Source organism: Melospiza melodia, chromosome 5 (genome assembly GCF_035770615.1).
Source record: "Melospiza melodia melodia isolate bMelMel2 chromosome 5, bMelMel2.pri, whole genome shotgun sequence".
In the NCBI taxonomy this organism is placed as follows: Eukaryota; Metazoa; Chordata; class Aves; order Passeriformes; family Passerellidae; genus Melospiza; species Melospiza melodia.
In genome coordinates, this window is record NC_086198.1 from 77,133,711 (window position 1) to 77,414,763 (window position 281,053).

The 281,053-nt window shown below is 42.4% G+C and overlaps 6 protein-coding genes and 1 non-coding gene across 12 annotated transcripts in view; 4 read left to right on the top strand and 3 right to left on the bottom strand.

Annotated features, from left to right (window-relative positions):
* Window positions 1-4,644, bottom strand: part of LOC134418755 (NELL2-interacting cell ontogeny regulator 1-like) — an 8,827-nt gene extending 4,183 nt beyond the window's left edge. Inside the window, exons 1-3 of the mRNA XM_063157519.1 lie at window positions 4,488-4,644; window positions 2,299-2,441; window positions 418-506 (exon numbers count right to left, since the gene is read on the bottom strand). Coding sequence (XP_063013589.1) covers window positions 418-506; window positions 2,299-2,422 — 213 coding nt within the window. The 5' untranslated portion in view covers window positions 2,423-2,441; window positions 4,488-4,644. The remainder of the gene's footprint in view (window positions 1-417; window positions 507-2,298; window positions 2,442-4,487) is intronic.
* A 25,748-nt stretch (window positions 4,645-30,392) lies between these two features.
* NELFA (negative elongation factor complex member A) lies at window positions 30,393-50,624 on the top strand. The gene is made up of 11 exons (XM_063157520.1): window positions 30,393-30,935; window positions 38,135-38,306; window positions 39,400-39,561; window positions 40,472-40,561; window positions 42,401-42,531; window positions 42,702-42,771; window positions 43,633-43,721; window positions 44,871-44,982; window positions 47,155-47,411; window positions 48,417-48,516; window positions 50,027-50,624. Exons 1-11 carry the CDS (start codon window positions 30,684-30,686, stop codon window positions 50,209-50,211), a joined length of 1,620 nt encoding a protein of 539 aa, XP_063013590.1. The 5' UTR covers window positions 30,393-30,683; the 3' UTR covers window positions 50,212-50,624.
* A 12,431-nt stretch (window positions 50,625-63,055) lies between these two features.
* On the top strand, window positions 63,056-77,055 carry LOC134418759 (uncharacterized). The gene is made up of 9 exons (XM_063157529.1): window positions 63,056-63,379; window positions 66,266-66,823; window positions 68,147-68,282; window positions 71,133-71,221; window positions 72,113-72,176; window positions 72,847-72,935; window positions 73,977-74,089; window positions 74,521-74,677; window positions 76,776-77,055. Exons 1-9 carry the CDS (start codon window positions 63,325-63,327, stop codon window positions 76,922-76,924), a joined length of 1,410 nt encoding a protein of 469 aa, XP_063013599.1. The 5' UTR covers window positions 63,056-63,324; the 3' UTR covers window positions 76,925-77,055.
* Window positions 77,056-79,410: 2,355 nt separating this feature from the next.
* NSD2 (nuclear receptor binding SET domain protein 2) lies at window positions 79,411-179,118 on the bottom strand. 6 transcript variants are annotated; one of them, XM_063157523.1, is made up of 24 exons: window positions 179,079-179,118; window positions 178,138-178,272; window positions 139,489-140,114; window positions 124,225-124,390; window positions 120,077-120,243; window positions 119,077-119,568; window positions 114,463-114,607; window positions 113,362-113,439; window positions 111,812-111,930; window positions 108,583-108,664; window positions 107,512-107,636; window positions 94,556-94,687; window positions 93,384-93,507; window positions 92,173-92,373; window positions 91,314-91,493; window positions 90,103-90,259; window positions 89,165-89,370; window positions 88,593-88,696; window positions 88,108-88,377; window positions 87,898-88,014; window positions 85,996-86,137; window positions 85,228-85,334; window positions 83,772-83,976; window positions 79,411-82,875 (listed from the first exon to the last, which is right to left on the bottom strand). In XM_063157523.1, the coding sequence occupies exons 3-24, from the start codon at window positions 140,083-140,085 to the stop codon at window positions 82,610-82,612; spliced, it is 4,182 nt and encodes a 1,393-aa protein (XP_063013593.1). In that variant the 5' UTR covers window positions 140,086-140,114; window positions 178,138-178,272; window positions 179,079-179,118; the 3' UTR covers window positions 79,411-82,609. The 6 variants fall into 6 exon arrangements, with proteins under 6 accessions (XP_063013593.1, XP_063013597.1, XP_063013592.1 ...); XM_063157527.1 differs by lacking the exons at window positions 178,138-178,272; window positions 179,079-179,118 and adding exons at window positions 109,867-109,971; window positions 154,104-154,218; XM_063157522.1 differs by lacking the exons at window positions 178,138-178,272; window positions 179,079-179,118 and adding an exon at window positions 154,104-154,218.
* Window positions 86,285-86,414, bottom strand: LOC134419162 (small Cajal body-specific RNA 23). The gene has a single exon (XR_010027988.1). It is a non-coding gene; the product is annotated as a small Cajal body-specific RNA 23 (non-coding RNA).
* A 104-nt stretch (window positions 179,119-179,222) lies between the features above and the next one.
* On the top strand, window positions 179,223-207,413 carry LETM1 (leucine zipper and EF-hand containing transmembrane protein 1). The gene is made up of 14 exons (XM_063157528.1): window positions 179,223-179,316; window positions 183,304-183,361; window positions 186,497-186,953; window positions 191,523-191,666; window positions 192,348-192,485; window positions 195,448-195,651; window positions 196,104-196,223; window positions 197,292-197,423; window positions 198,041-198,211; window positions 198,844-198,999; window positions 199,760-199,894; window positions 200,462-200,649; window positions 202,517-202,655; window positions 203,490-207,413. The coding sequence occupies exons 1-14, from the start codon at window positions 179,238-179,240 to the stop codon at window positions 203,637-203,639; spliced, it is 2,271 nt and encodes a 756-aa protein (XP_063013598.1). The 5' UTR covers window positions 179,223-179,237; the 3' UTR covers window positions 203,640-207,413.
* A 29,236-nt stretch (window positions 207,414-236,649) lies between these two features.
* LOC134419138 (coiled-coil domain-containing protein 42-like) lies at window positions 236,650-240,495 on the top strand. The gene is made up of 7 exons (XM_063158100.1): window positions 236,650-236,726; window positions 237,079-237,184; window positions 237,309-237,413; window positions 237,912-238,109; window positions 238,853-239,074; window positions 239,769-239,927; window positions 240,373-240,495. Exons 1-7 carry the CDS (start codon window positions 236,650-236,652, stop codon window positions 240,493-240,495), a joined length of 990 nt encoding a protein of 329 aa, XP_063014170.1.
* Window positions 240,496-281,053: the final 40,558 nt, after the last annotated feature.

Genomic DNA, 281,053 nt, shown 5'->3' on the forward strand with positions numbered 1-281,053 from the left:
CTTCTCCCCAGGGATAAAAGCATGTGCAGGGGAGTATTTTATTTTAGTAACTTTTTGTTTGAGCTGGCTCTTTCCTTTTGGGTAATATATATAAATTATACTCTCACCTTACTCCCCCTGACATAAAAAGGGGTATGCTCAGTTTTGGAGTGAGAAAAGCAGCACCAATGGCTCTAATTTGGCAAGAGAAGGACAGTCAATTCACACTTTCCTATACTTCCTATTGTCCCTGAAACCCCAAAGCAGAAGAATTCCACAGATTATTGCACAGAGAGGTGAAATGCAATTAACCAGCCTCACCTCAGAACACAGGACAGCACAACTCACTGCAAAAATCCAAGCATCTGACCTGCTTTTATACACAGAATTTTCTTTTATATTGGGGAAAAAAAGAGAAGACATTTAATGTGTCCTTACCCTTGTGTCTAGATTATATGCTGTCTTCTTCAAATCTTGCAGAGCTCTCTGCATGAACTCAAAGGCATGGCAATCAACACAGGGGCGGCCTGGGAGAGATTCAGGAGAGAATCATGACTACATGGCATGAAGAATTAACTAGAAGGAGTAAACTGTGATTCTGAGTATCAGAAAGAGCTACAAAAAAGAGTCCACAGAGTGAGTACTGATGTTGATAGTACTGAACAACCCAGGTAATTTTAATTGGTTTACTGTGATGGTCCATCCAGTCTCTCAATTATAAAAGAATTACTTCAAATTTACATTAATATTTTTCTTTCTGCTACATTGCTGTTCCACTTTTCCTTCTACAGCTCATTGTATGGAAACATTACACTCTTTACTTGAGCCTTTCATTGTGCTCCACTAACCCTGGGTACATTTTCAACCTCATCTTCAGATTTTTCAGAAATTATGTCTGAAAACATGAACCTGCTCCCTAGAAAAATCTCATCTCCTAATGTAACAAATGTGAGCTCTAAATAGAAGACTAATAAAATAAAGCTGACTACAATATTATAAAGACAGACCACTTCAGCCTCTAACTTTGAATATGACACAGCTTTGCCCAAAAAAATGCCCTGTTATCAGCAGGCATTGCTGGTAAGCAGAACTGCTGCAATCTGGATTTATTGGAGTGTTTAAGAGAACATTCCCAGATTGAGACACTCAGACTGAAGGGCACAAGGCTTGCTTTGCCTTGTTCACCACATAACACAGATCTGTGCCCTAACAGACAGCAAAGACAGACAGACAGACACCTTGAGCTCATCAGGCTCAGCTGCTCTCACTGGCCTCTCCGTGCCTGTGTGTGGCTGACAGCCTCACCAGAAACCCTGCATAGGAGAGGAATCCTGAGCCCAGCTGTAGCTTGCTCTCTGGGGCCTGGTGTGAATGAAAGGATCAAGTCCAGGCTAAAGCTGGGAAATGCTGCTGTGCCTGTGCCCTGTCTGTAAGCCCATTTTGCAAACACTTGATGTTGGACTGTACATGCCTCTGACACCCTGGACAATGAGCTTCCAGCTCACAATCTGAGTGCTGACCAGCAACCAGGAATTCTGCCTGCTGGAGAAGGGGAGCCTGCCAAAGTCTTTAACTGGCTAAGAAAAAAAAAAAAAGCCACAAAAACCCCCCTCCAAACATATATATATATATATATATATATATATATATATATATATACACACACATACATACATATATATGTATATATACACACACACACATATATATATAAACAGTATTAAAGACCTGCTCCATCATTGCTGTACCCAACTTCAGTGCTACTGTATTTACACTGGACAAAAGGAGAGGACAGCAGTTTTTCACATCAACAATTTGATGGAAGGACCTGTCATTATGTTTATAAAGTAAAATAAACTCAACACAGATCAGCAAAGGAGAATTAGGTGGATGAAGGCCCCAAGACTAGGTGTTGACAAAATGCTTTCTTGGCATCATTTAATAAAAATTCATGACTTTAAAACAGCAAACATTCTCAAGAACAAAATCTAATGAACAGACAATGTCAGCTGAAAAAGATCAAGTCTCAGTGGTGTCTCTGAAAAGCACACATGGTGATTCTGGCATAGAACGGGCTAACACAATGGACAAAAGAAAAGGTGCAGAACAGTGGCAGGTTTCAGCAAAAAGCAAGAGACAAAGATAAGAGAGTGAAGAGCTCTGGATGCAGGAGCAAAACAACACTGGTAGGCTGTGGTTTTAAAACAATGTAAGCAAGACATATCCAAAATAGTTTGAATTATTTGGGCAAACTTCAGAGTCCAGCAACATGAGGCCTGCAGCAGGGGCTGTAGGAGAGGACTGCAGGGTGGTACTTACTTTCAGCTGGGATGGCTGTTCCTGCTTCCTGGTCAGCTCTGACAGGCTCTGAGACAAGTAGTGCCACCAAAAATACCAAAGGAACTGTCAGGATGGCTCTCCTCAGAAGGCAGGGTGCCAGCATCTTGGGAATGGGTGCTTCTCTGCTTGTCAAGAGACATAAACAAGTTAGTGAGGAACACTACAGACACACAAGGGTTTTGTCACAAAGTTAATGTCCCTGATGGCTAAAGATTTGTCAGTCTTCCTCTGAAAGAAGACAAAATACCAGAAGATCTAGAGCAGGGAGAAAAGGTCTCTGTACCTTTCCAGAGTGTACATAAAACTCAACACTGAGAGAACATCCCTACACTAGATAAGAAGTCCCTGGAGTGTCCTTGGTTTCATTTGAAGGCCGGGATGGTTTGCCTGGTCTGTGACTTTTTTCTAACTACACAGTCACAGACATGAATCTGGGGAGCTGGTTCACTGTTACACTTTGAGATCAAAGCTTCAGGGATTACAGAGCTGGCTGAAACAGAACCTGGAAACAAGGTCTTTGGCCTCTGGCTTCCTTTACTGCATCACCTTTTCTCAAGTGAAATAACTAAAGGTAACCACTAGCATTACACAGCACGCTAATTATAAAAACTTCTTTTATGAAAGTATTTGAAGGAAATACTTTTGTTAAACCTCCAGAAATTCAAAGGTAGAATTTCTAATGGTAAATGCATCAAAACTCTTTGACCTTCTGTTTCCCCTCCTAATCTGGGCTTCAGGCCATTATTTGCAGCCATCCATTTGCTCCTGCCAGGCCACACCATCCCCAGACCTGGGTACAACCTGGTCCAGCAGCAGTTTCCCTTCACGCAGAGGCAAGTTTTTTTAAAGGTTTCAATTAAGTATTTTCTTGACCCAACAGGTAAACTGTTCAGAGCAAAAGGGACTGGCTCAAGTTGCAACTGCTTGTTAGAGATCCCAATCCAAGAGAGCTCCTTAGCTCAGCCAAGTTTACCTTTCATTCCTATACATCAACATGGAAGAAAGACAGATTAAATAAGGCTAAGTTATGGCAATACAATAAAACCCACATAAAAAAATCTGTTCAGCTAACTGTGGGAAAACAGAACAACATTCTGCCTCTTTCTGTTGGTGCTTATTGAGCACAAGATGTTGCATAAGAGCATTAGATCTGCATGTACTGAATACAAGAGTACAGCACTCCCCAGAACAGATTGTATTTCACATTTAGAAAGGCAGTAGAGGGAGGCAGGGAAGGGAAGGGTTTTCCCCATTTTGCCACAAACACAGAACAGAACAAGACTGCTCTTCAATATGTGCAATCCACCTTTTCAGACACAGATAAAGTGGAGCTGCAAACTCTGCACGAACACTTGCAGCATGTGCAAACAGCAATTCAGCCAGGGCAGGAGCAGCATTGTACACATCCCCTGCCTGTGCACCCAACCTAAACACAGGAGCAGGGAATGGTTCAGAAGCAAGAGACAAACCTGTACAAGCAGAGTCACAGATGTACTTGAACCCATGGCAACAAAAAGATAGGGTAATATAATTTCTATACCCTCATATTGCGTTTCCTGTCCCACCCCCTGTTTAGATCTGATGTGATCCTTTTTTTTTTTTAATCTCTACAATCCCTAAAATAAAGGGATTAAATCACTACAAGTGGTTTGGGTTTTCTGTTTTAATTAATGGTGATCTGCAATAAAAACAAGTACAATCAAAAATAGCAGTCTTTGCAATAGGATGCAGCAGAGTGTCTCCAAGAAATAGTAAATTAGGACAACACCAGCCTCTTTTGGAAGCACCTGATGAAGCAGCCTCCTGGTCAGCAGGAGCAGAGGCTATTTTCAGAGTTGACCACGAGTACTACAAAGGTTCAACAAAACAAAACAGACACATTGTTAAACTTTTTTGGGGCACCTTACCCATCACCCACCCCAGAGTCAGCTCAGCTTTGTAGGTGAGCCCCACTGCAGAACAACTGCTCCTCTAGTGCAGCAATCATCTAAAATCACACCCGACTCCTGCCTCTTAGTTATTGCATGGGAATTTGCAAGGAGTAATCGTGACAGGCTTACAAGGGTGGTCTCTCCCTGCAGTGCAGCTGGGAACAGAGACAGATCTGTGCACGGACTTCTATGAAAGAGAAAATTCACCCCCTTTAACAAAGGAAAAAATATCAGTACCTGATCTTTCTCTTGTCTTTGTGATGGTTTCTTTGAAATGGCCGCTGCAAACTGCTAAGAGAACAAGTGCAGCATTTCTGAGCATGTGCACTGTCTCTTTTTAACCTTCTCTGAAAGAGGTTATTACTATGGGGAGATTTCTGCCATGGCAACAATGCAGAGCACTGCAGCACGCAGCGCAGATTTAAAGAGGCACGGGCTGTGTAGCCCAGGTCTGGGGAAGGATGATTCTGCTCTGACATGCAAGGTCCAGCAGGGAATCACCTGCCCTGGGTAGGGTTTTTAAAGCCAGGCCATTTGATTAATCTCTCTTGAAGTCTGCTAAGTGGTCTTTCTGCAGTCTGAGCAGCTGGATGGGGCACCTGGTTCAAGCAACTTGCTTCCCCAGAGCTTGAAAATCACCACAACAATCTACAGCTGCTTTTTGGGAGATTAGGACAGAGCAGGGATTGCACTGAGGAATTGCTCAGTGCGCTGCCTGCCATTTGAATGGTTCTGACTTACAGGAGGCATTAGCACTCGTGCCTGCTTTCCCAGGTATTCTGTGATTCTAGTCCCAGAGCTGCCAGGAGCAGCTGCAGCCACCAAAACTCTGAGAGGGAGCTTGAGTCCAAAATCAGAACCCCTCTTTTCTATCCCCCTTTCAGAGCCCTGTGAGCTGCACTCCAGGACAACACTGACTGCACTTGTTCTGCATACAATGACACAATGGAATGAAGATGATAAAAGTGATTTTGTCAAGTCAAAGCTAAGTTCAGGGGTTACATCACCTCCCAAAAACCACATTTTCCATCACAAATTAGACACTAGCAGTGCTTGTTTCAGAGAGAATGAGCCCAGCTGAGGGCAGGCACAGCACTGAGGAGCACACACAGACCTTCAAAGGGACTGAGCACTGTGTTTGCTTTACCTGGTTCAGAGGAGACTCAACCTTCAATGATTTCATGGTGAAAGCTGGGGGCATTCTGTGCCCAGCAAGGTCAGGCACACAACCTTGTTTTTCACGAGCAGAAACTCCTTCCCAGAATTATGACTGAATTGCTAGCTAACATTTTTCTTTTCAACTTGCTCTATATAACCTGTCCCTCCTGTATAGCCCAAGAGGAATGGTTTGCTTTCATTAATTCTGGTAAGTAAGTAAAAAGCTAAAATCTCAGCTTGTTCAGTGTGTAACTATGCTGCTGTGTGAAGTTACAACATCCATGAGATGTTGAAGGGGGTCAAGAGGGGATTAATTATAATACTGCCATCCTTATACATCACAAAAACAGAAATCAGGGGAAAATAATTTTTAGAGACTGTTCTTTTGGGAAAACAAGATTTAGCATTGCAGAGATAACCTTTTGGTCTGATTTAGTATCTGCCTGTACATAAATTACAAATGCAAAACTTAATTCATGATCACTCTTGGCCCTCTAATCTCATACCTTGGCCTGTCTTCCTGATAAATAACATAGATATTCCTATAGACACACACACCCCCACTACCTGCCCCCCTCTCTATATATGCCTTTTCTTAGCCTGATCATTCCCAGTAAATCTGTTCTCCTGAATCCTGTGCTTTCTCTATCACAACAGTAAAACCAAGCAGCCAGTCCTGGTACCTTGGGTATTATCACTGATCTCTCTTCTAGACCCATGCAGTGGGCTTCCAATTCCACTAAACAAATTTCTAAAAATCTGTTTCTGCCATTCAGATGCTAAATTACTTGCTCTTAGCATCCCATACCAAATATTGCAATGTCTCTTATTTAGCCTTATCTTAGATCTATTTATCCTTCAAGGAACAACTTCCATTTCAGTGTTTTAAAAACATTTCCTCTTTATTCACTTCTCTCCACTCTGCACTCTGTTAAGCACCAGTTTTTCTCTTCACTGAAGCTAAAATTTTCTCAAGTGGAAAATATCAGTTCACCAAGGAGGAGATCTTCCATGTAGGAAGCAGACATTCAAATTCAGCACATTTTTCATAGAATGTCCTGAGTTGAAAGGGACCCACAATGGTCATCAAAGTCAAACTCCGGGCCCTGCCCAGCCCCATCCCCAGGAGTCACCCCCTGTGCCCCAGAGCATTGTCCAAACACCCCTGAGCTCTGCCAGGCTGGTGCTGTGACCGCTGTCCTGGGTCAGGGCCCAGCCACCCTCTGGGGCAAAACCTTTCACAATATCCAACCTGAACACCCCTGATACAACTGCAGGCCCTTCCCTCATTCCTGTCACTGTCACCACAGAGCAGGGATCAGTGTCTGTCCCTCCCTTCCCCTCAGGAGGAATTTGTTACTGCACTGAGGTCTCCCCTTGTAGAGGGATAGAACGTAAGTAAATAAAGGTAGTATAGAAAGTAATCTTACCCCCTAAAGAGTTGCAGCTGAGCCAATTACTGAAGATTAGGAGCAGGCCTGATGTTAACAGGCCACAGCTGTAGCCAGTCAGAAGAGTGTTATAAAAGAGTGGATTGGTTGGCTGAGGGGAACTGGAGTCAGTGGCTGCTGTGAGGACAAGGAACAGTCAGTGCCTGGAGGAGATGCCTACAAGAAACATCAAGGGGGTACAAAACTCTGGCAATGTGGAACCCTTGCAATGTACTGACAATAGAACTCTTGCACTGTAATGGCAACATCCCCTCACGCTCCTTTTCTCCAGGCTGAACAGACCAAGTCTCCTCACCTGCTCCCTGTATGGCCCCTCCAGACTCCCACCATCCTCATGGCCTTCTTTGGACATTCTCTTATAATTTCAAGTCTTTCTTAGTTTGTGGTACCCAAAGCTGCCCCAGCACTCGAGGTGAGGCCACCCCAGAGCAGAGCAAGACAATCCCTCCCTTGCCTGGCTCGAGATGCTGGGCCTGATGCCCCCAGAACAAGGTTGGCTCTCCTGGCCGCTAGGACACGCTGAAACATTTTGAATTTTTGAACGTTTTGAAATTTTTATTTGGAAAATATTTTTTAAAATATTATTTTGACAATTTTCAAATTTTGATAATTTCTGGTTTTCAAATTCAGAATGATTGGTTTTTTAAAACTAAGCTTAACGCAGTAAAAATACATTGCATAGTCTGTTCATGGAATTGCAGAGTAGGAACAGCTCTCATGTTAAAGTTATGAGGCACAACCACAACAGAACATTATAACAAAGCCTTTCCTTCACTTATATTTCTGATGCACAAAGCACAGGTCACAGAGATGCTAGCCCACGGACCACTGAAAATTGGAAGTACAGAGCAGGACTGGAACCATACAGCACCTGCACTGCACCCTCAGAGGTGATTTCATTGTGGCCAAAGCTGCAGTGGTGCTCATGAGGCACCATGGGCTGAGGGTGAAAAGTGACATTTGTGTGAAAGCTGGAACAACCTGACTCCCCAGCTGCCCTTGGGGAGCATTCATGAGGAAAGCACAGAGAATTTATAGCTTCTTTTCTATAATGAAGTCTAACACAGTGTATTTTTTTTCTCAAAATCCCCACCAGCTATGAAACATCAAAGCACTGTTACTGAGATTTCATTTATTCATCTTGATAGCACATGTCTTGATACTATAAATATTTCTATGGGATTGGAAGAAAAGCTGGAGCCTTTACCTCTAAGCCTCTTCACTGCTTGGTTTCTCCTTGGCTCTTAAATCTAATATCCTGTCACTACAGAAAACTTTCTCCCTCACTAAAGAAAACAGTTTCTGTCATTTCTCCTGGAGACACTTTTATGTTTTCTCATAGCCTGCCCTCTAAATCATGGCAAAAATCTCCCCACAAGGTACCATCCTGTCTTCTATCAACCACACTTTGATGCTTTACCTCTGCCACGAATCCACAAAGGAGAGCCTGGGGATGAATCTGGCTGGGGCTGTGGATGCCATGCAAAAGTGTTTGTCACACCAGTATGTCCCTGCCCCGCACCTCTGGCTGTCACTCCTGTCGCCCCTGCCAGCCTGGGCTGTGATATCTCCAGGCCAGGGGCTCTGTTTGCTCTTGGTGGGGCAGCACCACAGGGCTGGAGTGTTGACAGAGGGCTCCAGGCACATGTGATGTGAAATAAAGTCAAACTACCCAAAGCTGGTCTCACTCTCCCACACTCTGATATGTGAGCTATTCACAGAGCAAGCCTCTGATTCTTTTCCTTCCAATGTAAAGCTCTTGGGATGTGTCAGTGACCAAATTAAGAAGTGACACCTGCCTTTTTTCCCTGAACAGGTCTTGCCTATCTTGGTAGCAGCAAATAATTGCAATTGTTCCTCCTTCCATTTTCCTCACCAATAATTTTAGGAACAATTTCCCTGTCACTAAATCCAAATCCCACAGTCTCTATCTGTCAGAGTATGGATTGCCTGAAGTCATTCTGGGATCCAAAAATCTTGAGTTTCAGCACAACCCTGAGGCTGGGCTCACTTCCAAGTCTGACTTTTCCACACAGATTTTAGAGAGACCTGCACTGTTAGAACTACTTACTGCTTTTTGGATGAGATGCTAAATTGGGTCTTATCCTCCTGCATCTCTCTGGGAGCTGAGAAACATCTAAAACTCCCATGGCAATATTCAGGAAGGGTTATCATTAACTGAGACATCCTTGGCTTGCACTCTCCCTGTGCACCCTGCTGCACACACATCTCTGGGGAATAAAGCTGCGCTGGAGCTATTTCAGGGTACATAAAAGTTGCAACTTTGACTTGTTTGCAGATTCCACAGGGATGCCTTGAGTACTCTGCAGCAATTAAACATGCAGGCACTTGAATTGGCTTTGGACTAGAGGGGAACAAATGTCTTAATTCCCAAACTTCCCAGTCTGGAACCAGACTTCAGAGTCCAGGGGCCTCTTCTAGCACTGGAGAGATCTCTCAGCTGACAAACAGTGCCAGTTTCCTTGCAAAGGCTCCTTGGAGAAAGAGCAATTGAGGAAACTAAAGAGAGATTGCTAAAATTGGAAGTTTATTGATTACCTCTTTTTCCTTCCAAAAGATGTTTATTATCCAAAGTCTGCATCAGGGCTCTCAAACTACAAGAATCAGAAGACCCAGATTCAGAGGCCTCCAGATCCATTCTCTGCTTTATGAATCAGCTCCTTTGCAGCCAGGAGACTAATTCAGCATGATTTTTATGACATCAATACTTGGATCTCATTGAAAATCAATAATTTTGACACTATAATCTCTATGATTTAATAGCTTAAAGATGAATGTACATTCACACATTTGTGTTTGAAAACTGTATCTCTAACTTGAATTCATATTTACAAGGTATTTGCAAGCTGATGGATGTAGCTTCTCCTTTATGTATTTTTTTCTCCTTTCTAGAATGACAGTGCTAGAAATTGCAAGCTGAATAGTGCAGTACTATCCTGATATTGCACTAGCTGTGACTGCACAGTTTTCAGCTGAAAGCTTACTCATGTCTGCCTTTAAAATAGCTTGTAAATTAATTCCTCATTTGTAATCCTGGGATGTTTTCAGACTGAGTCTAAAGGCAAATAAGCAATAAAATTTCATAAGTATCACTATAGTGGCCATAATCTTGCCTGAAATCCAGGAAAACAGACCAGAACCACCACTGTTCAAAGCATGGCTAGTTGGAGTCTAAGTAACTGAGTCAAGAACCAGTTACTTAAATCAGGGCTGGGAGAGATCCCCATCCGTAGGAGGCCCAGAACTTGATCTAAGCAGGGATCAAGTTCTAACACACACCCAATAACAGATTACAATTCCCAAATCCTCAGTCTCATCTGGCTGTCATTCTGGAGGGATACACAGTGACCACCAGGGCAGGATGGGTTGCTTGTTCCTTGGAGAACTCAGTTTCTGTCCTGGTTTAGGGCAACTTTGGGACAAATTCTAACTGTTGGCAAAAAAAAAAGTAGGTTTATAGCCCTCAAAACAACAGATTATGTTGAGATTATAAATAATCCTATGTCAATTTTGTTTACTAAGCTACAGCTTGTAGTAGCAACTACTGCCAACCTGTGTAAGCACTCCCAGAGCTGTCCAAATGTCCTGCAGGGCACGTCCCACACAGCAGCTGACGCCCTCCTGTGCTCTGACATGCAGTCTGAGTTTCTAAGCAATGTGTCCTTTCATTCCTATCACCCAGGGAAGCATCTCAACCTTCTCATGCTCTCAGTTTTGTTAATATTGGCTTTCACTGCAGGTGTTGTAACCCACATGGGTGTATGCAGAAAGAGTGGCACTTAAATATCTCATGCCCCAGCAGCATCAAACTCATCTTACAGAACACAGTCCTGCAGCTCTGAGATTATGCAGAATGTACTTTAAGACAGCGGAGGACAAATCAATCTTGTTCAGGACATTTGTCTGCACGAGTAGCTTCAGAAGAAATATGGTGAATGCAGAGTCTGACCAGAATTAGAAAATGCTGCAAAATCTTCCTCTCAATAAAAGCCTTTCAATACTTGGCAACCTCCTGGGAGGTTGGAATGCTGAAATTTTCCACTGAAATGTTTCTTTTTCTCTTGAATTTCTCATCTTTGCATCTGCCCACTTAAAAAGCAACAAAAGTCCCTACCATGGGAAAAAAAAAGTGTGTCTTAAGGAGTTGAGGATGCAGAAGGAAAACAAACAAATATGCTATGGTGAGAGGTGTATTAAAAAACTCTAAAACAGATGGCATTTCAGTACATAAAGAGGGCTTACAAGAAAGAGGCGGACAAATTTTTTAGCAGGGCCTGTTGTGATAGGACAAGGGGTAATGGTTTGAAACTAAAAAAGGGTAGATTTCACTTAGATATAAGGAAGAAAAATTTCTATGTGGATGGTGAAACACTGGAAAAAGTTATCCAGAGAGGTGTTAGATGCCTCATCCCTGGAAACATTCAAGGTCAGGTTGGACAGAGCTCTGAGCAAACTGATCTAGAGGAAATGTCCCTGCTGATTGCAGGGGGTTTGCCCTTTAAAAGTACCTTTCAAACCCTTGATTCTGTGATTCCATGAACTACAAAGTCTTGGTCATTTTGTCATGTCCCATTACCATGATTTCTGTGGATTACTGGAAATTTTAGAAATTTAGACCTTGGCAAATCAAGAGAAAGGGGATTTTCACTGTTGTGGTGGAACCCAGGGCTGTCAGGACACTGCAAGCAGCTCTGTCTGATAGGTGAGTCTGCTGCCAAAGCGGCCAAACCCCTCTTCCAAAATTCAGCACTGCCTGTGTGGGAGTTGGACAGGAGCTTATACAATTTTAATAGTTTGAAACAGTGCTTATGCTTAAAATCAGGAATAGGTGATTTACAGTGCAGCCAAATTTCAAGGTGAGGAGGAAGAGAACTCCCAGAAGATATTTTACCAGGTGCTCAGAGATGTGCACAGGACAGTGTGGCAGTTGAGAGAAAAGGAAAGCAGTGTCTTCTTTTCTTACCTTTATTTTCTGAAAAATCCCTTTGCCAGGATTTCTTCTCGTGGAAAGCTGAGAAGCCTCAGAGAAAAATGAAAACAATAATTATCTGATTCACTTCTCCTGTGTTTTTCTGCTTTGGAATGTGGTTTGGACATTGTTGTCCAACTGGTTGTTGTTTTATTGGTTTCATGTGAATTGTTTTGACTTAATGACCAAACACAGTCCAGCTGTGTTGAGGCTCTGGAGAGTCATGAGTTTTCCATTGGTATCTTGTTAAGCTTTCTGTAAGTATCCTTACTATTCTATAGTATAGTATAGTTATAGTATAGTATAGTATAGCATAGCATAGCATAGCATAGCATAGTATAGTATAGTATAGCATAGTATAGTATAGTATAGCATAGTATAGTATAGTATAGCATAGCATTAGCCTTCTAAGAACATGGAGTCATATTCTCAATTCCTCCTCCATCTGGGGGACCCTGAAAATACCACACTTACCCTCTGTCTCCTTTTATATATTGCTCTTGTCTCTTAGATAACTTCTACATTCTCTCTAGCTTTTAGTTCTTTGTCCTCATTTGACATCTTTTGTCTCTCAGCCCCTGTTATTCTCCAATGCTCAGCTGCAGTGATTGAACACTGACCCGTGTTTGGGCACTCAGCTCTCTGAGTGCATTTTAGCAACCCTCCAAAGAAATAGTTGCTTCTGCACATCTCCCCTGCCTTATCCCTCTGCCAAAATGCTACTGTTCTGTAGAAAGGTGGCTGGAAGAAGAACATTGGCTGCTTATCCCCTTAAGTCTGGCACAAGGGACCACAGAGTGCATTGCAAAGGGCACTGGAGTATCTGTCACTGAATGACCTCTCCCCTGTCCCACCTGCATCATCAGCTTGGCTGCCTCGCTGCTCAAACACAGCTACAGCCAAATTGGCTGCAAAGACTGAGGTGAATGTACAAAGGCAGACTCCTGTTCTTAAAAGTCACACAACCACCCTGAGAACTCCAAACACACCTGGGAACCTCTCAAAACACTGAGTTTTTGTGTGGCACAGGTTCCCTGAGGTCAGTCAGTAATTCAGTTTGGGTGCTGGCCTCTGCTGAGTCAGTGTTTATCAGCTATTTGGGTACAGCAAGACACAAACATGCATTTTTAAAAAGAAGAATGTTATAGGCAGGGGAGGGCTGAGAGAAGAAGCTGCCCAATCCATCTCCCAAAACATAACAGCTGGCTCCAAGGTGAACAGAAGGCTGTACAAGTGCTGGAAAGGCCCTCTCTAGGGGTTCTCCATCTTCTTCACCCTGAATCCTATCTTGCCTTTTCCAGAACTTTCCATTTGATTTTAGGGATATGGGAAAGACAAGGCAGTAACCACCTGGCTATTTCTCTTCATTTCTTCTGGGTGAGGAGTCTGAAACAGGGAAGACCATTCTGTCCCCAGGAATGTGAGCAGTCCACAGTACCCTCCCACATTATTTTAGGTGCTGTTTGAGTTTGTGATAATGCACAAGCTACTTCTCATGTCCACATCCCAAAAATGGAAGGAGCAAGGGAGAGCTCTTGGTTGAATAAATATTTTTCTCTTACCAAGGAATCTTCTCTGGGTCAGCATCTGCATTTTTATCCCTGAGAGCAGCATCCTCTCCTCAGAAAACAGGTATCTCTATTTCCCACTATGTTCTGGAAATTGCATCAGGAGGAAGAAAAGGAGATTATTTGAGAGTTAAAAGACTCAATCTTTCAAAGCATAAATTCCTGCAATGCCTGTGCTAACAGTGCCCTTGTGATAGGCTGATGTTGCTCTCCAGAGTTACTGACCCTGAATCACTGTGGGGCAATGGATTCACATCCAGGGAATGGGGCTGTCATATGAGGAGATTTTTTAATAAGCAATTCAAAATAAATAGTTTCTCAAGATAAAAAAAGAAAAAAAATCTCATGGATTTGTATCATCTTTACAATATAGTTAGAGGCAAAGAAAGGTTTTCTGGTAATGTTAGATGAAGTATCTTTTTGACAAAGAGGTACCAAGGCTTTCTAGAGTGTTTTAAAAAGCATGCACTAGGCAGAAAAATGTGGCTGCAGCATCCTGGGCTGTTAAAGCTGAATTACAACTTTTATTGTGATCCTCACTTAACCTCTCCAATTGCTTTTTTTTTAATATACACTGTCCTGGAACAGAAATTAATTCAGAGAAAGCTCTTGAAAGAGAATTTATGTACTGGTGTGAGAACAAAACAAGCTTACCATTCCCTGTTGGTTCCAGTGGGTTTTTTGAGCCTGAAATGCTCCCACTTGGCTCAGCTGTTTTTGTATTTAAACTTAAATGGTTTTGAGTCAAAACCAAAGAACATCTGTTTGGCAGTTTTAAAGCTAGAAGTATTTAACATTTTTCCCTTGATGTGCACAATTTGATTCACTGCCCTGTTGCACTGATGCTACTGGAGGGGCTTTATGCGTGGTTTAGAAGACAGATTGGTGGTGTGGGACACCCATGGCAGCCAAGAGCAGGGCCAGGAGCCACAGCCCCTTACAGAAGCATTTGTGAGGCTGTCAGCTCCTGGCTTAAACTGAGTTCTGAGCTCAGCAGGAGATGCTGCTTTCCAGAGAGGCAAAGAACCTCCCATCAGCCAACCAGCTGTGGGACCTTGCTTCCTTGGGAGGCAGGATTGCCTGGTTCCAGACAGCTTTCCTTTCTGAGGAGAGAACAATTATTCAGTTCCAGACCAGCAGTACATCCCTCCCTATCCTCATTCCCCTCACTCAGACCTGTGTCTTGGTTTGGAACTACAGGGGTGTGCTAAGGAAGGCAGGAGACTCCCCCGAAATGGAAAATGTAAACCCCCTCCCTCCAAATTGCTATAAAGTTTAAATCAAGGGGCTCTCAGGCAAAAATATGGGAGTTCTTTATTAGGAAAGAAAATAAAAAGATAAAATAAACATTGCATAAACCAAAACAACACTGACAGAGTCAGAACACAACCCGACACCCTGTGGGTCAGGGTTTTGGTAGCAGTCCAATTGGCAATGTGGCTGCAGCCCTCCTGGAGTGTCAGGGGTGGTTCTGGTGGAGCAGGGACCCTGTAGAAAGGTGCAGTCTTCCTCTGAAGATCCAGTGGAAGAGGAGCTGTTCCTTTGCGACATCGGTGGAGAAGCCATGCTGGTGCTCCAGAACCTCAAGATTACATCCAGGTAGGAATGCTTGGCTCCTCCCTCTGGGCTCACATCTCCCAATGGGATGCTGTAGTTCTTATCAGTCATGCAGTGACATTCAATAACCTGTTATCAGCAGATGTCTCCCCTGAGAGAGGATTTGTTGTGGAAAAGATAAGTGAAACTGCCCACTGAACAGAAGACAACTGCCATAGAGATGGCAAATAGAATACATCTTGCCTTGCAATCTGGGACAACCTGCCAAGCTGCTTTGCTGCTCCAGGTCTCCTAAAAAGAAAAAAAAGAAAAAGAAAAAAAAATTAATGCATGTGCATATTCTGGAATTTTAAAATTCTGAGAGAGAAGAAAATATTTGCTGTTTTGCTATCCATTATTTTATTAGTTGGACTGTTTATACTTAGTCAACTATTTTATTAATTAGAGAAAATGTTAGATGTATGTTTTTTAAAGGCTGTAATTAAGCACAGTCAGGAGTCATTAGATTATTTGACAAGCCTGCTGCTTCTCATTAACTAATAGTTACTACCAAAACAAGCAGATTTTTATAGACCAGGTCTAGATATAAGTGAAAAAGTATATTGGAGAGCAGAGGGACATACTCTACTTAGACATCCCATCTTCATGCTATAAAATGCCCTAATTGGCAATTAATTTCTTCCAAGATGGAGTTGAAAATTGCCACTTTCCAAACACTGAAATTACCAGAGGATTAAACTGTCACCTTTTCCACAAGAATGGCCTTTGAAGATTGATTATGGCATGAGTCACCTTTTACCTTGAGATCAGCTATTTAAATTTGATGCAGGCTGCACTTTTTTTGCTAGCATTTTCTATCTAGGTAGAAAAGAAGCTGGATATTGTTGTAGGGGATGTTTCTCAACCCATGAATTATGGCTCTTCTAACCAGTGTTAAATTGCAAATGTCATTGCAGAAAAAGAGAAGGGTATAAAGGTAGCAGAAATAGTAACTTTCCAGAATAAAGAAAATACCATTTTAAGACCCCATTTTCTGAGACAGACAAATGTTAAAAAATACCTTTATTGCACCAGCAAAAATAAAAGCCATAAGAAAATGTTTGGACACTGTTCACATCACACCATACTATGTTGACATTTCCATTTGACATGCAGACTCTTCAGTTTTGATCATAGCTGTGAACTACAGATGTTTTTAAAATACAGGATAGAGGAAAATAGATTCCCATTCAAAATAGAACCTGTGCTGAATGTCTATTCCAGGTCTAAAAAGGACTGAGATTTACAGTCATACAGACAATTTTCCAGCTGTGCTAACAAAGAGGGAGAGAGCAAGAACACAATGAGGTGCGCTCTGTTCTTTATCTTTCAAGCAGATTTTGAAACCTCCAATCAGAAATAATTCCTCTGTTTCTAGAGACCAGCTGTTCAACAAGAGGTGGGAGCAATGGACAAGCAGCTTTGAAATCTGCTCATATTGGCATGGATGAATTTTATTAACATATCACTTAGTTGACAGCACATAAAATGTAAGACAATTCACAGGGGATTTCCCCACCTGTGCATTTCTAAGTACATATAAGAATATTAATGATACTATCCTTTTTCTGATGATAGACATAAACCCAAGTGTGACTGGTGGGAGGCATCCTTCATCTGAGTAACAGACTTGCAGTGGCTGGGGCTCACCACAGAATCACAGAATGAGCTGGGCTGAAAGGGACGTCAGAGAGGATTTAGTTCCTACCTCCCTGCCATGTGTGCCATTTTTTATTGGTTATCATCTCTTTCCAGAGCCATTGCTGACATTGTGTAAAGGTGGCTGAACTGAGAATAAATTAAATAGGAAGGCAAGTTCCAGGCACTGTCCAGCCAGGAGCAGCTGTCACACAGCAGCCAACAACAAGAATTACTGCACAACAAACCACCCGCCCAGTGCTCTTCTGCTGAGGAGCACCTGGATACAACAACCACACCAAAATCCACCAGCCTCCCTCAAAGGTATCTCTACTTATGACAGAGCCAGACTACTGCCTGGAAATCCTCCTCCATATGTGCTCTTACATGGCCTCATTGCTAAGTTTATTTTAGTATTTGGCATTCATGTGCTGGGCTAACACCACATCAAATTTTCATATAAGCATTGTTATTCTTCTTCTACTCTTAGGAGGGAGAATGTGACATTTGGAGAGCTTTCTTAGTTAAATGCATGATGTTTCTGTGTCAGAGACATCAGGCCAAAAACCATCTTCCATTTGGAGGAGTGACCCTTAACTTCTGCAAGAGCTGTGTCCTCAGCCTGTGAGCTACTCCCCAAAATGCATCTACACTGGCAGTTTTGACTGAGACAAAGGAGCCCTTGTTCTCAGCCACCTAACAACCCCCTCTGCATCTGCATCTTGCTTGTCAGCACCAACTTCCACATCATTCTCCTGAAACGTCCATCCAGCTCTGATCTCCAGTTGTAGAGAGACAGAATATAAGAAAATAAAGATAGTGTAGAAAGTAATCTTACCCCTAAGGAGTTGCAGCTGGGCCAATTATTAAAGATTAGGAGCAGGCCTGACTTTAATAGGCCACAGCTGTAAGCAATGAAAAGAAGAATGCTATAAAAGAGCGAGGTGGCTGGTTGAGAAGGGAACTGGAGTCAGTTGGCTGCTTTGTGAAGAGGAAAGAGTCAGTGCTCTGAGGTGCTGTCCATGAGAAACACCAAGAAGGTATGAAACTTTTGTGATAAGCAGACAAGAGTACAGAACCCCTGCAATAAGATGACAACATCTAGTCATGGACAGCAAGGACTGGAGGAACAATGCCATGTGGGATTGCTGCTTACCACAAGCCACACTTGCCAGCTGCAGCAACCTGATGAGCTAAATGTGTCATATAACTTCAGAAAAGCTTCTGGCCTCAGGCTGAATGGCTGTTGAGGCTTGTACTCATGGGATTTTCTTTTACAGGCATCTAGAGAGGTGGAGATTGAAAGTGACCTTAAAGTTTTCTGTAATTACCAGAAATTTTCTTATCCTTCCTGCACACCTGTTCTTCAGCTGAGGCTGACAGAAGTTCTAAATCCTCTCAAGCTGAAGGGCTTTGTTTACCCTCATGGTAAAAAGCTCCCCAGTGCCTCAGGCACTGTTAACTCCACCCAGCACCCCAGAGAGGATCACTCACAGTTCTCAGGCCAGGCCACAGAGCAGCAGAGAAATAATGACTGAGACCTGGAGTCTGAGCATGGGAAACCAGCGCAGAGAGCAGGAATGAGTCTGACATGCACGTGGATGTTTGAGCTGCTGAGGACACACACGGCAGTGCTCTGCAGCAGCTGTGTTTCCTGAGGACTTGGGGCACTGTGCCAAGTACACAGCACCCCTGTAGATCTGAGAGCAGCTTGCGTTTCAGAATGCTTTCCTCCACCTCCAGATCACTTTACCAGCCAAATGGGAAATGGGTGTCTCTGGGCATCCTTCCAGAAGCCTCTGAACTGATGCCTTCATGCAGCAAAACTCAACTGGTACACTCATGTACTTTTCACCTTGGCATTTGCACCACATGAAGTATTTGCCTCACCTTTGGATGCCCACTGGCCTTCTGTGTATTTACCAAAGCAGGAAGTACTTAAGTAGGAACAAAACTGAGTTAAAGTCTGACACAGAAATAGTATCTGGCAGATACCAACATTATCTGCCTGAGGCTTTTTAACAATCATAAAGGATAACAAAAGTGTTATATTCTATAGGTAGATGTCCCTTCTGAAGTTACACCACTGAGCTGGAATTTAACCCTTTTTCTCATTTCCAAAAGTCAATCAGGCTGTCATTGAAATAACGGGCTAAAATCACCAGACCTTGATCTATTCCTGCTTCTATTTAAAGGTGATAAAGAGTTGATTTTACATAAGATCTCATCATTGTTCCTGAGTCAGCATGATTGTTCTGCACTTCCTGGCATTCCAACAAACTGAGCAAGTAAGGTTATTCAGGAGCTTAAAGCTGGTATGGATGGAGGGAAAGGAGACAATATGCTGCCACCTTTTGGTTACAGAAATTAGAACAGGTATGATCTGGGCACATAGCTCAAGTGGAAATTAAGACATCTCTACTTATCTTCTGTAATAAAACAGCCTGGAAGGCCAGATGCTGCAAGATGCACCCCTTCATGTTCTAAACTGTTGCTATAAGCTTAGCTCACCTATTTGACATTTTTTCAGTCTTGTTTGAACTAATTAATAATTATGCAGCATTAATTAACAATTTATCTAATTTAAAACATAAAGGCTTGTGTTCCCTCACCTAAAACTAACCCTTTGCATCACCAAGCTCATTTGAGGAACATAGCTGCAAGAAATAGAAGGTATAAGATCTCATGAATTAGTAGCTTGTAAAAGAAAGAGATTGCATGTCATGACTTCTGACATTCTGACACTTTTTTTTTTTTTTTTTTTCATTACTGGGTTTGTCATCAGTACTTTACAAATTCAGTCTTAACTCTTTGAATGACATTTTCTGTGCTGGCTGACTGTTGAGGACCTGAAGGGTATTTTGCTTGCTTGTTTATTAAAGGATTGGTTCATCTGTTTATGAGAATAAAAGTTTAGAGATTTGCCATCTTAATAAAAGCGATACAAGGCTGCTCTGTTAAAATGTTTGTGCACCTCCTAGTTTGATGCAGAGCCCCAAACTGTAACAGGGAAACTCTGTATCAGGAAAACTCTGTACAGGAAACTCTGTATCTCACTGCTCCTATGAGTCACTGTACAAATTTGGGCCAAGTGATGAGCCTGTGACAGCCTCAGTCCAAAAATGCTCTGTAAAAACGTATGGGAGCTTGTGAGTTCAGGCCCATGAATGTTCTGTGACTTTCTGCTCCCAGAGCCAGAGGCTCTTTGCATTTACTGCACATGTAGAGGCACTGAGCCTGCTGCATCCTTATGCACAAAAATCCATCAAACACTTGATTGACTTCTTCTCTTTCAGTGCTGGCACTGAGTGCTCAATCTCCTCTCCTGTATAAGGGTGATGTGAAGGGGCATGCTGTCTGCCTGCACTGCAGAAGGAACAGAAATACTCTCTCCACTACCAAAGCTGCGTTGGTAGGTCTGCAATGCCCACTGGAGCAGCTGCAGCCACTCAAGCAGAGCAGGGCTCGGCAGCAGAGCCAAACCTGGCCCTGCTGCCACCTCAGGCCGTTGTTACACTTCACATCTGGCTGCTCATGCAAGATGTCCCTGTCTCAGCAGAGCTGCCATACACTAATGGTGCCACCCTACCCTGTCTGCTGCACCTCGAGGAGTTCCAGGCTCTCCTGCCATTTGGAAGAGACTCATTAAGTGACTACTGTCCTCTCTGGCCACTTATGCGAGCCTGTCATTAATGACTGCCTTGCAATCAAATACAACAGAAGGCAAAATCAAAGTTCTGAAAACAACACAACAACCCAGAGGACTACAGACATGAGAAAACCACTAGGAATTATCTTGGTTTCAGCACTCATCACCCACAGACAGCCCCCAGCAAAGGCACCCAGCAGCTTCCAGACACTCACATACAGAGACCAAGAGGCTGAAGGAGACCCACAAGAAGGCTGTTGATAGGAATTTAAAGGCAAAACAATCCCTTCCCTATGTGCTATCACTTCTTCAAGGGGTTTAGCTCCATCACCCATCAGGAAAAGGATGAGAACTGATTTTATCTTGCTCTTTTTGTGCAATGAATAACAGTGCTTAATCTCTCAGGGTGAGGAGCATCCTGTTATCTTTCACAGGTCAGGATCCCATTAACCATCTGGGCCAGTGGTGGGAAACAGCAAGACTTCCTTCCAGAGCTAAATGAGGCCTCCTTTTCCTACCAGCAAATTTCCCTAAGCCTCTTGGCAACCAGAATTCATCCTCTCCATCTCAGCACTTGTCTTAAACACACCTCATGAGCCATTTTTAACCCATCTTTCAAATGAAGGGTTTTTTATACATTTAACCTACACGTGCACAGACACACACTGAAACCACATCAGGGTAGAGGCAGAGGAATACCAGGACCATTGAGCCTGCTAGAAATATTTGCAGAAATGGTCTTTTTTTAATCTTTCTTTTTTCTTTTTTTCTTTTTTTCTTTTTTTCTTTTTCCTCCCTCTACCACTTTTCCATCGTGCTTAGGGAATCATATCTAGCTTGTTGGCATAGAGCTGTATATAGCAACTCAGTAACAGAATGGACCATGGTGTGGAGATGAGTCAGGATTGTGTGATGAATCAGATCTTGTCCAGAGAATCCTGGCTCGTTTGTTGCAGACAATGAATGCTATGATTGCAGGAGGAAAAAAAGTGGTTCCAGGCTAAGGCATTTGTATGCAGCTCAGAAAGACTGGGTTCTATTTTTATCCTTCTCACAGACTACTGAATTAGCCACTTAAAAACCCATTTTTCATGGCCGGCCATGAACTGGGTACAGGGGTTTGCTGAAAGTTTAAATTCTAATCTTGTGCTCTTATGGCTAAAAATGTAGCTGCAATGTAATGTAATTAGCTGTAATGCTATTTTCTCCTTAATTTATGAGGATGTTATCAAAATACATTGAATTCTGATTGTGAAGCTCTCAGCTCCTACCCTGTTGTATATCACTGAAAAATACATAACAAAACTGGTAACTCTGTTTTCACAGCAGAAGTTTACAGTAAGTAGTAAGGCATGGAGACCCAGATCAAGCGTCAAAAAGAGAACAAAATATTGAAGAATGACTCATTAAGTGACTACTGTCCTCTCTGGCCACTAATGAGCTCCTGTCATTAATGACTGCCTTGCAGTCAAATACAACAGAAGGCAAATCAAAATTCTGAAAACAACACAAATCCTGGCAGTTTTTAACTGCAGAATGTTTGACTTCACAGCCTTAAAAGCTTTTATATTATTTTTGTCATCCTATGACACAGCTCAGTGCCAGTGAGTCTGTTTGTGAGATTGCTCCCTGCTTAGTGCCTCCCTGCTATGCCTGACCTCCTAATGATGGTCTCCTAAATAGGATCTGAAGATACTTTAAGAAATAATATGAAAATTTTATATTGTTACTTTCCCCAAAACTTTTACTGATTTTTTTATTATTAAGGATTTTTTTTTCTCATTTTCTCTTTCCTCTTTTGCTCTTCTCACTCCCTCCTCCATCAGCTGGAAAAGCTAAGTCCATGATGTTGCCTTTGAAAAGGGCATTAAGAGCCGTAGATCAAAGACTCTTCTGGGTAAGTGTCAATTCAATCCACTCCAGAACATTTTCCTGCAAGATACTTTCACATCACCCAACACTAAAAAATGGATTAGCAGACTAAGCTGGTTAACAGAACTGTAAACTGGGAAGAGCGCAACATTGTTTTTATCTCCAGCCTTCTCCTCCTTGGTTTACCCAGTTGATTTCTCTCTTTCAGAAGAGTTCAGTTCCAGAGGGTGATGAGGCACTGGGAGAGGTTTTCCAGGGAATCTGGGGATGTCTGGCAGTGTTCAAGGCCAGGCTGGACGGGGCTCTGAGCACCCTGCTCTAGTGGAAGGCTGCCCATGGCAGTGGGTTGGAACAAGATGATCTGGAATGTCCCTTCCAACCCAAGCCATTCTATCATTCTGTGATTCTTCAAGGGGAAAAATGTCCAGTAAAAACCACCAATGAGATGCTGGAGAATTGAATTAAAGACCTGCTTCATCTAGCTGCCTTACTTGGCCCTAAGCATAGAATTTCATCTACCCCAGCCCTTTGCTGCCTCTTTGTCAAGCAGGGTAACACATGCACAAATCTCATAAAATGGTGAGAATCCTTTTTAGCAGGGATTGAGTCAATACAATCCACTGGCAAGCAGAACCACACCAAAGGATACCAATAGGACATGTAAACCAAATTATGCACCTGAAGCTCCCTATAAATGTGTTCATCAGGATATCACCTCAGTTACTAGAATACAATAGTCTTGCTGAAATCATAATAATAACTTTTTAAAAAGAAAGAAAATTCTCAGCATGTCATACTAATCTGAGTTCATTTACTGGTTCTATAATGGATATGCAATATCAGTTTGTTCTGAGAGTAGCAATGTCTCAATAATCCATGAACAATCACATACAAATATTCTAAGTCTGCCTGCAAAAGCTGAAACTTTGTAATTTATTATTTCAGTTCTGGAGGAAATCCAGCTGAGAAAATCTGTGCTGGAAAAGAGAGTTTGGAAGGAGAGGTAATATGTTTTATTAGATGAAATCAGACCAAATACAAGGAGTGTAAGCCTGCAAGATTGTTTGTTTTTCCAATTATATCTGATAAAATATAATTATGTTTTGCTATAAGCCTAACCTTTCCTACAGATTACAGAAGTATTGCTTTAAAAGTAAAGCATTTGCTAGAAACATTTCTACAATAAAGCAAATAAAGCTTAAGATAACTTACAAGTGAGAAAAGATTAAAAGATTTATAATAATTTACATTGTCCTCTACCTAGCTCTGAAGTTGTGGAGTAAGCTAGTAATCTTCCCCTGCTTATCTGGATTTTTCTCATATCAATAAAAAGAGCAAAAATAAAACACTTTAAAGTGTTATTTCAAAAACAAAAACAGCTGGAGAGAATTCACTGGCTTAAAAAAAAAAACCTTGAAAGGCTTTCAGTTCATTTTATCTTTAAGGGACTATAGTTCATAATATCCCTTAAATGATAACAGATGTTTTGATTTCAGGCAGATTCCTCAGATATATTTATCCTGTCATGGTATTTGGACATGTCTGCATTTTTTCCCTACTGTAATCTGTGTTTTTCAAAGAAAGACTCCACTTCTCATAGCAGAATCTGAACTAACACCAGAGATCTTAACTGTCAGGCACTAACTGGTATTTGTGGTTTATTCAGACAAGCTGGGTGAATTTTTATAATTTTTTTATTAATGATTTGCATGACATTGTGTGTGTGTCTGTGTGTGTGTGTGTGAGAGAGAGAGAAAGAGAGAGAGAGAGAGAGAATTTGACTTTATGCATGGAACTCAAGCAAATACTGCCTTAAGGAATCTCTCTTTTAATTACAAGAGTAACAAATACATCAGCAGCAGCTCTGGAAACCTCATTTGGTCAGGAGCTACCACTTAAAGCACGAAATTTTGTCTGTGACAGTTATCAACTTCTAAACTTGAGTACTTCTATCTTGTGTTGCTACCACTGCTGGCCAGGATTCAGAGCAGGCGGAGATGGGCTGTGAAATCCAAGCTCTCCACTGACTCATGGAGTTTCAGGCCCAGATACCTACATCTCCCAAATCACACCTGGAACATCCAGCTGTATCACACATGGAGCATCTCAAACAGTGGAAAAGGGCACAAGGAACACAATGCCGTCTGGTTAAGACTTAGGTACTGTAATTCCTATCCAGATATTTTAGTATTTCATTTCTGTGCTCCTTGGGCTTTTAAACCCTCTTCAAGTGCTCAGTGTGGGATCTATGACAAAAAAAAAAAAAAACCAACAAAAAAAAACAACAACAACAACAAAAAAAAAAAAAAAACAAAAAAAAACAAAACAAAACAAAACAAAAAAACCCAAAATCAAACACAAAAACTGACCAACCAAACAGACCAACCAAACAACAAAAACTAACAAACAAAAAACCTCCAGTTATCTTCTACTTTAATTTATACAATGATACAAAAAACGGTCTCTTTTGAGAAAGCAAGGGCTGGCAGCCAGTCTGTGAGATGGTTTGAAAACTGGCTGGATGGCCAGGCCAGGCTCAAGGAATGGCTGACATGCAGTGGGTGAAGAACAGTGTGTGTCAGATGATGACACAGAGTGCACCCTGAGCAATTTTATGGATGCCAGATTAAGGAGTGCTGACATGAGGACTGGCATGAGGACTGGCAGAACTTAATCCAGAGAGATCTTGATAAATTTGAGGACTAGGCCAAGAGACACCTCAGGCTTGATGGAAAACCCCAGGCATGAGGATAGGTGGGAAACTGGCTGAGGATCAGCCCAGCAGAAGGCCCAAAGAATCAGGCTAATGTCAGGCTGAGCACAAGCCCATTTAGGCCAACAGTGCATTCTCGCTGCAAATAATGCAAACTGCATCCTGGACTCCATCAAGAGGTGTGCCAAGGAAAGTATTAAATATCATTAAAACAGAGAAATGAGGAGCAAAACAATTGTTACAGAGGCTGAAAAATTCTACTTTAATTCAAAGTTCATTCACTTTGCAAAGAAAGAATGGAAGAAGCTGTTCATAAAAATGGGTGTAGTCTAGCTGGGAAATTAGAAGGTAGCAATCCTTGCCAGAGCAGTGAGTTTCTGGAATACTCTTCTGCCTTCAGCACAGGATAAAATAGTCAAGCCAGTTGCAACATGGAGTTTAATAGCTTATAAAAAGACTGATGTAATAACATGGCACATGACAGCAAGTGGTCATGTAGGATATCTCGTCCAGTCCTACATTCCTGAATTCCACATGCATGAAGAGTGATAAAAAATGAACTAAGATGAAGAATAGTTTCTGAAACATAACAAAGAGGGAGAGGAAAAAGGAAAGAAACTTATAGGTGTTGGCAAACAAAGTCCTGGGGGTTATGAAGAGGGAAGCATTCTTCCTTGAAAACTTCATGACTTCCTTGTGGAAGATCACAGCATTGTCTCAACGTGCCCTGATGTCACAACCTTTAATACCCCTCATTTCACAGCACAATTTCATTGTGACAGCTGCTGAATGCATTATGCCTCCAGCAAAATAACAATAGATGCTTTATACACTGTATGACACGAGATGTCAAGTAACAGATGATCCAGTGCAAGGTCTTCCTACCACCTGGCCATATCATCATAAGCAGAGACAATTTGAAGAAGAGTGCATGGGCAAATATATGACTTTAAAACAACAAATTTATTTGTGTGCAACACTTTGTGTTTTAGGTCCTAGGGGTTTTTCAAAACCTCTAATGGTCTTTAATTTCGCACATTGTTAGGTCTGATTAATGGTATTTGGACTGCTCATAGTGATGGTGTTCTTATTTATTAGAAGTAATTGAGAAGTTAATTGAGCTCTGCATTCCTAGTTTCATGTTTTAAATAACAATTTTAATTCTTCCTTTTGTTACATGAACGTATTAAAAATATTATTAAAGCCAAGAGTAAAAGAAAGACAATGGAAGAGGTGGCAAAGGCAACCAAACAGATCTGTTTTCAAACAGAGGGATGTTCCCTCAAGGATGGGAGCTCTCGGGTAGGTGTGCTGTTCTACAGAGACCTCAATGAAATTGTTTCATCACTGCTGACCTTCAGTGCTCAGGCCCCATCAGCCACACATCAGAGCCCAGACTGGGAGTAAATCAAGTTAAACTGCTCTAGAGCAAGACAGAAGGGAAATTACTGTCCTGAGTTCAGTCTCTTCCTCTTCATGGGCCTTTTTCATCATAGGTCTTAAGTCACTCCATCACTTTGAAGTTTATTTGAGAGGGAAAATAACCACAAAATCATGTGACTGAAGTTGCAAGAGGGTATGACAGCAATGTAAGCATAATCCTGGACACAGGCAGCTGGATGGAGCACCACTGAAACAATTACTGCCCATCATGCCACGCTAATTCACAGGACAAGACGTACCAGGACATTTTTCATAGCTTTTATCCTTATTTATCCTTTATTTCTGCCAGAGGCTTTGCCTGCCAGGGAAGGGAGCTGGCTGTGTCACAGCTGACAAAGGAGGTTCCCACAAGGAAGCTTTGCTTTAGACTTGAGGAAGTCAGATAATCTGGTTTTATTTGAGTAAATTCTCACCCCATATGTCCTCTCAGATCACATTGCTACAACAGTCTTAAAATAGGTCAAATAAAACTCCCACACAAAATGATGCACCCACACAATTGCATTAACCCATAATAAGCAGCATTTCACAAACTGAATTACCATAAAAATGCATACTGTATTTACAGGTCTTCAAACTGACATTGAATACCATTTTATAAAATCAACTACTGCTTAATAACAATTAACTGTGTACCTTAGACCCACTGAGAACCCTCTGCTGTGTTACCATAAAGGATATTAGACTTATACTACTACCAGTTACTCCATTAGTGCCCCTGACAGCTCTAAATGCTTAACCCCACAGTAAACTTACATGTCAGCTTGATATCAAAGGATAAAATTTATCTTCTTTTTCTGCTTTGAAAACCTAGGAAACTGCTTTAAAAGCGTATGGAAAAGATGTGGTATTTAGAACTCAAGATACAAACACAAAAGTTCACAGAAAAGCTGTTATTCAGTCCTGATGGCAATGCTGGGGAGCAGGAGGATAAATTACATGATAATACACAATTTATTGCTCTGTCTGCCTTCCTGGGCTGGCCCCTGTGAGCATGGCATGAATCACAGCCCAAAGCCCTGCTGGCTCAGACACTGCCATTCCTGCCATTGCAGGACAAGGTGCCAGTGGGAGCTTAGTGCCCCTGCACATGCCTCAGCACTGCCTGAAAAACAGCAGAGCAGCTTCTTGTTCACTGAGAGATCAGTGCCAACACCCAACTGAAACCTCTGCCTGGGAGGGTACCAGCTGCTGTGCTGCTTTCCCCTGAGCCAGGATAGCTCCAGGCTCTGCCCCTGAACACCCTGCTGGGTACAAACAATTATCCTGGATCTGGCAGGTAACACAGCACCCTGCTCCGGGTAGTGCAGGACTAGACAGACAGATAATATTTCAACAGGTAACAAGGTAAAACTGCAGGTTGGGAAAGTCATGGAGCACTGGTTTTGGTGTGAGACAAAGCTGCACCTTTCTTAAAACAATTATAAGGCAGATTCAAGGAAATGAACCATTGCCTATGTCTGGCTCTTATTTCAATACTGTCATGACCACGTGAGTGAATCCAGGGTGTCCCCCTGGTCAATTTTGTAGCACTGCTCCAACTCTTCTCAACAATTTCATATTCAACATCACCTCCTTTGAAATAGGGACCTGCAACTTACAGGAAAAAACATCTGCAGACAGTTATCTGTGAAATGCAACATCTTGAGGGATACAAAGCATTCCAGAGAAATCAAGTATGCCCTTTCCAGCTCCAGAAATCCCTGAGGAATAAGCCTTCTTATATTTGCCTTCTTATATTTATATTTATATCACTCTGAAAATCACTGTCCAAGCTAAACAAAATTTAGGTTTAAAAAAATAATAATAATAAAGCACTTTATTCCAACAGAAACTTAAGGTACAAGTAGCTGGCAGGACAAAAGTTCTAACAGCAGGCTGGCACTTTGTCCTTATCTGCAGAGTGTCTGATGCCTTTTCAGTTAAGAGCCAGAGGGACAAATCTGCAGGTGACAGGGCTGGAGCCAAACTGACTATGCAAATCCTTACATGCCAGATACACGTGACAGAATAGGCTCCCTTCTCAAGCCACACCTCAGATAAAAGCACAGAAGTGATCACAGCAGCTCAGACTAGATGGCCATGCAGCTCAATGCCTTAACACTGACAGTGTTCAAAAACAGACACCTCAAGGAAAGCCCAGGAACAGAGTGTGTGTAATAACCTTCCTTAGCTTCCACCAGCCTGCAGTTTGGCTCTCCTGAGCAAGGCAGCACCAAATCCCACAATAACTTTAGGGAAACAGAGCAATCCTTTCAAAGGACAGCCAGGCCAGCCACCTGAACTGGTGGAGTTTGTGCCATCTCACAGAACCAGGTTAACCCTGTTACAGCCACTGCTTGAAGACAACCAGCTGTGCAAACATGTTCTGATATACCTCCCCCAACACAACTTTAAAAGGAGTTGGTTACTTTTCTGCACAATTAGAAGATGAGAACATCACTAGTTTTCCTTGCCTAATTAGATTTTTTTTACACTGTCTCATGGATTTTACCCGATAGATAAGGATGTACCTTACCAATACTGGTGCCTACCTTTTACAGATGGATATAATTAATGGAGGGCAAAGGTTAGTAGTAATAATTACATGTTGAATATATATATGACTGCAATTCCTTTACAGCTATTTTTAAATCTTTTGCTTTAATTAATTTTCTATTCTGTTCTCAATTTTAAAATTTACTTCAGTGTCTTAGTTACAATGTTTTTTCTGTATACAAACGAACAGATAAATACTTAATTGTGGATAAGTATTTCCCCCTCAGCTACATACTGAACTTACATACTGAGACAGAAATTCTGGATATTTATGTGCTACACAAACTGCCTCAACTTTGATTTTGCTGCTCTAAAATATCAGCTCACTGCATACAAAAGGTCTGTCTTAAATCTGATTTGAGTATAAATTGGTGGTACCAATTTGGTAGCAATGGTACCAAAAAAAAGCATGATAAGGTATGGGAAAAAATTCACACTGTGCTAATATATAATTTATTCACACAGAAACTCTTTGCCTCAAAATACTTCCACACTGACAGAAGTCATAGCTGCAGACACTCAGCATTTTGGGTATCAGTAACATGAACAAAATAAAAGACTCCATGGTGCCATATTTGCATTTAATAGTAAGAAAAACATTTTCACTGAAAGGGTAGTTAAGCATTGGAATAGGTTGCCCAGGGAAGCAGTGAAGTCACCATTCCAGGAAGTGCTCAAAAGACTGGAGGTGTGGCATTTGGTGACATGGTTTAGTGGTGGCCTGGACAGTGCTGGGTTGATGTTTGGTGATCTTTGAGATCTTTTCCAGCCTGAAGGATTCTGTCATTCTATATGGAAGAAACACAGAGCCCCTCGGCAACAATTGCTCTGCTCTCCGAGAGAAATCAGCTTGTAAACAACGTCTTTGGAAGGTGCAATGTTGTTAAAAAAACGTTTTCATTCAAAAACGTAGGAGAAAGAGATCAGCAGAATCTGCTCTCCTACAACTCCTGTGCTTCAATTTCCACCAGAGACGCGCTAAAATGAACCGTTTATGCTACGCTTGAAAGCCCCTTGAATCTTCCGGGATTTAGGCAATTAATTCATTGTTTCACATTTAAATAACAACGAGCCGAATCTCTAGGGAACACGAATGTTTGCGCTGCGGGTTTCTGCGCGCCCTCCCCCTGTGCCACGACCCCGAGGTCACCTCCGCCATGGCTGAGGCACCCAGCGCGCCAACCGCGGGCACAACCATGGAGGGGACACCGCGGCCCTGGCAGAGGCAGCACCGCGGCCGGGGCTCTCCGCCTCGCCCGAGCTGCTCGGATTAAAGCGTTTCAAGGGGGCATTAGCGCCAGGGAGCGGCGCTGGGTGGGAACACGGGCCGGGCGCGGAGGGAGCGGACGGCCCGCCCGCCTGAGGGGGCTTGGGGCTGTGAGGGAAGCAGACGTGGTGCTCCGGAAAGCGCCGCGCCGGGAGGCGCCGGGGCCAGCCCACCTCGGGCAGGAAGCTCTACCCCCAGCCCCGCCGCGCCTCGGCGGCCCGCTCGCGGCTCTCCTCCCATTTCTGCCCTGGAGGAGTCAGGGCGGACTGTGAGGGACAATGAGTTGGGACTGACAGAGGAGCTTCTCTACAGTGAAGCGGCGCCATCTTGCAGTACGGACGAAAAGCTGTGGCGGGCGCCATTTTGCACATGGCCGAGAGATGAGAAGCGCCTTATTGCATTTCCCCTCCTGGGCGCCGCCATTTTAGGTTACGGCATAGCCTCCGCCTTCCCAAGCTCAATCTCATTGGGCGCCGCCATTTTGGCTTACGAACAGCGACCCGCAGGGGTCCTCACCCCCTCCCTTCCTCCCTTTAGGTGCCTTCATAAAATGCCCGTCGAGAATCCCCTCTTTTTTCGCCCCGCTCCCAAGATGGCGTCGATGCGGGAGAGCGACACCGGCCTGTGGCTGCACAACAAACTGGGCTCCACGGACGAGCTGTGGGCGCCGCCGAGCATCGCCTCGCTGCTCACGGCCTCGGTCATCGACAACATCCGACTCTGTTTCCACGGCCTTTCCTCGGCCGTCAAGCTCAAGCTGCTCCTGGGGATGCTGCACCTGCCCCGCCGGGCGGTGGATGAGGTGAGAGCCGGGTGGGAGACGCAGCCAAGCGGGGAGCGTGTGTGTGTGAGGGGGAGAGGTCGGAGATGGCCTGAGGGGAGAGAGGGGGGCAGTGCCAGCACCACCTCCCCCGCCCGCCCTTTTTTTTCCACACGGGGGCTGCGGGGAGGGGGGACAGACCCCGGGCTGCCCGCGGGCCGAAGCCGAGCGGCCGCAGCCCCTCAGGCCAGGGGCGTGTGGTAGGGCTGGTCCCCACAGCCTTCCCCGCCTCTCCCTCGCAGCCTTCCTTGGACGGACAGCAATAAGTGGAGAAGGTCTCCAGGCTCGGTCCTCGGTGTGAGGAAAAGCGCCGAGATTCCCCGCGATAAGGGAGTGAGTGGAGTGGGAGCTTTGCTGCTGCTCCTCCTCTTCCTGCTCTTCGGGGATTCTCTGCTTGGCACTAGGCTCTTGAAAGCAGTTTGGACACGAAACCCGTTGTGTGGCCCACAGGGACTCATTGTAGCGCTGTGTTTTGGGTGCCTTTTAGCGAGGAGGGCTTTTCTGAGGCAGTGGTTGTGCCATGGCTAGCGGAGAGGCAGGATCGTTCAGGAGCGGTCCGTGCGTGTGTTTCAGCTTCCTCCGCTCCTTCACAGTACTGGCGGCTGTGTAGGTGTCACAGGTCGAGCATCTCGGCTTTAGGGAGGACAGCAGCAAGTGCTGAAACTTTGGCAGAGGAAGATCTGGGGTCTGCACTGAGCAATGCTTTTCCCCACCCTCCTGCAGTGAGGTCTTGACTGGGGAAAATTGCCATGATTTTTGTTTCCCTCTCTTTACCTTTCTGGGAGCAGCTGGTGCTTTCCTCTGTTGTCCTACCCCAGCTAATTAACTGGCTGGCTCGAGTCTGAGCTGGCTCTGCAGGCTTTTTCACTTGGCCCTGGACCATGCCTCATCTGCACCCAGTTTATTTTTGCCAGTAGGCAGCTACAGATGTTTGGGGCAATAGCTGGAGAATGTCTGGAAATATTAGGTTTCTTCAGCCAGACTGAAGGAATTCCTCTCGTGCTTCCATCATGTAAAGTAGTATTTCCTGGTAACGATCATGGAAGTGGTGTGGAGTTAGTTTTTACCTTCCTATGTAGAGTAGCTGTGCTTTCACCAGTCTTTCTTGGCTAAGACAGCTGCTTCTTAAGCTAAATATACATATATACGAGGCAGGGTGTGGTATGTAACTGGGATTGTTGTGTGCTCAGCTTTTGTGCACTTCTAGGCTGAAAATGGGCAAGCATCACCTTTAAGAAATAATTTAGTGTAAGTCTTGCCATATACCATTTAATGTTTGTCTTGCCATATGCATCTGTATGATTCATCACTGCGTTACACTGGTGTCACTTTATAAAAAATTCTAGTTCAGCATGTTTATGCTGATTTTTAAATCATGATATTCATGTTTAGTGCTTGTCCAGTGAACAAGCTGTCATCCTTGTGTATGATAAATGGGGTCGTGTTCTGGACAAACAAAATAATCTAGGCCAGAAAGGGGGATGGGAGCTCGTGTGAACTTGTGAGTTTGCAAAATTCCTGTGACCTAAGTAGCCTGGCAGAAATTAGTATTGCAGTGTTTAGAAAAATCAGTGGTGTTTTTAGAATGAAAAGAGCTTCAAAGAGCTTAAGGACCTTCATAAATGGCACTCATGGCAGCTCTTTGAGGGAGCAGCATTCAAACAAACTGAAATAATTTGTTGAAATGCTTCAGGTGTGTTCACTGGGTGAACATTTTAAACCACACCTGAGGAAGAGCTGCCAGCAGCTTTCCTGGATCTGTGCTTGTGTTAGCTGTGGAGATAAAGTGTAGAGAAAAATGTAGAGAAAAGCCAGTCAGTGTGCCTTTTACTGTGTACTGACAGTGATCAGTTGTGTTCCAAATGTGAAGCTCTTGTTCCTGCTGTAACAAAATACTGTGGGATTTTTCAGTTTGGCAGAGTTCATTAACTCAATCATAAGCTTAATCTTTTATTGTAAACTGATGATTGAGATCTCTTGATTGAGATCTACACTTAGCATCTTTAATTGTTTCAGGAACATGTGATTTTTTTCCTTAAACTGGGAGAAGGGCCTTAAAAAAGGTTAAAAATAGAAAAACCCCTGAGGCAGAAACCCTTAACATTGCTGGTAGGCCTAATGTTATTATTATTACAGGCTTCCTTTTATAGATGGCAAAAATAGCTGATGTAACCAAACTGCTGACAGAAAGGACTGTTGTCATATCAGATGCTCATCATTTGTGGTTAGTTTACTAAGACAGTTTTATTTGTGCAGATTTGTCACCTAACTTAGTATCAAAAATTCCAATGTTTTAATTGGCATGGCATACCTTGCACACAATACCCAGAAAATAGATAAATATGTGTGTGTCCAGAGTGGCTGTGCTGTGCACACAATATCCAAAAATAGATAAATATGTGTGTGTCCAGAGTGGCTGTGCTGTGCACACAATATCCAAAAATAGATAAATATGTCTGTGTCCAGAGTGGCTGTGCTGTGCACACAATACCCAGAAAATAGATAAATATGTGTGTGTCCAGAGTGGCTGTGCTGTGCCCAGCTCTGCAGCAGCCTTGCTTGTGTGCTGGGGAGTGCTGCAGGCGGTGCCTTCCTGCCAGGACAGGGTAGCTGCAGCTGCCTGGGAGTGAATTTCTCACTTGGAAATCACCCCCATGTGTGAAAATGGTTGAACTGAAGCATGAGAATGCTGAATTATTCTTTCTGAAAGTCATCTGTCTCTCCCGTGCCATGTGCCAGTCTGCATCGATCCTGTGCGAGAAGCACTGAGCTGGCATTTGGAAGCTTAATTGTATTGGAAAATGTATTGCATCAGCTTTGTACAGCTTTGGGAATCTTAATAGCAGTTACAGGATATGTTACATGTTAAAAGATATTCCTCTCTCTAGATAACAGATTCAAGGAGTTATTTTCTCTTCAAAATAATTTTTTCTGTTTTCTGTGTAGTAGCATTTTCATGACAGCTTAGAATGACATAGAAACCATTTGGGAGCAGACATTTGAGTAAAAAGCAATGTGGGAATCAAGGAAACTGGTAGTATTTAGTTTAGAAGGGATTTAATTGCTCCTGGTCCTTTCTAAATCTCTGTGAAAGCTTCAGTCTAGACAAGTGAATCTTCAGTGAGCCCTCTTAAAGCTCAGTCCTTCACTTAAGTGATTTTATCCTCATATGTAATATCTTTCAATCTTCATAATGTTTTCATTCAACACTCCAGATACTGTATAAATGTAAGTGACTTAGTCCTCATAATACTCTTGTGGGACAGGTAATAAAACTAATTTTTTATCATGCTGTGAACCACATTACTGCATGTTTGTTCCTGTTGACTAATAAGAATAATTGGCTTTCATTTTCATTTTAAATTGTGTTTTGTAGGCAGTTATCAAAAATTCCTTTCCCACTGTAATTCTCTGGGAAGAACTTACAAACTCTTGAATCTTATGGCTTTTCAGCTGCTAATTTTTTTCTAGATAATTGCACTTGTTTAAATGATGCCTAAAGCTCAGTGTAGTGCTGACCAGAGTTTCAGTTGTGAATTTGGCAGAACTGTTATATTTGTTTATTTTGCATATTATATTCTTGTTAACCTGATTCACAATGGCAAGTGGAAGCTTTCTTTTTATGCCAGTGTTTAATTTATTTGTTCAGGGTTAGACTGTGATGTTAGAACCAAGTCTGGAACAAGGACTGTGCTTCTGTGCTCTCTGAATTGTCTTGAGAGGAGGATCCCTGTCCCAGCAGGGACCTGCCAGTTTATTACAGTAGAAATCAAAACTGTTTCCTTGTACTGGCTTATGTGCACCAGGAGCCATCTGTGCAGGGAAGTGGGGATTGGGGAGTGTGGGTGCAAAGGAGTAAGAGGGGACATGACACTTGCATTTCCCTCTCCATTGGGAGCACACAGGCTGCTGTGCACCTTTCTGGCCTGCACTTCGAGTTCATTATTATTCTGTGATGTAAAATGGGATATTTTAATCCAATAGTTCTCTTGGCCACTTGAGCTCTTTTTCATGATTAAAATGCAAACCACATCCAATAGTGGTATTGACCCATCCTGGATCTGTATTGTGTAAATATTAATACTGTGTTTTCAGTCCAATGCTTTTAGTTTAATGAAAATATTCTATAATGATAATGAAGCTCCCTATTAAATACCTATTTTTCTATAGCCTCAGAAAGATGAAAGCTTCATTTGGTTTATTAGCCAACTGTTGATACATTTGTCTAAATGTGTGGTTATACACGTTAATTTAGGCAAAATACAAAGCAAATAAATATTTGAAATATTTGCAAGTAGTCATCTTGGAGCTGTCACATTGTGTGTTACTTGTAACACTTCCTTTTAAATACCTTCCCACAGTCCTGTTTGTCCTTCCTGCACAGCCATTATTAATCTGCCTGTGTTCCCAGACACTTCCCATCCTGCCTGATCCCTGCTTGCTAGATGTTTCCAGTCGTGGCCTGTGCTTTTCTTGTGTGCCAGCAAGCTGATAAAAATACTTAAGATCCTTAAGTTTTAGATGAGAAAGACACTGGGACGTGTTACATCAAATCTTGACATTCATGCTTAACAAGATGCTGATGGGAGTCTTAATGACCCAGTGTTGCAATCATAGACAATTAAGAATTAGGGATTATGGCTCTGCCCTGTAAAATAGCAGGAAAACTGCATGTAGCATTCCCTGATGAGTTGCATTTCATGCATTCTCAAACCATAAATGAAATGTTTCTTTTCAGCTGCCAGTTGAACAGTGAGGTGGGAACATGTATTTAAATTGCCATTTGAAGGCAAACCTGAGTCAAAACTCGAATCCAGCCTTGTTAAATGCAAAGCCATATTCAGGCAAGGTCTCTGGTTAGCTCACAGCACTTGTTAGTGTGCTTTGCTTCCCTGTGTGTGATAGTGTCTGTTATTTCACCATGTTGTTTCTGTCTTGAGGCCTTGTGACAATGTTATTTGCCCCGTGCTAGGCAAGCAAATTGTTTCCTGGCTCCTTTCTTGAAGGAACCGAAAGCTTGTTAAGCAGTGGGTTTGGGCATAAATAGGCTGCCTGAACTTTAACCCTGAGAGCAGAGGGGGTGCAACATGCCCAGACCAGAGTTCTACAGGAATGTTCATAGTATGGGCATGTAGCTCTGTGAATTTTGGTACAAACAGGAGTTTTGTGAAGCAGATATGAACCGTAAATTGTGGGATGTGAGAGACATTTTTCTTCTGACTTTGCTTTGACGGAGGAAATGACATTCTGTACTCTTACCTGTATTAGTGGTGTCCACAGAAAAGCTTGTGAAAGCTATGAATTCATCAGCTCTTCTGGGATGTTTTAGGTGTTTTCTGTAAATCAGTACCTTGATTCCTTTAGGACAGATAAAAGAACAAAAGACTTTGCTCTGGTAGTGTTCACAGTCATTCTCATCCACTGTAGAAGTGACTTTTGTTAAGGAGTTGAGGGTTAGAATAGAGAGGTGGACAAGTGTGTGGGGGTTCTGGTGGGGTTATGTTTACTGAGGAATAAGTGAGCAATAGAGAGCCAGCAAAGACTGGAACCTCAGAAATTGATTCTTTCCACTGGGTGAGGTTGGTTACATTTGACAGTACATTAACCAGTGTGTGCTCCTGGTTATGTGCTTGATCCAAAGCAAATCAATGGCACTGCTAAGATGGGAACTGGCCCATGTAGTGTGTTCTTCCTGCTCCCCTCTTTGTGGTTCTGGTGTTTGTGTGACTGCAGTCAGTCACTCTGAGGAGCTGGTCCAGCTTTAAGCTACACAGGTGCTCATTTTGGGTCAGATGGACTGATTGTTTCACAGGCACACAATGTGTGAGACCTAAAACATGCAGGGGGTAAAGGACAAACGCTCTGGAGTGGACTTGTAAACCCTTCCAAAGTGAGAGGGCGATAACATTGTGCAGATGAAAGGACTTGAGAAATGTCAATGTTTGTTTGCCTCTGAGCTTTAAAAGTGGATGGGAGAGGAATGGGGAGCAGAAATTTATTTCTTTTATTTAGAGTTGTATGCATAGAGTAAGTTCATTTTATTAAATCTTTTCATATAAGAGTGCTTTAAATAAGGGAAAGAAGCAGCATGAAGGTGAAGATGAGTCTCTTGCTTGTCTTCCTGTGTTCAGAGACATGATGACTGTAACTAAGCTATATGTGCCACATTGGGTGGTGAAAAATCAAAATCGATATATTTCCTTATACTTGCTTGTACATTCTTCAGTGTTAATACAATGCAGATAGAGTATGATAAACTACTTCATGTGATTTTACTGTTGTGTTTTGTGGCTTGTTAGACACACAGAATATCTCAAACACCTTAGCTCACTAAAGCTGGTGCTGTCACGCTTACATGAAAATTTACTTAGACAAAAAGAAAGTTCAGTCTTTGGGGTTTTATACTTACTTGTGGATGAAGTAAACCCCTGACTGTAGTCACCTTGATTTCCATGTCATGGTTCCAACAGATATGTTTGTCAGTAATTAAAAAAATTCCGTTACCATGAAACTTAAAATTTACTTCATTTATTTATTTACATTTTACAAAATAGAAAGATAACTTTTTTCTGACTATGAACCTTTGAGTAGCTGGAAAATCTTGTTGCTCATGGCATGTTAAGAGGGCTATGTTTACTTCCCATAGTATATAATTTTTGTCAAACACTACAGTATTAAGTTCTTTTTGCCTCAGCTTAAGTAATATTTTGAAGACAGTTATGATGCAGATGCAATCTGTCTATGTAATTATGCTGTAGGCTGGCAAGGGGCACATCTTCATTTAGATGCCTGTTCTAAATAACTTGTGTTGTATTTGCATTTTCCCATCACTGAATAGAAGGTGTGGGTCCACAGGGAGTAGGAATGTAAAACGCAAGGAGACAGTAATGTAAAAATTTGGCTGCTGCTTTTGAAAATGTCCAGTGCTAAACAAAGCTTTGAGCTGCCAAAAGCTCAAAACAAAACTTGGGTTAGATTGAGGGAAAGCAGTTTAAAAAATCACCTTGGTTCATTCTTTGCTAGGTTCTAGAGTTAATGTGTAACTGTGTGGAAACAGTCTCCCTCTTCCCTCCCCCAGTAGTAAAACATTGTGCATGTTTGTGTCTTTTTTAAATAAATCCAACTACAACCTGTTTAAAACTGTTTCCAATTGGTTGATTTTCTTTTTCTTTTTTTGTTAGATGAAAGGGGCACTGACTGAAATTATCCAGCTCGCTACCTTGGATTCAGACCCCTGGGTCTTAATGGTAGCTGATATTTTAAAATCCTTTCCAGATACTGGCTCCCTTAACCTTGATCTTGAAGAACAGAATCCCAATGTTCAAGATATTTTAGGAGAACTTAGAGAGAAAGGTAAGCCTTTTCTGTTGGTGAAAATTGCAGGAATGTGGTGCACTTTTTTAGGAATAACCTGTCATTTCACAGGCAGCCTTGCTGTCTTAAAGTAGAGATAGAAGAACAAGCACTGTCTTGTCTCTGGACTACCACAGTTCATGACCTGGAATGTAACTGGACTGGGAGCTGTGGTATTTGAGAAATGGTAGCTTCTTAAATTATCTTTTCACATATCATCAGAATTTAATGTCAGCTATTGCCCAGAGTGTGAAGGGCAGCACAAAAGTTGTGTGGATTCTTTAGTACCACAGACTGTGCTGCAGCTTAGCGGTAAAGATATTTTCTGTGTTGCTCTGACTCACATTTGTGGTCCCCAAGACAACAGCAAGTCTCTGTCTTGTGTGGAAGCTCCACCACTGTCCTGGGCAGGGGCTGCCTCTCTGGAAGTGTCTGGACAGCAGGGGATCGCTGCTGGAGGGAGGCTGATCTCAGGAAGAGTTGTGCTGCTGATGGCCAAGCAGCTGCAGATTGCCCAGCAGCTGCTTCAAACAGCAGCAAAACTGCTGATGGATGCAAAACTACTCCTGCTCCAGTGCGTTGGTTTTAGCACATTGTCTGGAAAAAGCCCTCGAGCATCCATGGGCAGACACAATCTCGGGGCTGGAGATTGCAGCAAAACAATAATTAAATGACTTGGAGGTGGAAGCACTTTGTTTTCTTTCTATAAACAAATGATCATTTGTCTATCCACACTTGTGATTTGGATTTTTATTCAGTAGTTTGGTTTTCATGTGTAATTTTTAAGGAATCCGAGAATTCAGTTTTTTTAATCTATTTTTTTATCTATTTTTTGACAATAGCAGCATATTTAAGATACCTATAATTTGGCTAGGTATAATTAAAATGGAAGCTTTTATTAAGCTAATGGGAAAAGCAAACATTCTAATAACTGGTTATATGTTGTGTAATAATTGGAACTAAATTACTCTTGGTGTTTATACAAGTAGTCTGAAATTGAAAACCACCTGTACAGTCTAGTTGTAAAATGTTTTGTCATTAGCTGTCAAAGAGGTGCTAATACCCCTGTGTACTGTGTTAACTCTTTATGCAGTAAGTGAATGTGAAACTTCAGCTATGTTGCCGTTGGAATGCCAATACTTAAACAAAAATGCCTTGACAACACTGGCTGGGCCCCTTACTCCCCCAGTGAAACATTTCCAGCTGAAAAGGAAACCTAAAAGTGCCACTCTCAGAGCTGAACTCTTGCAGAAGTGTAAGTAGTATTAAGATTGTGTACAAATTAAATGGTGAAAGGCCAATTAATATTGAGTATATTCAGTCTCATTCTCCAGAATTGTGATGCACATTAAAATGTTCTATTACAAGAGCTTTTCTGGATGAGGATGGACTGATGTGTGGAAGAGCAGGTGCGAGTCATTCCAGCCAGGATTGCATTAAAATGCTTATATGGATTTAAATGCTGTTCACATTTCAGGGCATCCAAAGAGCTGTAGCTTCATAAAGCACAGATAGGTCCTCTCCTGGTATAGTAACAGTCTGACTGAGGACACCTTTGGTTAAAGCTCCTGAAGCAAAAGTAAAATGAGGACAGTTTTATTTTGCCATGTGCTTTTGGAGCAGAGAGCAAGGGCTGCTAATTAATGCTTTCTTTCACTCAGTGTGGCTGTATAGTGTGTAAAAACCAAGAGAGTTTTCTCTTAACAAAAGGCAGCATATGCGTACATGTATGTATTGGTAGCTGCTTGAAAAAAGTGACTTTAAAATAGTTTACTGCAGCTGCTGTTCTGTTGCAGCAGCTTGCTGCTTTCTTGCATGTAATTTGAGTTGGTCTGGTTAAATACAAAACCTGTAAATTTTCATAATTTGTCATATAACTTTTAAAAATTATTTAAATTTCTACTGATTAAATTGCCTTTTCTGGTAATTTCTTTTAGCTTAGGCCACCTTGTCCATTGCAGTCAAACTGATTTTGCATTTTCTCCAAATACTGTGTTTACTTCACATAAATGACCTGGATTTTAATTGGATTTTAATTAAAATACAATTCTTTGTTGGTATTCCTATCTCTTTATCTGTTAGTTAATAACATTTTATGTAAGAAGCATTGTGTTATGTATTTCCAGCACAGGTTCTGTAATAACTAAAGCCATTTTTCCTTTTAGCAACAGAAACTGCGCAGCAGCTCAAGAAGACTGCAGGAGTGCCTTTCCATGCCAAAGGCAGGGGACTGGTCAAGAAGATAGATACAACAAGTATGGCTCACTTTCATCAGTTCTCAGAAAGAAAACCTGCTAAAGTAGCCTTGATGAAGAATAAAATTACCATCTGTTTTTTACAAAAGCTTAAATTTTTTTTGAGGCAAAGGATTTCTCCCTTTCTGCCTCCCTCTCTCCTTATACTTAAATATTTCTGACATGTCTTGTCAGAAAGAACAACAGTGTGGGGGGTTTTTCAAATGGCAAGTATATCTGCCATGCTTCTAAAGTGTATGCAGCTAGATCATGCCTATAGACTTTGATAGGAATTTAATTTGCATCACTCCAGGAATAACTCCTGACTAAGCCATGTTGCTCCAAAAGGGAGAAGAGTGGATCACAGTAGTCTGCTGTGCTCTTTGAAATGCTGTGAAGTAGATTGAAACTATTTTGTATTTGTATAATTCTGTCTGGAGAAAGAAAAGGGGACAGTGTTCTCTGAAGCCAAGTCTGAGCAGTGAATTCCAGGTGGCAAACCTGTAGAATGATCCTTTCAGCTTTGTATTAATGCATTTCAGTTGTTTGCTGAAGTTCCTGAACTGCTTGAATTTTTCAAATAAGGTGTGAGAAGAGGGTTTAAAATTATTTACATACTCTTAAGTCACTGCACAGGTATAACATTCCTGGCCACCAGTGATGCTGAAATGGGAACCTTTGAGTGATTTCTTGGTGTTGTGGCTGGAAGTACTGTGAAGTACTAAGTCCTTTGTGTTGGTGCTATTTAAGATGTGGCTTTGAGGGCTGATGTTTGGCCTTGTGTTCATGCAGGAAATGCAAAAGATCTAGTTGTAATTCGAACTAAAATTTTTCCATTATAGAAAAGGACTCTTAGTTCTTGGCTGTTGAATTATTAAAGCCAGTTCTTAGAACCTGGCCTTTAGAGCTAGTTGGCCTCCAGAAGCAGGAGTTGGGGACCTGCTGAGGTTTGCTCTGCTGGAAGGTACTCACATGGGTCAGAGCATTGTCCTGTGGTTGAAACATTTTCAGTACAACATATAGAGGGATACAGAGTCTCTAAGCTCAAACTGAAGTTCTCTGTTCATCATCAGGGCATCAGGAAGCTCAAAGACCTGATAGATGTGTATATGTATCCCTTATCTTTTAATAGTTAAAAGATTGCTGTGTTTAGTGCTAGCATTAAGTGTGAGGTAGAGTGGCAGCATCACAGAGTTGTGAGGAAACAGATGCTTACAGGTGTAGCTGATGCTACTGAGTGTTGAGATAGCAGGTGGTCTGTTTGCACTGTAGACCCAGATTGGTCCTCCTCCTTGTGCAAACAGCAGCTCTAGATTTTCATTTTTTTCTAGATTTACCCGTGTGAGGCAGTACATTACCTTTGCAATATATCACCAGCCCATAGCCTTGCATGAGCTTGGCTAAGATTTTGGTTAAATACAATTTTATCAAGTAATTTGATTGTGAAAGTCAAAGAGCAACTTTGGCAATAATTGCATTCAAAAATTTATGTCCTATACTGTTTTACATGTTCAGAGTATATTTTTTACAAGTAAGGAAAGCATCTGTGTGTATAAGAAAAGTAGACTTTGTTAGCAGTGCACCTGTTTGATTACTTCATGTAGAATGGGGTTGTAAGCATTGGTCAGACATTGGCCCTTATTCCCTTTTTGAAAAGTAAAACCTAATCTGACCTTTGAGGTACATGTAGTGTTATAGCTAATTCCACATTAATATTATAATGTTTATTAGAAACATTTTAATTTAAAGGGCAGGTAATGTGTGCATTAAAAAGGGGAAGAGCTGAAGAACTCATTGAAGCATTTATCATAACCAGTTAAACACATATTTCAGTTGTTGCTTTCTTTGCTCTTCCCTAAGCACCACTCAAAGGAATACCAAAACAAGCTCCATTCAGGAGTACTTCAGCTCCCAGTGTTTTTAGTCCTTCTGGAAACAGAACTCCTATTCCTCCTTCAAGGACACCTTTGCGCAAAGAAAGAGGAGTGAAGGTAGGTGCACTCCTTGTTTGTCTGCTCAGGACTCTTCTCTCACATAAAGTGAATTTCTGCTGCTGCTTTGAATCAATATATTAAAGGAAAAAAACCTGAGGATGATATTTATAGATAAACTATATGCATTTAACAATGATTATTAAAATCTCTGTGGTCTTTCTTTTTAGCTTCTAGATATCTCTGAGCTGGATATGGTAGGTGCTGGTCGTGAAGCAAAGAGAAGAAGAAAGACATTAGGTTGGTACAGCATTCTGCTTACAAAGGCTGTCAGTACACCTGCAAATAGGATCAAGATTTGTAGTACCATTTTGTTCTTAATTTGCCAAAGCTTAGCCTGAGCTAAGCTTAAAAAATTAGGGGATGTGATACCAACTAATACTTGTGAATGAGGTAAACCCCTGACTAAAATAGGTTTTAAGGGTGGATTTTCATTTGTTTCAGTGCTTCTACTTCACATTGCCTTGGCCTAGGTAATATAACTCAGTCATGTGAAAGGATTGAGCTAATCAGTTGTGCTTTGGGCAGCCTGTAGGTGTGTGAGTGGCTTCAGTACTGGCACTTTTCTGAGTTATTTTCATCTGCTCAGTTCTACTGGCTGTATGGCCATGTAAATTAGGTGAAAGTAATGTTGAAAAAATTTATAGCACTTTCCAAAATTTTGACTGAGGTCTTAACGAGTGAACAATATCTGATACAGTGCTTTTAAGGCAAGTGACAGGGTTGTGCCCTACTTAACCATATCAAGAATATACACTATGCAGCATATTTTTCCTAAAACATTTTTTTTTGTGTTTGTTACAAAAAAAAAAATACCACCTCAGAAGAAAACCATAATTGCAATTAAAATGTTGCTTGGGCTTTCATGCCTTCTAGTATCAGATTACTCAGTTCCTGTATCCTGTACAGTGTTGTTCAGTTAATTACTGGGTTCATTATAAAACAAAACAGTGTTTGGAGATTACTGTATCTATTTCAGCATATACCTTTTCAAGCATGTTTTAGCATACTTTGAGAAATGCATTTTTAGATCTTTGTTTAAAAAGTATATTCAATATTTCTGAAAGAATGTTTGGACTCACTTGTATTCTTATGCAATAGATACAGAAGTTGTGGAAAAGCAAGCCAAAGAAGAAACAGTAGTAGAAAATGCTACCCCAGATTATGCTGCTGGCCTTGTATCTACACAGGTAAAATCAAGTAAAATCAATCAAACAAAAACCAACCAGTCAAAAAAAAAAAAAGAAAAATACTCTTGACATATGCTGTTCTAAACTCCTTAAACACTGTAATGGCATTATGCTCACTTGTTGAAACATGTCTCTTTATGTAAAAATTTCTATGTAATTTTTTCAAAATTTCATTTTCCCCAAAGAAAAAGCAAATCTGTTGCCAGAAGTTGTTCAGTCAGGGAGAGGAGGAACCTGTCATGTGTAGACCTTTTTCCTCCTATTTCAGGTTCAGGATATTAGAAACTGCAGTGTAGCTTTGTGTCCTCAGGATATAGGTTCTACAAGAATGTTATGTCCTGCCCTTGCTTTTGAGTGAGAAACTGTCTGCTGGGCATGTGTGACAAGCCAAGGCCAACATACAGGCAGATAGTGGTAGGCCAGAGTCAGGAGTGAAGTTCATTGCCTCTCTTTCTGCAGAGTGCTAAGAGAATCTTTGTTTTAGCAAGTTCCACATTTTACAGAATGTCCATATTTCATATAGTGGGCCTACCTTAAATGATTTGTCTGTTAGACTTACTCCCCCCAAAACATCTTTCCTCTCTCACCCCCTTATGTTCAAAGGCTGGATCAGGCAGTGAAATCATCAACCATGCTGCTGTTTTTATGCTGTGTATGCAGTGTCATGTATAATTAAGTACAAAATGAGGCTTTTTCTGTAGCCTCACCATCGTAGATGGCATCAGTCATGTTGATGTTGGCTGCCTGTTTCAGTGGCAATGGCGTTTTTGCCCGTGCTGTTACTGCTGCCTTCTGCTTGTCTGTGTCCCAGAGGCCTTTGTGTTCTCCTGGGTGAGAGCCTAGCAGGCCTTATGCTCATGGATGAGCATGGTTCTGCTTGCTGGTGGTGAAGAGCATGTTTCTTCTGGCAGATCACTTAGTCCTAGAGTGCAATTCTTCATAGAGTGCCATCTGCACAAATTTCTGATGTCTGAAGTAGAAAGTCGGTGTTGAACAGGTTGTTAGGTAGGATTCCTAAAAGAGGAGGCTGCAGTTAAGTTCTCAAAAGGAACGTCTTAGTAAAACAAATGTTGAAGTTGCATTTAAAATGCAGAAACAGCCCATGAGTACTTTCAGTGTGGCTTTAATGTTTTCTTTTCTGTTCTGTAGAAACTTGGCTCGTTGAACAATGAGCCTGCACTACCTTCTACGAGTTATTTACCTGCTACCCCCAGTGTGGTGCCGTCTTCCTCCTATATCCCAAGCTCTGAAACACAGCCAGGTAACAGACACTTCTTTGCTCTTGGGACCTGATGAATGCAACTCTGTACTGTTTTACTGTCTGCCTGCTCTTTTATTTACAAACCTACTGTCCCTCAACTTGAATGAAACTCCACCTTAGCAATATAATATCCATTGCAAGACTCCAGCCTTTGAGTCTGGGGAAACCAGACATGTAATTTAACCTAAGTAAAGAAAATAATTGTTGGCTCTAAATTTTTAGAGTGACTGCTAGCTAAGCCAAGTAAGTGAAACAATTTCCTGATTTTTTTTTTCTTACAGTAATAGAAAATTCAGCTTTTGCTATCCCCAAAGAGTAATCAATATAAGTCTGAAGTATGTATTCCATGCACACACATGCTAGCACATACAAAACAGTTGCTTTCAGAAGTCAGTTTTATTTCTAGAGCCAAGTGCATATTACCTTTCACACAGTTTGGGATTAAGCCATCCATTTTTCCTCTACCTTTGTATAACAAAGATAATAGCTGACCTACTGCATATTTTGAAAAGTGCTGTTATTTTCAATTCTAGAAAATTACCAATAGCAAAAAATAGTTTGTACAAATCCTTTTTTCCTACAGTTTTATTTTAACCAGCTTGATTTTATTTTTCCTTCCCTGCTGTGTGTGAAGTCTTTAAAAGAATGTATCAGTTTATGCTAAAAGATGTGCATGGCTGGGATTCATTACCAGCTCTGTCCATTAACAGAGAACCAACATTTCAGTTTAATATATTATTTTTAATTGTGAGTTGTTGCATTTTGGGCACTTCAGAAAACGACATAGATACAAGACCCAGTCATTTCATTTGGCCTCAAAACAGTTCAGAATCTCTCTGAAGGTCTATGCACATCTTTCTCTGGCAGAAAATTGGCATCTCCAGAAGGAATGCAGCCAAGAACACAGCAGTGTGTCAGCAGCTGTAGTACTATTTTCCAGAGTGCTGGCATTGTGTTCAGCAGCAGGAAAAGTCTAGTTTAAAATTCTCTATTCTGTACTCTTTCCTTTAGGAGTATGGAGTATTTAGCTTTTCTTGGGGACCGGGAACATAAAACTGTTTGGTTGATTGACGATGCACACAGAAGATCCCCAGATTTGGCCTCATATAATCTGAGGTTGCATAATTAAGACATTACTTTATGAAAATCAGTTATTTTGACAAGATACAAAGCCAGTAATGAAACTTGTAAAAGAATAAGGAATATCTCATACTGCAAATGTTTATCCTCTCAATTGTTCCACATCTACTGAAAAATACCAGTATTGCTAAAGCCATTGCTGTGTCTGTGCCAAAGTGGAGAACCAGAGATGTCTCCTTTCCTAAAATCTGCTCTAAAGGGCACCAATGTAGCTCTGATCTGTATCTGCCTGTAGTCTTCTGTGAACACAGGATAAACAGGTCAGCTTGAAGCTCATGAGGTTTGTGAAGGGTGCTCCAGCCTGTGTCCAGGAGCTGCAAAAGAACGTGGATAGAGTGTCCACTGGGTCATCACCACTGGCTGGACAGATGGTGACTTGTGTGGTCAAGCTGCTGTGATTTCATGAGCTGCCTCCAACTGCAGCCAGGTCTGCAATAGTATAACTTCCTTACTGCGGGTGAATGGATCAGCTTTGAGAAAGAACAGTTAAGCCTTGTGGGGTTTTAACTTCTAGGAGTTAGTGTTTAAATAATTAATGATTTGTGAAAACTGCATTTAATTCTGACATCTGTTAAAGTATATTTGTATTTTCAGTATCTTAATGGTACTTCCTTTTAAAGCTGCTGCTACATTAGGTAAAAACTGATGAAATAATTTTTGACTTGCTCTATGTAATAGTTCAGCAACAATCCTGGTAGGATCAGAGTACAGTTGTTAGAGCTATATAAACTGAAAAGTAAGTATTGCAGTTTCAGTTTAATAAATTGGATATTGATTAAACATCAGATTTGATGCTAAATATAGCATATCCATATGGAACAGCTAATTACTCTGTTGTCTAATGTTTTCTAAAGAAAATTGAGTGGAAAGAGCATTAGCTCTTAACTTTTTCATATGGATATTAGTTGGCATATTGAATGGTGGTGCTAAAATGGAATCATCAGAGATTTTAGCTTTCTTTAAAGGCCACTGGTGGTGCTAATCCCTATTTGTGGATAATAATGTTTTAACTATCCTGACTGGTTTTTGCAGCTGGCTCTGCACGAGAGGCCTTGCAGACCAACAGACAGACTGAAGAGCCTGCAGCTCCAAATGCTACTACAACTCTTCCTGCACAGTTCAAACAAAGAACCCCCATGTACAACAGCAACTCTAATCCCCCTGCAGCTACACCTACCTCACCCCTAACACCCACCACACCTCCTGCCATCTCCCCGGCGGCACAGGCACCACAAGTGGCCCCCCAAACTCAGCAACAGCCACCACCGAAGAAAAGCCTCTCTCTCACAGTAAGTAAAAACAGATTCTTTTTGGCTGATGGCTTTGATGTGGATTGGATCTTGTTTAGATGTTGGCATTTCTTGGCCTTTGGATTATGGAGTGGTTGAGGCTGCTTTTTTTATAACCAAAGATTACAAAAATACTTTGTGATTTAGCATGCTGTCTTAATGTTATTCACAACATTTTTAGTTGTGCAGTGTTAATGTTGCAGGATGCTGTTTGTTATGTAAAATAATGTATTGCTCATTATAAAGAATTTTGGGAGAAGGGTGTATTTCCAACAGAAATTGCCCAGCCAATTGCACATAATATAAATTGCTTAAAATTGTCCTGACATAGCTGTACTAGGAGAAAATACATAAATAGATTATTTTAAGGTAAAAGATTTTGTTTCTGATCCACCTCATCCCCCCATTACACATTTTTCAAAGCCTGAGAGTGGGGATATATCTTGAAGCTTCCTATTCCTGGTGCATATATACCTGGTTTGGTAACTTTTATGTGCATGCTTGGAGTCCAGTTCAAGCTTAACTGATCAGAAGACTTTGCTAACCATATCTGTAAGCCTGGCTTGCAAGATCTTACCTTTAGCAAGCTGGATGACGTCTTTTCAGTAACTCTACTGCATTTATTAAAGGAAAATAAATCCTCTGAAATTATCGTAAGCCTGGGTTTGTTGGATTGTAGAGAAAGCATTGGATTATTTTCTTTTTTCCCTAATGTCATAAGGGACACAAAATGGATAACATAAATATTAAGCCTCTCACATGCTTCTGTAACTCTTTGAAGTGAGGTGCTTTTTTCAATGTCCAGAGTTCAATGGAACTGCTGTGCATGTTAGGTATAAGTATTGCAGAGGGGAAACCTTGAGGTTAGGAGATGTTTTTTTGTTAACTTTTTGTATGTCCTACAAACCTTTGCCTTGTTCTTTTATGGTCATCTGTGGATATTAAAGTGGTCCCTGTTGGCAGAGTTTTTCTCAACTGAATTGACATTTATTGTGTCTGTTACAGAGGGAGCAAATGTATGCTGCACAGGAAATGTTCAAGACTGCAAACAAAGTTACAAGGCCAGAAAAGGCTCTTATACTTGGATTCATGGCAGGATCCAGAGGCATGTATTGATATTAATTTGGCTTGGTCCTGAATACACAAATCTGAAATACAGCCCAGCATTTCTAAATGTGCATATGAATGTGCTTTGCTTTAGCTTTGTCTGTATGTGTTGGACTCTTTGCTTTACACTGGACTCTACATACTTTGATGAATTATAGTTTTAACTCCCTGGAAATGGGTCTTTAGGGTCTATTTCCACTAAGTCAGCTGGTCTGTCAGAAAAGCTGCTGACCATGATATAACTGAACTCACTGTAGAATCAGGGCTTAGGGTTGAAGAGAAGCAAGGCAGCTGGTAAGCTGTGAACAAAGTGGTTGGTTGCAACTGCTCTGCCTAGAGGACCAAGAACGTAAATTCTTTTGTGGCCAGCTGATGTACCAGCTGGGTAGTACAGAACCTCTTTGCTAATTCCTTGCTTTAGAAACTGGCAATTGTTATCTCAGAGACTTTAGATAACAACTGGTGCTGTGAATCACAGGGAGATAAGCTGTCTCATAGCTGGATCCTGTTATGTATTGGCCTTGATAGACCAAAGCTGTTTTACCTAGAAGATTACTGGATGTAAGATGAGAAGGGGCTTAAGAGTCCTTAAGTGAACTCCATCATCTGCACTAGCTCTGGTTTCTAATTTGGTATTTGTGGGCTCTTACCACCAGAGTCCTGCAGCCTAAGTGTGGCTCATGCGTTTGGAGTAACGCAATACGCTGGTGAGAATGACCAGAGCAGAGTTACTGTGGTGATCCCTGAGCTTTGAGTTTGGTCCATCTTACATTAATGATGGTGTTTTCAATGCTACTTCAAATTGCACTAGGAGGCTGTACTTTAATATCTACACAGACAGCCTTTTCTAATGTAAGGTAAAATATTATTTTGGAAGTGTATGTGATATGTGATATGCCAACACATATACATATATAATAAAGTAAATATTAACATGAATTCCTTTAGTAATAATGCCAGCACCTTCTGAAGGTTGGATAAATAACTGCCAACTGATATTCTTGAGCATCATTCCAGTACCTTGAAGTGTAACATTTAAAACTTCTACTGGCACGGACCTGAGTCTGGGTCTGACAGTGAAGCTTTTTGGGCTTCCTTAACAGCTAAAAATTCTTGAGGCATTTAACTACAAAATGTCTCCCAAGTAAAGTAACTCTGGGTAGTTCATTTACCAATTCCATTTAAATTATAATCTTCTCTTCTGACTCTTGAGGTAGAAAGAAATGACACTGGCAGGCTTTACTCCCTTTATAATTGTTCTTGCAATTATGTTGCAATTATGAGCTTTGTCTTTTGGGGTCCGGTTTTGTTATTTTTAAAACTTGGTCTCAGGAGTATGGAGGAGGAAAATCTTTGTCTGGTTTGCTCACCTTTGGGTTTGAGAGTTGTTGATTGTGTTTTGTGGGGATTTTTTTAAGCATAAGAACCCCCTGTCTTGTCTAATATACTGTTGTATATACTAATGTTCTGTTGAAATGTATAACGTGTTTCTTGCCTTGTTTCTGCAGAGAATCCTTGCCAAGAACAAGGTGACATCATCCAAATTAAACTTAGTGAACATACAGAAGATTTACCAAAGGCAGATGGCACGGGCAGCACCACTATGTTGGTTGACACAGTCTTTGAAATGAACTATGCTACTGGTGAATGGACCAGATTCAAGAAGTACAAACCTATAACTAATGTTTCCTAAGAGATGCAGCAGCAGCAGACTGGACCAAATCAAGTTTAGAGTCAACCAGCTCATAGAGTATGTCAACTGTACAAAATGGCATTCATGTGTACATTTCTTTTTACCCTCCAGAGTAGAAGCTGTGCTCTTCAACCAAACTGAGCTCAGTGAACACAGATGTGTTTGATGGTGTCAAACTCACTTAATTTCTTTTTTTATTAATCTTGGGAGAGGGAAAGATGATCTTGGGGGAGGGGGGGACATTGTTGGTGTGTTTTTGTTCAGGATGCTGAAAAAGGAGATCACAGCTGAAAGGTTACAGATGGGAGCAGCTTACTGCTAAGTACCAGAAGAGAAGACTACTGCGCAGTCACTCACGGTTTACTGTTAACTGAGGGCACAGATCTTTATTATAAAAACATTTTCCTTGGCAACATGAGTTCTGTCATAAGAATGGATGTATGAAGCACTACAGGTCGGTACTTGATAATTTTGTATTTCAGCTGCAGTATAACTATTGCAGATGGTAGATGTCAGTGTCTAAAGGTACCCACTGTATGTTTAGCTTATTTATGCCTTGGGTCATAGGATGAGATTGAGCAGCTTTGTTTTAGCAGTGGGAACAAAATGACCTGGACCCCCTTATGCATCTGAAGGAGATCGCTTTATTGTAGAAATCACTTTATTTTAAACCTTTAATCTCAACCTGACATAACTGAAACCAACCTGAGACCTAACAGAACTTAACAGAAAGAAGGCACCCATTGGCTGGCTCAGCTGCCGTGCTGCAGTCCACGTGTCCTATCATCCAATCAACTTCCTGCTCTTATGCTGTCCACCGTTCCTCCAGCCAATCACAATCTCACTCCCAGCTGTCACGCAGCTGACTCTCACCTCGCTCCTAACTGCCTCTCACCCCTCCAGCCTGCAGCTGTGCCTTTCCCATGGGGCCTTCTGGAGAGCATAAGCCTTAATCACTTTAATAATCATATCCTACATCTTCCCCCCCTCTTTTTTATTAAGCAATGAAAATTTACTAGGAAAAACCTAAGCAATTCCTAAGACATTAGTAACAGTGACAACAATTATAACTATTACAGCTTTTCAAAAACTGTAACATAGGCTTCTCTGGTGTGAGTAGTAACACTTAACAGGAACATAATTCAGTTTTGAATGAAATTAACAAGGTGAAGCTTACCTCTGCGTATATGCTTTGCTATCACCCAGGATCTCCCAAGAGCCTTCTTTTCACAATGAGGACTTGGAAAGTCTCTTCTGGATGAAGCTTCCCTGTTTACCTCAAAGGGGGTCTAGATTTTGCAAAGCTAGTGAGTCTTATTTTTTATATCACCTGGGTTTGATAGCAAACATCTGGGTTTGATAGCATACTTTTCCTTGCCAGTCGAGGCCATGGCTTGGCCAGAGCTGCGACCTAGACTGGGAAGGCTTTCCTATCATATCCTTAAAAGAAATCTTCAGTAATAACTCACAGAACAGCTGGCTTTGTCATAAATAACTTGTAAATAACTATAACTATGTACATATATATACAGCTCCTTGGAAAGTACCATTTACCTTTTTGTCACAAACAAACCAATTCAAAACTATCAAAGGAAACATCTCTTTGTCTTAGCCAAACCTGCAGCCTCCAGGCAGGTTTGCTCCTCTGAGGAAGCAAGGCAGAGGTACAAGGTCCTGGTGGCTTGCAGCAACAACGCTGGGGCTCGCTGTAAGGGTGGCGTGGCAGTGCCTGTGCCAGGGGAGCCACCTGCTCACTGCTGGCAGCCCCATGCCCCAGAACAGTGTGGTCTGCTCCGCCTGGTTGCCTCTGCTGCTGGTGGCCCTGTGCCCTGACTGCCGCTTCTGGTGGATGTACGAGACAAGTGTTCTGGTGACAGCCAGTGGGCTGGCTGTGCTGGTGTTGCTGGGCCACGCTTCATGCATGATGTTGCCATACTTGATGAGATGGCAGTCCCTGATGTGCCTGTGGCTGGCCATAGGCCGCCTGCAGCGAGCTGAGTGATGTCAGTGTGACCACCAGGCCCACCCTGACCCCACCCAGCCAGCACTCCCTGGATGTGTGTCCAAAACTGGAAGTGCGCAGCTCAAGCCTCTGCCAGATAGTTAATATTATGAGCAGTAATTCCCACATTTTGGCATGCTCTAACCATATCTGCTATATCACAAGTACATAGGTTACCAGCAGCGAGCAGTGCTTTGTTCCAGTCTTGATTCGCATTTGTAAATGCAAGCTGCTGCAGCAGAACAAGGCCAGAGTTATTCTGTGTTCTGGTCTCATCGTCGTTGACTTGCCAGGAGAGTGTGGCATGCGGTCTGTCCAGGAACTGTGCAAACAACTCTGCTGGACCTTGTAAAATCTCAGCAAAAGACACATTAGAGTTGATACCCATCCCTGGGAGTCACTGCAGGGCCTGCAGGGCTAGGTGAGTGATGATATCACATACGTCACAGGGGTAGGCTGCCTGCACTGCAGGAATTGCACAGTGACCCTCTGCAGTCAGCGGCCCAATGGCGACTGGTGCGTTTCTATCCTGCAGCGCTTCCCCCTGGGTTGTACACAGCTCAGTAATCAGCCTGACTGCAAACTGCATCACTGTTAGAATCATCTTCCTTGTGCTTTTCCAGTCATAGAGCGTGAGGATGTGTGCAGTACTGATAGACTCAAGGTAGATAGGGCACGATGGGAGAATATGCCACTTTCTTTTACTAGCGCCCTCAGTTCTTTACTTTACCGTCTAGCTCTCGTTACGCTGGGTGTTGGTTCAGTGCCTGTATTGCTGGGCAGGCTGAAATGACCACCAAGTCACCCTCCTTCATGGTGGCTTCCCAGCTTTGCTGCCAACGCTGGACTACTGCACTGCCGTCTTGGGCCGGGAGTGAGTCTGCCACCTGCTCGTGATGTGGGAGTTGCGCGCCAAAGGGGCCCGAGCGCAGGGAGTTTTATCGGGGTAAGACAGCTCTGTGGGGCTTGGGTTAGTCTTGGGATAAGGGAATTCAGCAGGGTTTGGGTCCATCTTGGGGTCTTATATGGGTTTGGGGGAATTAACTTCCAAAGCCGCGTAATGGCCAACATTTGCGTGACTTCCTTTAATGGCTGCCATGGTTGCCTCCCATGTAGCAAGGTGCCTGCAAGCCATCCCTAGTGATATCAAAAAGTCTCTGCCCTATTGCTTGCCAGGTTTCTGATCAAAGGCACCCACTAAAGGGAAAATCTGTAACTTGATTAGACACCCAGTCCAGCAGGGTGCTTAGTTTCACATCAGCCATATTAATAGATTGTTGATGTAGGAGCTGCCTGACCTGGCCCAAGCTCCTGCTTTGTTTCAGGGATATTCCACCTCCCATACTTTCTCCCGCTGGTCTACTCACCCTCCCAGTGAGGTGCACATACTTTAAATTCCAGAGTTCCTTCCCAAACGCTTCCTGCATCCTGCCTGGCCAGTTCCTTGATCTAGTGGGATGTTTATAGGTCCCTGTTTGGGCCAGCCAGCTGTGGGAACAAAGTGACACAGACCCCCTTATGCATCCAAAGGAAATTGTTTTATTGTAGAAATCGGCCCTTTTTTATAGCTTTAATCTCAACCAAACAGAAACCTAACATAACTGAAACCAAACTGAGGCCTAACAGAACTTAACAGAATGAAGGCACCCATTGGCTGGCTCAGCTGCTGTGCTGCTGTCCGCATGTCCGGTCATCCAATCAGCTTCCTGCTCTTACGCTGTCAGCCGTTCCTCCAGCCAATCACAGTCTCACTGCATGTTCCTTCAGCCAATCACAATCTCACTGCGTGTTCCTTCAGCCAATCACAATCTCACTCCCAGCTGTCACTCAGTGTCTCTCTCCTCCCCCCTCAGCTGACTCCCACCCCTCCAGCCTGCAGCTGTGCCTTTGCCATGGGGCCTCTGGGGAGCATCAGCCTTAATCACTTTAATTACCCCATATCCTACATCTTGTTAACTCTCTGTATTGTCAATGTACATGCCCAACATGAGTTAATCTTTATTTGGCTTTATTTGAGATAGACAAAAATTGAGTATCATAACTTTCTGAAGAGAAAACCCATCAAAATGATAAAAGTAACTGTGGCTTGTTGCTGCCTGGAAGTGATATTTTCTTGCTATAGCAGTCTTGGGGTAGAAGCTGATCATGGCTCTTACATAACAAGCCCTTAGCACAGCATCACTTACCTGGAGGAAGGGAAACAACTACATCTCAAAATCAACTAGAGCTTAATTTAAAAATGGCCCTAGAAATGTTGGAGACACATCTGAGTAGAAGTAGTTTTGTTGTCTTGAGGCATTATTAATGCCTCAAGTAGTCAAAAGCTGCTTGATTGCCAAACCCTGACCCAAAAAGTTTTTAATGACTGTAGCTGTGGTTCTTACCAGTGTAGTTTTATCAGTATAATTGCTAATGTGACCACAATTATACTGGCATATAAATGTGCCTTGTACTTGTCCCCTGCTAGTAGAAGCACATTTTTATCTTTATAACTGTGTTCATACCACTGGTGTAATCTGGCTTTAATGCTGCAAGCAAAGCTGGCATTTACTGAGAGGATTTATGTGCATTAGTCAGGAGTCCTTCTTGGGGCACAGCTTCACCATTTGAAGGAGTCTTGAATTCAGTGTCTGGTTTCTGCCAGTACTTGTGTGTGGAGCTGTGCTTGGTTGGGAATGCTGCTTAGGAGGAAGAAATACAAAGATGAGTAGCAGAGTGGTGATGTGTTGAGGAGGTACCTTGGGCTGACTTAAAGATTCATGTTGAAGTGCAACTTTTAGGACTAAATGGGACTTTTTTTTTTTTTTTGTTCCTTTTTTCTGAAAAAAAAACCAGACCAAATCGCATAGTACATTGTATATTAATAAAAACATTTAGATGTTTGATTAGATTTTTTTTTTAATTGGGGAATTTTTATTGCATTTTAATCTTTGTTTCCCAATCAAACTACCCACCAGGACAGGGCAAGTATAAATAATATTTTTTAGAAATGCCCTGTATTCTACAGTGTTTTAAGATGTGACCAAAAGTGTAGATTTCTTAACTTTATTTAAGCAAATACACAGAATGTTCTAGCTCCTGTAACAGGCAGGGGGGTGTTTGATGGTAGCTGCTGCTGTTACAGAGTGTTGTGCATGATTTAGTGTGAAAGTTACTCACATATAACTGTCACATGGGGCTGTCCTCCCCAGAATTGCCCATTTCAGAAACAATGTAGATTGCAATTTTGATTCCAACTTCTCTTTTTAAACAGCTTGACAAGTGAGGGTGAGTAGTGAGTTTTAGTTTTTAGGAGTTTAGTAGAATGTATTATGGTTATAACTTATTTGGTTTTAGAGTGTTACACAGTGAGGGCTAATGATAGGATAAGAAAGTATTCATCTTTTAGAAGAAAGGTTTAAAGAAAAGTGACATTCCTTTTGTTGTCTGCATTCAGGTTTTGAAGTTTCCTTGTGATGACCAGTTTTCTGTACATTTGTATGATACTTCTGTCTTAACTGTTCCTGCTTGCTGGATGAGCTGCAAGTATCACATACAGTTGTTAAGAATGAGCATTTAGAAAATGGGCTGGATTGAGGGGCATGTACTGTCATTGTAAACTGTGGATGCAAAACTTGTGCAGTTCAGTTGTGGTTAGGAGCTGCTGTGTGGTGGCTCTTTTGGCTTGCTTGAGATTAATGGTGGTCCCTCAGTACACTTTCTGGGGCCACAGAGGCCTGCATTTCAGAGCTGTGCTTTGGGAGGAGACAGCTGTCCCTCTGCTCTTCAAGAAGCCCTTCTAGAATGCAGTGGAGTCATTTGAGTGCAGTAGTATGTAGGAAGCTTAACCATGCTGCTGTTTGTAATTGCTGCATAATGCAGTTGGTCTCCAGGCCTGTTTGTCTAAAGTCAGTCATAGGCAGTAAATGGAAATTTTAAGTAGAACTATAGTATAGTATATTTTTAATTCCATAAACTCATTATGATGAGACAGTTTAACACTGCAAAATTATTTTTTTTAGTTGCTCTATGACCCTCAATACCAGAGGATTACTTCAACTTGATCTGTGAATCAATTAAGTGTCTAAATGCCTAAAGAAGGGGAAGTTTCTGCAACATTGTTAAAGTGATACAGTGAGAAGTAAAACTACTTTGGTTCAGCGAATTAAATCATCAAATCTGTGTTCTGGAAGTAGGAATAATGCCAGACAAATCAGAAAGGGAAACTTCAATATTGAAATTCCAATATATTGGAATTGTTATATACAGAACAAAGTCTGGCCTTGGAACTTGATGTTTTCTGTCTTGAATACTCAGTCACTTGAATGTGTAGCTATTCAGTGAGGCTTGGTGTGTGCTGGAAGGTTAAACAAAAGCATTTCTTTACTCTAGAATGACTTGCAGATTTATTGAGTTGACCAGAGAAGTAATTCAGAGTTTTCTTAAAGCTTTGCTTTTCTCCTTTCCTCATGCCTTTATCCAAGCATGATGTTTTAGGAAATAGCAAGCCCAAACTTAAGAACTTTGGGCTTGAACTGCACCTCATCAAGGGGGATGTCCCATTCTCTCTGGCCCTTGCTTGTAGAGAAGCTCCTGTCTGTGCAAGCCTAGGCACGATATGAATTAGGTTCTTTGATTTGAGTATGAAATACTGCAGAAAGAATCAATGAAAGTGGCTTGTGATTTCCCTGTCCTGTCCAGACTTTTTCTTAGGGGAGAAAGAGCACATTCATCGTACCCAGGGCTCTTCAACAAATTGCCCTATGGTGAAGTGCTAGGTTTCTGAAGGCTCCATTTTCTTTCATGTGTGCTGTGAGGACCAGAAAGAGTGAAATGAGTGTAACGAAGAAAGGGAGCCCAAGAAGGATGCTGAGATCACAGATTCCATCTTTCTGTTCATTCTTTTGCTACTCTAATGCTTTGTCATTATCTCCATACAAACCAGTCTAGGCTTAGTACAGTTAACACTCTAGTATTGGGCTGGTATTTTGTGGGTTAACCTGATTTTCAGTGCTGGCTTTGCCATTTATCTTTCAGTTCAATACCATGGCATCCTGGATACAGTGGGGAAGAGCCTTTGGTAGTTGCTTGATATCTCCATGTGGAATTGATAACTTCTCTCACTAAGTTGTGTCAAAGTGCAGACTACTTGTCTAGATAAAAGAATCTTGAGACTTTGGCATCATGCAGTTTAAGAGTGAATCACATTTTCATAGTAAGGTCTGACTGGAAAAAAAAAAAAAGACTAAAAAATGTTAAGCCAGAGCCCTCTGGGAATCTGGTGCCTTTAACAAAAACTGTCATTTTGTAAAATGTCACATCTATAGCATAGCCCGTATGTTTTCTATTGGTTTTTGTTTGTTTTTTTTTGTACAGATGTAAATTCAAAATATGCTGTCTTTGGGTACGTATTTTCAGTGTAATACAGTATGTATAATAAAAAATTTAGATTTTCTAAGGAAGTGGACTGATGCTCTTCTTAAAAACCAAGTTGTTCATTGTACTGACAGTGGTACCACCAGCCTGAGACCAAACAGCCAAATTGCCTGATATTGTGTATCTTTCAGATTTGTGGCATTGTTTCTGTATTTCATTTGTGCATTTCAGAGTTAGCAGTTCAAAGCTGGCAAGTGCTGGTTTAGGATATTTGTGAGTAGATTTACTGCACTACCTGCTCTTGGCTCTGTGTGTGGGTTCACAGGAAGCTGGTGAGCCCTGGGTGCTGTGTCTGTGGTGTGTGGGTGTGCCTGTGCTGAGATCTGATGGTGTGAGGAACATCTGCCACGCCCAGGTTCTGGGGATGGGGTGTGGAAGTGTGGAATAAACCCTGTTCTTCAGCACTGCCTTTATCTCAACTGGGGCAGTGGTGGCTTCTCTCAGTTTAGTGCTGCAGAAGGTGAGTGTGTGTTGGGATTGGTGGTTTTTAGTGTAGGGTTTGTTGTGGGTGTTCAGAGACTGTTTTCATGCTCATGTACTGTTCCTAGGGCCTGGTTCTGTGATAAGCATGAAGGTTTGTCTTACAGTGTTATGTGTGTCTGGCCTTATCCCAATTTCCCTATGTGCAGCTGTATGAAATGGCTCTGTTCCACTTGCCTGTGCTGGGACAGTGCCAGACATAGTCAGAAGTTTTTCTGTTCTGTGTCAAGTCGACCTTATCAAATAGCCAGGAAGGGAATTCTGTTCCAGGTCAGCTGCTCTGGTAGAATGCTTGGGACAAAAGCTTTAGGAGAGGCTGACATGCACACTCCATTTGTTATTTCAGAGGGGACCTGCTCCCTGAGATTTCCTGGTGCCCTGACCTGATACACTCCACATGAACAGGGATGTGCCACTTCACCTGCCTGCTGGGCCTGGCCTAATGCTCAGGATGTTGCTCTAGTGCTAACCCTTAAAACTGATGATGGACCAAACACTGACCTCTTCCAGAGCTGGACAAACCTGTGCCAGATGCTGTCCTGTGTTCTGAGTGCCTTTAGACAGAGCTTGGACATCTGGGACCCCACTCCTCTCCCTGCCACACAGGTGTGTGTGTACAGGCTCCCCTGAGAGCAGGAAAGGGAGAATGAGGCAAGAAACAAAACCTGACTGTTCTAAAGTAAATGAGGCGACTGTTTCCAGAACCTGCTGTGTTTCAAGACACTCGCATTGTACCATCCCTGGAATTGCTCAAGGCCAGGTTGGATGGGGCTTGGAGCAACCTGGTCTAGTGGAAAGTGTCCCTGCCCACGGCAGGGGAGTTGGAATGGAATGATCTTTAAGGTCCCTTCCAACTGAAAAAATTCTGGGATTCTGCAACCTTTTCCTGAGGAATTTAGGGAGATTCCTTTATTTGGCTTTCAGAATGTGGTTCCTGTGTATTTGGTTTTATAATATACTTATTTTTCCTGGTAAAAATTTGATGTAAACAGAAAGCAACTGGTTTCTCTGAATGGTTGATTGAACCCCTCACTAGCATGTAAGCTTGGCTCTACTGCCTACCCCATCATTTGGTGTCACTGAAGTTCACAGTCTCTCTCCTTTGTAATTTTCAACTTTCAATTAAAATTAATTTTTTTTAATTGGTTATTTCCTGACATAGGAGAGTTGGCAAGACAAGCTGGTCTTGTGCTGTGCTAAAATTTTGTGATCATGTGCATTGATCCAGAGCTGTTGGCCAGGGAGACCAAAGCTGTGCCTGGATGGAAGGGGTTTCCTCCTTCCCTCCCCCAGAAGCTGCAGGTGTGAACAGCACAGGTAACATCCCCTGCACTTGCTCTGCCTGAAGCACCAGCTGGGTTTGACCTGCATCCTCCAACTGACTGACACCCCAGACACACTGGTCCATTTATGACCACCTTTTTAACGGATGGGGGGACTAAATAAGAATTGAATGTTCTGTGCTGCTTGTGAGAATATAAACCTCTAGCCTCTGTATATGATTATGGCTGGCTAAACCATCAGATCCCTGCTGCAGTACAGCACCTTTCCTTTGGCCAGCTCTACTCTTTTTTTAATATTCCTTCTAAATCCAGGCACAGAAGAAACACCATTTTTAAAAAAAGGTGAGAAGTTTTTGTTTCAGAGTGACTGTAATAACTTTTACCATTTATTTTTTACTTCAATTCCTCCAGCTCCTTTTCGCCGTTATTCCACCTCCCCAACAGCCACGGCTGCCGGAGGTTCCTGCGGGCGCGGTTTGGGAAGCGCCGCCGCTCCCAAAGGCTGATTTTGGGGGAGGCGGTTTGGGTGTCCCCTGCCCGGCGCTGTGGTGCCATCGCGTGGCCGCTCGCTCACGGAGAGGTTCCGCCGTCCAGAGCATAAAAACCCTGTCTGTTCCTCGGGGAGCAGTGGCGCTGCTTTTTGATCTTTTTTTTTTTTTTGTTTTGTTTTTTTGTTTTTTTTTTTCCTTTTATTTTTTTTTTTAAACCTCTGTAGGAGAATCTTGAGCCTCTCTTGTGCACAAAGCTGTTGATTCCTTGTTAGCCCTGCATCCCTAAAGCCTGGACACCTGTTTTATGGGAGTCGGTGGATATATCGTGGAATAACCTTGCACCAAAAAGAGGGGTCTGGATTCATGGTTGCCTCCCAGCACATCCCGTGGGGTGGTGAATCCCAGGGGGGTCAGGAGTGCTTCTGCTTTTTTGTCTGTGAAAGGAGCAAGTGCTACCTGGTACCTCTTCTACACACAGCCAGGTTTGGGTAGGAATCACAACCTATATTGCTTGAAGTCTTTTCCAAGAAAAAGTCCCAGCTTGCAGTTTGCCTGAATGTGTTGCTCTTTCCCAGCAACAGCAGCAGCTCACCCCACCCCCAGTTTCTAGCTCAGCAACCCTGCCAAAGGACCACAGTCCTGTGCAATAGCTGCTCACAGCACACCAAGCATCCTCATTTTCCCTGGAGTCATGGGGACAGGACAGCTTTGCTGCACCTTGCCTTCCTTGGAGCACAACAGTCATTTGCCACTCCAACAGGTGTCTGCTAAGCCTAGGACACCAACAGGGCAGTGAAGTGGGGGATAACCATGGAAAGAGTCTAAGAATACATGGATAAAATTATCTGAGTCCAGAGGAGGGCCAGTAAGGTCCTCAGAAGCCTGGAGCACCTCTGCTATGAGGACAGGCTGGGAGAATTGTTTAGCCTGGAGAAGGGAAGACTCTAGGGAGACTTTGCAGCACCTTCTGCTACCTCAAGGGGCAATAAAAGAGCTGGAGAGGGACACAAGGACATTTGATGATAGGACAGGGAGGAATGGCTTTGAACTGGAAAGGTACAGGATTACATTAGTTATTAGGGGAAAAAAAAATCGTAACTGTGAGGATGGTGAGGCACTGAAAGTGGTTGCCCAGAGAATCTGTGGCTGCACCATCCCTGGAGGTGTTCAAGCCTGGAGGTTGGATCAGTCTTGAAGCCGCCTGGTCTAGCAGAAGGTGTCCCTATCCATGGCAGGGGGGTTGAAAGGAGATGATATTTAGCAGTACATTTCAAGCCAAACCACTCTGCTCCTCTGCTTGTAGTTAATACCTTCCTGACCTTAAGGAGTCACCTGGTGACCTGCCATTTTCAGGCTGATGGATGTGACAGCCCACTGTCAGCTCACACATTCCCCTCCTCTGCACTGTCCCCACTGCAGTGGGACCTCACCTGGGCATTTTCACCCCCACAGCACTTAGTGACCTCCCACTGACAAAAGCTGGGGCAGTGGCAGGTCACAGGTGACACTGAAGAGGTGTTTGAGAGTTTTCCTGCTTGGCGTTTCTTATTCAGCAGGCAGCTCTGCTTGTAAACAATCACTGAGATCTGACCCCCAGGTGACTGGCAGGCAGTAATGCAGAGCCCTGTGGTGCTCCTTGGGCTTCTAAAGCCTGGGAAGCTCAGAAATCCAATCTGCCCTCAGCAGATGAAACCTCTGATGGCAAATCCTTTGCTTGCTCAGAGGGATGGATCAGGGCAGCCTTGGACAAGAGCTGTCCTTTCCAGGCTGGGCAAGGCCAGGGAGCTGGCACAAACTGAGGAGTGTTTGCACAGGATGCTGTGTACTTGGGAGAAGCATCATTGCTCCTGTCTCTGCCCTGTAAGCTCTGAGGGTGGAGGGCACTGTCTGGTTTGTTTGGGGACACAAGGTCTGCCAACCATGGAAGAGCAACAGAACTGACAAGATCAAGGCCCTGTGCCAACCTAGGACATTGTTTTTGATAAACCATGACACTGCTTTTTATTCTCTGTGAACCAACTAGCAAAAGCATTTAATCTCAGTAGAGACAGGCCCAGGCAGGTCAGGAGTTTATGAATTTGTTTGTACTTTTCTGCCCTGAAGTGGCATTAGATTTTCCCCATCAGAAGTGTATTTCCAGCTTGCCCAGTTGCTAAAACAGTTGAGAGGAAAGCAGCCTGTCTCATCTCTCACCTGGGCTCTGATAGCTCACTCAGAAAGGGGGCTCTGAGGGCACAGGAAGGGCTTTAATGCACAATTTCCTTTTCTCTTCCATGTGTTAGGCTGAAACTGACAGTGGAAGTGCTGCCACATCCAGTTCTGAACTGCTTTTCCAGAGCAGTGTACATGGGTGCTGTAGCTGCTCTGCAAATGTGTGACTTGGTTATGGGGGAGTGTGGGAAAGCTCCCCACTCACTACCCAGGGGGTGCAGCTTGTGGGATGGGGGGACTGGTCTGCTGCCAGCTTCCCTGGCAGGATAAACCCCACTGGGTGATTGCTGGCAGTGTTTTAGCAGTGCCCAGAGCTGCTCCATCCCCAGATGCTGCTCCTGCAGGAATTGTCTCTCACTGCAGAGCCTCAGGCCACCGAGAGTGGGTGGGCAAAGAGGTGACGTGTGAGATGTGGCATTCAGCTAAAGGAAATCCTCTCAGAGCGGGGGCTTGGCAATGCTGATTGCTGAACAGTGGGGGCAGAGGGGAAGGGGGGATCTTTCAAAGCAGGGCTACAAGGTAAGGAAATCATGGGGACATCTGTGTCCTCAGGTGGCCCAGCAGGCAATACAGACACTGGAACACATGGAAAATGGGGTGGGGCCCCATTAAACTTAATGCTCTCACCTCAAAACCATCATCAGGATCTATGTGCTTGATCCTGGTAACAGCTTGATACATCAAGCCGGACACCGAGGGGGCAATGGGGAGGGAGGAGGAGGGAAATTATGGTTGGGACAGCTCTGTGCTCTCCAGAGGCTGTGTTCTGACTTCTGGTTACAGCATGGTTGGCCCCAGTTAAAATGGGAACTCCTCTGGGGTTGTTTTTCTTGTTTCTCTTCTCTCAGGAAATCCCGTGGGTCTAAAATATGAAATCCTCTCACTTGATGAGGTCACGGGGGGCTGGCCCGCAGCCAGGCTGGGCTCCCATGCTGCTCTGCCCGTTGCTGCCCAGCAGCTCCTGCAGAACACTCCTCACAGGGATTGCTGCAGCCTGGGAGGGCAGAGCTGCTCCTCTGGGTGCTCTGCCCTGGGGAGGCCGTGTCCTCTCAGACCTGCTGCAGTCTCTGAATACAAACCCCCCTTTGTCGGGCAGAGGGTGGCTTGGCTGAGCCACATGATCAGTCAGGTGACAAAATTGGGCACCAAAGCAGAGCAGAATGAGCAGCTGGGTGAGGGCAGGAGCTGCTGATCTCGCCTCTTGACAGGCTGTGTTACTCCTCAGGGAAAAATGAGCGCCTGGCTCTGTCCTCTGCTGTGCAGCTTAACCATGGTGTGCTTAACAGGTAAGGCCTCCCAGCACAGGGATTATCTTCTCTGGGTGGGCACAGAGGGGGTGAAGCCACAGTGGGACTGAGGGGGCCCTGGGGTGAGGCTGTGGGCAGGGCTGGGGGAAGGAGGGAAGTCTTGAGACACAGGCAGTGGTGGAAGCGGGATGCTTGCGGTAAATACAAAAATTTGCTTTTACAGGAAGAAAAGGAAAAAAAAGAAATAGAGCTGTATTGCTCTGCATAGTAAGGATTTGCAGAGGCTTTATCTTAAAGCCCAAAGAGCAGGATTGTAGGTTGGGAAAGATCAGCTTTCTATCCTTCCCTGACTTCCTCAAGGCTCCTGTTTGTACCAAGGCGTCACATGCAAAATAACACATCCATCAGGTTCCCCTGGAGATACTTCAGGGGATTCACAGTGCTCCTCAAAACAAAACAAAAAAAGGCTCTAGAAAGCAAAATCACTGTTCCATGACATAGACAGTGTAAGTGCAGGAGAGAAAATGCTTTGTCTGATGAAGCTGAGGTTGTTTGAGTACTGGTTTTCACACCTGTGACTGATTATAACTGGTAAAATACACAAATACTTTAGTAGTGCTCAAAACTATTTTTTTCAGCCTTTTGACTTCTTTTTTTTCTCTAGAAATTGTTTAAATTATTAAGAAATACTGGCTACCAAAGGTTATTGATGGCTACTGAAGTTTTGCAAACAACTTTACTACTTTTGGTAACGTGTTGTGGAAAACTGCTTTCCATTTTTAAAAATTCCTCTGAAGAGCACCACCATTTCACATTAAATCAAACCAACCAATGAAACATTCAGCTAAAAAAAACCCAAAACAACAAAATTCATCCAGCTATGGGCAGCCCAAGTTGTTGAAACCTGTGCAGTGTCTCTGGCTGGCAGGGTTGAGCTGTTGGGGTCAGGAGGAGCTGTGGGAGGTCAGACTTTGATCCCAGGGGTCCTTCTGAAAGGTTTTCCCTGGGAATTTGACAGTGCCCTTGCCTTACTGCTAGTGTTTATGTTAGGATCGGTTTAATGGATCTCAGGACTGACTCAGTTTGTTGCCAGAGGTGAGGAAAAAGCAAGCAGACTGGCTTCAACCCCTGAGGCAGGGGAGTCAGATGAGGGGAATTGTGCACCTTGGTCCTGGGTGGAGGTTTGGCCGCAGCAGGAGTGTCCTGGGTGGGCACTGTGGGGCTGCTCTCCCTGCCCTGGACCAATGCTGGCACCTCTGTCCCTTGGATTTGAGCCTGGGGCAAGCCAGGGTGTTACAAAATGATCACTGCTAGATTTGGTGTCTCTGTTTTAGGGCCACAGCAAGGAAATGAGATATAGTTCAGTTGGTGCTGAACATTATTGGCACAGTGCTAATAATGCAAGGTTGTGGGCTTGATCCACATATGGGCCATTCTCTTTAGGAGCTGGAGTCCACAATCCTCTGTGTGCCTTCCAACTCAGGCTGTTCTGTAAATTCTTTAAAACCTGAGCAGTGGCCCAGATGGCTGCGTGCTCATCTGCTTTACTCAGTAGTTACACCAAGATGGATTTTGGCACAAAGCAGGCAGTCAAGAACAGGAGGGAGAACTCCCAGCAAACTGTCTCCATGTGATCACAACCCTATAAAGACTCTTTTATCCACTGTCCTTGTCCTGGTGCAGAACTTTAACTGGAGCTGCCCTCAGCTTGGTCTGCATGTTGGTGTTTGTACCAGGGTCGTGTGCACAGTGCCTGGCCTTGCATGGTGGGTACAGAATTAAGAGAGAAATTCAAGGCTGGGGGTGGATCAGGGCTGGGGAAGAGCCTGCAGGGATGTGGGTCTGACACCTGGCAGCTTGTGCTGTCACCCCTCCTGTCACCCTGCCCACATTCCTCACCCACATCCCACTGTCGGGCGTCAGCTGCACCCTATGACCTCCTGCAAAACCACAAACCAATTTCTCAGGAGTCCTTGTGTTTTCTGTGCCGCTGGCCATGGGTTGGCAAGGGGGTTTAGCAGGTGTGTGCTGCTGGAGAGAGCATTTACACCCCACAGCAGCAGCTCCAGTTGCCTACTGGTGCTGTGTAAGGTTGGGTGTTTTCAGAAGTTGCAGTAAATACTGAGGGAATCCCTACCCTGAGTTCCTGAACCCAACTGGTGGCACAGAGGAGGAGTTGCCTGGTTTAGTTCTGCTTTTCTTCCTTTGCTTAGTACCACACTGCTAAATTAGCAATAACCTCCTTCTTTCCATGCTCAGTTTCTGTTTCCTCTGTTAGAAACTGCAGGACATTACACATGCTGTGCCAGGGGATGTCTTCCACCAGCAGAGGATGTTCCAGTCCACCCTGTATCACAGCAAAACAACCTGAGCTGCAGCAACACCTCCTTTCCCTACAGATTTCAGCAATCCTCATTCTGATGAGGGATTTCAGAATTAAAGCAAGTCTTGGCCCTCAGGCTCCCTTCTGGTTACTGGAAGTACCCCTAGAACAGCTTAAAAGAGCCCTGAGCCCATGTCTTTCCTTGGCTGATCTGTTTGAGGGAGATGGGATTCAGCCAGCTACTTGACAAGCTTCTTAAAACAGATTGTCATGAGATCTCAGTAAACAGTCTCTAGGAGCTAACAGAACTGGCTGCTTCAGGCAATTCTCACACCCATGAGTCAGTCCTCCCAGACACTGGCATTTATTTATTTGTGGCCTCATGGACCCACTAATTTATATCCTTGGTAAGTCTCTCATGTGCCAGACATGCTCAGATGCTGCCTCAGATCCTTGCTCTGTAGTGGAGCTCAGCAGAGGCGAGTTTCTGGACATCAAACAAGGGCCCATGGTTTAACCAGTTGATAAAGACCTAAATGAGAAGCCATGATTAAAGAGAGCACAATAATTCAACCATTAATTATGTTTTTTTCTTCCCTTAGGTATTGCTTTAGGCCAGACAACCAGCACTGAGGTTCCCATTGGATCCACCCCAGCACCTCCCAGTACTACCAGCACTGAGGTTCCAGTTCCATCCACCCCAGCACCTCCCAGTACAACCAGCACTGAGGTTCCAGTTCCATCCACCCCAGCACCTCCCAGTACAACCAGCACTGGGGTTCCCGTTGGATCCACCCCAGCACCTCCCAGTGCAGCCCCTGCTCCAGCCTCTGCTTCCCCAGCTGCTGCTGCAACACTCTCAGCTGGACTGACAGCAACCACTGCAAGCCCTGCTGCATCCACAGCAGCTCCATCTGCTGATCCAAGCACAAAAACCCCTGCCCAGGCTCTGCCCTCCACCACGGGGACTGTCCCCACCTCTCAGACTTCAGCACTGGCAGCCACATCCAGCAGTGTCCCAGCGTCCCCTCCAGGAGTGACCCCATCCCCTGGGCTGCCATCATCAGCTCTGCCCCCCAGCACCCCCCAGGCCTCCAACTGCAGCACAGAGAATGTGACAGCCTGTGTCCCCTGCCCCCCAGGGACAGCCCCCACACGAGGTAAGGCTCCCTGCCCTGGCTGCTGGGTTGGAGGAAAAGGGATTTCTCAGGGCTCTTGTGCTTGTCTTGGAAGCTTGGACAGGCAGCAGGAGAGGGATTTAATTAATTTCACCCTGCTGAAATCAAAGGCTTGGTCTTTCCTGGCCTTGTGCTGTGCTTTGGTCTTTCTGAGGCTTCCCCATGGGGTGACAAAGTGGTCAGACTGTGGCACAAAGTGTAACACAAGTCCAGTTTGATTTATTGGCAGAACATCATTCTGGGCTCCAGGGCCAAATACAAGGCCAATATCCAGCTGTCTTGAATGTTTAAAGAGAATCTCTGCTATGGGAGACAGCCTTTTTCCATGGCCTTGAGAAAATACTTGATCAACCACTACCACCCCCTCCCACAAAAAAAAATCTCAGAAAAAGAAAGTAATTCTCCAAAATACAAGCCATGGTTTTTTGTTTTTTGGGGGTTTTTTTTTGGTTGGTTTTTTTTTTTTTTTTTTTTTTTTTTTTTTTTTTTTGCTTATTCCCTATGCTGCAGGGCACTTTTTAAAAGCAGCTCTAATGCTTTAGGGTGAATCTGCAGAGGACAGGAGCTATCTCCCACCTCCCTTTTATGCAGGATCTTCTTAGTCAGGGCCTTCTCCTCTTGCCTGTGTTGGTGGTGCAGCTGCAGTAAATCCACCCAGTTCCTCTGAGTGGCTGGGATTGGTTTTGTGGAGCAGAGAGGGGTAGAACTTGCCTGCTGGGAATGCCATGGTACCTGTGCTCAAAGAAAAATTGCTGCTGCTTTAGGCAGATCCTTGACTCTGGGGCTTCATTCGTCAGGTCAGCTTCCTATAAGCTTAAATTATCAGTGATCTGAATAAGTGTTTTGGGGTTTTGTTTTTTGGTTTTTTTTTGAATTTTGGGGTTGTTTTTTTTGCGTTTTTTTTTTGTTTGTTTGAGTTTTTTTGTTGTTGCTGGTTTGGTTGGGGTTTTTTTGTTTTGGTCTTATTTTTTTTTCTTTTTTATATCTCTTTTTTGTGTGTTGGAGGGAAAACAAGGAAATTTTTCCTGGCTGGCCCCTCAAAGAAGGAAAAAGCAGTCAGCTTAATTACTGGAGTTCCACACTGATAGCCTTGACTCCTTAGATCATCTTGTGGCTGTCTGCAGCTTGCTAACAGTGGACAGCAGCATAATTACATGTACATTGCAGTTTCTACCCTCTGTGAGTGCCTTGCCAGGGCAGCTGCATCCCAGAGCTCCTGCCTTTGTGGCAGTGACCCGTCCTGGGTGACACAGGGGTTTCAGTCAAGTCCTGCCCTCCTGATCCTGACTTTCTGCCCCACTTTAGGCACCCTGAGCTGCTCGTGCTGCCCGGGGGGAGCGTGCAGTGACCCCGGTGCCTGCAGCCCCTGTGCCCCAGGGCAGCACCAGCCCCAGAGGGGGCAGCCCTCCTGCCTGCCCTGCCCTCAGGGCTCCTACACCAGGTGAGTGCCAAGCCCCTGTGCCTGGGAGCTGCATCATAGCCACAAAACTCTTCCCAGCCAGGAAAATCTCCTCCTTTGGGTGTGACAGTGGTCACAGGGGTTCTTGGATCAGGGGAGAGATGAGAATGTCGATTCCATGTTCAGAAGGCCTGATTTATTATTTCATGAGATATCTATTACATTATAACTATACTAAAAAGAATAGAATAGAAAAGAATGAAAACAAAAGCAGCTGGCTCGGACAGAGAGACTCAGCTCTGCCGTGAGTGGTCACTGAATCCAAACATCCACACAAGACCAATCACGGATCCACCTGTTGCATTCCACAGCAGCAGATAACCATTGTTTACATTTTGTTTCTGAGGCCTCAGCTTCTCAGCAGGAAAAATCCTAAAGAAAAGAATTTTCACAGAAGATGTCTGCGACATTTGGGCTGTATCGCCGGCTGGGGGCTGTGTACAAATCACAGACGGGACGGGGCTGCTGTGGAACCTGCCTTGAGCTGTTTTATTTGTCAGCATCACTCTCATTACATGGTTATGACAATGAGAAGATGCCATCACTCACATCTCAGGCAGCAGACAAAGAACTTAATGTTACAACTCACTTTATAAGTTTTTTGACCAATCACACAAACCAAAAGCACATTGACAGTAGTTCCATCCAACCACTATAAGCACATACCTTTGGTTAAACACTGCCTGCTTATTTCAAATATGATACCTACTTGTAAGCCTTAAAGCACAATGCACAGAGCTCCATTGTTAAGCTTCAAACTTCCTAATATCTTGCTAGATAAACTTTTCTGTAGCTTAGGGAGTTATTCTAGACAAGCGTTAATACACAGACCATTGTTCTATTTGTCCTTGCTTTTCTACTTTCTAAATAATTTTTCTGCTGACCTATCCCATGGCTGCTGCTTAGCTCTAATCCCAGTTCTGCTGTCTCTGAGGCCTGCCCTTTGCAGCTTTCCCAAAACCCTCTGATTTTGTGGAGTCCTACAGGCTGTAGGGAATGTGCTGCCAGGGCTGTTTCTCAGAGGCTGAATTCTCCTCATCAGGAAAGCTTGGTGTGGATGTGCTTGTGCTGAGGCTGTCCCTGTGTGGGCTTCCCTTTTTTGCCCTCATGCCTTTTGTCTGCACTGAGGGAACATGTTGTTTTGTGGCGGGGAGGTGTGAGTTTATCTCTTCAGCTTTTCTCTGGGATATGTCTGACCAGCAGGCTCCATCTCCCTGCTTTGCCCAATTCCTTCCTCAATCCCTGTTTTCTTGCCCCCAAGGCATCTCATTACATTTGAGTTGCTGGCATTTAAAGCAATACCCTCAGCTGACAGAGCGTGGAAAAGCTGGCAGGACAGGAGCCCAGCCTTACAATTCCATCAGGCTGCCTGATCCAGGGATGCTGTACAATGTCCCCTGGCTGTGGGGACATGGGCATGTGCTGCTCTCTCCACTCCTATTGGATTTTCTCTTGCTGTATCCACGTCTGCAAGCAGTCAGCTGTGTCCTTTGTGGGGTGGCAAGGACAGCAGGGGTGGGAAGAGCCTCTCAGGGCTGTGTCCATTGAGGAGCTGCTCCATTTGGGTCAGTCCTGGGCTGTGGGAAGGGTGACCTGATTGTGCAGCTTGTTGGCAGCAGCCCCTGAGCTTGAGGTGCCAGAGGATCTCCCTCTCTGCTCCCCTCTGTGCTCTGTCCTCACAGTTTTTGTGCTGTGAGGACCTGCCTTAAAAATGTGCCCCCAAACTGCTTTAAAAACCAGCCAGGAGCAGAGTGAGGGCACACAGAGCTGCTGCCTTTGGGATGTGGGAGAGGGACCAGAGAGGGCCAGCAGCCCTGCTGGGCTGGGTGTGCCAGGGCAGGGACCAAAAGGGGGGATCTGGAGGGACCTGGGGGTGTAGGGGTGCATGGCCATCTCCTGGTGCCTGCCTGGGCCTCAGGGCTTCAAGGGGACCATTTAACATTTCTGTGCTCTTTGGAGAATTTGGCCTTCCTGCAGCTTTGAGAGGCCCTGGCTGGCCCAGGCCCTGCATCGGTTTGTTTGCAGCAAAGCATTTGCTGTGTTTCCAGTTGCTTTTGTGGGGTTTTGGTTGTTTTTTTTTGGTTTTGGTTTGGTGGTTTTTGGTGTATTTTTTTAAATTTTATTTTTTTCCCTGCAAATCTCATGCAGCCCTGCAGTTTCTGAAGGAATTAAAGATCATGTCCTTGTTTTCCCCCAAAGCATCTCTGAGTATGTTATCAAATTCCTATCCCCACATACTTGTTGAGAGGGATTTGGCTCTGTTAGTGATGGATGTAAAAGCTTCCTCTTTGCCTGCCTTTGCCTCACTCATTTCCTCCCCTCCTCCTGACATGTTCCCTCCCTTTTCCCACAGTCCTTGCTGTTTAAGGTCAGGGCTCTCTGAGGTCACTGCCTGTGGTTTGGGTCCCTTTTTTCAGCTGCTGATTCCCAGCAATGAGGGAGGAGCAGCTCCTTTTGAAATCCCTGAGGGATGCTGAACAGCAAACACCTTCCCTATTCCATTTTCAAGAGTGGATTTAAGAGTCTGACTTAAGCCAAGGGCTTTAGGTCTGACCACAGCATATTTTTCAAGACCTTCAATTCAGATGGTCCCTTTCCATATTGCCCACAGGCACAGGGCATCTCTAATCCTAATAACACAGAAAAATTCAGGTTTTTAGTGGACCTTTAATATCCAGGTGAGTTCAAACCAAAGTTTTCCTGCCCAAACTCCTTTTTCACAATTGCTCTATTTCTAGACTAGTCAGTGTCATGTTCTGCTCTGTCTTCTCCAAGTGGATGGAGGCTTGGGTGACCTAAAATGGTGTTCCTCTCTGCTCCCTTCCCTCCCAGCCTCCCAAGGAGCTCTGTGTGCCTTCCCTGCCCGCCAGGACATTTTGCTAATGAGTCTGGGGCTGCAGCCTGCAGGGCCTGTGAGCGAGGTAGGCTTTGGTCTGTGTTCAACCCAAATGCATTTTCATCACATGGTGCTTTTTCCCAGGGGCAGATGCAATTACCAGGTAACTTAAAAGCACTGAAGGGTAAACAAGCTAAAAATAGCCCAGCAGATCTCTTCCCTATTCTGTTGTTATTAAAATGGAAAGAGCAGATCTCAGCCATGCTTGTTTTTGCAACAAGTTAATGCCAACTCTGCAATGAAAAAAGTTTTAGGAAATTCAGTTTTAGCACAATGGGGGAGCATTTTGTTAGGAAACAAAATATTTTCTATTTCTGATAGCAAAAATGAATATAAACTGTCTTTGTTTTCATTTAGGCAATGTTCTGCATTCTGAATATTAAGTGTAATACTTTCCTTGTTTTTCACACATTAAAACTGGGGTTTTCAAGAGGAGCTGCTTTGCACCTGGCTAACGCCACTGCAACCTGGTGCAGTGTGTTTGCAGATGGGGTAACAGCATGTGCAGAACAGCACCTGCTTATGCAAAACCCCAATTAGCACATGCAGTGCAGCAGCTCCTCTGCACCCAGGATGGGTCCTGCTTGAGCATTCACAACTGTTCCTTGGAAACCCACCCTCTGAGCTGCTGGGCTGTGCCCAAAACTTGGCTGTCACTTGCTGTGTTGGGGAGGAACACCAGGGGAATCTGCCAGAGCCCTCCATGCATCCCTCAACGTGGCAGGGGTCAGCAGGGAGCTTGCATTGCTCTTTCAGAGCTTTGGACAAATATAACCCCAAATTCTCTGAAATGCCACCTGAAGCCTCTTGTGGGGAGTTGTTTGGTTGTTTGTAAAATGGACGTGAGCACAGTGACAACAATGTGGGACAGAGATGTGGAGGTAGCATCCTGAAGCCTTACCCTTCTCTTTTCCAGGCTATTATAGCTCCAAGCAAAATGCAGCTTTTTGTCTGCCTTGCCAGCCAGGATCATTCTGCAAGTAAGGAGCTCCAGGGGTGCAGGGGGTCACAGGGACAGGGAGGGGGGGTTCTTTTAGCCCCCACTGAGCTGGAACCAGGAATGTAGTGCCCAAAGTCCCCTGCCATTGCAGCTCTAGGGTGCGGCTTCCAGCAACCTCCTCAAGTCTCCCTGACCATGCATGGGGGTTGGAGCGAGATCATCCTTGAGTGTTGTCATTACAGTGCTAGAGTTCTATTGTCAATACATTGCAAGGGTTCCACATTGCCAGAGTTTTGTACCTCCTTGATGTTCCTCGCAGGCAGCTCCTCCAGGCACTGACTGTTCCTTGTCCTCACAGCAGCCACTGACTCCAGCTCCCCTCAGCCACCCAATCCACTCTTTTATAACACTCTTCTGACTGGCTACAGCTGTGGCCTGTTAACATCAGGCCTGCTCCTAAGCCTTAATAACTGGTTCAGCTGCAACTCTTTAGGGGGTAAGATTACATTCTATGTTCCATCCCGCTACACTTGACGTCCCTTCCAGTCAGACCATTCTGTGGTTCTGGGTGACAAACTGCACTGCAGATGGACGGACACCCACAGTGCAGTGAAGGTGGATCCTGGAGCCTCCAGGCTGTCAGAGCAGGCTGTGGTGGGCTGGGCTGGGCAGTGCAGATCCCACAGCGTGTCCTGCTCCTCTCCCTGCAGCACCAGCAGCTGCTCCGGCTGCCGGCCCTGCCCTGGGGGACAGGAGGCGCCTCGGGAGGCGGCGGAGACGTGTGAGACCTGCCCGGCAGGTAAGGGAGAGGCTGTGCCCAAAGTGGGGAGGCTGTGCCCAATGTGGGGAGGCTGTGCTCAGTGTGGGGCTGTGCCCAGTGTGGGGCTGTGCCTGTGCCCAAAGGGAGCACGGATCCAGCTCCAGGCTCATTCCAGACCCATCTCCGCGGGCCCTGCAGGCAGAGCTGGGCCCTGGCATGAGGGATGTGCTGGGGGGTTTGTCTGGGTGCTGGTGGAGGCTGTGCTGTGCCAGGCTGGTGCATGAGTGCCTTGGGGCTGTGCTGGTCCTTGGCACACCCAGGAGCCCAAATCCACAGCTGGTACCGGCTCCAGCAAAAAGAGCATCTTGCCCGTGGTGGTGGCTTTGCTGAGGAAAGCCCAGCCTTGCTGTCAGCGATGGATTTTCTGCAGGGGCAGCTTGGGGCAAAGGGACACGGGGAGGGGATGTGAGGCAATGGCCCAGCTCCCTCCTGTGGTGTCTGAAACACCCCAGGCTGCCCCAGCAGGGCTGGGCAGGGACTCAGCCACCCCCATGGCAGGGACCAGCCTCCCTGGACACAGCCTCAGGCTGTCTCACAGCCCAGCTGCACTTTAAACGTTGCAGGAAAGCATTTTACCACTGTGAGACTTGGAACTTCTGTGACCTGTCTCTCCCACAAAGGTTGGGAAACTGAGCTGTGCTTTGAAGTCTGCTCAGCAAGTTTCAAACAGCTGGAAAAGGTGTTTGAATCCAGAATTGGAGAGGATGAAACACTGCTGACCTCCAGTTCCCATCTTCCCCTACATTAAAGCCAGAACTCAGTGCTAAACCCTCTCCCACCTACTCCTACTCACACTGCTGTTTGCCAAGGTCTGACCCCAAATATTCTTTAGTCCCTCTGTCCCTGTTTGTTCTGCTCTGACCCTTTGCCACTGAACCAGGACCAAAGTCCAGGCTCAGCTTTTGTTATGCACATGAGCACTTTCTCCCCGCGGCTCTGAAAGCTGATTCATTCATATGCAATTGCAGATGTCCTGGGGGTTAGTCTCAAATCTTAATATTGTGCTTATTTGCTGTTCAGGTACATTCAAAGGTGCCAATGACAGCAGATGCAAGGCCTGCAGGACAGGGGAGTACCAACTACAGCGGGGCAAGGAGAGCTGTGAGCTGTGCCCAGAAAATCACTACTGCCCTGTGAGTCCCCTGAGCAGCTGGGACAGCCTGTGCTGCCCAGAGCTGTCCCACACAAGCTAAATACCCCTCAATTAACACTTCCTTTTTTCTTGTTATCTGAGCTTCCTTTCTCTTAAACATAGACAGGGCTCTGATGCAGGGAATAATTAAAATGATGATTGCAGGAGTGTGCTGGAGCTGCCTGCTCTGGCTGGGGCATGACGGGGTGGTGTGTGCATTAATGAGGGGTTTGAGGTACAGACTTGCTGTGTAACAACCCCTTCTGCTCCTCCCCACACTCCAACACTGCAGGAGCGCACAGGGCTGGATTTAATGATGGCAGGGTCATTCCTTCATTTATTTTTTTCACCCCTCTAATGCTAAAATGTCACCTCCCTTTGCCCTGGTCACCTTGTGCAGTTTGCTGGTGCTGATTTACTTCTCTTGGGCAGAGCCCGGATGTGAAGCCAGTGAAGTGCCCCCCTGATGCCTTCTGCCCCCGGGGCAGCGCGGGGCCCACCTACTGCATGGAGCTGTTCCTGTACAAGGCAGGGGACTCCTGCCAGCTGACCCCTGCCACCGTCATTGTCCTGGCCACCTTCTCAGCAGGTCAGTCGGGGTGCCCTCTGCAGCTCTGTTAACCCAGGCACACTCTGGGTGGTGTGCTCTGTGTTTCTGGACAGCAGGATTTCTAATCAAAGTCCTTCTGCTGCTCTCAGTGCCAGTGCTGTCCCTGGCTCTGAGGGAAGGTGGCACAAGTGCCAGTGCTGTCCCTGGCTCTGAGGGAAGGTGGCACAGTGCTGAATGGTTGTTGTTTGTCCCTGGGAGGCAGGGATGTGTGTGGACCCTCAAACAGGGATTCCTTGGCTGCACCAAAGTAAGAAAAAAGACAGTTTCCTTTTGGTGTGTAAGGCAGGAATGAAAGCATTCCTGCCTTAAGTCATGTCACAGCCTCCAGCAGAATGGGGAGCTGCTGGCTCATGCAGTGCTGCTGCATTGATGCCAAATGTTGCTTGTACCCAAGAGTCAGGAGCTGCTGAGTGTGGGGAGCATCCCTCCAGATGCACCTACTGTGAATCAGATCACTGGGGCAAGCTAATGAGGGGGTGAGCTTTTCAGCTGGGAAGCTGCACCATGAATAATCGTTCCAAAACAATGAATATGCATTTTGAGTCTTAGGAAAGGGAAAAATAGAGTTCTCTCGTTTTTTAATCAAAGTTGGGGGGAGGTTTAATCAGAGAGTTATGATGAAAATGAGCAACTGTTGGTGCTGTGGATTGCAAGAAGGGCAGATGAGGAAGCTGGGAGGAGGAATCTGTCTCCTGTGCCCAGAGAGATGAAGAGAAATCCCTAAGTGCCCTTACACTACCAGAGATGACAATCTTGTGTCAAGAGAGCCAAGTCATAGAGATAAGGCATCAGAGGATAAAGAATATCCAACAAACCTCACATTCACAGATTCTGTGTTTCAAGTGTATTTTATGTCCTTCCTGAAGACCCATGAATACTTTTATGTGCTTCCTGAAGACTCCACTTGGCTGGCTGTTGTTGAAAGCAGAGAGGAGAGGTTAAATGCGTATGTTACAAGTCACACAGCAAAGCTGCTTCTCCCACAAGATGTGTGTTCCCATCACCCTTGTCTCCTGGCAGTGAGCAGGGGACAAGGACAGCAGGGTCTGCAGGAGCTCCAGCAGCACCCTCGGAGGGTGTCCCCATGGGGCTGGAATGCCTGGGGGAGCAGATGAGGGCTGTTCTCACAAGCTGCAGCTTGGAGCCATGGGAAAGGCCCTCCCCTGACCCCTATCCCCTTGTGCCAGGCTGTTGTCCAAAAATCTGCCAAAGCAGATGCCATCTGAAGTGAGTGTTAATTTGAAAAAGTAGATTAAACTGAAGGATATGAAAAGACTGCCCAGAGAGGGACAATGGCCCATTAAGCAGCATTTGTGATAAACAAGTCTGAGGGTCAGGAAACAGCATTCCTGCCTCTCCCAGAGCTTGCAGCAGAGAGGGGGAAGGAAGGAGCCCACGCAGGAACCCGCGAGTTTTTCACGGCTGGTCTCACAGATCAAGCGTTTGCCATGAGGCTGTCTGCTCACACAACTGAAATTTGGGTGTATTTGTCTGGCCATATTGCATCACAGAGACAGATTTGTGCTCTTCTGTTCAGATCAGTTTTCTCTGGTGATGCTTCTGCCAGAAACAAATGAGCAGAATGTCGCACCACTTGAGATTTGCCAATTACTTCCATGTCTATGCCCAATCCAAAAGTAATTTTTCCTGACAGCCCTGATCTCAGTCTAGACTCAGAGTTAATCTAGGTTAGTTACTACTTCAGTGTGAGTGCTGCACAGAGCAAACTAATTTCTCAGCAAGATCGTTTTGGTGGGGTCTGCAGTGAATAAGATGCCAAGTGGAAAACAGTTCTAGAGAGTAAATGGGAGTAGGAAAGCAAGTTACTGAATTATTTATTTAATTAAAACTTGTCATTATTCCTTGCAGAGTTAAACTGAACTGCCGAAGTTGAGTGTTTTTAGTGCTAGTGGAACCTTTCCCCCCCTCTTTTTGGAGGGGGACAGAGTATGTAGGAGGAAAAAACTCCTTATTTTACCAGAAGAGAATACCTGAGTTGAGAACCCTTGGAGCAAACATCACCTGATACTTTACTTTCCCATCTGTGAATAACTACCATTCCTTCCTTCCTTTCCAGGAGGAATCCTCGTTGTGTTTCTGATCATCCTGAGGAGCCGACAGGAGCACGGCAGGAGCTCCCTGAAGTCGCCGCTGCTGCCCCGGGGCTCAGGGCTGGGCTCCTACGGGGGCACGGAGCACACGGAGCCCGTCTATGCTGGCTGGTAGCTCTGCCAGGGCCAGCAGCCTCTCCTTCCCCTGGGGCAGCACTAATGGGGCTCTGGGCAAGGTGTTTAACCATGAGCAACCTACTTCTGTACAGCTAAAATCAGTGCTGGGGAATAAAACTCAGTTTTTGAGTTGTGGCTACTTGTGCAAACCAAGCCAGCCCCTGCTCTGCTGCACTGGGCTGATGGGAAAAGTCTTCCCTTTCCAATTCCCAGCTTCCTTCACAAATACTTTCCTTCATAAATACTTTTCTCTTTTCATCAGGGAGAAAAAAGCCCCAAAAAGCAATCAATCCTACCTGTTTCTCCATTTTAATAGTCAGCTCAACAGAGTGAGGAGTGACTGCTCATTATTGAGATCCCTTTGATACAACACTCGTTTCCACCCACGCACAAACTAACATGAATATACCTCCTTTTAATAACATGCAATTTTTTGTTTTGTTACCCATTCTCAAAGTTTTAGCATAAGCACAAGTCAAGGGAAGGGATCCTAAAGCCCTCCCCTTCCTTTCAGCTGTGGGCAAACATGTGCAACAAAAGCAATGGTTGATTCCTGGACAAAAGTCCCTTTTGTTTCCTGCTGCCAGGTACAGGTGGTGCTCAGGGTGGAGCTGCAAAGGAGCAGCAAGGTGCAGGCACAGAGGATGCCCTGTCCCTTTCTGCATCCTGAGGGGCTGTAGGAGACCCCTGCCCAAAGTTCTGTCCCTGGTCCTGGACGCTGCAACCCCACGCAGGAGAGCAGCAGAGTGGTTTGTGCCTGTTTGCTGTGGCACTCCAAGCCCTCCTCTGTGCACCCAGCCCAGTGTAACCATCTGGTTAAACTGATATGATTTGTATTTTCCAGAGATGATTCCTGTGTGTGGCTGGTTGACTCTTAATTTGTTGTTTGCTCTGTGTCCCCTGTTATGTTTTTCTCTCAGCCAGCATCCCAGGCAGTCAGAAATGCCCAGAAAAAATTCAACATCACCTCTACTGGAGCCAGTGCCAACTGCTCCATGAAACCAGTACCTGTGGCCTCTTGACCTTCCCACCTTGTTTTCCTTTTCCTGCTGCAGTGACATTCCCACACAGGTGCTGTGTGAGCCCAGCCCAGCCAGCTGTGACCCTGTGTGCCAGTGCTGTGCTTCAGCAGCTCTCCATGGCCAGTAGAAACAGAGTCTCTGTCAAAAGAGCCACGATTTTAAATGGCTCTGCACAGAGGTGGTGGCAGGTGTTACTTCTCTCTGAATCTTGCAGCAGCACAGATGGCTGAAGGAGCCCAGCTGTGGGGGGGTTAAGTGGTTCCTGCCCTCAGCTGCTCATTCTCCTCTCCCCAGGGAAGGTGTTAGAAGTTTTTAAAAGAATTTATAGAATTTATCAGTTCTCTGATCTCCATCAGGTGAGGAACTGTGTGCAAGAGTGGCACATCAGCCATTGTGGGTGCCCAGAGAAGCTGTGGCTGCTCATCCCTGGCAGTGTTCAAGGCCAGGTTGGAGCAGCCTGGTCCAGGGGAAGGTGTCCCTGTCCATGGCAGGGGGTGGAAGTGGAAGGTCTTTAAGGTCCCTTTCACCCCAAACCATCCTGTGATTCTGTTCTGGATCAGCAGCAGGAGGGATGGTTCCTAAAGCCCTGGGCAGAGCCCAGCAGGGGCAGAGCTCCGTGCAGCCTCTCCCACTGCTGATTCAGGAGAGACATGAAGCTTCTCCCTGGCCCAAGGCTGTGCTTTTCCCCAGAGCAGCACAGGGACACAATCCTGCTGCACAGCACCAGGTGACCTCAGCAGAACCATCAGCCACCAGTATCAAAGATCTCTGAAATGCTTTCATAAAAATTGTAGCTGCTGTCACACACGGGAGACTCCACAGGGGAAGCCAAACCAGACCCAAAAAAACTTGTGTGAAAAAGCCAGAGTCAAACTCAGACCTGAGCAAGCAGGAGCAGCATTTGTGACAGCAAAAGGACCCTGGGGGAGCAGAGCTGGCTGGGTTGGTGGCCCCAGCTCAGTGGCACAAAAGCCAAAAATCATGAGCAACAGAGAGCAGCACTGGAAAAAGTGGACTGCAAGAAATGTCAGCAGTTCTGTGACAAGCAAGAGTGTGAAAACAAGCCACAGCACAATCATTAACACCTCTGTGGAAGCATAAAAACAGCATTTCCAGTGCATCTCTTATGTAGGCCTGAAATGCAAGTTTTCCCTATGAGAGAACAAAGCCCTCACTGCCAAACCATGCTTGCTCAGGATGTATCAATTCCACTTTTTTCTTTCAAGGGAAAAAAAAAAGTGCCAAAGTAAGTATATAGAGCTGTTTTACAAAAGAGACTTAGCAACTTCTTAAATAACTAGGAATAAAATTCAACATTTAATAAGACATTGAAGTTTCTCAAGCAGTCAGACATGGAATAATGAGACTCAACAATGTGGAAAAATCCCATTAATACGTCTTTCAAGATATTTTGCTTTTCCAAGTAATTCAAATAAAAAACCTCCTAAAACCTGACCATGAACACAAAGCTATTGAACAAAACAGACATTTACTCTGATTACTTTTCCTAGGCTGTATGAAAATACATCTAACATACTCAACTGAAAATTGTTTCCATGCTTGCTCATGTGATAAAAGAACAACAAATTCTGAAATTGGCTGTCATGTATCAGCTTTTGCTAAAAAAGGAAAGACATTTTGCTACTTTGATGGGCAAGACACAAAGAATATCATTTAAGGCCACATAATATGCCACAGTTAATGTTGTTTAGATTAATTTATAGCAGAAAATCCTTCAAGTTGCTGAATGCTAAAAAGTACTGAGTTGCATCATGAGAAAGCTCAAGTCTTAAGGATTGTTTTACCTTGGATTTGAACAGAGGGAGAAGGAAAACAATGTCACAACTTTTCTTCTGTCTTCTTTTTTAAACAAAACTTCAGCCTGTTTTCCCAGGCTGCAGAGCAAAGGTACAGAAGCCTTCATTACAATGCACCTAAACCCCACCTGTCCTGGGACAGGAACCAAAACTCTCCCAGGTCACACCTGAGTGCCTGAGCTGAGCAGGGGGTATCAGGGAGAGAGAACTGGATCCACGTTCCTGCTCAGGAAGGAATTCCCAGAACTCCCAAGGGCCCTCCTGGCCTGCAGCCCCAGGGATGCAGAGCTCCCAGGGCCCAGGGCAGGGAGAGGTAGAAGAAGCAGAAGGACAAACAGCCCCTGGCTGAGATCTGTTTGTGTGGACCGTCCCTCTGTCCCCACAGACAGACAGACAGACAGACAGACAGAAGAGGTGTCCCTGCTGCATCCTGCTGTGCTGGATGTGCTGGGGAGCCCCTGAGAGCCCAGGGCTGCTGGCACTGCAGGCTGTGCCTTCTGCAAGTGGGGATCTGCCTCTTGGGACCGGGGGCATCACAGTTCCACAGTGGCAGAGCTGTTACACATGGAGAGGGAAAAGAAACAAAACAACTAAAACAAAAAGTTAACAAATTATGAAAGCAATGGAATGTAAAGGAAAAATTTTATAATAACTTATTTAAAGGTATTCTTACAAAGCCTTCCTTACATGGTATAGTATTCAAAGAATGGTCCCAATGACATCCAATTCCTTCATTTTGTTTTAAAGCAATGAGGAAAATATTTCTGCTTTACTACCTGACCTCATTTTCCTTCCCTTGAAACCCATTGTTAAAGAAACATCCATAATATCATTTTTTTTGGTTTTGATTTTATGCACAGGACTGTTCTTCAGCCCCATGGCAGAGAAAAGGTTTCCCTCAAAATCAATTAAAGAATCTTGAATTTTAACTTGAGTGCAAGGCTTGGCATATCATTTAAAAAAATGCAAACATGTAACACTTGCCCTGATTTTGAACTCTGCTATTTCTTCAAAATAATTAAAAAAAAAAAAAAATTAACCTTCCAACAGTGTTTACAAAAACTGATTCAAAAAACAAAGCATTTTGGTCACCAAACAGAAACCAAAGTGTTCATCATAGGGCAATGCAACATTTATAACCTCTTTCAATTAATATCTTCTAATAAAACCGGACTTTTTACACGTTGGGAATAAATGGGGGTTTTGGCAATTCCAAGAACTAAATCAAATCCTGAAGAAATACCTTGGGAAAAAAAACCATACACTTCCATGATACAGCAAGGCTTCATTTTCAAAAGGGCTACACAGAGTTCCTGCACTATGAAGGGCAAACTAAGCTAGAACATACACAAATGGCTCAGTGGACATGGAGGTGCTTATGGAGGGTGGGTCACAATGGCAAAAATCAAAATGTGCTTGGGATGCTGCCTGATCACACACCAAGGATGTGCACTGGGAGGAAAACTGGCACAGATGTTTCTCTTTACTGTTTTTTCCTAGTTCCAGTATTATCTCTGTCAATAAGTGTTGTATGTTCACCTCACTGTGAGTCACCCAAGTTAATGGGGGTGAGGAATTCAAAACAGCTTTGCTGACACAACACAGCTGTGACAGGATAGCAAGAGCAGAGCTGCTAGAAATGTAACAAAAAAAATTAGTCAAGTAGCCATTTTTGTAGAAACTTTATGCAAAGGAACAGAGTAAGGCTACATTTCAAAATTTAGCATCAAAATTCTTACACACTGCTTCAAAAATCTATTTTCCTTTTGTTTTGAATTTAGTTTTTGCACTTCAATCAAGTTTCGCTTTCTGTTTCATTCATGGGAGTGATTTTGTTCCTTGCTGGGCATTTCTTGCATTATCACAAAGTTGAAATACTTGGACTCCAAGCATTCCAAAGAAAAGTTTGCCTCTGCATTTTACCTCCCATTGAGGAAAAAAAAAAAACCAACAACTATTTTTTTCCAAGTAATAGCTTTTGAAAGGTTTCTTTTTATTAAGACACAAAAATCCTAAAGTACTGGGCCTAGATTGGAAGACAATATCCCTTTAAGTCCTGGGACTAGACTGCAAAACAATATCCCTTTAAGCCCAGACCTGCACAGCTCTGCAAGATCAAGTAACTTCATATTTTGCTGAGATGAACTACAGGAAAAAACAGTATAGAAAAAAATCTCTTACAAAGTCAGATTCCTCCTCTCTGGTACAGGGTGTGCCTTTCCCACCACGCACCACATTTCTTGGTGGAAGGATATTTATGGTCATGATTGTTTAAGAATAATTTTTGAAGAGCACAAAGCCCTTGCTGTGAGTGTGGCTGTAGTGAGGGACACACCTGGGTCAGGACTGGCATTCAAGCACCTGCTCAGAAACACACAAGGCAAGCAAATCTCATTGGGACCACAGACCAAGCCATTTCTTACTCAAAAGGACTTGAGAACTAACGACTTCTTTCAAGGATATACTATTTTAAACATCTGTTGGTTGACAAATACTATCTCAAAAAACTATGTTTACGCCTACCTGGTTTGATTTTAACCTACCTCCAACCAAGTATTTTGGAGGGAACATTTTACATTCGTAACAATTCAAGTGTAACTGTAATGCTGAGTAATAAGTTTGGTTTGTCCTGAAGTTTGCTGAACTATGCAGTTCGTTATCAGTGCAGAAGCAGCAGAAGACTGCTGTGGTTGGCTCAGTGGATTTATAAAAAAAAACAAAACAAAAAAATCCCCCCCCCCACATTGTAACCTTTACAGAATATACGTAAAATTGTGTCCTTCCCTGGTCATATTCACAACTTATCTACAAGATAGTGTTAGCAGTAGAAACTGCAGTCCATGACTATTTGCATTCAGCTCTCATCCATCTGTTCCTCTTTCTCCTGGGCTTGAACTTGTTCAGTTTTTTGCGGGGTTTCTCAGTCTTCTGAGTTTCCACAGAATCCACCCCAAGAACGTGTTCAGAGCAGCATAACTGTCCATTCAAGGTGGAATTTAGCACTGTCCTGTCTTGGTGCTCCTTGCAGAAAGAGTTTGGGCAGAAGTGGCAGAAAGAAACAGAAGGTTTGCCACAAACATCACAGTGGTGCCAAGGACACTCCCACTTCCCTGCAATCAAAACCAAAGAGCCCATTAGTGGGGAGTAAAACACGGCATCATCTCCTCAAGGGGTTTTGTGTTGGAGCAGCTGAACAAGGCACAGCTTTCCTGACAAAGCAAATGATATCAACTACCAGGGCTGATCTCAACACCCAGAATGACACATCTTACTTGTAAAGCTCAGCTGGCAGCTGCAAGGAGCAGACTTGACACACTCTCATTCAAACACAGCAGTCAGCTCCAGCTAGCAGAAATGACTCAGGCTTCACTCAGTAGCATTTTACAGAACTTGCAGGCTGGCAGAGCATCCAAACATCCAGTCAGCTGCTGCCCCCTCTTACTGCAGTCCCCTGTCTGTTGCCAGTCTTGCTCAGGAATGACTGGTGTCCTTCCCTTACAGCTGCTCTTTTGCCCCAGCATACCTTACCAGTCCTTGTTTTACTTGTTTCTGGGATAACAGGCTTTGCCTGCTTCCCTTCCTCATATCTCACCTGCCATGGCTGACTGGAACCAGGTAACTCCTGTGATATCTGGAACTGCAACCTGATGTCTGCTGCTCTTAATTTCCCTACTTGCCTTCTTTCAGAAGCTGCTGTTGCTCTCCTGGCTTGAACTCAAAGGGCTTCACGCATTTCTCAGATATAATCAACTGTCCTGTGGCAGGGCCATGGTGCTCCTACCAGGTGATGGGCTCAATTACCTACATCTGTAAAAGAAATGCCTCAATTTGCCAGAGAGGCAGGAGGAGGCCACCATTTTGTCTTCAAATCCAAGAGGAGCTGCTCCACATGATGCACAAGTGAAATTCCTGCCATACAAACCCAATGTTTTCAGGATGATACCCCTGACAAGGCTGCAGTAACTGAGGTACCTGCACAAGTTAATTAAACAAGGGTAAGACTCACCAAAAGGACGTTTCACCAAACCAAGGCAGGAGAGATGATAAGCTTTAGTACAAGATTTCCTGTCACACAGCACCAGCTGGCCTCCATCACCACAACGAAAACAATCATCTTCAGATTCTTTCTTCCCTTCATTTTTCGTTCTGCGTCTCCGTGTTCTCTTTTTGGTCTTTTTGCCTTTTTCTTCTGAGGCATTAGTGGAAGAATTCTAAAAGAGTAAGATATAAATCTGTAAATGCCAGTTTTGCAAAGGAAAAATATTACACAACCCTGCCAAGCTGTTGGCACACCTGGCAGACCGTGCACACAGCCAAGAACCTGACTTGGGGCAGACCTGCCCAGTGCCTCACTCTACTGATCTGTGCTCACAAAAATCCTACACTGACCCTTGAGGAAAGTCATCCTGAAACCACACCTTCTCCCTACAGAACCTTCCTACTGCAAAAAACCCTTCATTTTCTTGCCACTGGCAAAAGGTCTTCCAATTTCCAGTCTAATCTACTTGTGGCTAATTTACCCTCATTATGTACTTGCACCACCAATCACTTCCATATCCATTCTTCTCTTCCAGTTGTGAATACTCATGCTGGAATTACTAAACCTGTCCCCAGTTTTCTTTGAGTACCAGACAGCAGAACTTCAGGAAATGTAGCTAATGACAGAAAGAATATACCAAACCTCATCCCTATTTCAATCTGACTTCAATTCTGTGCTGCATGCACAGAAGCAGCTTTCAAGTGCTGCTTGCACTTTAACTCTCCTTCACCAAATCACATAAAATGTTGGATGATTTTTCAACATCCCTACCATCATTCCCTCCCTCTCACCCCAGTAATCACTACCTACTTTCTTTTAAATTAGCCCATTCTATCTACCAATGAAGACAGACCCATAAAACTAAACTGTAACACTGAATTTCTTCATGGTTGTCTGTGTAAATGTTCACAGGCTTATGTGAAACCTCATTTAAGTCCACCTCTTAACAAAAACCAGCTGTGTGGGTTCTGAAGTCTCTCAGTCCACCCTCTGAAGTGGCTGGTCCTGAGCAGTGTGAAGGACCAGAGGGAAGTGCAGCTTTTCAACATCCACAGGTGGTACTTGTGCCTTCCCCCACACTCCTATGCCAGCCCTTCAGTCAGCTCCATCAATCTCTGCTGGATTACAGATTTCAAACTAACCCGGACAGGATTCATCCAGATTATTTCTTGATATACTTTGGTAACTTTCTTCCACATTCAAAACTCACATTTTTTATTGTTCAGTTCAAATCAATTTTTTAAAATGAATCTTAGCAAAATAATCACACTATAAGGTTTAAATGGGGGAAATATAAACTAGAATGTCAGAATAATCCCACTGGCCACAGTTAGGCACATTCTTAGTAATTTAAAGCTTCTACAACCCTTCCCCTGACAAGACTGTCAAAATCTCTTAGTGTATTACTTGATATATTACTTGCCTTTGGTCTGTCCCCAAGAAATCCACTGCAGTTTGGGGCACCACATTTGCAGACTGTTTTTTCATTGCCCAGACAGTCAAGGTTGTAATTAAAAGTCAGCTCCGTCCCTGAGTGTAAAAAGGACAAGGTAACAAATTTTATCAAAATTATTGCAAACAAATACAGCTGCTGCTATCTGTCTGCTGGTTTGGCACTTGTTTGCGGGTATATTGTCATAGGATGTTCCCTCTCTTTACTTGATTCTTGACAATGATTAACCAGATGCCCATATGTCATGGTATTTTATGCAATTACATTTTAAAATAAATTTGACTTCACAAAACTGTGCTGGTGTTTGTCCTTCACACATATTATATTCATCCATCTATCCAGCTAGATATAGCTGCAGATAGATAGGTATGTGTGTGAGCATGTATGTACACAAACCAGAAAACAGATACTTCTAAACAGCCTCCTACATCCACTCCTTAAGATTTTATGGTTTTGTTATGCATTTGAGAGCTCCAAAAACCCACAAAGTTGCTAAGAATACTTGCCCTAGAAGCAAGAAACAAAAAGCAGCCATGGGACTCACAACTAAAAAACACTAAAAATCTTTCTGATTTTTAGTGATCACAAAGCATCACAAAGATCACAAAGCATCTCCTCTGCGTGCTGAGTCCTCTACAAAAATATTTGCACTGGATCAGTTAAACCATGACTGTCCCACCAGCAAATGCACAGAGTTTAACTGAGAGAAGGAAGGCAAAGGCAGCTGAGCTGATGTACCTGCAGGAATGTCACACACAGCAAAGAGCCCCACACGAGTGTCTCCATTCACTGTCCACTTGAGGGTCTCACAGTTTGGTTGGCAGCTGTGGTTCATGAACCGGGAATAGTTTCCTTTGGGGCCAGCATCAATAATTCGGTCCTGGAGAACAAACCAGCAACAAACTGAAGGGTTTTGCTCTCCCCCCTCACAAAAAACCATAAAAATCATCCATAACTGATTTCAATAGCTGCATTCAGAGCTGACATGGTGTTGCCACCCAGAGCACACAAGTAAGCTGCTGGTACATGTTGTATTGGAAACTGTAGTGTCCCAATGGCCTGGAATGGGACACTCCCAAAGCAATACTCATGCTCTAGCTCACATTTCCCAGCACCCATCACAGCCACAGGGCAGGATTAAGTGTGCTTGTGAGCATTATGGTGGGCATCTTAAGGAACCCCCTTCCCCAGGAAGCTTCAAAAGTCAGACTCAGTCCTCTACCCTTTACTTGGCATTCATGGAGCTGTGAAGCATTTAAAAGTATGGTACTTTATGGCATTTACCAAATGCATGATTACTTCCAGAGATTACCAGTTTCTCACCAGATTTCTTTCCCCAAATCAGCCTAGTTTAAATGTAAACAAGCTCTTGGCAAGCTAAAAACACCCCATTCCTACAAACAATTGCTCTTAAATTTCTACATCCACCAAATATACCAGATATTAACAAAGTAAAACAAAGCCTGAAATTGCCAGAACTGTCTCTTTGCAGAGCTGCTTGAGAAGGCTTTGCTTATTTATGAAGTATTCTTATAGTTTGTTTCTAGCTGATTTTTATAATGCACATGTGTGACTGTCATGCACACACTTCACTGCATGGGCAGCTCAGCCTCATAATGGCACTGGCAGTTTAGGCAAAATGACAATTTATTAATGACACTAAGAGTCAAATACATGTTCAGTTCAGATGTTTAACACACTGATGTTGTATGTCAATCTAGTAGAGGAGTGAGAAACTTTTAAGTGTTCAGAGAAATGTGGCTTCACCATGCTGTGGTGGGAACTCCTGTGCAGAAGTCCTCAGTTACAGGACTCAGGGGAACAGGAGATGTGGAAATACAAAGCAAGAGCCTTGGGAAAAAGAATGGTGGTTGGGACTGAAACAGTTGCAGGACTGGCAGCCAGCTCTTGTTTTTCTCCTAACTAGTTGTCTTGGGACTGAAGCAATATAATACAGATAATCTACAACTCCTGCTGTCCAGGTTCTTCACTTTCTCCTTCTCCCAAGGAAGAAAATACTCAGAGGTGTGCACAAAGGCACAGATGCTGAATTATTCTGCTGTGTTAATTAATCTGCTGCAATAATTTGCTGTGAATCAATTTGTGGAGGGTTGGCTGGCTACTAACAGAGAGTGCTTTCAGAAAAAGAGTTTCTACAAAAGCACAAGCCTAGTTTTGTCATAAACAATGCAAGGGACAGATGGCTACAAAAAAGATTAAATGCCCTATACAGGATACAGCCTCACAATTTTATTCCACATTCTCTCAAGTGAGAATTTTATTGTCTGTTGTTGAAATTTTAGTAAAAGGATTGCAATTCCTTCCACTGTATCACTACTATTTTCCCAAACTTCATTTTAAGACTAGGCTGGTAAGTGCTTTGTACTTACAGGTGTAGGTAAGTACTGTTCTTTATTTCAAGCAACAAAGCACAACCTATAGACCTTAATATGTCATTTATCACATAATACAGAACTAAGGAGATCCATTATGTACATATAGAATGGAGAGAGCAGGCACAGAAGATGCAATGCTGTGAGTATGTGAAAGTGTAGAATGTCAAAGGTAGCAGAGTGCCCTGCCAAGGTGATCAAAATAAGGCTGTAAGTAAATAATGGCAAAAACCATCAAATACCCTACCTTATCAATAGTAAGCATATAGAAGTGGGTGATGTCATTTTCATGTGCATATTTGATTCTTGCCATACACTCCTCTTCATCAATCAGCTCTCCCACATACTCATTGACAAACTCCCCCTGAAAGACACCAAGGATCACTAGTGAAGTATATCCCAAACCCACCAAGAGCACGGCAGCTCACCCACTCTGCAGGGCAAGAGCAGTTCCTACCTTTTTGATGTCCCTCTTGGCCACCAGCCCCCAGCCCTTGCCATCAGTTTTGATGATCTTTGTCTCGGGGTACTGGCGCTTGGTGAAGCACTGGTTCTGGCAGCGCTCCCCCGCCGGGCACACCTGCGGGTGGCACTCGTACATCAGCATCCGGTTCAGGCACTCCGAGTCAAAGCCACACGGGTTCTCGTCCGTGGGTTTGCAGTTGCACTTGGGAATCTCAGATATGTCAGCAGTGTAGATCTGCACTTTACCACAAGGTTTGTTCACCTGAAACACACATTAAAATAGATCAGATATGACTTTAGAGCAGTTAGTTTTATTGAAAGAGTTACACGGTGGTTGCTAATTTGGTTTTGCACCACTCCAATAAAAGCAAAATTTCACCATCTCATGACTGTAAAAGCACAGTTACCATCATTACAACCTGACCCTGTCTCACTGCTCAGCTCAAACCTTTGAGCACCCATTTCCTCAAACTTTACCTTAATATGTTTGTATGGTGGGGGTTTACGTTCACTCTCCTGGGTTTCTTTGGCTTCTCGCTGTAGTTTTATTTCTCGAAATCGAGTTTCAGCTTCTTGCAAAGCTGAAAAAGATTGCAGAATCAACAGAAATGCCAGAAAGAGGATTGCTCCCCTCTCCAAACTCACTTGCTCATTCCCTTGTGAGTTAAAACAAAGCACTGTCCTAGTCCCATCATTTAATTGTCTTGCAAACAATGCTTCTGAAGTCTTACTGTTCTTAACAGATGTATTAATTCTACTCTTTCAGTCTCCCAGTCTGAGGGAGTCTGAAAGAGTCTACTCTCTTAGCACTTGCTTTAAGCTTTCCAGAAAGTAAAAATCATCAGATAAAAGTTCAGTTAGATGCCAGTCTTTTACAAGACATTAAAATAATGTTTTCATGCAAAGACAGTAACAGTGACTGTTGCCCGGGACACTACAAATTTCTTTAATTCAATATTGTAAAACAAAATTTCAAAACCAAGGCTATGTGGGAAGAAAGCAAAGCATGCATATCCCAGGATTATTTTTGTTTACTTTTAGCTGTGTACCATTTTTGAAGACTTTTCCAATTCCTTTGATCCCTTGGTATCTACTCCCTCTGTCTCCCTCCATGTAAGGGAACACCCGTGCTTGGTGGGTCCAATAGTAATCCTTAGAACCAAAGAAAAACACAGGAAATTCTCCGATTTCATGCTTCATTTTCTGGATATTTGGGGGAACGTTTTTCGGATGGCAAACTTCTGCAGGCCACCATCTAGCACAGAAGTACAAATAAAAAAATACAGCATTTTAGTCAAGCTCTTTCTGCAAGAGACAGTTTACAAAATCATTTGAAACAGCAGTAACTGATTGTTATTTCCAAGATCCAAGAGGATTTAAAATTATTTTGTCCCCTCTCTTAGCAGAGAGTGAGAGAAGACTAGAAAAGGAAAATCTGACACTCAGATCTGTGGGACTTCACCTGCCTGCAAGGTAAGCACACACGCAGGACTCCCTGGAGCAAAATCATCATCTTTACAAGACCTGCAAGTATTGTAATTGTTAAAGATCAAGAGAAGGTTGATAACACCTATTAATGTTTCAAGGATAACCCCCAGCTACTTCTGTCTCACTCAGATCTCACCCAAGTGTGGAACATCAACAACCTGAGTGACTGACATCCCAGCCTGCGAGGGAGTAATTTAGCCAATTACCAGTTACACAAATTTATTGGCAGAGATCTCTGACACAAACAGGGGTTAAAGGCTCCTACACTGAAGGCAGAAGTCAGAAGACTCAAGGAGTCCTGTATGGGTAATGCCTTGGGCAGGAGCAACAGCAAAGCTGCAAATCTTTGAACCTGAAGCTTGCAAGGAGGTGAGGTCCCTAGTTCAGAGAGGAGTCAGAAATCAGTGTGCAGCAAGGCTGGCCTACAGGAGCAACCAGTTGTATGATCCTTACTTAAACATGCCAGTACTGTAAAACAACACAAATTCCTTCATCAGACCTGTAATTTCCCAGTTTAACCCAAATAATATCCTGGAAATGGAGCTTCTTGCCCGCCCTGCAGTCATTGCAGTACCAGCTCCCATCTGGCATTTCGATGTTTAAGCAGTCAGGGTGAAAGGCTGCTGGGCAGGACTCACAGCACAGCAAACTGCCACCTGCACAGACACACAAAAAAGAAAAAAGGTTGGAAAATATCAAGATCAAAGCGTAAGTTTTTCTTTCCAGACAGCTTAGAAATGACCCATATGTGGTAGGTTCAGTTAGAAAATAAATGGTTAAAACATGCTGACCCTCAGCAACAAATACACCCATCACTTAGCTGGGCACAGCAGCCGAAAGGTCCTGACTAATCTGAATGCCTGGCATACTCAGGTTAGTAACACATACAAAATAACAAGCAAGCTGGTGATAAAAATGCCAGAAATATGCACAAATTATAATTACTTTGCTGTACTTTAATGACTACAATATGTTTAATGAAATTTTAATATATATCAACATTTCTATGTAAGAAAAATTGTAACCACAACATACTTCTCTTATGATTTTGGGGGCTTTTTCCACCCTTGGGGGGCAGAAGGAACAAGGTTGTTAGTTTGTTCCATGAATTATAAAATGGAAAGTTGGCTGCAGCTTAAAAGCTGCTATGCCGCATGTTAATTTGTTAACAAATCAGGTAAAGTTTCACTGCTACAAGTTTAATCAGCACTATGCATTTTGTGGTTGTCAATAAGGAACAGATTTATTGTACAAGATAAAACAAAACACCCTTAATTAGTGGCAACAACTAATACTCATTCAATTTGCAGTCTGCTGCTGAACTAAAAGCAACTCGTAAAATATTTATGGTGTAATATTACATATTAGCAATAAAGAAACACAAAAAGCTTTAGTACATTGAACACAGAGGAAAGGACAGAAAAATACTCATTAGGTGACTCTTGTAAAGAATTAACCGGGCTTCTGGTTGTTGGCTAAAGCCCAAGTGAAAACATTCTTTAATAAATTATTTCTGGAAAAAAAAGGATATTTAAAACACTGAAGCAGCATAAGCAAACTTCACATTATAGCACAAGCTAACAAAGCCTAACTTAATATGCCACATTTCTAATGATTTGCTACGAACAGATCAGAACAACAACACTTGCACTGAAGAACAAAACGCTTTGACTCCACACTTCAGAAGGAGCTCCCTCCCCAGCTGTTTACCTTTGGAGCACACAAAGCACCAGCTGACATTGACATGGGCATGGTGGCTTTTCCCCTTCATGGCAGTGAAGTGGTTGGTGCAGATGATGCTGTTGGAGGCGATGACGGCGCACCCCGCCGCGATGCAAACGTCCCCGGCGTGGTACGCGACCGGGCAGCGCACGCAGCGCATCATCTTCCCTGCAAAGCACCAACTCACAGGTCACCCTGGGCACAACTGGACACGTGTGGCACAGCATAGCACTGCTGAGGTGCTCTGGGACAAAACTGACTCATCGTTTTGGCAAAAAAGAGGTGCTGAGACACCCTATAGACACACACAAAACCGCAGCTGTTGTGTTTTCAATGCTTGCGTATTTGCAACAATACTGAATTTCTGAAAGTTTTTCTTACTCCCAATTTAAAGCTTTCATTATGCATATCTGAGTAGACATGAGTCTTTCTGAGTCATGTAATTTTGTCTGCAAACGTTGCCCAAAGCTAAAAACCTGCACAGAATCAAAATGTCTCCATGTTCATCGAGCCTTGCTGCAGTGTTTGTACGTTCTCAGGTCCTGCCCTCAGTGCTTTGCCCCTCTCCTCATCACTTATAGATTCTAGATTTCATTCTCTCTTGAGAAGAAAACACGGTTAACTATGGTTAACTGAAATTTATTTAAAAAGTGAGCACAAACAAGGTAAATACTAAAGCTGACTAAAACTTACTCTATTTCAACATTTAAAAAAATTCTGAATGAACTGATAGTCCATTTATGCCTAGCAAAACTGCAGCTAGCAGCTCTCAAATGGACACATTCTTTACCTTAACATACCATAAATAAATGAATTCATCAGCCATATAAACATAAAATGAAGCTACCTTTTGAAATTCGTGGATGTGAGGGGTTACTAACATGACAACTGAGGCAGCTGTGGAGGGGACACCGAAAGCCCCTGTTCTCGAAGACAGTGAGATGGAATTTTTTCACACAAGCTTCGTGGTAGAATTTGCCACAGTGAGACACAACACAGCGTTTCACATCTGCCTTTCTCTCCTTACACACGAAACAGGTGTGCACACCTAGTGGCAAAATGATAAACAGAATGTAATATCCAAACACATAAATGCATGAGAGAGGTGTTTAAAATTCATGTTATGTATGAGGGAACTGCTTTTGTGGTATGAGGAGGTTTTTTTCAACAAATCAATTGCATGCTTGATGCAATCTATTTACTTTAGCTCTTTAGTATTAAATACTGATCTGCTCAGATACAAATAAAATAAAGCAAACCCATCTGCAGTTAAAGCATACACAATAACACCCAAAGACTCACCAATCTGATTTTATGTTCTTATTTATAAGCCTCAGAATGCCAGGACAAGTAGGAGGTTTTTAGTTTTCAATTTTTTTTAAACCAATGGAATAGGATGATGGTCTTGTCTGTGGTCTTCTGAAATTTGAAGCAGGACTACAAACCAAAGACAACCATCCTCTAATCTTTTTTCCGGACTAGCTGGAACAGTTTTATTTTGAAGCAGTAGTTCCAACAAGGTTTACTACATGTACTCAAATGAGCTTATGAGCAAGAACACAAATCTTATGTAAAGTTTTGAGATTAAGAACTTCCAAGCAGTTATTACAGGATTAAAAGCAAATGAAATTAATAGCAATAAGGTAGTTTTTTAACAGGAAAAGCAAGACTGATGCAGACATACAAAGGACTGAAAAAGAACTTAAAACGTTTTGTTCACTGCTCTTTTTTCTACAATTTATTAAGTCATTGTGACGGACTTTAAACCTCATCTCTAACTGTACTCAGAAAGCAAATAAACTGCAGCTATTAAGGCAATGGCATTCTAATTAAATTAGCCACGTTGTAAGAGAGTTCTCACTGAAAACAGGGTGAACTTTGTAAAATGTGGCACACTTAGTGGTACTCTATGAACTCCCGCCCTGTCACATCCCAAAGGATAAGTAAGAGTTCTCTGAGGATACATACTCTGTCCAGGAGGATATTCTAGATCAATATATGGGAAAACTATAACTTTTTTTTTTTTTTTTTTAAATTAATAGAAAGGGACAAACTTGCCTGATGTACATTCACTACAAATGAATTTTCCTGCTGGTCTTCCAGAGAGCCCAAGGCAGCTCACATGAAAAGCTCGATAGCAAAGTCCTTCACACAGCAGGAGATCACCTGTTTTTTCACACAGCTTTTACAACACAAAGGCATTGAATGTTAAAGAAAAGTTCATATGTGGAAAAAAACTGTTTTCTTTATTCCTTTTCATATACTGTTCCTCAAAATATCTTTTCCCATTGTTGAAATAAAATTTAACAAGTGAAAGATAATTTTACAAGCATTGTCACATGCCCTGAATTCAAGTTGAAACAGGTAACAGAATCATTAAACCACTAGAAATATCCCTCTCAGACCATGGTTCAGGAGTAAATACAACCTGACAGAAAGAAAGGAATAGAAAAAAAAGCTGTAAGAGCTATTCCCTGAGCACACTGATGCATCTGAGTAGGGTTAAAAAGCATCCTTCCTTTCCTTTTCCTTGGCAAAAGGGAATCAGTCCAGTTGGCACGATACCTCTATGTCTCAGTGGTTAGCAGTGACACATGCATTACTAAAAATGATCCCAACAACAGCGGTGGCAGAATTTAAGGACTACCCAACATTTATAGACAGATACAACCTTATTCCCACTATGTACAAAAAATGGAAATGTAACTGTGTGCCCAGCCTCCCAGAAACAAATTTGATATGGATTGTGTTATCATTTCATAGCCTAAGAGCCCTTCTAGAGCAGTTTGAGGAAAGGCTTCTGCTTTCAGTGCCTTCCTGCCTGCACAGCACAGCACAGCACAGCAGGGCAGTGCTGCCATCTCTGCTGCAGGCAGAGCACAAACCCCACTGGGCTGGGCTTCCTCCTCTGTGCTAACAGAGAAACCAGCAGCTCTCCTGCATCATCTGACCAGTCACCTGGCAACACTCATGTGCTTATCCTGAGCTACAAATTATGCTTATCTTACAGACCTGGAAACTCAAGCAGAAAGGCCAAGTCATTTACTGGAGGTCAAGAAAAAATAATTAGGTATTAAGAATCCCATTTGCTGCCATGGCAACCTCATCACTAACAGACATCTCAGACACACATGATAAACCTGTTTCTGGCCTAATTATTGTCATTTTTGTTTTTAAAAAGACCTTTTCTAGGAAAGCTCAGGAAACACAGCCCAGCTAAGGTCTCTCACCTGACACACATATTCTTTTTTTGTTCCCACTCCTCGCTCAGATTTTTTGGATGATATAGACACTTCAGTCTGAGTCTCATCAGCACTCTCATAGGGGGACTCTGAGCGCTCATCTCCTTGGCCATCAGAGATCTGAAGATTAAACACAGGTGTTAGAGAAAGCAGGCACACATGGGCAGCTTAGCACAGCATCAGAACTGATGGAAGCACACACACTGCAACTCAGACTAGCAGGTTTAGGCACGCTCTTCTCTTCTGGTTTTGTTTCCCCCACCTTCAAAAAAACTACCTTGAACCTTAAAAACCAGAATATGCATTTGTGGAAGTCTCATCAGAAGGATTACACAACAATCCCCCTCACCAGCAGCCAAAACAGAACACCAGAACTTTGCAATACGGCATTTTATTTATACTCAGTTCTAGAATACAGTTAGCAAGAAGTGCCTAGCCATAACACAGGGATATCTTCAAATCCCTCGAATAAAATCTGAGCATGTGATTTATGAGAGAGCAACAGTCAATTTTTAAAAAGAAACTTGGTAAACTCCAAGCTGCAAAGTCTCTGACCCTAATATTCTCCAAGGAAGTGTGAACAGCATATAGAAGAGAGGAAGAAAAGAACAAGCAGCTCTCAATATGGTTAAGGAACATTACAGTCAACAATAAAATCAAAATACTACAGAAGATAGCCCTGTTATGGATAAATATCATATAACAGATACAGATGTAATAAATATGGGGTGTTTTTTAAAATAGCTGGAATTTACTTAAAAAAACCCATCCTAAGTAACATATTTAAAAGAAAATACAGGGTAGTTTTCAGTTCAATAGAATTTAAGGAGGTCAACAGACATCCTTATCAACCAAGTAATTTGTCTCATCTCACATTACATCAGAAGATGCAGAATTTCATGCTGTTGCCCCCAGATGATACTCAGTGATTTGTGCCTCACTAAGTACATTCTCCAGGAGAAGATCACAATTTGGAATTGAAGAGGAAGCCTTAATTTCTCTTTCAGCTCATTCTAATGGTTATTCACACATACCATCAACAGCACTGCCTCCTGTCCCTTCTGGGCTGTCTAACTGCAGCTCACAGTTGATGATGCCTTCTCCAGGCATTTCAGCTACATTAAAAGTCCCTTGGAAGCACACATTTTCCTCCTGTGGAAGCATGCTGCAATTATGCCTGTTCCAATCCTTTTTGTTCCACCCTCTAATTTTCTCCCTAGGGGACTTTTTCCAGCATCGAGAGAGCATTTTAGTGGGGTTTCTCTAAACCTTTTCTGTGCTTTAAAAAGGTTGTTGAAAAATCAAGCACGAGAACTGGAGGCAATAACCCATTATTAGTCTTGCAAGTACCATGTCCAAAGCAAGCCAATATGATACCACTCTTCTCCACTTCTGTTCTGCTGTGCAAGAATCTCCCCAGGTCTCTTCAATACAGGACTGAAAGTCACTCTAAGCTGCTGTGCTATTTAAGAGATCGTTTTTGCCAATAGCCATTTGCCAGGACACAGACACTCCACTTTATATGAATAATTTACTCTCTGTTTTCAGACACAGAATCTCATATTTATCTACAGTAAACCACCTTTTTCTAAAAATGGCCCAGCTACATGCTGGAGGCAACTACATGCAACCTCCTTATCAACCAATCCATGTAATGTGCAAATTTATCAGAGATTATTGTTCTGAAATCAGAAAGAAAAATCTAAGATCAAACCAGGCCTAGATTTAGTTTTTATAAAATCCCTTTAGAAACCCTGGTTTTGAGTGATTAGTTCTCACTGCTGCTGCCAGCTAACTTGCATTCCTCCATTCAACATTTGCTTTCCTTGATCATGTCTAAATATATTTTGTAAATTGGATCAGACTGACAGTTCTTGGTTGGTTGGTGGGTTTTTTCCCCCACATTACTTACAAGGGTATAAATTCATTTCCTCTGTGCAAATTCATACTTCCACTTCACCTAGGAAAATTTCTATAAATGGAGTGAGATTTGGAGATTCTGCCAGACAATTTCATAAGGGGTTAGAAGAAACTGCAGGTAAAATTATTGCTTTGTTCAGGCACCTGGAAATCTCTGTCTCCTGGAAGGAGCTGTGAAATAGTGACCTGCAAAATTCTTGCTGGGAAGGGGCAGATAAAGGAAGGCAGCGTGGGAGCATGGCAAAACCACAAACCCAATTTCCCTTATGCTTTAAGTAAACTTACACACATGCTCATTTCTGTTTAAACTATTCCCACAGAAACATTAATTAGTGGCACACTGCTCTAACATTTTTAGTAGCTCATTATGTTCTTGTTTGAACTAGCCAGAATTAGTCATGGTTAGAAAAGAAAAAAGGAAAAATAAGCCGGAAGGTCTTAGATCTGCATTTCTTTTCCACTTAAAAACAAAACAGAACAAAACAAAGCAAAGCAAAACAAGCAGTCTTGCTGTAACCTGACACTGGGCTTCCCACTTTTCCCCTACAAAATACCTAAACCCAGAGAAAACCCATTTGTGCAGCACCCCTTGAGTTAACACAGTATTCCCAGCAGCAAGAGCCACAGAGCCTGGCCCTTGAGGAAGGTGCTCCTCTTCCCCCAGCTCACTGCTTTTAAAACCAGAGCAGAGAAACAGCACATACCCAGTGATAAATTTATTCAGTTAAGAGAATGAGTCAAAGCAATGTTTCCCAAGATTTTCCTTGGTTTATACACTCTGTTCAACCAAAGGATGCAGACCTCTATATGGAAAGGGAGCCCTATTGGCAGAAGGCAGTTTTTCAGAATCCCCCTAGATATGGGTGACAAAATCCCAGCCATTTGTGAACCTCAGGCTGACATCAATTTTCCTACAGAACTGAGATTTTGCCACCTCAAAGCGAATGCATCAGCCCTTTATTTAAATTAAATGGTTACTGAGCCAAAAAAAGGAACACTGCTGGCAAGAATCAAACCCAACATCACAAATGCAACCACAAAAGCCAAATTCTATCAGCTCATTTCAAGAGAAATCTTGGCAATTTACATCCACCTACAGATTACTGCCAGGTTTCAAGCACAAATACCAACACATGGAGCATGAACAAAATACCCTCAGTTCATCAACTGAATGGCATCCAGGCTGAGGGTATCTTTCAAAATCTCTCCTTTACAGCTGTCAGGAGTCTCACACACTTTACAAATCAAATGCTCTATTAAGCACCAGTTTTGTGTTACACAGACAAGACCAGATACCTGCTCATGGCTGTCTCAAATGCTGTGAGTCACTCCATGCACAAGCAGCTCAGTGATACATCCCTGTAAATCATCTTTACTTTGTGACTGTTCATCCTTGCCACCATGAGCAGAGCTTTAACCATCCTCTCCAAAAGCCATAATCCATGCACAGCTCAGTGATACAACCCTGTGGCCTGGTGCACACTGCAGGATGCATTTCTTCATCCTTGCCACCATGAGCAGAGCTTTAACATCCTCTCCAAGAGCCATAATCCACTCACAGCTCACACACTTCACTAGCAGATTTCACAGCTCAGGGCCCTAATGAAGGGGAAGTGTAGCAGATTTCCTGTCATAAGAAAGGGATGCATTTCTTTAAGATAATTTAATTGGACCCTTATTTGTAACTTGCAGGAAGTGACACACTGTCTACCAGACATCTTTGAGGAAAGCTCCCTCTATGAAGAGAATTGGAATTCAACACCTCAGCTCCTGCAGTTATCCCAGAATAGCCAATGGAAATGTCAGGGAAGTAAAAGAGCATCTGTTCCCTGAGGCCTGTGGAGAAGAGGCTGAGCCAACCCTTCATCCAGTGTTTCTCAGAAATAACTTAGAACCTAAGAGAGGAACAGCATGAGGTGGTTGGGAAAACTGCACTTGTACCCCCAGCAAGCTGTAGCAGCCCTAACAGGTTCTGATTCATCTGGGGGACACTGAGTTTTGCAATTAAAATATGTGTAGATTGAAACAGTCACTAAGTAAAGATGATTTACAAGAAGATTGCTAGAAATCAGCTCATGCTGACGTGACACAGCCACCTCTGCAATGAAACAGAACACTTCTGGGGAAGTTTTTAACAGTTCACACACCAGAGCCCAAATCACAGCCCTCAATACAATCTGGACGGTTTGGGGGGGCTTCTTACTTTACTTGTTAAGTCACAAATATACATCTTTCCCTTGTAATCATATCAAAGCTTGTCTTGTCCTTGCTTTTGTAATATAATCCTCCTAGCAAAGAAAATGGTACATAATTAACTCTTCTGAAATTCAGGCTGCGGTTCAAAGTAATCAACCTTTAGATTAATGGCAAAACATGTTAATTGGCAATTTGTAGCTATTTTATTCGGCTTCACATTTGCAGTAATTTCTTATTTCTCATAAAGGCAAAGGACTGTTTTAAAGAGCATAAATTCAGGGGGGAAAATGCCAAGGCTATTCACTTCAGACTTTAGGCAAGTGCCAAGTTTCTGCACTGAAATTGTACCTGAACTCTGCCATCATCTCCTCCTCAGCAGTTACTGCTGCTGTGACAAGGACACCCTTCCTCTGCTGAAGTGAGGATCAGTGCAAGCACCATCACCTTCACACACTGCACATCAGTCAGGCTTTCCTTCCCTTTCCCTTCAACCACTGAACATCAACGTTATTTTTGAGAATTTGCCTGTAGAGGCTTTCACACTTCACTGCCTGAACACTGAGCATGACTGGTATTTCAGAAATCAAATGCAGCTCCTTCTACTGGAAACTCTGCACCTGCATCCACAAGTGAGAAGAAGGGAGGAAAACAGCCTAAAAACCAATTCATGCTCTTCACGTGGGGCAGGCCAGAACTGACTTCAGGGGTTAGTGAGGCTCCAAATAACATTACTACTCACAGAAATTACCAATTTCCCATCAGGCTCCCAAGCCAATCCTTCCTTTCCCACGTGTCTCAGTCATTATTCACTACTTACACACATAAAACTCAAAAGGGAACATGTAGGGACACATTACTGCATTTTTCCAAGCTCCCCATAGCTTTATTATTGAAAAAAAAATAACTACTCAGTCAAACTAGGACAAGGTTTTGGCATCTCTGTAAATTCTTGGTGATTAGCATTGTATTTTTACCCTTCAAAAGACAGAAATTGTAGCAATGGGTCATTAAACAACTGGGTTTACTCATCTCAAGGTATTTTGAGCATACATTTTATACCACTACTGTATTTTTGGAACAGTTACTCAGGCCCACAACGGTACAGGGATCAGCATATAAAGCCTTCAAATCCCCCAAAGTATTTTGAATTTTCTTTTGAACTATATGCTAAAATTCCCTGTTCACAATAACCAAAGAAGTGCCTAAGGGATTCTTTCAGACAAATGCCAACCTATTTTTAGAAAGACTATGTAACAATGCTTGTAAAAGCCATCTTCAGCATGAATTCATAACTGAATGAACATGCTTTGCACACTGCAATATTTGATGTACAAAGCCAGATTACATCAGCAAGCATTGCTGAACACTGGGTAACTGTTTAATTGCTCAGTATAAGGGTGATATTTACTTTTTCTTCCTGCTTCCTGAACTACTTCTGCTTGTTATGTGCAAAAGGGACCTACATGTGCATACAGATGCAAGGACTGTGGGTAGAATAATGGAGTTTCCTTGGCATGATTATATTAAGTAAATAAGTGTTTGGTTTTCACAGAGGTTGCCAAGCAGGCTTAGAGGAGGAAATGTGTGCAACCCTACACAATAGTTAGAATAAGAAAACACACCAGAGCATTGAGAGGAATTAAACTGAGTCAGCTATGTGCATTTTCTGAGTTTATATGTTTATATTCTTAATTTTGTCTTTTGTCTGAAGCACTCTAAAATGATTAAAGGGTGGTAGGCAGGAAGTCAATTTGACAGAAGACTCTATACACAGATTTTGTGTGCAAAATCACTCCTCAATGTTTTCCTCCTGCAAGACTTCCTCCAGCTGTAACACGAGTCCTGCAGCTGCAAGACTGAGCCTGAGTGAACTGCACAGCTCACTGCACCACCAATTAAAGGTGCAAGGACAAGCACTAACACAGGGAAACATTTCTCACAGTGCATCTAAATACTAAAGCCAGGTCTACTACAATTTTTAAAGCATTTTTTACAACTAGGTACCTGATTCCAGGCTCAGCCACACACCTTGGCAGAAATGCAAGGCAATTCTTCATTCCCTCTGGCTTTTTACAAGGAAGAGTTAAATGCTAGCTGGGATGTACACTCAGCTTGCATATTTCTAGAACCACGTGGGTGAACTTTGCAAATGGTATTGCTCCTTTCACATCTGGGTGGCTGAAATGTCACTTATTAAAAAAAAAAAGGTAGTGACATATTCTCAGCTGGCATCCAATCATATTGATACAGGATTTAAGCTGTGATAGACTGAAATTTAAAAATTCAAATCATGCTGTGGCTCAAAGGAGCAGATGAAGTCAAATACTGATGTAGACATTTGCTCCACCCACTTGAATTTTTTTTCTTTTTTTTCCTCCACTTAAAATTGTCTCCTTCCTTTCAGACAGCTCCAAAATCAGAGTAAATACCAGAGCCAGCAAAATCACTGCTCTGTAATTTCAAAGAAAAAAAGGTTCAGAAATTCTAGGTCTGAAAATAAAGTGCCTGTACTCATGCCATCCAGAGCCTGGGAATTTAGGAAGTTATGACAGTAAGAACAAAAAATTGCAAACATTCTGCTTGATCAGCTGGTGACCTGGCTTATATTAAATGTGCCTTTTGTTTTAGATTTAGGATTAAGTCTTCATTTTCAACAGCTGATCTAAGAAAGCATCCTTGCTGGCTCAGTGTTACCCTAGGAGGTGGGGAGGGGGTCATGGTGTGTATTTTTTCCTTCCCTTGAAGCACTTCCTGGCTAAAGGCTGTCCTGAAGGACCAGCATCAATATTTGCTAAGGCAAAAACTTCTGTCTCATGGAGCAGAATCAAGTCCCTGATACTATTCACTGTGTGTTGGCAATTGCACAATGAACATCAACACTTCTGTGCTCATCAGCTTCCCTGGGACCTCCCCTCTCCTAGATCCAACTCAGACAAGGTTTTCCTGCCATGCTTGAAGGCTCTAAACAAATTTGGAAATTCAGATTGAAGAAGGTGTTAACATTTGAACATCTATGGTGCCTACACTGGAACAGGCTCCAACAGATGCTACTCCACCAGCCACACACCCCTTTAGACTTTTTCAGCTACCAAAGCACAACTTTTGTCCAAAAAAATTTCTTCAAAAAATCACTTGATCAATTCACTCTGTCTAATAAAAGCCCTTCTTGTATTACTCACATCTGCTTGTGTAACAGCCTTCTTAAGCCTTAAGAATACAAGCTTTGGTCTTAGTCATTCAAGACAACGACGTTCTTCTGTCACGTTCTGTTCAAGCAGTAACAGAAACAACTAAAGGACAAATTTTCTGAGATCCAAAGAAGGTAACCCCTCCCACTTCCCACTGGTTTACTTGAGCATCACTTGCTTTATAATGCAGGCTGTAGGACATCAAAAGGAAACACACCCCACTATGTACATTTATCTTAGAGCTAGGGGTACATAAAATGAAAACAAAGCATGGCAGGAAATTATTTCCTCCTGCTTGCTTGGCAGGCAAGTCTCCTCCAGGGCAGGAGCAGCAGCATTTATAAAAGAAAGGGCCCACAAAGAGTGACCTGCACCTTTTACAGTGATGTCTTAAACAACATGCTCTCAGGTCACCTGCCATGATATATATTATGATCATATGATATTAACATATCATATACAAAAGATACACAGCATCTTTTCACAGGCAATTAAAGAGGCACATCTTCATGAGCTCTGAATGCTGCTGCCCACTAAGTTTCACTTTCCTTCACACTCAGGACACAGCTACAATCTCAGACTTCCTGACAAGACTTTAGAGTCAGTGATTTCTACACCACAGTCCCCCAGGAGGAAGTGGGCTGGGCTGGCTAAGAGCTCTCTATATAAAGCTTGGGGGATGCATGTTCTGATAAACTCTTCCACCTTTCATACAGATAAAACCCAACTGCATATTTTTTTCTTATTAACAAAATCTGAGCAGCTAGAGGGGTTGGGTTTGTTTTGGTTTGGTTTTTTACTCTAAGAACAACTGATGTAAGAGTAAGTCAATAAGCAACATACAAACAGGTCAGGCTGTATTGAAAAGACAATCTATCGTGCACCCACACAGAGACAGAAAAACTGACAGAGCCAATTGAGTTACAGTTAACATTTCCTTTATTTCATATAAGAATTCCTGAACTGAATGAAGAGTGATATTTTGGCCCATACTGCTAGACTAGATAAATTCTTTAAGTATGCGGTGCCACAGTGTACACAGTACTGTAATAGCAAAAAAAAGACAGCCTGGGACAAGTTTCATTTTTATTATTAGCAGGAGTTAGACGTTTCAGATAAGGATATTATGCATTTCTGAATTTGCCTGGAAAGTTAATTAAAACTATGAGAACATTTTAAAACAGTATAAAATTGCCTACAGATACTCATGATACTTTGGTAGGGGATGCAGAATAAAAACCTACATCATGTAAACATTCAGTTAACAGATACTCTGCACTCTGAAGCCTAAGTAACACACAAGAGAAGAATAAGTACACAAGAAACTTAATTTTCTACACAGAATGTGCTGTCAAAGAACAAAAGTGAAGCTTTGAACTTTTTTCCATGTGAAAATAGAACCATTGTAACAAAACTGTATGGTCTGGTGGGTGATGCAGGTCATGTAAAATGTTAGAGGCTTTAGCAGTGGTTTAGCAAGGAACAAGTCCAACTACTTGCAGTGTTCCATAAAAATGTACCCCTGATTGCTTACTGGGGAAAAAAAATAAAATCATAGGCATACAGAAACAAACACAGGAAACAACTGTCTGCTAAAACACAGGATGTAAGGTGGCACTATATATTAAGTTATCCTTAAGCAATGTTTAGAAGAGAGAATTATATTTGCAGGAAGCTTGAATGAAATGCTAGAAGCACAGTGATTTTGTTTAACAACCTGCAAGGTCAACAGCAACTGCTTTTTCTTTAAATCAGGAGTTTGTTTAAAATAACATGAATTCCCTTCTTCCTTCCTGTTCTTAGGATCAAAAAGTCAGTTATTTTCACCTTCAGTAAAAGTTTTTAGTTGCATATTCTAGGACAACTAGACTCCAGGGATGATAAATGTACTTTTTGAGTTGCAAGCTGTGCATGTCTCATGACTGCCTCCTCAAGCAAACACCTTACCTTTTAAGAGCTGTACATGTTTTCTCCTTTGTGTTTACATGCTAATGCCCATTAAAAATGCAGATAAATGAAATCTGTCTCAAACCAATAATGGGGGAAAAAAAATCCACTGTTTAATATGAAGAAAAAGAGCATTAAGGCTTGCATTATTATAATTTGCATTGTTAGGCCTTGGAAACACAAGAATTTGTAGCTATAACCAGGAACTGAGCTTGTTTTGACACTGGTTGCCACAGAAGGGAAGAAAGAATTCCTCTAAGGAAGATGTAATGAAATTAAAATAAAAGCACCTCTTCAAATCTTTCCCAGGCTTCTTTAAGCTGCCATCTGCTGGCCAGCTCAGACTTGAGGGTGTGATGAAGAACAGGCTGGCTAACTTAGAGAGTATCACATGTGCTTTATTTTGTCCTCTCTTAGGAAAAGATTACAGTTTTTTGACAAAGTTTGTAAGTAGTACCTATGGTCTGCACCATACTTTGACACTTATCTGCTGTCAACAAATTCATCCAGTTTAATGAAGCCAGACAATAATCACAAAAATTGATTGAAAAGCTAAAGCAGATATGTTTCATGCAAACACACCAGGTGTGCTAATAATCCAGCAGTAATGGTAACGTAAAGTCTTTTTTATTTATTAAAAAAATACTGATTACACTCTTACTGGCACCTATTACATTATTGGGGGGTGGAGGGCCAAGGTAAAACAAGAAATTAAAATACACCATCTGCATCTCTTCTCACAAATATGTGCTTTTGGATGCTTACACCAAGTCTCACATAGCCAGTAAAAAACTACTCCAAGCTTTTGCAGACTCCAGTGTTGAGTATCTTTTTCACATCTGGCCCTACCAGTTGCTCATTAAGAATTATATTTCAACAAAATCATATTTCACATAAGTGACTTGAGTCAAGTGCCTAGAAGTAAAATTGTTTAGTTTCAAAATTAAATGCAGGTATGAAATCCATTTATTCCTGTATAAACACTTCACTGCTTCTGTCCACCCCTCTTACAACAACTTCAAAGCCCAATTTTTTGAAGGGAGTGAACCTTTAATCTCTAATATGTCACATCTATAAATATGTTTGAACAAGTCCACACTCCCACTCTTATCTCCCTCTCAAAGTAATTTATCAACTGAAAATTTGGCCATGCCTGATTTTATAGTATTTCAAATAAACCCCATTTAAAAAATATCCCCTAATAACAACAAAAGGCATTTAAAATATTTTTTTAAATGTCAAATAAGATGCATCTTTCAAACAAGAAAGAACTGAGCACATCTTTCCTAGAACCTGGTTGAAAAGGACAAACATTTAAGGGGTCTGTAGTTGACAACAGTTCTTGACAAGTAACAGTCACATCCAGGTTCCATTCTGGAACAAGCTGTTCACAAAGAGTATGGGAGAAAAAGAAAGGAGAAGGGAAAAAACCGACCAGATTCCTCCTATATACACCTTGTGGAGATGTATGTGCTTGTAGAATACACAGAATTTTCCCTATACTTGTTAAGAGAGCACCTCAACGAACACTTAGAAGTTTTATAGTGAACACAGAAATGTGAAAGTTAATCATTAAATCTATTTAAAGTTGAGAAGAATTACATCCTACTCAATTAGCTGTGCAAGGCTTTCACCATTACCTGACTGTGTTTATTTTAAAAAAAACTTTCCCTTAATACTGGGAAAGTTTCTCTCCACATGAATGCTCTCAGGACACACACATATTTAGCTGTTTTAGACAAGTGCTAAATAAAAATACAGAAGGGTGAAAAGTTTTTAAGAGCCACCCACACAACCCAGAATTTTTGTCTTTCCTTGTTTTGTAGAGCAGATCAATATTAATTTCTGAAACACATGCCTGACATTTTTGTTTTATTTAACAGCAAAAATATATCTAATATAGGAAACAAACTGGGCCAAATCCTTAGTTGGTCCAAGTTCAGGTCAGTTTAGCTTTAACCAGTCCAAGGATTTAGTCCATTAATCTACTTCCCCCTGCACCCAGTCCCCCAAAATTATTTAACAAGGTGTGTTTTCAGTTATGCTGTTTGGGACTTGTTTTTTGCATATTTTAACCCTTTGAAAACAATTAATTCACTTTCTAATTTGTGTACCTGTGTTCTGTGAGCAGTGTATGAAGGTAATTTTTCTCAGATCTTTTACTGTTTAGCAGTAGCTGAGTAAATTAGTGCTAAGTTTTAGAATTTCCATCTCAGCCATACGTAAGATACAACCACATCCTTTCTTACATATGAACCATTATGTTACAACCCAAAATCCTACAAAAAAGAGTCTTTTGTTAAGAAAGACTTCTGGATAATTCATTTTATAATCATGATCTTGAGAAAGAGAAGAATCTTTCTTCTGAGTCCCCAATATTTATAGATGCATAATTTCAGCCAAAACCCCCCAGATTTTTCCTTAAACTAGTCTGGTTGAATAGAGAGCCCCAAACAGACCATTACACAGCAGGTCCCACCAGCAAAGCCAATCCAGCAGAAGCTGGTAAGCCAAAAGATGGGAGTCTCTCAACTGAGAAAACAAAATAAGTATTACTTTATCTGGCTGCTGCAATGGACATTATTTCCTGTGGGACCCCCTTTGCTTGTTTTATTGGGGTACAGGAGGGAGTATTTATTGAGGTTTTTTAGTTAAAATGTTTTTCCAGTTACAGTTAAGATATACAGCCATTAACATGCAATCTTTTTCCCCTACCCAAAGGTAAACTGTTTACTGAACATTGCCTAGATATTTTAACTGCATTCACTACAGCACCTCATGCATTTGTTAGGGGAGATGAAAGTCTCCAGGAGAGCTGGAAGCCCTATTCCCTTGTTAGCAGGCAAGTATTTTTTCTACAGTTTTTGTAACACAGACTGGGTGAAGCTGTTTGTCTATGGATATTTTACTAAATCCTACCAACTACAGATCCAAACCCACCTGCAAAACAGCATGCATACTTCACCCTCATGCTGCCACTCTTTGGCTGATTGGTTTTAACAGTGTAGATGACTTGGGGAATGGTTTAATGGATTGTATGAATACACTTCTGGTACATACATTTCATTTATTGTATGTCAACTGAGAAGAATCACAGTTCCAAATATGCAGAGCTAAGACTATGATTAGCAAGTATCAAAAAGATACACCTTTCACTGTCTGTTTAACTCTACTGGGGTTGGAGCTATTTGCATCACAGAGAAACAGCACTAAAACAGCCTGAAAACTAATTTGAGTTAAAAGGGGCTCTGCTCAGAAGACTGTCCAGTTCTAGATCAAACAGAGGATTAGGAAATCTGCTTTGATATAAAAGCTATGGCAACATGACAATATTGAGTTACATAATGTAACTAATGTAGTACACTTACATAAAAATCTGTAGAAGAAAATACAGAACACACTGGCATTGTACTTTGCCTCTAATAGAAGGTTACAATTCTAAAACGTTGTTGGTAAATACATTAAAAACCACAATAATATCTCGACGTCCCCAAAGCAGACGTTGTTGTTACAATAAATGATTTGCAATGCACACGGTAACAGATTCACAGAGGCCAAAACTGGAACTTGTCTAGAGCACCAACGTTAGAGAATTCGCCTTTGAGTTTTGATTTTTTTTTTTTTTTAAACAAGATTCACACCTGATAATTTCTGTAATTAAATGGCTGTGTGCAAACACCACTTTTTTTTTACCTCATTCTCAGTTAAGGAAGCTGAAGGAGATGAACTCTTGCTAAAAGCAAGAGTTGAAGATTCTGCTGCTGAAGCCCGATTTCGCTTCTTCAGAGGTTTACATGCATCAGACAGATTTTTCGTTGCTGTAAAATAATTTTGGTTTACAAAGTGAAGTTTGGAACTTTAAAATGTTATCTCCCTGAAGCCATTTAAAATATTCCTTCAGATACAAGAAGGAATTATTTAGGTAAGTCTTCTGGGCACCTACATAGGACTGAATGAACATGAAGCTTTTGAAGCCATGTATTTTGGCTTGATTTTAAAAATAAAGGTCTCCATTAATCAAATATGTGCTAAATGTTTTCCCAAATTTTTATAATCTCATTTCTATTAAAATCAAAGTATCTTGTGACTTAAGACCTCTTACAGCAGTTATATGAGAAGGCCTACGTGAGCTCATCACAATCTGAGTACCACTAACACTTTGTTAAGAGAAAATTTATATACAGGAGCCAAGTACCACACATTAGCCATGGCACATCACCACTCCTACACCGTGCAGGACTTGCTGGAGCTCGCTTGTCTTTGGCAAACCACTGTAACACCTGCAGAGACATGCTCTGATAGCAGTTACCTTCAACTTGAGCATCATTAACAAGTCTCACTTTGGTGTTTCCATCCAAGGTTCTACAGAATTCCCTCTCATGCTCCACACTGCCTCCCATCAAGCACCATGTCAAAGAACTAAAACCCAAAGTACCTGATGACACTGATGGCCACTGCACTTGTTTTACTGGGCCAGTGCAAGAGGCAAAGGGGAGCAGCAGGGTTTGTTCCCTGCTCACCAAGACCTGGGGCACCAGCTTTAAACTGGTGCCATCCCACAGGGAACTTGTGAACTGCTGCTCTCAGTCAGCAATGCACAATTTCAGTCCAGAATCCAGCTGCAGGAGGGCAGTGAAGGAACAGGGCTCCCCCCCAGCTGTGGCACAACTGCAACTGCTTGCTGAGTCAGCGGAATTTAGCCGCTGGCATTTTAGAAGTATTTAATTGAAAAAGTTACATTAAAACTTATTCTGACCACATTACCTGACTGGTTCTTTTGTGAAGAGGAGGTTTCTGTGACCTTAGAAGAGTTTGTTTTTGCTGTTTTGTCATTGCTTGTCTCCCTCTGTCACAAAAAAAAATATGAAAAAATAAAAAAACTCCTAATTTATGAGTGGTTGGATACATCTGGCAATTAGTTCTGGATTTATGTCATTCAAAAGAAAGTGTCTTTACAAATATCTGAATGGTACTGCAGTTAAACTAGCCCCACTTAAGTGAACTTTAAAACTCATTTACAGCACAGGGTACAAACCCATAAACAAATGAGAAATATTAAAGAACATAGTACTTCAGCATCCCACTTATCCATCCCAAATTCAGCATATCAAAAGGGGGAGTGCTAAACACAAAACTTGTAAATTACCTTTACTATTCTTTGTACAAACGGGTCAAATTAAGACCTTTAATTATTAAATTGCAGAATTAGTATAGAAATTTGAGAGTAAACCCTGTGCAGAAATCTAAGTCTCAGAGAGACTTGCTTGCAACTCCACAACTTATAGCAGTGCCATTTTAAAAATTACTATGGTTAAGATTGTTTCAGCATTTCCAAAATAAAACCACTATTTTCAAGGGAGAATGAACAATATCTAAATTTGCTCCAGATTGAGAATTCATGATTAAAAGTTTAGGCCAAAAACAGGGGAAGTTTTGGTCAAATCTTTGTCAAAATGAAGACATTGCTCCTTACACATGCACTATTTTTTTTCCATTTCTTATGTTACAAATTCATTCAAATTACTAAAACTGTAGCCTAGAATACTTAACCCTGTCATGCCCATCTGATTAATAAGCACAACTCTACTGAACAGAAAGCTTTACACACATTTCCAATGCTTTACATGCTTTTTCACAAACTTCATCTGACAATCAGATTTACCAAAGATGTGCAGGTGAACACCTCAAAGGCCAGGGAACTGATTTCTTTGTAAAAATAAACACAAATGGCTAGAGATGTGCCATGTTGTGCTTTTACTGAGCTCTGAGCTGCCTACCACCAATGCCACCAGAGGATCCCAGTATGGGTTTGCTAAGATTACTGTTACACTTCTGGGCAAAAATGAAAGAAAAGAGGGTGTCAGGAGGAGGGTGCCAGACTCTTTTCTGGTGCCCAGTGACAAGACAAAGAGTAATGGCCATAAACTAAACCACACAAAGTTCCACCTCAGCATGAGGAAGATTTCTTTACTTTGGGGTGGCAGAGCATTGGAACAGTTGCCCACAGAGGTCGTGGAGTCTCCATCTCAGGAGACATTCCAAACCCACCTGGACACATTCCTGTGTAACCTGCTCTAGATGACCCTGTCTTGGCAGGGGGATTGGACTGGATGATTTCCAGAGGCCCCTTCCAATCCTAAGGATTCTGTGATTATGTGAAAATGTACAGGATAGTTCATTCCTAAATTTAAAGTACACTTTACAGAACCATCATTTTGTTAATGTGCACTTCATATACATCATCAAAGCAACAATGAACAGATTAGTTTTTCAAAACCTCCATATGGGCACTAATGGCTTGGTTACTTTATGTGAAAACATTCTGATTTTGTAAATAAGAATTAAGGACAAAGGGAGAGTACAACCCACAACTCTGTGCAAGTAAAATGTCATGAAATCAAAGCTCCTCCTATCCAAAATGATTGTACCTAAAGCCTGCAGGTAAACTGGGAATAGCAGAAAGAAGGTGTATGGTTAGTGTTTGCTTTTCTGAATCATTACATATTTTCCCTGTCATTCACTGAATGTTCTACTAAGCAGCAGCATATACAGCTGGAATTGTGAAGGCAGGAAAAAGACTAAGAGAGAATTCCTGAAACAAACTGTAAACCAGATCTGACCTTTCTGTGGAACACAACCCTGCTAAATATGCATTTAGAGTTTCCAAACCACCTAATATTTACACACATCAACCCCCTTGTAAGCAGTTCTGATAAACTGACCAGAGAGAGAACAACATTTTTAAAATGCACATCATAAAGTCAGTGCTATTCATAGCCATTAGTGCTATGAATATTATGGGAATCAATAATCTCATTCAGTTATTTATTTTCCTGCTGGTACATTCACATGTGTGTCACAGCACCAAAGATACCAGAACCTCTCATGAATGAACTAAACTGCAACCACCTTTCATCCTACTTCTGAGAATGTAGGCTAACTGTAGGGTACAAATGCTGGTGGGACAAGAAAGTACCTTTAGAACAGAAAAATGAAGGACTTTATAGGAGGAATTAATTGTAATAAGTAAACTTCATTATTCCATCCATCTCATGTATTATAGTATATGCAAATCAATGATACAAGTTTAAAAAGGTTTGAAAAACTGCTCCTAGAAAGTCACATGAATATGCAATGACTAACCCATTCCAGCAAGAAGTGCAGAAACCAGTTTTGGCTCTTCTTTCTCCAGAGGTAACAACATTAAGAATTATCTCTGTCCCTTGCTAATCAGCTCATTAAGCCTATCTGAAATTCTCTTATTTTAATATTAAATTCTAAGACAACAAGTTGTCTTAATATCTACAATATCAACAGACTTAGCAAAATAACCAGCCCACCAAACAAACTGACACCTACAAATAAGACCTCCACAACTCATTAAAAAAATAAATCTACTGCCTTCTATCAGGTTGTTTCATTTGCTTGCTGTACCACTGAAATTCTGAGCAGAAAAGGAGCCTGAAATTTGTGTGATAAATATACTTTTACTGCAGAAATACAAATTTACTGCAGTCTCTTAACCCAAGAAAAGGGGCAGCATGCCACTCTAAAGTGTCCTATAGCCTTCCTGTTTCTGAAAAGTAGTTTTTCTGTTTTGCTTTACTTGCTTTCCTCTCTTCTGACTTTTGTCTAAAGTAACTACTGGCTAAAGATATTTCTTTCGCATTCTGGTAAAACTAACTCCAAACCAGGAGGAAAGAAAAAGAATTACAGAGCATAACACCACAGAGAGGTCATGCCTCCCTCTGCACATTCCTTTGGGGAACAGTTTAAGTAGCAAGTGCAACTTGTCCTACCTCCATCCTCAGAACCAAAGGGAAAAATCCCCCAGTGGTAAGCTCACATGGATCTCTGAATATTGACAACAGTTTGGTAAAATATATGGACATTTCTTTTTTAATCCTGAAAATGGAAATGCTGACAAACTTAACTACAGCAATGTGACTGGTGCTGCTATAAATCAACCCCAACAAACCAAGGACATAATTACCTTCCGATTATTCTGTTTATCCATCCTGAGTCTTTTCCTAGGTGCTTCCTGAACTTCAAAATCTTCTGTAGGCTCCTTTGTCCTCTTTTTTTGGTTTCTTTTATTTCCATGTAAATTACCTTGGGATGGGGGATGGGGGAAACTCACATGAAAAATAATCTAAAACCCACTTTGAAATTATTTGAACTGATCTAGTTATTTAAGGTACTTTTCTTTCAGTCATTATTTTTAAAACATGGATAAACATTTACACAGTTTGATGACCTCTTAATGCTTAAGGTCTGGTTTCTGGTGCTAAAGACTATGTCTAGAAAAAATCTAAATCAAGTGCTTCATACTCAAGTTATTTTACAAAGATGAGTCTACCTATACAAGCACTAGTTTAAGATCTGAATGTTACTGCCCAACATTTATTTCACATCATCAGACTGCATGTGATTGAGCTGTACAGCTTTTCACTCTCCTGCCACTTTGTAACAGTGTCTTACTACTAAAATTACTTTCTAAGTCCCCTCCTTAAGCCTACTTTAACTGGTGACATCTCTTAAGGGGCCTCTGAAAAAGATAAGATATCACCAACTGCACAGATTAATTCTCTTTCTGGCCTGGCAATTCCAGACTCTAACAAGCTGATTGCATTTTACATGAGACCATAAGATCCCTTTCTCTATGAACTTGAATCCTATGAACAGAACCACATTGGCCATTTTAGACCACAAAGTTATTTATATATTTAGATGGTTGTTCACTGTTAAGTTCAAGCAGCTGCTGAATACCAAAGGTCACTGAGTAATCTACATATCCCTACCACAGGTTCCACTATTGTCTGCCCCTCAAAAAGATAGATGAGGGTTTGGAAAGTGGTCTGTTTCATCAAGATGAAATGACAACTTAATTAGACTCTCCAGTACTCTCTAGTTTATGAAGCTACGGAGTATTATTAGTATGAAAATTGCAAGCTCCAGGGGCACAAATATGTTAACTGAAAATTGCCCTACAGCTACAAGCATTCTATTTCAGTGGGAACAAATGTCTGTAAATATTAAAAATATAGCAACTTGAAAATATGGATAATTTTCAAATTAATGTTCTTATCTAAACAATCTAGGACATATTCTATGATCCAACTGAATCCACAAAGCAGACTGAAATGGCTCCAGGAGAACCTGCTACTTACAAAAAGCCAGCAAAAGAAATCCCACAACATTCTTTCAAGTTTAAGATAAGAGGATTTGAGATGGGGAACAAGTGAACTGACATATTTTCATCTGTAGGTAACTATAAATGTACACAATATATGTACTAGAAACACCTGGTACAGGTACAATTTCAATTACATTTCTTGCAATATGACACTGAGGAAGGTGAACAAAATTCAGCACTACAGTGTTAAGATATTTAATTTGGGATCCATTAAAGTTCTAACGTCAAGGAAGACAACATCTGAGATAAAATAAAGAGATTATGATACGTGGGTGATTACATAAAAAATACACTCAACAGCTACTTATAATGATGAGCTATTTGCACAGAACACAAATTTCAATTACTTCTGGATCTTGATCTCCTTTTAGGTGAGTCTTGAAACACTTTACGTTTGGCCTCTCCAATATTCTTCAATGATGAACCTTGAGAGATACAGAACGTGTTTTTTTTTTTAAACTGATATCCAAATATTTAACACTTAAAATTTTAAGTTAAAAACTTTTCAATTTTCCACAAAATGATGTTATTTCACACACACACACATAGTTAACAAAACTGACTGCCATTTTTATACAAATTTTTCCAAGTCTCACAAACTTTCAAACACTCCCTCTCATTCTTGTCATTGCCCAAAGCAGCACCTGTTGGCTTCTAATACTTCCATATAAGTCTTCTTACAGTGCTGTAAAGCTATTTAAATTTGAAAAATGATAGCTAGTTAAATTTGATAAAACTCATGCAAATGGCAAACTATCTTCTTCCTCCTCCTTTCTCAAATAAGCAACTCCAAACCCCCTCAAATATTTTGGAAAACAATCGAGACTGTTCATCAAAAACAAACACCAGAAAAAAGCAACAAAAATACAAGGAGAAAAAAAATAAAGTATTTGCAAACTTGCACAAAGTCCTAAAAACTTTGAGTAGCACAATAAAATGCCAAATGGCTGAAGGGTACAGAATAAAGTCTGGAATAGTTCTTCCTGAGTTGATGATGATGTGAAGTAATACACTTTAGGCATATATGAAGAAAAGGTGTAGCACTGATTAAATTTTTTAAACCGTTTCTAACTGTTCTATAAAAACAACATCTCAAATTTTACTAGGAGTTAACACTTCACCTTTCCTTCCCACCATCCACTTGTAACAAGCAGTGGATGCAATGGCAGCTGCTTATGGGCAGAAGAAGAATGAGAAATCAGCAATGTCTAAACAGCAGAAGGTTTACATATAACAACTTTTCAGAACAATGAGCAAGAAATGTAGACTTCATGGGTTGCGTTTATTGTAACCATTGGCATTCCTTTGCTATTGGCACAAACACCAAGAATTAAAACTGGAAAACAGTGAAAGCTGTTTTCCCTACAGGGTCTCAAATATGTGCTTAGTTTAATGCCACTATGTATATCAAATTTAGTTAGAGTACACTAGCACAGTTTTACGTTTACCAGAGTCTTCTTCAGATTTGGGAGAGGTCACTATGGCAAACTTTGTGTTATAGCGAGCTTTCTGTTTTTCACTAAGCATGTTCCACTGCGATTCGAGCAGCTCTTCAATCTCCTCACTTGAAGCATCTGGATGTTCAGCAACCACCTATACATGCAGAAATAGGGTTGAATTAAAAAAAGTGGCCATTGGAAAGAATGGTGTACACACTTCCATCACTTTGGAAAACTGGATACAAACAATAGCTAATATTTCTGCTGTAGACAGAACTAGAATAAAGCCTACTGTATCCAGTTTTGCTTTAAATAACCACTTCTCGGTCTGTCTTTTAAGAAAAAATCAACTAGCTTATTCAGAAATATTAAGACTAATTTTGGAAGTATCTATTTGCCTTTTGCCATTCAAAAACTGGAGTAAGTGGAGTAAGTATAAATCTTGTCTTGTGGTCATTAAAAAAAAAAGGGTATTGCTTCTCAATGAAGTTTAAATATAGATCCATAAATGACAGGCAAGCAATACTGGAATATACGTTTGCCTAGAAAGAAATCCATCAGTTCAGAGCAAAACTCATTAATCATAGAACTCAGTACACCTAACTCAGCAGAGAGATTTACGTAAGTTAGCATCTGATGCAATTTCCCTGTATTGATTCATCTTTTTTATATTATGCATATGAACCCTAGCTGTGCATCTTTTTTAATGCTATAAGCAGGACACATAATATCCATCAACATGGAGTTTAACAGAGTTTCCAGAAGTATACGCCAAAAAAAACCAAAAAAAACAAAAAACCCCCCCCCCAAAAAAAAAAAAAAACAAAAACCCAAAAACAAACAAACAAAAAAAAAAAAAACACAACAAAAAAAACCAAACAAAAAAACCAAACCAAAACAAAACCAAACCAAACCAAAAAAAAAAAAAAAAACAAAAAAAAAACAAAAAAAAACACCAAACCAAACAAAAAAAACCACAACCAAAACACCAATACCAAAAAAAGGAAAAAAAATCCTCCCAAACTCCTTCAGTATACTCCTACTTCTACTTAAGGAATATCAGATTTGATTAATCATCCAAGTAAAAAAACTCTATGCTTGTGCAGAAATGAAACAGCAAGTTTAAAAACAATTCTTCTCATCTCATTACCCAACATTCCCCAAAATGAGTGATGTAACTGATACCCCAAAAACACAGAGCAAATGAAAAACTAAGTCAAGAAAGCCAATTGTTCAAAGAGTAACACCATTCAACAGAGCAGAAATACAAATTTTCTGGTAAGGTGAAATGAGTAAACCTAATTTCTTAGAATTAATGGTCTTACAACTACATTTCCTGTTACCAAACAGGATGCAAGTGTGACTCTTGCTTTTCCAAGTATTAAAATAGCTGCAGTACCTTCCTTCCATTGGTCAGTGTCTAGTATGGAAATCCATGCAATAATTTTTCTCTTAGTAGAATTGCCTTGTTTCTACCTGGCATAATCCATCTGCATAAGGCTTGAGGAGTACAACTACCTTTGAAAGCCTCTACTCAATTTAGATTAAAATCCAGCAACTGGATTCACATTACTGAAAGGGAGAAACATAAACCCACAAGATACCCCTTCCACAAATCTCGCTTCTTCAGAACACAAAATTAGCATCAATTTTGACTGCTGTCACAAATGTACAGGTCATTGTGCTCAATCTTAATTCTCCAAGAAATAACTAGATTTATTCGGAGAAATGAGATACACATTAACATTACCTCCAGTCTCAACAAAATAAGAATAACTTTCAGCTGACTAGCAGCACTGTGAAATGACAAGGAAAAGACACTGAGAATTCTTAATGGTGAAGGGACCCCTATAAATAAGGCCTGCAAAGAAAAAGCTCCGTAGTCTTCTCCAAAGTCTCCATGTTAGTGAAATTATTCCTTAATTTTCCTCACAAGAGACTCAAGGCCCAAATCAATTGATGTAAACAGTGTAGCTCTCTGCCTCTCACTTGAATGACACCTTTATCTCCAGTCAGACACTTCCCTACTATGCTTACTAGCCTTGTATTTCTCACAGGGGAAGCACACAATACAATAGTACAGAACACATCTTTACTCCTTTGGTAACAGCACAAAATACTTAATGCACCACTACAACCACAAAAGTGCTCCAAGCTTTCAGCACCTCCCTCAGGGATGTGGGAAGTGTGTCTCTTAAATCATTAAAAACATCTCCAGCAGTTAAATAATAATAAAATCAAACCCATATATGAATCTCACTACCACACAAAGCCAGACTCCAAGCAAGACACAGCAGAAATGGCTCCACTTTTAAGAGAGCTTGGTATTATTAGAGGCCCCACAAGAAGAGTCTTTAGCCATCCCTTTCACTTCCATCCCTTCCCAAGACTGGGGACAGAGAGCCTCTTTGGGGTCTGTAATGCTCCTTTTTTCTCAGTTTCTACATGCAAATACTAAGAAAGTCATACACTAAACTCTCCAATGCCACCAGTTCAAGCAGCTCAAAACCAGGTTTGTTTTTTAGCCAACATCATCACTCTTTCTAAAGCATCAGATCATCTACAACACAGCAAAACAAACTCTTGGTGAAAGTCATGCAAGTTGAACCAGATAAGCCTAACAGCAGGGGACACTCCAAATCTCAGGTTAGAATCTCCACCTTCCACCAATGGCATGAACCTGCCAGTTTAAAAGCACCATGAAAGGCAAAAAGCATAAATATCTAAGTTGGTGTTTTCTCACTTTGCCAGTCAAATTCCAATCATGACAAAGGGAAGACAGGTTCTGATGATCAGTCAGAGGTATCTGCAGCTTTCACAACCTAGTTCTGTTCTACCCACAGAAGTGTTTCTGTACCTGTTAGAATGGATCACACATTCAGGCAGATTTGGGTTTTCATGACAGATTTCATTAAAAGGTATTCTAGGCAGAAATGGTAGGATGCCCTCTCTCTAAAAATACATAATATTTTAAAACTTATTTCCTTCTACTTTAACTTTGTGCAACATTAGCCACTATCATCAGTGAGAATTTCAAGTTTAAGAAAATTTTTCAATTTCCTGAAATGACACTGAAGAAAATGTATTTCCTCAATTTCATATATTCTAATAGTCTTCATATTTTCCATCTATTAATTTGAAAATTACAGTATAACAACAGCAGGGAACAAAGTGCGATAACTGGCACAGAAAATAGAAATACCAGAGACCCAGCACATCTCTTCTCTGCAAGCTGTGTTTGGCTAAGAGTCCATAAAGCCAGCCATCATAATCTCATTTCTTCCAGAGAAGCAACTGTATGTCCCTCAATACTGCAAAAGACTTCTTGCTATGTACATTGAAGGCCAAGGTGATTCCCTCTTGCAATGTCACTTACAGAAGAACTGGGAATAGAACTCATGTGTCTCCAACATGAGACAGATGATTTACCCATACAGCTTTTCAGAATTAGTATGTTAAAATCTGTATTTAATTGTCTGGCTACTAAACCATTTCCTTTCCAGAGCCAGCAAACTGCAATGCCAATGCTCTTCTCAACTTAACCAAAGCCACTAAAAGGTCTATGTAATACTGTGCTCATTTTCATTCTCAATATTACCTTAAATTTCAATGATCTAATAAGATCCCAAGTTGAACCACAACTAATTGACTTCCATCCAACAGAATCTGCTTCCCCAATATTCCTTTATAAAGTTTACATCTATTAATTCTTTTCTAATACAAGTATGGTTGACAATGAAGTCAACCATTCACTAGCTAAAGAGTATGACAAAGTCAGCACTAACTTCTTGATCCTTCTGTGAACAATATGTAATAGTACAAGTACAAGAAAACATAAGATATCACACTAGCTTCAGATCATGGAACAGTACTGTAAATGGACTAAAAAACTGAAAGGAAGAAAAATCCTAATTTTAAAGTAATTATAAGTCCTGTTTTAAAAGTAACGAGCTACACCAGCAGTAGTGCTTTTTACACTTTTAAGTCTTCCTAAAACAAATTGATAATAACATACTGTTTTATTTATTCTACCTTGTATTGGAGTGTAAGTGCCTCAAGAGGACCTAGTTTCTGTCCCAGAAGATTGCACACACTGACAGTAATTTTTACAAGCTTTGGTAAGCAGCTTCTTTTGAAGCTCAGCAAAAGGTTCCAAGTAAGTAAATTAAGTTTTGAGGTGTTCAAAGATAAGGGAACACACAGAATCAACTGAGCCATGTCCTCAGAAAGAATGTAAAAGTTGTCAACAAGCAGATTGCCATGAACAGCATATTCTTTGTTACAGTTGCCTGAGCATATATGTATGCATATGTATTGTATTGTACATACACTAAAGACAAAATATGGCTGATACAAAGGACTACTGGTTTATGTGGGAAGATACTAACACAACTTTTGCTTGAAATACAAAAGCAGTTATCACCGTCTTGTTTATATAGCTCACTTACATTCCCTTCTTTCTCTATTTCTGTCTAGAATAAGATTTGATGCAGGCATTGTCAAACCCAGAAAATATGGATTGTGCAGTAATAACTAATTTTTGTTTACTAAAGTAAAGTAGTTTCTTCAAGTACAGAAATGAGAAGAGGCAATCAACAATAATAACAGCTGAAAGAGACTAACCTCATCTCTGTACTTCTGACAAAAGACCAAAAACTGAGATACTGCATCGCCCTTTCTGCTTCGTGGAGTAGACACTGGAGTTTTCTTTCTATTGAGAGGGGAGCCTATCCCTCTTTTGGATTCTGCCTGTTCAGATGACTTTTGAGGAGTAGTATTCTTATCCTCCAACTGACTGCTCTCTTGCATATCATCAGCAGCAGAGAGTTTTGATGTCCTTCTCCTCCTCTTGCTAGGAATGCCAGACTCCTTCACTGATTTCAGATTTGGAGTGGTTTCTTCATGTGAGTAGGACGACTCATCCATCTCCTCCAAGGGTTCCACAGCAATGCCAACCTCCTTTGCCACTCGAGGGTTGAGGTGGGGTCTGTCCCTGACATAGATGAAGGTGTACTTGGCCTTGCGCTCCTCCACTGTCATGGCCACGGCTTCACTGGCCTGCTGCACACCCATCTCCCACTGCGGCCGCAGCTTCCCCGACACCGGCTTCAGCATCTGCAACACGAGACAGCCCTGTGAGCAATCTGCCCACCTGCGACTGCAAAATGCCGACATTGACATCCAACATTGCTGACATTGACATCCAACACCCCCAAGAGACCAATTATCATGCAGGTCTGTAATTCAGAGCTCAAATGGAGCTGTATTTAATAATACTGATACCATAGATGAATCCACGACAAAGCAGAAGAGTCCTGATGTTTACTGAGTAACAAACAGTGGGAAATAATTGTCATGCAGGTCTGTGATTCAGAGTTCAAATGAAGCTGTACTGGATACAACTGACACCACAGATAAATCCATGACAAAGCAGAAGAGTACTGATGTTTACTGAGTAACAAACAGTGGTAAATCACCCCATCCTTTACATCTATAAATGAAATGTAAGACTCCTGTAAAACAAGCTGTCTTTAAGCTTTTTATAATACATATTTATATCTGTACATCTCTGTAATGCTAAAATAAAAAGCTCCAAATCTTGCCTGATTTGGGAAACTCTTACCTTTATTTTCTCTGCTTTAGTGAGGGCTTGTCTTGCACTCTCTTGGCATAATTGCTCAAACTGGTCTTTTTCTTTGAAGGGCACCAGGCTCTTCTCAAATATCCAGGCTCGCTCTGGGGCATCTCCAAAAAACTGAACGTGATATTGACGAAAACTCTTCTTCTGTCCTGAAAATTAAAAAAACACATGTATTTAAGATCTAGACTCTGGTAAGCCCCTGCAGACTTGAAGTCTGTAAGCTGCTACAGTTGCCATAACAAAAGCACAAAAAAACTGGATAACCTTTCAAAAACACACTTAAATCAGTCTGAAAGTCTCTGAAAGATAATGTATGAAGTCTGACCCAAAAGCTTAATAGTTTAATTCCCAGCAAGAACATGTTTGGCTAAATTAACTTGAGGTTACAATCACCTGTCAGTTTTCCACCTATATTAACTTTACATTTAGATTTGGGTGTTTCTGAAAATGAATTCAGCATTTAATTTCCAAGGAACACTGAGAAGGTTCCACAGCTTGGAGAGCTTGTGCACTCAGCCTCCTCCCTAAGTCTCCTAAAATTTATCTTTTTGTATTCTTAAACAGAGACACGTATTTAATCTGCTTTTAACCCTTGCAATCAAAACTTTATATTAATCAAGATTTTTCAGGAATCAAAGAAATCAATAAAGGATTTGGCTGGCGGAAGGGATTTGGAGGGATAAAAATACAATTTTGACATCTAAATAAGAAGCATTTTTTCTTCTAAAACTAAAAATATTTCCTTTTTTCCCCTAGAAAAACAGGAGGAACATTGTCTCACTGTGGTATGATACAGGCATACAACCTTTGCCTTCCCAAGGTCTCAGCTATTCTACAGAAAATGGGGAAGAAACCACTTTCAAAACTCATCAAAGGGTTCACAGTTAACAATGAATTTCTAAAAGGCAGAGGTAAGAGATCACACTTAAGATGTCCTCTAACACCTTGTTCATTAGAACTTGTAAGTTTGCTAAGTGTTCAAATTATGGTCTTGTTTAAAAATAGAAAAGGTTTTAAGCTGCACTTCTGTGTTTGCAAATTCAATCCTGCTGGATCAAATATGCTCCCTGCAGTACCTGTGGTTCCTCCAGTGTCACCACACCAGTCTGTCCTACACATAGACTAGACAACAGACAAACTCAGGGAAGGATGGACACCCACTAGGTACCAATAACAGCCACAATTCTGTTACAGGTGACTTCAAACTATGTCAAACTTCAAACTTTGGAATTCCATTATTCATACACTGCATGTCTTCAGGCTTAGTCACCAAATAGATCTAATTGATTACTTCATACTCTATTTTTGGGGTTTCTAGAGTTAGAAAGAACTTTCTTTTCATGGTGATTCAGCCAATAATGGTGATTATTTTAATAGGGGATTAATCTTGTAAAATATGGCATCTGGAATGGTAATAATGGTATGGGCAAAAATTTTAATATATACATGTAATGTTTTATAACAATTACGAACTTACACTATATATAAAAACATCTATGAGTACTACAAGAACTGTAATGACTCATCTGAGATCAGATATGAGAATCTAGAGGAAGGGCAGAGGGAAAGTCTTGGGATTGTAACCATCACACATCCAATCAATAATCTAACATATGTTCCAGAGTTGCCTAGTCAGGAAAAACTGTCTTGCACAGCAATAACTTTGTGCTTATCAAGAAATGTTTAAGTAGTGACTACAGAGCTCTTATGACTTAATCTGTCTATTTTACCAGGATGCTCTGGCTGCATACAGAGAAGCCACAGCCTAGGATTCCAACCTCCTCTAAAGATCTGCCATGAGCCCACTTGCCAAGCAGGCAGGCACTGTGCTCCTTTTGCACTGTAATGCTGCACTGCTGTAATTGTCTAATTAAGGAGACTAAGTAATCGTTCCTGCCACTAGAGTCACAAACCTAGTGGTGAATGTTCAGGTACCCTCTGAGAGTTGAATTTGTACCAATGCTCCTGGATAAAATAATGACATTCATTTGTGGCCGCATTTCTCTTCACAGAGAAATGCAAGGCACAACTTCCCAAGGATTTTCTGGGATTCACATTCTCTGCACCTCAGAGAAAGAAAAAACAATTCTTATCTCATTTACTGCTCCTGTGTTTTGGAACAAGTGGAATGCATTGTGGAAGACTGTTTACCTGAAGGGAATTGGTAAATGGATTCTGATGTGAGTGTTTTGATTCACTGACCAATGGAACCCATGTTTGTGTGTCAGGACTGTGGGCTGACAGTCACAAGATTCTGGGCAGTTTTGTTGGGTTGCGTGCTTGTGTAGTTTCAATTTAGATGTAGTTTAATATAGTATAGAATAGTATAGTATAATAAAGTAATTAATTAGCCTTCTGATATCAATGGAGTCAGATGCATCATTTCTCCCCGTCGTCGGGGTTGCCTTGATTTTATGATATTCATTAACAGTTGTTACATAGGGAAACTTAATTTTTGGCCCACAGAATCCTGAAGCAACTAATTGTTGGGAGTTTGGGAGAGTGTTCTGGGAACCCACCACTTCCCTGGTGCTTCTCTGTATCTGAGCATCTGTGGTTGACCACAGCCAGAGACAGGATATTCAGTGAGATGGGGCTTTAGCCAGACTCACACAGACTTTTTTACACAAAAATGTACTTCCCACAAGTTGAAAGTTATTAATTTTTATTAAGCCTAATCAGCTGGAATGATCAAATCAAGGGGCAACATCCAGAAATTCAGACTGCTTATAAATACTTGATCCTAAGCCTAGAAATGAAAAATACAGAGACATAGCTCAGTATTTCTACAATTCACTGACAAAAGACCTTTTTATTTCTTGCAAGAAGAGACTTTTGATAGTGCCTAAATAATAAAGAGTAGGTGGACTGAAAAGAGTAGTGGTAAGACTGAAAATACCTACTGATAAAATACACACATCAGAATGCATTTATTAGTCAGGATGGCTGCTCAGACACTGACTAAACTCTTCAAGGAAAAGGCAGGCCCAAACCCACTCCAGAGCAAATATGAGAAATGACCATCACTCCGTTACTTCAAAGAGAGGGAAATTAACATTACAAAGTATGTGAGCCCTTCTTTCTGTTCGTGCTCCACAGGCTGCATTCAGACATTGGGTTTTCCTGGATCTGTTTCTATAGTTTCTGATAAAGATGCACCATGAAGATTCTGGATAATGAACATAAACCCTGCTCCTTTCAAGGAACAGAGCAATTGTTAGGAACAAATACACAGCTCTACTACTCTCAAAATCCATCTCTTTATGTCATATTAGACCTAATAATCCGAAGACTAAAAATGACAGGGACTGCCTGATCCAAACTATGAAAGACTGCAACAAGGAAAATTTGTCTGAGGAGTCTATAATATTCCAACAACTGTATTAAGAATGCTTGAAAAGGTTCTCAAGAAGCCATTTAGTTTACTACCAATTTTGAATATAGCTATAATCCTAGAGATATTAATCCAATTTGTACTTAAAAACCTCCTACGAATGAGTTCAGACCATTTATCTGGGCAATCCATCCCAATGCTTCCCTGCTTTCAGCCTTTCCAACTCTTTCTTAATGGGTAGCCCAAATATTTATTGCTACTAAAGCCTCAAAAGTTTCAGATATCAGGACAGAGAACAAAGGTGCAAATGAGATTAAGAAATTGTACAGATTCATTCCTAAAAATTTCATTAACACTTGGTAGTTCCTGCATTTTAAATCAACTAATATTGTATGTAGATATCAGTACTGACTCTGTGAATCAGAGAAAATTTAGCTACCTGAATTATAGATTGCTTTTAGTAAATCACAATCATCAGGAATATTTAATTCCCATCAGCTTTAATAAAATTTTTAGCCTATATCAATTTACCAAGCTTCTCCACAGAAACAATGGAAACACTCTTAGGTTTATTTTTTTCTTTTTTTTAAGAAGACTCCACACAGTTTGACAGCTCACAATTTTGGTATCTTTCAGATAACACTTGAGTTAAAAGACACACTGCTATATACTCAAGAATAGCATTTACATGATTTTAACATTCCTGCTGACAAGTTGCTGATTAACTGCATAGACGAAGAACAGAATTTTTCCAAAGCAATAATTTAGTTTACCTGAAGAAATCTGAATGACATACCTTTTAGTTTAGTGTAGGCATGGAGAACAGGATCAGCAGAAACCATACATGGCCACCATGGGAAGCCAGACACTTTGGACCACACTAGATCTCCTATATTATACTTCAACAGATGGACTTTTTCCTCTTTGATGGTACTCTGAGTTTGATCTCTCTTAGCAGGAGCCTTAAAAAGAAAAAAAAGGAAAGCCAAACCGATCATCTTTTTTTCAGATATGCATCAGGGGTAACAGAAGGAGGAAAATAAGAAATAGTTCAAAAAAAGTGCTGTCATGTTTGCTAGTAAACAATAATTGCATTTCATGTGTAATGAAAACCTTAAAGTTTAAGTCATAGCTTTTGTTCTCTAAAAGTGAAAAAAATCCACATTCCAATTACAGTTTTGTTTTTAATTAGAAATATTGGCAAGTAAGCTGTGGTTTGCCTTTGTCTTTTCAAATAACTTCTGAGAGACCATGAGGAAGGCTTAATTTGATTTCAAATACATTACCTGAGCACTGGATGAAGATGTGGAAAAGTCAACCTCCCTCTGTATTGAACATTATTAATCAAGTTAAGTGCTATACACACAAATGTACTATTAGATTAAAAAAAAACAACTCAAAAAACCAAAACCAAAAAAACCCCCCAGACTAGAACAGACTGAAATATTGTCTTTATGTCTGAATAGAAACTACAGAAATAACCAGTTTTAAAACCCCAAGCCCTCCATCTTTCAGCTCTTTTTTCACATACTGAGAACTTGTAACATGAACCATTCCCCACATACTTTTGTGAGATTTTTTTCTGTTCCAGTTCTAACAGTAGACGTTTGTGAGTGCTCCATTGATGCTGTAAAGCTATTTTAGCTATTGGAAAACAATTACAGAACTATTTCCACTTCAAGGGATAGATTTAGCTACAAGGGTGTTTCATGTTCCCCTATGACAGACACATTTTTACTATGTAATAACAAAGTTCAGCAACACAGACATTATTCACCAACTAAAACCATTTCACAGAGTTAGCTGTATTTTGTCTCTTTGGATTCATTTGTTATATTTGATATAAATAGACTGCAGCTTTATCTAGGTAAGCATTAACTCTGGAAAAAAGCACAGAAGGTATCTCATTACAAACTTATCACACATTTTATTAAATCACGTATTTTGAATCTCCTTTTTAATTTTCTAGTACTAAATTTATATGCAACATTTATCATTCATCTTGTATAATACCAGCTCCTCATTCAGAAGGCAGTTAAAATTAATTAGAAGAGGCAAGAGGAAAGAAGACACTTAAGAGAGCAGAAATCTAGAATTTATAAACCAGTACTTGGAGCATTATGCTGAATCAGAGTAGGTCACTTTACCTTGTACCTATTTTCAAATCCAGCAAATACTCCCATAAATAATAACACATTATATTCCAAACACAAACAACTAAAATCTCTGATGTGCTGCAACTGCATAGAGATTTATTTGCACCTCAAACATGAAGAGGTACATCCAGTCAAACCCCCTAAAACTCAATGTACTTAGAAATCAATTTCTCAAAGCTTTCAAAACTCTGCTTGGTAAACGTACATGAAGCCATGTCCTCTGATTGCTAGGGACAATTACTCATCCAGTGATTCAGCTTTTCTGGTGAATTCAGACTTGGTTCATGTGACTCCAGCTGGAGCTACATTCCCATGTCTCAAGGTTTTTGGCTCTCTGAGGATTCTCTAAGACTGTCAGAAAACCCCTCCTGTGAGCTTGCCTCAAGTCCAGCACTCTCAAGAGACCTAAGAGATTCCAAGCAGATGTGAAAAATCAAATGCTCTTTCTAGCAGTTAAACATGATGTGAAAAGTTATGCTTAAAAGCCAAAACTTAAGAAGCCCATATGTCAGGGGCAGGTCTGGAAAAACATTAATCCTAACACAACAAACCAACTTCAGCATTTCAGCTGAAGAGGTAGGATGGAATTTTTTTTCAATGAATCAACTTTTCAGAAATGTGAAAGTTACTCAGGAGTCTGAAACTCATTTTTAATTTATGACTCCCTGTATTCTTCAGAAAGTGCAACTGAGCTACAAAGATTTATGACTCTAGTCTGAGAGGGAGCTGGCTGGAATAATGAAAAGGCTCTAGCAGTGCTTCCAACTGCAGCATAACATAAAAGGGGTGGCAGTACAGGGGAGAATATCACATTCCAATGTGCCTACAAGCACTTCACAAAATTTTAGAAAAGCCCAGAATACTTTTACTATACTAGATCCTGACAAAAAAAATGACAGACTCTGATAAAACCTGCAAGGTTTATCTGTGGTGGGTTTGATGTAGTTAGGTTTTTTTCTATTGATAAAACATTCATACTTTAACAGAATGGCAAAAATACAGCACAGCATTCGATATCCATGGAGCTCTCATATGAGATTTTTAAGAAGTTTACAGAAAACATCACCACTTGCTCACTTCCATCTTACCTTCCCACACCATTCTGGTTTAGTTTGATTTTCTCATTCTGGGAATTGCTCTGATGTATTCCATAGGTATCCCAACAGTAAACAATGAGGTGCAATTCCCGGCATGCACTTTGGACATGCAGCTGTAGGACACCAACAGTTTATTCAATACTCCTTCTCAGAAACATTTTTGCAAATCAAATGCAGTCACACGTACAGATTTCACAGTCATATGTATAGATTTTACTTCAGTATCCAGGTAGGGTTATTTTAATTATTAATACAAGGGGGGAAAAATAATTTCTAAACAAATTTGCCACCCAAATCCCCTCTCTTCTCATACACTGAGGACTGAAGCTCCTTTATAAGACACTTGTATTCTCTGCATTTTTAAAGAATAGGAGATCACTGTCAAGTTACAAAATGGTATAGAAGAAAAACAATTCAGCTTGCAGTTTATTTTTCCTCCCAAAGGAAACAGAAATTGTTGTTTAGGTAAGTCTGAACTCCTTACAATATGTGGTCAGACAGCACAGGGCATCTGTGCACCCATGAAGATGGAGAGGCAGGACTAGAATAGAAGTACAGTCCTGTGGGCTGTGTGAGTGCAGGGAAGAAGAGAAGAAGAATGCAGGGAACATCTCCTGCCAGGCCTGACCAATTCTTCCTGCGATGATATTTAAGCAAACAAATTAAGATGGGAAATTCCTGGTTCACAACACAACTGTAAAGAAAGGGAAGATCACACAAAATCAAACTATTTTAAAATACCTTCCTCTCAAATTTTGGCTCCCTCGTGTCTTTTTCATAACTTCTTTGTTCTTGAAATTGTTCTCATTTGTAATTAGATCTCCTACCCATTAATGTCAGCAGCGTCCTTGTGCTGCAGAGGAGCACAAAACACTCTCTGGTTCTGCCACGGCTAAGTAAGTCTAGAGTGCCCTGCATACGCCCCATCCCATTACCTTTAACTGCAGTTTTGCCAGAATTAAAACCATTTAATTGCAGAACTTCCTTGAGCTTTCCATCCTTAGTTACAGGCAAGCTCTGCAGCCTGAGGAGCTCCCCCCTCAGTCACCCCAGCCCCAAACTTTAAACCAGCTACACTAAACATCAGAAGGAGACAGCTTGGGATCAGAGTACTTTTCTACTTTAAGGAATTTGAGGATTTTGTTCCTCTTTCAAACAGGAGACTGCAGAGAATTTACAAAGATGGGCAGTGCTGAGGTGGAGGTGATGACTCTCACAGAGACTAATCCTAACACTGGATACACAAACCATTCCACAGGCTTTGCACTACTCAGGATGACAGACACTGAATTTCCTGACTTTCTGGAGCAATGAAACAATTGCTTGGAAAGGCAGCTAGATGGACTTCAAGTTTATTTTGTCCAGGAGGATGTGGAATGTGAAAATTGAGGAAGTCCTTTACAGCAACTGAGTTTCTCTTTGAGAAATTATGACTAGAGGAGAAGCAGCATCCTCAAAAACTCATCTGGGCCATCAGCTGCAATAGGCTGAGAAGAACTGAAAAATAAAACAAAAATTTAACATGCTTTTTCCTCTTTCCTTAACATATGACAGATTTGTTTGTCATTCCCTCAGCACTTTCACAGGCAATGAGTGACAGGCAGATTGACAAGAATTCACAACACTGCTGTCAGCATTCTACCAGCCCAAAGAAGTGGCTTGGCCACAGAAAACACTAGCATTTAATTAACTTTGGCTACATTTGCTCAAAAAAATCCAATCAACTTCCATTTAGTTCTAATCTGCCTGAATATGATGAGACAAGAACACACCATGAATAATAGGTCATTTCAAAATTTAAAAGTATCTTTAAATTACCAGAACCAAACTCATTTAAGGACAGCATCTTTACTGCATAGAGAACTTTAGGTTTGTTTGTCGACTCTGCTATGAAAACACCATGATGAGTGCTTAGTAAACAAGGGAGAAAGGCAGATTTTTAAAAAACACCTAGAAGGCTTATTAGATGGTGCCAGATTGAGATTACTTTATCCCTTTTAAAAGTACACAGTGGTGTTTTGGGTGTATTTCAGCTATTTTGTGTGTATATGCTCTTGTGCACACATATGCAAGGAATTATAACCCTTCAAAATTATTGCAAATTACCTTTAGCATCAAAGAACTAGCACTTCATTATATAAACTTAAAAAGCTATAGAAATCATAAAAAAAAGTCTTCTGCTGATTGTCACAAAGGGATTAAACAATGTTGAGAACTGGTGAAGTTCTCAAGTCTCCACAACACCGTAAGAATTTAAGACTGGACAAAAAAGGTATGAACCATTAAGACAAGTGAAGACAGTAAATGCTCTTTTCTGTATAATGTTACTAGGAAGTACATATTGAACAGCTTAAGCTGCAGATATCTGGTATTTCCGTTTTCATTTTCACTCTGTACCAAAGAACTTCCACTTTCACTATAGCAGAGGGCTCTGCTACAAACACAGACTGCTGGAGGTCCAGCTGCAGGCCAGGAGAAAAACAAAGCTCCTCACATTACAAAGAAACTAAACCAGAATAACCAAGGCCCCTAAACAGAATATATACAATTAAAATGCATTCCGAATTGAAGTTAGAACATACAAACTTAGTCAAAGCTATTTCTTTCCTATGGAAAATATAAGATTTACTATGGAAAAAGCTAAGACTGGTTGCTGACCAAACACACATTATTTTTCTCTTCCTGCTATCTACTTGTGCTGTGCTTTGCCAGCTAAAACTCCTACTGTCTCTCATGATTCTGTGTAATGAAAATATAAGTGAAAATGTTTTGTTTTGTCTTCCCCGTCTATCAGCACAGATAGAGAACTAAGGAAATGGTAGTACAAAAAATATTCCTTTCAGAGGTTCAGGAGAGGTGGTTGGTGTTTCTAGAGAAGAGAGCAACAGAACAGAAAATATTATTTTTGTAATATTTTACTGCTTGAATTCCCCAATGACTAAGGATATTATAACCTAAAAAAACAACAAACCAAATTAACAGGACAACAATCCCGTGCCTTCCTTCCTCAAAATACCACAATAACAATTATGTGCTCGTTTAGTGAAAAATTCAGGAATTTCATATGCCAAAAGACAAATCTACATTCAGTCTTCAGCCCAAGGCACGCAGGGATGCAGGTACTGTCCCCCAAGACGTTTTGTCATCCCACAGAGAAATGGCTGTTTCTCACTCTGTGACTGGGGACAAAAATCTCATTAAATCAAATCACTTCAAACCACAAAACTACAACCACATCTGATCAAAAGCAGTGCAAACTCCTCTGTATGTACTATTGTTTCAAATAACAAATGTGGCAACTTAAGTCTCATTCTATGTCATCATTCTATGGGATTCTGCCTGTAAAAATACAGTATCCTCCCAACCCTAACTGCCTAAGTGGTTTTAAATTTTTAAGATTATAATGCACACATTATAGTGAATCTGTTTATCCCCAAAGGGCCTGAGAGGCCCTATGTTTATTCAAGTATCTCCCACATTCTAGGATGCAGGGGAGTATATTCAGATAGTATGACAAGTGACTGAATACATTAAGAATAGAACTAAAGCTTCTTCACTTGTTATATTCTGTTCACTACCTAATGGAAGAATGCTGTGCAATTACATACTTGCAAACCACTGCCTACAGAGAGAATGTTTCAGGCAGAAGAGTAAAGAGTAAACCAGAACTTCACAAGATTAAGGAAAAATGTGGAATTATTGCTACAAAATGGAGAAGGATGAAGAAACCAAGAAAGAAGCAGTGAACTGGCAAAATTCTATGTTCCATCTTCTTTTACTGAAGACACTACAACAGAGCATTCAAAAGACTGCAGCTCCCAAAAGGCCATTGCATCCATATCTGCACAATTAAATCTGCAACAACCTCATAAAATATACAGTGAGGTAAAGACTGCTGAGGGGGAAGAGGACATGAAATGTCTACATCAGAACAGAAAAACAAACTAACTCTATTCTGAACTGGCTTGTTAAGTTTTTTAATTTGTAATTCTTTTATACCAAACTAGAGATTTAACTAAAATCTTATAAATTCAATTTTGAGAGCAATTACATTAAATGTATTTCATCAAGTTACCTTTCACTTTCTTTTATTACTAACCACTTACTTAATTTCTTCTATCACTAAAAGAGGGTCAAATCTGACAGTGTGAAAAATTATGTTTGCAGAAGACAGTATATTCTTATCTTCCTGCCACAACCCAGATTATTTTTTTTTTCCTTCAACATGCTTAGATGGTAAAGCTATAAAATAATGTAAAAAAATGCTGAAGAAAATCACTGCAGATCTGAAAACTCTTCTGTGCTGGCTGAGGCTGTTTGAACCACATATTAAGTTTTATCACAATGGGTTTGTTTCCTCCATTTCTTCCCACAAACTCATCTAAAGCAGATAGTGAACAGCAGGCTGAGTGTCACCATGCAAGACGCTTCTCTCCAGGAGGGAAAGTAAACAAAAGAGAATAAAATTCATTGAAGTTTAGACAGGGATGTATGGTTTTTTTCAGAGTGTAGGTTGTGGATTTTAAAACAAGACAGAAGTTCAAATTTGTCTTTCAAATCAAGCAGTAAACTCCTGGTTCCATTTCAATTCTTTTTTTTTTTTCTGGCTTTGGTTCCCTCATTAACAAGTCTCTAGCAGATGAGAAAATTCCATTTAAAAGCAAATCTGTCTACTGAAATCAGTCTTCCTTTACCCAAACACTATATAAGCAACTATTTCAGACATAAACTTTAAATGATATTTTAGTAACTAGGACACAACTCTTCTTTCAGAGTAAAGAGTTGAAGAGAAACAGACTCAATCACTCACAGATTCAGTAAAACGTGAGATCTGGAGCACTTCCCAATCTTCAGTTTTTCTTAAAAATATGGAGATTAGTTTCTTTCAGCTGTTTTACTGAATTTCTGCATTTTCATTTAAATTACCTCCTAAATTTTAAGTTACTGGCTTATTAATGAAAGGTTTTATGTTTCAGAAATTTAAACTAGATAATGTTTGATCACAATGAATATGCCCATCTTTTATAATGTGTATTAGAAAAATATTTCTGCCTATATCCTGTGTATCTGACCTTCACCCACCCTCAAAGGTTTAAACTTTTGATGTGGTATCTGGGTATAAAAGACAGTGTGGATACAAGATGCTACAGAAATCTGTAAAAACATAACTGCAGAGCCATGAGGAACTCTGGCATGAGAAATGATTATTTCTGAACAATTTCCATATGAACTTCACACAGGATAACAGAGTGAAAGCTAAATCATCTCAGCATACCTACAGATTTTCGGAATGCCATATCCATATGTAGCTTGTTATCTGCATGTTCAAGATGCAAGAATGTTATCTACATTCTTCAAGATCAGAATCTGTAACAGAACCTTATCTTTAGCACTCTTCTACACCCTTACAGAGTTTGCCCAGGACACTTTCTGAACAGGTATCCTCCTCCTGGCAGCTCACAGACATCCAGGACAGCATGGGTACACATTCTGAATCCTAATATTGCCAGAAAACTGAAAAACCCAAGTCTGGACAGCACTGCCTAAAGGCCACTGGATTTACAGGACACTTTTCTGGAGAAGGCAGAGACTTATCTCTGCCTTTCTTTTTTTAATAACAAGAACACTTCTGAAGGCAGCTGACTAAGCTTAAACAGAACAAATAATTATTGGGCATAAAAGGGCTCTGTTAGTTGACTAATATTTTGACATAGTCCAAGTATTACTTTGCTTTAGAGATCAGATCTTTAAAATAAATTCCCATACCTAAAAGCAGGCACAAGAACTTTCACAAGTTCTCCTGTTACATTCACCTAGCAGGGCCTTCTCTTCTACAGATGAAATGCCAAATCAGTGGTTAAAAGCCTGAGACAGGTGGGGGAAGACAACCAAGAAAATCCTGAACATTACCTTAACTTGGCAATGCTGAAGCTTATTTCTGAAACATCCCTTATTTCCAGCAATAAAACCTACAGAAAGCCTGGGAAACCCCAACCCCATATGAATATTAAAATAGGGCAATGTTTGCAGTCCAAAATCATGACGAACATAACCAAAGTGCTGTCAATTCTAGCAGAACTAAGATCCCAAATTGTTTCACTTCATCACAAGCATCCACAACATACACTCAAGTTGACATTTATTTACCAAACTAACAAAACAGCAAAAAATAAACAAAATCAAGCTTTTCTAGCATTAGTTGCTGCTATGAGGTCACAAATTCCCTTCTCACACAAGCACAGCAGGGCTTGTTTAACAAAGATATACACAAGACTCAGTTTTCCCTCTTCCAGTGAGCTTTCAAAATAGTAATTTTTAAAAGCAGTTCTTCTGAGAAGGGAATTAATTTCTGATTATTGACAATATACAGTTTTAGCTACTACTATTTTATGATGCATGGGAACACAACTCCTGTGAATACCTATAACTTCAGATATTCACAAAAAGCAAAAATATAAGCTAGCCCAGTTGGATCTCTTTATTTATAATAGAAAGATGATGAAAGATGGTAATAGACAAACATAAAATTACTGTCTGTGGACAAAGACCTCTTTTGGAGAACCTGAAGTTCATCTGCCCTACATAAAATCCACTCTAAAACAAGGAAACTTGTAAAGGAGGTTGAACCCACTGCTCCAAGGCAGATCAAAATATTTTGCTTTTGCTAGTTTGCCTAAGGGTTACTACAAAATATCTTTCTTTCTTGACAGAAGGGGGCTATAAGGGCCAGAAATTACATCTGGTACAGATCACTAATGTTTCCCAAATATCTGCCTGTAAATCCATCCAAGTAACACAACCCTAAACTGCAGATCTAACTCCTTGCTACATGTGAGACTTACACATGCATTATTTTGGTTAAGCAGAACACTGAGCAGAGCAAGAGAAAGGCTAAAAATCCCCAAACAAACAGTGAAACAAACAGCAAATTCCTTGCCAAACCAACCTATAGTGGTAAATACAGGAGGAGGAAAAGGAAAAGCTGAGATTTTAAATCATTTAAATCATGACATTACCTGTGCAACAACTGACAATAAATCTGGTCAGCTTATAAAACCAGAAACTGCCATTAACCTCTCAACACCATCTGCTGCTGACATGTAAAGGGATGTTAGTTCTTCCAAAGATGGCTTACTCACCATTTTACTTAATCTGTCATGTCCACCATAATGCCCAAAAGACCAAAATAAAAAAGCTCTGGAATGCACAAACCAATGATAAATATGAAAAAATGCAAGAGATGCCGACATTCTTTGAATTGACTTAGCTACATCTGGTCAGCTCTTTTCTACAGAAACCTGGCTCAGGGTTCAGAAGCAGTCAGAAATCAATAATATTCTCAGTATTATTTATAATGAAAAATAATGAAATTGAGAACAATATAGAAAATCATTAACATGCCACTGTATGCATTCACAAGACATTTATATTTTGAATGTCCTCTATTGTTCTGGTTCCTTATTCTAAAGTAAACAAGACAGCAGAACCCAAAGGGCAGCACACAGCACAGTGCAGAAACAGGGTAATACAAAGTAGCATTCTGGAATTGCTTCTAAAATATGTGGAACAACACACCAGTACTGGACAAGCTGAAATTCAAAACAGAGCAGGTTTTTGAGCAATCTACACAATGACCAGTAAGAGAAGTCCATGATCCATATTTCTGTTATTATGGCAGAATCTAGCAAAACAAGTAGGCAGCAAATTGAAAAGGTGAAAGAGCTGCTTTATTGCCCTGTTACTTCAGGTACTGGATGCAAGAAGCTCACACTGGCTCAAAAAGAAGCTGAGGCCTCCTTCCATGGATTCAGCCATCTAGAGCCATTAAACACAAAGTCACCAGCTCCAGAAACCTCTGAGTCACAAACTGCTGGAGGCTGAGTAGATCCAAAAGGAGCATCACTCTGTGATTTGCAGTATCTGTATTCCCCATTATGCCTCCTCCACTGAACCCTACCCCGAGCTGAGGTGCTGAATTAAATGGCCCCTTGATCCACCTTGGTAGTGCTATTCTCAGACGGTATTTTTGTCAACACTTCAAGATATTACTTCACATACTCCATTTGGATTCTCCCATCAATGTGTTTATGAAGAGAGAGGACAAAAAATGTATTTAGGGAACATTTCTTGGGACAACAGTTTTATGTAAAAAATGCACTCAAATCAGCCACTTTTACATACAAGAACAGGAAGTCTGGTATGGAAAGCCTGAACAAATACTCAGGTTTTCTGCAATTAATTTTGTAGCCACTCTGAGAATACTTACATCTTCGAATCTCCCCTCAAACCAGTACAATGCCGTATGCTTTTTAGTGCTTCTTAAAGAACAAGTGGTTCTTTAAGATACTTTCCCAATGAGGCATTAAAAAAAAATCCTATTTAAGTACTGAAGTAACAATTACTGCTGCACATTATGAGCTGCTTAGCACTAACAAGTTCTCATGGCTTAGCTAAATTTAATCTTTTACTAAGGGCTAATGCAAAACAGTACTTCAGAAACTCTTCCAAAAAGGGTAAGAAGTCATTTCTATTGTCTCTGAAGAGATTTCTAGGATTAGTCCTTCTCCTTTGGGATCCTGGTGACATCAGTCAGACAGCCTGTGTCATCACTTGCCTGAAGACAGGATCTGATACCTCAAGACAGTCTATTAAAAAGGAAAACATAACTGGGTTAATTTTATCCTACAACTACAGATCCTGCCCCCTGTGGCAGTTTAGCTGCACATTTTGTCACAAGTACAGTAACTGTACTTTACCAGGAATTCCTAACAACTGATGATAAGAAACAATCAAGTCTTTCTCCTGAAAACACATACTTATTTCACTTGTTTTTATTTTTGAAATTAAGACAAAATGAGCAATCTTGGGGTCTGTCTGTACCATCTGCAATGGGATAATAAAACATTCAATGAACTCAGTTCTCCAATATTATAAAGTGAACTTGTTGCTTTGTGTTGGCCTCTACCTAATTAGATGCAAACATCAGAGAAATATCATCACCTTCAGTGGTCCCCAGCTTCCTGTATTTAGTTACCACAGACACTATCAGAAGATCATCCTCAGACTGTTTCAGTTCTACCCCCATTGGGTTTTTAAATCTTTGCCAGTATGTAGATATTGGAAATAAGGGAGCTAGCCAGAAAGTTTTTCTCTGTGAAGGTGAAATAGCAACATAAACATATGACAAGGACTAGCGGAATTTCTCCAGCAATTTGCAATTGCCCCCCATGTAGCTACTGCAAGGTCATTATAGGCCATATCCTGCAGAGAGAGAGTAAAAACCTGCCAAGTTCCTGGTATAATACTGGAAGAGAACTACATGAAAAGTGGCTAGGAAGCTATGTGGAAGGTAAAGTTTTTGGATCATGTACATGTATTACACAGCTGGAAACCTTAAACTAGCAAGTAGAGCAGATGTGGACTTCCAGGTTTGCTCTGGACACAGTGCTGCTGCTTTTGTGAGCTACTGCACCCGTGTTGGGAAGCCAGGCCAGGAAGCCCAGCCAAAAGGGCAAACTGCCACTTGTAAGCCCATCCCAGCTTGTGCAGAATGAGCTGAGATGTGCCAGGATCACAGACTGGGCTGCTCCCACGGTCAGAGAGCACAGACCTACCCAGGGACCCGCAGCATGGGAGCTGCACATGTATGTACTCCCTGTTTCCTGTACAGAAACCCTGCATGCTCTAGGGATCATTCTGGGATTACTTCACATTAATATATGAAATAAACCTCTGCTGTTTTCCTCCAAACAGGATTGCTTCACTTCTAACACGAGCAATGAGTAAGAAAATCTAGTGAAAGCAGTCAGGACAAATCCCAGTTCCAGGATGGCACATGAGCAGCTCCAGGAGCCCACTCTGGATTCTGGCATTGATGCAAACCTCTAACATGTGATACCCAGCACCCATAACCCAGAATGTCCAGGGGTGCACTGCCTTGGCTTTAGAGTTGTGAAACCAAGCCTTATCATGAGAGGCCTGGATTTTAAAGTAAACTCCTCAGGTGGAGAGAAGAAGGGTGAAAAGAGGGAGAGGAGGAGGAAAGAGGCACAAGTTGGACCACTTCATCTCCTTTACCCTGGGAAAATGGAAGCAGTACAGCTGTTTCTCAGAGGCCTGGAAAAGCTGGTGGTTATCAACAGAAATCTAACATGAGAGCTGGGCAGATCACATTTACTCCCAGCTGAAAACTAACTCACAGACAATGTTTTAAATAGCTTTCGTTTCTGATAACAAAAGATGCCCAAACAACAAGAAGCCAACAGCAGAGCACTGGAACATTTGTTACACGATATGCCTCTCACCTCAGTGCAATAGTAATCTGCTGTGTCCATCAGACAGAGATCTAATTACCCTACACAAAAGGCAGCATTTGAAACATGGTGATTTTTGTTAAATCAAAAGAGTAAGAGGCTGGACAACAAGAAATTGAGAAAGAAACCAGATGAAAAATAAAACCAGGCAAACAGGTTCTGCATTAACATGTAACCTACAACAAACAGGTACCTGAGTGCAAAATGAATCAGCTTTTACTCTAAGGATATTTACCTAATTTCCACTTTGCAGCCACAATCAGCCACATAAAACCACAGTATTATGCACTAACATTAAGGCTTTGGATGCTGGCCATGGAGTTTCAGGCTAGAGCCTGAAACCAAAGAACACTGATACTAAGACATTATAGTTATCATCACAGAAAACACATGTATGTCACAAGCCTGACAAGTACACACAGACAAACATTTGAAAAATCTCCTTCACATGTTCCCTCATATTTGCTTTTCCTGCACAGTTGCAAATCCTCACTGTGAAAGAAAAGCCCCAGGTTTTTTTACAATCAAGGAGATATAAAATAACATCTTGCAACCTTTAAATGCTTCTCCTTTTGACCTTTGTGCTTTAAAGTGCACTATGCTAGGAAAAAAAGAAGCCAGAAGTGTGACCCCGTGTTTCAAACTCTCTGAAAAGAGCAGGGTTGCAGTATTGCAAGGGCTGAGATGGAGCAGGGGGTTGCCTCGATTGAGTGGTTTGGTAGCTCAGGGGTTTGGCACAGGAGCAAATAACCCTATCACTCTGCAGCCACTGAGCCCCAGCCACTCTGGGAAACAGTGAGGATGTGGTTTTCTCCTGAACGTTTCTGCCCAAAAGACAACTTAAAGCCGGACAAATCTTTCTTTTCATTTTAAATGAACTGTGCACCAGGAAAAATGAAATGCCATACTCAATGGACAACCAGTGTAAAGGGCTTCAGAATCAACTGCATTTGTTGACATATTCAATATCACCTCCTCCTTCTGAAAAAAACAAAAAAAACAAACCCACACAAATATGCTTCAGTTGTCAATGCTATTAAACATGCCACCTTTTAGTCCAATTTATCCTTATTAACAATGAGCTGGACAAAGAATTACTCAAAATATCAACTCTGCCCATACCTTTTACCCCTGCCTAATGATTCAGGAAAGTCTGAACCAGTTAGTGTTAAAACATTCTCCTTAACTAAATTAAAGACAACAAACTCTTGAACAACATTCCTGAAAACATGAGTATTGATAATTTTAGCATAAATCACACATTCAAACCATAAACAAACGATAAATATTTCTGATACCTAGAGACACATTTACCCAGTTCTGTGAAATCATTTATTATTTAGTTTTATTGAAAAGAACTGCAATTAAAATCAGCAATACAGCAACTCTGTCTCTTCTCTGTATGTGTGACCTTGGAAGAAAGTAACAATCAACAGGGCTGTGTTAATGGCAGGACTGGATGGTCTTAGAGACATTTTTCAGCCCATGAGTCCATGATTAACTGCAGCTGACAGAAAACCATAACATAGGTTCTGTGTTTAAGGTGTGCAAAACCAGGACCTTTCAACAATGCAAACCATTCATTAACATTCACCATTGTTATACAACACCATTCTGAATTATTCACTGAGAAACTTAATATACATAGAAGTATCCCTGCTATGTAGGGTTTTTCCTCTGAGATAAAGTTATTGCAAACCACATTCCTTTAAATGGAGTCTTGCAATAAAAGCTAAATAAAGGGGGGAAAGGGTTCCCAGCAGAATTCTTATTTACAACTTGGTAAGACAAATTAAAAAAGTTTAAACATTTCTGCCAATGTTTAAAAGAAGTAAAAAACCAAAGAGCCTGACCACAAAATTAATGACACCAAATACAAGACCTAGATATTTTCAATTAAAATAAGTCACTGGGTTATAGCAAGCAAAACCAGCTCTTTTCAGATCACAAACAGGCAAGGGGACTACATTTCAATTGCCAAAATCCGATGGCAAAGAGGCCTGCTGATCAGCCAGCTGACTGCTGAGTATGTTTTTCTTTTAATTCAGAACCAGAAATAGAGAAAAAGGAAGGTTTCTTTTCTGAAACATCTGCTTATTAAGAAGCCATAATACCTCATTCTCCAGGAGTTAAAGATCACCTCTACCTCAGTTTCCTTGCTCAGGTGCACATTGGGACTAAGTCTTGGCTACAAGTCTAGAGGAAATTTCTGTTTCATACATCACATACTTCCACATGCCCTGATTTGCTCTGGAGACTCACTTTACTGATATGGAAACTGAATTTATGGCGTATTCCTATCCTGGGGAAGAAACAGGTACCAGAACTAGAGTGCATCTGTTCTTTTTTTGAGACAAAGAGAGGCATAGAAAATTACTCCCCCCATTTGTGAGGCACCTACTAAATGCCTGAAGATGAGCATACAAACACTGAAACTCCTGTATGATTAATAAACCTCACAAAACACAGAAAACATTAAAAAAAAAAGTACTACCTTCTTTTCAGTGGTGCTTGAAGTCTTTGACACTAAAGCTGTTTCAACAAGACCCTGCTCAAGTAAGGAGTCATATTTTATGCTTCTTTTTCTGCTTCTCCTCTCCTTGTTTGCTGGCTTTTGTTCATTTTCCTCTGACTGAGACACATCTGCACCATTGTCTCCGCAAATGGAGGACTCAAACAGAGGCTTCCCATTCATGTAGGTTTTAGTGATTTTCAGCTTTATTTCTGGAGAGCCATTCTTGATAGGAGTAGTGTTGGGGGGTGTTCCAACTCCCTTTATTTCCTGAGGTTCAAAGCGCAGCTTGGCATCCTGGGCCCCGGACTCGCCATTAAACACCCGGGAGGTCAGATCTTTCAATTTATCAGCTGGAATAAATGGAAGAGTCTCATGGCCATTATATTTTTGCATGACACCTTCCTGTAGAGTGGCAGAAAGTTGTGCTTTGCCCAAGTAGACGGAACATTCACGATTCACTTCACAATTCTGAGGTTTCCCGTTGGTATTTCCAAGGATTTCTGGTACCTGCTTCATTTTGATGCAGTTAATTTTTTGAGTTAACAGTTGAGAACTTCTTTTGATGCTAAAGTCCATTCAGCCCAGATGTTTCCAGTCTTACACTGCTATATTAAGACAAATAGACAAAAAAAATTTTTAACAATAAATGTCAAAAGCTATTAAGTACTCAGATAGACATCAGCACTAATATAAAACTCGATGTACTTCATTAGACTTTTACTAAAAAAAGCTTTGTTTACAATCTTCCAAGGCAAAATGCCTCAGTATCTGTTAATATGCATTACAAAAAAATTCCAAGAAAAACAGATCTATGAATCATCAATTTTATTAAATTGAAATTGGAAAGCAAAACCACAGCTTTCATTTTAACAATTTGTTAACCATTTACAGCATGAGTGTTGCTTACAATAGCTACACAAAGGTACTGCACTATATAAAACAAGAGGTTAGACCTAAGTTAGTATCATTATTAAAAACATAAACCAGATGAGTTTATCTCCAAGAGGCTGTGCCAGCACAGAAAGCCCCCAGGCTGTGTTCCTGTAGCACCTACACTATGGACAGCAGCATCACAGCTTCCCTTCCTCCCTCTCCAAACTTCAACCATCCATCAAAACACACCCCCTGCAGAAACACCACAGCTCAGACAGTCTCCAGACATTTCTCAAAGCATTCTGGCTGTAAGAATGAATAAAGAGTGAGTCTTTTGGGCCAGGAACACCAGCCCCCTGGGAAACAGCTAACCCATCAGGCTAGTGACCATACTGGACAAAATTTAAATGATCAAAACAACTCCTGGAATTTCAGATTTTTCATGGCAGCAATATCATCTAACACCCACTTTTCATACAGAAATTCGCAAACATACAACAAGCTAAAACTGCAATATTTTCTGCCCTAAACAGGTTCTACAAGGGTTCTAAAAGCTAACCCTGCCTATTTCACATTACACCACTGTAGCAAACAAATCAGTCTGGCAGAATGACTCCTTTGTGCTCCTAAAGATGATGGTTTCAATTTTTAAAATTCACCTGCATAGATTCTTCATATAACTGGGTCCAGTATATACACAATATAGAAAAATACACCATCAGAAATATTATGAAAGCTTAGCACAATAATCATCATATCCATGCTCAAGGTAACCAATTTCATGTATGATTAAGTCCAAGGACTGTCACATCGAATCAAAATTTCATCAGATCTTGTCTCACGTGCTCCCAAAAAAGTGCAGCAAAACCCATGATGAATAACTATTGAATTGTCAGTTGCTATGGTAGAAATCACTTCTGAATCTTACCTTGTTTATTAATGCACACAGTTATAATGCTTACAACTGGCATATTCCTCCAACTTGCATTTTTGATAGCTCCTACATCAGGAGTAGCAATGTAAACATGTTCATAACTGAGCACTGCTGCAGCCTGCTAAAGCTTCTTAAGGATGTCAAGCTTGAATTCAAAGCAGCTGACGAACATGAAACCTTTTCATTTACAAAGATGCAGAAAAAAATTAAAAATCATTAACTCCATCTCTCCTTAGCAAGTGGTCCCATCTCCCTAACACGCTGCTTTAAAATATCTACAAGATAAAAGGGTGTCTTTCCACACAAGCTACCTGGCATTAAACAAGGCAAGGACAGCAAGTGTACCTGAACTCCAAGTGAATCTGCAAGAGAAAAAATTCTCATTTTTCTTTAGCCAGATGAAATCAGAATTATCAATAAAATCTCTGATAAAATGACTAGAAAGCAGCCAACTATATTAACTCTCCTTAAGAGGAATCAGAGATAAAAGGAAACTCAAAACTCAATCAGAACAGAATAAATGACTAAACCTAAAGGGAACTCAATGTCCTTTCACGGTATATTCTCTGAAAACATGGACATGAGACAAATTAGCCCAATTAATAACACGGCAGTGTTTCATGTGTGATTCAGCAGATTTAACTGAAATCACATTTCTCTTAAGAAACAACTAGTGACAAATTCTATAAATCTCTGGGCAAAAGGCAAACCTGCTGGGAAGCATATCACACAGTTACAGAGAGCAAAAGTCCTTAGAAACCCCACCAAAACCAAGAACAAAACAACCAAACCAGCGGTCTGTTGCTAAATCTGCACTTCCTTGGCAGGGATCCCTAAGGGAGCAAAGCAGAGGTGGGATTTGGGCAGCCGAGTTCCGAATTCCCTGCGGCCGCTGCGCCCTCCAGTGGGCGCCGGGCTCGGCGCGGCTCCTCCCGGCCCAGGAGCACATTTGGGATGGATCCATAAACTGATCAGGGCATGGATGGATTTCTGCATCGGGCCAGCTGTATCTTCTAATCCACACTGTGCTGCTGAATCATAAATCTTACTCTCATCACATAGGTCGTGAAGCTACAAAGTCATCAAGCTTGAGGCACGCCTCCAAAAAAGCAGCGAATAATCCAGTGAGACTCTTGTTACTGGTGCACTCCATCTCAGGACATTGATGAATTAGAATGGGTATCTTAAGAATGTCAAAACATAAAAATTGCCATAGTCACAGAACAACTTAGGCTGGAAGGGATTTCCTCAGATCATCTATTCTCACCCCATGCTTAAACCTGATCAAACTTCTCAAGGCCTTGTCTGAACAACGACCCATAGATAATCAACTTAAAAACTATGGCTTAAAAAAAAATCAAGTTATTGTCTTTCTAGCTAATAAACCTAAACGTATACACTCGATATCACAAAAACTAAACAAACCAACCAACAAAAAAACCAAACCAAACCAAAAATACCAATAAGTGAAAGACCCTGAACTTATATAGCAGTTACCTTGATTTGCTAGATCCATCTGAAGATAAACAGATTTCAAGAACTTCAGTGAGTGAAGGTTCAGTTAATGACTCTCACTAATACAGGTCACTAGAAACAGCTGAAAGCACTGAAAAAGGCTTCTCAAATCACTGAAGCCAAGAGACAACAAATTCAGGAGTAATACTGGTAAAAGGAGGAAGTTAATGTACCCACAACAATTGTAAATGGGAAAACGAAGACAAAGGCAGTAATTTGAAACTGTACAATATCAGAACCAGGAGATATAGATTATAAAACATGGGAAATAGACCATGTTTGTACAAAGATTTAATGGAACAAATGAGCAGAGTCTCAAAGTAAGAGGCAGAATAATGGGCTAAGATAACAGATGTAGGTACCTAACAGAAAATATAGTCCCATGGGGAGATGAGACATCTAGACAGCAATTTGCAGGTTAGTCACCATCTCTAGGACAACCAGTGGGATTGAAATTAGTGAAACACATCTCAGTCTTCCTGGCAAAAAATAAGCTACATTGTGGGGTCTGGGTAAAAGAAAGAAAATCTACACATGGGAATAACAAAGGGTTTCAGGGAAGAAGATCCAAATTGAAGCCAGGTACATTTTGCTATACAAAACTTCACAGCGACACTATAAGAAGAAGAAAAAGGACCAGGCCCTTTGTGAGAGGAGGGGACAGAGCAGGAAAGAAGGGGCAAGGAGAAAATAACCACCAACCAAGCAGTGCTGCTGTGAGTCTGGAATTAATGCAAGGAGATCTAGAAGACAAGACATGAAGGAATGAAATAAGATAGATCACAGACAAGATCTAGTTGATTCAAGTTGTAAGAGTAAGGCCCTGAAGCAGCTGAGCATACAATTAGATTTGGAGCTAAAATCATGCGCAGTCATGCTGGACCACGGTATCACACAGAAGCAAAAGCAATCCCTTATCTTTTTCTAGATGACTCTGTATCCATTGAAAAGGCAAGTGGGGGGAGGGCAGGGAAAGGAAGGGGACAAAAACATCACACGCTAGTAGCAGCTAATGAGCTTAAGCCAGTATCGTCCCATACTGAGTGTCTGGTGACCCAACAAGCACCATTTTCACTAACAAAGGGGAAAAAACATTATAACCAGGAGTCTGCTGAATAAACATGATATTTTGGCTTGTGAACCAATAGCTTTCAGTATGGAAAAGAAGATTTCTTATCAGATTAAGGTCTCTAGAATTTTTAATCAGACAATGACAACTGGACAATCCTTGCAGTGGCTTTGTACACATGTTCATACTAAAAAAACAGGTTCTATATAAGGCAAACTATCTTGCAGACATTTTAAATCATGCATTAATTACTTGAAAGTTCATCATCTGACAGGAGTCACGAGTCAAACGCAGTTAGTATGCATGTCAGATTCCTCCTTCACTGGCCAAGCCACTATCATTTATGGGATATTTATTAGCCAATTCTTCCACATCTGCTGTAATTTCAGAGATGCTTTTCCGGTGTGTCAGAAAGAATGGAGTACTCCATTCCTTTCAATTCTGCCAAAGGGAGGGACTTGAGTAAGTAACCATCAACAAGCATCTCTATTAAATATCACTTTTGTTTCATCTAAGTGTTTTCTTACTCTGGTGAATTACTTGGGGCAGGCACAGGGAGGTGGGGGAAAGAAGGGAGGATGACAAACTTCAATACAAATTCACAGTAAGAGAACTTTATCCATTAAAGCTATTTTTATTACCTACAAATCAGGCTTTCAGCTGGCACTAAAAAGCTAATAGTTGGCTGCTGCTTTTTTGTGTTAAGATTGCTTTCTGGTAAGTGTTCTCCATTGTGTTATCAATTTTAAGACAAAAGGTTATTCCTATTTTCAGATCAGAATGAGAGAAAATACTTAACGAGATTAAGAAGGTTACAACACTTTTTCTGCTAATACATTTGAAAAGTTGAGTATGCTTACTCATATTATCTTGTATAAAACCCCTAAAATATCAAATAGGAGTAGATGACTATTTACTCTTGTGTAGTACACTCTAATTGTTCTTCACTGCATTAAAACAATGAAAAATTAACACAGGATCTAAATATAATTTTATTTTAGAACACAACTAAAAATTGCATTGCAAGATTGGCCAAAAGTTGTCACAAACCAGTTCTAGCCAGAAAATTCAAAAACAGTATCTCTCATGAAGAAATCCTTTACTGTAGTAGCTGAGATAGAATTGCAAATAAATATACCAAACCTTTCTAAAAATGTATGAATCTTAGAAAAATTATTTAAAAAGCATCCCTCCAAAGGAGACAATTTTTAATGTAAAAGCACCTGAAGTAAAGACTTCATTAATATTGCAGAAGATATAACAAGATAAAGGACATTTTGCAAATTCTGTGGAAAAAGTTAGTGTACTTACAGTTGCACTTACTACCCAATATTACCTACAACCAAATACTGTTCCTGGGAAAAAAAAAAAAAAGTATCTATCTTTTAAAATTTGTTTTAAATTTGTTTTGGATTTGCTTTTTTTTTCCCCCCAATGGATAAAATTTCTGAATTTCAATGACATTGCCTATTTTCATGAACCAAAACAACTATTTACTGCCTTATTATTAAGACAATTAGTGATATCAACTTGGGCATTTAACAACTGTAGAATGAAAAGCAATTCTTCCCTTTAAATCGACTTGCTACTGCAGAAAGAAGCTTACAAAATGGATGGACTTGCTTCCTTATCCTTCCTTGGGAAAAGCTTTTGCAACCAACCCTTTCACGTGGACAAGGCTAGAAGTGTCTGTAAGAGGATTCCTCTCCATTAGTTCCTTTTCTTAAAATCACAGAAATATTTTTTCTACTGCTGCAGAAATTTTATGTTGTCAGTTCCACTCAAGCTGCTGGAGGTGAGTGAAGCAACGAGATACATTTGAGTAAAATCAAATTCTTCATAGATGTTGTAATTTTGTCTGAAGAGAGACTACACATACCACTGTGGTGGGACCACAGATCAAACAGAAAGGAATGACTTCTCCTCTGCACATAAGCAGGGAGGACACCAGTGCCTAAAATGGTAGAAACTAGTGAATATACCACCAGTATTTAATAAATACAAAAAGGCAGCCCCCAAACCTGAGAGCTTCCTGTGTCCTGGAGAGCTCCAAAGGGAATGGTCCCTCTCTAGCAAAACAGGACTTAACAATTCAGTACTTGCTCAGTTTATGTCTTTGCTCACCAATGAAATGATGTCTCTCCCTGTCTTTCAGGCGGCTCAGAGATGTGCACCTGGCATCTGCATAGCTTGGGAACAAAGAACCAAACACAATCACACACAATCTCAAATAGCACAGCACTTCAGTGCAGAGCTCCTTATTTATACTGCTTTTTCACCTGGTCTAACACTACTTTAATTTCCTATACCTTTTTTAATCCCACTGGCTTTTTTTGTCAGCATCCCACCCCTACTCTTTGCACCACGCTTTCAGGATCTGGATCCTCTGGCTTACATAATATTCACTGCAGCAGATAAACACACTATAATCTGTTTTCTCATCACTGTGGCCACTGATTCTGCTCTTATTCCCATATGTAGTTGTGACAGCACAGCAATTGCCTGAAGCTTCTCCAAGAGAATCATGAAAATTTCTGGTTGTTTGAATTATGAGGGAATTCAAGGAAGGGAAGATCAAACCTGGGATGACACCACAAAATGTTATAGACAATGAATCAAACTGCAGTGTTAACAAGATGTTATCTGCTACACCTCTACAGAAATCAGTGTTTCCCAGATCTGACCAGACAGCAGCTAACTAATCTAGAGGCTACAATCATTTTGCCTAGACCCTGACAAGTCTGCTATCTTTGTCTACCACAGCATTAAAACTGTTCATCCAAGTGGGTGCATTTAAATGCCAGAAGCACACTTGGTGCCTCGGAATCATTCTAGGAAGCAGCTGTGACACTGGAGACATGTGAGGCTTTGCCAACACTACGAAGGCCCAGCTGTATGTACACAGAGAGGGCAAAATAATCCTGGAGCAGCATTTGGCCACATCTTCTGCTGTTTACAGAAGCAGCAATACACTGCACTCATAGTGTACCTCTCTGATGTGGACAGGTAATGCGTACAAATAGCTGATTTCTTTCACCCAGTAAATTCAGCTTCACATCTCATGGCATTAAGGTAAAGATCTGGAGGGTAAAGGTCTGAGGGTAAAGGTAATTAATCCTGACTCCACAGCACTACAGAATTTAACTCACAGATATGCACCATTCACTAAAAACTGCACATGTCCACATCTGAATGGAACTGACTATAATGTGATCCTGGCCATACCGTGCTAATTCTGATCTCCTTCACACAGACCATAACCATTTACATGCAACTACATTAATAATTATATCAATGTATTTCCTTGAGGCAAAACACACACACAGAGGGGACTGGCAGATGTATGCCAGGAACCCTCAAGCAAGGCCTGAGACTTCAGACATTAGACACTCTTCAAACAAACCCAAATACTTGCTATGAAGTGGCCTTTCTGGTTTGGACATTACCTGAAGCATTTCCCTGTGCTGGAGCTTTACCATGCTCCTGCCAAAATGCAGTACCGTCATTCTCAGAGCTCTTAATTCCTTTTTTATTTCTTTTGCTGCATCTACATCAAAAATCTCTCAGAAAGTGATTAGTGTAACTGTTAGAGGTAAAAGGTCTGGAATTTGAGTTTCTGTAGATAAAGAGTACCTTATCCATTCCACTTGAAGACAGAAAGATAAAACACTTCCCTGTCTAACAAACCAATTCCTTCCTGTCCACTTTCCAAAACTTCTGAGTAGAGAGGTTTGCAGTGGGTATCTCCTGCAATTTTTCGCTTTCCTTTCAGCACAGTACTAGCTTTGTGCATTACTTCACTGTCTTATCAAATTTAGTTCTTTGGACAAATTGTGTTGTACATACTTCTCATGGGAAAATCTAGCTCTGACTGTAGAAATAAGTAGTGTTAAGCAATTGTAGCTGCTCTCCTTATTTGCACAGTTTCTGAAGGCTCAGCTATCACTACCATTTTGTGCCAGGCTTTCACCTGATGAATAGATATTGCACACCTACTTTCAGCTACACATTTTATGACTGGAACTTGTTTTTTGCACTACTCTGAATTTCAGTCACATTCCACATTTAATCCCAGCATTTGTTTCTAGTTTGTTCAGGAGTACTACTAGAAACCAGCTTCTGAGTCTGCATTTTGCACTCACAGAAAAATCACAATTTTAATTTCATTCTGAAGAATGTGATTGAAAGTTGTTGGCAAGCACTCCATATAGGGAAATGATCCATATTCACCTCTTTCACCCTACACTGTGCTACAAGGTTCATACTTTGGCTTAAATCCCTCTGGCTTTATTATCAGACTAGAATCTAGGCATTCTTTACTACAGAGATAACTCCCCAGTTTATATGTTTCACAGTGCCAGTGCAGTCAGGATCTTTGCTCCAATGGAATCCCACCAAGGCTGGCAAGTCCCACAATTAATTTATCTGATATGTGATCTTGGGAACCTCAGCTCCAGAGACTAACCCATGCCACAGCATGAACATTTACACTTCTGCTTATTAGAATGAATAAATATGTGGAATGATTCCCAAACACCATGACAGAAGGCTGCATGACTAAGTATTCTTTCTAATGTTTCCTTTATTCTTTAATCAGTAGCTTTTCAAAATATTTCAAATTCCATTTAAATCACATTTCTAACGAGACCTTCCCTAACCTCAGCCTTTTCTCTTAAAGATATTTTTGTCACAGAATATCTCATCTTCTGCTCCTTTTGTATCTCTTGTTTACTATGGCAGAACTCAGAGAACTCAGGGAACAGAACTCACTCCTGTTATGTTCTTTGACTCTGGCAAAGAAAACGTGGAATTCTGATTTAGCCCTCAAGGCCAAATATGCCTGAGGATGATTTGTATACCCTGAGTTTGGCTCAGCTGGTTGGAGCATGGTGTGAATAACCCCAACATTGTGGGTTCAGTCCCTGTACAGGCCACTCACTTCAGCATTGGACCCAATGGTCCTTGGGGGTCCCTTCCACCTCAGAATACTCTAGGATTCTGTATAAAACACATTTTTAATGTGTATTTTAGCATGGAGTGAGATACTAATATTTTAGTATTTTGTGTAAGGCACAAGCCAAAGAGATGTCACAAAGACAGTTAAATGGTGATCTCTGTCAGCCAACAGAACAAGACACCCTAGTGCTTCTCCAAAGAGACACAGAAAACCAACAGTATCCTTCATAGCAGAGGAAAATTGGTAAAGCTTCTGTGAAAATCAAGTTCAATAGCACATCATGCTGCAGTTTTCCAGTCATTTGCCACCTATGTATCCTCACCCCAAATAGCTCCAATTTGTGCTGGGGAGGTGAATACCAAAGTTCAAAAGAAGATCAAATTGCTATCTTGCACCAAGATGAAAACAGGATAAGCTAAAAGGATGGGAACAAACTAGAAACAGAGCCATCACCTGTTGAGCAATCCTTGCAATTTAAAACATGCTTTAAGTCTCTTATATATTTTACTAGTTTCACAATAAGTCATATATGAGATCCTGCATCAGTGGTGCCCCAGGGCAAAGTCATTTTGCCCAACACATGAAAACTGTGAAGTACATTAGGTTAGTACTTCAATCTTCCATGCTCACTAAGTGCAATCTGATTGCTGTGAAACATTCAAATACATTTTCAAACACCTACTTTTCACACAGCACACCATGGTACCATAAGAACAACTTCCATGCAATGGTATTATTCCTTAACATTAGCAAGGATAGTACAAATCCTGCTTTTGGTTCAAGCATGATTCATAGGTATTTGTTCATTGCACACAACATGCAGTTTAAAAAATTCAGTTTATGTTAATTGTGTTATATTAATCTACTGTATGCTTTGGACAGAGGTTGCTTATTGAATGTACCACAGAGTCAACAGATTATCTGGTGCTTAAGTTTAGAGTTGCTCGTCAGGAAGGTTAATGCACAGTCCATCATGCACTACTTATCATCACGAGGTATAAATATATATTAGTATATATTCCTGTTCACCATGAACTTTGAGTATTTTTTTAGCTTGCTATTCAACCAAAAGGGCACCAGAGAGGAATATGGCCTACATTTTACTTCTACAGATTCCAAAAACTTTTCTTCCTGCTGATGCTAGAAAATATAAATTAACTATTAGAGATATTGAGAAACTTGATAAAAGCATTAAAAAGATACCTGATGTATCATTTTAGTAATTTATGTCAGTAACAAGAAAAAGGCAAATACATTTATACAGCTACCTCCAATGACTGCAGGTCATACAAAAGCTAATTTGAAGGTGCAATGAAGGCAGAAAATTTAGGTAGTTTCTCTCTTTTCCTTCAAAAATGTTTTCAGAATCAAAACCTTCCAAGTGACCATTAACTGTATAAAAGAGCTGACTGACCCATTCAAACAACTATGTGAATTTACAACCAGCAGGGTGACTGCTGGCACATCAACAAGGCTGTCCTTACCAGCCCCCTTTCTCCCAAGTTCTCTGCAATTAGGCACCAAAGGAAATTTGGACTCAGATATCAAGCTCTGATAAGAAATTATTTCCTCTCTTCACTTTACTACCTGAGCACTTAGCCTGGTGCCATGCTCCATCTCCACTTCTCATTTACCACCAAGATTCTAGGACATCCTTGGTGAAGACACTTCTCAAAGCTGCAGCCTAACTGGAAAGTGATGTTCCCTAGAAAAATGAGGCTTACTGATCCACTTGAGATGAGGCTCTGAGCAACCTGCCCTCGTGAAAGGCGTCTCTGCCCATGGCAGAGGGGTGGAACTAGATGATCTATGAGGTTCTTTCCCATCCAAGCCATTCTCTGATTCTAAGATCTCCATTCTTCATCCCAAGGCCGGATTTCATAATTACACCAGATCTAACACATCTACTCAACCAGGCGGCCATTTCAATTCTCTTTGCAGGAAAGTAATGAAAAAGCTCAAATAGTATAGCTACAAACACAGGACTAAAACATGTAGTCATGAAAGAGCCCAAATAGTATAGCTACAAACACAGGACTAAAACATGTACTCATCATCCATGGCATGATTATTAGTCCCACCCAAGCAGTTCTCACTCATGCCTGATTGCTGACTGTTAGGGAATCTGTTGTTTTCAGCAGTATCACTTAATGGGTGCTTCTCACTGTGCAGCACGCTGCTCTTGATGACAGGTTTAATTTTTTTTCCCAGAAAAGGCCTGGCCCTTCACCTGTCTCTATACAGGAGATACATGCTGTTTTCATGCATTAAACCATCTTCTATGCTCAAAACCTAAGAAATGCTGTGTGGTTATATAAGCAGGAATGACGAGCAGTGACCAAATCACTGCAAGAACTCTGTTTGTATCTTCTACTCATCACACACCAGATCCCTGACACAGGAATCTGAGCAGAGCAGGTGAACAATGATGCACATGGAGCCCCAGTGCAGTCAACAGGCTTTGATGGACCACAAGGAAACACTCACATTTATCAGGCTGCAGAAACAAGACCTCTCTGGGGAAACGTACTGACACTGGTGGAACAAAAAGCAGGCTCAGTGCAACAGCGAGAGGTGAAAGGGCCACAAACAACAGGACACTGAAAAACAATCTCCTCTTGCCATTCCTTTGCTACTTTATTAGTGCAGTGTTTTGGACAAAAACTCACATATATGTGTACATTCCCCACCCAAATACTAGAAAGCCACTCATCAACAGTCATTTTTTGCTTCCAGTCTAAATCCAAGCTGGGTTGGTTTTGCTGTAATATCCAGTCTATGGCACGCAGGTAGTAATTTACATGCAATAATTTCACCTGCAAAATTACCACTGGCTTCAGAAAAGGCACATAGCCCTACAGACAGAATTTTTTTTATTCTTACCAGCCATTTGTTGGATTCACATTGAAGTAAAAAGAAATATATTTTATTTTTATTTTCCATCTTCTAAAGTACTTTCAATCTAGACCCTTTAAGTATAATGACCTAGTGTCTTCTGACATTTTAAAATAATATTTGATAAAGTAGTAGGTTTTACTGTACTTTTAATACCTGGATTTTTCCAAGCATGTGTGAGGGTGGATAGTCCTATAACCTTCACACCATCTCCAGTAATATTTAGAGCATTTATATTCACATACTGAAAAAACCTGTCAGATTTTCTGATGGTTGCATACTAGACAAAAATTCCTGTATGATTTAATATGTGGGATATAGATAGTTACTGAAGCAACCAAAAATTGCATACACTTTAAGTACTGAACCCTGAGTAGCCCTGCAAAACAGTGATTTCATTCCATTATTTCATCCAACAGTCAAATAATCCACAGTCAAAATTCAGCACACTCTGAAACTGAGTTTATTAACGTTGATATGCTGCATTTCCCAAGCGAAATTCCCACAGCAAACAAGCAAATAATAGCTTCAGCAATAAGTTTGCAGATATTCTTCTAACATACAAACATTTCAGTGAAGAACCAATTTATTCTTGCAGCTAAAGCCACACTTTCCATGCGTAAGGAATGTTAGTGTCCTTACATATATAGATATATATGTCTGTTTAATTCACTAGCAAGGGCTCTTAGCATAATCTATTACAAACTTCACTTCTACCCCAGTGTTTACCTTCCTTGGATATATGCAAAGGCTAAAAGCCAAACATATCTTCCTTCTTCTTTTTATTTTTTTTAAAGCAGACCTATTTAGCTTACTCAGTGTGGTGGACTAGCTCCTAAATTTAACAATCATTATAAACCAATTTTAATATAAATGCCAATAAGAAAATATTCATGCACACGAAATACATGGGCAATGACTGATACCAGCCTCTTGCTTGCCTTATGCCTGCTAGCAAGAAGCCCATTTTCTCTGAAATGTGTTTAAATATGGTGTTTACCGTCTCTGTACTTCTAGTAGTGTTTACTCCTCCTTTCAGCCGACATATTTAAAAAAAAAAAACCAAAACCAAAAAAGCAAGTATAAATACGTTCAAGAAGTATGGCAAATTCCCTTCTCCACCCCCCGAGCGGTAAAGCCACAGCAGATGAGCTGTAACTATGGCCTTGGGAATACAAGTTCCCCTGGCTCTTTTACCACACAAATATCAATTCAAGTTAGAAGAGCCCTGTCCTCTTATACTTAATGAATATCGAGCCAACGAGCCCGCACGCCTTCGCAGGAATGTTTCCTTTCCATTTTCCTAACAAGGCTCTCCTCCCATACCGGTCCAGGATGGACTGCAGAAGGGTGTAAGTAGAAAGATCATCACATCAGTGTTTAGTGGAGGAATAAATCAAACATGGCTTCCCCCTCCATACATTTCCAGAGTTACATTCACTCCTGCTGCCGTTCAATCTCAGTCCTACCCGGCGGGAAGGGGCAGGAGCAGCCTCCACCTCCCCACACCCTCACCGCCACAGGGGGGACATTTGCAGCCTCGCTACCCCTCAAGGGGGCGATTTAAATCCTGGGGAGGGTTTTTCCCCCCTTCCCATCGGTCGTGTCCTCCCGCTCCGGTTTTCTTTCTGATTTGCACTGATTGATCCCCCGTTCCCCGGGGAGAGAGGTGGGACGGGTGGGCACCTCTCCTTTATGCTGCCCCCGACCTCCCGCAGCGCCGAGGAGGAGGAGGAGGAGGCGGTCGGGGGGAAAGGATGAAGCTGCAACAGCCGGGACTCCGGCTCGGCATCGCTGCTTTCCGCTCCTCCGCCACCCAAGAGTCAGGCCCAGCCGGCGGCACAAATCCTGCGGCAGCCTCCGGGGGGGGACGAGGGGCAGGCGGGGGGACCCGCGGCCCCGCAGCGAGGGCCAGGTAGCGGGGGGAGGAGGGGGGAGCGAACAAAAAAGCCTCCTGCGGGGAACGGGGAAACGGGAGCTGCGGGCTGCCCGGGCAGATGGAGACGGTAAGGACGGTAAGTTTGAAAGGAGCGGAGCCTCGGGAGGGGGAGTCCCCGGGAGAACCGCCGGGGCGGGAGGGGGGCGCGGATGCCCCGCCACGGAACCCCCTGTCCCCCAGGCCGCCTCCGCTGCATTTCTGCCGGGTAGGGCTCGCGGTCCCGGCCCGGGAGAGGGGCTCCCGGTGCCCCCGGCGAGGCGCGCGGCCGGGCGACAGCATCCCCGCGGGCGGGCGAGCCTCGCCGCCGCCGCTCCCGCCGCTCCCGCCTCCCGCCCGGGGCCTGCGGGAACGTGCCCCGGGTGCCTCCTCCCTTCCCGCGGGGGAGAGCCAGCCGCGCTGCCGGCCTACCGACCTGTGCCCTAGCGCATCCTTCTCCCCGGGGAGCCTGGCGAGGCGGCGGCGGTATCTCGGTGCCGGGGAGCGGCGGGAGCCGAGGCGACACAGCGGCGGCGGCGGCTCCGGCGGGTCCTGCGCGGCGGCCCCGCCCCCTCCTCCGGCCAGAACCAGCGCGAAAAATCGGCGCTGCTGATTGGCCGCCGCCGCCGCGCGGCCCCCGGAGCGGCCGTTTCAAATCCCCCCGCGCGGAGCCGCCCGCACGCGCGGCCGCCGGGAGCGGCGCCCGCCGGGAGCGGGGCCGGGAGCGGGGCCGGGAGCGGGGCCGGGAGCGGGGCCGGGAGCGGGGCCGGGAGCGGGGCCGGGAGCGGGGCCGGGAGCGGGGCCGGGAGCGGGGCCGTCCCGCAGAAAGGGGAGGCCGGACCGGCTGCCAGGGGAGGGAAGAGGCCGCGGGGCGAGGTGGGGCCAGGCCCGCTCGGGGGAGCCTGGCTCGCCGCCCTCAGGTGGGCGAGAGCGCGTCCAGAGCCCGCCCGCCGCGGTGGGAAACGCTTTTTTAAAAGCATCTTTTTGTTATTATTATTTATCCTCTCTGGGGTGTGGGGATGAGGCTGTGAGCCGCCCCAGGTGCGCAAGAACGCGTTAGACTCACCACCAATTCACACCCCCCCTTCCCGAAAGTGAAGGTGAAAAAGATTTAGTTTTAAATATCTTTATATTGTTATTATTTCTCTCCTCCTGGCCGGCTGAAAAGTGCACTCCTCGCCGCTGGCCTCAGCCACCGTACACGTGCGCTTTCTGAAAATCCTGATTTAAGCCAAATGTTTTGACTTTCCGTACAACTGCACACAATTTGTAGGCTGTCGAATGGTTGTAAGAGCCGAAGTGTGCCTGGCTGCGAATTATCCGGGCTGTCTCTTCTGGAAGTATGGCCTGGGTTACTTTTTTTTTTTTTTTTTTTAAGCTTGCATCAAAATAAGTACATGTGCTTGTAATTTGCCAATTGAAAACACAACTTTTTTTTTTCTTCTTTCTTTTTTTTTTTTTTTTTTTTAAAGTCAAATCGTTAAACAGCCGTCATGTTACAATAGGAACAAATATGCTCATGAACCGTTGCACCAGATAATGTAAAGCAGGTAATGGCCAGGTTTTTCAAGCTTTCAATGGTTTAATAAAGGATTTATGGAGCACTGAGAGGCTGTGTTTGTGTACAAGGCAGAGAATGGAGTTCCTCGGTGCTATGGATACTGTATTAACCTGGTAGCTAACGACCTGTCGCAACTCCTGCCAAAGGTAAACAGATGATAATTGAGGGAGGGGAACACACCAGCATCATACTTCATGGATAATGGTGAAATTAGGCCATCTGTTACAGAAAGGCTCAGACTGTTTATTTTTTTACGTGATCCTTAATTTACTTTCATATGTTAAAGTTTGTTGATGTTTTTAGGCAAGCTTTTAATGGTGGCTGCATGGCAGTTAGTAGTTGAACAGTGCAAATTTAGTGCTAAGTACTTAGTAATGAAAATCTTAATCATTAGCTGATTAAAACTTTAAGCTGAAGGTGGCTGGAGGAGATCTGTCTGCAGTGATAAAGGTACCTTAACTTGTTTTACAGCCTTTCTGTGAAAAAGAAAATACACTCTCTTTAAGGTGTTAGACAAACAAGATTTAGTTTCCGAATGTCAGTGTTTACAGCACTAAAGAGAAAGATAAAGTGCCATTACATTTTGAAATAGCCAATTTGGATCAAGAGTCGTGACGGTTTTATCCAGCTTCCTTTCTAAAGTTCAGTTAAATGCAGTCAGAGAAAAACTAAAGATCCTTTCTAATTAAAAATAGAGACACCAGTATCAATACAAATAAATAGAAGTGCAAGTATGTGAATCCTGTTGTTTATGTAAGGGAATATACAGGCTTGCTTTTCTTCATAGTTGAACAGTAAATCTAACATACTAAAAGCACAAAGCATGCCACGTATTCAGGGGTGTTTTCTGTTCTCCCCTCAGAAACCCCCCAACTTCCATAAAAAACATGACTGTCAATAATTTGTGTGATACAAATACTTTATCTATGTTCTCTTGGGAATAAACTTTTTGTACAGGCCCGATGATAGAAGTTCATCTTTATGTATGACTTACGAAAGAGGAACAAATTTTCATTTTGTACTTATCACTAATGCACAATATCCTACAGATAACACAGTTCCTATGTTTGCCTTCTGTGTCAGTTCTTTAAGGTGTAAGTGGAAGGATTTTGTTATCATGGTCAAGGTGACAAATCTTCCTTAGTCTTTACAATTCCTGTAGATCACTGGCCTTGTCTGTGAGACCAAGATTTGCAACCATGTAATTGCTTCCTGATAAACCCACCCTGCAGATTTCCACGAAAAGCTTATGCTGGGAGTTAACACCTTTAAGTGGCATACTACCAGTTTATATTGTAGATAGACACTGGTGCAAACTTGTCCGATGTCTTGACCCTTTAAATAAAAAATGTGCTTGCTGGTTTTTTAATTTTCAAAACAATTGGTTTCCTTGAGCTCTTATTGTGGTAATAAAGACACCTCATTTTTCCACTGCAGTACACAAAGAGGCTGGTTCTTTGCAAGGGGATATAGTTATATGGCACTTCTGAAAATTGAGTTCAAGAAAGCTTTAACTTCTCAAGGTATAAATGCATATGCAGTGCAGAATAAGCTTGTGCTGACAAATCACAGGCATGCTGTGTTACACTTGGCCTATAGCTTTGAAGTAGTTGAAGGAAATGTCCTCTAATTAGTTTCTAGTAGTCATAATTTCCCAGGCTGAACCTCTTGGAGATTTTGTTCTTTCATTATATTTCCTTGTCATTTTAGATTAGAAAATATCTTTTAGCAGTTTTGGTTTCAATGGCCTATCCAATAATATCAAAGATACACAACTAGAGCAAATGAAAGTATTAATTTATAAGTGACGCCTATTTCATTTGGTGTCTAAAATTTTATTGCTACTTACTTTCAACTTTTATTGATATATTGTGTTAAATAGTATCACAATTAGTATTAAAAATAATATCCCTCTTTCAACTCAAAGACAAATAAATGTAGTGGTAGCATACTGTCCTAGAAATATTTAAATATTTTGGAGATTATCAATTAGTTACTAAGCCAAAAGATAATTCGTAATTCAAGCACTTTTTCAAGATCACTTTTTCAGCAGTAACTGAATTGAGTACCCCTGGCTTTAGGCATGTGCTGGAGTTCTGAAGGTGAAGGAAGTTTTCTTTTGTTGCCTCAGCAGGGACAGTGAGTGCTGGACAAGCCAAGGCCTTGAGCTGCAGTTGCTGGAGTTGCACTGTGTGAGACAGAGGCCAGGAACAGGCAGTGTGTGTGGCACTACTCAGTGCAGCAGTGCAGAGCTGCCCCCCTGGAGAGCTGGGTCAGGGCTGTTAGGCACATTTTGGGGTACTTGTTGCCATTGGGCACCATGGAGACCAGCAGTCCCTGTGCTGAAGCTTTGCCATTGCCCTGGCAAAGGCAAACAGCAAAGACAGTGCAGCTCATGAGCACGTTTAATCTCTGTGGCAGGAGCCCTCTGTTTATGTTCCTCTCCTGTATGGATGCTAAGGATTGATTGCTTTCTAAATTCCTGTCTTGTACCCATTTTTATTTTTGTTTTGGGATTTTATATAACGTGTCTAGTGTGTATTTTCCTGCATGCAGATTATCTTGGTGGCAAAGTTAACTCAAAGTAGTGCTAAAGTGAAGTTACACGAGTGTAGTCCATGCGTTAATCAGATATTCCCAAATTAGTAGAGCAGCACAGCATGTTTACAGAGTTTATTGTATTAAGGTGTTAAGTACTGTAATAGCCCATATAGAATCTACAGATGTAGTTTTTTCTTGTTTCACAGACTTTGCCATTTATTAGGGGTGAACACTGAAGGCATTAACAGTTCAAAACATGAATACACAGGTGAAGTTAATGCTGCCCATTGTCCTGTTTTGATGTCGCACTGATGCTGAGATACCTGCTCAGTGTTATCCTTACTATCACCATGACACTTTCATACTGGCAACTGGCAGCACATCACCTTTGACCAGCAGTCCATGTTTTTCTTTGGATTAACAAAGAGTAATTGTTGTTTTCAACCTGTCTGAACCTATCCTTAGCTATCTTAAGTATAGCTAGACATGGACACGGATCTTCAGCATGTCAGTCCATATCATCACAACTGTTAAGAAAAATCTTTATCAGCATGTATGTGTTTATGTCTTTGACCATGCAGTGTGTTGCATGCTGTTTCATATGGACAAGCTGCTGATCTAGGATTAAGAAACAATGAAATATGAAATTTAAAATCAGTGTTTCAAAATATTTTATATCAGTTGTAGCACATTCATAATGAAATGATAGTAGTAAATGTGTTCTAGAGAACTTGGATATATACTTGTTAATTAATTTGAATGAAAATTCATTGAAAATGGTTACTTGAAAAATTTGATGTGCATTAGAATCACTTTTAAATTATCTTGAAAATGAGAAGGTACAGGCTTTTCAGACTTCATGTAACCCCATATAAAAATGGAATAATGGTATTTTTTAATAGAAAATTGATTCCTTGAGAAAAAGAAAATAATCTACTTTGAGAATTTGAAGTAGAATTAGTCTCTGTCCAAATGAGGGACATCTTAAGTGCAGCTACAGTTTATGGCTTAAATACTGATCAGAATAAAATATTACCTCATGCAAACACAGTTAAATGTAAATCTTCTTTGTACTACAAGTTACAGCAGCCTGTTTACCTGGTACACTTTCAGATAGGAGAAGGATGAAGTAAATGTCCCTTTTGTTGCAAACACTTATTTGTGTTTGCATCATTTGTGTTGAGTAGAAGAAAGGGAAGTGTAATTGAGGGAGGAAAAGGAAGAGGAAAGCTGAACACATGAGGGAGTGAGATACATCTTCAGGGCAAGACAGAGGCCACGAGAAAGGAAAATTGAGGAGCATGTCCCTGCTGTTTTCCAGTGTTGGGATGATAAAAACCAGCTGTATACCAATTCTCAGCAGTTAATGTGCTTCAGCTTGGTATAAGTAACTTCAGTGAATCAATAAATTTATCTATAGAAGTTATATGTCTCTAATTATCTTCCCCATCAGCATGACTTAATTTAAACATTGCTGACATTCAGAATAAAATAAATCTAATCTATGTAGAAACACACAGCTTGAGGATTCAAAACATATTAACTCTGCTATCTATTGATAGCATAGTATTACTGTGTTTTTAAACATAAAGTTAATCTCACTTAGAAGTATAAATTTCAAAATACATTTATAATCAGAATGTTTAGCATAACAGAGCAAAAATATAGTTTTTTGCAATATGTTTGGCATGTGTTTCTAGATCTTACAGAGTTAAGCTTTAGCCTTAACAAGCCAAGTCTTACTTTTGAGGAGCTGTAATGTAGGTTTGAATGTTAAATTCTTCTGCATTTCAAATTGCTGACTTATGTTTAATCTTCATGTAATTATTGGTTAGCAATAATCACAATGTGGTAAGTTATATAGCAATGGAAACCTTGAAGAGTTGGGTTTTTTTCATTTTGGCAGAGAAGTGACTATTGATATTTCCACTCTCTCCTGGGGCTGAAGAGTAAAGTTTGTTAAGGGTTGAATAGGCCAGATAGATAAAGCTACTACTGTTTTCAGCAGATGCTAATGCAGTGTTTTATTTTGCATATGTATTAATCTTTGCTGTCTCAGTACAGAGTGGTGAGGGTAACTATGTCGGTCCTAAAGGGTAATTTCATTCTTTTTTAAGGCATGCCATTATTCTGTTAACAGTGATTGCTCTTTTTTTGAATGATTAATTTGATCACATGAACTGTTTCTAATTACGTTGGTGACTGGCAATTTCCTGTACTGAGAAATTGTAGTTGTGATCATATCCTATTTACTCTGTGTATATGCCTAGAGACAAATGCTCACTGACAGGCATTTTCAGAAATTGCCACTAATTTCAAGAACTGTTTGGAGACTTTTTATAAGATGCTTGGCACTTGTTTTACATTGGTGTTGAGCACGTGCAAATGTACTTGACAAATGAGGGCTGAAACAACTGGATGTGAGGCCAGGATGAGCAGGTTTGCAAATGCAGGCTATTTGCTAAATTATCACCTGTGCTGTCACTGTTGTGAGAAAGGAGTGGGATGTGTTTCTTGCACATTTTACAATGTTCTTACATTCGAGCTGGATGTGCTTAGTGCTGTAAGCTGGGTTTGCTCGCTTCAGTTACTGTTAATGAGCCAGAGCGTGCAGTGCCAGCATTGAGAGGCTCCTGCCTGGTGAGCCAGCCCTGGCAGGGAGCAGGGGCTGCTGGGCTGCCTGCAGGAGTCACACACACTGTGTCCAGTGACAGCAGCTGGGCCCTCAAACAGCACTGACAGTAGGAGTCACACTGCACGCAGTGACAGCAGCTCAGCCCTGCACACAGCAGTGACAGCAAGAGTCACACTGTGTCCAGTGACAGCAGCAGCTCAGCCCTGCACACAGCACTGATCCCACTGAGGCAATTCTCGCTCCAGTGCCAAATCTGCATCCAGTTTACAAATAGCAGAAAAACATCAGGCTGTCTCAGCTGCGTTTACAGCAGCTGAATTAAACTGTGATTCAAATGGAGAATGTACCCAGCAGAGGAGAAAGGTGCTGAGCTTGGCCAGGGTGTAGGACACTGTCTGCATGAAGATTCACCCACTCTCTGTTGTCTCACACTGAAGCTGGGCAGGGCTGTAGTACCACTGTGCTAAGAATAGCATCATTCCCATGGACACAAACCACTGGGAGTTGAACACTCCCCCTTTTGCAATTGCTACAGCAACTGGGCATGTAGTGCTTGCTGAAGGGCTGATGTTATGTGCATCTGCTGGGTCTGAGCTGGTTCTTCAAGGCTGTTTGCACTGGTTCCACAGGATGTGATAGGCACTTAAATGGCATTCAGAATCAAGGGGTCTGTGATTCAAAGCCCCAACTTCTGTCTCACCCCAAAAGTACCCACAGAAGAGGTACTTTTGCCTCTTAGTAAAAGTACACCACTGATAACATCACCAAGAGCTGCAGTACCAGGATCCTGAAACTGAGCATTCTCTCTGGTAATCTGACATTCAAAGCCTTCAACAGAAGACATTCAAGGCCTTCAAAGGGCAACCAAGTGCTCTGCCACAACATACCATCTTAAATATATGTTCTACATGTGTTCCTTACTGCACCTACACTAGTAAAACTGTTACATTTGACTTGTATTGGAATGACTCTGGCAAATAGCTGTATTTATCCATAAGTAGTCTGCAGCCCCAATCATGAATGCCCTAATACAGCTGGAATGCCCAGTGCCTGTGGGGACTCTTGTCCAGTGCACTGTAGATCTGCAGGAACAAAGAGCTGCAAGCCTTTTTTATGTGCTCCCTGATGTGCCTGTAACCTGTCCTGAAGGATTTTTACAGGCAGGCCTGTAGGCCTGATCTGGAAATGTCCCTCAGAGTAAATTAAAGAACTTCATCAGATGTTCAATGGTCATTAGAGTGGGACCTGTGATCCCTGCCCAGTGCACACAGGCTGCCTCTCCAGCTGCACATTGCCCTTCCTGATTTCCTTTGCCACCTCTAAGGCTGGGGCATAGATCTGTTTGTGAATCAGCTCAGGCATTCCTGCAGTTCTCAGCCAGCTGTGCAAAGGAAATTCAGCTCCCTTCATGAGTGCATCAGGAGTTCTGCTTTAGTGCTTTGAGCCAGAGAGCTTCTGGTGCCCAGCTATGATCCATTGTCTGCCTTCATCTGCCTGGTGCCATCCTAGTAAATGATGAGGTGTGTGCTCAGAATTTACCACTGTGCTGACTGTATGAACAGCAAACAGAAATCTGATGGATGCTTTGGAGATGCTTTTCACAATGCAATATAAACATAGTGAGTGGGCCTCATCAGAAGTTTGTGGATATGCCACACTTGGACAGTTGCTGGGCCTAGCTGATTCAGGAAAGAACATAAAGAAGTCATTGATTAAATGGGAAACATTTACCCAAGAGTTATGTTCAAACAGTTTAGGACTCAGAATGGAATTCCACTTTGATAATTGTCAATATTCATAAAAAAACCTACTTTGGCATCTGATAATACTTTCTAGGTTGGTTTAAATAACCAGTTATCATATTTATTAATTTTCTTTCCATGGCATTGTAGGCAAATTAATTGTATGCTAAGTCTTGAATAATTTTAAAGATTTATGACCCAACTATACTTGCCCTTTAAAAAGTCCAAAGGGCAGAGACTGACAAGCCTTACATGTTCATATGGAACCAGCAGAGGAGGCCTCAGCATGTGGGTATCCTGTAAGCAATACTGAAATACAAATGTTAAATAATGATACCTTCTGAAGGTAAGAGCTGTGCTTTTTGCAAATCTTTTGCACACTCCTGTGTGTATGCCAGGCAGCCAAGGACTCTGGAGTTTGAAAGATGACCCCCTTTTGAACTATAAGCATCTCATCTCAATATGATTCCTAGGGAGAAAATCTTGTTGCAAGCACTGTGGATTTATGTAGGCCCTGTGGAGTTCACTGGTGGGTTTATTTGTAAGGTGGGCCTTATTAACCTGCCAGCAAGGGACTGTTTGACCTGCTAAGGTTTGTAGAGCTTGTAAATAAAGATTCTGTCAGGGAAGAGAGATTCTCTTGTGCTTCAGACTATTTATATCTCTTCTAACTGTGGCTGTTAAAGCTTATAAAGAAACAGAAGGTCTGGGATGTGAGACAGAAAACCCTGAGGGAGTTTTACGTGTTGTATTTGGATTGCTGTGTTAATATCCTAAAATAAACACAGCATGCCAGAAAATGGGGAATATTTTTATTGTAATTATTACTAACTCAAAGACATAATTTATTAGTTATTGAATGGAGCATGGCTGAGGTTGGCTGTAGGGGACAATAAAATAACCTCTTAATTTAACACTAGCAGCTACTGGCAATCAATGGGAACCAGACATTTAATCAGCTTCATTTTCCTCTTTTTTGCTGTATTTTTTTGCATTGTTTTCAAGTTTAATAATTACTAGTATTTACATATTATACAGCTCAGGTTAGTAATTAATACAATAAGTTTACAATGAATTGTAATAATAATAAAACTATGGTAGACTCTCCATTAATAGAATAATTTTAATTGGACTGAAATATTATATTGAAAGGTGTGTTGTATTACAGATTAAAAAAATTCCTTTAAGAAGTCTTTTTGTCTGTCTAGTGCAGGTCTGATTATAAGGCCCGTTCTAACTTTGCAATATGTAATTTTAACAGGTGTATCTTATTCAGTGAAAAGACTATGTTATTTTATTTATATTCCTTAAAATGTAAGAAGATGTTTTTCTTTTCCTCAAAAGCTACCAGTCTGGACTAGCTGAATAGTCTCTGGGAAAGGTTTCCTTCTGTTTCAGCAGGCCTACTCAGACACCCAAGTGCTACTGCAGATCAAATGACAGCGAGTTCAGCGTCTGCCAGAGTTGAGCTTTTGAGTCTGTATTCCTTCTTCATTCACTCAAAAGGCAACTTTGGAATATTTCTGCCTTCTGTCCTGATTGCCCTCAACAAATGCTTTTTGACCTTAGTCATGTTGGACTGATTTGGTACTTACACATTTTGTTTTAAAATACTTTATATTGTTACTGGTTTATAGAGAATCTGTTGAATTTACAATTGCAAACATACTGCCTGAAAATATTTCACTCCAGAGCCGCTGCAGTGGCCCAGGAGAGATCACTAGAGAGGAAGGACAAGCAGGGTATTACTGCTGATGCACACTGGGTAGAGAATGGCTTCCAAATTTTTCTAGTCACCAAAATTAGTGGAAACTGCTTGGGAGAAACATGAAGACAGGCCCTTTCTTCTTTTGTTCCACCTCCTTTCCAGTGGGCATCTACTTTGTGAGCTGGATGCCCTGGCTCCCAGCCCTGCTGTGATGTGGGACTGGCAAACTGCTGTGCACCTGTTCCAGGGGGATTAGCCACTGGTGACAGCCCATACCCAAATTTCCTCCACAGATGGCATTACCCTTCAACAAGTGAGTCAGAACCATTTGACTTGGAGCTTTTTATAGTTGTTGTTGAGGGTAATGATAATCATCCTAATAAAGTAGTTCTTAACCTCTCAAACTGAATAGTTTGCCATTGGTTGAAGAAGATACCAAGCTGACCTTCACTCCCATCCCTATCAGCTTTACCAGCACTGGCAAAACACTGTTAAGCTTTTACAATCATCTGTTGTTACAGTGGGAAGTGAGTGTTGTCTGGTGGATGAGATACCAGGCTGAGGGCAGAATTGACTCCACTAATTAATTCACCATTGGGAAATCTAAGACTATATTACTTCCTCTGGTATTTTGATTTTCCTAATGATAAATACATTCATTTGAGAATTCAATAAACAGCTCATGCTGAAAATCAAGTATGCCAGGATTGGTTTGCAGAACTGGGCTTTATGTTACATTTTCTAGTCCAAAGAATCAAATATTATCTGTATTGTATTACTACAGGTTGATATGCTAATTGATTACAGAAATAATATTCATGGTTTTCTCTTTTGTCTGCCACTTACAAGGCTTTATGTCATTCTAGTAGAACAGAGTTTTTGATATAAATGCTTTATTGTCTTACTTTGAAAATTGTCCATATATAGTTCAGGGAATAAATGTCCTAAATATTATTCCACCCAAACCTCTCTTTTTTCTTTTTATTATTTTCTCTTCTCTTTTTCATCTCCTCCCTTTCCCTTTTTTTCTCCTTTTTTCCCCCTCCTTTTCTGCCAGTACATAAAAAGAATCAGGCACTTCCTGCTATCCCTAAGCACAAATTTAGTTCCTGGTATAGCGCCTCTAACGTATTCAGGAAGGAAGGAATAATCATTCTGAGGCTGTAGTGCTTTTACAGTGGCTGCAGTAGCTGTAGCTCAGATTGTAGCTCCATACTGGAGGAATTGTGTAATGTTTGATCTTTGGTAGTAATAAGGAACAGGCCCATTCATAGGTGAGAATAATATGCATTGTGCAGTACAGTGAAGCAGACAAATGTTCCTGCATAGAGGAGTCTACCATCTGGTAGAATAAAGTCATTCATACTAGCCACAAAATTCACTGAATAACAATAATTTTTTTCTAAAATAAACCGCTCCATTTCCTGGCTAGGACAAAGTAAGACTGATTAGGTACCACTTGTAAAAGGTGAATTTTATGAAAGAAGAGGATGTAAGTGCTCTAGAGGAGAAGGATTTGCAGGAGAAGCATGATAAGATAAAGATATGTATAAAATAGGACTGGGAAATGGCTAAGTGGGAACTGTGAGCTGAGTGTGTGGGAGGAAAGGAGGCAAGCATTCATTTCACCAAATATTAAGAACAGAAAAAAGGAACGGGTGGAGGGCAGATTTCTTTTGTTAGTCTGCTTTAAATTGACCTGTTGATTTCAGTTCCTGCAGGGCATTAGGACTGTGTTCAGTGGGCTTTTAATGTGCATTTATCAACCAGCTTGTTGTGAATAGTTTCTACCTGCTCCTTCTTCTAACTACTCACTTTACCTCACCAAAAAAAACCAAGTGACAACCAGCCTGATTCACCTTTCAATTTAAGAAGATTCTATTTGATTTAGATCCAGCTGCTTTGCTTTAAAGATATCAGCTGTTAATTTTAAGCAGCACACTGTAGGGCTGCTCTAGCTTTTACCTGTGAGCAGTCAGGTCCAACATGCCCTCACACCCTTACAAGCCTTCTCCTGGCTCCCATGGCAGCAGATGTGAGGACAGAGCAGCACGGAGTGGGTTACACTCTCAGTGTGGGAGGGAAACAGCTGCCTGGTAAAGCAGCTTTTTGTGGAGTATATCAAGTTCTGGCCCTGTTTTGCCATAAATTAGCTGGTTTAATAAACATTCCCTGCAGCCTTTAGTAAACAGACTGTTTCATGCTTGAACTTACTAACATGCTCTTATCTTTGCTATAAAATGTATATAATCATGAGAGATTTCCGAGTGACAGAGTGGATTTGTGAAAACATCCACATAATGTTTTTCCACTTGCTTTCAGCTCCGTTCATGGATTTGCTGGCTGAGACAATGTTTGGAGTAAAGTCACATGATCAATCTGCATTTTCTTGCAGTCTTCCTGAGCTTTTGCACCATTCTTTTTCATGCCAGGTATTCTGTTATCTATAGATCCAGGCTCCTTCTTTTAAGGGTAATAAATCAAAATTATACAGTGTTTAGGATTTCAGTCAGAGAGATTATGTCAGAATTAGAACATTCCTGAGTGAAGGTCATATAAATCAATCCTTCAGTTATTCCATTTTCAGTTTCATTGTAATGAACAGTCCCCTGCTTGCAGTGAGAAGGCTTATGGTGCTAGAATACTGATAAGATGATACTGCATTGAGAGTACATTTTCGACTATTGGATGAAATCTGCAATGCGATACATGACATATATGCAAGGGTCTGAGTTGAAAAGCCTTGAAATTGTAAAATTATAGCAGTCTAGGGATGAGACTGGTTTGCAAAATCATTGAATCCTCTTTATAGCAGAAAAAAAATTTAATGTGCAAAGTAATAACAGAGGATTTGCAGTAGAAATGTAAAAGCATTTTACATTTTACACACCACTCTTTCATGCTATCATGTTAAACAGGTTAATGGTATATTGTTGTGCATGCTTAACACAGGGGTGTGATTTTTACCTGGGTGGTAATGCACAATAACTAACATCATTTTTCCTACTTAAAATACTTGACAAGTGATGTTGCTTGTAATAACATAATGTAGCTAAGTAGCCATTTTAATTGCTTGCAGAATTGCAATACTGAGAAGGAACTTGGCGTTGGGATCAGACTAATGGGATTTGGTGTATGCTGCCAATTACTCAGGTTATTGTCTAAATTCCTTGATCAAACATACACCCTATATGTACTTCCTAATGTATATATTGAACAGGACAGTATAAAGCAAATACTACTCTTTGAACACACTCCCACTCACTTTACCCTGGGGAAATTGCTAAAACATGCATATCTCTATTTATTTACTATACACAGCCCTCCACTGACATGCCAATATTCCAGGGGCCTGTACATTCCAGTCTATTTGCTCCCTTCCCTAGCTCTGCACCCCCACCAGTTTCCCCCTGGGTCAGACATATTTGGTTACCACTCAGCCCTGATTTCCATGTGGCTTCCTCCAGTTCCTGTGTGCCCCTGCCCTGTGCAGAAGTGCAGCTGGAGGCCACAGGGAGGAGGAGGAGCTCTCCAGGGTTCTGCTCAACTTGAGGTGCAAGGATCTGGGGAGAAGTTCCTCAAACCTGGCCTTCAATCCAGCAGCTTCAGTCAGCTTGTAGAAACCCCCAATAGTATCACACTGGTAAAGGTTCTACACTGGAAGGTTAAAAATGGAAAAGGGAATTCTGACAACTCCTTATTTACCTGCCTGCATTGTGATGTTCTGGGTAGTGCCCTGAGTGTGGGGCTTGCAGTCCTCCTCCACTTGGTGTTTCTGAAGGGATGGTAGACCAGTGGAGGTGGCAACGATGGCTGTGGAGGAGGTGACAGACTTCCAGAAGCAATGATGAAACTGTGAACTCACCAGAAGGGGGCCTGCAGCTGATGGTTTCAATGTCTGAGGATCCATTCAGGATCATCCATCATGCTGGGAATTGCAGGTAGCCCTGAAGCAATGTGAAACATAGCTTTTAACCAAAATTTTTAATAGGAGTTTTTAAGGAGGTGCCTTCAACATGATCTTTCTGGTTTTACTGGAAATCTAACAGCATCACCGTTTTATTGGCAGCTTCAGCAGGAACATGTGAAAGAGTTGGCCTCTCCATGCTACCTGATGGATTGACCTGGACTTGGGCTACACAGGGAAAATATTTGCACAGTTTTTACCTTGCACTGAGCCTGCTGCTCCTGATTGTAGGAACTGAGGGATGATAAGCTTAGGACAAAGCCCAAGGACCACAAAGGCCAGTGATGATAACCATGTGAAAAACAGAGGAGCCAGACGGAATAGGGAAGAGATAAAGGGGCACAACAAGAAGGGCTCTGGGATATTATGCAGCTCTTCAGGAAACAATGACAGATGTTAAGCAGCTCATTAGGAAGGAAAAATCTCTCCATAATACCAGACTTGATCAAAACCAGCCTGAATGTCAGTGTGGCTACGTGAGCATGGCCTGTGTGTGCCTCTGCAGTGCAGAGGCTTGGCGGCAGGTTTGCCACCAGCACACATGAGCTGGGACACAGCGATGCACAAGTAACCTTGGTGACAGAGGCAGGACTGAAACAGTGAATTCACAGCTCCCAGCTCTGTGCTCACACCCCCAGACTCTGTTCTCTGTGTGTTTATCAGCAGCAATGAAATACAAGTCACTGCTGCAGGCAGCAATGCTCTATGCTCACCCTATTCCTCATACTCCTTCCTTAAACACTCATTTCTGACTATGAGCAGAGATTGGATAAAGGGACTCACAGGCCTTTGGTTTAGCCCAGGGTAGTCATTCTAGTTTCCATGATGCCAAATGAAGCCCTCATCCAACCTAAATAAAGAACAGGATGTGGCACTGTTAGTTTCTTTGTTTACAGTGTCTTAATAAATTCTAGAACAAATGTACTCCATTTGAATGCAAAAGAACATTCTCTTACTGTCAGCTCTACAAGCTGCTCTTGAAAGCTGATAGTCACTGAATTCTTTTTGTCCTGTACATCACTGCAAGGAAAGCTGTGAAGACAAAACCTGTAAATTTCTTCTGCAGTACCTCTTCCCTGCCTCCACATCCTGCCTCAGCACTGTCTGCAATTCTTACCTTCAGCAGGTTTATGAAATGTCTCAGCTGAATAAAATTATATTGTAACTGATATAGGAGCAGGATTGGAATTCATTTCATCTTTATTACAGTGAAATGAAATTAGTTATACTGACAACTCAGTTATGAAGGGAGCAAAAGCTACAATATTTTTTATACCCATGTTAGTAAAACAACTTGATAATCCTAATGTGCTGTATAGAACAATTATTTTTGTATGATGCTGTTTCACAAAATAATGTAAATATATGGATTGCATAGGTGTTTCTAGGCACAGAATTTGCTCACAATAAATAATATGTGATCTTACTTTGCTTCAGTAAAATTCCAGTTTATCTTCATTTTATTCATTTGCTTTGTGATACCTAAGTTTGCCATAATAAAGATTCCTGGGGTTCTAATTAGTGATTTTAGTGGAACACCATTTACCACAGTGATTTGAGAAAAGGTCAGTGCCTCCAGGAACCTGAAAAATACTTGGATTGTTGCACATTGTATTTCATGTTGGTTTAGTTAGATAATTCACAGTTTTAAACAGAAAGGTAACATATAATGATTAATATGATGCCTTCTATCACTGGAGGAATATATTATCAAAGCCTGTCCTAAAAATTTCTTTCAACCAGATCTGTCATTTTTCATTTGGACAATATTGACTTCTTCATCTTTTTGTTTGAAATGTGCTTTACCACACACACACACAAGAAACCCCAGAGTAGTCAGAGAAAGGAGATACCTTTGAGAATCATCCCTAATATATTTCCATTAATCTAAATGCAGTAACAGCCATAGTATCCAGCCTATATGCTCTGCAAGGAGAGAAATACAGTTCCATACACAAAAGGCATGGTCTGGTTAAATCAATTTCTATAGCATCTTGTCTCCACATATTTCAGAGCACTATCCTTCTCAATTAATGTCAGCTCTGCTCTGGGAATACTCTTTGGTAGTTAACTTGCTGTTAGAGAGCTAACTTCTGATTGAACACAGCTGGCTTATGTATTTTGCTGTTAATAGTTGTGGTAATGGAACAACAAATTCAGGGGGAAGAAACTACTAAGCAGAATGCAGAAGATTTTCAACTCAAATAAATCAACTTTAAGGATAAGAAAACCCAAATGTAAATTTCCTTTGACTGACTCCTGATAAAAAAAATAAATTACAAACTTAAGGTAGGTCTTATGATTTTCTTTTTCCCAGATTTTGAAGCCTTCAACACATTGGGGGTTGCACACAGGCCTCTGTGCAAACACCACTAATCTCTAGAATATTTAAATTTAAATTCATTCTTTGGGGCTTCTTTACTTTCATTTCCACTTACATCAAAGTCAAACAGAAACCCCTCAAACAGCCCAACTCCTCACAGAGCACAAGAACGGAGAAGGAGCAGATACAAAGTTCAGGGAAGGCATGAAGAAAACACATAATGCATGTGTGAGGAACATCACAGATGAAATAAGAAAGCCAGCTGAAGAAAGGAGATGAAGGAAGGCAAGTGCAAGGCAGATTTTTAACACATCTCAGTCTTGCTGTGGCTTTTATGGGTAATTAATTACCCACTAGAGGGAGATCGACTGTAACTTGTTGCCAGGGGGATTATGGCAGAAGTTGGACTTGGTAAAGTGCAAAGGGGAAACCCTGTGGTAAGAAAGCAAGAGAAGCTTCATGTTCCTTTCCTTGGTAGAGTTTCATTCTGTGTAAGTTACCAAGCACACTGAGATCTCTTCCCTTCCTGACCTGGCTTTCACTATATATCTACACAAAAAATCCCCACCTTTATTAACCTGTTTGTTCTGTTGGTGAGAGGAACACGTGGAGTTTAAGGGTGGCAGAAAGAGGGCAGTGCTTGTTGGGACTACACTGCCATCGGCCCCCAGCATGGGGAGAGCCACGCACAACTCAGTCAAGGGCTGGAGACCCCCTGGCAGGCACCCTTTGGTCCACCTCAAACTCCTCCGTGGTTCCAGGTGAGGACTTGTGTCTCACAGCGTTATTAGCTGCCCATGGGTAATCATCTATGGTCTCTTACTCTCACCTCTATTTGTGCAGAACAGAGGAAGCTTTTAACATTCAAAGCAGGCTTAGGCATGTCCTTTCCTCAAGGGAAACCAAGAAAGGAAGTAGTAATGGATGCTTAGAATTGGAAACAGATTATAGGAAAAGTAGCTCCTACCCATTTGTGTCATTCATGCTTCTAAAAATCAGTAGTTTAGGGATTTCCTAATTTCCAAAGAGGACACCAGACAAGCATGTGTCAGGGACTTCATTAAGTCTAGCTCCCTTGAGTGTATCTATTTTCTTGTTGAACCTATTTATTTATATTTTGACAACATCCTGTGACAATGAGTTTATATGAAAATATATTCCCTTCTGTTCTTTTTTAAACCCTACTTCCAGATAAACTGGTTTAATTAATATGGCATTATGAGCAGCAATAATAACCATTTTTTATTCACTTTCCTCCCACCTTCATTATTTTCCAGACCTCTGTAAGTCCCCTTCCTGTTGCAGAACAGAATTCTAACCCCACTCTGGCTCCACTGATACTAGGATCTTTGAATTATATGAAGGCTTTTCAGAGTAAAGCTATTAGAAATGCAAGTGGTCTTAACTCTAACCTTGCCTTTCTGCATAAGAACTGTTGGAAACAGAAGGACATACTGTGAACTTGGAAAAGATGCATAATTATTTCCACACAGGAAGTTTGCAGTTGATAGTTTGGTGTCACAGATAGAAATGACTAGTCTAGCATGCCATGAACTAAGTAAGAGCCAAACCAATTATCTAATGCTGTGAACCCTCAGGGTCAAATACAGTCTCTGCTACCATGTGCAATGCCAGAAAAGTTTGCTGACAAACACCAGCCATCAAAAACACTTCTTCCTCACAAACTCCTCCATGTCATAGTTTCCAAAGTGGCCTGTGGTTACATCCTGCTTACCTTCAAATTCCCTCAAAAATACTACAGGAGGTTCTGAGGACTACTCGTTCAATAACTCTGGTTTAATAATTATTAAAAACATGGCATGACTTTATTTATGAGTAGCCTGATATGATCGTTAAACAAATCAGGTTAAGGTTAATGTAAAGCAATGAATTTGCAAAATCCAAATATAAGCAACACATTCGCATTGCTTATCCAAAGCAATCCACAGAAAAGAAATAGGGTATACAGGACATTTGCAGACCTAGCAGAGCAGCTGGCTGTGCTCTGTAAGAAAACTAGGCACAGGTGCTGGGATTGTGCCCAGGGCCCTGATTCCCAGCTGGCACGCTGAAAGAGGCTTCAGGGAGAGTTAGATGTCTGTTCCTTGCGAGGAGAGGCCTCGCAGAGGGGAGAAGGTTGTTCCCTTGGCACAACAGGGAAGCTCTGCTGGCTAAGCCAGCTTTTTGTTGATATCTGTTGGGCATATTTCCTTTTTCAGATGCTGGATTAGTGATTAGAAAAGAAAATGATTGATATGTGTCATATAGGAATGAGTGTGAGGCTTGCCACCCTGACTGATGAGCGGGCTGGACGGCTCACTTTTACCTGCTGCACAGATTAGTCCCAATGAGCTCCTGTTACTCTATCCAGCTGATGAACTCCTAGATATCTGCAGACCCCAGATAAGCCTTCAGTTTGTACACAAAATTCCCTCTTGAAATTGCTTTCAGAGGAGAGTGCCTGCTTTGGGGGTTTTTACTTCCCCTGGATACTGATCAAATCCAATGGCAAAGCTCTCTTACGTCAACTGGTATTTTCTTACATACACGACTTGCTAGCCACGCTTTGTACACACATGCAACAGGATTAAAGCATATAATGTGTTACTGAGAAAATACCTAATTGCTTAAAGGTAACAGGATGTTTGGGGGTGAATGCCTCCCAAGTCTGTCTCTAGGGGATACTATAATAATAATAAAGTGAATAGAGGCCTAAGACAGGCAGGAGAGAGATTGCTGATTACATGGGAAAGCCCAGACAAAGCGTCTTCTGTTTCTGGTGCCTGAAATTCAGCCACACAAGAAAAAGGCAGGATACTGGCAAAGCACCACTGGGATGTACTTGTGCTGATGGCTCTTTTTTGTTTTTCTATAGCTTCACATCACATTTTAGCAGGTATTTCCCCTCAAGATTCTCATATAGCTACAAATCAAGTCTTGTCAACAGAGCTGCCACTTCACCTGACTTGGAGGTCACCATTCTTTCTGTCTCACAAAAACAAAGACTAAAATGTTCATTTTTATCTCCATCCAAGACTTTTATGATGCTATCTGGCAAGAAACAGGATTTGATGTTACAAGTACATAACTGCACTGATCCTTTACCACTCTGTGTGAATGTCTCTGATAGCAAAGGGTCATGGCATGCATTTGCATCTGTAGAATTGGGGGCCAATAGCTTAGGTCCTGCTGAGGTCAAGGCACAGAGATCTAGACAAACACTGATTTGGAAAATTTACAGTAGAGAGCATGGTTGTAGAAAGGGAAAGTGCACTGACCATTCCAAAGGAACCAACTCCTTTTTTAAATCTCTTAATCTGCTTTTCATTATCTCTGTGGGGAGGCCTCTTGAGAAAAGCAGCTCTTTGACTTGAATAAAGGAGGGGCTGTGGGCTTGCGTGCTGGAATGGGGAGGTCATTGTACGGCAGCGTGGAAGATAGGAGTGTCAGTCAGGTCAAGGAGAACAGGATGGAAAAGTGTGAGATCTGTTATTATGAAAGGTAGAAGGTTTAAAGGTGAAAGGTAAATAAGAGAGAGTGAATTCAAAGGTTGGAAAGACACTTTCTGGTAGGGTTATTCAGCCTGACTGTAAGGGAAAATATGAGCCAGGACTGATAAGATCATCAGCAAAACCAGCAAGAAAGAGGTAACGACAGCAGAGGCCCGAGGGGGCTAAATTCTACACAGGAATTTTAAGCATCAGGCTTCAGCAAATGAACATATCCATCTCCAATATTTTTCATTTGCTCTTTTAACGGAACTGCTTAGCTCTGCTCACCTCCCCTGAGGTAGAGAAAACACGAATATGCCTGGGGGACAATGGGACAATGTTGCATTTTGCCTGCACCAAGTCATATACAGCTGTGTGCATGTGCTGGCTGTAACCTGCTCCCCACCAAACCAGTACTTACTGTAAGGAGCCTCAGCCTTGCAAAACTGCTAAAGAAAGTTACATTGCTGCCATTAAAACAGCCCTTGGAAGTAGCACTTTTTCTCCTTTTTAGAATACAAAGGTAAAAATGCTCCTAAAATGGTATTTCTTTAATGGACCCAACTGAAAGGCATCTGTTTTGCAGGGACCTCCTGTCTTTCCAGTACTCCTATAACACTGCTTGACTTTACCAAGAATTTTGTGATATACAAGAAGTGCAGGACCAGGTCTACAAAATCTGGGACGGGGTGGAGGAGAGCCTCCCCAGTCACATGCATTTCTTGTTTTGTTTCTTGATGGATGCATAAAAGCAGTGGTGGCAGATTTAGGGCTTTTATTGACAATAATACAACATTTGGTGTTTTCTTAAAGACCTAACTCTGAGAGGCAGATAATGACATAAAATTGTTGGCTTTCTGCGTTTCTGATTACAGACAGGAACTTGCAAACCCTACAGCCTAAAAAATCCTGGAGACCAAGAATAACTCTAAATGCTTAGTTTTTAATCCTGTCATTCATAAAATCAAACTGATTCATTTGGAGGCACAACAGGTTACTTAAATACAGCACCGATGATTTTGCAGCAAAATCTGTCTTTCTCATATCAGCTGGAGCCAACAGGCATGTTTGTAACACTACAGACTCCTTTTTCCTCTCCCTCTGTATTTCTCATTTCTCTAAATCAATTTGCTTTTTATAGCTACATTCAGGGTTTTTTTTGGTTGTGCATGTAGCCTGAACACTGCCTGCCCTCCCTCTGCTTGATCCTGCCTTGGCCAGAACCTCGTGGCTTTCTCCCCATGTGTTCCTCCAGTGCTCCAGTCTCTCTTTGTGCAGCTTCTCCTGTTTCACATAAGCTCCATCTGCTGGGAAAAGGGAGAACCTCGGTGGTTTTCATTCTGAGCTGCAAATGCTTTTCCCTCAATTTGGAAAGATTTTCAAAATTACCTGTTTCTGCTCCCCCAGCTGTGCTCTTGGCCCACCTGCATGCCAAATTTAACTAATGACAACCTAATACATTATTTGTATGACATTTTGTGTTGCTAATTCGGGTCATGCTTAAGCAATCTTTTAAAATACCACTTTTTGACTTGAATTTGAGCAGGTAGTTAATTATCCTTGAAGGGGAATGACTGAAGCATATTATTTCCATCCAGGCACTCTCTGTGTGGTTCTTCAGGGCAGTGTTTGCAAAGGTACCCAGGGCAGCCTGTTTCTGTGCTAATGTGTAGCCAGTGCTGCTTGGTTTTGGCACATTTACAGACAGAAGTGAACTTGTGACCTGGATGTACATACAGCAAATCTGTAATCCAGCCACCACTTGAACTTTTACCTTTGGGTGTAACATTGACAGAGCAACAGGCTTCAGTATCCCATGAATCTCTCCTAAAAATCCCTGATCATGAATGGAAGTATTTTCTTTAAAAAACTACTAATAATCTGTTGCCTTTCTCCCTGGAATAGAAACTTAATGCAAGTTGCTACACAGTAATGTCTTTTTCCCTCCTTTCTTCACATTTACGCTGAACACTGGTGAATAAAGATGAGGTTAATCCCGTATTGTTAAACCTATTCAGGGAGACAACCTGGGGGTTGCCATGGAAACAGATCCTACAGCCTAAAAACACAATTCTACTCTGAAGGACTGTCTATGGACCTGTACTGAACGTAGCTTATTGAGTCACGCTGTGTACACAAACACGATGTTGCAGCAGTGAAATGGCAAAGGTGCCTCCCAGCTCATCAGATGTTAATTACGCCTCCACCTCCTCCCGCTTACAGCCAGAGCACCAAACACTGCCCCCCTCCCCCTCCTGAATCCCATCCCCCGGCCCTTCCTGCCAGCTCCGTGTGTCCCCGCGTGTAGCGGGGAACCCAGCCCGTGTCTGTGTCTGTGTCCCTGGCAGCAGTGTCACAGATTCGGTACTGTCACACAGCCACTGTCACGGGCTACAGGGCACCTCAAGCTGGGAGTGGGGGGAGCTGCCACCAATCCTCAAAAACATCAACAGGATCTAGGAGAGCTTCCTGGGCCCTGTCTTCAGGGAAGGGGTGACCAACTTACAGTTCTCCTCCTCGTTCATATAAACACTTGCCCGCCAATTTCTAGACAGATTTCTAAACTGCCTCAGTAAGAATTACAGATTCATCTGCTCCTTTGTCATGTCTATGCAGGCACTGCAGAGCCCTAGGGTTGTTCTGTGCTTTTATAGGTCTTATGCATCATACCTCTCTCAGACAAGTGAAACAGTCCTGCCTCTGTGATATCACTGGGCTCTGCTCACACAGCAATAAAATACATTTCAGTATTCACACAGCCTATAAAAAACATCAAAATGTCCTTATATTTGGAAGTTGTTTTGAATTGGCTTAGACAATTCCTACCTTGCTTTTGCTTCTATTTAATATCCAGGCAAAAAGAAATATTTAACATGAAATAGTAATCTTCGTTTTGTTCAAATATTACATTTATTTTAATGATTCTCAGATCCCTATTATATCCATCAAGAAAGAAGGCTTTGTATTTCTTCCTTTTAGTCTCTTTCATCCTGTTCCTGCTGGAAAACAGATTTTTCAGCAAGATGGCTGACAACTTTTCCAGACAACATGACTGCTTTAAGAACCAGGTCTAAAATGGCTGTGTAGCCGTTGATTTTTTTTATACAGAACCCCAAAACCCTAGTAACAATGAGGTATCATGTTTTATTCTGGGGAGAGGTGTTTTCTCTGTGAGCTGCTGGGCTGTTGCTCTGGCTGCAGTAGAAGATGTTTTTCTTTAAAACAAAAACTGACTCCTGTGGAAGGCCCATGTGCCACCTACAGTCACTCAGCGTTCTCCTGTGGGAGCAATTTGTACAAATACTTGAAAATTCTAAATTCTCAGTCTTTCCCCAAGCATTACTTCACAATGCTTGGTAAATGAACACAAACAATTAGTATTTTTAAACTGTATCTATTTGGGAAATTTTCATAGAGTGTATAATCAATCCTTTTCATATACAATAGCAAACCCTGTAACTTCCAGGTATAAACAAATCTGGAACAAAAGACTGTACAAAAACATAACGAATTCAGCTCTGAAAAGACCCATGCATCTACATTGTCTGCTACTCTGAATACTAATGAATTTAATGAAACTATTGAAAGGCTGGTTACTTGTCTGCATAAATGTATTGAGACCTCTGTAATCATCTGTTTGCTGTCTGAAACCTCTTGTCAATAGTTTAATGACTTCAGAGCATATTATTCTTCTTGTATAGGCTTCATATAATGTTTCTACATAATTAAGCAGCTTTGTTAGAGGAACTGCCATTAGTTGCCCCATTTCATTTGGTTTTGTTATCAGCCAACCAGAGAGAAAAAAAGAATAACAAGAGAAAGATATAAACGCAGTCTAGTGAGAGATGTGCAGATTGGGAAGATGTTGTTTGTTTGGTTTTTTTATGCCATTAACGTAAAACACTATTGCCAAGTTGCACATTTTAAACAATTTTAACCATTTAAATGCGGAACATATTTAAATACTTGGAAAACAAATACAGCTGACTAAAAATCTTGCAGTGCATTTGAGAGCCTAACAATTTAAAAGCAGCTCTAATAAGTATATAAATAGTAATACCCATTAATTTTTTAATGATCACTAAACGTGAACAACACTAGCATTTCTATAGCCATAGCGAGAAAAGCATTGTGATTTTTTTTTTATATCCAGACAATTTCATAGTCCATCTTCATGAATACTTTTGAATTTAAAAATAAAAGTAATATAAATTTCATCTAAATTTTTTTGTACTTTGGAGAAACCCTGAGCCTCTTCTTTAAATACATAAAAGAGCTCCATAAAATTACTAACTAATTTCCTGCATTTGCCTAGTCCTAAGCATGAACAGATAAACTGCAAACTCACTTGCTTTTTATTGCTATGAAACACTGTTTTCAGTCACGTTTTAGGTCAAACCTGAACGCTTCTGTTACCCCTTATGTGTAAGGTTAAGTACCATGTATTTTCTTTGGGATTGAAGAGGTGTAGAGGTGACCTAGTGCCTGGTGTTGTGAGTTACCTGTGAGGCAGGAGAGGTCTGATCCCACAGCTCCCTTGTCCCCCTGGAGCCCTGTCCTTGGGGCAGCCATCTTGTTGGCAGGGCTGGCAGCCATCTTGTCCACACACAGTCCCAGCAGCTTTTCCCCCATTTTTTCTGGAACAAGGAAGGCATTAGCACCCAAACCTCACGTACAGTTTGTAAAATGTCACTGTTCTCAGATTAAATTATGATTTCTGCAGTTTGATTCTTGTTATTCACTGCATCTACCAATACAGTTAAAAATAAAGACAGTACAACATAATACTGCATTAATTGACTACTGAAATATTTGATAAGAGATCCTACTGCTGGCCAGGACTCGACTAGCACGTGAAGAATATCATACTGCTTGTAGTCCAACTATTAACCAGCACTAGCGTGGCACATGTGACAACTGACCGATTTATGTGCTATTTCCTATTAAAAACCATCACAGCTCCACCAGAAAGCCATTTTTTTCTGCCACACCCCGAGACCCACAAGCAACACACGTGTGTGCAGCAGAACGCAGCCGCCAGCCTTGGCGTGCGGGCCCACGGCCGCGCCCAGCGCGGGATCACCGGGCCGAGAGGGCGGGGAGGGACCTCAGGGCATCACCCGATCCAACCCTGCCAAAGAGGAGAGCACGGGGCGCTGCCGGAGCGCTGCACTTTGCGCCGGGGTTATGTGTGGCCACGGCGCTCTGGGCGGCTCCGTGAGGCACGGGCGCCCGCCCTTCACAGCGGGCACGGCCTGTGGCCTTCCCGGCCTGGCGGGACCGTGGCGTGCGAGCGAGCCACGCTCGGGGAAAGAAACCCCGCCACAGAGACAGTCCCCGGTGCCCATCGCAGCTCTCCTCGGGCGGCCGTGGGGCAGAGCCGCAGCCGCGCCCGCCCCTCGGTGACGCCATCCCCGCCGCCCGGCGCCACCGCCGCTCTCACCGTGCGCTCCGGACTACGGCTCCCGACGTGCCCGGCGCCGCGGGGCGGTGCCGGAGGAACGCGGCTCCCAGGCGCTGCTGGGCGTGTGAGGATCGCCGCGGCCCGGGTGGCGGGACAGGAGCGGGGCCGGAGCCGCCCGCCCGCCCTCCGAGCGCCGCTATGGCGTCCATGCTGCTGCAGAGCTGCGGGCGGCGCGCCTGCCGCCTGCCCCGAGCGCTGCGCCGCCCGCCACGGCCCGGTGAGGCTCCCCGCGGGCCGCCCGCCTGCTCCGGCCCACCGGGCCTGGCCGGGAGGGCAACGGGGAGGGAGAGCGGCCGGAGGCGTCGGGGGGCTCCGGGCGTGGGCGGAGAGGCTGCTGCGGGAGGGAAGGGCCGCGGCCGAGTCCCCGCCGCTCTATCCGTCCGGGCTGGCGCTGCTCCCGGGCCGGCCCACGCTTGGCGGCTGCTGCGGCCTCTTCGCATGTGCTTCCGCGGCAGCGTGGTTGGAGGGGATGAGTTACCCTAAGGGCAGTGGGACACGCGTGTCTCCGAAATGCCGGCTGGTTTGGGAAGGGAAAAACACACGTGCTTTTTGTTAAAGTGCAGGAACGCGTTACATACTACTTCTCGGTCCTGCTTGCCTTGCTCTGGACGCGGCTTGGGTGTGAAGTGGGGCTGTCACTGGTCATGTGCTTCTTCTCTCTATGAAAGCCCAAGGGGGTGTTTTCTTAGTCTGTGTTAGGGACGAAATATGAATTTGCCTCTTTCCAAATGGCTTTGGAAGCTTAGGAAAATAAAAAGGAAGCGTATCGTGTGATACTGATTAATAATGAAGATAATTTGGCAGTTTAAATATCTGGTTGGTGAAGCTTTGTGGCAACAAAATTAAACAACTGATAACTTGTGAGGTACTCAGGCCCTGTGGCTGCTCTTTGCATCCTGGGCTGGAATGGCAGGGGACTGACACAGGGAGGGCCCTGGGCTAGAATGGCAGGGGACTGACACAGGGAGGGCCCTGGGCTGGAATGGCAGGGGGTGAGCGAGGAATTGCCTGTCACTGACACAGGGCCCTGGGCTGGAATGGCAGGGGGTGAGCGAGGAATTGCCTGTCTCTGACACAGAGCCCTGACTTGTCATGGGAGTGCTGTCACTGAGAGCAGGGCAGCTGTACATCCAGGCAGACCTGATGAGCTGCAGGGATGCTTGTTCATTGCAAAGAACAGCTGTTCTCTTGGTTACCTATAGTCACTCAAGTGTGGTATCTTCCTCTGACTGGTGGGTTCTGTGAGCTGCTGTTGTAGAGTCATTTATTTAGGTTAAGCCTGGACAGTGTCCTGAACACAAACCTGAGGTATCCTAACCACCCAGTTTATTTAAAATGGGGAAAAATCACATCCATGTACCTTCAAATTAGATGGGAGCTTTGATTATTCTTGTGGCATAGCATAAAAAGTACTGCTAATGATTGCTGCAATTTTGGTTATTATAAATCTTAGACAACCTAAGCTGAAATGCTATGATAGAATCAAATAATTGATGTGCTGTGGTGCACTGTGGTTATGATACAATTAATACTTTTATTTGGGGTGTTAATCTATTAACACATTCTTGTATGCTGTATTTTTTTTTGTATTGTTTTGCTTTACTTAGCTCATCTTCTTTGCTTTACGTGTAAGTAGTCTAAGATTAAGTTAAAGCTAAGTGCTTCTAAGAATCCTAAACGTTATTCCTGTGAAGATCAGACTGTTAAGTACTGCAAGCTTATACTTCTCTAGGGAATTACTTCATGATAGCATTTTATTTTTAAAAATTCTAAACACAGTAACAGTATGGCTATTCTACATTAAAAACTTTGGGTTTCATGCTTCATTAAATTCAAGTATGAAGTTTCACATGAAGTTTCCAAAGTTAACGTGTTCCTCATGGACTACTTTTCCACGAGGAACATGTTAACATACAGCTTCTCTGGCACTACTGCCCTTCTTTCTTACTAAACCAGTGCAGGTTTCTTAAATAAGCAGTGTTGAGCAACGTTCACCTTGTTCAGATGCTTTTGGAGGTCTGTATTATCCCAGAAGCAAGGATTATGGACTTTGCCCCTTTTTGAAGGAAGTATATCTTTTATTTCAGGGCTGGTTTACTCATAGGTGTATGGTTATAAGAGACGCTGCAAAACCTAAAGAGCTCTGGCCAGAACTGGCAAAGTTGGAATTAACATTTTCTGTTAGCCTGTTCACTCTGAACCTGCTGTACAGCAAGAAGCTCAGGATGTTTTCTTATGGTAACCTTGGAATTTTGTTCTTTGACCCCTCCCTTAACATTTAATGAGCCTGGTTGGAAAGAAGGTAAGTGAAGTGAAAGTGTCTTGCTGCTGTGGAGTTTTATCTGAGAAACTCCAAGCCAGCTGAGTTCCAGATCATCCCCCCTAGTTCTAGGGGCACTGTCCATAGCAGGCAATGTCCTTTCCTAGCAGGACCCTTGCTTTAGGCACGTCAGGCTTTGTGGGTTTCCTGGCACCCGGGTGACACAGATTACTGTGCTGTCACTTATCCCTCCAGACACTGAGCACTTCTCTGCTTTGCTCAGCTGCTCCTTGAGGTCAGGGATGTCCTTCTGGGTTGGCCTCTTGGGTTGTTATGTAGCTACTGTTCTTTCTGTAAATAGTGGAGAATATTGAAGAGTGCCTCACAGATTCTCAGGGGTTGCTTTTTGAGCCAGAAATAGACAGTTCTTCCCTGGCTCTACTTGCCATGACAGTGTGTGTTTACTCACTTGATGTGGGTAAATCCTTTGACTTAGTAATACCACAGCTTTTGCTGTAATTTCTTCAGAGCCTACTTAGCATGGGACATCCCTTGATTATAAAGATTTTCTTCAGATAAGTTCACTTATCTTCTATACCTTCCAATTATCCCATCTGATTTTGGCAGCATCTCGTTTTCCTAATAATTAGGGTATTTTGTTGGGGAGGGCTTTTGGCCATCAGCACTGGGAGCTGTGTTTTCTCATAGGTGTCTCACAGGTGATACAGGTGTCTACTTTATGTTCTGTCATAGGCCACTTCTTGTCTTTGGTGGTGGGAAAGGGTACCACGGATCTCTAAAATAACCTTTGTATCCTGCTGGCTCTTAGGATTGACCAGAAATGGTAGGTTCCAGATAGGAGAAGCAAACCACAGTATGCCTACTCTATCCAGCCTTCCAGTTTTACTTAGGTTACAGTGAATTCTGGAAAGATTGGCCAAAAAGCATCAACACGTTGGAAGTCTTGCTTGTTTGTATTTTTTTTTTTTTATGATCTGTCCAGAAGTCTTTTTGGTCTTGGTGGTAGCTACCTATTGAGTTACTGTAGCAAGGTCTTAATACAAGATTTATTTTTTTAGGTTGCTTTAGGAAGATGAATTCCTTTCTAGTGAAATCAGGGATGACTTTCAGTGATTGTAGACTACTAGCATTTTATGTGGTTTATGCTTCTTCTGTGGTTGGAAGACTTTCAGACATGGCCATTTACTGCAGCACGTGACTTAGAGGATTCATGATTTGAGGATCTTCTCAATTTATTTCCAGAATGGATGCTGTTTGTCTGTGTAGCTGGATAGAGGGTGCTCGCTTGTAGGGACTTTATTAGCTACTATTAGGACTGATCCTGAGGTAGTGTTTCAAATAAAGTTCATGTTGAGGGATACAGTGTTTTCACATGCTTTGGGTCAGGCTCTCACCCCTCCCTTCAAGACAATTTGTATCCTGTGCAGAGAGATCATAGGGTAGAGCTATTTTTACCAGGTGCTAATCAAAATGGGCAGCAATGTATTGAAATGGTGTTGTGCTTCCGCCTCTCTAGTGAAGTCTCTTTAGGTTCCTGCTTGTGTTTTATTTGTTTTGCTTAAAACCAAAAAGCCATTTTAATCCGAAACACTTGGCAGGGGCTCCATTTGGATCGTCTGATACTATGTTGTCATAGAGCTGTTAAAAAATTACATTTGCTTTCAGTGAATTTCCACTGCAATACAATTTCTTGCCTGAGGGACTTGGAAACCTGTCTTGAGACAGTTGAACAAGAGGAAACCAACCTCACGCATCTACAGTATTCAACTCTGAATGTTAAGCAACATCTTTTTTGTGCTTTCAAACGTAGTCATTTCTATGCAAAGATTAATCTTTTCACACATATATTTGTGTGCAGTTCGCTACATGGATAAATGTCTTCCTGAATTTCAGAATTGGTGCTAATTATTGGTATTTTTCTAGGTAACTTGGGAGATCGGGCGTGTCTTAGCTGCACATCCCTGAGGCTGGCAAACAAAATGTGAGTAAATATGAACATTTTTCTGAACTATCAGTTAGTATACTGTCAGGGAATGTAGGTTTAAATCTAGACAAAGTACTAGAATGTTAGCTCCAGTTTGTGTTAATGACAGATTAAAGGAAGTCTGAGTATTACTCTCTTCACCTGGTTGGTTGTGTGTGGGAAAAAGAAAGTGAAATTTTCTCCCTTTTGCCCACTTCCTCCCTTTTTGTTTCACTTTTAATGTGAAAGCAGTAGTATATTAGTGTTTGTCTTGGGTGATTCCAGGTGTCATAATGGGATCTGATGAGCTTCTTGCACACTTTCTCCATGGAGTTCCACAGTGTAAACATTCAGTTGCAGCTAGTTGAAAATCACAGTTGACAGATAAGATTGCAGAGCATCTGAGTGGGATCTCTGATAAACCAAAGAAAGGAGTTTATTGTATGTTGCAGCCTTGGATGATGGTGTCCTCTTCTGAAAACAAATCCAGCTGTTGTGTGCCCTTATGGAGCTGAAGGAGTTGAATATTGGCAGAATTCATTCTCTGTTCCTGAATTGGCTCACAAAGCATACTTGTAGAGAAGAATTTCCTAATGCCTTTCCTTGGAATGTTAAAATACTGGTTCTGTTCTGTATTTATAAACTAACTGCTCAGGATACAGGATCTATTCTTTGATTTCCTGAGTTTTCATTTTAACACAAGGATGTGTCCCTAGACACAACCCTCTAATACAAAACAAACCAATTCTTTTTTAGTGATGTTACTTCTACATCACTTGCTGTAGAATTAATGATGATTAATTTTTTTAAATACATAAAACCTTTTAAAATATTTATTTTTAGTATGTTAGTGTATGAGACCTCTCTCGGGAAGCTGGAAAATTAAGGTTTTAAATCTGTTAGGCTGGAGCACCTCTCCTATGAAGACTGAGAAATTTGGGGAGAAGAGAAGGCTCCAGAGAAGGCTTACAGCACCTTCCAGTACCTAAAGGGGTTACAGGGGAGCTGGAGAGGGACTTTTGTCAATGGAATGGAGTGACAAGGTGAGGGAGAATAGCTTTAAAATGAAAGAACGTAGGTTTGGATTAGATATAAGGAAGAAATTCTTTGCTCTGTGCTGGTGAGGCACTGAAACAGGTTGCCCAGAGAATTTGTGGATGCTCCATCCCTGGAAGTGTTCAAGGCCAGGCTGGATGGGGCTCTGAGCAACCTGGTATAGTGGAAGTAATCTCTGCCTTCCACTAGCAGGGGGCTTGGAACTGTGTGATCTTCATGTCCCTTCCAACCCAAACCATTCTATGATTCTGTGATGAAATGAGCAGCAGAATATTGGAACAGAAAATCTTATTCTATTGAGAAGGTTTGGGGTGGGGTTTGTTTTGGTTTGAGTTTGTTTGTTTTTTTTTGTTGTTGGTTTATTTGGGTTTTTTTTCCCTAACCAAAGCTGCTATTAATATCATGATGTCACTTAAAATATAACAAACTAATGCCCCCTCTCCACATGACACAGATCTGAATGCAGGAGACTCCAGTGATAAGTACTGAGGACAGGTGGGACAGGAATTGTGTGTCTGACATCCTTCTTATGAAAGTGTGCTCAGAGAGGCACATTTCTTGCAATATTTTTGTTCCCTGCAGACTCAGAACCAGTTCTGCTGTCAGAGCTTTCTTCCCCTCTCCATGCAGAAGAGTGTCAATGTATGTAGGTGGAACTTGGCTTGTAGGCCTGGAGCTCTGCTTTTGGGAGATGCCTTGGAGTCAGGGTGGATTGATTTATGCAGGTGTTTTAATCTGGTTTTGAATATGTAGCTTATTTTCCTAAAGTAATTAAACTGTAATTCTTATTAGTTAATATCTGTGTAATGATGTGGTTTTCAGCTAGCCAAGAGGCTGTTCTGTGTAGCTGTATATGTTCCAGCAGTTGTCTGACCACTGAATGGTCAGATGCTAAAACTTCAGTTTAAACTAGAAAATAGTGTGTCTTTAAAAAGTAATAATTTAGTAATTTTTTTTTTGTACAAAGCTCTATTTGAATAACATTGGGTAGACAGAACCATTAAAGTAAATTAAAACTCTGCTGAGGTCGTAATAATTAAATTTAAAAAGTGTTTCTGTCTGAAAATTGAGTGAGGCTAGCACTTTTAAGTGTATGATAAACATTTTTTTCTTTAAAATGTTACTGAGACCTGTAAAGCCACTTGAACCTATTTTCTGTTCATTGACTGAAGACAAAATCACATTCTGATTTTGCATTCGTGGATTTTGTTTTTCACTGGCTCCATGAAGAAAACACCTCAGTCAGTTCTCTCCTGTAGAAGTCTTACTGCTGCTATTTTAGTTTGAGGGACACTAAATGGAACTCATTTATACGAAATATTTTATCTACTATTTTATTTTTGTCCCATCTTTTTATTAAAAGCATGTACAATCCTACCTGCATATAATGAGTGGTTCTTCTGTGTATATAAGGGGTGTTAATGGTGTTTAAGCAGTGCTTCCCTGCTAACTTCAGTTTACATTTAATTAAAGAAAAGAACAAACTTCTGAACAAGGTAGAAAAGTGTTGGTTCTTTCTGTCCCAGATCAGTCCTGTGATGGAAGTTTTTGCAAAAGGTTCTGCTGAATAAGGAAAACTGGATGCATGGAGGTAGTAAGAGAGGAACTCAAATGAAATAGGATTCCTCTGCTACTAATTCTCTGACTCAGCACCTATCCCAAGTATACAACTTACATTTTGTCTTGACTGTTTTGCACAAACAGGAGAAGTAATAGAAGGGACTTCATGTTACTTATGACTTTACATTTAGTTTTATGAAATTACAATTAGTTTTCAAGTGTAGCTTTATAAATGGAAAGCATATGTGATGGCTGCTGTTTATTTAATTGGAGTGAAATAAACTACCTTTTCAAAGTCGTATAATGGAAAATTCCCTGCAGGTTAGTTTTTTTCTTGTAATGAAGTAAAGCCACATGTTCTTTTCATGTATAGACATTAGTTTTAATAATCAAAAATTATTTTTCCGTTAAATATGCAGTAGATATTTCTCAAATTTCATGGTTTATAAATACATAAATATCTATATCTGTGCAAATATATGTCTAGAAATAGCTGATGATCTGTTGCTAATTCTTGAATGCTTTTTTCTTTTGAAGGACTGTACACTTTAAATATTGCACTAGTGTCCCTCCTGTTTACGCCTACTCCAAAAAAGCTCACTTTTGTTGTTGGACTAAAGGATCTGAGCAAATGCACTTCACTCTCACGAGCTCCTCTGGCTCATGGACGCCACTAGCATCCCTGGGTGTTTTAGGGCCCCAGTACCTTCCAGTTAGGTGGTGGCATTCTTCACGTCCCCTTCAAGATGACTCCATAGTTGAAAAGTCACTCAAGTCCTTAAAGGACAAAAACAAGAAGCTGGAAGAAGGAGGTCCTGTATATAGTCCAACAGAAGTGGAAGTTGTAAAGAAATCTCTTGGGCAGAGGGTTGTGGATGAACTGAAGCACTATTACCACGGGTTTCGCTTGCTGTGGATTGACACCAAAATAGCTGCGAGGATGCTCTGGAGAATCCTGCACGGGAACACTTTGACTCGTCGGGAGCGGAGACAGGTACTGAGAACAGACCACCTTCCTCTGGGTGTCCTCGGTGATTGCTCTGCTTGTTAGAACTGAGTTACTGCTTTTTGTTGTCTTCTGTTCCTAGAATTAAAATTCCTTGGTGTGTTTCCTTCCTCTTCACTATGTGGACGCTAAAATTTTTGGGTATTACCCCAAAACTTTTTTTCTATGCTCCCCATTATTGAAGACAAATTTGTTGTTTTCTTGTTGGAACAGCAGATGTGTACAATTCTGTTTTGTCACAGGGGCAGCAATTGGGGTTTGTTCTCAAGTTCCCAGCCATGTGCCATATACAGTAATTTTCTCTGCTTTTTCACTCCAGCTGGAAAAATAGTTGGAAACACTCCTAGTAAACACTGCTAGTAAAGGTTATATCTTTGCCAGTTCAGTTCCCATTTATTGCTTAATGGGGTTCTTTTGAATGGGCTAAAAGCTGCAGGCTGAAATGCATGATTGATGATGTGCTATCTCAGTTATAAATGTATCTGAAATAATTTTAGCCCAGATATATTTCCTTTATTTATGGCATGTTGCTTACATTTATGAAACTAAAAATGCAACTGATAATTTTAAAGAAAAGGGAAATGAAATTGGAGTGCAAAATGTGATTGCTTTCAAATTTGGATAATATATATGTATTTCAATAGTAATTTCAGGTTTTAGATGAAATAGGTGTATTTAATTAGAATGGAAAATTATATGGGTATTTAAAAACATTGGATGTGAGTTCATTTATAAAAAGACTGCAAAATATTAAGCTGGTATCATTAATTTCTTTTTTTTTTTTTTGTAAAGAATACATTGATATTCAACTTCAGTTCATTGGCAAAATATCAAATATGCTGATTTGACAGTTCTCATTTTACTGTTTTTAAGGACAAGCTGTTTAAGCAGTTTATATAGATTAAAAATTCAAGTCTGTCTTCCTCCCTTTATAAAAAAAAGCATTTCAGCTGTTACTGGAAAGATGTTCCAGAAGAAGAGCTGGAGAGCAGAAGGTGTGTGTGCTCTGGGGCAAAGTGCTCAGTGCTGCCTGTGGGCAGTGTGGCTCTCTGCAGTTTGTACACCTGCACACACAGTGTGCTGAGTTCGCATCTCTGCCCTCAAAACTTCCAGTAAATGATCAAAAATACAAGTGTTATAAATACTCATTGTTTTTATCATTTCCTGATCAAAGTTGGTCACGTTTGAACAAATTGGTGTGTAATTAAAACCCATCACCCATCACATCTTAAATGCTGTATGAAAATTCTTCCTAAGTTCACAAGGTTAGACAAGTAGCAAAAATTGTTACAGGCACCTGTAGCTGTTTTTGTCCCTGGGTGGGAGTGGTTTCCTATCAGACTCCTCTGCTCCGTGGTCTCAGCATCTTCAGTTCTGCCTTTAGTTCTGCTTCAGTTCTGCCATCTTTCTTGGCTGCTACAAGAGAGTGCTTGGCAGCTGATCCAGCTGAGACGGGCCTCAGCAATAAATAAAACAGTCTGCTGACGTGAGAGGGGATTATGGAGTACCAGAAAGAGTAACTGAGGATAGGGGAAGGTGAGGACTGCAGGACTGCTTTATTGAGAGCTTTGGGGAACTTGAAAAGCCAAGCGAGACAAATTAATTCATGGTTTAAAACAGAATGGGAAATTCTCCGGGGGAAGATTGGAACCATTGATTTTCCTGCCTCTTTCATGTTTACTGAGCCATACTTCTGAGAAATTATATGAACACAGTAATATTACATCAATTGATGGATTTATTCATTTGATTACCTTTTGATTTTGTTATCTAGTGATGATAGAACTGTCTTGCTCACATTTAAGTAGTGGTCTGGCTTTTGGCCTTCCTAGAACATTTGCTTTTTGTGCAAATGTTTACTTTGAGTATTAATTCTCTGTTTAAATGAAATGGCTGTTTATTTGTTTGCAGATATAAATTAGTGTTTACACTGGTGTAGCCTGTCCCTGATCTAATGATGTATGTATGTGATTATATGCATGCAAATCCAGTGTAGGAGATGTAGAGAAAATAGTTTTAATGACTACAGTAATATTAGTTTCTCAATCTAAGTTTTTTGTTTTCTGTATTTGGAGGAAGTGGACATTGTGTCTCTGGAGTTGAGGGCATGGTAGGTTCAGAACCCAGGGTCACTGAAAAGCAATCTAGGCTGCAGCTGAAAAAACCCTTTTAGGGTTTTTTTAAACCTTAGTTCAAGTTTGTTTCAACACAGCTCATTTTTTTTATCAGTTCGACCTTAAATTGTAGTATACGGACTGATTTAAAGAAGTCTTAACATTTTGGTGCTGGATTACCTCCTGAACTTTAAAAAATATAAAATAAAAATTGATGTATATACTGCTTTAAAAGTATTAAGCTGCACATGAGCTGACAGTCCTAGAGAAATCTTATCTTCATGCAGACTGACAAATGAGTTATTTCTGCCTGCCCTTTCCTTCCTCTTTGGAGGCAATAATGGAAAGATATCCAAGTAATCTAACCACATGAACAAGCAATTGCAGCATGGCTAATGCAAAGGGACCTCTTGCTTATCTAAACTACAAGTCAATTCCAAAATTCTGCGCCTACAATTTCTGTCAGTGTTTGGATTCAGCAGGGTCACAGATCTACATTTAGGAGAGAAGGCAGGAAGAAGTAAAACATGGTACTGACTTTGAAAAACCTAAGTGCTCTGGTGCTGGCTCCTGCAGCAGGGTGGTTCAGGGTGTGGCAGTGAGGTGGCAAACCCAAGGGAGTTTGTGGCAAGGCTGCCGGCTTTACAAACCCTTCCCTGCAGAGGAGGGGAGAGTGGAACGCCCAGCTATAGCAGCAGATACGGGGAGTCACAAGGTTCTCCTGCTGTGCTGCCAAACACCGTGTGTGTAATCGTACCCCATTGTATTAGGTTCCTGCAGAAAGCTGTTGTCCTTGAGTTAGCCGAGGGTGCAGTGCCGTGATTTGTGAAAGCTGATCCAGGCCAGTGCTGCTGTGAAAAGCTCGGTGCTTAAATCAAGTTTTCCCGCCCCACCCCCGCTTGGTGTGTACGGATCCTTTTCCCCGTCTGTGTATGTATTTATGGGTCAGTTTTAGCTGGATCAGTGCTGTGACTGCCAGTGCACCTTCATGGCTCCTTATACCTCGTCTCAGGTTAGCATTAAGTTGCCTTAATCCGGTGGTAAAACTGCTCCCTTGGATATGGATTTTGTAGAAATACTTGCACGCACTGTCTAAGAATAGAGACGGGGGAAAAATAGGAATTCTGTATTCTGTAGAAATTTTTGAGGGTTTTTTTTTAAGGGAAAATTTACTTTTCTTCTGAGTTTTAAAATTTTCTTCCAAACTTTCTTACTTTTTTTTTGTTTTTAACTCCATGGTGGTCATTTGCCTTCCATTGTTGGAATGAATGGAAAAATCCTTGAGCCTCAAAACAATGGACCAAAGCATCCCTTCTGGGAAACTGAATTTTTTTATATACAAAGAAAAATGCCAGACTTTGAATCTGTAGAGCATGTGCTTTCCACATACAGTAGTGCTTAAGAATTTGGCTGGTTTTGTGGCAGTTAAATTCTGAATGAAGTTTTACATGTTTTGTATTCTAGCAAATCAGTCCTGAGGACATGGGATCTGTGCTGGTTGTTGCTGCTGTTCCCCTTGATTGCCATGAACTGTGGGAGTGGGCAGCATGGGTTTACTGTTGTAATTGCATTTATGCTGCCAGTTTTTGCCACTCAGAGCTGTGGTTATCAAGTCTTGATGTGGAATGACAGTCCTGTGGCAGTGGAGACCAGAGTGTACCTCTGATTTAGGAGCTGATGGGATTCCCAACAACCAGGTTTTTTCATTTGTAAAATGAGGTAGAGTCAAGCAAGATCTTCACTCCCTAATATAAACAGAGTTGTGAAGCTTTCAACAATTACTGAAAGATTTAGTAATAGACTGTACAGCCTGGTATATATATTTGTGAGTGTACAGAAATCACAAGGACAGTATTTATTTCATGCAGTTCAAGATTCAGTAATGAACGCCACCTGCTTCAGAGGATTACTGCTCTGGAAATGCAGTGGTTTAAAAAAAAATCTACCAAGCTGGGCTCATTACCCTGGATTTAAGTGTACATTACAATTGTTATAAGGCAGAGGGGGAGGGATCTTTCATTTTATTCTTGATTACTTATTCCATAGTAGCTCATGCATGTAAGAAGTGGTGGAGCACAAATAAAGATGCATAAAAGAAGTTAAGCAGCTTTAATGACAACAAATGACCACCTCCTGTTTTCAGGTGCTTTTAAGAGGTTTAAATGAGATACTTGTTCAATAATCCTATTGAGACACAGTGAGGCTTTTGAAATACTTTCTATAGTGTTGAAAACTGGTGAAACTCCAGCACTCTCTAGTATGTAGCAACTTGAAAAAAACCACTAAAAACTGACTTTGTCACTTCCTTTTCTTGTGTTATTTTAAAATTTCTTCATAATGAATATATATATGTGAGCCTAAATGACAATTAGATTATTAAATCAAGTATTTTTAAAATAAGTTTTTAAATATTAGCTTATCAATATTTTTTTGTCTCTTCCAGTTTCTTCGAATATGTGCTGATCTTTTTCGCCTGGTCCCTTTCTTGGTTTTTCTTGTTGTCCCATTTATGGAATTTTTACTTCCAGTAGCTCTTAAGTTGTTCCCTAATATGCTTCCCTCTACATTTGAGACAAAGTCTAAAAAGGTAAGCAGGTCTGAATTTATAATCCAGTGGTATTTTTTTAAAAAAATAGAAATTTCTTGGTAAAAAAATTAGAAAAAGTCTAAAAACTTTGGAGTTTTTTTCCAGTATTGGGGTAATGCTTTTATCTTCCTTATTTTGAAGATTCTGCTTTTGAACATGTAATAATGAGCCAGTGCTGTCCTGGTTTTGATATGTGCAGGTGCTAAGCTATCAGGGTTGAAAGCCTCTCTTGTCTTTTCTGCTGTCCTCATTTCCATTTTCTATGATTCCTACAAAGGAGAACTAAAGCTATTTTGTTTTTCTGGTTGTATTAAAGTAGACATTGTAACATTTGTAGTCTTAAACCTTGATACAAAGTTTTTCATATGTATACTTAATATTTAAAATCGTTTCTTACGCTTATTTTAGTTTAAACTTTATTTCTACTAGTTATGTTTTCTCAGAATTGTTAGAGCTTTGTAAAAACCCACCAAAAGAGCCCCACAAGTTTTTGCTTTCAGAGCACACAGTGAGCTCTTCAGTGTGATTTGGGGATCTTTGGGATAAGTGAAAGCCCCTTTGGAGTGTGTGTATTATAGCAGAAGTTCAGAATTACTCCACATAACTCATCTGGGGGCAGAAGTGATGGTTAGTCCGTGTGTTTCTGGCAGGAACTTTTATCAATAAATATTTTTTTAACAGGAGGAAAGATTGAAGAAAGAATTGAGAGTAAAGCTTGAATTGGCTAAATTCCTTCAAGACACCATTGAGGAGATGGCCTTAAAAAATAAAGCAGCCAAGGGAAATGTTACAAAAGATTTTTCAACATTCTTTCAAAAGGTAAAAAGTTTGGAAAATATGTTCTCTCTTCCTACAAAAAAAAAGCCTTTGTTATTTTTTTGGTCTATGGTAATCATCACATACCTTATTTTTTTTGGACTTGAAGAAACAGCATGTAGTAGTTTTTTAGGATAAATTTCTTTTTTGTCAGTGTGATGAAGTTTTCCTATTATTAGCTTTGGTGTTCTAGCTGGTGCTTTTACTCTCTAATTCTAGAAGCACTATATTTCTGCTCATTTCTTTCTTGTTCACTTATTTTTTAATAACTCTAACACGAAACATGGCGTGCTCAGTGTTTACTCATGTAGGTTTTGACCTCTTTTTTCAGCACAGAGTATGAAAACTGAGAGAGGACTTCTTTCCTAATTAACTGATTGAAACTTAATGGGGGAAATCTAATTTTTTTTGGTCAAATTTAATTCTTCTTGTAAAAACAAGTTTTTAAGTGCACAGTCAGTATGCTGACTAGAATGTGGTATAATCTGAGGTTTAGCTAGAATGTAGTTGCTGTGCAAAATTTTCCTATTTAAGTTCAGTTGCTGACAGAGAGACTTAAATGTCAGACATCTGCCTCCTGCATTAATGGCCTTTAGGTTTCACAGCATTTCCTTTCACCAAACTGTAGGTGAGAATAAGGTACTCCCTGGAGAGATGAAAAATGCATTCTTTAGTCTTCTCAGGACAGTCCTTAGCTCTGATTTCTCTTAATTGTGGGGCTGTTGAATAAGAGGTAGAGCCAACAGCATGACCAAGTGTTTGTTGAAAGAAAGGCAGTGGTCCCCTCCTTTGGAGAGAGTGTGTATTTGCACAGAAAAAGGCACATAAGCCCAGGGGCTTCAGACATGAACTTCACAACCTCTTCCAAATAGCTTAAGATTTTCCTGCATGTCAGGGCTAAGAATAAAGTGTGGAATGATAAGATGATGTTGATAGGACTAAGGATGAAGTGTGGGGTGATAAGATGATGTTGATAGTGCCATGTAGATCACCTCACATAATCATTGTGGTAAATTTGCCAGTCAGTAACTTCTTGCAAAGTCCCTGTACTTTGAAGCCTCTCTGCAGTCATCTGTTTCTGTTCTTTTGAATGTGCAGAACATTGTAAGTGGTTAGTTACAGCAGTTAGTGGCTGAGGCACTGCCCCTGCAGGCTCTGGGAACTTGCCCACTCATGCTTCATGTTCAGAACATTTCTTCTTCTGGAAGAACTACTACTGAGAATTTACATTTGGCCGTTAATTTTCATGGAAATAAATGATGTTTCACTCCACATTTGCTGGAGGAAGTCCCAAGTTCCTCTGATGACTAAAAAAGAAGTTTCAAGCCCTGCATTTCATATGTGTGGGTGTGCTTTTTAGAACTTTATATTTCTCATTTGTGCCACAGAGACAGACTTCATTGATCTCATTTCGTTGTACCGGATAATAAATGTCAGAGCAAGAAACAGCTTCAATGTTTCTTTCCTGCCTTTTTGCTATTCTCTAACAGTGGCTTCTGTGGTGAAGTATTTGATACTGCAAGAGCCACTGATTGCAGGCTTAATGTATCTGCTGCATAATTCCAGAATTTGTCTCTGTTGCTTTGTAGCTAGTGATGTACTAGAAAGCTTCAGTTTGTACTTTCAAGAAACACATGCATGGCTCTGTCAAAATCTTTAAACATCTTTAAACAAGGGAGAAAATACTTCCTGTGTTTTTGAAGTGCCATTTTTGGCTCCCGTGGTGAAGGCACTGGCAAAGTGGAATAACAAGGCCTTTGACATTTCTTTCTTCAAGATGGTTTCTCTGCTATAAAAGTATCCTGGAGGTTGATGGCCTCAAGGCCATCTCATCTCCTGATTTTTACCTTTTTCTGTACTCAGTAGCTCTTCACTAAAATATTTGAGTTTGCAGATAAAACAGGTAGGCATGATAAGTCAGGCAGTACAGGTAATATTAGGTTTTCAAACTGTACTTGATGTCACCTAGTTTTATGTTTTCTTTACAAGAGTTAAAAAAGTAGAAGTATTGGGAATTTTTTTTTTTATATCTGTGATTAGACTGAAGATGTTAAGACTGGGAGTATGTAATTGTAAGTTCTGTAGATTTTGATGTAGTGATGTCACTAATAAGCTTTTGATGGCATACCTGAAATAGAAAAATCAACATCTATACAGGTGATAATGCTTTACTGTGACCTGATGAGATCAGGGAATTTTTCTCCTCCTTCTTTGACCTGTTATTTCAGCTTCCAGTAACTGGATTTAGTGATTGGGAATTCATTGGTAACACATCACTGAAAAGCTTAACTTTGCATTTGTGCAAACAATTACATAGAACCTGCCATCACAAAGATGCAGAGTCCTTTCCCAAACAGTGCTTTAAACTTTGGAATAACTTCAAGTGCAAAAACATTTGCACTGAGGTGCTGCAGAACATCTAGGAATTGAAAGCCAGAGTATTGTAACAAATGAAGAGAAGTAGGTAGTTAGTATCCAAATCTGTGTGTCATGGAGACACCAGTGTTGCAAAATTTTTGCCATTCTTACTTTATCTTCCCGTCTTTATCTTATGTGTTTCTGTGTTTAGTAAATATGGTACCAGAACAAATATCTGCCAGTGTAACTCCTGTAGCAACTATTTAGTAACTCAAAGGTGTATATATATTTCTTGAGGAGGTATCTCATGCAGCGCAATTCAGCTAGACCTGCTCCTTAGTGTACAGGTGCATCTAATTTTTGTTTTGTTGGTTTTATCTCAAGTACATTATGCAGTGTTGTTGGAAACTGTCAGCACTATCAATTCTTTTGCCTAAGTAAGTTGTTTGTTTTTTAAGAACTTCTTTCATTCCTTCCTTACATGCTATTTCTTATCCCAAAACTGTTGCAAAGTGCTTGACAAACGAGGAGAGTGTTTTTATTCAAAATAATGCCCAACTATGACATGTGCTTTGAAAAGCTTTGTGTGTTTGGTTTTTTCTCACAGATCAGGGAAACTGGTGAAAGACCCAGTAATGAGGAGATCTTAAGGTTCTCTAAACTCTTTGAAGATGAGCTGACACTGGACAATCTGACCAGGCCTCAGCTGGTGGCACTTTGTAAATTGTTGGAACTTCAGTCAATTGGGACAAATAACTTTCTCCGCTTCCAGCTGACAATGAGGTTGAGGAGCATAAAAGCAGATGACAAGGTGAGTCATTCTGAATAGGCACTGGGTAATAATTTTGACACATAACAGTAATGAATGTGTGTGGATATATGTGTGTTTGTTTTTCTAGGCATTTTCCTTTTTTGTTTTAATTGTCTTTTTGGAGAACTTTAAACAAAAAGGCTTGAAGAGCTTAAAATAGAGGCGTCCTTATTTTTTAAGAAAAAACTGATCTTTTTTTAATCTACCATTAATTGAAATTGCAACAATTATATCACAAAGAAAAACACTTCTATGAAATTATAATTTGTAAGGGAGCTGGTAGAAGTATCAGCTTAGGGGTTGGCTGTGCATGCTGGAGCTGTGGGAGCAGCTGAGGCTGTTTTGTGTTAGCACAGCAGCCTCTAGTGGCTGTTGTAACACGTGGCTGTGCAGCGCTGGTGGTGCCTCTGTTTTGAGCTCTAACACGGTCAGATTTCCTTTCCATTGTGCAGATGATTGCTGAAGAGGGGGTTGATACCCTGACTGTTAAAGAACTGCAGGCAGCTTGTCGTGCCCGAGGGATGAGAGCTCTTGGTGTGACAGAGGAGCGTCTCAAGGAACAGCTTAAACAGGTATGGTTTTGCAAGACTCAGTACACAAACCTAGTTCCAGTTGTTAGCTCTGGTGCTCTGGTTTTTGTTTTGATTCAGAGAAGTCATTTTGATTCTGTTCTCATTAAAGGCTTGGTTAAAACAGTCTTTCTCCTTAATAAGCTTTTGTCACATGTACTTTGTAAGTATCTGGTAGCTGTGGGTTGCTGCCTTTTGACCATGATGTTTTGATGATGCAGACAGATACTTTAAATTTAACATATCTGAAATATGTTTGCAATTTTGAAAGTTTGTCTTGTCTGTTATTATCTTGCTCAAAGGAAGTTTTCACCTAGTAGATCAGTTGTCTCTTGATGTTGCCTGGTTTAGAGGAAGGTCTGTTGGAACATGTCTAGAGAAGGCCACTAAGTTGATTACAGGGGCCAGGAGCATCTCTGTTATGAAGATGGACTGAGGAAGTTGGGGTTGTTCACCCTGGAGAAGAGAAAGCTCCAGGGACACTTATAGCACCTTCAGTAGCTAAAGGGGGCTTACAGGAAAGCTGGAGAGGGACTTTTCACAAGGACAGTAGTGATAGGACAGAGGGGAATGGCCTTAAGCTGAAGGAGGGCGGGTTTAGATTAGATATGAGGAAGAAATTCTTTTCTGTGAGGCTGGTGAGACGCTGGCACAGGTTGCCCAGGGATGTGGACTCCCCATCCTTGAAGGTGTTGACGGCCAGGTTGAATGGAGCTCTGAGGAACAGTTTAGTGGAAGGTGTCCCTGCCCATGGCAGGGAGTTGGAACTAGATGAATGATCTTTAGGCCAACCCAAATGGTTCTGTGATTTTAAAATGCATGTGAAACAAACCGCTTGTTCAAATATTCATTCAATATTTCTTGAAATACTTCTTCAAACAAAATACCTCTTCCTATATTTCATTGCAATTGCTGAAATTCTCTGCTGGTTATAATTTGTAGTTCCTGTGTTAGGATATTGACTGATAAGTAGTGCTAAAAAAAATTGTATTTACTTTAGCTTGATTTTGTTTGTAAAAAAGAGTAAAACATCCTGAAACTAAAGACTTGTTTTTTATATTGCACTTACAGTGGTTAGATCTGCATCTGAACCAGGAAATTCCTACTTCCTTGCTTATTTTATCCAGAGCCATGTATCTTCCAGATACCCTTTCTCCAGCTGATCAGCTCAAAACAACCCTTCAGACACTACCAGACAGCGCTGTAAGTATTGATGGACATAGTGGGTAACTAACTTTCAGTGTCATGACTGAAAATCCATCCCCAAAAGCAGATGTTCTTCTCAGTTCCTTGCTTTTCCTTGAAAAACTAAATCATAGCTAGGTTTATTTGTGTGACCTTCAAAGGCAGAAATTGTGTTGTATGTGGAGAGATATGAGGATAAAGCAAACACAGAGCAATATTGGATTACATGACAGGAGACAGTAATAGCATAAGCAGATTTAGAATACACCTTTCACATTTAAAAAAACAATGAATGCTTCAGGCCATAGAAAGACATTAATGCTTAAAAATACATGATGTTATGCAGAGAGAGAAATTATCAGAGTGGATTGTTGGCAGTCTTGAGAGAAAGAGAATGAAGAACATGTATAATTTCAGGGTGAAAAGTTCATGTTTCCACCAAAACCGAAAAGTTTCTCAAGACAGAGAGTCATCTTTTTCTGAGAAATGCAGAAATAGGGTAACATCTGGGGGCTTTGACTTTATTCATTAGCATACCTTTACTACCCATCTCAATCAGCATATCTAAACCTACGTTATGCAGCCATACCTGTATGTATATACACACTTCTATTAGCTACTTTTGTTATTTTTAGGCCAAAGAGGCTCAAGTGAAAGTGGCAGAAGTTGAAGGTGAAAAAATAGATAACAAAGTACGACTAGAAGCAACGCTTCAGGAAGAAGAAGCCATCAGAAAAGAAAATGAAGAAAAGAAAATGTCTGAAGCTGCAGAGAAAGCCAAAGAAACCCTTGAGGCTGCAGCCATGGTAAGTTCTGCTCACAACTACTGAGGAGTAAATGTCAAGTGATGTGAACACTAGCATGTTATGAGTTACTGCCTCTACTCTGGGTATTGTCTGCAAGAAACTGGACTTTAAATCCACATGTGGAAGATGTGAGAGAATATTTAAACTGACTGCAATACAGAAGTTTACTATAAAATATTGACTCAGTCTTACTTATCTTTGATTTCTCTTCCTTCTTAATTAAAGCCGTAAGAGAAGACTTCTTTTTCTGTAGTAAAGGTAGTGGTTTTGTTTGTTGTTATTTTTTTTTTTTAATTTTCTGCACCCCACGTTTTAAATGTTCTTATCTTTGGCTCTTTCTATTTGTCATTAACCTGATAATGTTACTGTATAGTATTTGACTGTAAAAGCTGCTGGCCTGCTTCATTAGTGAATTAAGCCTCAGGAGCTCACAGAAGTAGTTCTTGAAATACAAGTGGGTATGTTAATGTGAAACCACTTAATATGCTGCAGTTTTTTAACCTCTTCTCATAAAAATGTGTGTTTCTACTTTGGCAACTATTTCTATATTGACAAGTCATTCTTTACTGAAGCTAATACAATTAATGTTTTGGGTTTTTTAAATGCAACCTAATGAGGTGTTTTAAATTTAGAAAGTGGCGGAACCAGCAGCAGATCTTGAAGCAACTGCTCTGCAAGCTAAAAAAAGCCAGGTGGTGATGGATACTGAACCAGAACTGGCACGGGCAGGTGCAGCAGTGCACTCAGAGGCACTGATAGATACAGCACCAGTGCTGGAAGGCATTAAGGTAATCTGGAGAACACATTTTCATACTTTTGAATGTAAAGATTCAGAGCATTTGTGTGAGGACTGTGATAAATTGCTTGTCTGCCCTTCACTTTTAACACTCTCATCACATTCTGTCAGTTATGAACAACTACTTAGTGGATTGAAAAAAATTCACCACTGCAGAAGCTGAAGTTGGCACAAAACATCTCCTTTATCTCTCTGCATTACTGAAATTAATATACCTGTTTGGGGGGGCATTTGCACTCTCTGTAGATGGAATGGGTCTGTGCATATTTTATTATGCACTTTTCAAGAGACAGGTGTACTTACTATGGATGTTCATCCTCATTCTCACAAAGGTTATTGAAGATAGAAAAGTTTTCTCAGCTGTAAAAAACTTTCTCAGCTTTCCAAACTTTACTCTCTTTTTTGGTGTAATTTATCTTTTCCCATACATAGTAAATTGTTTCTCAGTTGTTTTAATTGCTTAGCCCAAGAATGAAGTTAAACATTCTTAAATTAGATCAGGTATGGAATTTCAGAAACTCACATAATCAATCACATTAGCTGAACTTAATACTGGTGCACTTCAAAAAACAGTACCATAGCAAATTAACTGCCTTACCATTTAAAATCTTTGTATTAGCCTCAAAATGTGATAGTAGTGATTCCAAACATGTTAAAAAAAACAATCTTGTGTTTTCTCTTTTCTGCTAGAAAATCTTGCAGGAAGATCACAAATGTACCTTTCACTAATTTGTGTATGTTTTCTATTGCAGGGTGAGGAAATCACCAAGGAAGAGATTGATGTGCTGAGTGATGCTTGCAACAAGCTACAGGAACAGAAAAAATCACTAACAAAAGAAAAGGAGGAGCTTGAGGAATTGAAGGATGATATCCAGGAATATAATGAGGTGAAGAATGGGGCATGGAAGTTCTTTTTCTGTTCATGTTTAGTTTTAGCAGAAGCGATCCACAAATTTAAAGATTATCTTTCTTGATTGTCTGTTAGTCTGAAGTTGGAAGCTGAGTGAATGAACTTTGTGTGTGACAATGCAGAGCCTCATTTGTGTAACATGTTCAAAGCCTAATTGTTACCACTAGAGCAGTTCCCAGCCGATGAGATTCCTGCTCCTGCTCTTGCTCCCAGGGACTGGGGTAACAGGAGCTGCCTGACTGCTGCATGCTGCAGTTCTTTCTTAGCAAGTGTAGATGTCAGTATTACAGAAATTTCCAAGATAAGTAAAATGAATCTTATCCAGTCTTATGAAAGGTGTGGAAAATAACATTTAAGAGGTGCATAAAAAAGGAAGCAGTGTTAAAATTTATTGTTCTAATTCCATCTAGTTTTATATATCTCTAGAACTTGTATTTAATCTACAAATGGCTCCTGTCTTGAAAAGCTGGTTGAGGTCAGTAGTGTCTGCTGTTGTAAATTCACACCAGCAAAACCTTTTCTCTCTCTTGACAATTTCTTCTAGGACTTGCAAGAGATAAAGGAGCTTTCTAAAACTGGTGAGGAAGAGGCAGTGGAAGAGTCAAAGGCAAGCAAGAGACTGACAAAGAGAGTGAACCGAATGATTGGTCAGATAGACAAAATTATTGTAGAATTAGAAACAAGTCAAAAGACATCAGATGAAAAGCTGGATGGTGAGGATACTCCTGCTGGGTAAGTGATCTGGGATTACTGGATGTGTCTCTGATTGTTCACCTTCACTCTTGCTTTTGTCTGATGTATGGTTAGAAAAGAATTGGTGAATAACTTGTTTAGAATATTGAGATAATTGATTTTTAAAAAATAAAATTAACAAAATTGTGCTGCAGATTTTCTCTCTTCTAAGGCTAAGTATGATTGAACTGATGAAAGAAAAAAAAGGATGTATAATTCCCCAGATCCTGAGGGTGTTCTGAAAGTCAGAGTGTTGATTAGAATCTTACTGTCTTGCCCATGCCTCTGGCACTGACAAGATTACAGGTGAAATCATCCCCTTAGTCAGGCTCCTCACACAGTAATTTTGCCCTGTGCCATTGACTGAAAAGGTGCACAAGAGTGTGTATTTGTTGTTATTTAGTAACAAAGGTGTTTTTGAGGAAAAAAAATTGCAAGGGTCTATGGTGTCTTGAGACAAGTGGGGAAATGCGTCTAATGGAAGTGAGATCATTTTACACACTCCCTTTCCAAAAGATTTACTTCATTTCAATTTTTTTAACACACAGATTTTCAATGAAAGATCTTTCCTGATAGTTTCATTACAAAATTCATTTATCAACACTTATCCAGGTCTTAATATTATTGGAGATAATCAGGCTATCCTATGTTAAATGGTCATACGCTGCTTGTTACACACTCTGAAATACTTGGAAACTGTTATACAAACTCTCATGGTTTGTAATCATGAATGCTGTATTAATCTGGTTTATGCTTGCACCATTCTGTGTGATTCATTAAGAGAGTATGGCAGCTCCCAAAGAGCATAGCTAAACTGAAATAGGGATTCTGCTTTTGTTGCTTCTGAGCTCTGTGTTTTCCAGTCCCCAGGGCAAACAGTCATTTGTTGCAGATTTTGTGTAATAAGGCAGCCATATGAATGGTGCTACAGAGAAGTCATTGATCAAAACCATCTGAATTTGTAAACTAACAATACAATGCAGAATCTGCTTGTACTGAATGTAATTATACTTTGTAATGGCTGGTTTTCTGGATAATTTTGTAGGTGATTGTGGCTGATTGAAAATTACTAGTTTAAACATTGCTTAGCTGTCAAAGGCTTGTCTCTTAACCTTCGGGATGGGGCAGTCCTTATCAAGCCATGTCCAGGACATTGAGCAGCAGCATGAGAAATGCTCCTTGCATAAAAGTCTGTCTGTGCCCAGAAGAGCTGGGACTACGCTGATAAAACCCTTCTGTTTAGTATTTATTGGCTTCACTGTCTCCTGCATTTCAGCTGGATCTGTGCTGGAAGATGTTTCTTCAAACTAGCAAAATACATACAGAAATCATGAGATCAGTGAGAAGAGAGTAACATCTGAAACCTGCTAGTCCTTCCTTCCCCAGAGTCTGGTGCTTGACAGGAACAAGTGAAGCTGATTTAACAAAACAGCTCAACTGTTCAAGTGATTAGTTCTCAGCTTTTGTTTTCCTGTGACTCATTGATTTTCTGTCAGCCAGCCCCTATATGTAAAAGGATGTCAGAAACATGGCATTATATCTTTGGTAAATGGGGAGTGAAGGGACAAAGGGCATTAGATACATAGTCTGGGAAGCACAGAAAACTTTATTTCAAATGCTTCTGGGTACTTATATTTGTTTAGTAAAACATGTGGAAACTAAAAACATGAGATTTGATGATAAGATAAAAATCTGCTTTCTGATCAGTAACTCCTTTTTGGTTTTTTGCATTCTGTTCAGGATTATAAATAATTAATTAATAATTTTACAAGCATCCTGCAGTGCAGTAGTTTCCAGTACTGCCTTTTATCAACCTTTTTCCTTTGGAATAACTGCTTGTCATGTAGAGTTTGTGCTTTCTCTTCAGGAAGAATCTCATCAGCATTACTGAACTAATTAATGCAATGAAACAAATTCAGAAGATTCCAGAGGAGAAGCTAACAAGGATTGCAGAGGCACTAGATGAAAATAAGGATGGCCAAATTGATATAGATAATGTTGTTAAGGTAAGTTTGTGGACTTCTTAAAGAAAATAAGGCTAACCATCCTTCAAACATTGCACCTGTTTGGGCATAAATTCATAGTGCAGTCTTTTGCAAAGGTCTTTACTTGATGCCAGTGAGGTTTAAACTATGACCAGCTAGAAGATACAGTATCAGCCTTTTGAAACACATTTTTCCTCTCTGCTGCCCCAGTGGTGATTATCTTCCCTGTTGCTCTAAACTGCCGTTGCACATTTAGCAACACAGATAAAATGTACTTGTAAATTCTGCATATGTTGCACAATAAGTCTAGGAACTTGAGGAGATATGCCAAGAATACATTTGTACAAAAAACTATTTCAAGGAATTTGGAATCATTTACTAGATTATTTTTTCGTTTGCTTTTTGAAAGGCCCACCCCCTCTACTTTTAAGTTTTTCTAAATTTGTGCCTGTCTGATAGACTAGGTATTCTTAAATAAAATAAAATAAAATTAAGCCTATAAATTACTGTCTTAAAAACTTTTTCTACATGTACTGAATCTCAGCTTTCCACTGAAATAGATAAAATAAATGAGTGTGTTTTACTAATGCTTTAAAATGTCTTTGTGTACTGCACATACAAAGGTCAATAGTTCTAAGTCTTTTAGTTTACATTTTAGCTTTTTTTTTAGTACTCTGGATGTGTTTGAGGTACTGGTTGTGGTTTGAATTTGTCTTCCATGTAAGAAAGAAAATGCTGTTTTTCTTGAACAAGAGAACTGAATACTTTTGTTGTCTTAACAAAATTTATTGTAGGAAAATGCCTCCATCACGTAAAACCTAAATGTGCTCTCAATTTCATTTTGTGTTTGTGTAGGTTGTAGAATTGATTGACAAAGAAGATATTGATATTGGCACCAGCCAAGTTGCTGAGATTATGTCACTGCTTCAAAAAGAAGAAAAACTGGAGGAGAAAGAGAAAGCAAAGGAAAAGCATGATAAGGAAGCTGCGGAAGCAAAGAATTAAGCTTCAGAATCTGAAGCTAATCGCAGTTATAACCAAAATCTTGTATATCTTTCTGTGTCTAATGGCTACATATTATTTGAGCTTTGTGATTATGGGAAGTGTTTTGAGCTGATTCTGGTAATAAATCGTAGATAAGTTTTCTGACATATGGAATGTAATTTCCGTTCGTCAAGAAGTGATTTAGTGTCATTCCATACTGATGAAAACAGCGTAGGCTTCTGTAGCAGTGCTCCTGCCCACAAAAACATGTATTTGCACTCATTGTTGTGGTACAGTGATCCATTAAACTTGGAAGTTTGCTGTATAAATTCAGTGTATCTATCATGAAGAAATGTTTCCCATTTATTTTCTTCCATCATTACATGGGGCCCAACCTTGCTCTGCTTCTACCTTTTAGCTTTTTCAAAATTTAATACAATCTTTCTGTTCCATCACAATATTACACATTTTCTAATCTGCTAGTGAAGATTCTGTGGCTTCAGTAGTAGCTTTGTAGATTTAGGGGTTTTTAAGCTAAATATCACTAAGCTGTTGCCTCACTGACAGAGAATGTGGCATTCTGATCACTTTTATGAATTCATGGTTATTATTATTTTCTGTTGAGGGGAAAAATCAGATTTATTTTTCCCTGGAATGGAAACTTGGCATGAAGTTTGCTACTTATGGGTGCCTTAAATTTCATAGGACTAGAGAGTAGAGTATGTTGCTTCTACTCAAAATTCCATTAATTATTAAAGCATTGGAATCACAGGAGCCTTTAAAATAGTTTCAGAACACAATCTGTCACATGGTAAACTGAATTAAAGCGTTTGTCTGAATAGCAGGATGAAAATAATCAAAAGGGGAAAATGTCAGTTGTGATCTTTTTGCATATATTTTAAAAAATGTAGCTATCTTTGTGTGCTTGTTTTTCATCTGATAATTATTTGCACCATAACTAGTTTTCTTACCTCTCAATTTTCATCTCAGGTATAAAGTCATTAACAAAGTGTAGTCAGAGTACATAAATATGTTCATCTCATGGCTTTGCTTACTGTGCAGTCAACAAGTCATTTCTGGAATTGCCAGTGCTTTGATTACATCCTTGGTTTATAGTCATTGTCTTTAAATGTGTGACTACATACTGGCAGTAGGTCAAGATTTTCTCATTAATATTTCTTCTTAGCAGTAAATTTTAAAGTTTTAAAACTAAGATACTAACTCTGGGATGCTCCATAATTCATGGTAGCCTAAATTTTACACTTTTCTTAAAATCTATTATGAAATACATGTAGTGTGGCTTGAACCAGCAGGGTTGTGATTTGGGGTTTTTATTCTGTTTTTATTTTGCACCCAGTATTATAAAATGTACAACCATTCTTGATTTTGTGTACATTATTGAGAGCACATCTGACAATGGCACTGTACGTGATGATATTGAGGTGGGCAGTTAGTACTTAATGCTTTTAGTCATAGTAGCATATTTTTGTAGAAAATACCAACTCCCAAGCATATTTCAGCATAATTCCATGCGCAGTATTTATCTAGATTGGCTAAATTATTTGTACAAACTTATTTGAAGTTAGTGGAACAAAAGAAGTTTTGACAGTCTCATGGCTTGCATGATATGGACCATTGTATTTAGTTGTTTCCAAAGCAATATGTACAGTGAGATGTACAGTTCTAGAAAAAGTCAGTGTCTAGTTCAACTATTGAGTTCATATTCTGTACAGTTTGCAAAGAAAGCTGCTTACAGCAAGATCCTCCTGAGAATTACTGTAATTGTATTTGAAGTGTGAAATTGCTGTGGTGAAGCTGAAATTTCAAATCAGTACAATCTTTATGGTTCATGTATCCCAAAACAAGGGGGCTGTTCTCTTCCTCATAAATCAAGATTACCTTGGAGATTTCAGCAAGGAAGTCACTTTGTAGATTTTTGAAGATCTGACTTCACTATGTGCTTTTTTTTAGGCCAATGCTTGTGTTAGATGAAAATTCAAGAATAAAACTGATTTCACAAAAATGCGATCTAGAAACTAATTTTCCATTTTATAATTTACAGCTAGAATTTATGGGCTTTGAAGTACGCTCAATTTTTACAGTGGCATATTTTCAATTTTAAAACAATGTATAAAAATATTACTTGACATTCCTGAAACGTGGTAAAGATACTCTAAAATTGTCTGCTACCTTTCATGGAATATCAAAAACCTAAGAGTTGTATTCACTTGAATGCATGCAGATTTAAACCAGGGGAAGTAGCAGAAAAAGCTGTTTTTAAATATTTATTGATTAAAGTTTTACAGAGCTTTAACTGTCCTGAAAGTAAATTGACCGATTGCAGTATTTGGGAGTTTAAAACACTTTGCTGCAGTTCTGTGTTTACTGTTCACTTAAATTTTCTGTGGATTAAATAAGAAGGGAGCCAAAAATAGCTGATTTTTTTTTATTTTATGAAGAATATTCTGATTAAAGTAATTGGAATACATTTGGACTTGCATGAAATTTGCCATATTGTGAAATCTTTACAGATTACATAAAATTCTTTTAAATGCCAGTCAGAAATGGCAGCTTTGTGCTGTGACCTGAAGCGATGACAGGACGTGCACACCAACCACAGGAAGGACTTTCATGGGGAATACCTTCCTTCTGTTGAAAGCAGGCAAACCCATGACAGCTGGACTTGAACAACACGTGTTCTGCAAGCTTTAAAAGATTAGGGAAGCCCTTGGTGATCCACTTTACCCCAGCTTTGAACCTCCCAAGCAGCTCTGTACTGGTGATACAGGCAACTGCAGCAGAGTGGAGTAGCTCCAGCTCATGTGCTTGGTTGCCTTTGGTGTTGACCATAAACCAGGAGCTGCAGCGCATTCAGAGAAAGGATGAGTGTACAAGTGTACATTAACTGGTCAGAGCTTATTCCTGAGTGAATATTTAATCAGGAGATGTAAATATTTCTTTAAATAATTTAAAGGATGTGTGAGATTTCGATGACTTTGTGACTTACACAGGCAAAGCCTCTGAGCTCAGACTTAGGTGATTGGTAAGACCATTGATGGGGTTGTTGCAGATTCAAATAAATTTTGACTATAAACTATTCAGGGGGAAAATAAAACATGCAAAAAGCTTTTTTAAAAATCCATTTAGGAACAGGAAAGAGAAGTGGAGTAGGATGTGATTTCTTTCCCCCCTTCAAAACAAGTGAGTTATAGGAGCTATTTTATTGAAAAACTTGTTTCTTTTTCATCTTAGCCCAAAAGATGGTTTTCACAGAGATTTTCATCCCTGACTACCTACTGTGAGAGTCAATCTGCCTGCAGATTAAGTGCCAGGAGGCTTGTTCTGTCAGTTTGTCAGCAGGACTGCATGCAGGTAGAGAATATCTCTTGCCAGGATTGTACCTTACACTAACATAGGCTTTGTCCAGGGGGAAAAAGTTACATCTTTTATACAATTCCAAAATACTTCTTGTAACTTTATATCTGCATACCTTGCTAATAATTTTAACTTTAGCTACTTCACCATGTATTTAAATACTTTTAAATTGTTAATATCAAATAATTGGGTGTACTTAATTGAAAGAATAATCCCATTTTCTGTTCTTCATATGTATTCCAAATTTTGCTTTTCAGTTGATGAATTTCTGCCTGTGTTACAAATTTAAGTTGAAAATCATTTGTCTGTGCTCTGAGCATACTGGTCCTGTGTTTGCCATAACTCAGTACAAATTTTTTATTTTAATTGGAGCTTGTGTCCTTTGTTTAGTTACAATAAAAGTATCATTTTGAAACCTAATTTCTCCATTATTTTTCTGTTGGTTTTGATTGTTTAGTGTTGAATTATTGCTCTTCAGATGAGATGCCAGGCACGGGGCTGGATGCTGATGAGCTGTGTCTATGAAAGTAATCTCCTGTCTGCTTTAAAACAGGATTTGGGAACATGCAAATGCTCAATCTGCTCTCTAGTGTCAAGTGTTTCAACAGGTGGCTGAAGACAACCCTCTGCCTTGACATGCTTTTAAAATAATAACAAGCAAGGTTGTGTTGCAAATTTTTCCTCCTTCTGCTTAAAGCCAAATACCTAATAAAAAGCTTTAAAAGTGGCAGAACTTGTTCCTTTTAAGCTTTTGCTTTAAGAATTTCCTTTAATGACCTTTAATTGGGGTGAATAGGTGTGGTGTGCAATGGTCAAACTGGCTAGCAGAGGAATTGGGGTTTGAGTTTGTGAATTAAATGTGGACATTGGCAAGTGTCCTTGATCATATTTACTGAACTCCCAAGAAAGAGGTTGATTTCTGGATTCACTGTTCTCTTTGCTGAGATGTATTGGTTATTACACTCTTTAATGAATCTTTATGACACTTTTATAACAATGGTGTGTAACTGTTAAAATCTAAGGGGGAAAGCTTGTAGATTGAGATAAGGCAGTTTACTAAGGCAATAGCAAGAGTTTGTGCATGCGCAAGCAAAGAGGAAAAAAAAATGTGTTCTCCCCACCATCAAGTGATGTTCAGCCACTTCCTGGGAAGCAGGGCTTCAGCAGGTGAGGAAGTTGCTCTGGAAGGCAAACTTTGTAAATAACAATTGTCCTTCCTCCCTCCTCCTTTCCTTGGCATTATATCTGGGCTGACATCACAGGCTCTAGAATATACCTTTGGTAAATTGTGTTCCCTCTCAGGACCTTGCCCACTCCCAGCCCACTGATGATGGGAATGTTGAGACAGCGCTGGTGCTGTGCCAGCCCTGCTCAGCAGCAGCCAAAACATGGGGGTGTTATCAACACCTTTCCAGCTCCCAGGGCAAGGACTGCTGAGGGGAAAAGAACTCCAGCTCAGCCAGGCTCAGTGCAATTACAGACATGGATTTGTGCATTGTCTGCAAATATGCACGGGGGGAATGGCAACAGGAGCACTCTTTGCTGGGTTCAGAACTGGCTGCATGGCCGGGCCCAGAGAGTGGTGGTGAATGGTGCTGCATCCAGCTGGCGACCAGTCACCAGTGGTGTCCCTCAGGGGTCTGTGCTGGGGCCACTTCTGTTTAATATTTTTATTGATGACATGGATGAGGGTTTAGAGTCCTTTATTAGCAAATTTGCAGATGACACTAAGCTGGGAACGTGTGTTCATCTGTTACAGGGACGTAGGGCTTTGCAGAGGGACTTGGAACGCTTGGATGGATGGGCAGAATCTAATGGGATGAAGTTCAATAAGTCCAAGTGCCGAGTCCTGCACTTTGGCCACAATAACCCCCTGCACCGATATAAGCTGGGGACGGTGTGGCTGGACAGTGTTCAGGTGGAAAGGGACCTGGGGGTGCTGGCTGACAGTCGGCTGAACATGAGCCAGCAGTGTGCCCAGGTGGCCAAGAAGGCCAATGGCATCCTGGCCAGTATCAGGAACGGTGTGGCCAGCAGGAGCAGGGAGGTCATTCTTCCCCTGTACTCAGCACCAGTGAGGCCTCACCTGGAGTATTGCATCCAGTTCTGGGCCCCTCACTTTAGGAGGGATGTTGAGATGCTTGAGAGTGTCCAAAGGAGAGCAACGAGGCTGGTGAGGGGCTTGGAACACAAGCCATATGAAGAACGACTGAGGGAGCTGGGGTTGTTCAGCCTGGAGAAAAGGAGACTCAGGGGTGACCTTATCACTCTCTTCAGCTTCCTGAAGGGTGGCTGTGGTGAGCTGGGGGTCGGTCTCTTTCTCCAGGCAACAACAGACAGAGCAAGAGGACACAGTCTCAAGCTGCGCCAAGGGAGATACAGGCTAGAATTAAGGAGGAAGTATTTTACAGAAAGAGTGGTCAAATACTGGAATCATCTACCAAGGGAGATGGTAGAGTCACCATCCCTCGAAGAGTTTAAAAAAAGACTGGATGTGGCACTTGATGCCATGATCTAGTTGAGGTGTTAGAACATGGGTTGGACTCGATGATCTTAAAGGTCTCTTCCAACCTAGAATTTCTGTGATTCTGTGATTCTGTGAGCTAATGAACAGATTGCTGTGACTTCACTGGATGGAATCTTCTTTTGCATCAGGCTGGTCTTGCAGGCAGGCAGAAAACTGGTTGGAAAACCTCTGAATTCAGGACATCGTGGTCTGAAAAGGATGAATGGGGAAGCTTTATTGCAAACTATTTTGGTGATATGTCAGTTAGAGGGTGAACACATCTGCATAGTGGTGGTGAGAGATTGATGGCCTGTGGTTGTTTCATCCACCTGAGGCTTGAGAAATCTGTGTTCAATTAATGCCCAGTCTATCAATAATCCATCACTTGGCTCTCGTGCCACTGTAACATAAAACCTCCTTGACAGTGACTGGGCAGACAACAAGTTCTCCAGAGCAGAGTCTGTGTCAGGACCTAGTACAGCATTTTGTAGCAATAAGGATTTTAAATACCAAATGCAGACAGTGACAGATCATACCAGAGAGTTTCTCTGGCTAAGGATTCTCACTTTTCTCACTGCTTATATATTTGGTATTTTCTTGAATTATTTCTCAATGCTGATGTGAGCAGGAGGATGTTTGTAGTATGTTTCTAGTCTCCCCATACCCTGTGTTCACTTCCACTTTTCTGTATTATTGGATATAAATCTTTCTCTGTAGTTAAATATCCTTCACAGGTCAAAATTCTTTGGGGGCTCATTAGCATGTACAATTTTACCCTTGCCAAACCTTCTGTGGTTTGCAAACATCAGTTTCTCTCATCTAAGTGATGTAAAGGATTTCTGCTATGCTAGAGATGGATCTAATGCAGATTTGCTGCTTTCCATCTAGTATTTCTCTCTATGTATATTGGCAGAGCAGCCCCTTCATGAATAGCCTGATTTATGGCTCAGGGAGTGCTGCAGCCAGCAATTTGAGATGTCAGCTCTCCTGTGCATGTTGGATTCTCCATCCCTCCTTTTGTCTTAGCTCCAGCCCAAAAGCCATCCAAGCTTTTTCATAGTGTTTTCTAACTGCATTTTCAGATCCTTGATTAAGCAAGATTTTCAGACTCTGTTGCAAGGAGAGCTTCAGCAAGGAGCTGAAGAGCAACTGGGAGATGAGCAACAAAAAATAATTACAAAAAAAAACAAAGAAAAAAAAGAGAGAGTAGTCTTAATAACCTTACTAAAGATGAGAAGTGACAATCTGTTGTGAAGAAAACCAGGGATCTTAGCAGCCTACTCAGACTTGTAAAAGTGTTTTCTTCCACAGATGTAATCCCAAAGTAGTGAGCAAATCAGCAGGAGTTTCTCCTCCATCCTTCCCATCTCCTAACCTTTCCCTTTTCTCTATCCTTTACTTTAACATGCAGGACCAATTAGAAAAGATAAATGGAGTCCCTGTTGCACATCAGTTCCTCAGAACCTGGCTTTGCCCTGGTGGAAATGGAGTTAAAATATTAATGTTTCCAATGAACTGGGTGGTGTTCAGTGCTTGGTCTGTGCAAACTCCAGTAACCAGCATCCTTCGTCAAGCTCTGCTCTGCCCTTCCTCAGTCATGACTGCCCCAGCTCATTGTGGGCCCTGTGCAGTCTCTGCTCCTAAGAGCAGGATGCTTTTATCCCTCCCTTCCAATCCTGCATGCTCTTATCATCATGAGATGTATAAGCCACAACACTATAGTGGGAAATATGTTCCTAGGATGAGTCTTCAGGATCAAGACTGACACTGAGAGGAAGCCATGCACATGGCTGTTTTTAGACCTACCTTCTGCAACCATCAAATTCTGTGATTAAACTAACACTGCCATCCCTAAATGTGATTTAAATTGCATTTTACCTAAGCCACTTAGGATCTTCTTCCCAGAATATCCTTTGTACTCTGAAAGTGAGACCCTTTTGGCTATCTAGGTTTTGGACTTTCAAATTCAAGGATTGACTGGCGTCAACCCAAAAGCCCTTTTCAAGTAATGATAGGGGAGAAAGCACTAACAGAAAATCCCTTATTTGTACCTTTTCCGTGCCTTTTGGTGCATAATTTGTAGCTTTGTGCTCAAGAGAAACCTGATGTGGAAAACATCTCACCTAGCCAGGCTCAAGGAAGATTTGTAAGAGTGAAGGAAATATGCAGGGAGAGCTGATTGTAGCATTTTTGTTGCTCATCCTTCTGTGTAATTTTCCTTGGAGTGAGTGGGAGGTTATAATATTAATTTCTCTTACTTTTGTGGATATAAACACACCCTCAATCAAGAGAAATATAGTATAAATATAAGATATAGAGAAATAGAAAATCATTGATGTACTTATATGTGTACCATCAAGCATGATACTCTCCCCGAAGCTGGTGCTGGTACCTGGACGCTTGAGAAAGCGAGGGAAAGGCTTTGAAACCTCATTTCCGCTTTGAATACACGATGCCCGGCGGCGCGTGAGGCAGACAGGACCAATGGGATTTTCAGGAGAGCAGAGAAAGAATAAATTGGCGTGTCCCAGCTCCGGGACCAGGGAGCAGCATCCCGCCGGGACCCGGCCGCGCACCGGCACTGCCGGGCCGGGCCGCTGGGGGGCGCCCGCCGCCCGCCCGCCGGCAGCGCCCCGCGCCGATCCCGCCGTCTGATCCCTCACGGATCCCGTCCGATCCCTCACGGATCCCGTCTGATCCCACACGGATCCCGTCTGATCCCTCACGGATCCCGTCCGATCCCTCACGGATCCCGTGTGATCCCAGCCGGGCCCCTGCCCTGATCCCGTCTGATCCCAGCTGGGCCCCTGCCCTGATCCCAGCCGGGCCCCTGCCCTGATCCCGTCTGATCCTACCCGAATCCCATCTGATCCCACCCGGATCCCGCTCGCATTCCGTCTGATCCCACCCAGGTCCCCGCCTGGATCCCGTCTGATCCCAGCCGGGACCCTGCCTTCATCCCGTCGGCATCCTATCTGATCCTATTCGGGTCCCTGCCTTCATCCCGCCTGGATCCCACCCAGGACCCTGCCTTCATCCCATCTGATCCCACCCGGACCCCTGCCCTGATCCCGTCTGATCCCACCCTGATCCCGCCCGAATGATCCCATCTGATCCTTCCCGGATCCCTGCTCGGATACCATCTGATCCCACCCGGATCCCGCACGTCTGATGCAGCCTGGATCCTGCCCGCATCCTGCCCGGATCCCTCCTGGATCCCAGCCCTGATCCCGTCTGATCCCACGGGTCAGATCCTGCTCAAATCCCGTCCGTCGAATCCCGTTTGAATCCCGCCCGGATCCTGCCTGGATCCCGCATCTCCTTCGTCCCCAGGAGCCTGTGCGTCACTCACGGGCTCTGCTCACACACTCTCGGGATGGTTCGGCTGGAAGCAGCCTTGAAGGATCACCTCGTTCCTTTCCCCCGCACGGGCGGGATCACCGTCACTGCATCAGGCTGCCCCGTCCAGCCTGGCCCTGAGCGCTTCCAGGGATGGGGCATCCTGGATAACCCGTTCCAGTGCCTCACCACGCTCCTGGTATCACAGAATCACAGTCATTTATGTAGGAAAAGACTTACAGGACCATCAAGTCCAATCTTTAACCAGTCATCACCTTCTCAACGAGACCGCAGCACCAAGTACTAAAAACCTACCTTATGTCAAATTGAAATCTACTCTCAATTGAAAATTATTACACCTTCTCTCATCACTGCAGGCCCTGATGAAAATTCTGTCCCAATCTTTCTTGTAAGCTTCATTTGGGTACTGAAAGGTGCTCCAAGTTCACCCTGGAGCCTTCTCTTTTCCAGGCTGAACATCCCCAGCCCTCCAGTCTGTCTCCATAGCAGAGGTGCTCCAGCCCTTGGAGCATCTCTGTGGCCTCTTGTGTTTGCCACTGCAACAGATCCCTGTCTCTCCTGTGGCCAGGACCCCGGGGCTGGGCACAGCACTGCAGGTGGGGCTCATGAGAGAGGAGCAGAGGGGCAGAACCACCTCTCCTGCTCTGCTGGCTTCTGACGCAGCCCAGCACATGGTTTGCCCTCTGGGCTGTAAATGCAGAGTCTTGTTTCTCAAATCTTTCATTCCTCCCCCTGAGGATCCTGTTTTCTCAAGGGGATGTGTGGCTGTTTCTGCCTCAGTGCTTGGTGCCCTCACACTCCCTCTTCCCACGTTTCATCTCTCTGTCAACAAGCTAACCTTTTCTTGTGAACCAGAATAAATCTTTGCTATCTGGTCAAATGAGCTGGTATAATCAGACACTGGACTTCCCAGAATTAATCCCTCTTTAAAACACAGCACCAGTTCTAAGTTCTCCAATCTCAGTTCAAAATCTGACAGTGAAAGGAAATCCACCACAAACCATTGGTGAGCTCTTGTGCTCATGTGTTGCTATTGCTATCACTCTGTGGTTTGTGGAGGTTTTCTTGCAGAGGGAAAAAAGTCTTTAAAAATAGAAAAATAAATTAACTCCCCACCCTTGGAAAATCAAATAACAAAAAGCCAAACTGTCTCCAGTGAATTTGTCTAACACTGGTTTCTTATTCAATATTTCTATATTGGCCTCAGCTGGTTGGTGGAAAAGCCCCTGACAATGTTTTCTTTGTGGGGCTGCTATGGGCTGTATTACCAGAGCTGCTCAGCTCTTCCAAAACTTTCCTGACTCTGTCATCAGTGACCTGTGTCCTGCCCTCCCTAGAGCCCTTCCCTCTGTGCTGGTGGTGTGTAGCATTTGCTCATTAGCTCTTCAGTCCTGAGAGCAAGGGGCTCAGTTGTACCTGGGGGGGTTTTGTGCCCTTACTGCAGAGCAGTGGATGTGACTCCACTTTGAGAGGTGACATCTAAACCCCCAGGAAGATATCCATCCCATTTCTGATGGATTCAAGTGTTCATCTGGCTTTGCATCTCCCCACAGAGCCCAGCACCTTCCCATTGCTGTAAAAGTAGCAGTGCTGCTGAGCACTCCTGTGCAAAGGCAGATTCAACTCTTAACAAATAAAATAATCAGTGCTATAAACACTTAGTTACCAAAAACTGAAAGTCCACACTCTTTCTTAGCTTTGAGGCACTTTTAGGATCAAATGTTAGGTCAGGTTAGAGTAGGTTACACAGATGTGATTCAGGGGCTTGGATGCAATGCTTCAAGTGACTTGGGTATGTTATAAAAATCCATAGCTTGGTAAAGAGGTGTGAATCAGAGAGTCAGAATAATTCAGCGTGGAGGAGATCCCTGGGGTCACCTAAGTTTCTGCTCAGAGCAGGACCAAATTTAGATCAGGTTTCTCCTGCCTTGTCCAGTCATGTTTTGCTTGTCTCTGGGGATGACAATGACACAGATTCCTGGACCTTGTGTCTGACCACGTTCAGGGTGGTAATTTTTTTCCTGAAATCTGGTGGGTGTGTCCTATGTTGCACCTTATAACCTTATATCTGCTGCCTCTTGTCCTATTTCTGTGCAGCCCAAGGAAGAGTTTGGCTCTGTCTTCTCCACAACTCCTCATTGCAGATTGCAGCAGGATCCCACTGAAGCCTTCCCCTTCCCTTCTCCAGGCTGTCCCCTGAATCCTTCCCCTCTCCAGGCTGGCAGGCCCATGTGGCTCAGCCTCTCTCCACGTACTCTGTGCTCCAGCCCCTGGCCATCCTGGTGGCCTCTGCTGTGTCCACCCTGGTGTGTTCCCATCTCCTCCTGCTGAGGAGCCCAGCACTGGACCCCACACTCAAGGTGTTCTTTGCCAGTGCTGAGCAGAGGGAAAGGACTTTCCTTGGCCTTCCTTGCTGCCAGAGCTCACTGCCAGCTCATGGCACCTCCACCACGCCTTTTCTGCAGACATTCTGCCTGGCTGCTCAATGACCATCACGTGCTGGTACATGGGGTTATTCCTCCCATCTGATGGGCTTTGCATGCACCTTTCCAGCACTTCACGATGTTCCCATTAGCCGGTTCTCCAGCCTGCTGAGCTCCCCTACACACAGCTCTCCCTCCCCTCCCACACAAGGACCCTCTGATCACAGTGCTGAACACTCCACTGAACAGGAGGGGTTGAAAGGAAACAAGGAGGTCACAGTTAATTCACAATGTGGAATAAGTGAGTCTTACTTGCCAAATATAAGAGGTTATTTGGGGTAAACCCCGTTTAATGACAGGCATGACAATTTACAAATTTATTATTAAGTGAATAAACTACCATGTGGTGTTACAGAAGGCCTGAAAAAAATATTAATAAACTGTTGGTTCAAATGTGAAAGTGCTAAACTCATCGACTATGATGTGCTCTAAAAATAGAGACTTGAGCCTCTGCATCAAAAAAATAATGCTTCCCTTAGGAAGACTTAACCAGGTCCAAGCAAAAAGCTTTCTGGCTGAAGTCCAAAAACTTTTTTTGGAAGTCCTGTATTAGCTTTCTTTTCATTACTTCCCCCCCACCCCATTTCTGTTAAGCAGTAGTGTGTGTTCAGTTGCTATGATGATAACAGCAATGACATTCCTATCACCATGGAATGTTTTAAGTTTAAAAGTTTATGTGATTTTTGTACATACTGATCTTACAAGTTAAAAATGCCCTGTTCCCTATTTATGCTACATGGAATGAAACTTTTAAAAAAGGCTTGTTCTTCAATTCACTCTCCACTTCTGTTTTCTGTCCTATTTGTTTTCTAGATGTGTACTATAACAAGATTTTTCTGTTTATTTTACAGAACTGGTAACTTCAGTTTAGAAAATGCTGTGAAGGAGAGCTGGAACTTGCCAGACCATTGTCCAAAGTCAGTGAGTTCCAAGGTTTTTGTTTGATCTATAGATATTAGATGTAAAACACTGTTTGCTCTTGTAGGGCTTACCTGCCCTACAGAAGAGATTTAAATGCTGCCTCAATAGTTCAGAGAAGCAGTTTGTTAAAAAGGGCTCACAGCCATAGGGACTGTTGGGTTGTTTGCTTCCCAGTGATATCTTAAGGTTATAAAAAAATTACTAAACACTTGAACTAAATCCATTACAAGCCTGGATCCTAGTGAGGATTTCTTAGGGATGAGGATCACAAGGCAATTGGGTGACTGCAGATCACAGTGAGAGCAGTGGGTTAAAAAGTATTTTCAGACTGTAATGAAACAGAATATAAAACATAATGATATCAACAAAAAATACAGTGATATCTTCCATATTGAGCTCCACACTCACTCCCTGGCTCCCAGCCCCGGAAGACTCAGTTTTTGCAATGATTTTGCCTATAGCTGCTGTCGAGCTACCAAGTCTTTGCATCATGCTGTAACCTCCTGGGCATCAGTGTGAGCTGAAAACTGCTTAGCTGGAAGTTAACTATTGAATTAACCCCCAGGCAGTGGTGGAATCTCCCTGCCTTGCTGTCTCCCACCTGAGGTCCAGTTGTCATTCCTTGCATGGGGTGCACGTTTCCCTGGGGAGGAAACACTGCTGGTCAGGGGTTAACCAGAAACCTGCCATCAGCAAGATGTGAGCAAGAAGGTATGACCCAGTACACAAATTCCTAGAGGAGGCAGCAGCTGGTGAGGCTGCAGAGTGATGGGGAAACATCTGGAAGCTGTGGGATTCTCTAATCCAAGTGGGAAAGTGTGACACCATTTGTCTGCCCAAAAGAGCTTTTGGGGCCACATCCTGGGAAAGCTGGGTATGAGATAAGGGGGATAGATACACTGGGTGTGGATGAGGTCTGAAGGACAGTGTGTTGAAGCCACATTTGGGCATTGCTCCTCACCCCTAGATCCAGTGAACTGGACTGGGTCTGGATTAAAGAGCAGTTGGTTGCTGTGAGGAAGAGTGAACAGCATTGAATGGCTTTAATCTGGAAAATACAGGACTGGAGGCAGGGAACACCCACATTTGGAAATGTTTGCTGCATGGGCCTGGTGCTCCATTCTCCTCAATAACTGCTGGGAGGAGACAGGAGCAATCATCCTTATTTTCAGTGAAATTGCCAGAACAGTGGGGTTTCCACAGACTCTCACTGGCACAACTTGAACATTGCCATTTCTGGTGCTGGCTGGAGGCTGCTGGGCCTGTAGCTCACAGCTGTGACAGCTGCTGCAACTCAGCAGTTGATGTGTTAATTTAAACCAACACCACTCATGCTTTAAGGTATTGCACCAGAGCTGCACTACAGAAGAATCTGGGATGAGGCCAGGGGACCTCTGTCATCCAGTGCCCTGCACAAAGCAGGTTCCAGCAAGACCAGGCTGCTCAAGGCTTCATCCAGCTGAATTCAAGGACTCAGCTCCAGAATAAGGATGCCACAAGCCCTCTGGACAACTCATTAAACCACCTTTACAGAGACTTTAAAAAAGTTTATATTTAATTGTAACTTCCCACATTGCAACTTGTGTCCATTTTCTCTCTCCTATCAATACTGTCAGCTGTTCCTTATTACGTCCCACAATTAATAACTTGTTTCCTGGTAACCAGCTACTGGACTCTGGTTCCATTCCATGCTGCAGAATTGGAGGACATTTTGTTTGAGCATCCAAACAGGACTTCTGCACCAGCTGAGCTGCAGAGATGAATCAAAACTCTCCCACAGCATGGCAGGCTGGCTGGAGCCCTGGGAGCAGCCACCTTTTCACAGGGCAGAGGATTCATCCCCGCCTGTAGCTGATGTGCAGTGGCTTGAAGCACTCTGGGTTCCTTGGGGATAAAAAGCTCTATAAAGACTAGAGTTGTTTAATATGGTGATTACTGAAATAAAACTTTAAAATGCCTTAATGTAAGGAGTTTGTTGGAAGGTTTACAGTTTGGTGTGCTTTATGAGGGGAGAAGTTATTTCCAAGAATCACATTAGTGTAAGTCCCCCTTAGGATGATGCAAAAGGAGAGTTCCAGTGTATTACAAAATCACCATGGCTATAGCTTTTTAAGCTTTTAAGACCCCTAAGTATCAGGGGGAAAGGGGAAAGGAGAGTAAGGCAGCCAGAACAGGAATCTGTTTCTGTTGGGAAACTATTAGAAAGATGCAATGTGATGGCTGGGACCCAGACAGAATTTAAATGTCATCCTTTTCCTATAAATAATTAATAAGCATCATTATGTTCTTAATGCAGAGCTCAGAGGAAAACAATCTCTCTTGATTGAACTGAGATGCAACATTTTGGACTGGAATTCAGAGGTCCCAGGTTCAGGGGTCCTGGTGTGTCCCAGCTGCTGTGTGCTCTTCATTCCCACTCAAGCATCTCAGGAGCAAACAGATGAGGATCCTGAGGATCCAGAACACATCAGGGGCTGCAGCTTGTCAATTTTGAGGGTTGTCCCAGATCCACTGCAACCCTCACCAGGAAAAATGGACATTTAATGTGAATAATTTTTCATCTCTGGAGCCTGAATTTTACCACCTATATCCAGAGTCACAGGTGTGTAAAGTCACTGCTGTGAAGCTTTGCCCTATTACAGTCTCACTGGTGGTAGAAAATATCACTAATTTTTCCTGCTAAATACTGAAATTGGAGACATGCCCCTTGTGTGGCATTTATGATGTGAACAGACAAGGCATGAGCAAGGATTTGAGTTCAAAATACAGAGACTAACACAATTTGGTGAGTCAAAAGACATGCAAAGGGGTGAATGACATGTCCCACATGCCTGTCAAGTGTCCCATCTTTTAACAGGAACTGTCCTGCTCACTTCCTACCTCAGTGCCTTTGATTTGCTCTTCATGCAGCACATTTGTATGGGAACTGCCTTATTTACACAGCCTGCCCTCTCTGTGTCTGAGCTAGAGAACAAAACTAATGGAAGGAAAATGAAGTGGTTACTAATTAGCAAATGGTTCATTAACAGGAGACATCTGCTTCATATTAGGCAGGAAGAGATGAAGGCTGAGTCTCACATTCCCAGTGACTGGCTGGTTATGGAGCTGGAATTAAGTCAAAATCAGGCCCTTTTTAAGGTTGCTTTTTTTCCACCAGGGGCCATCCACCCTGCCCTGCATCCCAGCTCTGCCTCATCCAAATTTCTTACCTTGGTATTGAAGGGAATGGCTAGGAGGCTTCTGGATTTGGAAGGAGAAACTGGAATTACTCCTACAGTGAATTCAAACAGGCTTAAGCTCAGTCTTTAAAGTAGTGATGGGAGCAGTCTCCTGTAACAGGTGACCAAAACTCCTCCAGGACACACAGCTCAATGCTCCATCACATCCAGGGAGGTGATGGAGCTGAGAATTTATTTATTAACAACTTATTGGAAGAACACCAATGGCTCATTGACCAAACCATTTTTAAAGCTGTCTGAACAATTGACTCGGCCACCAGGGTGCCTTGGGAAGTGCCTGTCACTGCATTGTGTGAATATTCAAATCAGGAACAGAAAAAGTTTCCAGCTCCTCCAGAGCAGCAGTGGTTTTCTCCTGAAAGGCAGGGAGGAGGATGATGAAGAACTTCGCATGGAATACAGTAAAACTGAAATACCACCAAGTCCAAAGGTGAGATCGTTGTACATGGCCTGGAAAACAGCAGGCAGGACACGCCTGGGAAGTTCTTGTAGTTTTATTTTCTGCTGGAGAATTTGAAAACTGTGTGTGATGAACACATACAAAACATATAAGAACATATAAAAAACCTCCCTTTCCCTTGAAAACCATGCAACTGGCCATAAGCAAATCCTCCCCTGTCAAAACAGCAATATTCCCTAAATTTTAGGAGCAGTGGAATGGATCAGTAGAGTTTGGCACCAACAAGAAGAGCACTACTGATTGCATCAGCTTTTCCTTGTTCCCACATGGATTTTCTGCCTTATAGATCAAGAGTATTTGAATTTTGGGTCTTGTCTACCAAGCAAAATTGCCTGGAATATTCTATTTTGTCAGAGCTGCTCTGGGGCTGCTGCTCCTCTGAACCCAACTGAGGGAGTGTATTCCAGAGGAATTATTTCACTCTGGAAGTGAGCAGTGATTATTCCATCCTAAAATGAGCGTTACTATGGCAGACAGGCAGCTGGGTGGCTGCAGTGATATTAACACTGTTGCCTGCTGGATTCTTCCCTCTGTTACTTATGAACTCCTCTGTCCTAGCATAGGTATGCAACCCTCCTCCCCTCCTCTTCCCTTCCCATGGAAAAGCTGACTTGTTTTATCAGCATTTCTTAACTCCCTTGACCTCTGCTCAATTGGATGCAGCCTCCTTTTGTTTTAACTTCATCTGGGACTTTCTGCCAGTGCTCCTGGAGTCCCCTTTTCTTTGCTGGATGTCTGATGAGGGTAGGAGGAGCTCTCAGCCCCTTGGTGCTGCAGTGAGAGCATCACTGCCTGTCACTGCCCTGTGTTCACAGTCCTCTCAGGCAGCTTCTGGTTGGCATGACAGTGTTTTCCTGCCTGAGCCAACTTGAATTAATTTGGAGCATAAGATTTCAGGAGACGGTATCAAGTCCTTCAGTGAAATCCAAATAGATTGCAGCTGCTCTGTGCTCTATTAACCCCATCATTTTGTAATTCTGTCCAAAAAAACTAAGGGGAAGGGCATAGAAGGGCATAGAGTCAGGAAGGATTTTGATTCCACAAAATCAAAATGCAAGCTGGAGAGAGTGTAAGAAATATTTTCCTGGAGCAGGGCAGCAGGTCAGTGAGATGGATTTCTTTACCTCTGAATGCTCTTTTGTCCATAATTAATGGTTGGTATATTCTCCAGTGTGTGTCCCTCATGGGCAGTTTTCTGAAGCATCTTGTGATTTTGGCTCTAAGGCTTTTAGCTTATACCAGTTTCCAGGGGGATTTCTGTGACTTAGAGATAGATTCTTCAAAGTAGCTACAAGAAAAAACTAATTTAAAATACCATATCCTCCCATTCCTCATTAACAACCTCTTCTCAAGACCTAATACTGACAAAATCATTGGATGCTGCTTAGGACTTTAAAAGATGTTAATCTCAATAGTGCTGTGGCACACAAACCAAAGTGAGAATCTTGCCCAAAATACTCAATGTTTTGTTTTGTTGTTTTTTTGTTGATTTTTTGGTTTTGTTTGTTTGTTTTGGTTTTTTATTTGTTTTTGGGTTGGTTTGTTGTTTTTTTTTTTTTTTTATTTTATGTTACATTGGCCCCCTATTGGCCTCTTAATGGATCCTGGCCCTGTTGTCTTCCAGGTGTTGAATGGTTTTTCTTCACTCAGCCATTGCCATGTTTCTCCTTCCCCTGTTTTATGTGGCTTCTATCCTTGCAACGATCCTTGGTATTTGCTATTCACCACATTTGTGTGTCATGGTCTTCAAGTGCTTGACAAGAAACCAAACCAGAAACAAACATCTTGGTGGTACAAAAAAATAGCCAGTTATTGCCTTGGTGGGATAAGGGGAGAGGAGCTGAGCAAGCCCATTTGTGCATGTTCACTTTTTCCAGCAAAGAAGAGATTTCTCTTCCCTAACTACCAAGATGCCTGGCAGTTGCCCCTTCCTGCTAAAATATCCCAGCCTTGTGCTTGTGTCCTTCCTGCTGGAGAAACCTGCAGCCCAGTGTGAGTGTTTCCATTGTGGCTTGGCAGCAAGGAGGACATGAGTGAAGCCAAAGCCTGCTCCAGATCCTGCAGGAAATGAGATGCTTCTGCTGAGTGGGGCTGGGATGTGGTTACACACCGTGGCATCAGCCAAAAGCTGCTGTGCTGATCTCGGGACTTTCTCCATAGAGTTCGTATTGCAGTATGGACAGAAAGAGATTAAAGACAAAACCTTGGGAGATTAGTTCTGGGAAGCAGCTTCATTCATTCCACTTTCCTTCCAAACACATCATCTCACCAAAATGTCACAAGGGAGCTGTCCTGGATTGCCGAACAATTTGTATTCTATTTGCCATCTGTATGGCAATTGTCTTCTGTTCAGTGGGCAGTTTTCCTTATCTCTTCCACAACCATTCCTCCCTCCTGGGAGACATCTGCTGATAACAGGCTATTGAATGTCACTGCATGACTGATAAGAACTACAGCATCCCATTGGGAGATGTGAGCCCAGAGGGAGGAGCCAAGCATTCCTACCTGGATGTAATCTTGAGGTTCTGGAGCACCAGCATGGTTTTCTCCACTGGATTTCCCAGAGGAACAGCTCCTCTTCCACTGGATCTTCAGAGGAAGACTGCACCTTTCTACAGGGTCCCTGCTCCACCAGAACCACCCCTGACACTCCAGGAGGGCTGCAGCCACATTGCCAATTGGACTGCTACCAACACCCTGACCAACAGGGTGTATTCTGACTCTGTCAGTGCTGTTTTGGTTAACTGCATTGTTTATTTTATCTTTTTATTTTCTTCCCTATTAAAGAACTCTAATTCCCATATTTTTGCCCGAGAGCTCCTTAATTTAAAATTTATAGCAATTTGGAGGGAGGGGGTTTACATTTTCCATTTTAGGGGAGTCTCCTGCCTTCCTTAGCACACCCCTGTCTTTCCAAACCAAGAGAGGAGCACTGAGGCATCTTTACCACCTACTGCTATGAGATACCCTCAACAGCCAAATCCCTCTCTGCTTTTCCTTCTCTCTTCCTCAAAACAAAAGAGAATAAAACAACAACAACAAAAATCAAACCAAACCAACCCACCAACCAATCAAAAAAAAACATCAAACAACCAGATTTTCTCTTTATTTCCCCCACACCCAATGTATTGTTTTAAGTGGAATATGCCTTCTCTATGTTACTTTCCAACCAAGTAGTTTTTCTTAGGACATTTCCTTATTAATATCTGTAATACATCTTAATAGAGACTATTTCTCTCTTCAAAAAGTACAGCAGAAGCTCAAAAATAAGTTTTTTTCTGTATAAATGTTTCTGATATATTTGAAAGGTAAAGGATGAAATAAATTCCTGTTAGAAGAGGAAGTTCTGGGATGCCTTTGAGCTGTCTCTAGCTCTGGTACTCACTCTCTGTCGGAACCTTGCTTAGACAAAGGACAGGGTGTCTTGCTCCCTCAGAGGTCTTGGGAACTCAAACTTATTTCTCTGTGTCTCATTTTTCCTGTCCTCAAAGCACAGGTTGTACCTCAAACCCAGCCCAAATCCAGATGTTCATCTGATGCCAACCAAAGCAGCTCCTGCACAGCTGGTGTTGACCACAGACTCATCTGCTTGTATTGCTCATAAGTCTTGTCCTTCCCCATGTCACCTCTCTCCTGGTGATTTATTTGTCCCTTCATGCTGTCACATCTTGATTTATTTCACTGCTGCTGATGGCAGGGCCCTGCTTGGAATCTCTGCTCCTGGTGCTCTCTGCTCTGTGGCAAAGGTAATTACCAGCAGCAGAGAGCAAGAGGTTAATTCTAGGCTCCTTTCCTCTGCCTGGACCAGGCATAAATCCTCAGTAGAATCAACTGTTCAAGCAGCTGCCACTCAGTACAGAAATAATTCCATTTTTAAGAAAGCAAAATTTTTATGTAGTGCATAACTGGAGAGGTGATATTTAAGCGTATTTTTGTGCATTTGGAATTAAACCTTCTATGTAAAGGTTTAAATACTGATTATCTCAGTCCATTTTGATTCAAAACCCAGCATGGTCTGAAGGGAGCAAATATTTCTAAAAGCATCTAAACAATAAATTATTTTCAGACTGATGGAGAAACATTAAATATGTTTTCCTCTTTCATTACTCTTGTTTTAATTATTATTGTGTTTCTAGTAAGAAGAATGAATATTTCCTGCTTTGGCACTCTGTTTCATTAAGCAAATTGGTTGCTATTAAATCAAACTTAGTTGGCTCCTTGCCTGATTTGAAGATTTTACCCATAGTCCATGAAACAGGCTGCTGGTGATACCATCAGCAGGGGGCAAAATCTGTGTGATGGAGGGAGGTTTGCCCTTATTCCCATTATAGTTTCAGTCCATCTGCAGCTGGCTGCGCACTCAGGCTCCCAGGTACCACATCAAATGCTTTTTGAATGCCTCCAGGGACAGTGACCCCAGCACTCCCTGGACAGCCTGTTCCAATATTTGACAAGTCTTTTAGCAAAGAAATTTTTCCTAATATCTGATCTAAATCTCCCCTGGTACAACGTGAGGCCATTTCCTCTCATCCTGTCACTTATTACCTGAGGGAAGAGACCGACACCCATCTCACTACAGCCCCTTACAGGTCTGTCTTACCTGGAAGTCACCACTTGCAGTAGCTCATCAATTAGTGAGATTTTTGCATAGCTTGGTGCAGCTGATTATTTTTGTGGCTTCATGAAGGGAGCCAAAATGCAGACTGCCCAGTCCATGGCTTACATCTGATGGTCCAACACCAGGGTTAGGGGGGAAGAGTGACCCCCAGGGTCTGACTCCTTCTGTGAAGCTGAAGAAGAGCCCAGAGCAATCGCTACAGATCTCAGGAAGTGTTCACCAGAGCTGCAGCTCTCAGTAGCAGCAGAGAGAGCGGGGCTCTACCCAGCTGAAATGTCTCATCCATCCAGCAATCCCCCCAGTGGGTTCACCTGGAGAAAGCTCTGCCCCCAAACCCCAGAGCACCAGGGGTGCAGTCAGGGCTGCTTCTGCAGAGCTGCCCTCACAGGGAAACGCTCTAAAGCAGCTGCAAATGTGGATCAAAAGCATCTGGGATGTTGCCTGAGCATTAGGCACCTGGCCAGGCACAGCATGGACTGGCACTGCCAGGTTCTTGTAAGTGCAGGAGTTGGGACAGTGATGGGAGAAGGTTAATGTGGAAGTTTTTGGTGGCAGAGCTGGGTAGTGGGTGAGGAGCAGCTGCTGGGGATGCAGGGGACAACAAGGGACAGTGACTGGCTGAAGAGGTTCTGCAAAAGGCTCTGCTGTGAGGAACACATCTTTCATGAGTGTTTTCTTCTTGCTATGAAAAACTAGGTTGTTGGTGGGAATTCCTCCTGTGCATTCCCTCCTGCCATGACTGCCTTTGGTTTGGGCTGTAGTTAGCTGGGAGCTGCCTCAGGCGAGGGTATCACCCCAAGAAGAAACAGCTTCAGAGGAATAAGAAGGGATCTGAACAAAGTGTGGGAGATATGTGCCCTCAGGAGAGGACAAGAAGCTGTTTCTTGAGCCACAGGAAGCACTGTCCCAGGCAGGAGATCTCAGAGATATCATGAGGATCTTTACCTCCCAGTTTTAGCATTGATGGGTTGTTTCAGTTGAACACACAGGCCATTAGTAAAGCCTTAACTTCATGTTTGTGCTTATTTGCCCTTTGGGCGGTAAGGAAAAAACAGTGAGATGTGCAGATAAAAGTTTTAGTGTCTTTTTCACGTTTTGGACTGATGTAGGAGGTGGCAGGAGGGGCTCAGGTCAGGAAAGCAACAAGGCAAAGCCTGGTGGAGGAAGGGCACTTCTTCAGAAAGGACCTGGGGTCTGAAGGCACACTAGGTGAATCCCTAAAAGTGATTTCTCACTTTTATTCTGTGCACTTCTGCCCAGGCAACTCAACTTGATCCTGAACAATTTTTCTGGTTTTAAAAACTGCAACGAATCACAAGCAATTGCACATGTGCTTCTCTTGAAACACTCATGTAGCTGCATGTCTGATTATAATTACACTCCTGTGAAAATTTTTGGTGGACCCAAGGATTTAATCCCACAAGCCTCACTGATCACATCACTGTACGTGAGAATTTATGCTTGCAGGATTAAACGCTGCCTTCAGCAATGAAGCAATTAATTGTTATAAGCAGAAAACATGCAGGGGTGGGGGAAGAAGAGACAGGCTAAAACACACTGTGGGTGAAAGGAGATCTTTCACTGCTGTGGATACAGATCCCTGTCACTAGGGCTCATTGCTGGGCACTGCTGGCCCAGGCTCTGTGCTTACCAGGGAAGTGATGATTTACTCTGCTTGACCCAGACAGGGAAATAAAACCTGATTTTAATTCCAGCTGCGTAGAGAGCGTGTGGGTGTGCCAGAAGTGCTTTCCCTGGAGAGGTCCTACAATTCTCTGGTTTGCAAATTTTTTGACAGTCAGAGAGCTGCTGGGGCTGGGCCTGGCTGCAGGCATGGGAGCAAACCCCTGCCTCAGCCAGGGGGTGACCACCCACCTGAGCCTGCCCTGAGCCAGACCAGCTGGGCACACGGTGCCAGTCAGTGAGGGAAAAGGGCAAGGGAGGTCTGACTGAGCTGAGGACTGAACAAAGAAATATAAGTTTGTTCAGACACCGAGCTCTGAGTACTGCTGCATGGGAGGTCTTTCTGCTGAGGCTGCCCTGGAAGACCAGGGTGGTGTGTGAGTGCTTAGGGAAGGGATTGCACAGCCCAAAGAAGTACCCCAGTTTCCTCCTGTGACCTCCACCAGCTCAGCTGCAGAATTCAGCACACCTTCCTCTTACCTGGGGCTGTGTTCAAAGTCTTGCTCCTATGGAAAGGATCTTCTTGTGGAAAAGAGAATTTATTTTCTTGGTTCTTCTCCTGAAAACCTTCCGGAGGCTTCACCAAGTCCCCAGGTACACAACCACACAAAGATGAGGTTTTGCAGAAGAGAACACCTTCTCCTGTTACTCTGGTGTAAATGTGAGGTTCAGAAATAAACCACCCTGAAGTCACCTGGTAATTGAGGAGGGCACCTGCTGATGGTGAATCTCATCCCTGGTGTAAATCAGGAAAAACCTGAGTTCACCTGTTGGTGGCATTATGCCCTCTTGCAAATTATCACTGTCCTATTGAAATCAGCTGAAGATCCAGATTGAACTCTTTATCCCTTCTCTCTTTCCTCCTCAACAGGAGCAGAGTGAGGGAGTAAACTGAAAATATTGAAGGACTAAACTAGGGTTTCCAAGAGACAAGAAAAGCAGTTTGGAGGTGACACTCAGCTGTTTCTGCTGAGCAGAAGGTATCCTTAGCCTTCAATGGGTTTCAGAGAATTGGCATTGGAAATTGCTGGAGCATCATTACACAGCTGATAGTCTGAGGTCACAACCAAGAAAAGTTAGGTTTTTCCTCACTCACTTCATCTGAATATTTGGAGTAGGAGGAAACAATGAACTCCTGCACACCTGGGCTTTTCTTCCCATCTGTATATACCCGCATTTTCAGAAATTGTCTATGGCCCCCCTAGAAGTGGCAGGATGGAGCTGGAGCAACTCCACTTCCTGGGACATGAGCATGGGAATCTCTGATACCTTTTCTCCTGAGCAATTTGTTACAGAATTTGTCTCATCTGTGTTCAGTTTCTCTGCCACAGCTGCCTTGGAGCTGGAGTGGGAAGCTCACCTGCAGGGGCAGCAGGAGGCAGATGCTGTCCTGTGCTCTTGCATGACTGCTGACCTGCATGGGCTGTCTCCCTGGAAAACTTCGATGCCCACATTTGAATAAGTAGATCCCAGACACTCAGGGTGTTCTGCCAGAAGCCCCAATGGTTTGGCAGATTTTCCAAGCTCATGCCCCTTCTTGCTTTCATTGATGTCCGTCCTAATTATTTTACATATACCGTTCCTTGCTGCATGAAAGAGTGTTCTGAGTGTGTGAGAAGGAGACTTTGTTGTCTCTTATTACTCATGTAATTAGGCAGTACTGGTAACCTTATGTAAAGGAATATGAAAATATTTGGGTTGCTTTTGGCCAAATGCCCTGCAAACTTCAGAGTCCCCTGAATTTAGATGAATTTCATGTTTTTCTGGGGTTGCTGGAATCTCTTGAGGAGTTTAGCAAGTTAGGTACAGCAGGTCTCTTTAGGGCTTTCTGTCCCTTTGTTGTCATATATCAACCTCTTAAATCATGAATTAAGCCACTGCCATTAATAATGGCTGTGAAACATTCTCATAGTTAAAACATGGCCAGCCCGCAAGTTTAACAGTCAGCAGTGAAAATGTTTGTCACCAGCTCTGTGAACAGGGGAGCGTGTAAGTCTTAAACAGGAACAACTCTATAGGACTGAGGAAACAAATGGAAGGCTTGCTGTTTTATTAGCTCAACAAACTGCATTTCACTCCTGTCCCTGTTTCCCTTCCTGCATAGCAATATATGCCCCGTTCCCAAAACGCTCCTGTAAACAATGGGGAGGGAAGAGGGAAGCCTTTTGTGTGGCTTTTGCTAAGATTGCAAGTTGTGTGGGCAATGCAACTCGACAGAATTTCAATGAGATTTGCAAGCCTGTGTGCTTGTGCAAAGGGAAGTATTTCATAATGCCTATTCTCTCTTAATTGACTTTTTTTTTTTGCACACCGTAATTTATATGAAGGCAAAAAGGGGAAAGTGCCTTAGCAAAGCAGTCAAGTCTGTCTTTGAAGAAACCAAAGAAATTTTGTCTGGATGGATTTATTAATTCTGTAATTAAAACTTTGATGCAAACATGACATACTCCAGAAATTGTAAACTGCTCTGCTTAGTGCTCCAAAGGTCTTGTCTCTTTACATTAGGCAAAGTTCTGTTCTGAATTGTATATTATACATTGTTTTGTGGACCCCTTGAATTATTTTTAGGTTGGCTTTTTTTTTTTAAAATTTTGAATCTTAGTCTATACCCTTTGGCTCTACATGTTACTGAAGGAGTTCAAGTTCCTGCTATCTGTCCTGTATCCTCATTCATTACTGATATCTTCACAAACATCACTTAATTATAACAGTGAAGAGAAGTTTAGGTACCTCTTACAGCATCCAAATTGATGTTCATAGTGAGCAATTGAAACTGATACCTACTTTACATTATACAAAGAGTATGCTGGGCAAAGTGTGTGTGTGTGGAACAGTTTGAACTTAAGAAATGTAGCAGGGCTACAGTAAATTTATTCTGGCTGCTTCAGCACACTGTGAATCCAGCTTTCAATCCCACTGGCTGCAGAAGGACACAACCACATTCTCCCTGCACTGGATTCTGCTGTGCTGTAATTACTTATGAAAATCAATTTTGTGAATACCACTGTAGCAGCAGAACCAAGCCAGAGAAATGTCTCTAGAAGAAGGGTGGTCCTTAGCAGTGGAGAATTTAGGAATGTTGGAGTAGGTGGCCATGGTCAGAGCAGGCATGTGGATTTCAGAGGGCTGAGAGTCAAAACTGAGGTTCCCAGCATGATGGTGGTGACTCGTGGAAAATCCCTCGGGAAAGGGAGCCTACAGAGTGGCTGTCCGGGATCTCGAGGGGATTTGTTCTGGCTTCATCTCCATCTACGTTCCTGATGTGCTGGCAGTGGAGGGGCAGCTCCATGGGACCTGTTCTGGGACGGAGGGCCGTGTTAATTTGCATCCTTTTGAAAGAGGGAACAAGCATTTCTAGTTCCACAGTGATGAACAGAGTCATGGAGCTTGAAATGTGGGATCTTTGGGGAGTTTCTTACAGAAGCCTGATGTGGGAACTCACTTTTCTTGGGAAGGTTCTTAGGAGTGATGGGCAAATGGGCTCTGGGAAACTGGACATGGAGACTGCTCTCCGTTCCCTGCCCTGTTGCAGAGCAGCTCACGGTGCTTCATCCTCTCTCTGAAATCACAGGCATGAAGGACCATTGGCCAAAATGTTTGTGGCATAATGTGGGACCCCTTCTCCTGCGGTACACAGAAGGAGGACTCAGAGAAGCTGCAGTGGGCAGAGGTGAGGGGCCCAGGAAACCCCAGCAGCAATAACAGAGGCACCACTGGTGCCCTGGCATCAGCAGGGCCTTTTGTTTTGGTCTTGGCAAATGTCAGTGGTGCAATTCTCCTGGATGTGAGGGTGGGAAGGGGAGCTCTACAAAGTGGGATATGGGGTTGGGGTCCCTTGATCTCAGGACCAGAACCTCTGTGCCTTCTTATCCACACTGCTGCAGTCACTGCTGCAGAGCACTGGGCAGAAATACTGCTTCCAGTCTTATAATGTGCTGCCCAAGCAAATGTAAAATATTTAATCTGGCATTGCCAAAGGGGTGCTTTATGACTTCTGCCAAATTACATTATATAAACATAATTAAAGGGTTAGCTTTGTTTGAATCTGTCATTCTAAGCAATAAAGATGTCAGATAATTTATTGTTGCATTTTGATACTCACCCTATTAAGCTAATAACTGTTTTTGTGTGTGCATGTATGTATATGAGAGCAGCGTTCATGGAGTTTGTCTTTTTGAAAAGTGGCTGAGTCTGAGGATGTTGCTGATGGAGTCCAGGAACATGCTCTGCTACAAAACCACCTTCCAGAGTTTGCTTTTGAGCCTGGATGCCTGCAGCTCCCAAAACTGCTTGGGAAGGCTGAGGGGAACAGGAATCTGTCCCTGTGCATCAGTGGCAGTAAGAATCTAGTGAGGGGAGCAGGGAGATGCTGGCACCACTGCAGGGGCAGAGCTGGGATTGTGCTGGGTGAGCTGCATGCATTAGAGGTGGAACATGAGCCCTGCAGCCAACAAGTGTCAAGCTGGGATAGGATTCATCAACCTGAAACATTAAAACCACAATATTTCACATGAAAAAAGAAATTTAATAAGTTCTTTCTCCTGCACTGTGGACTCTTCATGCCCAAGAGATCTCTTTTTGCCTAGCAGCAGGTGCTTCACTGAGTATTCAGCATTTCAGCCAAGTCCTTGTTTTAGGAGCAGAGGCGCAGCTACCTGGCTTATTGAAGATGGGGGGAGGATTTGGACACAAGCCTGTACTGTGGGTACCAGACTGGAGCAGCCCTGGCACAGTATAGGATGGAACAGAGCAGAGGACATGTTCTTCCTTATCTGGGAGGGAGCTGGGATGGTTTTGGCTGATGGTGGCAGGAGCTCCATACAATGGGGCTGATGTGCTGGGTACACACTCAGCTTCTGGAGCAAAACAACACTCTCCCTCCCCCTCTATTTTAAGACCTGTGTTACAACCACTAAATTGATAGAAAAACAAGCCCAAATCCTGTTGAGTACTAGGACAAATATTTTTAAGGTTATTTTAAGATTTATAAAAATATTAAACTAGAGAGTAAAACACACTTTATTAAACTGTCCTATTTACAGTCACATACACGGACTCTCTGTTGGGTTACAGAAAGTAAAGATGCCTGTAATTGCATTGTCAGATTCTGAGAGAGTTTATAGATTAGCAGGTACAATTACCCTCCTGAAATCTGCTGTTGAGATAGGCTTTCCTTGTGGCTGCTGCTGAGTGCACACACAGAGCTGTAACATGCTTTTTGTTCACCTCTCCAGGGCAGTGGGTTCACAGGGAGCTGAGTTTGTCAGTCATCCATCACTCCTATAGCATAAAGTGTCCTATTTAATACTGAGACATTGCTGCTGGATGCCTGAAGAGCCCAGGCATACTAGGGGATTAAAAAAATAGTTCAATTAAAGACCAGGGCAAAAATAGTTTCATGGGTTTTCTGTTTCAAATTAAACTCTCAAAAGCCTCTTTCCCAAATTTCTTCCATTCGAGTTTTGGATCCAGTCCTAAATGCTGGGTCTGAAACCCTAAATTACACCATAGCTAGTGCCCACGTCAGTGGAGGGCTGGATCCAAATAACCACACTGAAATCCAGGGAAGAAATAACCACACTGAAATCCAGGGAAGCTTTGGGTCCCCTGCCCAGGTTCAGCAGAGCCCCTTTGCCTTGCGGATCCTCTCTGCCATGCCAGACCCCCATCTGCCTCCCCACAGCCCATCCACACAGAGCCAGCCTGCCTAAATGTCATCTACAGAGTAAATATAAAAGGACCTGTGTTAGCTGTGAAGTCTGGTAGGGGTTAAGTCTTTTATAAGTTCAATTAGGAAATTAAACTTGCTGGGAGACCTGCAATGCTTTCCAGTTGTTCTCCAAGTATAACAACAAATCTCCTCATTTTAGGCACGGTATCTAGGGGGGTATCTGGCTTTCTAATCTGGGGTTTGGTTTGGGCTCATCTCTACACAAAATATTATTTTAACCACTCTTTGTATTTCATTTCCATACTTTTTCTTTGGTATGCTTTGAGAAAAGATTCTGCCAAAGACAGAAATGCTTTGAGCCTGAAAAACATTTTTTTTGCTGTGTATATGGAAGGCAGTGTTTTGCTTGGCTTAGCTTGTGAAATACATGGCACAACCTGCATGAAATATTTGAGGCTGAGGAGACATGAGCAAGTCTTGAAAAAAAAAAAAAAAAAAAAAAAAGAAAAAAAGAAAAAAGTGAATTTTCATTCAAGGGTCTCATTTGCTTAGAGCCACACCCAGACAGGAGGGGTGGAGCAGAGCAAGGAAGAAGAGTTCATAAATAAACTTGTAAAATGAAAATTATTATAAAGTTAAAAAAACCCCAAAACAACCCTTCCAAAAAGCTCAGACTCATGGCAAGGTTTCTACATATGTGAGAAGGATTTAAATCATTAGCGTTTGATAAAAATTCATGAGACTCCAGAAGTACCAGGGGTTGAGAAGAAAGCCCTGCCTCACATGCCCAGACTGTGGAAAGGACTGCCAAGTGCCCCTGTCCTCACTGGGGTGGGCTTTTCCTGCCAAGGGTGGCACTATGGGGTGCAAGACTAATGGGGAGTTATCAGAATTGTAGGATAATTTAGGGGACCTGCTGGAAGGGATCTCTGGAGTTTTTCACTCTGACTTCCAGCTCCAAGCAGGATCAACACCAAGTCTGTAATTCCATGGGCTCCTCCGCCCTAGAAGTGTCCAAAAAAGGTGTGAGGAAGAGATGGCACTGAATCAGGCTCAATCTTCTCTTTAGTAGATCTCAAAGCAGAGAAGAGCCTGGTTTGCCCCATTTCAGACTGGTTCTCCTTGGAGGCCACAGCATCAGGATGGGCTTGTGGGCAAAGCAGGGTTGTGGCCACTCACGTGTCCCCATACCTGTTCCTCCATGGTGTGGTGCCCCAGGCTGCTTGACCATGTGTCTGGAATGTGTAAGCTTGATTTCCATTCATTGTCTCTGCCAGTGCTGAGATTTTGGCTACTGGAAGATGTTGTCATATATATCACAAGGGTTCTATTGTCATTACATTGCAAGGGTTCCATATTGCTGGAGTTTTGTACCTCCTTGATGTTTCTTGTAGGCAGCTCCTCCAGGCACTGCCTCTTCCTTGTCCTCACAGCAGCCACTGACTCCAGTTCCCCTCAACCAACCAATCCACTCTTTTATAACACTCTTCTGACTGGCTACAGCTGTGGCCTGTTAACATCAGGCCTGTTCCCAATCTCTAATAATTGGCTCAGCTGCAACTCCTTAATGGGGTAAGATTACTTTCTATACTGCCTTTATTTTCTTATATTGTATTTCCCACAGGAAGAGGCTGTGATGGTGAGAACTACTGCAGGTGATGTGTTGTCATGCTGCCTGCCAGCCCCAAGTTGGATTGGGCGAGGGCAGCTGGTCATTGTCTGTGGCCAAATATTCCCAGGGGCCTGTGATAACACACTAGAGCAAACCAAGGCAAAACTCCCACCTCTTGGATTTCCAAATCCCAGCCACAGCCCCATGGAGGTGTGAGATGTGGGCAGAGCAAAGCAGAGGAGGAGCTGGAGTAGCTGCAACACGCAGCAGATGTAGGATATTAGCTGGCTCCTCTACACTGCTCCTGCTGCAGCTGGTGGGCATTTTGCACTCTTGTTTGCTTCTTGGTCATTGCTTAATGCCTTGCTGGCAGTTCTCCTGACATGCCTCCACCTGCAAGTGAGCAGCTTCTCCTGCAGCCCCTGGCAGAGCAGACTGTGTCCCAGTTGGGGAAGTTCCCAGTGAGATGCTGGAGGACATGGGAGAGAGAACCAGGACTTGGGGGACCAGCTGGTCCCTGGAACAACCTGTTCTCTCCATCCAGACACCTTTCCACTTGTCAGGAGAGCTTCTATTTATCCAGAGCAGACAAACTTGTTAGGAAGGTAATAAAATAGGCTGAGGTTCTGTGGGCAGCTTGGGGGATATAGCTTGCTTGCTTTTAACAAGGAGTAAGTTTTTTCTTAGATTGGAAAGTGTCCTTTGAAGGTGCTCTGGGGTGCTGCACAGGGCAGTTTCTTTAGCTCAAGGGAAAGTTTCTGGATCTAAAGTGTGTGGGACAGATGGGATCAGCAAAATGAAAGCTGATGTTTAGCGAAGTTTGCAAAGTCAGTGGTGGCATGGGACATGCCATTGCAGTGACCTTAATGTTTACAGCATCACACAGGCTCCACACCAGCAGCTCAGTCATGTTCTGTGTCTCTTCAATGCCTTTTAATTCTTCTGGTTGCCTGCAAGGGTTTGATAGAAAAAAGTGGTGTTTTGGAGGCAGAAGAGAAGATTTATAGACTTCTAAATTAAAAAAAACCAAAACCTGACACTGGTCAGAGTTTCTTGACACCACCATTCCTACCAGTTATCCATGCTGAGGCTGGAGCTACAGCCTGTCCTTCACACAGGCTGGTGTGTGGTCTTTAGCCTGTAATATTTCTGAAGACTTCCAAGACTGAATTTTCCTCTTCCAGTGTCCACAACCCTAGTGCAAAAAAAGGTTAGAAACTGCACTTCTAGCAGAGAGTGTTGGGGTCCAGATGATGTCCCCACTGTTCCTATGTCTTCTCTGCTCAAACACATCTTTTTCTGTCACTGGAGGAAATCTTGGTGGAGGCAGAGATGTTGCACTGGGATGAGTGAGAGTAAAACCTCCAAGAGGAGCTTGCAGGACAGGCTGATAGAGTCTGTTTGTGCTGGTTCCTCCCAGCTGAAGCAACTCCTCCAATCTGACTATCAGCCCTTCAACTATCCAGCCCAATCTCTGTAACTCATTTCTAGGTTGAGCTTTTATCCTAACTAACAGGAGAAAAAAAAGTCCTGTTGAATAGAAGAGGCATTCTCCTTGTTAGATTCTGAAAGTGAAGCACGTGCACATGGGCCTGGTGCTTTTGCAGGACTTTAGGACTTGCAGGACTCATAAAATCTGTTTAATTTGGCTGTATCAGTGTGCCCGATGCATGGCAGGCATCAACACACCAAAGCTTGGGCACCCTTCTGCAGGAAGGCTTGGGCTTCAGGAAGGGGAAGAAGGGAAGTAGGAAACTGAAAGCCAGCCTCTGGGAGTGATAGTCTGACCTGCTTGAATAGGAGGATTTAAATAGCCCATTAGGGAGCTGGGGAAATGCAGGGCACTGGGAATATTTCTCTGTCTGCTCCGGGGTGCCCTGGCCCCCAGGGCAGCACTGACTTGGACACCCATTCATGGAGAAAATTTCCTAAACTTCAAGATGGCCTAGAATCCACAAAAGTGTGAAATAGATTATAGAGAGTAGGTGTATCACTTGGTAAGAAATTTAGGTTTTGGGATTTTTAGTATGTTGTGGATGGAAGGAAGATGGAGGGCACAGGGTACTGTCCTGAGTTTCTTCTTCATGCTGCTTCTTCCTTCTTCTTCTTCTTCTTGGGTTTGGGTGGCATTTTGTAATTGGGCAGGAAAGTCTGCATTGTGGGATCTGTGGGATCAGTTATTGGGTTAAAAGCGAAAATAATCTAGGTGTCCTTTCTTAATTGGATAGTTTAGTCTTAAAAGCCCTTGTAACAAGAGATTGTTGGTCATTTTGTGCCTTCTAATGAAAAACTGCAGAACTCATAGTTGTGAGACTGTTTTACTGATAAGAAATAATAAACACCTGAGTCTGAACATGAATTACTGTCTCAAGTGCCTTCAATTCAGACCCAGAGAAACCAATGGCTGGTACCTCAGCAGCTGAGACCCCCACAGGGGGCAGGCAGGATAAATTTGTTGGTTTTATGAAGTGAGTAGCTGCTGTTTATAGAGCCATGCACAGGAGCTGCCAGGCCCAACAGAGGAAGGGCCCAGGGGATGTTTTTTGCTTAGGAGAGGGAAAATGCTGTGCAGCTGATCTCAGTGAGCTGAGCTATGAGGGAAGGGCACTACACCATGGCAGTAGAGTGGTCAAACATCCCCAAGGATGTGCCTGTAGATGGTGTTTCCATCTGGTGCTGGGGAGAGAAGGAGCAAGCCCTGTGCCGTGAGGGCTGGGACAGAGGAACGTGGCTGTCAGGGGACTGAAACACCCAACAGAGCTCAAATTATAGCAGAGGAAGAACCCTAAGAGATGTGAGGAAGGGAATTTAATAACTCCTGGTCCTGCACAGGGTGGTCAGTCCCCCTAACTCTGAGTGAACATTCTGTTGCCCAGCAACTATGAAGTTGCCAAGTAAACATTCCCAGAGGCCTGGGGTAGCCTCAGGGCTGCACAGGCCAAGGAAGGTCTCAGGAAAGCAGAGGCCAGAGGCTCCCAGGCTCATTCCTGCCTGGTGCCTCCCACACTGAGCCCTCAGGGCTGAGGGGCAGCCCCTGAGCTGAGCTGGCAGAGAAGCAGTGCTGGCAGCACCTGGGCTCTGTTTCCTGCTGGTGGCTGGAGCAATGGAGACCTGGAGCAAAAAGGAGATGTCAGCCCTTTTCCTCAGGATGTGCAAGGTGAAACTCCCATCCTTCCTCAGGTGAGGGGGTTCTTCCTCCAGCCTGCATCCTCTTCTGCTGCCTTCTCCATGCCTCTTCCCTCACCATGGGAAACCCCCATGCCTTATGTCTATCACTTCTGCCTCCTCTTGTACCCCCTTCCCCAGTTCTATTCCTCCCTGTAACACCCCCTTGCTCTGCCTTGGGATGCTTGCTGGGGTGGGGAGGGGATGCTGTGCTGCCAGATTGGATCTGAGGTGGTGCTGGGGGGCTCTGCCCCATCACCCCACCCGGGACACAGTCCAACATCCAGAGCAATCCAAGGATCCAAGCAATCCACCCTGCCAAGGAACCCGAGTCAGTGTGTAACCTCGAGGAAAACTCCTCCTGCAGGGAACTCAGAGTGACAGAGGAGGACTCCCAGTCTTCACTTATGCAGCTCTTAAGGAAAAAGAAAGAAGTCCAAGAGATGGAAAAGGTCATGGCAGAGAAAGAAGAGGTGAGAAAGATGGGTGGGTACTGGTGCATGGCTGGGATGGTTTGTGGTTTTTTGGAGTTTTTGGGAGGCAGGTGGCAGATTTTGGGTGCAGGCAGCCATGTCACCCTCACTGTGGTGCTGCCAGGCCTTCAGGCAGAGGATGAAAGTCATTGCTGACCGCTGGAGGGACCTGCATGCCAGGAGGGCCCAGCTGAAAGCCCACGTGGAGAGATCTGGAAGTGCTGTGCAGGTACACCAGATCCTTGAGCTGCACCACAACCCCTCCCTTCCCCTGGGGAAGAGGGTTTTGGGCTGCACTCCTGTTGAGAGGAACAGGACTGGCAGGGCGCAACGTTTTCTACCACGGATATGGGAAGGCCTGAGAAATCTTGGGTGGAAAAGAGCTTGTACTGTACCAGTGAGATCTTCTGCCAGCCCCAAATGTTCCCCAGGAAGGGTGTAAGCCTTGTCCCCACTGCTGACATCCAGATGTCTCCGGGGTGCAGATCCAAGCAGGTCTGAAAGTCAGTCTGCCATCCTGGGTACCGGTCTCCAGGACCAAAGGGTCAATCAAGAGGGATGGCCCTGTGAAACAGGGAGAGGAAGTGTTCACAGGGTGGTCCAGAGTTGGCCTCTCTTCGCTGAAGATGTGTCCTACCGCTGCTGGTGAGTAATCCAGCTCCATCTTACCCTGCTTTCCTTTCCCTCCCTCTGTATGTGCATGTGTGGGGCTGGGGGAAACCACCAGAAATGTGAAGAGTTACGAATCCAGGCTCTGAAGACAGACAGAAAACAGAGAGAGGAGAACCTAAAAATTGATGGTGAGCTTTTGAGAGCCAAGATGGAACTGGAAATCCTCAGAAAAAGACACCGTAAACTCTGCAAAAAAGTGCAGAAGTACTCCATCTTCAAGAAGTATCTGGAGGATGTGGTGGAGGTCTCACAGGTGAGTTTGGACATAAGTGAGACAGATCACAGCCTTGGGGAGAGACTTAGATAAATGCCAAAACTAGAGACGGTAGGGTAAGTCCAGGACATTGGACACTTGCTCAAACTAGAGATCTCAGATGGGATGGAAAAACCAGCCTGCAACCAAGGTGAGCCACAGGGAGCAGAGTTACAGTAGGAGAGTCAGAACAGCTAGTGGAAGATTGAGAAAAGCAAAGAAAAGCCATGAGAAGGGGGGAAAGCTTAAGGCTGAGGGGAATGGGGACACCCTTCTGTCACTGTTTAAGGTCAGATGAATTGTTTGGGAGAAAGGAAAAGCTGCCCAGAAAGTGTCCCCAGGCAGTTGCCAAAAAGCTGTGCTCTCTCTTGAGGATGTCAGGACATCACTCACATGCCAACCACCCCAGCTGAGGCCTCCCAAGTCCTGGGGATGTGGCTCTGGACACTGCAGTTGCTCTTTGTGCTTTATCAGAGCACTGCTCACCTGGGAAAAGGTGCAGCACATCCCCTTGCTGTGGCAGTGACGGCTGTGGTGTGGCACAGTGGGAGCCCACCACACCTGGAATGCAGCAATGCCCAACAAACCAACTGGGAAGGACAGAATCCCAGAACAGTTAGGGCTGGGGAAGGTGGGAGATCTTTCAGGAGGGAGAGGCATTGGCCCAGGTAAAGGCAGGGAGCCAAATGACATGAGAGCTGCAAGCTGAGAGCGTCACTAACACCAGGAACCCTGTGCTGCAGTTTGAGGACATCTCAGAAGTCATTTCAGAGTATGTGTTGCTGGTGAGGACACGGAAGGACCTTCTGCAGTCACAACAGGGGCACAAGCAGCTGACTGAGCAAGACAAGGTGTTCCTGGAGCAGTACAAAGCACAGAAAGAAGCTGAGATGCTTCAGTACCAAAATGAGCTGGGGCAGCTCAAACTACGTGTTTATCAGGCTCAAAGTGACATCCCCCTCTGGGTAAGGAATTGTGGGGTGAGCAGGGGGACATCTCCAAGCCTGGCTCTGTCAAGACTGGCTGATGGCTCACCCTGCAGCCATGGGGTCACAGCAGAGTCCAGTAACAGTCTCTGGTATCACGGACATATTTAATGACAAATCCTTTCATTAGGATCTTTTCTCCTGAGAAGCTGAGAAGCTTCAGCTTCCCCATATTTTGCTGCTTTGGAATGTGATTTGGAGAATTTTTTACCCAGCATGTGAAATTGTTTTTACTTGAGGACCAATGACAGCCACCTGTGTTGAGGCTGCGAGCAGTCACAAGATTTTGTTATCATTCTTTTCTATTCCTTTCTAGCATTCTGATAAAATCCTTGCTCTATTCTTTTAGTGCAATTTTAACATATCCTTTTCATATAATATATATCATAAAATAATAAATCAGCCTTCTGAAACATGGAGTCAAGATACTCATCTCTCTCCTTGTCCTGGGACCCCTGTGAATACCACATTTGGTGACACCGAGTGAGGAATGTTGCCACAGTCTGGGATTGGAAGAGATCCCTAATTTCATCCCCCTCCATGGGGTTGGAGAAGGAAAAATGGCAGACCAGTCTGGAGTATAGAACTTAGTGTCTCCAAGCCAGGGTCTCTGGTGCTGAAGCATTACCTTTCTAGAGCATGTCCCCATGCTGCCTGTGCCCTTTCCTTCCAGGAGGCTCGCTGGGCTGACATCCAGGACAGGACCTCCAAGAAAACCAGGAAGTTGTGGACTATCAAGCTGGCCATCCACAACCTCTTCCAGTCCGCCAACCTGCGGCTGCAAGCACAGGGGAGTGCGTTGGAGTGTACCAGCTCCTTACAGCTCAGCATGGTAAAGCCAAGCCAGAAGGAGGAGCAGTAAGGAGCCTCCACTGCCCCAAGGGAGGGGAGAGCCCCAGACCCTACAAACACCTTCCTTTTCCTGAGAGAGGGGCTCTCTCTCAGGCATGGCGCAGGGACAGGGCACACCAGGCAAACCTGACTCTTCTGAGGATGTAGGGCAGGGTCCTTGCCTGGCAGAAGGAGTGGGAACCAGGCAGGCTGAGGCAGAGGATGCAGACCAAGCCATGGCCAGCATTGGTTTTATTCACCTTGCCCTGAATTCAAGCTCACCCACAAAAATCCATTCTGGTGGTGCAGATCAAGCAAGGCAAATACCTTTTTTTGCTGCTCAGTTTGATAGGTGACATTTGGCATCTGAAAGAGCCAACAACCCCCCCTGTGACTCCTGTTCCCATCCCTGCCCTGAGCTCTGCCATCTCTCTTTTCCACCCTAGATACAGCAGTTTATCCAAGACCTTAAAGACTTCCAGCTCTATATCGAGATGCAGAAGCACCAGAGGGTTGCTACAGCTCTGAAGACAAAAGGGACCTGGCAGCATGACCTCTCCAGCCAGTGAAGGTTCAGTGGGGTGGGAAGGGAAAGAGGAGAGCAAGAGAACCATACAGATAACCTAGACTCAAAACAATAATAAAGAAGTCCCTTCATTTCCTGGGAGTATTGGATACATCAGAGCAACTCCATCCCACAGCTTCACCCCAGACACCATTGGGGGCCCTTCCTTAGAATTCTGGCTGTATGACACAGTGTTCCTGCAAAGCTGGCAAGATTGTGAGAGCAGGCTGGGACAGGAGTATGGTTTCAAACAGGGATCAGCACTAACGTTCACATGTGGGCATCCCACTCAACCTAAGCTCTTAGATATTTGAGAGACATGTCACAACGAGGTGGGGAGACCGTGCTTTCAGGAGAGCTGCAGAGAGTTCCCACCACCACACCCAGCACGTCCATGGATGTGGATTTCTCTGCACAGCCTTGTGTTATGGACTAAAGCTCACCTTCCCCCTCAAGATCTTAGGGAAAGTGTGGGGAATGGACATAGGTGACAGATGAACCAGCCAAAGCTGAGCGTTTAGCTGCTCATCACATGTGCCACCAAGATGAAAGCAAAACAAGAGGACTAACTAAGTGGCTCTGGGGACACACTGTGGTGGTCAGTCAGGCTCCACATTCTTTTGGGGACAACCTTTTTATGCACCAAGGCCTCAGTGACATGAGCTTACAGATTTTGAGGCAAGAGGCCATTGATCACATGCTCTTGCTCCCTGCTCTCCTGTCCTGAGCTGGGGGAAGAAGAGGAAATAAAACTCTCTGAGACGGGAAATGTGCAATGCAGAAATGCTGTGTGATGCTCAGCTGTCCCCAGGCTTTGGGTGGGATTTGGGAGCAGCAGGGCTGGAAATGGAGCATAGGAATGAGCTTTGAGGGCATGTCCCAAAACACCCACCACTCATTCAGAGAGATGTTTCCATCTTCCTCATCCTCAATGTGGTGACTTGTTCAGAGGGATGTTTCCACTTTCCTCATCCTCACTGTGGTGCAGTGTCCTTGCAATTGCTGGTTTTGTAAGGTGATAGCCTAAAGATAATTTGGAAGAATTAAAAATTGGTGTTCAAAAAGCAGTTCAAGTTCTTCAGCGTAGTGAGCATGTGAGTGAGCATGAATCCCAAACTGGCTCTTTTCAGCCAGGCAGGTTCTGCCATCCACTCGGTTTGATCTTCCAAAAAAACAGGGTGTGAACTTTGATATTTCCACATTGTATGGCAAGAAATAACGTGTCTGTAACAGTTTTAATCCTGGGTATTACCTCTCCTCCAACCTTCAGAGATGTACTGATATACACACCCTGCCTTCCCGCACGCGGGTGGGTAATTAGGAAGAAAAAATCCTCTTTGTGTGTTGGTACATGTCCTTCTGAGCAATTCCAATTTCCATAGGGATCACATGTGGCTGAAATGCAGCTGTTGCTGCTATCCTGTGTGCTTTGCAGTGCATTGTGCTCATAAATAAAAAGTGGGACAAATTTCAGCACCTAATCTTTTACAGAAGAGAACTAAATGGGGACTTCAGAGCCCTGTGCCAACACAGGAATTAATAACATATTTGAATATTCTTACAGGAAATTTCAGAATGGTGTAAATTGAATATATTAGATTGAATGGTCATGTGGATTATTACCTTTGATTTTTTAAAAATGTATTTTCATGATAAAGGTTAAAGCCAAGAAATTAAAGCCTTTAATTAACGTCCTCCTAGTTGGGAATATGATTATTATGGAAATGTTTCCATTTTATAGTTATGCTTTTAAAATGAGGTTACAGAAATGCAGAACTTACCCCTCCAAAAATAATGTTTCTTTCACTATCCTCACATGAGTCTGGTCCAGTTGCCTGCATCTCCCCACATCACACTGCCATGAGCTAGGAAATAAAGCTGAAATCTAAGGCTGTTATAGAGAATCTTATTTCTTTGTTTTAATTTGGTGGTTTGGGATTCTTTTTTTTTTTTTTTTGGGGGGGGGGGTTTAATGAATTAATGAATGCCTCTTTTTAAATTAAAAAATTGAAGGAAAGAAAAGCCTTACACTTTCTTTCTTTCAGGTGAAGACCAACTGTTAACTGAGACAAGGCCTTTGTTTCTTCTTTAATTTCTAGTATAACTAAGGTTTTTTTATATTAATTGGGCTACTAAGAGTGCTGGACACAGACTGGAACTGAAATCTGAGTGCATAACAGGAATCCATGCAGTGGTTAAGGAGTATCAGGAAAAAAATATTCTTGGAGTTATATTGAAATAATTCCAATGTATCTTCACTGGAATTAATGAGTTTATTTTGGATTCATTCTCTTGTAAGTAGGAGGTTGGCAGCAGCAGGGATAAGAAAGTGGCTTTCTCTGAAATAGGACAGAGAAAGAAAAGAATGCAATCTAGGAAATGACACAGCATTGGTCTCTTTAGAAAAACCTCTTTCTATAACTTTTTTGCCTTATTGTATATTTTGCAGAAGAAAAAATAGTAAAAATAAATGGAATGATAGATGTGTGTGAGGGAGACAGGATGACTCTTGCTTAGAATTTGGTTTAAAACTTGAGAATTTTCCATCCCTGAAAGTGTTCAAGGCCAGGCTGGATGGAACCTTGAGCAACCTGGTCTTGTGGAAGGTGTCCCTGCCCATATCTGGGGATTGGAATTAGATGATCTTTAAGGTCCCTTCCAACTCAAACTATTCTATGATTGTATGAAATTCAGTCCACTGTGGGCACAGCACATGGTGATGGGAATTGCAGTGTTCTTGGGCTTGGCTGTGAAGTATTTGAAAGATCAGAGTGTAGTAGAGAGCACAGTGCTGTAATTTTTGTTCAAGTGGCTTTAAAGGAAAAAAAGGAAGCACCCAATCAGATATCTGCTCTGAATTGAACTTGAACTAGATAGTTGTTGAAGGTCCCTTCCAACAGAAATAGTCTGTACTGTTCAAAACATCTAGGGTTTGATATTTTGTTGTTGAGATATGTGTGTGATTACAGCAGTGTGAAAAAATCAAGTCAATTTTAAGTCTTCTTTCCTTGCTTTTAAGATGTGTGCAGTTCCAAATGCTGCCATTATTGTGGCACTATCACAGCTGAAGGTCACTTGTGGTCCTGAGTAGGTCCTTGAAAAATGGAAAGATAAAACGCCCAACCCTTCATCTGGCATCGAGTACTGGGTGGAGAAACTTCATTTGGAGGTCTCTGATGGCTATCTGAGAGACATGCTTTGATGAGCAATAGCTGCCTGTCAGTTTGGCAACACAGCTACTCAGGGGCAACCAGCAGCAAGAGTACTTGGTTGATGAGCCAGTTTGCAACAAGAGCTCCTTGTGAAGGGCAGAAAAAAGGCTGTGCCTCAGCTGAAGGGAAGGGGGAGCAGCTGGAAGCAATACTCAGCATAGAGACTGCATGAGGTGTTGGCTGGAGCAATGCTGAGTGCACGTGGGCTGGATTTTGTGAATGTGGGTTTGAAAACAGATGGGGCCAGGCACCTGCTGGGAAGCTGCACATAGGGGGTAACTCTAAAAGGTAGGGGAAAAGTGGGGGGAAACAAGTTAAATTGCTTGCAAAAAATCAACCCAGTGTTTATGTAACGGCCAATGGTTATTTTAAAGCCAGAGAGGGATGCCTGTATAGCAGAAAGTTGATGATGAGATAGTTAAATCTAAATATGTGTAAAGTCCTGGAGAGGAAAGGATAATCTTTCAAAGTGAGCATGTACAGCTGCTCACACTTGTTCACTAACCCTTCCAAAATGTGTCCTGTGGGAATTCCCACACAAGACTGAGTGAATTGCAGATTCAGGAGGAAGCCACACTGCTGAATAACAGATGTTCAAGTCACCACTCACTCTCTGCCCCCTTGGATAAGGAGGCACTGCAGTCTTGCTCCACACCTGCCCTTCTCTCCCCACTCCCAGTCCTCTCACTCATGCCCTGCTCAATGCAGATGCTCTGATTCATTTTTCATTAATTCAAATGTGTGCACATAAAGTGCATGGTGAGGAAAGGAGGAGATTAGAAACACCTGGTGGGAGCTTCTGGGGAGAATTGCCTTAAAGATGGTGAACCCAGAGCATTTTACCTTTGCCAGGTGTAGGTGATGGGCAAAGGGCTGAGGGTGGGGCTGGGGCTGTGCATCCCTGTTGCACCCTCCACCTGGGGCAAATCTTAGAGCTCTGGGGCTGTGCATCCCTGTTGCACTCCCCACCTGGAGCAATCTTAGAGCTCTGGGGCTGTGCATCCCTGTTGCACTCCCCACCTGGAGCAATCTGAGAGCCCTGGGGCTGTGCATCCCTGTTTCACTCTCCACCTGGAGCAATCTCAGAGGTATGAAGTGCTCCTGCTGCTGCCAGTGAAGGGTGGGACAGGAGGCCTCTGGTGGACAAGGAGAGAGAAGCTCAGAAGATGTGCATGGAGAAATTCCCTCAGGGAAGGGTGATGTGGATGTCTTTGGGAGTGCACCAGTAGGGTTGTGATAAAGCAGAATTTGCTTTTCTCCATGAACGTAGTACCTTGGGTAGATTTAACCAGCTCCCATTCTCCCTCACTGCAGTTCATGTCACAAGACCTATCTGTTAAAATGTTAATATAAAGTATACAGCTGATCCATAGCACGTTGTATGTTCCTGATGGTGCAGTTTTCCTCTCTGTGTGCAGCTCCTCATACCATGCCTCGATGTGCCTACACATCTGTTCAAGGCTCATGAATTCAGGCAAAGAAAACTTTTATGCAATGTCAGTCTGGTGGCTCTTGCTTTTCTAAACCGTGCTACAGGAAGAGGAGTTGAACACACAGGATTTCAAAATTGAACCAAAATTCACATCACTTTTGTTTTATATCTAAACATGAGGGACCACAGGAACCTCTTGTCCTGGGGAAAGACTGATAAGAGACCAGACTCTGGCATTCTGCTAGGCCTAAGGGAATAGGAGCTGTATATTAACATAACAAAGATGAAGTTGTATAATGGTTTTCATTCTAACTTGGGTAGCAATTTGTTACAATTTTCAGCTTCTGGGATGAAATTTTCTGGGCTTGTTTTCAAACTGGGAAAAAGACCCACACAAATGTGTGTAAACTTGTTTAAGCTAAATATTATTAAATAATCTTTGCATTTAATGAGAGATAGGAAACTTTTCTCCCATTATTTACTTCCTGTGATTCCTTCAATGAATGTTGATAGAGCAGACACAGCTGATTTTACACACTGAAGTGTGAGCCACTTCATATAGCCATAGCATGAGCTATTGCTGTTCTTTTTGGCCTTGTGAGTTTTTGAAGATTTTATCTTATTATTTTGTTTATTTTGTGAGTTTTTGAAGGTTTTATCTTATTATTTTGCAAAGTTAGCAAGTTCCATATGCCAAAACTCTGATTTCAGAATTGTATCAATTGCTCAGGATTTTTCAAATTGATATAATTTATATTAGAAAGACTAACACCAGGAATTTCTCACCCAATTTCCTTGTGCCTCCTCCTCCTTTGGATGCATCTCAGACAGGACCTGCTCTGTGGTGCCTCAGAGAGGGCTGGCAGCCCTGTGGCACTGGTAAAGCTCAATTCTGGCAGCAGAACCCAATAGTTTCCTTTGTAACTACCAGTCAGTCTGGAAGAAGAGACGCAGAACTGAATTTGCTTGCTGGGGTTGGAGATGATCTTTAAAGGCCCCTTCCAAACCAAATAATTTCTATGACCTATTCTGTGGCTGGTGAATTTGGGTCACATGGTGTAAAAAGTTGTATAATAGCCTGTGTCCCTGGGTGCATCAGAACTGGCATTAACTCACCTCCTGCTCTGGGGCTCAGCAAGGCACTGGTGTGTGTGTGTGTGCGCATTAAAATAAAATTAATGTCATTCTGCTGTAATAAACAGATTTATGTCTGCACGAGGTATATTTTCTAATCTATCAAATCCAGTCAAAATTAATTTCATGGGCTTATTGTATTCTTAGTGTCATAGTTTTAAACCAAATAAAGATGCTCAAATGGCAATGGTAAAAACAGCAAGAGCAGCCTTGAAAATCAGCCCCTTGTTTCTTACACTGAATTTATACACAGATCTTGACACTTGAGCTGGTGGAATTTTCCAGTGATACATAAAATTAGACCTTCATATTTGCTTTTATTTTCTATCTGCCATTCATTTTGTTTGCCTTGGTTAAGTTTCTAGTTTTCCTTTTATAGAGTCCCTTCACACTGGTTAAACATACTTGGTGGGAGCATTCTTGCTTGGTTTGTAGGAAGATGCTTTGCTGAGGGGCTCCTGCTTGGATCTCAGACTGCAAATAGTTACAACTGGAAACTTGGGATGTATTTTCCCTCTTGAAGTCAGGTCCACTAGCGAATATCACAGTCTAACTCTCATACCAGAGAGAGCCAGGGTAGTGGCATGACTGCTCTATTTAATGGGTGAAAATGCAGGGTTGTAAACTGTAGTCTGTCCTCTGCCAGTGGCAGTTTCAGGCATTTCAACACCTCAGGTAACCCTCGTGTGCCCACTGGAGTGACACTGATTGGCGTCTCTGTGCTGTCACAAACCTCAATTAGTTCAGCTTTGCAAATCTTAGAATCCTCAGACTATTCAAAGAGTTGCTTCAGGACAGATCACGCTCCTGAACCACTATTTTGATCTTCAGAGCTTCTTTTGCTGTTGCTAGAGATACTTTTTTCATAAGCAGAAACTTTTTAGCAGCTCAAAATTTTTTGCTCTTTTCTCAAGAAATGGATTCTTAACCCAAATGCTGTTAGCAAAGCCACTGACACTACAGGCACAACTCTGCTCCTGGGCTTAGAAAATCTGTTGGCTGAAGGAAATGAGTTTGAGGAACAAAATGCTTGCTTTGGTTCTAATTATCCCATGTTCAAAGCCCAGAATTATTTCAGGAGTTCATTTGATTAATCTTTATAGATTAGGTAAACCTGATCTTGGTTCCAATTCATATTTACTTTATGGTAACTGGATATCCAGGATATTCCCAAGGGCTTGCACAATCCAGTGTCTTTCCTTTTAATTTGAGAGTGTTTTTTCTGGCTTGTGGTGTGCTTAGAAACTTGTCCTCTTTCCACTCTGAAAGTTGATGTTTGTGTAGTTTAAGTTTTTATATAGGTTGTACTGTCCATTCCTAAAAACAGCACATAAAGGTGTTTAATGGAAAACTAAAATATCATTGTTTGAGGTTACAACTGCCCTAATACTTTAGAGGACATGAACTGTTTTCATGACCCATTAAAACAAAAAAGCACTTCCCATTAAAGCAGGCAAACCAAGGCAAATTCAGGGAAAAGGAAGACTTTTCCATGCAAACCAGCCCTGGAAAGAGGTGAGCTGCAATTTCATCCTTAGACAGGGTAATCCACCTCTCTGCTTCAGCAAGTGTCTGCTGCTAGGGAAGCTGGGCTGTGTGGGGCAGCAGGGCCTTGCCTGGGTTCCAATCCCAGCTGCAACACCAGTGTTTTCTGCAGAACACAGGTTTTAATTCATAAATTGGCAGACTCTGGGCAGGGAGTGTGCACAGTCTGTGGAAATGAGCTCCTGGCAGTGCTAACAGGTCTGAACCCTCTCAGTGTGCCACGGGGGATTTGCTTTCCACAGCTGTCCCACCTTTACTCTACCAGCCATGGAAGTTATTTGGGACAAATAAATAGCTGGAAGAAAGAATGGGAGGTAGGGGATGTGGTCAACTGATGGAGAGATGAGAGTTTGTGCTGTGAAACACATCAAAAGTCATTCCTTGCAGGCAGCAGTACTGAGGAGTGCCTGACACAAGTATTCCCAAGGGATCTGTCCCAGAGAGTCCCAGGTTTCCTGGTTTCCAGGTTCTGTTTCAGCCACTCACCCCAGCTGGCACCTTGTGCCCCCAGCCTGACCACAGCATGGAGATGGGGCAGCAGGAAGCAGATGCTTTTCCAGTCAGCCCCTGGAGCTGTTTGTAGAAGGAATGGTGTCATATTTAGGTGCATTAAAGTGCTAAGGAGATCACCTTGCCATGATAGGGGAGTGACTGTCACATCCATGTGGCACCAAGCTATTCTTGCCCAGCACAAAGTAGATTTTGTATTTACTTGATGCTAGGGCATTGCCCTTATAAACTTGAAACCTGTATTGAGCCTGCTGAAGGGACAGAGGAGTGATCTCAATCCTTAGGCTTTAAATCACAACTTTAGTAGGAGATGTCCATAAAATATAATGAACATAGAGTCATAAGATTGGTCCAGCACCGGACATTAGGCGTGTGGAAGAGAGAAACACCTGGGACATCTCTCCATAGGATGGTCTTTCAAGCCACTGAAATACAATTTACTGTCCAAAAAGCCCCTGTATGGCTGGAAGTTCCCAGGGGAACTGAGAGCGAGATGCCAACAGCAGTGAGACTGTGTGGGTCCTTCACCATGTCACCCCAGAGAGGCAAAGTGTGGCCCAGACTCCACTACAGCACCAAAAACCCACTAAGATGGTTAGACCAGCCAGCCAGGTCTCTACACGTGTAAAGGGGTGCAGCAACTATTGAAAAAGCGACTAAAGCCACAGGAATGAAAAAGCTGAATATGATGATGTGAGAAGCTCTGGGTAGTGCAGGTCATGTAAAGTGTTTTCAGTGACTGCTTTGACCAGGAAAGAGTTGCAGGTGAGGAAAGGCTTTGTCATCAGTTGGGAAAACAAATAGAGGTGAGGGAAGGGAATGAGGTGGAGACTAAAGGCAGAAAATGTGAGTGGGATGAGTAGCGTGGCCTCATATAGCCCACAGCTCAGGTTGCAGGCCACATGCTTGGGGAGGGCCTGAGGCGACTCAGGAGGATGAAGAAAAGGGAACATCATGACCATGAGAGAGCTTTGGTTTTCCTCTCAGTGCAGGGAAAGAGAAGGAAAAACTCAATAAAATGAAACAGTGGGGAATTCAAAACCCATAGAATTCAAAACCCATGCTGCTTTCATGCAGCATGAGCCTGGTGGGTCACAAATACATCCCCCTGCCCTCAGCCTGGCCCAACAAGTGTGAGATAAAGCACATCAGGGGCTGTGCTGAGAACACTGTTTGCTCATATTTTGTATTCCTTAATCCACCCATTCATTCATGAGCTGCCTTAAGGTGCTGCTAGAGTTAAATCCTGAAAAGGGTACACAAACAAATCCAGCCTGCAGAACCCTTCCTCGAAGGGCTGTGCAGCAAGCAAGCCCCAGGGAAAGCAGAGAGGAATGCAGCAATCAGAGCATAACTCACTCTGTTAGTAATTTTTTTGACTCTATCTCATGGAGAGTTTATTTTGGCAACTGTAGAGCATGAAAAAATCCCCAAGTATTCCAGTTGTGAGTGTTGTATATCTTTCCTGATCTGGAGAGGACTCCCTGGATGGGATAGGGCAGGGAGGCTGGCAATGGATGGAGTCCATGGATGGAAGGAAAATACTTTCCTGACAAAACCAAGGTAAAACTTCCTAGCTTGACAGCAGACAGAAAATTGTATTTTCTAGTGGAATTAATGCTGGAACAAGATTTGTGTGGAGCTTGGCAGTGGATGCGGAGCTATATGGAGTTCCAGAAAGGACAGAATTGTTTCTGCAGTCAGAGCATGTCAGAGATATCACTGCAAGACACTGTAGGGAGACAAGGCACAGATGTGGTTTTCTGAGAGGCAGCAAGGAAAGGCATTTGTGGGCTGGGTGATAGTTGACAACAAATACCTACTTACCTACCTAAGGTGGGAAAACCTGCTGAACCTGCAGCTCCCACCATACTTACGTGCTCATGGGGGACAAACATCAAACTCAGAAACAAACACAGCATCAAAATAATCCACCTCTTGCCACTGTTTATTGATGTGCAAAGAATGGGCACCTTACAAAGGTCTTTTGATGAACTAATCCAAACTAACAGTCACTTACAGCATGTTCTTGCAAAAGCTTGTGGGAGTGCTGTAAAACAACATTACCTGGTTTTCTCTTTTCATGTCCCTTTATGTGGCGAAGGAGTTGAGAGTGTGTCTGGACACAGACACACAGGAACATCAACCACAGGAACAAGGGTGATGTAGCAGGAGGCATCTGACAGCCCTGTAGATATCCCAGTGCATCTGTGTCCCTTGAGCAGGCAGGGCAGGCCAGGCCAGACCATCCTTTGGCACAGGGAACAAATGATGAGCAAAGCCCAGATTGTTTCTTCATCTGGGTTTGCACCTCGATACAGCAGCTACAAATCTGAATGTCTGCAAACTTGCAGCCTACTGCTCTGCAACAGCAGAGTAAATTATATTTTCTAGTCATCTGAGTGGCTGTTGAGGTCCTTGAGACTGATTAACCTTGGTAGAGGAATAAAAGGTGGTGGATTGGATGGCGCACTGTGGACAGGCTGCCTATGCTGTGAGTGGTTACATGTGAAGGGGTAGAATGTAAGAAAATAGTGCAGAAGGTAATCTCACCTCTGAGGAGCTGCAGCTGTACCAATCACCAAAGATTAGGAACAGGCTTGCCCTTAATAGGCCATGGCTGTGTCCACTAAGAAGACAAGTGCTACAAAAGAGTGGAATTTGTTGGCTGTGCTGTGCAGAAGGAGTGGGTGCTGTGAGGAGACGGCCATGAGAAATCACCCAGAAGGTATGGAACTTTTGAAATAAGATGACAATAGTTACACACTGGAATCTTTGCTCCCCAAAAAGCAAAGTCTTGAACCTTGTCTTGAGCCTGATTGTGAGCTGGAGTCTGTGCAATTAAGACTGAGCTTGGGCTTGTGTGGGCTTCAGCCTGCAGGATACCCAGCTGAAAGATAGATGTAGGACATGAGTGAAGGTACAGTGAAGCTAATGAAAATACAGATACACTGATACTTAGTGTTCTCAGAAGACACCCATGGGGTTGGTTTCTCAAAGGAAAAGTTGATTTAAGCTAGTGTCTCTTCATTCCTTGGATCCTCTATTCTGTGTCCCTGGCCAAAAGGTGAAATTCATGAAACTTATTGAGTACCTAGAAAGAGGCATTACTTTCCTTAAGCTTTGGTCAGTGTATAAAGCACTTTTCCTTGTCATCTTGTTGGTTGAAATGTCTCAAGTTCTCTTGCTCACCTTTCCCCCCAGCCCTTCAAGTGCTTAGTTCTGTAAGGCACATCAGCTCCAACCAAGAATCAATATTCTCTGCAGGCCAAATCCTTTCAGCCAAACCTGAATAGCTGCTTAGTTACAGTCCTCTCTATAACTGGAGTATTTTCCTCTGCAGGTGATGAGAAACTTTGTTTGCTTAGGGAAGACTTTGGCTCAGCCCATAAGTAATTTTAATTCTCATGACTGTGGACTAAACTTTTGTTTTGGCAGCTGCAGCGTCCAGCCTTGTTAATTTATTTCTTTCTGAGCCCTGAAGAGCTTGGATTAAGCTCCAAGAAGTGGGCCATAGCAAATGTGCGAGAAGAGCAAATCTCATTTTCCCTGTCCTTCTGAGCCTGGGGACTGTGTCAGGGTTTGCTGGTGCAGAAACACCTCCTGCTCCTACACAGATGCTCAAGCAATTAACCTTTCCTACAGCCTGTAAACGTGGAGGATGGACAGAGATCTCCAACAGGATCAGTTCTGCGGGGTTCTAACTGATTTTGGGGGGTCTTGGTAGGCTGAATAGTACAGGCACACAGCAGAGAAATAGGCTATAAGAGGAAAATAAAACAGGAGGGTTTTGGTGGGCTTGTTCTGTTTATCATTCCATGAAGCATCTGTTTCATTTCAGCAATAGTAACAGGCTGGATGTTGCTTTGATCCCCGATTGCAACTCCTGTTTGTGTTACTGGGAGGGCTGAAGGTTGCTGGTGATGTCTCTCCTGATGGCTGTACACTGACACCAGCAGCAAAACATTCCAGTTTGACTGGAGAACCTACCCAATCTCCTGCTTACACAACAGCTCTGAAAGCTGCTGTGCCCTGGGAACAGCTGTGAGCTTGGATTTTTGGGGCTTTCTTGAATAAAGGACTGCAAATACTGCTGTTGAGAAGAAAGTCATAGTGCTACTTAGTATGGCTTTTTGTTCTAGGCTTTTTTCCCAGCAGCCTCTCCTTCTAATTTCTCTCTTTGGTGACACTGTTATTTATGTAGGAATGATAATTTTGCCTTTTCTTGGCAATATTATCAAAATACCAATGTCATTAGCAAAACTTTTGGTTGAGAGTCACAAGGAGCATTGGACATTACTGCTGCTGTGAACAGTGAATGGTTAATTCTATTTAATTTGCTTGTATATTTTCTGTCAGAATAACTGCAAGCTTATACTGCACAGACTACTTCAATTGCACACACAAGCTATAAGAATGCTTCTGATAAGCTTTATCTTGGACAGTGTTTTTGCAAAGAAAGCCACTTCAAATGAATTATTGCAATCTTGCTCCTTCCCTGGGTAAATTACTTCATTCATTGTAAAGTATGTCCCTGCAAATTTTGAATTATTTTTGTTCCTCTGAAAAGGTTTTTCCTCTGTATACATTTTTTGTATTTCCTATTATTCTGTGTCCAGAGGATTCCTTATTGGTGACAGAGTTCACTCTGAACAAATCTATAGTGCTGAAAACTAATCATAGTAAATGCTGGGATTGTTTCAGCTGTGTTTTGTGTGTATTTGTCATGTGTATGTTTATCCAAAACTTGGCTGACCATTAAAACAGATGAAATGGGAATGGTTTGTCTTCCTGTGACTGCATACATTCCATGGATATTTCCATGTCATGTAGATTTGACTCTGGTTGTGTATTTTATTAAAGTAAGTATCAATGAATGTACTATTTTTAGAAAATATTGACAAAATAATAGATCATTGCATACACCCGCATATGAAATAAAACCTGTGTTGTAAACAACACCTGTGATTACCAGAAACAAAAACATTTTACAAATGTAATTAATTTGTTGCTATTTAATGCTGTTATAATAATATATGTTTCCATTGCTGATTTTTTTGCTGATTATTGAGAACACCACAATAATTTGGCTTCATACAGTACAAGGAAACAGTGAAACGGAAAACTGCAATTCTTAAAAGCTGTCATGAAAATACTTCCAGTAGTGGGTGGCCAAATAAAAAGATATTTAGTAAACTTGAAAACAGGCATACAAGGGCATGTATGGATGGATGCAAACAGATGTGAAATCTCTTGCTCTGCAAGCCAACTGGGCACAAGCCAGCCTCATCAAGAAGCCATGAAGCCATATTCATGCAGTGCTGGGCTAAAATATTCCACCCTGCCTGTTAGGAGGCAGTTTCAGCTCCCTTCCATAGCCAGAGAGCTCATGCAAGCTCGCTGTGATGCTGAAGCCAGCTCAGTCGAGCTGGGTTGGAAGGCAGACAGAAGAGCCTGTGTGTGTCTGCTCCCATCTGTGCAGACATGCCCCAAACCAGGCTGGGTGAAATTTGGAGTCTTAATTAAAAACTATGTTAATTAATTCAATAGGCCAAAACTTTGCCTGCTGTTGGCATGGGTCTGTATTGGACAAGAAGAATGTTTTTCCACTTCCCAAGCAGACAAAATATTGGAGCTTGTATCTTTGAAGTTGGAGATGACAAAAATGAGTTGGATTATTTTAGCTTGAAGATGCCTTTGTGTTTCCACCTCAGGTTGGGTACTCACGTGGTTCCCATCCCCACAGTCCCTGGACACCTTGTGTTCTTTGATGTACAACTCTAACACCTCTGTGAGAAGGGGACGTGCTGGTTTTTCCCATTGGGCAGATGGGGAACAGAATCCCAGAAACAAAAGGGAGATCTCCCCAAGGCTACATGCTGCCTCATGCACTGGTATCCTGGACCAGCTCCTCCAAGGAGTCATGAAGTGTCTCAAGACTCTTTCAGAACTTCCCTTTGGCCTTTTTCTTACAGAAAATGTGGTGCCTTTGTTTTTCTAAACAGGTCACACACTGATCTGGCAGTGTGAGATCAGCACAGGCAGGTCCCACTGCTCCATGGCCACTGGTGTCCATGAATGGCCAATACTGTGTCTTGGCCCTGGCCCTGACCATTCCACAGCTCCAGTGTGAGCAAATGCCTCAGCACAGATTTGCTCTGCATTAACTCACTCTCACCAAGAGGGTGTCCTGGCACCATCTGGGGAACACACAAGCACAGAGCTGTTCCCAAAACTCATCCTCTTGGCATGAGGAGAACATTAATTCATCCAGCCTCTCCTGAGTGCCCAGGCCTGGGGGGGACAGCCCCTTGTCCTGTTTTATTTGGATTTTTAAGCATCAGATCCCTTCACTTGCAAAATACTTCCATGGACTTCCCAGGGAAATGAGGAGGCTGCTTGACCTCACGCTTGGGTGGGACAGGATGTGAGGAGGAACAGGGCACAGAGGGAAAACATCTGAATTATGAGCCCCTTTGGGGGAGAGTGACTTCATGCTGATGACCTGCAAGTAGCAAAACAGGCCAAATTACTGCAATAAACTATTAATTGAGAGGAGATTGCCATAATGCTACTAAAATATTGCTGTGCTGTTTTTCCAACCACTGCTCTCAGGGAAGCTGAGCTATCAGGCCGTGCATTCTAGACAGGATTATGCCTTTATTCAGGTAAAGCCTTTGGACTGGCACAGCTTTTGTGGCAGTATGCAGCAGGAAGAGCTGGGATGGGATGTGGAATGGGAGGGACTCAGACATCTGAGGACTGTGCAGTTGGCAAACAGGGCACGGGCACTCACCTCATCTCAGGCAGCACGAACTCTCAGGGTCTCCTGCCTTGCAGGTGTGGGGAGCAGATGTGTTTTTAGGGCACCACTTAATTCCCAAGGTAGACAGATGTGCTTTGAAGCAGCTGAGGTTTCTGAGCTGATCTCATGGCTCCTCTGCTTGCCTAAGGACAGGGAACGGGGCTGGGCTTCAAACAATGCGTTGAATCCTGCCCTCTTTGAAGTCCCTGGCAGAAATTCCCAGCACCAGCTCTGAGGTCTGTGTGGCTGAAGGGGCTACAACAGAGCAAAATGCCTTGTCTGGCCAGTTTAACTGGAGAGCCTGGGACTGCTTGGTCTGGGGGGACAAGATGGGGCACACCAGCTGGGTAGGTCAGGCTGGGGTGCAACAATCTTCATGGATCCATGCCCAGAGGACTGCTTGAAGCACCCTGTTAGAATTTAATACAACTCATCCCTATCTTCTTTCTCTCTTGAGAGCCTATGCTTTGCTGCTGTGACCAACACCTGAGTCCTGGCATGGGAAATAGTTTGGGAGGCTTCAGGCACGGTTTGCAGTGTTGAAAATTAGAAAAATAAAAAGTCTCATAGAAACGGAGCCAATTGGATCTGGAAGCCATGGAAGAGAGAGAAAAAAAATTATCAGCCTCTTGGCACGGGGATGTTTGTGTGTGTTTGCTTGGCTGTGCTTCTGATAGATGTCTTGAGCTTCTGAACATGGTGCCTGGCACAGCTGGGGTGGGGAGGTGCATCAGGCAGAGGAACCATGTGACAAGACTGCTGCTGGTTGGTCTTGACTTTTTGAATAAGTAAAGTGGCCCTGCATCCTCCACCTGCTTCTGTAATCTTGTCCTGTGCTTAGTTTGCAGAGGTCTGCAAAGCTCTATATAGGAACGTATGGTAATAGACCAGTGGGCTGCAGCCAGGCAGGAGAAGGGATTGTGGAACATCACTGTCGATGTATTACGCTGGCCCAAATATGCGAAAATAATTGGAAAAATTGACTTAACTGTGTAGTCACAGGTGACACCCATGAAAGCACTCCAGGTGGCTGTGTTTGCCTCCTGCCCTTCAATATGAAAGACACTAAGAAGGTCCAGAATCTGCTTTCATTTCCCAGGGCTGCCCTAGCAGAGGCTGCCCTGGGTCCCTGCTGCCCAGCATTGCTCCAGCAGCAGCAGCAGTGTGCAGTGCTGCTCCCAAGGAGAGTCTGTACTCCATCAGCTGCATGGATGGCCCCAGCTGGCTTAAAAGGGAATACCATGGCTCCACAATGCGTCCAATTCTTTTAAATTTGTTTCTCATTATGTGAAATTTCAGGCATATGTCTAATGCCATCTTACATTTAGACCCCTACAGTAGATGTTTGTAAGGCTGCAAACTCTGTGAGACTGTGGGTTTTGCCCTCTGCCTGTTGGACTGCTGCTGTTGTTCCTCTCTGTAATCTACTCCTCCCCCTGCCAAGACAGATTTGCTGCTGCTATCGAAGTCCTGCAGCTGACATATTTCTAATCATCCCTTCATTGCAGTCTATCTTCTGTAAACAATTAGTGAACCCCTTCTGGGATTCGGAGTCATTGTTCTGGCTTCCTAATTATTTATCTTTTTTTGGCTCTTTCATTTCTTGGCAAGAAAGATTTAGTGGCCAGGAGACATTAATACACTTGCTCTCCAAGTTCCTGTGCTTTGGTTAATCACTCCAGCTGAAACCTGTTGATACTGGATGATTTCTGGAACTTTATTATGTGAGTCTTTACAGCACATTTAACAAAGGAGCAATAAATGAGCTCGGTGGCAGGCATATTTGTGTGATGGAAATTGCTTTTCCCTTTGGGATGGGAACCAAACACCACTGAAGTGAGTGAGATTCTTTCCAGCAGCTCAGTGGGTTTGCTCTGGTTCCTGATGGAGGGACTGCCACCCAGTCACTGATGGCTGAGATGCCTTTGCTCTCCTTGCACCCTTGGTCACATGTTGGTGCCTGGCAAGAACTGCTGGTGAAGACCCTGAGTTACTGATCCTGGATCTTTTGGGGATGTGGGGGAACCCAGTGGATGTGAGCTGTGCTCAGTAAATTTGCTTTAAAAACTTGTCCCCCAAGGAACCTCACTCTTTACATTGTTCTAGACTGAGTTGGACAAGGCAAAATTATTTTTAATGTATTTTTCCTCCCGATGCAGCTGTGATTATCAATTACTACTTGCAAAAATCCAGAGCACAGCCATTAGCTAGGTTTGCTGCATGAGATTACCTAAGGAATCTCCAAATCACCTTTGGTTGATCTCAGCTACATCAGCCATAACAAACTGATTCAGACTGGCCTGTTTTTACTGTTCATGCTGGCCTTCTGCTTTTATCTCCTCAGGTTGTGCCATCCTTATACCTACATGCTGAAAGCTTTCTTTGTTAAACTGGTGAAAACTAATTACTCATCAGACTTGGAAAGGTTCTGCTGTCCTGTCCTGGCAGGCTGCCCCTCCCAGCTAGTTCAGAACACCATCTTCTGAACTCTGAGGAAAAGGGATTCCTCCCACCATTTTCCAGACATTTCAGTGTCAGCATTACATAATTCATGTATTGTTCAAGTCATGTTAACATTGCTCTTTTTCTTGATTACTCCTTATTAAAGTGCTGTGTCAGCATATTAGTTTGTTTTCTTTCCCATTAGCTTCCAAGAGCTTGGCTCAGTCCTTTACATATGTTAATGCTCTCCTCTGACCAGTTACAGGTCAGTGTATGAATAATCTTTATGCAGGAAAACCAAACATCCACACACTGCACTGGGAATCATACGGGGCCATATTAATGAATTTCATGAGGGGAAGGGTAGAGGAAACACTGAGATTTGCCCAGGTTGCTCACTTCCAACCAAAACCATTTGATGAATCTTTTTTCAGCAGCAGGGAAATGTTCCTTGCACCCTGGTGGCCAGGAGTCCCTCTTCCTTCATTAAGAAGAGAAACACCCCTCTGGAGGGACATTTGAAACTTCAGTGTTATATTTGCCTTCTGGAGAAACCCATCTCTGGCCACTGACCACAGGGGAAGCTCAGTGGAGCCCTTATCACACTCACCACCTCACAGAAGCCTCTGCCATTGCCTTTGGAAGTTACTTCTGCAAGGACTAGAGGTGTCTGTTGTGCCCGGAGGCTTTGTATTGGTCTGTGATACACAAGAAGAGTTAATAATTTCTGTCCACTGAGGAGCTGGAGAAAGCAATAATGCTGTGCTTCTCTCACTCCTCCCCATGCCCAGATCTATAAATTATCCATGTGGGACATGGGAGACTCCTATGAGTGATTTTCCTCTGCTTGATGGGACTTGAACTTGCTTTTCCCAAAAAAATGTCCGAACAAAGCTCTCAAAGCCTCTCCCAGACTCAAACTTTTAAAGATGTTCCCATTTGTATAAAATAATTAAATTGCCAGTGGAACAGTCCAGGTTTCTCCCCTTCCCAGCTGAAAGCCCTAATAACAGGGTGTAGTGATTCAGGAAACCTGCCCACACAACCTGTGGCTTTTGTTTGAAGGTCTGAGATCTCAGAGCCTCCTGTGCCAAGAACCCTTTCCTGGCTGGGTTCCAGCCCCCAGCAGGCTCTGTCCATCAGACAGGGGCTGTTAAGCACAGTGGTCCTCCCTTCCAACCAAAGCATCATGGACAGCACCCTGGGACCTGCAGAGAGGTGCTTTGCTCGAGGAGGTCACCTTGCCTGTCAGCACACCAGGCAGCTCTCCGTAGTGGATGGCACCTGTTTAAAGGGAAAGCTTGAAAAAAGGTGCTGGTCTGCAGGGAAAGCTTTTCCCCACACCAGGCTCAGAGGAAACTGCCTGGGTCCACAGTTTCACGAGGACAAAAGGATCCTGCCAGGAGGGTGAACTTCATGTGCTCCAGCTCAGTTTTGATTTTCAAGCTTGCATCCGGTGAGACTCTGAGTTTTCCAAACCCTCTGTGCCACAGGTCTGCTGCTGAGGACAGCTTGGTGGGCCATGAAGACTTAGAGCCATTCTGTAGCAAGCATAATATTTCACTCCAAATTTTATTTTCCTATTAGAAGTGACATAAATAAACAGCAAAAATTTTTTGCAGTCAGTTAGAAGTCCTGTATTTCATCAGCATTTGAACAGGGATTCATTAACGTTCTAGTTATATTTTAACATGTTTTTCTAAGCATTAAAAAAATCCATTCACTTTGCAGTAAAATATTTTATTTTCTGGTTGGGGGGTTTCTATTTTAAACACACACATTGTGTGTGAGTTTATATATTTTTATATACATATATATATGCATATACATAAAAGATATGTGTATGTGTGTGTGTATTTTATATAATATAGGCTTGTGTGTGTCTATATTATATTTGGCCTGTATCCACTCTGGCCTGACTGCCCTGAGCTTAGAAACTAAACAGTTGCAGGCTTGGCTGGTGCTGGGCTCAGGGACCACCTGGGAACCTGGGTGCTGCAGGGACTGGCCAGGGAGTCGTGGTTAAACACGTGGTGAATTTCAGACCACAAAAATTGCATGAGTGGAAAGACTTCATTTGGCACCATTTTTGCTGTTGAGCTGATGGATGGGAGATTAAAAAAAAAAAGAAATATATATATTAAAAAAAATCCCTCCTCCTCATGGGTGGGTGTGGTGGCTTAGATGTCTGAACAGCAGAGCCTCCCTACCCTCCGGAGCTTACACTCTGAGGCCTTGAACCTAAAAAATAAAAACAAATATGCTTAACAGCATGCATGTGAGAACTTGAATAACTGTTCACAGGTCTGGAGCCCGGGGGGAGCTCTGAGAACTGTGCAGGGATCCAGAGCAATGCTGGCCCTGAGCATCCGGGGAGGCTCCAGTGAGGAGCGGGTGTCCCCTGCATTTTGCAAGATGAGGCTTTAGAGCTCTCTTCTTTTAAGGACTGCAGCTGTTTTTTACTTTTTTACATTTATTTTATATATTTTCATATGAGTGTGCCTGAAGACCAGTGCATAAGTGTTTCCTGCCATCCTGTCCCTTTGCAGGCACCAGGGGAGGAGCGCCCAGGAGGGGTGAGAACATGATCCCAGGGGGTTTGGCAGAAATTTGAGAGGAGCATTTTGCTTTGGTTTTTATCATTCCTGGAACTGCTTTTCCATTCCCTACAGATAGGACTTTGCCTGCACTCAAAGGAGCCCAGGGGACACCAGCACATGGCTGTGGTACAACACCCTTGTCCTGACCAGCCTTTGGGACGCTGCTCATCCCCCTGGGGTCACCTTTGGGGTCAGTGGGGTGTGTTTGGGGATGCTTTCCTCAGCCAGGATGCATCTGCTGTGTCTCAGTGAAACCTTTCACACAACCTGCTGCCAATGCTCTGACAAGGATGATTTCCTAGCAGATAGATATCCTCACAGATAGTTATTTATAGCTCTATACATCATTGTGTCTGGCGGGTTTCACCCCCAGCACATCGCCCACAAAGGCCCCCGGACAAAAGCAGAGATATGAATAAGGGCCAAGGATCATTACCTTGGGCAACAAAAGCTGTCCTGGAGAACAAAAATAGCACAGAAAGAGCCCACAAAAGGCAGAAAATCCTTCCTTCCTGCCAGCTCCTCTGCGGGCCTTGCCTGCAGCAGTACCCGGGGCTGCGGAGCCCCAACAAAGAGCATTCGCTCGCACAGGCCCGGCCCCGGCTCCCTCCGTGCCCTGCCCTGAATGCCGCCCCTTTGTGAGGGGACACAATGGCCGAGAACCCCACGGTGACACTGAATGGGCTACAATGCCAACATCTGTGAGACAGCTCCTTTGCCTGGCCATGGAGAAGGGGCAATAAATCGCTGATAGGCCTGCTCGGAGAGCAGTCACCCATGGCAGGGCCGGGGCACGCGGGGACGGAGGCGCCCATTGAGCGCGGCCACGTGTGTCCCCAGCCCGCTGCCCGCGCCTGGAAACGGGGGTCAAACGCTGCAGCCCCCCTGTGACAAGGGGCTGCCGAAAGTCAACAGAGAATTAGGGACAGGCAGCAGCCACCGAGCCATTTAACTCATCTTCTTGGGGCCGTCTGCTCTTTGTTCGGCTTAATGTGGATTGACCCAGCAATTGTTGGACTGTCTAATTCTTCAAGCTGCAGGCTGGATGCCTGTTTTTTGGTTTCTGGTGGGTTTTATTGTGTTTTTTTATTTTGGTGAAATGACTTTCTCCAGCTGCCTCGTCTCCTCTAAAGGGGTGAAGCAGCCTGCGGGGATGATAGGAAGTATTGACAGCTGGAAATTTGAGGAATGTGGGTTGAAATAAAATTGAGTCGAGTTAAGTCTGGACAGTGCAGATATCTGACCTCCCCAGTGCTTGCTCATTAGGGTATGAAGCAACAAGTAAAGGATATTTTCTATTTCAAAAAACTGCTGCATGTGATCTTAAAATTGTTTTTCCTCTTAATAAAGCAAATTTCTCTGTCTAATGCAGGTTGTGTGGCATCACCCAGTGACTCCTGTGACCAGGCCATTCCACCTGGCTGAGATACATCAAGTCTTCAATAAGAATGTAGAATTTCAACTATGGGCTGAGATAGTATTTTCTTTTCCTGTCAGATGTCCAGCTAATCATTATCAAAGATGAGTCGCCTACTAAAAATAAGCCCTGGCATTTACATTTCCCAGTTTCCTGAAGATCTTGTAAAGAACACAGAAGCGCTGATTAACTATCCTGCTGCTAATTAATTATCAGACTTTTAGGAGGCCATCGATATCCATACAGCATCACGATCCCATGCATTTTTAAACATTCTTTCTGCTACATTATACATCATCCTCTTGGGACTACTCCCCATCTGACTTGGGAAGCATTACAAATTTCAGCTCTTGTTTTTTGCAAGGACTAAACTTGCTTTTAATGGTTGAACATGTATGAACTTGTGGGAGAGCTAAAGCAAGTTTCCCTTCTGAATTCAAACGTCAGTATTTAGTGATGTGCAAAATTGTTTTTGGCAAAGTTCCTCTCCAGTCAACACACTATCTCAAGTTAATTATTATAATTTGACCTAAAACTGTTACATGTGCTGGTGACTCTCTGAGACTGAAGGGAAATCCTTTGAGTTCTTAATCCCTTAGCATGCCATCTAAAACCAACTAAAAGCTGATGAATTGATCTGTCTTTTGATCTTTTCTCTCTGAGACTATAATAAAACTGCTGATCCATGGTACCCTCAATTTGTCAGCAAAAACACTGCATATTTGTTTATTTGTTGTTATATGGATCTTTAATTCAGCTTGGTCTCCATAAATCTTATATCTCCTAGGAAAGGTGCAAAAAGAATTGCAGAGGATCCAAAAATAAAAATCCCTTCTAAAAAGCCATTGATGGAGTTACAGTCAGTGGGACCAGGAGGGCCAATTAGATCATCCAGTCTCATCCCCTATAAAATATAGAGGTCACAGAACTTCATCCTTTCACTTTTGTATCAAGCTCAATACTTTGTGTTTCACTGAATTGTATCTTTCAGAGAAGTAGGCAGTTTTAGTGTTAACATGGAAAGAGAGAGATAATCCCTCTGGGTAAAAGGCTGAGCATGCACAGAAAGTGGGGATGAAAGAAAAAATAACCCTTCCATTCCCCTCTATTAATACAACAATTTATTTAATGTATGTTCTGTCTTCTTTCATCCAGTGTCCATAAAACCTTCTGAAATGTGACTTCTTTAATTTCCTTTGACAAATTATTCCATTATTAAGGAAACTGTGAAAACAGCAGCTGACTGAGTGAGTTATATTTCATTCTATTCCCTTAAAATGGCCATACTGGGTGTTTTCACTCTCATTTTATTGCATGAGTTCTTATATTTGCCAGTCAGGAACAGGGGTCCGCTGTACCATAGAGGAATTATGGAATTATTGTCTCCCACAGGAGCTGCAGCCCCCCCTGCACAGCAAAGGATAAAGACGATCCTTGCTTTAAACAACTCATGCTGCATCATTTTTCTCATTCAGCCCCTGTGAGTTTCCTTTGCCTTGTCACCAATGACACCCTCAATCTTCCTGCTTTCTTTCCACCACGTAGACACTGGAAAGGACTGAGCCACACAAAGGCCACAGTATCTGAAGACCTTGTTCAGTTTTACTCTGGGAGATACAACTTGCTCAGTTACACTCTCTGAGGCTCATCCTGCACCTGGGATGGCTTGGTGTGGTAACAGGGTTTGCCCCTTCTCAGGTCCCAGAGTGCTGGGCAAGCTGCTTTGCCTTGACACAGAGCCACAGAGGTGACACCCTGGCTTTGTCTTGCCCTTCCCACATATTTAATTCTGTTCCTACATGGCTCAGAAGAACTGCTTGTCCCAAGGGATGGAGCTCCTGTTATCTGCTTGAGTCACTGCACTTCTGGAGGACCAATGTGGCCTCCTGTGTGGGAATGGTGTTTGGGCTGAATAACTTAACCTCGCCCCATTGATTGTGGTGTGAAGCTCACCCTTTGAATGGTGTATTTAAGTGAAAAGCTTGAAAACAGGGGCTCTCTTCTGCTGAGAGTATATTCAGTGTGTTTGAGGCCACCTGGACACACTGAGCTAATGCAGGAGGTCAGGGTGTCTCATCATGCTGGGGATGGAGGTGGTTGTGGGTCTTTTGTCAGCATGAATGCATTGACAGGTTGGTTCCTGTGCTCAGACTCAATCTCCCTCTTCTGTAGGGTCCTGCAGATTGGCCTGGATCCACGGCTGAGCTGGCACTGCTGTGTTCCTTCATCTGGGCTCAAAGATGGCATGATCCTCCTGCACCGTTTCCCCAAAACTCCTGAGAACTTTTCCTATGTGGAGAAAAAGGAATTTTGGCTCAGGGATGACCACAGACTTTTTTCTCCTCTCCTTCACAGTGACACCAATGGCCTGTCCAGAGCTCTTAGGGGAGAGATCCCATTGCCAGCTGTGGGCTGTGGGCAGAGGAAAGTCCAGCCTGCCCCTGCTCTGCTGGTCCCCTGCTGTGCCTCTACAGTGGCACTGCTGCCATTGCAGCTCTTTGAACTGGCCCTCCACAGTCCCAGGAAAAAGGGTGTTCTTTGGAAGTGGCTTCGTCTGTTTCTGAAAATTACTTTTTACTCCTAAAAGCAGTGGAAATCAGACCTGCTGTAAAGGGTTAAGCACCCAGTACACTCACTGTCTGCTCTTTGAAAACAGTTCCCTCTATTACCTTTACAAAATATTTCAGGGATTTTGGTGTCTGTCTGAGTCATTCCATTAAAACCACCATAGTAAAGAGTTGAGGATATCTTGTATTTCCTAAAGGGCTTATTTTTAAAACTATTTTGATTTTCCTTTTCTTCAGGGCTGAGTGCTGCAGTCAGGAGGCTGCAGGCAGCTCTTCCTTTCCTGCTTTCAATTTGGTGGTCACTGGGAACATCTTGGCTGCAAAGATATCTTGACTCCTGTGCTGGAGGTTTCTCCTTTAGGCTTTTCCTCAGGATAGTAGTTGAGGCAGGCTCATGAAAGCAATGTATTTGAGTTCCCTCACCCTGAGGAAGCAGCCAAATCCCAGTTTTTTATTTCTTGGCATGTTGCCGTGGCTGCCATGGTGTTGAGAGCTTCCCTTGGGATGTGTTTTTGGTGAAGGTTCCAGTGGCTGCTGTGCATCATGTTAGCACACCACATTCAACTGGCCCTGACATTCATGCTGTTAGAATTCCCTGCTCAAGGAACTCATGTATCCCAAATGGATTTGTGCAGGAAATTGTTTTTTCCTGTTTTATCCAAGGAGGAGGTAGCTCTGGGCACGCACATTAACAGAACTTTGATCACCCTCTTAAATATGATGAAAACATAATTGATTTCAGCAAATATTTTTTTCATCAAATAGGAAATTAAAAACAAGTTGTACCTTCAGAGTCACCCTGTTGTTAATCCAATATTGTGGCAACACAATTACAGCTGCCCCAGCGTGGGGTAGGCACAGCAGGATCCGGATACTCGTGGCACTGGGGATGGAGAGGAGATTTAGGAAACCTGGCAGTGCTGTGCAGCAAAGCTGGGAAGGCTGCAGTGCTTTTGCTTGGGAAACTGTGAGATAATGTGCACACCTAGAGGTGCAAGCTGAACTGAAAGCTGCCATGACAGCAATTAGTGCTGTGCTAGTAATCAGAGGACAATCAGGACTAATATTCTCATAGTTCTGCTCGGTCTGTACTCGAGTTAAATATTTCTTCCTGTGTCTGTGGGTTGGGATATGGCTCTAGAAATCTGTCCTGGATACTGGGGCATTGACTTTAGCCATTTATTACTTGTAACTGCATTCAGACTTTAAGAATGTGTTTAATAATCCCCTGCTTGATGTGTTGCACTGGATTTGTTGTAATGGGAGTGGATCGATGGGAAACAGAACAGAAATCAGAGCAGCCCAACTCACATTGTCTTTGCTGCTGTTAGATGTCTCTGTACCTTGGGTTTATACCCATCTTTTTGTGCCAAAGAGAGAGACAGCTCAAAATACACAAAATCTGGATGCAAGCAGCAGGTTGAGAGCTTGCTTGGGTATTTGGGCAAGTCTGCACAGAGGGAGTGTGGATCCAAGGTAGGAGACCTCTTTTCTTGGAACAGTGTCATGAAAATAAATACATTTGAGCTCCTCAGGGATCAGATTAACTGATCCCTTGTTCCATATTAAGTAGAATTTGTACATTTCCCCTGCCTTTTTATTGTGTCTCCTCGGGGCTGTGTCACCAGCTGCTTGGGTAAGTTCCAAGTGAGTGGGGCTGTGCACAGAGAAAATCCAGCCAGGCTAACCCTGTGCTTGAAGTTCTGCTGTGGATATTGATGGAGGGCATGAAGATGCCTGGGCTGGGTTTTGCTGTGGCTGTGTAGGATGCAAAATGCCAGCTTGGATGCCAAAAGAGCTATAGCAGCAGGATCTGGCAGAGATCAGTTTGAGCTCCTGAGGGGCTTTTCCTTTTCTCTCTGTCTCTGGCTCCTGTAGTGGTCACACTGCTGCAGAGCCCAGTGGGACCCACAGCAGCATCAGCCTCAGGAATCCTAATGCAGAAAGATCTCCATGTGGTCTGCCTCAAACAGCACCTCAGACTTTGCTTGAGGAAGGTGTAAAAATCTTGGCAGTTGTGAACTCCTAAATCCCTTGGTTTTAAAAATGCTCCCATTAGAGGAGAGCTGCTTTCCCTCTCCTACCCAAAGTACTGCAGCACTCAGCTGTCTCCACAGATATTCCACCTCCCTCTCCTTGTTAGTTCAGCCATTCTCCTCCTTCAGGGCTTGTCCAGACTTGGCACAAAGGTGCTAACATGCTTGTACTGACACATTTCCAAATGAAAGATGACATATTTTCAACTGAGCAGCTTTATCTTTTCCTGCTAACACCTGCTAAAAAGCAGCTCCTTCTGTCCACACTGGGATTTGAAAACCTGCTTGTTCAAATATTTTAGCTGACACATTTCAGAAATGCTCTTTTTGCTGCCATCAGACTCAGCATTGCACTGTGGGCTGTGCTCTGTCCCCACCTGGGAATAAGGCTCACAACAAAGCCTGGCTGATTTGAGTAGTGCAGGATCAGGTTCAAAAAGAGTGAAGAGCTCTGTTTGCTTTCACTTAGCATCCAGGCTGGGTGAGAGAGGAAAGCTCCACAAGCTGCAAACACTGACCTCCTGCAGTTTAACACCTCTTTCAGCTGAACTTCCAAATGAAAACAATTTGTCCTGACCTCTATCTTCCTCTTCTACTCCTTTTGGATGATGTCTTCAGCTTTGACTCATTTCTCTTTGCCCATCTCAGAGTATCTAAACTTAATCAGAAAGCTGATGATTTCTTTACTGTCAAAGAAACTGACATCAGGTATCTCTGGCAAGGTGCACTGCCTCCCAAGCTAATTGGAGTGAGCTCCTTCCTCTTGCTTTGTGAGTCAGGTCAGGATTACTTGAGGTCTCATCCCAAAAATCCTCCAACCTCATCCACTCATGGAACTGCTCATGTAAGTAAGGGAAGAGCTGTGGGAGTGATGGCTGCAGGGCTGGGCTCAGGCGTTCCAGTCATTTTGGGTAAGGAATCATGCTTCACTCTTTTCTTCACCACTCACACAGGAGCCAGCCGAATGGCTCTGCTAACAAAATGTGTAAGTTAAGGCTCAGTAATGATGTCCTGTCTGGGCTGAATTCCCCTGACTGAGCTCACTGACAGCACCTCAGGTGATCATGTTTTATGTTGCAGGTCCCTTCTTGGGAATAAGGAACTGCCCAATGTGCAGGAGATTGGCAGAGTCCTGCCATTAGTTCAGGAAATGAACAACAAGGTCTTCCACTGCTCCTCACAATGCATAAGGAATGTGAAATATCCTGGGTCCAAAAATTTAGGCAGGGCTATGTCAAGATTTATTTCAGGGAAAATCTGGTAGAACCTTGTTCAGTCTCTCTATTTAGCAACACCACCTCTTGCCTTGTCCCCATCCATGCCATGCCCCAGTCCACATCTCCTCAGGCCTTGCTTTGCCAGCCTGGAGCTCCACAGCACCTTCCTTGGTGGGAGCTCTGCTGAAGATGGGAGCCTGTGCTGGGAGGGGAACACAGCCAAGGGGAAATCAGAGAGCCACAGAACTTTAGAATGGCTTGACCTGGAAGAGACTTAAAGCTTGTCTTGTTCTAACCCACCTGCATAGGCAGGGACATTTTCACCAGACCAGGTTCCTCAGAGCCCCATCCAATCTGACCTTGAACAGTTCCAGGAATGGGGATTTCACAGGTCTCAGGGATGGTGATGGATAGATGGCTGGTGGGGCCAGGTGTGGTTAATTGTCACTTATCACTGCCAAAAGACAAGAAACCTGGTGAACATTCCTTCCCAAAGGCCGTACTTTGTATCCGTGTGGTCAGTGGTGGAATAAAAAACATTACTGTGTATAATCTAGAAAGAAGACTTTTCTTCCCAATATATTTCCTTGAAGATATTAGTGTTCAATAGCATTAACAGGGAAAGGAGTGAGGGAAAAAATCCTCTCTAATTACAGCTGCAGTGAGAATTGACTGGCACTGGCTGAGTTCATTGGTTTTCTAACATTGTCCCCTACAGCTACTGATGTAAGCAGATAACTCAGTGTGTTTCAGCTTTCATACCTTCAAAGATACTTTTCATTTTGCATAGGAGCAGGATAGAGCTGTTTTAGAGTGGCATTCTAAAATGGAATTTTTAAACATTACTTGGTTTGGGTCATGAATTTCTTTAAAAAGAAATCTATATTCCTCTAAGATATAGATTCCTCCAGCTTCCAAAATATACAAATTCCCCAAATACATTGTCAAACCCAAATGTCTTTGCAGGATGGCTGTGCTGTGATGTGGTGACACATTTTGAGAAACTGAAGATTTTCAGTGTTTTTGCCTTGCTGCCTTGAAGTCCTCTGTACACAACATTTGAAATCTCACATCACAAACCTTTATTTCTAACAAATTTATCCATGGTTCACCAATCCCAGAAAAGATCCTTGGGTACATCCCCTCACTAATTCCCTCACTAAAAAACTGAGCTTCTTCTTCTAAATATATATATAAGGCTGTAAGTCCACTTTAGCCATTAAAAGCAGATCTATTCACAGAACAGATGCATTTTTTAAACAGATTAATCTTAGGGGGACGATTGTGCTCAAGCCAATGGAGCTAAGCCAGTTTGCCACCACAGGCCCCTGTTTTAAAATGAAGTGATGAAAATGGGTGACAGAAATTATAATTGCCTGATGATTTTCATTGCCCTGAGCCCACTGGTTGCTCTGTGTGTTTTGTGATCAAAGTGAGGTGTGGATGGGAATCTCTGCTGCTCCTCACGTGCATTCCTCTCGCGGTCCCTGGGCTGGGTTGGTTTGCTGCAGAGGCATCTTTGACTATTCACACGTCATTTCAGCTCTGGATGTAACTACCAGGTTTTATTTGATGTGAGAAAGAGCAGCAAGCGCTGTGCTTGGAAGCAAAAGGCACTGTTTGTTTTGTGATGCTCTCAGGGATTCCTGTTTTGCAGCTATGATGTGCATATTTCACAGCAGTGCAGACAGCTCCTGTCAATTACTGTGAGTTATGGCTCCAGAAGCCTTCATTCACCATAAACCTGCACTGCATTAACTCCTCAGTTCCAACCCCTGCCAGTGGCAAACTCATTGCAATGCAGACAGAAATCACTTTGAAACTTATGACTGGAAAGACTTTTCTCTTATAGATTGCTGTTTCTGGCGCTGGGGGATGCTTTCTGATGTCTCTTGGGGTCACTTTGCATATCAGATTCAGGCTGCAAGCTCCTCCTGAAGCGTGTGGCTTCTTGCCTCCCATTCTGTTCCCAGCTAGAGAGGGAAAATCCCTGCCCCTGGCATGGCAATGGTGGCACAGGCTGGTAAAGCTGGCCTGTCTCTCCATGTGCAGGGAGAACAGCCAAAGGGAGAGGAGACCCTCTCCCAGCGCAGTCCAGGATCCCCTCACAGGAGAACACAAGAGCCCAAGGACAATTCAAAAGCTCATTTAGGAAAAATTCCCAGCTTACTCTTCTCCTTCCTCCCACCTAGATGGGAGGAAGGAGGAGTACTCCAGGCTGTGTGGTTTCCTGGCCCTTCCTGAGCCCTGGGGCTTGCCAGAGCCCAGCAGGCTTTATGACAGATAGATTAGTCTTCTTCTGGTCATTGAATAGGATCATGGAATAGTCTGTGTGTGGCTTGGAGGTAGGAGATGGGATAAGGGATTTTGTGAAGCCCCAGGGTTTCTGAGATCATGAATTAAATTGGCTTTGTCCTCTGGCATTGAAGGCTGAGAGCTCTGGTCTCTTGAGAAATCTGAAGACCTCTTGGTAATGTTTGGTACCTGTCAGGGGGTAAAAGATTTGCAGGTGTAAAAAAGAGTAAATCTTAGCAGCAAAGGGAGATGATTGCCTGCAGGGTCTGTATCCATGCAGTAACTCACCAGCTCGTGTCTTTTAATAACAAGGAATGCAGGGTTTGCTTATGTTTACAAGCAGAAAGGAGAGAACTCTTTCTTTTTTGGGTCCACAGACTGGATGCCATGTGTAGGTATTTAGGCAGTGTGCTCAGGCACTCACCTGTGGAGGACAAATGGATTTCAGGTGGGGGTTCTGAAATGGAGCTCAGCTGAGCTGCCATCTCCACTCTGCTGCAGCCCCTTTTAGAGTCTTTGGTTCATAATTAAATCTTGCCTGTGTTTCAATTACCACCTTTGAAACTAAGGCAAGGGAAAGCACTGATCCAAGCATGTCTTTGCAGTGCACAGGTATTCTGCTTAGGGGATCAATGAAAGCACCTGGGCTGGCAGATAAAGCAAAATGCTTTTTAGAAGTTTCTCCTGACTGTGATGAAAAGGTAACTTCTGCCACATGGGCTTTTCTGGATGTTGGCTCAAGTTCTTTGCAACACCATCTCTCTGGCTTTTCTCAATCCAGGGCAAATCTTTCTGAATCTGGTCTTTTGACTCCTATGTTTGCTTTTATTGTAGAGTTTTCCTAGGCAGCTGAGTAAGAGTCAGTCAGCCAGGGGAGCCACACCAGCTGCTCCATACCACTGTGTCAGTGCAAAGCAAACCAGAAAAACTGGCTAAGCTGCTAAGGGAGAGTGCTTCCATGGGCTGGGGAATCCTCAGGTGGGGCAGAGTAAGTGCAGAGCAATTCCCTCTGCCAGCATGTGGCCTGGATTAGAGATGGGTAAAGAGCCAGTAGTGCCTATTGCAGTGTGTGACAGGTGAACTTTTGTAGGTGGAGCTCAGGTGATGACAGGAACCTTCAGAGACCTTTGATGGTGGCCTTTGATGGTCTGAGTTGGCCTTGCCATTGTCTGTAGCTCACCAAATGAAGCCCAGATGGGTTTGATGCTCACAGGTTGGTCCTCCAGTGCTGCTCTGATGCTGCTGTGCTGACTGATCTCTGCTGAAGAATCATTTCTTTGCTGCATTAGAGCACTCTGGTAGCTTTTACATCTCCCAGGTGGGTTACAGAGTGGGTGTGTGTACTTTACCCCAACAGGTGCTCTTCACTGGGTGTGTGTAGGGAATAAGGAGCAGCTGGAGGAAATATCTTACAGACACAGCAAGGTTTGTTAGCTCCCTCTGACCAAGCAACTATTCCTGAGTGTGCAGTATATTCAATTTGCACCTCATCTATCACCTGCCTGCACAGGTAGAGTGCCTGCAACCACTGGAGAGGGAGCCTGTGCTTCTCAAGTGAGTAACGTGATACAGCATTTGCAACTGAAACCTTTGCAGGATCAGCTTTGGGAAAGCAGTTTGATGGGGACTGGGGTGCACACAGTTGTTCCCAGGTCTGGGGAATGCACAGGGAGGAGAGTTATGACTGTGGCACAGGCACAGCCTGCTCTGGTGTGCAATAAGCCCTTTGCAGGGAGTGCATTGCTAATTTATCTGGAAAACAGACTCCAGAAATTCCCAGGACAGACTGGAGATCCCAGCAATGCCTAATTCTGTGGAATTTTCCTGGGACTGTGCAGAACTCCTGTTGATGCTGGCGCCATTGCATAGAGCTGCCCCTACTGAGGTGGGTGCTGACCCAGCCCACACATTTAAAGCCTCAGAAGGATTTTAATTTACTCAGTGGCCACCAAAACTGGTTCCTTTGCTATGGCTTGTCTGTTATGGGAGAATGGAGAGGATATTATCTGACATGCCTTTGCTAGCACCGTGTTAAATGCTGCTTTGCCCAGCTGTCCTTGCTGCTGCCAAAGGCAAAGTAAAATTGAATATTGTGGTGGTGTTGATCTAATCATGCTAATGAATATATTTGCTATGATGAACTTTTCCAAGATGAACTTTTCCACTGTAGACATAATCTGTAGTTCCAGACAAGTTGAAGAGTACATAAATGATTCATCTCTAGCTGTGCTCATTGTGGTTGTAGCTACAGCTGCTTTTACAGAGATGTTTAGAGAGGAGAGCATTGGCCCATTTACCTCAACAGAATTGTTCATGGGAGAGGTGGGGGAACTTGGAGAAAAACTAACTGCTCCCTCAATTTCTTTTCCAACTTCAGGACAGGTGGGATACAGGCATTAGGAAGATGGTGAAAGTCATTGTAGGCAGAAAGTAAGGAGCTGAGAATGTGCTCTTACCCTTCCATTGTTGGTTTTTGCTGGCCTGACCCTGTGCAATGCACACACACTTCTAAGGAATTTGGTAAATTTTCTATCTTGAGCTAGGAAAGTGGATTTTGAAAATAGTTTCACTAAACTCTGAGACCAAGACATGCACAAGGGCCACTAATTTATCTGGAGTATGGGAGCAGTTGTCACTTGGTCAGCCCAGTTCATGGCTGAAATATTAGCATTCCCCAGGAAGGAGAAGTTGCGGCTGCCCCATCCCTGGAAGTGTTCATGGTCAGGTTGGATGGGGCTGTGGGCATCCCAACCTCGTGAATGGCATCCCTGGGGTGGCAGGGAGGTTTGGAACTAGGTGGTCTTTAAGGTCTCTTCCAACCCAAACGATTCTGGGATTCTGTGATTGCCTCTCTGGTAGTTGGGAGGCCAGAAGGTCCACGTGTAACTGCCCATTTAATCTTGCAGAGATATTGAGAATTTTATTAAGCACGACAGAGATGGAACTTGAACTGGATTCAAACAACTCAGTAACAGTTTTGCTCACTCTTAACTTTTCTCCTGCAAGCCAAAGTCAGCTCATCTCTTCCTGTGGGAGCCACATCTGAGAGTCCCAGGAGGGTGTGGGTGATGAGATACATGGCTCTGAGGGTGGCTGCAGGGCTTCCCTGCACACTGAGCTCTTCCAGGTCAGTCCTTGTCATCACAAAGGGCTTTTCATGGCATGGTCTGGGATCTGAGGGAGTAATTCACTCACTCAGCTGCAGGCAGTGGCCTGGAGCATTTTAGAAGATGGTGAAGCTGTGAGTGAGGCAGTGCAGCAAGATCTGAGATACCACCATCACTCATGCCTGGATGCACTAATTGGTAGGAGACTAGAGGCAAATTTAAATAAAAACACACTGCACAATTATGAGAGATTACATCAAGCTGGATTTACCAAAGCTGTAGGAGTGAAGGGAAGAAGCACGTGGCTGCAGTTTGAGTAGGTAGTACAGACACTCCCAGACCCTGGGCGTCCCACCAGAGACAACTCGAGTAGCAGCTGAAGGGGGCTCAAGAAATGACACTTTTGGCTTTACTCTTGGACCAGATGGCTAACTCTGCAAAGGACTAAATAAAAGGGTTTGTATAGATTTTAGTAGAGGGGTGTGGAGGTCAGAGCTGAGTCCTGCAGAACTTGTGCTCATTTCCTTTCCTTGGTGCTGTCTACAGCCTGGGTTTTGATCTCAGCTGTGCCACAGCAGCCATTTGGAGGTTAGGGGTTGGGTACCATGTGTTGAACAAAATAGTGCTTAAATAAAATAGTGAGACTGAACCCAGGAAGCCCGGGAAAGGCTTTTTGCCCATGTCTGCTCAGAGACTTTGCAGCCCAATGAGAAGAACACACAGAATCTCCAACCTCATAATGAAGCTCTGAAGAACAACCAGCAAATCATAGAATCATTTAGGTTGAAAAAGACATTTAAGGTCATCAAGTCCAACCATTAATGCAGCCCTGCCAAAGCCACAACTAAACCATGTCCCTAAGGGCCACATCTGCACATCTTTTAAATGCCTCCAGGTATTTAAATACCTCCAGGAATGGTGGCTGCACCACTTCACTGGGCAGCCTGTTCCTATGCGACAGCACAGGGCCATTTAAGAGAAGGTTAATAATGAAAGACATAGAGTATTAAAGTATTACTTGCTTTCATATGGCTGAAGATTAAGTGTGAAGCACAGAAGTGACTGAAACAGAACCTCTACAGAGATTTTAGTGGTCAGTCAACACCATAATTCTAAAACACTGTTCTACTGAAAGCCACATCATTGTCAGAGAGAAGGAAAGAGGGAGAAGTGCATTCAGAACTGAACCATTATCTAGTTTTGCAAAACTTAACAGATATTTTCATGGCTGAAGATTGTCTTAAACAATACTTTTACATTATCTTAAGTGTGAGTGAAGAGCAGAGTTGGTAGCTGTTATCTTTGCTTCATTTCTTTGAGACCTTAGGTACTGGGATTGTGACACTGCATGGTGTTTGGGTGTTGTGAAGAACAGCTGTCCACACCTCTTGGAAAGTACTCTCCAAATTAAAAAATGAAAATTCAAAAAAAAAGGTGTCCAACTGGTGGCTTAAAGACTGTAAAGTAATCAGAATTAAAAGTCCTGCTTCTTTGGGCTGGGATTGTGACTGTGTGGGTCTATTAGTATAGAACATTGCTATAAACCCCATACCCTGCATTTGCCTGGCACAGCAGTGTCTCCTGCCATGCCCATTGAAGCAGGACTCCTCATCTTCCACGGAAATTCAGTCTTTGGTGCCAGGGATGGAGTTTGCTGTCACCACCAGGGACTTAGGGAGGGTTGTCCTAGTTGGCCAGACAGCCCATTTCACAAAAGCCAAGGTGGAAGCCCTGCTAGAAATCCATCCCCTAACCCTAACCCTAACCCTGGGCTCTCCCTGAGCATGGATTCCCATGGGGAAATGCAGTTCCCAGGGCGCTCTGCATCTACATTCAGGCCAGTGCTGACCTGGGTTAATTACAATAAATGCTCTTTGAAGCCTATTATGGAGAGGGAATGGCAGGTATTTCACCTTAACTGACTGAATTAAGCTCCTTTCCTTTTGCAAGCTGTTTCCCAAAGTACAGCAGCATTAGTTTGCTCCTCTTCCTCCTGCAGTGAGAATAATTTGTGCGGAACGTGTTTCCCCTCCTGTTAAATACTTTTCCTTAGCATGTCAAGCGTGTACATTGCTGCTGGCAAAAAGCAACCAGACTTGCAGAAAGAAAAATTTCTGAAGAATGTGCGGGGTGTTTGGGTGGAGCACAAACGAGCAGATGTTCCCACAGAAGAACAGGGTTTTATGGTGAATGAGCAGAGGTAAAGCCCTGGCTCCAGGGCAGCTGGATGTGTTAGATGTGCTCCAGTGTAAGAGACACAAATGCAGCAGGACTGCAGGAAAAATCACTGCTGGGATGTGACTGAACCCTCGAAATGCTCTGTCTGGGTGTTTCATGCTGAGGGGGATTATTGGGATGGATGGATGGATGTGGGATTGTTGGGATCGTCTGTGTCCAGCTCACAGCCACCCTCAATTGACACTGTTTGGCTTTCTGAAGCAAACTAATGTTTCATGTCTGGCAGAAGGATGCCTGTAAGAAGTTTCAGACCTGAGCATTTGAATATGGGCCATCTAAATCCATGTTATTTGGAAATAGTAAAATGCCATTTGTTTGGCTTGTAATTACTTTATTTTTGTAAGTGAGTGGTCAAAAATTATGAAATATCTCTTTCACTTCACCCAAGCAAAGTTGAGAAGCCCAGAATCCATCCAGTGTGGTCTCCATGCCCCAGTTCCACGGGGTACTGCTGCAAAGTGATCAGACAGTGAACAAAGCTATTGCTTTAATTTGCAACATATTGAATCTCTCAGCCCTTCTGAAAATATGTGCCTTAGCTTCAGTGTCTGTAAACTATGGTAATTAGCTGTAGAAACTCATCTCTCAAGTTTGACATCTTTGGCACCATCCTAAAAGTTTACTCAGAGAAAGGAAAAGCCGCTCCAGTGCCCCCACTTGTGACTGGACCCTGCCTACATCTGAGTTCCTGGGAGATGTGTTGCCAACTAACTCCATTCCTTGAGCTTGCATTGCCCTACTAAATGCTCTATTAAATTTGCCAAAGTCTTTCTTTTTCAGCACCTGTAAGATGTGAAAATAGAGAATTTAATCATTAACCTAAATGTTTCTCTGATAATAATTTATTTTCTGCTGAAATCCCCACTCTCTGCACATTAGATACCCCACCCAAGATCTGCAGCATTGGTGCCTGAATTTCAAGGTGTGCCAAAGAATGTTGTGAGCTGTGCATATGGAGTGTTACTGAGAGTTTGGTGATATCTGAGATCCTCTGTCTTGTTTGCATCTTGCTCATGCATGCATTCTGCACAGAAATCTGGCAAATGTTTAGCTGGACTAAATTGAGATGTTGCACCTCATCTGGTGTTTAATGTGAACCATTCACACCTTTGAGACTGGAATTAAGTGTCAGGTTTCAGTCACTGTAATTAGCGGTTGCTTGAAATGATAGTTAAATCCATTTTCTGAGCCAAACATATCACTCAGATACTGAGGAAAGAAAAATAAACACAGATCAGATCAGAATTAGATTTGATCATTTGGAATTATATGTAAAATAAGCTGGAAACTTTGAAGGGCAAGGAGATCTGGAAGCTCATCCCTTTGTATCCACAGATTCTCAATTCTCAGGAGGACAAGAAAGCTGTGTTATAAGCCATGGAATGGCTTTGCTGGCCCTGACTGTCCTGTATAGCTGAATCCTGAGGGAAGATGTGGACTTTGCAGGGGAGTAACTGCAGGAACATTTTCAGGTGCTTTTAGAAAGGGGTTGTTGCCTTGATATGACTTGTGAGGAACTCTGAGAAGCATCTCAGATCAGAATCACAAAACAGGCAATGCCTGAGTGAAGAATGAGGTCTCAAATTAAAGTGTTGTCTTTTTTAAAATTTATTTTTCCCTTTGCAGGATAATCACAGGTTGACTTGTCCCTGAACAACCCCAGCTATAGCAGATTTCACAGGTCTTGGCTATTGCATGGAGTCACAGTGAGATGCAAAACCTCCCTGGAGGTGTTTCAAAGGCACATGGCATTTGGGAACATGGTCTAGAGTTGGGCACAGTGATCCTGGGCTATCTGGTGGACCCAGTGATCCTAAAGCTCTTTTCCATTCTCAGTGACTCTGTGATGACCAACACTTAATACCAGGAGGCAACATTGCACCTGAGCATTCACCCCTAACGCTGCATTGCTTGACTGCCTCATTTCTCAACTTTAATGTTGCATAAACAACTGTTTTTCTGCCCTGTCCTACATGCTCACACATGCACAGAGGCCTTGCTTCTCCAGTCCCTCCCACACAAGCAAACCTCTCTTGGCTTTGCTGGAAATTTTGCCTAACACCTGAAAGGATGGTGTTTTACAGGGTTCCTTGGGGCTGACTGTAATAATGAGGATGTGCCTCCCTTTAGGAGAGCTGCCCACTCTCCTTGGGCTCATACAGTTCGTACACTCTTCTCTGTTCATAAAATCCATGAGACTCACTGATCTGGGCAAGGCAAATATGAGTTGTACCCCTGATGTAATTACTCAGAAAAATTAACTAGCTGTTGATCAGCCAACCAAAATTATTTTGGATTCTGTAACATCAGAGCAACCCCTTTTGCAAGAAATTTCTTGCCCTTTCTCTACCTTGTAAAAATATCTCAAATTCTACTTTTGATTACAAGACTTGGAAAAGTCATGCCAACAGCACTCTGTAATGTTGTAATGAATACAGCACTTACCTTTCTGTTTTGTGAATATCCAGCAACAGCCTTGCTTTTGCCAACTCAATTCCTGAAAATGTTATTAAAATCATTCTCAAAGAGTGAAAACTGATAGTGGGGTTTTGCATGACTTTGCATGAATTTGGTATTTGAAGGCTCTCACTGGCTCAGGTGTTTTAAATCCTGTTTATTTTTTAAAAAGAGAAAAAGAAATCATCATCACAAATAAATAATAATATGAAATAAAAACAGAGTGTGCGTGTATCTCCTGTGCTCTGAGACCTTTTTGATGAAAAATATTGTCACAAGTAATTAACAGTTAGGGGGCACAGGTGGAGGTGGAAGGAAGTGCACCCAGAATGTTTCAGCCCATCTGAGACTTTCTTCAGCTTAAGGCAGAATTGGTCTTAGTGGTAAAGATCAATAAAACTGTAAGCAATACTAAAAGCATCCATTTCCCCAGAATTTTAACCTAACAACAGAACTGTTCCTAGGCTGAAATTGTACCTAGCAAGCATATAGATATCACTATATATTAATTACAATGTATTTGTTAATAGCAGGGAAAAAGCCACTTGGGGAGAAAAGGAGAGTGATGCCCAACTGGCAGAGCTCCAGGTGTTCCCTCCTGCCCTCTGCACAGACATTGAGCTGAGCAGAAACACCAATTTCCTGCCATTATTAGGCTGCAGGAGGTCCAGGTCCACTCATGCATAGTGAACCTCTTTGCTCAGCCTGTACCAGGAGAGATGGAAGCTCCTTTGTCTTCCTCCTTCATAGCCTGGAGCCAGCAGCTCTGTCTGGATCTCAGAAGGTGTGTTGCATTTATTTGCCTTTTTAGATTTTTTTTTCTTTTATTATGTTTTGTTGTTTTTTGTTTTTGTTTTTTTGTTTTGTTTTTGTTTTTGTTTTTTTTTTTTAATCTCATAGCCACTGTGCTGTCCAGGAGCCAGATATGGTGGTTTCAGACCTTGGTAATTGATTTGCCCTGGTCATCAGGGTTATATTGCACATCCTCTCCTCTCTCTTGAGCTATTTGAAAGATGATAAAACTTGCAAAAGTATTACCTAATTTTCATGTTTTTGCCGTATGAATATTTTCTTGGGTAGTTTGTAAAGGGCTTTTGGCAGATGATTTTTATCATTTGGGTGTTTATACACCCCAGGCTGAGGCAATAAGGTTTGTTCTGAGTGGAATGAAGAGGGATACTCTGCATGGTCTCATCAAGATGGTGCAGGTGTTCTCCCAGAGTTTGACCATAAATGCCTTTGGGAGGTACTCGCAGAGGTTTTGCATGTGTAAACCATAAACCTCCAACAGAGGCATTCCATAGGAATGTATGTGCTGACAAGGGCATTTCCACAAAAGCATTTTACAATGCCAGATCAAAAAGGCCTAAAATTTACCTCCTGCATCCCTTGTAGGTTAGAGTTGGCTGCATGATTTCTGTCCAAGAAAGAAAATCATCAGATATTTGCATTATGTGTATAATAAGATCTCTGAGATGGCTTTCAGACTACCACAACTTTGAAATTCTCACATTCAGGCTGTAAATGAGTGGCCCTGTCTGACAGCAGCACATTCCCAGTGTGTGAACTCAGAACTGGAAAGGTATTGCATGTTTCTTAGGAAACCATCTGACAGCTTGGAACTTTCCCTCCTTTTACAAAGATGACTCAGCTTCCCCTGTGCCCATCTCTGTTCTTCTCCTTTGGTTTCCATATTGCCTTTACCATCTGAACATCTCAGTGCCTTTACGCTGGCATGCCCAGCCGTGCCTGCTCAGCACTTTCCTGAGGGTTTAAGGTCCGTGGTCCTGCAGTTATCACCTGCTGGAGTCCCTTGGCTGGGCCAGGAGGTGGGTGGTGGAGGCCAGGCTGCTGCTAAGGCAAGAAACTGCCATCAAATGGGAGAAGACATCCCTGGAAGATGGTATTAGGCAAAACCCTGGGACTGGCACTGGACATCCTCTGAAGCCACTGGCCAAACTGAATCAATCAGACACATCCAAGAGCTGATCCTGTCCCTCTGCTCAGCCCTCATGGAGGTGCATGAAGGCAAGAATGAAATTAATGAATGAAAATACAGTGGGCATCATCCATGTAAAGTTCTTCCCACGTGGGAGATGGTTGTCTGTCACTCCAGGACAGGGAGGTGGTGGTTCTGGAACTCTGTAATGTGCAGTGAGCATCTGTCAATGCTCCTTTAGTTTGTTCCTGCAGAATGGCCTCAGGCACCATCACCTCAGGGCCTGCCATTGCCTGTGGGACAGACATGGATGTGGGACAGACAAATGCTGCTGGGAGGCACAGGAGGATGAAAACTGATCTCTGTCTCCTGCAATATGAAGAGGTTACCTGTCAGCACTACTAAAGCAGGTTTAATTAGCAGAGTTTGCTTGAAAACTTCTGCAAAGACAAGCTCATTTCTCGTCTGGGAGAAAATTGGCTTTTTCTGCCTCCTCTGTATTATTGGTGTGAAAGTGGAAAAGTTGGCTGAAACCAATAAATGTGTTTTCTGCCTTGCTGAGCAGACTAGACAAGTGTCTGATGGAAGGTCAGCAGAAAGAATAATTTCTTGACTAAGTTATTTTCTCTGCTGGGGGAAAAGATAACTGTGCTACCCAGGAAAGACAAGGAATGATTTCTCTTTGGGTTTGGGCAGATTCAGCAGGATCTCAGCTACCATAGAGTAACATGCTGGCTCCTGGGAAAGTGGCAAGCTGCTGGCTGGATCCTGGATGTCCAGGCAGCTCTTCTGGCTGTGCAGGAACATGTCAGGAGTGCATAACAGCACTTCTTCAAGGAGCTCAGTGCCGTGTCTGTGCAGGCTGTGAGCATCAAGTTATTCTCCAAAGCTGCTTGAGGCAGCTTCACTGAGAACTTGTAAGAATTCATTTGGGTTTTTTCCCCAGTTCTACCAGTCTGGCAGAGCCCTCAGGGGATGTGCTATGTTTTATATTGCCTTTCTCAGCCTTGATTTTTCTGCTGCCCATAGTTCTGCTCCTCTCCTATTAAGAGGTTTTGCTGGTATGAGTCAAAAGTTTCACCGCTCCTGCTTGTAACCTGCTCTTTAATACAGTCTGTAGCATCTGGAAGTCTCTCATTACACCAACATCCATGTTGCCTTTGGCTCAGGCTTGGCTGAACCCAGTGCCTACCTGGCATGCAAGACAGTGGTAGCACCTCCCACCCCATCTCAGTGAGCACGCAGAGGGTGCCCAGGCAGCCCCAGAGCTGAGTGTGCAAGGCATTTAGCTAAATGCCAGCAACAAGGGCTAGGCAGGGTGTGTATCACTGCAGAGGATATGTACTGATTGATTATCCCTCTTGTTCTGCCCAGTATCAGTTTGTGCTGCCTGATTTTCTGGCCAAATGTGTAGGGAGTGTACCAGGTGTCCTGGAGGTTGGGAGGTGCCTTATGGTCTCCCGGTGCCACATTTCCTCTTGCTTTTACTGCTTAAATTTTGTGCCCAATGCCTATATGAATTTAGCACTGGGCTGAAGAGGCACTTGGCTTGGTCCCTTATTTCTGCTCTCTTCTCCAAGGTGGGGTCCTTCCTTCTTGATGGAAATGC

Excerpts from the sequence above, each read along its gene's own strand:
- LOC134419138 (XM_063158100.1), top strand. The coding sequence starts at position 236,650 with ATGGAGACCTGGAGCAAAAAGGAGATGTCAGCCCTTTTCCTCAGGATG. Across the intron at positions 237,414-237,911 it reads GATCTGGAAGTGCTGTGCAG|AAATGTGAAGAGTTACGAAT; the intron begins GTACACCAGATC and ends GGAAACCACCAG. Across the intron at positions 239,075-239,768 it reads AAAGTGACATCCCCCTCTGG|GAGGCTCGCTGGGCTGACAT; the intron begins GTAAGGAATTGT and ends CTTTCCTTCCAG.
- NSD2 (XM_063157527.1), bottom strand. The coding sequence starts at position 140,085 with ATGGACTTTAGCATCAAAAGAAGTTCTCAACTGTTAACTCAAAAAATT. Across the intron at positions 124,391-139,488 it reads CAAGCACCACTGAAAAGAAG|GCTCCTGCTAAGAGAGATCA; the intron begins GTAGTACTTTTT and ends TTTCTTTTTAAG. Across the intron at positions 92,374-93,383 it reads TTGTAGTGAATGTACATCAG|GTGTGCACACCTGTTTCGTG; the intron begins GCAAGTTTGTCC and ends TTTTGCCACTAG.
- LETM1 (XM_063157528.1), top strand. The coding sequence starts at position 179,238 with ATGGCGTCCATGCTGCTGCAGAGCTGCGGGCGGCGCGCCTGCCGCCTG. Across the intron at positions 197,424-198,040 it reads AGACACTACCAGACAGCGCT|GCCAAAGAGGCTCAAGTGAA; the intron begins GTAAGTATTGAT and ends TGTTATTTTTAG. Across the intron at positions 200,650-202,516 it reads GGTGAGGATACTCCTGCTGG|GAAGAATCTCATCAGCATTA; the intron begins GTAAGTGATCTG and ends CTTTCTCTTCAG.
- NELFA (XM_063157520.1), top strand. The coding sequence starts at position 30,684 with ATGCCCGTCGAGAATCCCCTCTTTTTTCGCCCCGCTCCCAAGATGGCG. Across the intron at positions 40,562-42,400 it reads CAAGAAGATAGATACAACAA|CACCACTCAAAGGAATACCA; the intron begins GTATGGCTCACT and ends CTCTTCCCTAAG. Across the intron at positions 44,983-47,154 it reads AAGCTCTGAAACACAGCCAG|CTGGCTCTGCACGAGAGGCC; the intron begins GTAACAGACACT and ends TGGTTTTTGCAG.
- LOC134418759 (XM_063157529.1), top strand. The coding sequence starts at position 63,325 with ATGAGCGCCTGGCTCTGTCCTCTGCTGTGCAGCTTAACCATGGTGTGC. Across the intron at positions 71,222-72,112 it reads CTGCAGGGCCTGTGAGCGAG|GCTATTATAGCTCCAAGCAA; the intron begins GTAGGCTTTGGT and ends TCTCTTTTCCAG. Across the intron at positions 74,678-76,775 it reads CCTGGCCACCTTCTCAGCAG|GAGGAATCCTCGTTGTGTTT; the intron begins GTCAGTCGGGGT and ends CTTCCTTTCCAG.